General features: G+C 44.3%; 6 protein-coding genes and 1 long non-coding RNA gene across 9 annotated transcripts; 4 read left to right on the top strand and 3 right to left on the bottom strand.

The window, feature by feature from the left end:
- Positions 1-15,673: 15,673 nt before the first annotated feature.
- LOC115200279 (single-stranded DNA-binding protein 2) lies at positions 15,674-132,024 on the top strand. Its single transcript, XM_029763217.1, has 17 exons — positions 15,674-16,132; positions 54,856-54,928; positions 68,290-68,351; positions 68,725-68,809; positions 102,613-102,702; positions 122,451-122,510; positions 122,847-122,910; positions 123,000-123,070; positions 123,300-123,367; positions 125,874-125,922; positions 126,075-126,110; positions 126,269-126,323; positions 126,964-127,034; positions 127,143-127,221; positions 127,373-127,401; positions 127,782-127,880; positions 129,461-132,024. The coding sequence occupies exons 1-17, from the start codon at positions 16,077-16,079 to the stop codon at positions 129,488-129,490; spliced, it is 1,077 nt and encodes a 358-aa protein (XP_029619077.1). The 5' UTR covers positions 15,674-16,076; the 3' UTR covers positions 129,491-132,024.
- A 7,731-nt stretch (positions 132,025-139,755) lies between these two features.
- Positions 139,756-144,334, top strand: LOC115200278 (uncharacterized). Its single transcript, XM_029763216.1, has 6 exons — positions 139,756-139,980; positions 140,806-140,948; positions 141,129-141,193; positions 141,767-141,877; positions 143,052-143,153; positions 143,726-144,334. Exons 1-6 carry the CDS (start codon positions 139,870-139,872, stop codon positions 143,998-144,000), a joined length of 807 nt encoding a protein of 268 aa, XP_029619076.1. The 5' UTR covers positions 139,756-139,869; the 3' UTR covers positions 144,001-144,334.
- A 3,122-nt stretch (positions 144,335-147,456) lies between these two features.
- On the bottom strand, positions 147,457-150,157 carry f2r (coagulation factor II (thrombin) receptor). The gene is made up of 2 exons (XM_029763214.1): positions 149,749-150,157; positions 147,457-149,006 (listed from the first exon to the last, which is right to left on the bottom strand). The coding sequence occupies exons 1-2, from the start codon at positions 149,816-149,818 to the stop codon at positions 147,820-147,822; spliced, it is 1,257 nt and encodes a 418-aa protein (XP_029619074.1). The 5' UTR covers positions 149,819-150,157; the 3' UTR covers positions 147,457-147,819.
- A 71-nt stretch (positions 150,158-150,228) lies between these two features.
- On the bottom strand, positions 150,229-223,642 carry LOC115200273 (ras GTPase-activating-like protein IQGAP1). Of its 2 annotated transcripts, none has more exons than XM_029763209.1 (38): positions 223,148-223,642; positions 212,707-212,806; positions 202,828-202,984; positions 197,644-197,721; positions 195,174-195,250; positions 191,844-191,911; positions 189,019-189,132; positions 188,583-188,761; positions 187,825-187,912; positions 187,402-187,604; positions 185,239-185,326; positions 184,926-185,089; positions 184,554-184,714; positions 182,477-182,601; positions 181,738-181,901; positions 174,173-174,263; positions 173,842-174,009; positions 173,445-173,590; positions 173,070-173,240; positions 172,818-172,901; positions 172,598-172,669; positions 172,406-172,475; positions 172,025-172,233; positions 171,581-171,724; positions 171,292-171,455; positions 170,798-171,022; positions 169,410-169,550; positions 168,895-168,979; positions 168,446-168,678; positions 166,633-166,765; positions 165,242-165,344; positions 161,539-161,680; positions 153,858-153,945; positions 153,462-153,674; positions 153,185-153,345; positions 152,774-152,917; positions 151,599-151,707; positions 150,229-151,063 (listed from the first exon to the last, which is right to left on the bottom strand). In XM_029763209.1, the coding sequence occupies exons 1-38, from the start codon at positions 223,191-223,193 to the stop codon at positions 150,950-150,952; spliced, it is 5,022 nt and encodes a 1,673-aa protein (XP_029619069.1). In that variant the 5' UTR covers positions 223,194-223,642; the 3' UTR covers positions 150,229-150,949. The 2 variants fall into 2 exon arrangements, with proteins under 2 accessions (XP_029619069.1, XP_029619070.1); XM_029763210.1 differs by having other exon boundaries at positions 187,441-187,604.
- LOC115200276 (proteinase-activated receptor 3) lies at positions 176,837-179,338 on the top strand. The gene is made up of 2 exons (XM_029763215.1): positions 176,837-177,115; positions 177,566-179,338. Exons 1-2 carry the CDS (start codon positions 177,052-177,054, stop codon positions 178,633-178,635), a joined length of 1,134 nt encoding a protein of 377 aa, XP_029619075.1. The 5' UTR covers positions 176,837-177,051; the 3' UTR covers positions 178,636-179,338.
- A 4,062-nt stretch (positions 223,643-227,704) lies between the features above and the next one.
- On the bottom strand, positions 227,705-287,529 carry LOC115200274 (synaptic vesicle glycoprotein 2C). 2 transcript variants are annotated; one of them, XM_029763211.1, is made up of 13 exons: positions 287,316-287,529; positions 274,248-275,058; positions 244,964-245,144; positions 241,411-241,562; positions 235,306-235,439; positions 234,383-234,472; positions 233,582-233,692; positions 233,385-233,473; positions 232,740-232,904; positions 232,302-232,435; positions 231,872-232,078; positions 231,537-231,696; positions 227,705-231,392 (listed from the first exon to the last, which is right to left on the bottom strand). In XM_029763211.1, exons 2-13 carry the CDS (start codon positions 274,852-274,854, stop codon positions 231,209-231,211), a joined length of 2,214 nt encoding a protein of 737 aa, XP_029619071.1. In that variant the 5' UTR covers positions 274,855-275,058; positions 287,316-287,529; the 3' UTR covers positions 227,705-231,208. The 2 variants fall into 2 exon arrangements, with proteins under 2 accessions (XP_029619071.1, XP_029619073.1); XM_029763213.1 differs by lacking the exons at positions 241,411-241,562; positions 244,964-245,144 and having other exon boundaries at positions 287,316-287,528.
- Positions 232,383-236,274, top strand: LOC115200277 (uncharacterized). The gene is made up of 6 exons (XR_003879499.1): positions 232,383-232,474; positions 232,755-232,947; positions 233,778-233,912; positions 234,304-234,619; positions 235,312-235,410; positions 235,691-236,274. It is a non-coding gene; the product is annotated as an uncharacterized LOC115200277 (long non-coding RNA).
- Positions 287,530-288,358: the final 829 nt, after the last annotated feature.

Genomic DNA, 288,358 nt, shown 5'->3' with positions numbered 1-288,358 from the left:
AGTAGAAGTTTGCAAAACCAAGAAACCCATGCAACTGCACCCTGGACGTTGGTTGAGGCCAATCCACCAATGCTTTCACCTTTCCAGGATCCATCTGAACATTGCCCTCAGCAATGACATATCCCAGAAAGGTGATTGTAGAGCGGTGGAACTCACACTTCTCGGCTTTCACGAACAGTTGGTTCTCCAGGATGTGCTGAAGGACCTGTCTGACAGGAAGTTCATGTTCTTGTGCAGATTGGGGGAAAAAAACTGGATGTCGTCAAGGTACACAAACACAAACCGGTTTAGCATGTCCCAAAGCACATCATTGACCAAAGCCTGGAAAACAGTTGGTGAGTCCAAATGGCATGACCTGGCTCTCATAATGTCCACTGGCTATGTTGAAGGCTGTCTTCCACTCATCCCCCTCGCGTATCTGAACCAGGTGGTAGGCATTTTGAAGGTCCAACCTGGAAAATATGGTGGCCCCCTGGAGAGGTTCAAACGCAGAGGAGAGGTAGGCGGTTAATGATTCTTGACAGTAATGTCGTTAAGTTCCCGGTAGTCAATGCACGGACGCAGGGTCTTGTCCTTCTTCTACACAAAGAAAACCCTGCGCTGGCAGGAGATGCAGATGGACGGAGGGCCCCAGTGGCCAGAGACTCCTCTATGTACTCCTCCATAGCTTTGGTCTCTGGTCCGGACAGAGAATAGAACCGACCCCGAGGTGGTGTAGTGCCTGGAAGAAGATCAATGGCACAGTCATAAGGATGGTGCGGGGGAAGGGAAGTAGCACGTGCCTTACTGAAGACCTCCAGGAGGTCATGGTACTCAGTGGGAACGGCAGAGACATCCACAGTCTTGCTAACGTCCTGAGGAAGATGACTTGGGAGGCTGTGCTGCTTGAAGGCAGTGGGAATGGCAAAATGGGCTCCAACCCAGGATAGAGCTTGTGGTCCAGTCAATCACAGGATTGTGTTTTTGTAGCCAGGAAAATCCCAAAACGACTGGAACATGGGGAGATGCAATGAGGAGGAACTGTATGTCTCACTGTGGTTACCAGAAACCCGTAATTGAATGGGCACAGTACTATGGGTGACTTCCCCCATAGAGTGCTGTCCAGTGCCCTAGCATCCATGGGAACAGAGAGAGGCTGAGTGAGAATACCAAGCTCTGAAGCCATAAGACATTCATCAGCCCCAGAGTCAATGAGCACTTGGAGAGACTTGGATTGGTCTCCCCACAGCACAAGCACAAAAAAGGGTGTGCGGGTGATGGGAATTATGGAACTCCCAGTCTGACTCACCATAGTGCTGGTACCCACTAGAGACAAGGGTTTCCTAATAAGACAGGTAGCTATAAAATGTCCTGCCCCTCCACAGTACAGACAACAGTTACTGTTCATCCTCCGTGAGCATTCCCCAACTGACAACCTAGCTCTTCCCAACTGCATAGGCTCAGGAGTATCCAACTCACCCATTGTAGATTCACGAGAGGCATCGGGTGGCTTCGAATCCTCTCGGAAAAGCTGCCTTCAGAAAGTTCTGGATTCCCTCGAAGGTGAATGAGCCATAGCGGGTGCATGAGTGTGCCCGAGACCAGACCTCCTCTCACTCCTACGTTCCCTTAGGCGTCCATTGATTTTGATGGTTAGGACGATAAGGGAGTCGAGGTCCACCGATAATTCCCGAGCAGCTAGCTCATCCTTTACATCCTCAGATAATCCGTGCAGAAAAGTATCGAAAAGAGACTCCGGATTCCAGGCACTCTCGGCGGCCAACGTGCGAAAATCAACCGCGTAGTCTGCCACACTATGGGAGTTTTGACGTAGGTCAAGCAGTTTACTGGCCACCTTTCTCCCAGATACCGGAGACTCAAATTCCTTTCTCACCTCTGCCATAAATTCCTCCATATGACCACAAATGGCAGATTGTTGCTCCCAAACTCAGGAGAGCGCCCTTCCCGACATTAGTGTAATGATATACTCTATCTTCGATCGGTCTGAAGGAAACAAAGATGGCTGTAGCTCAAAAATAAGCGAGCACTGAGAAAGAAAACCCTGGCAGGCACCAGGATTCCCCGAATATTACTCCAGAAGAGGTAAGAGTGGTTCTCAGGGAGCCGGGATAGGCTGTACCAACTAACCACAGAGGGGGAAAAATTGCTGGATGATTGGGGTTATCCAGAGGTGGCAGGCAGCCTCTGAGCTAACTCCCTGATTTGCTCCATAATAGCCTTTAACACATGGTCGTGGCGTTCCGTCAAGGAACAGAGCCCTTCCAAAAGGCCCTGTAACAACTCATGTCTCCCAATGGTGGCTCCCTGCAGGGAGACAGCGTGGTGGAGCTGGTCCAAGTCTGCTGGGTCTGTCATGGCCAGTTCATACTATCATGACACAAGGCGAGACCCAGATGCAGACACAGGAGGCAGATGTTTGGAGTCTTACAATATTTCATAATCCAAAAGGAGTAGGCAAGCGAATGGTCGTGGACAGGCAAAAGGTCAAATCCAGAGTCCAGGAGGTACAGAGTGGCAGAAAGGCTTGTGGTCAAGGCAGGCAGAATGGTCAGGCAGGCAGGTACAGAGTCCAGAACAGGCAAGAGTCAAAACCGGGAGGACTAGAAAAAGAGAATAGGAAAGGCAGGCGTACGGGAAAAACCACTGGTTGACTTGGAACATACAAGACGAACTGGCACAGAGAGACAGGAAACACAGGGATAAATAAACTGGGGAAAATAAGCGACACGTGGAGGGGCTGGAGACAATAACGAGGACAGGTGAAACTGATCAGGGTGTGACAATATCTCTCCCTCCTTATTTACAGTATATCTCTCTATCTCTCCCTCCTTATTTACAGTATCTCTCTATCTCTCCCTCCTTATTTACAGTATCTCTCTATCTCTCCCTGTCAGACGGTTGCTAGGAGTGGTGGTAGGAGTCAGGCGCAGAGAGCAGAGGTACAGAACTTCGTGTTTATTTTGAACAAAAGCCAACACGATAAACGCCAACACAAACGGCGTGGGTAAATTGCCAAGTGCCCAAAACAGGCGGACAGCCTGCAATTAATAATAAGTAAATAAACGCCAGCACATCCAACGATAAATTACAACCTGACGCTAAAATAATCCCGCACAACACTGGGCGGGCTAACCAGGCTTAAATAACCAAAATCAATAACCCAAATGAGGGACAGGTGCAAACAATAAGACATACCAAACGAAAAGGAAAAAAGGATCAGCGGCGGCTAGTAGGTCGGTGACGACGACCGCCGAGCGCCGCCCGAGCAGGCAGGGGAGCCACCTTCGATGGGATTCGTGACACTCCCTCCTTATTTTATACTATATCTCTCTATCTCTCCTTCTTTATTTACGGTATATCTCTCTATATCTCCTTCCCACTTTCTGTCTCTCCTTTCTGTTTGCCCTCAATCTGTTGTGATAGCAGTAATGTGTCACTGACACACACACACACCAGGGATGAGCATTTTTTATTATTTCACTCTGTATTTTTTCAGGATATCCAGACAGTTGAAATACAAAAGTTGTTGGAGACTTGTTTGCATGACAGTCTATGTGTGTGGCACAGAGGGAGAGAGATAGAAAGTATCTCTTACTGACTCGCGCTAGTAAGACAAACTTGTCGCTTGCTACCATAGGTTATCTATCATACCATCTGGTAGCGCCTGTCTTGACTGCACCAAATCCACTGGTGTAGCGGAAACCCCCGCAGACCTCGCAGGGGGCAATGAGCTCTAGGGGCCCATGCGTCTGGCATCTCACACCTATGTCTAAATTGTATAAAAAATATGTAATCAATCATTTTGACAGTAACAGTCCTTTGTAATTTCCACATTGGACAACACAAACACTTTGCTTGCTACATGTGAAAATTAAAAAGGAGGGTTATTGTCAAAATGATTTATACAAAAAATCATACAAACTTTAATTATTAGGTGACTCAGACAGACAATATAGTTGTCATGCCTCGGCCTCCTCACCTAACTGGCAATCAAGTTCAGAAAAGTTAGGTGAATCAGGTCAGACTCGGATAGTGAGTGCGTTGTTAAAGATGGATAAACAAAAGGCAAGAAAGACCAAGTGGTGTACAAAAACGCTGCAATAAATCTTTATCTGATCAAACTCGTGCCAAATTACCAAACAAAGCCACCACCTCATCGACTGATGAAACGTTGCAGGTGGAAGCTAGTAGACCTACTTATGCAGCAGCTAGCACTAGCTGCCTCCCAGTCCCGACAGTCAGAGACCTCACTGCCCGGGCAAGGCAATGACAGTGGCATTGCTCCTCTTCTTCTGTCTACCCTTGAGAATAGTGACAGTTCCTCCACTGAGAGTGCCAGTTCCTCCACTGAGAGTGCCAGTTCCTCTAGTGAGAGTGCCGGCCCCCCTACTCCTCCCTTCTGTGAACACTGGTAAGACTATGAGTGATGAGACGGATAGCCCTGACAGCGAGAAGTCCAAATTCCAATGTAATCAAATAGGCTACCAGCTAAATACTGTATATACATTACCTGTCAAAAGTTTTAGAACACCTACTCAAGGGTTTTTCTTTATTATTTACTATTTTCTACATTGTAGAATAATAGTGAAGACATCAAAACTATGAAATAACACATGTGGAATCATGTAGTAACCAAAAAAGTGTTTAACAACTCCAAATATATTTCATATTTGAGATTCTTCAAATAGCCACCCTTTGCCTTGATGACAGCTTTGCACACTCTTGGCATTCTCTCAACCAGCTTCACCTGGAATGCTTTTCCAACAGTCTTGAAGGAGTTTCCACATATGCTGAGCACTTGATGGCTGCTTTTCCTCCACTCTGTGGACCGACTCATCCCAAACAATCTCAATTTGGTTGAGGTCGGGGGATTGTGGAGGCCAGGTCATCTGATGCAGCACTCCATCACTCTCCTTCTTGGTAAAATAGCCCTTACACAGCCTGGAGGTGTGTTGGGTCATTGTCCTGTTGAAAAACAAATTATAGTCCCATTAAGCCCAAACCAGATGGGATGGCGTATCGCTGCAGAATGCTGTGGTAGCCATGCTGGTTAAATAAATATAAATAAATCACAGACAGCGTCACCAGCAAAGCACCCCCACACGATAACACCTCCTCCATGATTTACGGTGGGAAATACAGATGCGGAGATCATCCGTTCACCCACACCGCATCTCACAGAGACACGGCGCTTGGAACCAAAAATCTTCAATTTGGACTCCAGACCAAAGGACAAATTTCCAGGTAGGAAGCCACTCAGGGATTTCACCATGAGGTCAATGGTGACTTTAAAACAGTTACAGAGTTTAATGGCTGTGATAGGAGAAAACTGAGGATGGATCAACAACATCTCTTTGAAAATTACTTATATTGGTGTGAAAATGTGTTGCATTTAAACTTTAGATCACCGGTTACTTTGTGTGCTAAACGTGAAACGTTTTTTGCATTGGGAAGTAATAGTTGTACATTTCGATTGGGAAATGCTTAGCCTAATGCTTGTGTTTTTGTATTCTTATGATTGGGACCTACTGACTTATTATGTCAGAGTGAATGGACTGCTGTATTTCCATCAGTCCTATGCAGTGCTGTAGTGGTGCCTGGAGAAGTGGGTCTCATGTGAAGGAAAGGCAACGTGTGAAAATCCTGTTTTCCTAAATTTTCAGATTTTTTAAATCAGTCTTTTTTAAATAAACAAAATGACAAAAATGTGATGTTCCAAGTCCACAGCAATGCGTAAACCACATTAGGATACCTTTTTTGAGGTCTGGGAAAATTCGAAAAAATATATTTTTGACAGTGTAGTTGCCTTTTAATTCAGTTGAGCAAAACAAATGCCCTCACAGCATGAAATCATTTGTCAGGTAGGCCCATATTGCAGGTAACATTTATAGTGAACAAAAATATAAACGCAACATGCAACAATTTCAAGGATTTTACTGAGTTACAGTTCACATGAGGAATCAGTCAATTTAAATAAAAATGAGGCCCTAATCTATTGATTTCACATGACTGGGAATACAGATCTGTAATATTTTGGTCACATACAGTACCGGTCAAAAGGGCGGAGACACCTACTCATTCAAGGGTTTTTCTTTATTTTTACTATTTTCTACATTGTAGAATAATAGTGAAGACATCAAAACTATGAAATAACACATATGGAATCATGTATAACCAAAAACGTGTTAAACAAATTATATTTTAGATTATTCAAAGTAGCCACCCCTTTTTTTTGTTTACAGATAGCCAGGGTCCCACTCCAACACTCAGACATAATTTACAAACAAAGCATTTGTGTTTAGTGAGTCTGCCAGAACAGAGGCAGTAGGGATGACCAGGGATGTTCTCTTGATAAGTGTGCGAATTGGACCATTTTCTGTCCTGCTAAGCATTCAAAATCTAATGAGTACTTTTGGGTGTCAGGGAAATTGTATGGAGTAAAAAGTACATCATTTTCTTTGGGAATTTAGTGAAGTAAAAGTAAAAGTTGGCAAAAATATAAATAGTAAAGTAAAGTACAGATACCCCCCAAAAAACTGCTTAAGTAGTACCTTAAAGGAGTTTTACTTAAGTACTTTACACCACTGGGAACCACGCATGCGGAGATCATACGTTCACCTACTCCGCGTCTCACAAAGACACGGTGGTTGGAACCAAATCTAAAATGTGGACTCATCAGACCAAAGGACAGATTTCCAATGGTCTAATGTCCATTGCTCATGTGTCTTGGCCCAAGCAAGTCTCTTCTTCTTATTGGTGTCCTTTAGTAGTGATTTATTTGCATCAATTCGACCATGAAGGCCTGATTCATGCAGTTTCCTCTGAACAGTTGATGTTGAGATGTGTCTGTTACTTGAACTCTGTGAAGCATTTATTTGGCGCTGCAATTTCTGAAGCTGGTAACTCTAATAAAATTATCCTTTGCATCCATGGTAACTCTGGGTCTTCCTTTCCTGTGGCGGTCCTCATGAGAGCCAGTTTCATCATAGCGCTTGATGTTTTTTTGCGACTGCACTTGAAGAAACTTTCAAAGTTCTTAATATGTTCCGCATTGACTGACCTTCATGTCTTAAAGTAATGATGGACTGTTGTTTCTCTTTATTTATTTGAGCTGTTCTTGCCATAATATGGAGTAGGTCTTTTACCAAATAGGGCTATCTTCTGTATACCACCCCTACCTTGTCACAACACAACTGATTGGCTCAAACGCACTAAGAAGGAAAGAAATTCCACAAATTAACTTTTATTAAGGCATACCTGTTAATTGACATGAATTCCAGGTGACTACCTCATGAAGCTGTTTGAGCGAATGCCAAGAGTGTGCAAAGCTGTCATCAAGGCAAAGGGTGGGTACTGTGAAGAATCTCAAATATGAAATATATTTACTTCATGATTCCATGATTCCATATGTGTTATTTCATAGTTTTGATGCCTTAACTATTATTCTACAATGCAGAGAATAGTAAAAACAAAGAAAAACACTTGAATGAGTAGGTGTGTCCAAACTTTTGACTGGTACTGTATACCTTAAAAAAATGGGCTCACAATGGGCCTCAGGATCTCGTCATGGTATTTCTGTACATTCAAATTGCCATTGAAAAAATGCAATTGTGTTTGTTGTCGGTAGCTTATGCCTGTCCATACCGTAACCCCACCACCACCATGGGGCACTCAGTTCACAATGTTGACATCAGCAAACCGCTCGCCCACACCACGCCATACACGTGTTCTGCGGTTGTGAGGCCGGTTGGACGTACTGCCAAATTCTCTAAAATGACGTTGGAGGTGGCTTATGGTAGAGAAATTAACATTCAATTCTCTGGCAACAGCTCTGGTGGACATTCCTGCAGTCAGAATGCCAATTGCATGCTCCCTCAAAACTTGAGACATCTGTGGCAGTGTGTTGTGCAACAAAACTGCACATTTTAGTGGCCTTTTATTGTCCCAGCACAAGGGCACCTGTGTAATGTTTATTCAGCTTCTTTCACAGGAGGTTGGTGTCACCTTAATTGGGGAGAATGGGCTCGCGGTAATGGCTGGAGCGGAATAGGTGGAATAGTATCAAATACATCAAACACATGATTTCCATGTGTTTGATGCCATTCCTTAATTCCGTTCCGGCCATTATTATGAGCCGTTCCCCTCAGCGTTCTCCTGTGGCTTCTTGATATGCCACACCTGTCAGGTGCGTGGATTATCTTGGCAAAGGAGAAAAACTCACTAACAGGGATGTAAACAAATTTGTGCACAAAATTTGAAAGAAATACGTTTTTTGTGCTTATGGAAAACTTCTGGGATCTTTTATTTCAGCTCATGAAACATGGGAGCAACACTTTACATGTTTCATTTATATCTTTGTTCAGTGTAATTGGGATGTTTTTTTAGGAAAGCCTTTAAAAATGTTCATGCAAACAGCTCATGGTGACTGAACTGCGCATCACAAATAGCTTACTAACCAAGACTAAGTACCAAACGTTTTCAATACCTGGTTTGAATACCCTTTGTTGCCTTAGTTAGCATTTACTGGTAGATATCATAAATTGAAAAGTCTTTCCTACCTACCGGCTACCGATGTCATTCTTCTGTGAGCTGCTCCATGTGACAACCAGTTGAGAACTGTGTGCTCTTGCTGTTTGCAGATGATATTCTGCTGAAACTAGGATATTGTGCTGCACCCATGTGAATATATTTCACGTGCTTTGCAGTTGTGTTGGCTACTTTGTGCATGATTTCTCTATTGTACTACATAATTCATAAGTTGTGTACCTCCACTACACTACTTTGATACGCATCAGTATGGATTAAGAAGTGAGTATGAAAAGAAAAGTGGTATAGGGCGTATACCTGCGTATACCCTCCACTACACCACTGGCCCTTTTATAAAAATGGCACTCTTCTACTGTACATGAGTGCGCTGGTATTACGGTTGCTGTCCTTTCAGCATCAAGAGCCTGTCACACACTGAAGACCTAGGTCCAATAGGTTCACCACTGTAGTAACCTGTCACACACTGAAGACCTAGGTCCAATAGGTTCACCACTGTAGTAACCTGTCACACACTGAAGACCTAGGTCCAATAGGTTCACCACTGTAGTAACCTGTCACACACTGAAGACCTAGGTCCAATAGGTTCACCACTGTAGTAACCTGTCACACACTGAAGACCTATGTCCAATAGGTTCACCACTGTAGTAACCTGTCACACACTGAAGACCTAGGTCCAATAGGTTCACCACTGTAGTAGCCTGTCACACACTGAAGACCTAGGTCCAATAGGTTCACCACTGTAGTAACCTGTCACACACTGAAGACCTATGTCCAATAGGTTCACCACTGTAGTAACCTGTCACACACTGAAGACCTAGGTCCAATAGGTTCACCACTGTAGTAGCCTGTCACACACTGAAGACCTAGGTCCAATAGGTTCACCACTGTAGTAGCCTGTCACACACTGAAGACCTAGGTCCAATAGGTTCACCACTGTAGTAACCTGTCACACACTGAAGACCTAGGTCCAATAGGTTCACCACTGTAGTAACCTGTCACACACTGAAGACCTAGGTCCAATAGGTTCACCACTGTAGTAACCTGTCACACACTGAAGACCTAGGTCCAATAGGTTCGCCACTGTAGTAACCTGTCACACACTGAAGACCTATGTCCAATAGGTTCGCCACTGTAGTAACCTGTCACACACTGAAGACTTATGTCCAATAGGTTCGCCACTGTAGTAACCTGTCACACACTGAAGACCTATGTCCAATAGGTTCACCACTGTAGTAGCCTGTCACACACTGAAGACCTAGGTCCAATAGGTTCACCACTGTAGTAACCTGTCACACACTGAAGACCTAGGTCCAATAGGTTCACACCACTGTAGTAGCCTGTCACACACTGAAGACCTAGGTCCAATAGGTTCACCACTGTAGTAGCCTGTCACACACTGAAGACCTAGGTCCAATCAAATCAAATCAAATTTATTTATATAGCCCTTCGTATATCAGCTGAAATCTCAAAGTGTTGTACAGAAACCCAGCCTAAAACCCCAAACAGCAAGCAATGCATGTGAAAGAGGCACGGTGGCTAGGAAAAACTCCCTAGGAAAAACTCCCTAGAAAGGCCAAAAACCTAGGAAGAAACCTAGAGAGGAACCAGGCTATGAGGGGTGGCCAGTCCTCTTCTGGCTGTGCCGGGTGGATATTATAACAGAACATGGTCAAGATGTTAAAATGTTCATTAATTACCAGCATGGTCAAATAATAATAATCATTGTAGTTGTCGAGGGTGCAACAAGCACGTCCGGTGAACAGGTCAGGGTTCCGTAGCCGCAGGCAGAACAGTTGAAACTGGAGCAGCAGCATGGCCAGGTGGACTGGGGACAGCAAGGAGTCATCATGCCAGGTAGTCCCGAGGCATGGTCCTAGGGCTCAGGTCCTCCGAGAGAAAGAAAGAAAGAGAGAAAGAGAGAATTAGAGAGAGCATATTTAAATTCACACAGGACACCGGATAAGACAAGAGAATACTCCAGATGAAACAGACTGACCCTAGCCCCCCGGCACATAAACTACTGCAGCATAAATACTGGAGGCTGAGACAGGAGGGATCAGAAGACACTGTGGCCCCATCCGATGATACCCCCGGACAGGGCCAAACAGGCAGGATATAACCCCACCCACTTTGCCAAAGCACAGCCCCCACACCACTAGAGGGATGTCTACAACCACCAACTTACCGTCCGAAGACAAGGCCGAGTATAGCCCACAAAGATCTCCGCCATGGCACAACCCAAGGGGGGGGCGTCAACCCAGACAGGAAGACCACGTCAGTGACTCAACCCACTCAAGTGACGCACCCCTCCCATGGACAGCATGGAAGGTTCACCACTGTAGTAACCTGTCACACACTGAAGACCTATGTCCAATAGGTTCACCACTGTAGTAACCTGTCACACACTGAAGACCTAGGTCCAATAGGTTCACCACTGTAGTAACCTGTCACACACTGAAGACCTAGGTCCAATAGGTTCACCACTGTAGTAGCCTGTCACACACTGAAGACCTAGGTCCAATAGGTTCACCACTGTAGTAGCCTGTCACACACTGAAGACCTAGGTCCAATAGGTTCACCACTGTAGTAACCTGTCACACACTGAAGACCTATGTCCAATACGTTCACCACTGTAGTAACCTGTCACACACTGAAGACCTATGTCCAATAGGTTCGCCACTGTAGTAACCTGTCACACACTGAAGACCTATGTCCAATAGGTTCGCCACTGTAGTAACCTGTCACACACTGAAGACCTAGGTCCAATAGGTTCGCCACTGTAGTAACCTGTCACACACTGAAGACCTATGTCCAATAGGTTCGCCACTGTAGTAACCTGTCACACACTGAAGACCTATGTCCAATAGGTTCGCCACTGTAGTAACCTGTCACACACTGAAGACCTAGGTCCAATAGGTTCGCCACTGTAGTAACCTGTCACACACTGAAGACCTATGTCCAATAGGTTCGCCACTGTAGTAACCTGTCACACACTGAAGACCTATGTCCAATAGGTTCGCCACTGTAGTAACCTGTCACACACTGAAGACCTATGTCCAATAGGTTCGCCACTGTAGTAACCTGTCACACACTGAAGACCTAGGTCCAATAGGTTCGCCACTGTAGTAGCCTGTCACACACTGAAGACCTAGGTCCAATAGGTTCGCCACTGCGCAAACATGTCTATAATAGATAGAAAGACTGTTACAATTTCCCACTGTCTCCCGTTACTAATAGTGAGCGAACAACTTTCCAACAATTTCCCCCACTCTTACATACCACCAAGTAAAGGAAATTTGGACAAAGTTTGAGAATATTTTGCGAGTGAAAGTAAAGGACAGTAATGTTATGAGTAAAATAGGAATCCCAGGTTTCAATAGGCGATAAGATATGAATGTTTCAAGAAAGGAGTGTATATATTTGGCCTGGCGAAGCTCTTTTATGTGCTGACTGAATGGAAGCTTATAATTGAGTTTTTTCCTCCGCTGGTCTCTGCTGGTCTCGGGAGGATATTACGAGTCCTCACTGTCGAGTCCTCACATTTTTCTTTATGTATCAGACACTGAGACAAGACTGAGGCACTCAATGTGTGGTCTCGACTAGCCTACTACAACACTGCTTCATGGTAATGTATCCTGAATAGGTACACAAAGGTAGAAATATGCAATGTCCTTCTTTTGCATATTTGGGTATTATTCTACACACTGGCTATTATTGTATTAAGCTCCGCTTCCAAACAAGACAACATTCGGTTGGTCCATACCAGACCAAATATGAACCAATCATAGACATCTATGTTTTACAAGTTTGGAAATCCCAGTACAGCACAGTACAGCACAGTACAGCACAGTATAGTACAGTACAGTAGAGTACAGTAAAGTAGATATGTTCCATATAGTACAGTACAATACAATACATTATTCTGTACTGTACTCTAGTGTGCTCAACTGTACTGCAATCTACTGTACAGTACTGTACTCTAATTTTCTTTATTTTACTGTACTGTTTTGTACTGTACTGTTGTCTACTGTGGTCTACTGTACCGTGCTGTCTAAACTTGTGAAACAGACGTCTATGCTTGGTTCAGATTTGGTCCGGCCAGGGCGGACTGACCGAATTTCAACTACTTTTCAACGGCCATGGACGTCCGGTGTTGGTCAGTGCTCAGTGGGTGATGATACTCGTTACAGTAAAAGGAAAGAGGGTTGGTGGTAGGTGTCATGGTAGGTGTCAGTAAGAGCTGGGAGAGGTGGCATCAACTGGAGAGAGAGAGGCAGAGAGCGAGAGAGAGGCAGAGAGAGAGAGAGGCAGAGAGGGAGAGGGAGAGTGAGGGGTTGTCCAGACTGTTTTCACAGTCTTGCTTTGACCACCAGATGACAGAAAGATTTAAAAAAAGGTTATGAGCTGAACATAACAATATGCTAATGGTGGGGAGGACACTAGCAGGTGACCTAACTGTGGTTTGTGACTACTATCATTTCCCATTGTAGCCAATTCAAATAAAAAATTAAATAAAAATGTATTTGTCACATGCGCCTAAACAACAGGTTACCGTGTTTAACCTTACCGTGAAATGCTGACTTACAAGCCTTTAACCAACAATGCAGTTTTAAGAAAACAGGGTTAAGAAAATATTTACTAAATAACTAAAGTAAAAAAAGAAAAGAAAAAGTAACACAATAAAATAACAATAATGAGGCTATATACAAAGGGTACCAGTACCGAGTCAATGTGCGGAGGTACAGGTTAGTGGAGTTAGTCGAGGTAATTTGTACATGTAGGTAGGGGTAAAGTGTATTGCAGTAATTTCGTTACCGATTTGGTAAGAGAATTACGAGTTTTAATCACTTAATAATTCATAAACAAACACTATAACTAATTGTTAGGTCTACGCTTATTGTTACTTCTGTGTAGTTTCATTATCCTCCCTCCTCATGAGGGAGAGAAATTAGAAAATATCTTCAAGATATGTGGGTTTTTGGCACAAGGAAATGTTTCTTAAACTTACAGAAGGCAAATAATGTATTCAAAACAAAATACTGTTAGTGTTGATATTAGTTGGCAGGGGGCTTTACTTCAACATTATTGTATATATACATTATTCTTGAAAAATGTATATATTCCTTAATTTCTCAAAAATATAGACTCAGCTTTCATTTGAGACCCAAGTTTACATGCTCCTATGAACTTCACATGTTGGTGCTCATGGCCCCTTTTACATGAAAATGCCCATAAGTGCTCTTCCATTGGCACAAGCATACCTTTTACTCATGCCTTAAATATTGTGAACTGTTGCTGTCTTTTCTCCAAACATGTCTTTATATAATATGAACTCCACACCCCCCTTCTCCTTTTCCCTAACCCCTCTTCTCCTCCTCTCTATCTTCTCAAACACACTGTTGTCGCCTGTGATTCGTTGTCATGGCGATGGGCCCCCAAGGGACTCATCCCAAAACTGAAAGTTCTGCTAGTCTGAAATAGAACCAATGTCTCTCTCCTGGGGGATGAGGTTCACTAGATACAGGGAGGGAGGGAGGGAGGGAGGGTGCAGAGAGAGAGAGAGACAGAGGGTGCAGAGAGGAGGGGCACAAAGAGAGAGAGAGAGGAGGGGCATAAAGAGAGAGAGAGACAGTGTACAGAGAGAGAGAGAAAGAGAGAGAGAGGGAGAGAGAGGAGAGGAGAGCGAGAGAGAGGGGAGAGAGGAGAGAGAGAGGGATACAGAGAGAGAGAGAGGGTGCAGAGAGAGGACAGATAGAGTCAGACAGTGTGCATCCATTCCAACTGGGTCACATCGCTGGAGCATTACATAAGGGTAAACACTGCTGCCCTGTGCTGTGCCCTTGATAACACACATTCATACACACAAACACAAAGGCACACACACCCAAAGGCACAGATACAGGTGCACACACACACACACATTCATACACACAAACACAAAGGCACACACACCCAAAGGCACAGATACAGGTGCACACACACACACATACATACACACAAACACAAGAGGAGCAGTCCTTCTCCAGAGTCTACCCATTGGGATGCAGCACTTCATATTTTTCAGTTATGTACAGTACAGTACTAGGTCCAAATTTGCAGAGGCATTGAATCGAAAGCCATTTCTGTCTCTCAGTGGATTTGCAATAATTTTATCATGACAGTGTAGTGAACCCTGGATGTTAGCTTGCGGTCAGCATGACTTAGCGTTTCATCTCTTCCAAGATATATAGGCTACATTCTACAATACATAGGTTTCAGACCGGATAGCTCATTTTACTTTAGTGCCTCTACAGTAGGATCAGTGCTGTTTAAATCCCAGATAGAGATAGTAAGAAGGGTATTACGCAACTCCATTTATAGCCAACTGATGAGAAGGGACATATGAACAAATACGTCTGGGATCGTTTCTTTTCACAGCACTTTTGCTCCCAGTTACAGTAATTCACAAGGTGTCGACTTGAAGCATCTGAGAATGTGCAGTGATCTGTGCTATTGCCTTTCATGGATTGAACTGAAAACAACACAGACATGAGATGAGTAGCCTACCAATGTGGATTACTCAAAATGTAGCTATTGTGAGAATAATGCATTTCATTGTTAGTCTGACATTGTTTGGCTCACACATGCTTTTCTCCATGAGGAGTGGATACAACAGCAGGACAGAATGTTGTCTATCTCTAGCCACTGACCCTCTGTTTGCCCCTCTCTTCCCATTCTACACCCATTCTCAAGTTCAACATTGGCTATGTAATAGACCCATAATTCCAGTTCATATTTGTGAGGGTTGTTTGCGCAATGCGCTGTCTGTGCGTCGGTAGAGGGTGTGATTGTCTATAAAAGGAACAGCCAGTTGTTTAAAATCCTATTCGGACGGTTTCAAATCCCCCCTTGCACTGAGGGAGGAGAATGGAGGGAGGGAGTGCGGATGTGTGTGTGTGTGTGTGTGTCTGTCTGTGTGTGTGTAGAGTGTGTATGAGAAAGAGAGAGAGACTGTGCATGCTTGAGTTCTTCACTCTCTCTCTCTCTGTGTGTGTGTGTGTGTGTGTGTGTGTGTCTGTCTGTCTGTCTGTCTGTCTGTCTGTCTGTCTGTCTGTCTGTCTGTCTGTCTGTCTGTCTGTCTGTCTGTCTGTCTGTCTGTCTGTCTGTCTGTCTGTCTGTCTGTCTGTCTGTCTGTCTGTCTATCTGGGTGCGTGAGTTTGTGCTTCTCTGTGTGTAAATGTTCATGTGTGTGCGCCAGGGAGAGCCAGGCAGCACCTTTCCAACACACACACAGCCAAGGCAGGCGGAAGGACAGAGAAGCAAAGAGAGAGAGAGAGTGAGAGAGGCAGAGAGAGAGATGGGGGGGGTATTTGGAAGGGCGTGGCTAGCCAACTGTCAGTCACTAGCAGTTACCACAGAAAATGGGCGTGCTCAAATACCGGGACAACCAATGGTAAGCGACGCTGCTTGTGTCACCATGGTGACGGGGCTGTACCCAGGGAGGTTGTGATGGGTTGACAGGTGCGTGACAATCGGAGCTCTCTGCAAGCATGTACGCCAAAGGCAAGAGTAACAACGTGCCGTCCGACAGCCAAGCCAGAGAAAAGTAAGTTTTATTCTTGTGGGAGGGGGAGAAGGGGGGACCGCGGCAATGGGGAAAGTTCATGAGCGTCCGGGGCAGTCACACAAGGAGCTGCTATCGGAGAAGAGAGACATTGCAAGACTCAGAAGAGTCATGGATGGTGCTTTGCTAGGCGTATTGGCATGCTTTAAAAGTTGACCATGTACATTTCTTGATAAATTGATTACAATAGAACATGGTGAAATATATTGTATGCATGATGCTTGCCGACGTACATGGTCGTGGTTCTTAGATGAACATCTTTTGACACCAATGCTTCTTATCGTTCTACAGTTTGTCAGTTTAGCCTTGGCTATGCAAAACATTATAGGCTACTGGCTGTAGAGGTAGGAGTTGTAAAGAATAGCCTACGTTTTTCATGTTCAGTGGAGCTTTACGCATGCTTTCATGCCCACGTCGTGCATATTGTTGTCAGTGGAAGTTTTCTTTGCATTAGGTTGACAAGCAGGCAATACAATCGTTGTTAGTTCCATCAACCCATTGCATGCTACCTCGCAACACGCAGTAGCGTACCCTTTGTATATAGCCTCATTATTGGACAGACTTCTGTGACACAATGGACACAGAAGTCTGTCCAATAGCCAGCATAATGTGCAGCCGGTATCTGTAATCATTATTGTTAGGCTATCATTACCATTACCAAACCTTTTACTTGCATAGTGTACCCTACTGGTCAAGTTGCTTAAACAATAAGCTTTTGTACATTTTAGGAAAACGTATCACTAATAGGCTACTGGTTATAATGCATGCACGTTGAAACCGATGTGTTCTTTAGTTGAGCAAATAGTTCTCTCGTTGTCGCCGGTGCCCGGTGGCTTGTCTACTGTCACATAGGCAAAAAAATATGTAATTTCTGTTATGCAAAGACCTACAGTAGCCTCCGAATAAATTCTGAGGAATGTCTCTGTTGAGTGATCACAAAGTCGTGTCTAAAGACAAACATTTCCTGCGAGACAGACAGGAGAACTTGGTTAGGTCTACATTGTTGTTGTCGCATAAGTTATGTAATATTCTGCTTCACGAAAACACCGGACACACTCTTATACCAACGCATTCATGTAGGCCTATTCTAGGCTTTCTTCTAAGTGTTCATAAACGTCATGTTGGAAATGTAGTTTAATTTGAGCCAGTTTGCTCTAGTAGGAAAATAATCCTGCATTAACAGGACATTTTAATAATTATGCTGATTATACTTAATGGGAATTTTTGTAGGGGTTGTTACATTTTTCGTAAGTGAAAATCAAGTCTGAAATTTCAAAGTGGAAATGGCAAACTCCAGAAGCATTTTTAAACCTCAAATACACTATAATTGCAGGAATGTTCTCATGCAAGAGGGTGATCAAATTAAGATTTTACACCTGTATATAAGGCTGCGTTTACACAGGCAGCCCAATTCTGAACTTTTTTTCACTAATCAGATCAGCTCTGAAAATTAGTGGAAAAAATTATTGAGCTGCCTTTTTTCTTCTTCTGAATTATCTTAGATATGTTGGAAGACTTTCATAGTTTTGACGGCTTAAGCCTGCAACGACAGTGACTGAAAGCTTGAAACCGCTAATCGCCTACATCTGGTCTTGTGTGTATGTGTAAGGGAGAGGTGTGTGAGAGAGATGCACATGTAGCCTATTCTACACATTATTTCATTAGATTATGTTAATGGTTTAATTTTGGGCTAATACATGATTGCCAAAAATGTGGGTAAATGAAATATATTTCAGAGGCTAGTCTATAGAACAGTAATAGTTAGCCTACAGTGCTCAGATTGTTCACACCTGCTTTGGAAGTCACCGACTTGTTACAGGTGTGGACAGGTTCTCAGGGAAAGTAACCATCGGTTATGTTGGTCCCGGATGATAAGAGTCTGTTTGGTCTGATAAGATTAACCCACCAAGGGTTCAGTTCATAGCAGTAGACTATTTCTCACTTCAATACCATTAATTCAATTCTGTCTGCAGTAGGATGTCCAGACACATCCGCAGAGTCCCAGGTTTCAATGAGGAATCCTGAGAGCGGTCAGCAACAACACAAAGGGATGGATGGCACTGTACCCCGTAGCTCTATCTTTGCCTTATATGTCACTGAGAGAGAGAGAGAGACAGGAGAGAGAGAGATTCCTCATAGGGCTTCCTCTAGATAGGCCTGGACAAGACAAAGTTGTTGATAAATTGTGTGTGTGTGTTGGTAAGCCAGTCAGAATAGTACTAGATGTATGATTGTCCATGGTTTACCTATGGTACAGTACAGCCTAGCTCCCCTGGGACCTCATTAAACTACTGTACACACACATACATGTGTTAAATATAAGTGTGAAATACGTGTTCTTGTGAAAAATGCATACAGATTTCTTACATCTTGGAAATTGTTTGTTTACCTGTTCGAACTAAGAACACTTTGGTAAATGCAGAACTTAACATGGAAAGAAAGTCTCATGTGAACGAGAGATATAGGACAAGGGAGAGGAAGAGATGAACTGTAAAAGAGGAGAATAAAGAGGATGAGAAGAAGAAAGGACAGAAGAGAGGGAATTGCATGTTTTGTAGCACACAGTCCTACTGATCAGTGGGGTGTCGCTGTATCTGACACACAGTTCAGTCAGTACTGTCTTCTCTTCAGTTGTTTCTCATTTTTGCTACACAGCAGGAATCAGAGGCAGAGAGAAAAAGAGAGCAACAGATGCAGGGAGATTGAGGGAGAGAGAGAGAGAGAGCGAGGGACTGGGGGAATTTACTGGCTCATTAGTTTACAGCAGGGGTGTTGAACTCATTTTCCCTCGGGGGCCGCATTCGGTCTTCAATGATGTCCGGAGGGCCGCACTGACAATGTGTTATGTTTCCTAGTCCTCTAGCCATTTTATTTAGAATTTTCGATGCTTCCTGTCTAGTAATTATTAGAGAGCTGGACAGTCAAGAAACTGTATGAATATAGGAAAATAAATGTATCCATTAATATATACAGTTGAAAAGTTGGAAGTTTACATACACCTTAGCCAAATACATTTAAACTCAGTTTTTCACAATTCCTGACATTTATTCCAAATAACAATTCCCTGTTTTAGGTCAGTTAGGATCACCACATTATTTTAAGAATGTAAAATGTCAGAATAACAGTAGAGAGAGTGATTTATTTCTGCTTTTATTTATTTTCTCACATTCCCAGTGGGTCAGAAGTTTACATACACTCAATTAGTATTTGGTAGCATTGCCTTTAAACTGTTTAACTTGGATCAAACGTTTCGGGAAGCCTTCCACAAGCTTCCCATAATAAGTTGGGTGAATTTTGGCCCATTTCTCCTGACAGAGCTGGTGTAACTGAATCAGGTTTGTAGGCCTCCTTGCTCGCACACGCTTTTTCCGTTCTGCCCACACATTTTCTATTGGATTGAGGTCAGGGCTTTGTGATGGCCACTCCAAATCCGTGACTTTGGTGTCCTTAAGCCATTTTGCCACAACTTTGGAAGTATGCTTGGGGTCAATGTGTATTTGGAAGACCCATTTGTGACCAAGCTTTAACTTCCTGACTGATGTCTTGAGATGTTGCTTCAATATATCCACATAATTTTCCTGCCTCATGATGCCATCTATTTTGTGAAGTGCACCAGTCCTTCCTGCAGCCATGCACCCCCACAACATGATGCTGCCACCCACGTGCTTCACGGTTGGGATGGTGTTCTTCGGCTTGCAAGCCTCCCCCCTTTTCCTCCAAACATAACAATGGTCATTATGGCCAAACAGTTCTATTTTTGTTTCATCAGACGAGGACATTTCTCCAAAAAGTACGATCTTTGTCCCCATGTGCAGTTGCAAACCGTAGTCTGGCTTTTTTATGGTGGGTTTGAAGCAGTGGCTTCTTCCTTGCTGAGCGGCCTTTCAGGTTATGTCGATATAGGACTCGTTTTACTGTGGATATAGATACTTTTGTACCTGTTTCCTCCAGCATCTTCACAAGGTCCTTTGATGTTGTTCTGGGATTGATTTGCACTTTTCACACCAAAGTACGTTCATCTCTAGGAGACAGAACGCGTCTCCTTCCTGAGCGGTATGACGCCTGCGTGGTTCCATGGTGTTTATACTTGCGTACTATTGTTTGAACAGATGAACGTGGTACCTTCAGGCGTTTGGAAATTGCTCCCAAGGATGTACCAGACTTGTTGAGGTCTCCCATTTTTTTCGGAGGTCTTGGATGATTTCTTTTGATTTTCCCATCATGTCAAGCAAAGAGGCACCGAGTTTGAAGGTAGGCCTTGAAATACATCCACAGGTACACCTCCAATTGACTCAAATGATGTAAATTAGCCTATCAGAAGCTTCTAAAGCCATGACATCACTTTCTGGATTTTTCCAAGCTGTTTACTTAGTGTATGTCAACTTAGTGTATGTACACTTCTGACCCACTGGAATTGTGATACAGTGAATTATAAGTGAAATAATCTGTCTGTAAACAATTGTTGGAAAAATTACTTGTGTCATGCACAAAGTTGATGTCCTAACCGATTTGCCAGAACTATAGTTTGTTAACAAGACATTTGTGGAGTGGTTGAAAAACGAGTTTCAATGACTCCAACCGAAGTGTATGTAAACTTCCAACTTCAACTGTATATATTTTTTACTCAAACCACCCATGGGCCAGATTGGACCCCCATCGGCCTGTGGGCCATATGTTTGACACGCCTGGTTTACAGTGTTGTAGTATTGACATTCAAATGACTCCCTACAGAGACAGGGCCCTGGTGTCTAGCAGATGTAGCATGTGTATCACTGTGAAGGTGTGTGTCTAATACACCTATGCGTCTCTGTGCTGGGAACTGTTGATGAATGTTGTGTTCTCAGTACTGGGATCATGCTAGATGAAGTGGGAGTAAGGTCTGGTTTTTTCCACCCCTCTCTCTCTTTCTCTCTCTCCCCCCCTCTCTTCCCCCTCTCTCTCTCTCTCTCTCTCTCTCTCTCTCTCTCTCTATGCCTGATGTAATGACAAGTGACAGCACAGCACCACTGAACTGTACAAAAACTGTTCTGAGAGGACAAACCAGGGTCAAGTGCACTTCTTAGTGCCTGTTACAGAAAGTTTCAACATGGCTTGAAATGTTCACATCAGTTCAGTTTGAAAAGGTTTGTATTTGTATTTATTATGGATCCCCAGTAGCTGCTGCCAAAGCTGGGGTCCAGCAAAATTAAGGCAGTTTATACAATTTTAAAACATTACTATACATTCACAGATTTCACAACACACTGTGTGCCCTCAGGCCCCTACTCCACCACTACCACATATCTACAGTACTAAATCCATGTGTATGTATAGTGCATATGTTATCGTGTGTGTGTGTATACATGTGTCTGTGCCAATGTTTGTGTTGCTTCACAGTCCCCGCTGTTCCATAAGGTGTTTTTTTTTATCTGTTTTTTAAATCTAATTGTACTGCTTGCATCAGTTACTTGATGTGGAATAGAGTTCCATGTAGTCATGGCTCTATGTAATACTGTGCGCCTCCCATAGTCTGTTCTGGACTCGGGGACTGTGAAGAGACCTCTGGTGGCATGTCTTGTGGGATATGCATGGGTGTCTGAGCTGTTTGCCAGTAGTTTAGACAGACAACTTGGTGCATTCAACATGTCAATACCTCTCATAAATACAAGTAGTGATAAAGTCAATCTCTCCTCCACTTTCAGCCAGGAGAGATTGACATGCATATTATTAATATTAGCTCTCTGTGTACATCCAAGGGCCAGCCGTGCTTCCCTGTTCTGAGCCAATTACAATTTGTAAAAAGTCTTTTTTTGTGACACCTGACCACACGACTGAACAGTAGTCAAGGTGTGACAAAACTAGAGCCTGTAGGACCTGCCTTGTTGATAATGTTGTTAAGAAGGCACAGCATCACTTTATTATAGGCAGACTTCTCCCCATCTTAGCTACTACCGCATCAATATGTTTTGACCATGACAGTTTACAATCTAGTGTTACTCCAAGCAGTTCATCATCTCAACTCGCTCAATTTCCACATTATTTATTACAAGATTTAGTTGAGGTTTAGGGTTTAGTGAGTGTTTTGTTCCAAATACAATGCTTTTAGGTTTAGAAATATTTAGGGCTAACTTATTCCTTGCCACCCACTCTGAAACTAACTGCAGCTCTTTGTTGAGCGTTGCAGTCATTTCAGTTGCTGTAGTAGCTGACGTGTATAGTGTTGAGTCATCCGCATACATAGAAACTCTGGCTTTACTCAAAGCCAGTGGCATGTCATTTGTAAAAATTGGAGAAAAAAAAACAAGGGGCCTAAGCAGCTACCCTGGGGAATTCCTGATTCTAACTGGATTATATTTGATAGGTTTCCATTAAAGAACACCCTCTGTGTTCTGTTAGACAAGTAACTCTTTATCCACATTATAGCAGGGGTGTAAAGCCATAACACATACGTTTTTTCAGCATCAGACTATGATCAATAATGTCAAAAGCTGCACTGAAGTCTAACAAGACAGCCCCCACAATAATTGTATCATCAATTTCTCTCAGACAATCATCAGTCATTTGTGTAAGTGCTGTGCTTGTTGAGTGTCCTTCCCTATAAGCATGCTGAAATTCTGTTGTCAATTTGTTTACTGTAAAATAGCATTGTATCTGGTCAAACACATTTTTTCCCAGAAGTTTACTAAGGGTTTGTAACAGGCTGATTTCCATTTAGATTATCAGACCCCAGTGGCTTGTCATTGTTGATAGACAACAATACTTTTTTCACCTCTTCCACACTGACTTTATGGAATTCAAATGTACAAATCTTGTCTTTCATAATTTGGTCCAATATACTTGGATGTGTAGTGTCAGCGTTTGTTGCTGGCATGTCATCCCTAAGTTTGCTTATCTTGCCAATGAAAAAGTAATTAAAGTAGTTTGCAATATCAGTGGGCTTTATGATGAATGAGCCATCTGATTCAATGAATGAAGGAGCCGAGTTGCTTTTTTACTATAATTCTTTATATAATTTGTCTTTGTTTCATAGTGTAGTTTCTTTATATTTAGTTTAGTCACATCATTTCTTAATTTGCAGTACGTTTGCCAATAAGTTGGGCTGCCAGACTTAATTGCCATACCTTTTACCTCATCCCTCTCAACCATACAATTTTTCAATTCCTCATCAATCCAAGGGGATTTAACAGTTTTTACAGTCATTTTCTTAATGGGTGCGTGCTTATCAGTAACTGGAATAAATAGTTTCATAAATGCGTCATGTGCAGCATCTGGTTGCTCCTCATTACATACCACAGACCAGCAAATATTCTTTACATCATCAACATATGAATCACTTCAAAACTTTTTGTATGACCTCTTATACACTATATTAGGCCCAGCCTTTGGAACTTTGGTTTTCCTAGATATGGCTATTATATTGTGATCACTACATCCTATAGATTTGGATACTGCTTTAAAGCAAATATCTGCAGCGTTAGTAAAGATGTGATCAATACATGTTGATGATTTAATTACTGTGCTGTTTGTAACTACCCTGGTAGGTTGACTGACAACCTGATCCAGGTTGCGGGCACTGGTTACAGTTAGAATTATTTTCCTGATTGGGCAGCTTGATGATAGCCAGTCAATATTTAAATCACCCAGAAAATATACTTCTCTGTTGATATCACATGCATTTCACACATATTATCCAGATACTGACTGTTAACACTTGGTGGTCTATAGCTGCTTCCCACAAGAATGGGCTTTAGGTGAGGTAGATGAACCTGTAACCGTATTACTTCAACAGTATTTAACATTAGATCGTCTCTAAGCTTTACAGGAATGTGGTTCTGAATATAGACCGCAACACCGCCTCTGTTGGCATTTCTGTCTTTTCGGTAGATGTTATAACCATGTATTGCTACCACTGTATCATCAAAGGTATTATCTATGTGAGTTTCAGAGATAGTCAGAATATGAATGTCATCTGTTACAAGCAAGTTATTGACTACATGGACCTTGTTTCTTAGGCTACAAATGTTAATATGGACTATTTTTAGCACTTTTCTGGGTTGCTTGATTGTTTTTAATGCTTTACTGGGAAGCTTATCAAAGTAGACTTACTCATGTTATTTACGTTGGAGCTGATAGTGCAGGGTGAGCTGCATAAAGTGGTCTTCCTACTATTGCACACCTCCTCAGTGCTAACAGTGTAACTCTGGTTTATAGGCTCATGATTACTGCTTACAATAACTGGAGGATAAACAGATGTATTCGGTGCAGTTAGGGGTACATAAATGAAATTACTTACATTGTGTTTGCCAATGCCCCTAAGATCATGTACATTTGATGCAGCATTATGACGACTCATTGTCACAATGGTACGGATTAACTGAGCTGGTCTTGGATCATTTACCAGTCATTGTTTCAACACAGCCTTGAAATGCGTGGACAGAGTCCAGGAGCCAAGATGACTTGGGTGGACTCCGTCATTCTTGTAAAGTATCTTCTGTTTCCAGAAGGTGTCAAAGTTATCAATAAAAGTGACTCCAGCAGAGCTACAGTAGTCTTTTAGCCAGATGTGTAATGCCAGTAGTCTGCTGAATCTTTCACACCCGCGGCCCAACGATGGTGCTGGACCTGAAATTATTGGCTGTTTTTTGGAGTCTTTTAATGCTAAAGTCAGTTCTTTCAAATCCATTTTCAAATGTTCCGAGCTAGCCCTCCTGATGTTGTTTTACCCCACATGGACTACGACAATGTCAGCTCCCGGCATCTGTGGTAGAACAGTGAGAAACAGCCTTGTTATGTCCTGTACTCATGCTCCTGGGTAGCACAGGGTTTTTGCCTTGGGGACCGAGATGTTTCTCACCATAGAGCTGCCTATGATGACAGCTGGTGATGTTGAATGGGCCGGTCTCTCAGACAGCCTCACGGTCTGGTGAGGCTGGGAGCTCCGAGGATCTGAACCTGAGGAAGAAGCCGAGGATGAAGATGCAGGTACCTCCGGGTCTGATCTTGATTGGGAAGCCACCACGGACGAACGCACCGGAACCTCTGGATCCAGGGAGGCAAAGCTGTTTCTGGTCTGTGTCAGTTCCGGGCTCAATATCTCCATGGAGACCCCTGTTGCCAGAGGACGCCTTCTTCACTTTCCATAGCGAGTGACGTACCTCCATGGCAGGTTGGTTGGGTCGAGATCAGCTCCGTTCTCCAGGGAAGGGGGAGGCCCTTTCGGGGATGGAACCCTGCCTAGCACCGGCCGGTCGGCTGTGGAGAGCTGACACGGCGGCGAAACTTCCACTAGACCAGAGCGGCATCTGGCTACTGGGGTGGAAGAAAATGAAAAGGTAGGTGGCCATGGGTTCCCCAGTAGCTTATGTAGGTTTGCTACTTGCTTTCTAAGAGTAGCTACTTCGCTCCTGTAGTCCTCCGCAAGCAAGCAGTTGCTACATTGAAAGTCAAATCAAATCAAATCAAATCAAATGTATTTATATAGCCCTTCGTACATCAGCTGAAATCTCAAAGTGCTGTACAGAAACCCAGCCTAAAACCCCAAACAGCAAGCAATGCATGTGAAAGAAGCACGGTGACTGGGAAAAACTCCCTAGGAAAAACTCCTGAGAAAGGCCAAAAACCTAGGAAGAAACCTAGAGAGGAACCAGGCTATGAGGGGTGGCCAGTCCTCTTCTGGCTGTGCCGGGTGGATATTATAACAGAACATGGTCAAGATGTTAAAATGTTCGTAAATGACCAGCATGGTCAAATAATAATAATCATAGTAGTTGTCGAGGGTGCAACAAGCACGTCCGGTGAACAGGTCAGGGTTCCATAGCCGCAGGCAGAACAGTTGAAACTGGAGCAGCAGCATGGCCAGGTGGACTGGGGACAGCAAGGAGTCATCATGCCAGGTAGTCCTGAGGCATGGTCCTAGGGCTCAGGTCCTCCGAGAGAAAGAAAGAAAGAGAGAATTAGAGAGAGCATATTTACATTCACACAGGACACCGGATAAGACAAGAGAATACTCCAGATGTAACAGACTGACCCTAGCCCCCCGACACATAAACTACTGCAGCATAAATACTGGAGGCTGAGACAGGAGGGATCAGAAGACACTGTGGCCCCATCCGATGATACCCCCGGACAGGGCCAAACAGGCAGGATATAACCCCACCCACTTTGCCAAAGCACAGCCCCCACACCACTAGAGGGATATCTACAACCACCAACTTACCGTCCAAAGACAAGGCCGAGTATAGCCCACAAAGATCTCCGCCACGGCACAACCCAAGGGGGGGCGCCAACCCAGACAGGAAGACCACGTCAGTGGCTCAACCTACTCAAGTGACGCACCCCTCCCATGGACGGCATGGAAGAACACCAGTAAGTCAGTGACTCAGCCCCTGTAAAAGGGTTAGAGGCAGAGAATCCCAGTGGGAAGAGGGGAACCGACAAGGCAGAGACAGCAAGGGCGGTTCGTTGCTCCAGCCTTTCCGTTCACCTTCACACTCCTGGGCCAGACTATACTTAATCATAGGACCTACTGAAGAGATAAGTCTTCAGTAAAGACTTAAAGGTTGAGACTGAGTCTGCGTCTCTCACATGGGTAGGCAGACCATTCCATAAAAATGGAGCTCTAAAGGAGAAAGCCCTACCTCCAGCCGTTTGCTTAGAAATTCTAGGGACAATTAGGAGGCCTGCGTCTTGTGACCGTAGTGTACGTGTAGGTATGTACGGCAGGACCAAATCGGAAAATAGGTAGGAGCAAGCCCATGTAATGCTTTGTAGGTTAGCAGTAAAACCTTGAAATCAGCCCTTGCCTTAACAGGAAGCCAGTGTAGGGAGGCTAGCACTGGAGTAATATGATCAAATTTTTTGGTTCTAGTCAGGATTCTAGCAGCCGTATTTAGCACTAACTGAAGTTTGTTTAGTGCTTTATCCGGGTAGCCGGAAAGTAGAGCATTGCAGTAGTCGAGCCTAGAAGTAACAAAAGCATGGATTAATTTTTCTGCGTCATTTTTGGACAGAAAGTTTCTGATTTTTGCAATGTTACGTAGATGGAAAAAAGCTGTCCTTGAAGCAGTCTTGATATGTTCTTCAAAAGAGAGATCAGGGTCCAGAGTAACGCCGAGGTCCTTCACAGTTTTATTTGAGACGACTGTACAACCATCCAGATTAATTGTCAGATTCAACAGAAGATCTCTTTGTTTCTTGGGACCTAGGACAAGCATCTCTGTTTTGTCCGAGTTTAAAAGTAGAAAATTTGCAGCCATCCACTTCCTTATGTCTGAAACACAGGCTTCTAGCGAGGGCAATTTTGGGGCTTCACCATGTTTCATTGAAATGTACAGCTGTGTGTCGTCCGCATAGCAGTGAAATTTAACATTATGTTTTCGAATGACATCCCCAAGAGGTAAAATATATAGTGAAAACAATAGTGGTCCTAGAAGTCCACGTGGTCCACATTGTCCCGGAACAAAGCAAAGTAAACGCAGCTCCTGCAACGTTGGAAACGTTCAATAGCGGCCTCCATTTGAGACCGCTGAGCCAGCTAGGCTAGCTGGGCTTTCGCGTCTCTCCCGGCTTATACGTAATCTGGCAGGATCCCGGGACAGATAGCAGCGCTCACAGCAATTTAGCCCAACAGAGCCACAGGATTCAAAATAAAATAAAAGTATATAAAAACACTGTCAGCTTTTAAACCAAGGTCTTTAGTTCAGGTTTCAGTGTTCGACAGGTTTCAGTTTGAATATGTTTGCTCCTGTCCGGTGTCTATGACTGAGACCCAAGGTTATAAACCAAGTATTCTTCCTTTGAAACAAAAGAATGCAATTGAAACACCCTCCCTCGGTACACTGTTACATTCCTTTAGTATAATTTGCTTAGGGAAGAGTTTTCCTTGGTTGAATTCAGCTGCTGTTGATCAGAGCGTCATGGCACTTGTATGATGTAGAATTGTGATTGAAATGTAACTTGTTAAAGCTGTATCCATGCTTGCTGGCTATCTCAATGTTGCTTGGTTAGCTTATTTTGTGCTTGACTGAGTGACTGAAGTTTCGCTTGGTGAATCAGACCGGTGCTTGTTCCATTCATCTGAAAACCTCTGCAGACTAGCGTGCAAACAAATAAAAAAAAGAAGCATAGCTGCGGGAAAATTGTTCTTGCATGTGCTATAGATCTATAACAGTCTGCTAATTCAGGGCTACTTTTGTTTATTAAAACTTTATTTTAATTCCGATTTTTCAAGGGGTACTGCAGTACCCTCAGCACCCCTACTCACTGTCTCTGGATCCTCGCCTTGTCGCATTGTTTCACACACACACACAGTTTCTTTCCATCTCCTGGCTTAGACACAGGCACGTGAGACACCTCCTGCTCCTGGCAGGAAGCAGCCAACACAGCATCGCTCCTGACTGAGGCGGAGCAGTGCATGCTGGGAGTGTTTATCCTCTCTTACAGAGCCAGTTCTGGCTGCCACAGACAGCACTGAAACATCACAATATGCCTCAGGAGCTGCTCAGTGTACCTGGAGGATCCTTACTGTAGGCCATTCAGTGCACGACAGATACTGATTTAGCTACGTAGTCTCCTGCTGGCTGCCACTCTCCTGTCTCTGACAATAAGTCACAGGACAGAACTGCACTGAAACATTCCCAGATGCAGGTGCTTGAAATATCAGTCTACCTATCCATGTTTAACACTGAAATCAGTTGAAAGATGCTGGGTGCTTAGTCTAAGTTGGAGAGTATATGTAAGAATTGTTTTACATTTTAGTCATTCAGCAGACGCTCTTATCCAGAGCGACTTACAGGAGAAACTAGGGTGAGTGCCTTGCTCAATGGCACATTTTCACCTAGTCGACTCAGGGATTCAAACCAGCAAACTTTTGGTTCCTGGCCCAACACTCTTAACCACTAGGCTAGTGACAGGTGAGTTATTTTGCACGGAAGAAAAATAAGGAATGAGAGATGAGTGAGTGAATGATCATGAGAAAGAAAAGCGAGAAGAAAGAAAAGCATAGAGAGAAGAAAGCTTCTCTGTGTGCTTGAGGTCAGATGAGGGTCAGATGAGGGTAGCTGGTGTCCTGGAGGACCTCATGGTCTGATGCTTTCTAATGGCTGCTCATCTGACCCCAGCACTTAACACACATCTCCCACTCATAGATCGCTTACGCTGGGAAGTGACCACACCTGATTCTGCTGGCCAAGGTTCAGACAGAACTCATGTAAAAACATCGGTGAAAGACCCTACAGACCCTGAGGGCTTTAGCACCAGTTAATCTCTCCTCTGCTAGGTCAATTGAGAATATATTGTAGAGCTAATAGCTTATCTGCTCTCTTGACGACAACAGAGAGAATTGTCACCTAATCAATATTGAAGCAGATTGCGTTCTTCATTTCATCTGTTGCATTATTTTACATTATTTTACATTATGAAGCTTACCGTTCCCCAGAACAGTTGAGCCAGTCATGTGTTTGTTTGTAAATAGCACAACAGGAGACAGCAGGTGCTGGTGAGTCCATAGCGTTCTATATCTATTAGAGTCTCTGTTGTGCTGCACACATGAGGTCATGCAGTTACATTCATTACTAAATGTTTGCCGTCAGATAACTTATAATGGCTTTCTGACATAACTCAACCAGAGCTCTTTGAGTTATCTGTACAGCTGCCATTTTTCCCTGTGCTTCCTACTAGCATTTTTTTCTCCTCCGTTATTCTCCCTTCTGCTCTTCAGAAAAATATGCATCACAACTTTGTTCATTTGCACAATTTCTCATGTTCACTTTTGCTTGGAAATGTCCTCACTCACCCGAAATTGACATTCGGTAGCTACTAGCTATGCTTGTATAACTTTATGAGCTGGATTTGCCTGTCTTTGCAATTCGTTTATGTTCGTTTTTGCTCGTTAGCATTTAGTTAACAGCGTCTCCTGTGAATTCACTATTATTTTGTGCAAATTTTATTAGCATTCTCGTGATAGAGGCCCAATGGGTTTTTCTTACGTTTTTAGCACCCCTTGTGTGCCATGCCGGTAATACCGTAAATCCCGGGACGAGAGACGTATGACGATCCGAAAATTTGGATACAGCCCAAGCCTAATTTAGACACACAGATATGAGGGACTATAAAAGCCATGATTGTCTAAATGTTTTAATCCACCGGCCCCTCAGATTAGCGCCAATCTCGGATTACAAAATCAAAGTCAAAGAAAAACCCTGTATCTGACATGGCCCACAAAGCCTCTGCAAATATCAGTGATGACAACATGACAAGGCTTTGGCAGAAAACACTAGTAGTCTGCTGTATAGCCTCCTAAAGTCCTCTTTTATCTGTAGAGAGCCCTCCTTGTCTTTCCATCGTGTTACCTGCTAAAGATGTACAGCAACTATCAAAGCAGCTGCGTCTTACTGAGCTCTAACAGGGAGTCAGCCCTTGATCAACAGACAGAACAGGGAGGCAATGTTTCACTCAGCAAAGAAGACCCCACATCACATCAGGCATCCTCACGGGACGTCTCGTGGTCCTTCGGACGTGACACAAGCCCTTTGTCTCTATCAGATAGCATGAAAGTACGAGGGATAAGAAGGCATAGGATCCTGAAAGTCTTTATTCTCTCCCTTCAAAAGATGGAGAACGGATGACTGAGTTTATCACCCAGCACATCCCTCAGGACCCCGGGGGCATCCCAGAACACGCCTGTTTTAATTAGACACACTCTGACTCTCTCTCCTCCTTTCTGCCTCCCGTAAGTCCTCTCTTTGACTCTCTCCCCCTCTCTGCCTCCGGTAGCTCATCTCTCCTCCTCTCTGCCTCCGGTAGCTCATCTCTCCTCCTCTCTGCCTCCAGTAACCCTTCTCTCTGACTATCTCTCTCTCCTCCTCTCTGTCTCCGGTAACTCCTCTCTCTGACTCTCTCCTCCTCTCTGTCTCCGGTAACTCCTCTCTCTGACTCTCTCCCCCTCTCTGTCTCCGGTAACTCCTCTCTCTGACTCTCCTCCTCTCTGTCTCCGGTAACTCCTCTCTCTGACTCTCTCCCCCTCTCTGTCTCCGGTAACTCCTCTCTCTGACTCTCTCCTCCTCTCTGTCTCCGGTAACTCCTCTCTCTGACTCTCTCCCCCTCTCTGCCTCCGGTAACTGCTCTCTCTGACTCTTCCCTCCTCTCTGCCTCCGGTTACTCCTCTCTCTGACTCTCTCCCCCTCTCTGTCTCCGGTAACTCCTCTCTCTGACTCTCTCCCCCTCTCTGTCTCCGGTAACTCCTCTCTCTGACTCTCTCCTCCTCTCTGTCTCCGGTAACTCCTCTCTCTGACTCTCTCCCCCTCTCTGCCTCCGGTAACTCCTCTCTCTGACTCTCTCCTCCTCTCTGCCTCCGGTAACTCCTCTCTCTGACTCTCTCCCCCTCTCTGTCTCCGGTAACTCCTCTCTCTGAATCTCTCCCCCTCTCTGTCTCCGGTAACTCCTCTCTCTGAACTCTCTCCTCCTCTCTGTCTCCGGTAACTCCTCTCTCTGAACTCTCTCCTCCTCTCTGTCTCCGGTAACTCCTCTCTCTGACTCTCTCCTCCTCTCTGTCTCCGGTAACTCCTCTCTCTGACTCTCTCCTCCTCTCTGTCTCCGGTAACTCCTCTCTCTGACTCTTCCCTCCTCTCTGCCTCCGGTAACTCCTCTCTCTGACTCTTCCCTCCTCTCTGCCTCCGGTAACTCCTCTCTCTGACTCTCTCCTCCTCTCTGTCTCCGGTTACTCCTCTCTCCGACTTTCTCCTCCTCTCTGGTTTTGGCAGGAAGTTTTGTGTGCCCCACGGTGACACTAAATGCACAGTAACCATGGTATGGACGCTCCAGCACAGCGTTTCCTGTAACCCCAGAACAGACTACAAGTAAACGCAGCGGAAAGCACACACACAACAAGAGATCAGTCAGGGAAACCCACAGTTGTCTGTTGTATTTTATCTTGTTTGCTTATCTTGCTTTTATACTTCTTAATTAGATAGCTTGTATCTTCATGTCTCTTCTATTGTGTTTCTTATTCAGCATGTCAAATATTTGGGTGTTGTACGAGTGTCTGTCTAGTATGTTCAATGTTGCTGTGTGTGCATTATGTGCGTGTGCCCGCATAGCCCGAAAATATTGTTCTGGCGATTCTCACAAAGAAACTTCACTGGGAGGAAGGATGTTTGATATGCTTTTTACATTTGTAACGCTATTTCTTGGGGTGAAAATTGTGAAAGGGGCCATTTTAGGCTGTTTTTAGACCTATACATGCGAGATGTAAGACCCAATGATCCGTAAACCATACATGATACAGACAACACCTGTAATGGTTCCCTCTGGAACTTTCATTGCGCACACCTGGCCCTTATTCCCACTGATTGTATTTGTATATATGTGCCCTTTGTTCACCATGGTGCTGTTGATTATTGTTACAATGTCCGTTGGTGCGTGTGAGTACCTGTGCTGTGTGTTTTTGGCTTTCGTGCCCTTGTGGATTGTGCAGATGATTACGGGTCTCGTCATTGGGTGTTATTTATTCAAGGTACTCCTCACTCTTTTGCTTGGGGTCTTCGTCCCCATGCCTTTACACGGTACGCCGTAATTTGGGTAAGAAATAAAAAAAACTATTACGCATTCCTGCGCCTGTCTCCCAGATCTTGGTGCCATTATACTCCTAATTGTTTGCTCTAAAATATGGAGTACCGCTACATTCTGTAATACAATTTTCCACATCAATTTATTCGACATTAAAACTATTAATATCCCAAAAGTACCCTTTTTTTTTTTTTTACATATTGTTTTATACAATAGACTCTACAAGTTCATCACATTTCCAGAGTGTGCTTTCTGCTACTGTTAAAGTTATGATAAATGTTATGAGCACCACCAACACAGTGAATGGGAAAATGGATTCAAAGGGAACTCCCTCTGCTGGTGATTTGCTGAATATGCAGGAGGGCTGTGATTGGTTAATGACTTATAATGTCAATTTCAGGGCACTTTCAAAAGCAGCAGAGAGCCCACTCTGAAAATGTGATGTTTGAAGAGTATATTGTTCCAAACAATATGCCTAAAAATAAGCTACACATCAATCAATCAAATGTATTTATAAAGCCCTTCTTACATCAACTGATGTCACAAAGTGCTGTACAGAAACCCAGCCTAAAACCCCAAACAGCAAGCAATTCAGGTGTAGAAGCACAGTGGCTAGGAAAAACTCTCTAGAAAGGCCAGAACCTAGGAAGAAACCTAGAGAGGAACCAGGCTCTGAGGGTTGGCCAGGCCTCTTCTGGCTGTGCCGGGTGGATATTATAACAGAACATTGCCAAGATGTTCAAATGTTCATAGATGACCAGCAGGGTCAAATAATAATAATCACAGTGGTTGTCAAGGGTGCAACAATAAAAGGCCAATTTAAAATGTGGAGTTTTGTCACACAACACAATGCCACAGATATCTCAAGTTTTGAGGGAGAGTGTAATTGGCATGCTGACTGCAGGAATGTCCACCATTTGAACGTTCATTTCTCTACCATAAGCTACCGCCAACGTCGTTTTTGAGAATTTGGCAGTACATCCAGACCATGTGTAACCACGCCAAACCAGGACCGGGGTTGGGGGGACGGGGTGCTGAAAAGTATTTCTGTCTCTAATAAAGCTCTTTTGTGGGCCTATGCTCTCCCAGGTACCCCTGCCCAGTCATGTGAAATCCATAGATTAGGGCCTAATTAATTAATTTCAATTGACTGATTTCCTTATAAACTCAGCAAAAAAAGAAACGTCCCTTTTTCAGGACCCTGTCTTTCAAAGATAATTTGTAAAAATCCAAATAACTTCACAGATCTTCATTGTAAACACTGTTTCCCATGCTTGTTCAATGAACCATAAACAATTAATGAACCTGTGGAACGGTCGTTAAGACACTAACAGCTTACAGACGGTAGGCAATTAAGGTCACAGTTATGAAAATTTAGGACACTAAAGAGGCTTTTCTACAGACTCTGAAAAACACCAAAAGAAAGATGCCCAGAGTCCCTGCTCATCTGCGTGAACGTGCCTTAGGCATGCTGCAAGGAGGCATGAGGGCTGCAGATGTGGCCAGGGCAATAAATTGCAATGTCCGTACTGTGAGATGCCTAAGACAGCGCTACAAGGAGACAGGACGGACAGCTGACCGTCCTCGCAGTGGCAGACCACGTGTAACAACACCTGCACAGGATCGGTACATCCAAACATCACACCTGCAGGACAGGTACAGGATGGCAACAACAACTGCCCGAGTTACACCAGGAATGCACAATCCCTCCATCAGTGCTCAGACTGTCCGCAATAGGCTGAGGGAGGCTAGACTGAGGGCTTGTAGGCCTGTTGTAAGGCAGGTCCTCACCAGACATCACCGGCAACAACGTTGCCTATGGGCACAAACCCACCGTCTCTGGACCAGACAGGACTGGCAAAAACTGCTCTTCACTGATGAGTCGTGGTTTTGTCTCACCAGGGGTGATGGTCGGATTTGCGTTTATCGTTGAAGGAATGAGCATTACACCGAGGCCTGTACTCTGGAGCAGGATCGATTTGGAGGTGGAGGGTCCGTCATGGTCTGAGGTGCTGTGTCACAGCATCATCGGACTGAGCTTGTTGTCATTGCAGGCAATCTCAACGCTGTGCGTTACAGGGAAGACATCCTCCTCCCTGATGTGGTACCCTTCCTGCAGGCTCATCCTGACATGACCCTCCAGCATGACAATGCCACCAGCCATACTGCTCGTTCTGTGCGTGATTTCCTGCAAGACAGGAATGTCAGTGTTCTGCCATGGCCAGCGACGAGCCCGGATCTCAATCCCATTGAGCACGTCTGGGACCTGTTGGATCGGAGGGTGAAGGCTAGGGCCATTCCCCCAAGAAATGTCCGGGAACTTGCAGGTGCCTTGGTGGAAGAGTGGGGTAACATCTCACATCAAGAACTGGCTAATCTGGTGCAGTCCATGAGGAGGAGATGCACTGCAATACTTAATGCAGCTGGTGGCCACACCAGATACTGACGGTTACTTTTGACCCCCTCTTTGTTCAGGGACACATTATTCCATTTCTGTTAGTCACATGTCTGTGGAACTTGTTCAGTTTATGTCTGTTGTTGAATCTTGTTATGCTCATACAAATATTTACACATGTTAAGTTTGATGAAAATAAACACAGTTGACAGTGAGAGGATGTTTCTTTTTTTGCTGAGGTTTTTGAACTGTAACTCAGTAAAATCTTTGAAATTGTTGCATGTTGCATTTATATTTTTGTTCAGTATAAATCAAAAAGGGTACTTTAGAGATATTAATATTTTTTATGTTGAATTAATTAATGTTAAACATTGTATTTCAGAATGTAGACATACTCCATATGTTAGAGAACACTATAAGGAGAATAATGACACCCAGATGTTGTCTGTATCATGTACGGTTCACAGATCATAGGATCTTACAGGAGGCATGTATAGTTCTAAAAAGGGCCTAAAATGGCCACCTTTATTATGAATTTCTCAAAAATGGTTTGTGATACTTGAAACAAATGTAAATAGCAATTAAAAATCCTTCCTCCCAATACATTTTTTTATATGAGAATTGCGAGAACAATCTGAGATACAAAATGTATTTTCGGCCATGCTGGCGTGGAATCACCCTATACTCTATGCTGCTGTTGTTACTGAGCTCCTGTTCTCTCTCTCTCTCTCTCTCTCTCTCTCTCTCTCTCTCTCTCTCTCTCTCTCTGTCTCTCTCTCTCTGTCTCTCTCTCTCTCTCTCTTTCTCTCGCTCTCTCTCTCTCTGTCTCTCTCTCTCTCTCTCTCTCTCTCTCTCTCTGTCTCTCTCTCTCTCTCTCTCTCTCTCTCTCTCTCTGTCTCTCTCTCTGTCTCTCTCTCTCTCTCTCTCTCTCTCTCTCCTACAGCAGTGGAGTTTGTAGGCCTGTATCCTCTGATATTTCCTCCATCATTGATATGCAAGCAGCATCGCCCAGGCACTAGCGCAAGGTTAAGCATGTGTGACGGCCAGGCTTAGGAATTGCCTCAGTCTCGCTTGCTCTCTCTCTCGCTCTTTCTCCCTCCCTCTATCTCCCCTCTCCATCTCTCCCTCTTCTCACTCGGTCTCTCTTATTCTCTCTCTCTCTCTTCCCCCCTCTCTATCTCTCCATCTCTCTCTCTCTCTCTCGCTTTCCTTCCTCCCTCTCTCTTGCTATTTCATTTTCATCATCTGTGTTAGAGTGTGAGGCCACAGAGTTCTTCCTTTTAATCATCCATAAATGTACCTTCCTACCCTCTCATCTTACATTACAACATACATATTACTGCCACTGAACCTTTTAAAGTCCTATATGACATTTTCTCCCCTCTGAACACAGGGCTGTATATTTCTCTGTCTAGGACTTAAATGGCTGGCAGAGCGCTTGGCATTTATAGGATCCCCTTAATGTTATTTCCCAATCAGAGAGAGAAGCAGGAGAGGTTGGGATGACATCATAGACAGATCTCAGTTTAAGTTGGGCAACACTGGGTTTGTTTGTGACGACTGTCTGCCTCAACTTTCAATATCACTGGTAGTACAGGAATAAGGTCATAGATGGGCATTATATTTCCTACAGGCTGAAATAAAAGCGTCTATAGAGCTAATATTGTTATTGCTATCATCATTCCCAGGATGTAATTATTCAGTAGAACGTAACTAACCGGCATTAGAACAACAACATATAGCCCTTAACAGCTTTTAGTATCTGTTGTTCTTGGTGGTAGTGTTACGTTGTGTGAGTTCAACAATATCTCTAAAACTATCGGAGCTTGGGAGCTAGCAGGAAAATGTTCCAGCCGCCACATTCCAGGTCTGACATTCTAAGACAAGGAGGCGTCGGCTGGGGTCAGGCAGGGGATGGTAGAGAACAGGGAACACACCGGGCTCACTCACTGCTCGTGTGTGTGTGTGTGTGCGTGTGTGCGTGCTGTGTATGCATGTGTTTTAGACATTCATTGCCAGACTGTGATGTATTCCATTCTTTATGTCTCAAGTTATCATTGACTTTTCATTTACTATGACTCATAGAGCCTACAGTGCTGTCAACACACTGTCCATTTAGATCATTCTGATCAAGGACTATACTGTGCTTTAGATAGTACACAGTTACACAGCCAGTGACTGAACCATCCCATATGTCTAGGCAAATAAATTAACATGAATGACAACAAAGTTCTATCTGCAAACAGAAGAAGAATTGCACTGAAATGTACTGTTATCACTTAAAGAAAAGTTAAACAAGGAAAACTCTGCTGGAAATCAGGCGGTGTCCTTTGAACTGTGAAATTAAAGGAACTCTGTAAACTGTGACTCAATCTAAACTAAACAAACCAATTAAAATGGAACTAAAAATTAGAGTACATTGAATTTTTCTGTTAATGGATTTCTCCTCTCCCTGTCTGATAAGATGGTTTTTCCTGTTGTCCCAGCTGAGAACGTTGTTGCCTCTTATGTTAGGCCAGAGCAAGTCTGAACCAATGACAACGAACTAAAACTACTTTTCATTTTCAAACTCATGGTCTGAGTTTGAAACATTCTGTTTTGTCTGTCTTTCACGATCAGAAGAAAGGACAGGGGATTTGCTGCACCCTCCCCCACCCCCTCCCTCCCTCTTCCGTTCTTAATTGCAGCTCCACTCATTTGTTCTTTTCCGGAGAAGCTAGACGAGGGTGGTTTCCTGCTCATGTTCCTGCTACTGAGAGAGAGAGAGCGAGGTTTGGTAGTCAATCACATTGACACACCCCACTGAGCCGACATGTTGCCCTGACCTTGATCACAGACTCCTGTTTAAAGGGTCAGCCTCTGACGGTGGAGGGAGGGCTTCTCCTTTCAGGACCAGCTAATTCTGAACAGATGATGATGATGATGATGCTTGGAGTTGGACTCTAGGGCAGAGCTGCATTATAGTGAGCCTCACAAGCTGTACTATATGCTGCTTTTCATTCTTGTCTTTTAATGCGAGACTAAACCATGTCTCCTTATGATGCTGTTCACCACTGTTGAATCTTAAGAGTTGGAGGAGTGTCCGTTTTTGATCATAAACATTTTCAATTCTTTGTAAGAGAGGACCTTGCACTTACATCTGATAACACTGACATTTCATCTCTTTTTATCCAAATTCCCTTCTGTTCATTTTTTGGTGGTAGAAAAGTGGTAATTGGATGTATCTATCGGCCACAGATTCTGACATTGGTAGTTTCATTGATATTCTTGCATCACCTTGGATTTGATTAATAATGTAGATAAAATATGTTTTTTTTATTGGGTGATGACAACATAAACGTATTTAAAAGTGGCGAACCACTCACTGACATCTGACTTTTTGAATACTTTATACTCCAGCTATCTGTATCCCCTTTATTATTGATAATATTTTTTACAAAATCTTTGAATAATGTGGCTAATACAGGTATAATTTATACTGTATACAGTGCATTCTGAATGTATTCAGACCCCTTGACTTTTTGTTACGTTACAGCCTTATTCTTAAATGGATTAAATAAAACATTTTCCTCATCAATCTACACAAAACACCTCATAATGACAAAGCGAAACAGATTTTTATTCATTTTTGCTAAATTATTACAAATATAAAACAGAAATACGTTATTTACATAAGTATTCAGACCCTTTGCTATTCAGACCCTTTGCTATGAGAAATTGAGCTCAGGTGCATCCTGTTTCCATTGATCATCCTTGAGATATTTCTACAACTTGATTGGAGTCCACCTGTGGTAAATTCAATAATTGGACATGATTTGGAAAGGCACACACCTGTCTATATAAGGTCCCACAGTTGACAGTGCATGTCAGAGCAAAAACCAAGCCAGGAGGTCGAAGGAATTGTCTGTAGAGCTCCGAGACAGGATTGTGTCAAGGCATAGATCTGGGGAAGGCTACCAAAACATTTCTGCAGCATTGAAGGCCCCCAAGAACACAGTGGCCTCCATCATTCTTAAATGGAAGAATATTGGCACCACCAAGACTCTTCCTAGAGCTGGCCGCGCGGCCAAACTGAGCAATCGGTGAGAAGGGCCTTGGTCAGGGAGGTGACCAAGAACCCGATGGTCACACTGACAGCGCTCCAGAGTTCCTCTGTGGAGATGGGAGAACATTCCAGAAGGACAACAATCTCTGCAGCATTCCACCAATCAGGCCTATATGGTAGAGTGGCCAGACGGAAGCACTCCTCAGTAAAAAGCACATGGTAGCCCGCTTGGAGTTTGCCAAAAGGCACCTAAAGGACTCTCAGACCATGAGAAACAATGACCATGAGAAACGCTTGGCCTGAATGCCAAGCGTCACGTCTGGAGGAAACCTGGCACCATCCCTATGGTGAAGCATGGTGGTGGCAGCATCATGCTGTGGGGATGTTTTTCAGCGGCAGGGACTGGGAGACTAGTCAGGATTGAGGAAAATATGAACAGAGAAAGGTACTGAGAGATCCTTGATGAAAACCTGCTCCAGAGTGCTCAGGACCTCAGACTGGGGTGAAGGTTCATCTTCCAACAGGAAAACGACCCTAAGCACACACCCAAGACAACGCAGGAGGTGCTTCAGGGACAAGTGTCTGAATGTCCTTGAGGTCCCAGCCAGAGCCTGGACTTGAACCCAATCGAACATCTCTGGAGAGACCTGAAAATAGCTGTGCAGCGACGCTCCCCGTCCAACCTGACAGAGCTCGAGAGGATCTGCAGAGAAGAATGGGAGAAACTCCCCAAATACAGGTATGCCAATCTTGTAGCGTCATACCCAAGAAGACTTGAGGCTGTAATCACTGCCAAAGGTGCTTCAACAAAGTACTAAGTAAAGGGTCTGAATTCTTATCTAAATGTGATATACCCTGTATTTTTATTTGTAGAAATTTGCCAACATTTCTAGAAACCTATTTTTGCTTTGTCGTTATGGGGTATTGTGTGTAGATTGATGAGGGAAAAAACTATTGAATCTATTTTAGAATATGGCTGTAATGTAACAATGTGGAAAAGTCAAGGGGTCTGAATACTTCCCGAATGCACTGTACTTTATTTCTGACTACTTTCCAATTTTCCACTTCTCTTTGGCAGCTAGAAATGAACAGATGGGAATGATTAGTAGCATTAAGGGTGTTTATAATTATTAGATTTTGTTATCTGTTTTAACAAACATTTTTTGTTGTTGTTGTAATTATGTATTGTATATAATTTTTTTTGTGGTGTGGTTTTCATATAAGCCCTTGGGCTTCCAACCACACTTGTACACCGTTTTACATTTTTTATATATATATTTTTTATCTGTGTTGTTGTCTATCACGGAGTTAGCAAGGTGTGGATAGTCTATCACGGAGTTAGCAAGGTGTGGATAGTCTATCACGGAGTTAGCAAGGTGTGGATAGTGGTAGTTTGTTATAGGGGTTAGCTAGTTGTAAGGATAGGTTGTTACAGGGGTTAGCTAGTTGTAAGGGTAGGTTGTTACAGGGTTTAGCTAGTTGTGAATAGTGGTAGGTTGTTACAGGGGTTAGCTAATTGTGAATAGTGGTGGGTTGTTACAGGGGTTAGCTAGTTGTAAGGATAGGTTGTTACAGGGGTTAGCTAGTTGTGAATAGTGGTAGGTTGTTACAGGGGTTAGCTAGTTGTGAATAGTGGTGGGTTGTTACAGGGGTTAGCTAGTTGTGAATAGTGGTAGGTTGTTACAGGGGTTAGCTAGTTGTGAATAGTGGTAGGTTGTTACGGGGTTAGCTAGTTGTGAGTAAGGGATAGGCTGTTTCACGGGGTTAGCTAGTTGTGAGTAAGGGTAGGTTGTTACAGGGGTTAGCTAGTTGTGAATAGTTTTAGGTTGTTACAGGGGTTAGCTAGTTGTGAATAGTGGTAGGCTGTTACGGGGTTTGCTAGTTGTAAGTAGGGGTAGGTTGTTACAGGGTTAGCTAATTGTGAGTAAGGGTAGGTTGTTACAGGGGTTAGCTAATTGTGAGTAGGGGTAGGTTGTTACGGGGTTAGCTAGTTGTGAGTAAGGGTAGGTTGTTACAGGGGTTAGCTAGTTGTGAGTAGGGGTAGGTTGTTACGGGGGTTAGCTAGTTGTGAGTAGGGGTAGGTTGTTACGGGGTTAGTTAGTTGTGAATAGTGGTAGGTTTTTACAGGGGTTAGCTAGTTGTGAATAGTGCTGGGTTGTTACAGGGGTTAGCTAGTTGTGAATAGTGGTAGGTTGTTACAGGGGTTAGCTAGTTGTGAGTAGGACTAGGTTGTTACAGGGGTTAGCTAGTTGTGAATAGTGGTAGGTTGTTACAGGGGTTAGCTAGTTGTGAATAGTGGTAGGTTGTTACAGGGGTTAGCTAGTTGTGAATAGTGGTAGGTTTTTACAGGGGTTAGCTAGTTGTGAATAGTGCTGGGTTGTTACAGGGGTTAGCTAGTTGTGAATAGTGGTAGGTTGTTACAGGGGTTAGCTAGTTGTGAATAGTGGTAGGTTGTTAGAGGGGTTAGCTAGTTGTGAATAGTGGTAGGTTGTTACAGGGGTTAGCTAGTTGTGAGTAAGGGATAGGTTGTTACAGGGGTTAGTTAGTTGGTTCAGGTGTTAGCTAATTGTGAGTAAGGGATAGGTTGTTACAGGGGTTAGTTAGTTGGTTCAGGTGTTAGCTAGTTGTGAGTAAGGGATAGGTTGTTACAGTGGTTAGTTAGTTGGTTCAGGTGTTAGCTAGTTGTGAGTAAGGATAGGTTGTTACGGGGTTAGCTAGTTGTAAATAGTGGTAGGTTGTTACAGGGGTTAGTTAGTTGTGAATAGTGGTGGGTTGTTACAGGGGTTAGCTAGTTGTGAGTAGTGGTGGGTTGTTACAGGGGTTAGCAAGGTGTGAGTAGGGGTAGGTTGTTACGGGGTTAGCTAGTTGGTTCAGGTGTTAGCTAGTTGTGAGTAAGGATAGGTTGTTACGGGGTTAGCTAGTTGTAAATAGTGGTAGGTTGTTACAGGGGTTAGTTAGTTGTGAATAGTGGTAGGTTGTTACAGGGGTTAGCTAGTTGTGAGTAGGGATAGGTTGTTACGGGGTTAGCTAGTTGTGAGTAAGGAAAGGTTGTTACGGGGTTAGCTAGTTGTAAATAGTGGTAGGTTGTTACAGGGGTTAGCTAGTTGTGAATAGTGGTGGTTTGTTACAGGGGTTAGTTAGTTGTGAATAGTGGTAGGTTGTTACAGGGTTAGCTAGTTGTGAGTAGGGATAGGTTGTTACGGGGTTAGCTAGTTGTGAGTAGGGATAGGTTGTTACGGGGTTAGCTAGTTGTGAGTAAGGATAGGTTGTTACGGGGTTAGCTAGTTGTGAGTAGGGATAGGTTGTTACAGGGGTTAGCTAGTTGTGAATAGTGGTGGGTTGTTACAGGGGTTAGCTAGTTGTGAATAGTGGTGGGTTGTTACAGGGGTTAGCTAGTTGTGAATAGTGGTAGGCTGTTACAGGGGTTAGCTAGTTGTGAATAGTGATAGGTTGTTACAGGGGTTAGCTAGTTGTGAGTAGGGGTAGGTTGTTACAGGGGTTAGCTAGTTGTGAATAAGGTTTGGTTGTTACAGGGGTTAGTTAGTTGGTTCAGGTATTAGCTAGTTGTGAGTAAGGATAGGTTGTTACGGGGTTAGCTAGTTGTAAATAGTTTTAGGTTGTTACAGGGGTTAGCTAGTTGTGAGTAGGGGTAGGTTGTTACAGGGGTTAGCTAGTTGTGAGTAAGGATAGGTTGTTACAGGGGTTAGCTAGTTGTAAATAGTTTTAGGTTGTTACAGGGGTTAGCTAGTTGTTACAGGGGTAAATTGTTACAGGGGTTAGCTAGTTTTGATTAAGGGTGCTGTAGGTTGTTACAGTACTTATAATAAGTTGGGGGGTTGGCCCTGTGCTCCATGGGCAATGGATCAATGTAGCCTCTGACATTTATTCCTAAGAGCCTAGTTCCTATCATGGTTTCTTCCTAGGTTGCTGCCTTTCTAATGAGTTGTTCCTAGCCACCGTGCTTCTCCATTGCTTGCTCTTTGGGGTTGATTGTGTATCAGTCGTCTTTAGCTGTGTCCGTTTTGTAGCAGGAGGCAGTGCAACAACTTCAGGCTAACTTGGAAGAGGATGAGTGTAAATCTGTCACTTTATCATCCCCATCATTTACATTACATTTGAGTCATTAAACAGACGCTCTTATCCAGTGCAACTTACTATTAGTGCATTCATCTTCAGACAGCTAGGTGAGACAACCACATCAGTCTTCTTCAATAAAGAAGTTATCAGCAATGCCAGTTCTAGTAAGAAAGACAAGGTTGTTGTTGTTTTTGTGTGGGTGGGGAGAATTAAGACTGAGATGTCTTATTTAAGATCACTGCAACACCTTAGCATTGTCGTCTCTCCTGAGTGACTTCGTTTTTGTGAATGATGTCTGCGTGATCTTTGGCCTGGGATGGCACTAGGAGGGGGGGATTGTGGGAGCTGGAGTTAATGAAAGGTAAACAAGAGGGCTGCGCTGAGGTGCGCCAAAGAACACAGAGCTATTCTACAGGATATGAGCTTCATTCTCCTGACTTACCTTGATATGCATGACGATGGACCAGAGGAACAGATTTTGAAACCCATAAATTCCTATACTGAAGGGTTAGGTTTGACTGGGAATTCTAGTTTGTTACTATATTGCATGCCTGCCAGTGCCCTCTGTGTACTGTAGTCCACGTTTGTATGAAATTATACATTGTTGAGATGAGTATGATGCATGTTGACACAATATACAGAAACTCATGTTGATTATGTACACTCTTCGAAAAAAGGGTTCCGAAGGGTTTCTTCCTGGAACCAAAAGGGAGCCTGGAGCCACATTTTTTTTTAAATTCAAATGGTTCTCCTATGGGGACAGCCGAAGAACCCATTTAGTTTCCAGATATCACATTTTTTTCTAAGAGTGTATACATTGTGTTAACGCTGCCACTGTATGATAACCTTTTGTCAGTTACTGTAAGTTGTCAACTGTATTTATTTGAAATCTTTTCAGGATGAAATCTCTTGAGCTGCACCATCTTGAGTTTCCAAATGAAAAAAACGAATGGAAAAAAACAAACAAACAATACTTAGAAACAAGAATAATATGGCAACTACTGTCTAATAATAATAATTTAAATCAAATACTTAGATTAAACAAAAAGTTGTCTAACTACTAATAGGCTTACAACTAATAAAAACTACTGCTACAACTGCTGCTACAACTAATACAACTAAGTACCTATAATATATACATACAGTATATATTTAAAAATATCTCCACATGGTGATGTTTCTAATTGTTAAACACAGAGTTTGTTCTTAACATTTGAAACAGCTATTTCTTAAATTCACTGTGTGACTTTAATGCCCTGATTTCTATAGGTAAATGATTCCAGTCAGTTGGGTCTTTGTATTTGAAAGATCTTACTCTAACCTCATGATGTACCCATGGAATTTGGAATTGCTGCTGTTGTCGAAAGGAGTAGTGCGAGTCTTGTATATTTAGGTTTTCCTTAATACACTATATATACAAAAGTATGTGGACACCCCTTCAAATTAGTGGATTCGGCTATTTTATACTGTTGTTGACAAGTATATATAATCAAGCACACAGCCATGCAATCGCCATAGTAAAACATTGGCAGTAGAATTGCCTTATTGAAGAGCTCAGTGACTTTCAATGTGGCACAGTCATAGGGTGCCACCTTTCCAACAAGTCAGTTCGTCAAATTTCTGCCCTGCTAGAGCTGCCCCGGTCAACTGTAAGTGCTGTTATTGTGAAGTGGAAACATCTAGGAGCAACAATGGCTCAGCCACAAAGTGGTAGGCCACACAAGCTTACAGAACGGGACCGTATCGTGTAAAAATCGTCTGTCCTCGGATGCAACCGAGTTCCAAACTGCCTATGGAAACAACGTCAGCACAAGAACAGTTTGTCGGGAGCTTCATGAAATGGATTTCCATGGCCGAGTAGCCGCACACAAGCTTAAGATCACCATGCGCAATGCCAAGCTTCGGCCGGAGTGGTGTAAAGCTCACCGCCATTGGACTCTGGAGCAGTGGAAATGTGTTCTCTGGAGTGATGAATCACGCTTTACCATCTGGAAGTCAGACAGACAAATCTGGGTTTGGTGGATGCCAGGAGAACGCTACCTGCCCCAATGCATAGTGCCAACTGTAAAGTTTGGTGGAGGAGGAAATAATGGTCTGGGGCTGTTTTTCATGGTTTGGGCTAGGCCCCTTAGTTCCAGTGAAGGGATATCTTGTATTTATTATAATAATTATTTTCCCCCCCTTTTTCGTGGTATCCTTATGGCAGTTACAGTCTTGTCTCATCGCTGCAACTCCCGTACGGACTCGGGAGAGGCGAAGGTCAAGAGCCGTGCATCCTCCAAAACATGACCCAACAAAGCCGCACTGCTTCTTGACACAATGCCCACTTAACCCAGCCACACAAATGTGTCAGAGGAAACACCGTATACCTGGCAACCATGTCAGCGTGCATGCGCCCAGCCTGCCACAGGAGTCACTAGAGCGCGATGGGACAAGGACATCCTTGCTGGCCAAACCCTCCCTAACCCGGATGACGCTGGGCCAGTTGTTCGCCACCCCAAGGGTCTCTCGGTCGGAGCCAGAGCCTGGACTCGAACCAGGAACTCTGGTGTCACAGCTAGCGCTGCACCAGTGCCTTAGACCACTACACCACTCAGGAGGCCCATGAAGGGAAATCTTAATGCTACAGCATGCGATGACATTCTAGATGATTCTGTGCTTCCAACTTTGTGGCAACAGTTTGGGGAAGGCCCTTTCCTGTTTCAGCATGACAATGCCCCTGTGCATAAAGCGAGGTCCATATAGAAATGGTTTGTTGAGATCGGTGTGGAAGAACTTGACTGGCCTGCACAGAGCCCTGACCTCAACTCCATCGAATACATTTGGGATGAATTGTCCTAATAGCTCAACATCAGTGCCCGACCTCATTAATGTACTTGTGGCTGAATGAAAGCAAGTCCCCGCAGCAATGTTTCAACATCTACTGGAAAGCCTTCCCAGAAGAATGGAGGCTTTTATAGCGGCAAAGGGGGGACCAACTCCATATTAATGCCGATGAGTTTGGAATGAGATGTTCGACGAGCAGGTGTCCACATACTTTTGGTCATGTAGTGTATTTATAGGGACATTAGTTGATACATTTAAAAAGACGTTGGTACCAATGCAGTTGTCTTCTGTTTGGGAGTGTCACACGGCCAATCCTTCACTGCTGGGGGGTTTAACATGTTTGCTGGAAGTGAGAAGGATAAAGAGCAGTACAAACACTGACACACTAAAGCAGTGCGAGATCTCTCTCTGTGGAGGAAAAACAGAGAACACAGTCAGATAAACTATTTTTTTGAGTATGAATGTTTCTCCTCGCTCAGGCCCTTCGAAAGCGGGATTATGACATGTGCTTTGTTAATCTTCAAAATGAAAGTTTTACTTCTCAAACCTTCCTCTCCTCAGATTATACAAGGACTCAATGAGAGTCAAGTTTATATTACAATATTTCTGCTGTTCATAACTTTGCCTTGAGCAGAAGCCATTAGCGAATTCTCCGGGGAGGTGGGTATAGGATAATGGAGAATATAGATCTGACATGTGACTATCAGCAGAAATGCCAATTAGAAATGCATCAACGGACAGCTACAGTCAGTTGGGAATTCACTGGAAGGCCTTCCAGCCATGTTGTTACGAGAAGATCAGAACAGGTTGTCAAACTGATGGAGAGTGGTCTATGAACCTCCGTGTGTGTGTGTGTGTGTGTGTGTGTGTGTGTGTGTGTGTGTGTGTGTGTGTGTGTGTGTGTGTGTGTGTGTGTGTGTGTGTGTGTGTGTGTGTGTGTGTGTGTGTGTGTGTGTGTGTGTGTGTGTGTGTGTGTGTGTGTGTGTGTGTGTGTGTGTTAGTGATGCGCAGATTGACTCATAAATGAAGGGCGGGCGGGTTGAATAAAGAGAAAACAATACTTTAAAAAAATAATAAATTTATCATTCTTGTGCAATTTATATCTATAGGCTACATTTAGGTTTTTCATTGGTGTAGGCTATCTGGCATTAGTGTGTAAGTCTTAGCTTTAGGGCCTAACCAAATAGCCTACAGGCCAATCGCCAAATGCTTTTGGGAACGGGCAGAAAAAGTTAACGTCGGTCCACAGAGGTAAAACGAGCCATGTAGGAGTTTAATTCTAGAACAGAAGAGCTGTGAAATGGAGAGTTGCAAAGAAAAAGAAAAGTAATGTTTGGGAAAGATTTGATGAAGTGGTGGAAGAGCATGATAGCAGTGCTGGCTGTGTTATGTGTGATGATTGTGAGACGCTATATAAATTCAACAGTCACAAGATGGGACTTCAAGTAGGCCTATGGTACAGCAAGGACTCTGTAGCCTACTGTTCAGATGGGTTAAATGGAAACTGAAATCAAGACACTGACTGCAGGTCTCTAACCTCTCACATTGCCTTTAATAGTAACTCCTGCAGAATTAAGGATTTCTTGCACTAAATTGATACACCAAATGTAGGCGTAAGTTTGACTCTGGAACAGGAGCGGAGAAATATCTAAAAAAATGTGTGCACAAATTTGTTTACATCCCTGTTAGTGAGCATTTCTCCCTTACCAAGATAATCCATCCACTGGACAGCTGTGGCATATCAAGAAGCTGATTAAACAGCGTGATCATTACATTCAGTGCTTTCGGAAAGTATTCAGACCTCTTGACTTTTTCCACATGTTGTTATGTTACAGCCTTATTCTAAAATGGATTAAAAAAAGGAAGAAATCCTCAACCTAATCTCTCCTATCTCTGGTAATCTTTGTTTTCCTTTTATTCTCTATTTCTTCCTCGTTGACTTTCTTTCTTTTTTCTCTTCTGTCTCTGTGTTCCGTTTTTGTAAAGTGGTGAGGAGAGACAGAGATACGCTCACCTGATAAATACGCTCACCTGATAAACAGAGAAAAGGGATTTGTTGCATTTAGCCAGATTTAACACAATAAAGTTATTTGGGCTTGAGCCTGCTGTAGGACATACCTTCTCAGAGAGTGTACCCACTCAAACACCTTTATGTTTCTATGTCACTGTTTAGCAGTCTAATGGGTCTATATACAGTACATTCCATGGTTGTTGTTGTGCAGCCCTCCCTGTATTAGATGAATTATTCACCGTTGTAATGGCTCTATATTTGTGGTTGTTTATTGTGCCTCAGTGCACATGTCCTCTCCCTCTGCCACTTAGCTGTCTATCTGGCAGAGCCTCTCCCCTGCAGAGGATGCTCCTCTCTAATGAATGAAGTCAAGCCATTTAGAGAGCCTTTTAATGGCACATAAAGCCCTGCTGCTGGGCTCTGATTAATCAGAGAAAGTGTTGGGCTGAGCACAGAGGCCAGGCCATACTCCATCCTCAGTCCTGTTCTCCATTCATCACTGCTTTGCACTCAGTTATAGCCTGATCCCTTTCTCTAACAGTGTGTTCCAAATGGCACTCTATTCCCTATATGGTACACCACTATTGGCCAGGGCTCATAGGGATATGAGAACAAAATTGAGCAAATTTAGGATAACATTTTGCAAAGACATTTTGACTTGATTCCTTATGCACTTAAAAACAGTGAGCCCTGGTCTTAACTCATGTTCACTCTCTCATTCTTACTACTCTCGGCGAGAAATTACTACTAACGTGGAAATATGAATTCCAATGTTTCCTTCTGAAGGTCTCCGGAATTTCTGGCTCTGTATTTGTATTTCTAGTGTGTATTCGGGAGAAAGGTAGCCTACTTTTTCCTGCTGCTTGTTCCAGTTTGGGTTTGTGTTAATTTGCTAAAGGAGGGCACAGCAGGGGTGCTTGGCTAGTCTGGGTGCTTGGCTAGTCTGGGTGCTTGGTTAGTCTGGGTGCTTGGCTAGTCTGGGTGTTTGGCTAGTCTGGGTGCTTGGCTAGTCTGGGTGCTTGGTTAGTCTGGGTGCTTGGCTAGTCTGGGTGCTTGGTTAGTCTGGGTGCTTGGCTAGTCTGGGTGCTTGGTTAGTCTGGGTGCTTGGCTAGTCTGGGTGCTTGGCTAGTCTGGGTGCTTGGTTAGTCTGGGTGCTTGGTTAGTCTGGGTGCTTGGCTAGTCTGGGTGCTTGGCTAGTCTGGGTGCTTGGCTAGTCTGGGTGCTTGGCTAGTCTGGGTGCTTGGTTAGTCTGGGTGCTTGGTTAGTCTGGGTGCTTGGTTAGTCTGGGTGCTTGGCTAGTCTGGGTGCTTGGCTAGTCTGGGTGCTTGGCTAGTCTGGGTGCTTGGTTAGTCTGGGTGCTTGGCTAGTCTGGGTGCTTGGTTAGTCTGAGTGCTTGGCTAGTCTGGGCGCTTGGCTAGTCTGGGCGCTTGGTTAGTCTGGGTGCTTGGCTAGTCTGGGTGCTTGGTTAGTCTGGGTGCTTGTTCAGTCAGATCATCACTATTTGAATGTGAATGTTTCCAGACCTCAGGAGGATTAATTGTGGGGCTCACCCACTAACCCCCTCCTTCAGACCCCTGTCTACCTTCTCTTCTATCTTCTCTTTCTTCTATTCCTCTACCTTCTCTTCCTCTACCCCCCCACCACCTCCCCCCTCTCCTTATCAGAACATTTAATCTCTTGTTGCTAATCTGTAGGATATCATCTGTCACTGTTCCATTTCCCACACCGCTGTACTCCAGCTGTGGTACTGGGATCTCTCTGTCTCTCTTTTCTTTGTATTTCTCTCCCTGTGTTTCTATCTCTCCATCCCTTTCTTTCTTTGTTTCTTACTCTCTCTCCATCTCTAGATCTAATTCCTCTTACAGCATTGCTGTTTGAGATGGTTTAGGTTACCATACGATGCATCCCTGACCCTGTGGCCACTTGTTCTCTCTGTTTCTCTGTCCACCACCAGTCAGCACTGTCTGCTATACTACTTCCAATCAGCTAATTTCCTGGTCAGGGTCAAAGGTTATCTGCAAATTTGCAAGGCTGTTTGACACTTAGACCCAGTACTGATATTGAGCATGTCTTATGGATAATGATGTGTTTTTATTACAGGTCCTGATGCACTATCAGGAACATAATGACTTTTGGTCCATTTACATTTAATCTTTAATGGCAGAATCAAGTGCCAAAGTCATTGTCTGTTTTGATTTGTAACTCCGGTTGTGTTCATGGTGGCAGTAAATTGATTAGTAGCGATCTGCTGGCCTCATATGCTGATGCTGTAAAGTAGGTTAACTTCAGACAGGCTCCTCCTCTCCTCTCCGTGACAAAGGGAAAATGGAGAATCAGCAGCATTTCAGCTCCCTGACTTAATGAAGCTACAGCTAGCCTGGCCCTGGCTGCTGAGCCTCCTGGCTGCTGAGCCTCCTGGCTGCTGAGCCTCCTGGCTGCTGAGCCTCCTGGCTGCTGAGCCTCCTGGCTGCTGAGCCTCCTGGGCTGCTGAGCTGCTGAGCCTCCTGGCTGCTGAGCCTCCTGCTGTACTAATGCTTTAGACTTAGAGGAACCTATGTTACCAAAATATGAATAGAATTAGATGTGACTGAAGACAAAACTACTTGAATTTGAAGTGGAAGGAGGTCAAGAACACACAAACTCTCTCACACACACACATAAAGATGAGAAAAACACTTGATCCTGTTTCAATCATGAATCATCGCAATTAATGAAAGTGGTGATTGTTGACTTCACAGGTTCGTCAAGGTAGATTGACAGTGAAACTGCGGTGTGAGAGAGAGAGAGAGAGAGAGACTCTCTCTTTCCTTTCCTCCACTCCCAGAGGAATGAAGAGTCACAGCATATTATTGATTACCCAGCACATTTCACAGGTTGACAATGTGTGTTCAAAGGGGACATGACAAGAGAGAGTGAGTGATACTGTACAGACAGACTGACTGAGTGAGTGATACTGTACAGACAGACTGAGTGAGTGATACTGTACAGACTGACTGACTGAGTGATACTGTACAGACTGACTGACTGAGTGAGTGATACTGTACAGACAGACTGACTGAGTGAGTGATATTGTACAGACTGACTGACTGAGTGATACTGTACAGACAGACTGACTGAGTGAGTGATACTGTACAGACAGACTGACCGAGTGATACAGTACTGACTGACTGAGTGAGTGATACTGTACAGACAGACTGACTGAGTGATACTGTACAGACTGACTGAGTGATACTGTACAGACTGACTGAGTGAGTGATACTGTACAGACTGACTGACTGAGTGAGTGATACTGTACAGACAGACTGACTGAGTGAGTGATACTGTACAGACAGACTGACTGAGTGATACTGTACAGACTGACTGAGTGAGTGATACTGTACAGACAGACTGACTGAGTGATACTGTACAGACTGACTGAGTGAGTGATACTGTACAGACTGACTGACTGAGTGATACTGTACAGACTGACTGAGTGATACTGTACAGACTGACTGAGTGAGTGATACTGTACAGACTGACTGAGTGATACTGTACAGACTGACTGAGTGAGTGATACTGTACAGACTGACTGACTGAGTGAGTGATACTGTACAGACAGACTGACTGAGTGAGTGATACTGTACAGACAGACTGACTGAGTGATACTGTACAGACAGACTGACTTAGTGAGTGATATTATACAGACAGACTGACTGAGTGAGTGATACTGTACAGACAGACTGACTGACTGAGTGAGTGATGCTGTACAGACAGACAGACTGACTGACTGAGTGAGTGATACTGTACAGACAGACTGACTGAGTGATACTGTACAGACTGACTGAGTGATACTGTACAGACTGACTGAGTGAGTGATACTGTACAGACTGACTGACTGAGTGAGTGATACTGTACAGACAGACTGACTGAGTGAGTGATACTGTACAGACAGACTGACTGAGTGATACTGTACAGACTGACTGAGTGAGTGATACTGTACAGACTGACTGACTGAGTGAGTGATACTGTACAGACAGACTGACTGACTGAGTGATACTGTACAGACAGACTGACTGAGTGAGTGATATTGTACAGTCAGACTGACTGAGTGATACTGTACAGACAGACTGACTTAGTGAGTGATATTATACAGACAGACTGACTGAGTGAGTGATACTGTACAGACAGACTGACTGACTGAGTGATATTGTACAGACAGACTGACTGAGTGATACTGTGCAGACAGACTGACTTAGTGAGTGATATTATACAGACAGACTGACTGAGTGAGTGATACTGTACAGACAGACTGACTGACTGAGTGAGTGATGCTGTACAGACAGACAGACTGACTGACTGAGTGAGTGATACTGTACAGACAGACTGACTGACTGACTGAGTGATGCTGTACAGACAGACTGACTGACTGAGTGAGTGATGCTGTACAGACTGATTGACTGACTGAGTGAGTGATGCTGTACAGACAAACAGAGAGCGAATGAGGGATGCTGTACAGACAGACAGACTGACTGACTGAGTGAGTGATGCTGTACAGACAGACTGACTGACTGAGTGAGTGATGCTGTACAGACAGACTGACTGACTGAGTGAGTGATATTGTACAGACAAACAGAGAGAGAGAGTCAGTCCCAAGATGAAGAGGGAGGGAACACAGCTCTAAGAACCTGGACCGGCGTGGAAGGTGTCACGCTGCTCATTGTTCCGTTAACCTTGTCCTTGTGAAATGCTCCGTCTTCTCTGTGGTTAAACACCACACCCCCACCCGCAGCCACCGTGTTACATCCCTTCATTACACACAAGAAAAACCACAGAGATGGAGAGTCGGAGAGAGACCGAGGTAAAGAGAGAGAGAGAGAGTCAGGTGTGTGGAGCCTGGAGAGGTGTGCAGTCCATCATCTTCAGACAGGTAGACGAGTGGCGTCTGGAGGTTTATTTTTTATCTCAGTCTGAGACTTAAGTCTGGACTGAGGAGCGGCTATGCAGCATGGCTGGGTCCGCTGAGGGGCCTCTGGGAACAGACAAAGCATGCGTCCCCAAATGGCATCATATGCCCATTATAGTGCACTACTTTTAACCAGGGCCTACAGGGCTCTGGTCAAAAGTAGTGCATTATTAAGGGAATGGGGTGCCGTTTGGGACGTAGACAGACAGTGAGCTGCTGCTCTTTCAAACTATCCTACCCTCACCACCTGTCTTTAGTTTAAATAAAGTACATATTTTGCCTATTGGTGCTCATTGTGTAGTTTTGGCCACATCAAAGAAAAATGCAACCATTTGCACAATCATCCTAAAATCTCATAAGAAATTGTGTTTTTTCTTACAGTAACATTATAATATGCTATTATATTCGGTTATATCACGTCGCGAGGCGGCAGGGTAGCCTAGTGGTTAGAGCGTTGGGCTAGTAACTGAAAGGTTGCAAGTTCGAATCCCCGAACTGACAAGGTACAAATCTGTCGTTCTGCCCCTGAACAAGGCAGTTAACCCACTGTTCCTAGGCTGTCATTGAAAATAAGAATTTGTTCTTAACTGACTTGCCTAGTTAAATAAAGGTAAAAATAAAAAATGTAGAATACTGTCATTGTGTTCTTGCAGACTTTGATCTAACTTTATTAAAGGAGCACCATTCACCACAGTAGCCTGTTCTCTGAGCAGCTGAAACAGGGGAGCAGAGACTGCACATGCGCAGAAACTTTGGACCTTTAGTTGTCGGGAAGAGGAAGTCAGATCCACAGCCACTCTGATTAGTTCATACTCTGGAGTGTTTTGGTGATTTAAAGTTCTGTTTGACTGCAGTACACTTCCAACACACAGCCACACACATCACCTCTATCATCTTATGTCTCTTTCCCCTATACCAGGGGTATTCAACTGTTACCCTACGAGGTCCGGAGCCTGCTGGTTTTCTGTTCTACCTGATCATTAATTGCACCAACCTGGTGTCTCAGGTCTAAATCAGTTCCTGATTAGAGGGGAACAATGAAAAAATCCAGTGGAACTGGCTTCCAGGTCCAGAGTTGAGTTTGAGGGCCCTATGTAGTAGTTATAATGTTCCAGAGCAAAGCATTCACATATTGCAGACCCATCCATGTAACCTTTTGTTTGGGTGATGTTTTCATTATTGATGCTTGACAGTGATGCTACCCTCTTATCTACCTGGCCTACACCAGGGCCGTTCCATGTACTAATGTAATGTCCATTACATTTTGTAACGTGACATGTAATTGAGAGGACAGTAGACAATGTCCTGGACATCGTTGTTTACTGTTGTCTTGTAATGATCCATTAGCCTCTAGACTACACTGTGTCCATGTTTCTATGGTTCTAGAACTCCCAGACCCAGCCAGGCCTGGACTGTTCTGTTAAGAGACTGACTGATACTGCATTGATCCCTGACCTGATCATCGGACGTCTTGTGTCTGTGTATCGGGTAGACCGCCCGCCCGCCCATCGGCCGCCCTCCAAGTTAGTTTGATCAACAAAGCAGCTCTAATTCATTCATCGATGAATGAATCGATTGTGAAAGGATTTTCCAGCGTAAGAAAGTCTGTTTTAGAGTGCCTGGGGTAAAACAGAGGCATTTACAGTGTGTTCCCTCGATGCCAACCCATCCCAGTATGCTGTTTGCTCTTCTACTGGCAGGCTACTGGTTGGCTGTGTCTCATATGGCCCAAAGCTGTCATGGTTGAAATTGGACAGGAGAGGTCAAGTTGTGGCATCAGGCAGTGACGTAGCCTAGTGAGGCTACACTTCTCTAGTCCAGTGATCATCCTACTAACATGATGTCGTCCCTGTGTTTCTCTGTGCAGGTTAGCTCTCTATGTGTATGAGTACCTGCTGCACGTAGGGGCACAGAAGTCAGCACAGACCTTCCTCTCAGAGGTAAGTGTGTAGTGTGTGTGTGTGTGTCCACTCTCCCAGAACAGAGCTGATTCTCCCTCCTATGCAGCTTCCTGTAAGGCAGGGCAGTGTGTGTGTGGTTAATTTAATTAGTGTGGAGCACAGTGCTGAGCTGGCAGAGCATGCAGGGCGGCAGGTGGTTCAGCATTTAGCCTCCATTTACTGGGATCAGCACAGAGAGTTACGATACACCAGCTAGCTGACAGCTTACACTGGCATCTGTCTCTCTCTCTCTGTGTCTCTCTCTCTGTGTCTCTCTCTCTGTGTCTCTCTCTCTGTGTCTCTCTCTGTGTCTCTCTCTCTGTCTCTCTCTCTCTCTCTCTCTCTCTCTCTCTCTTCTCTCTCTCTCTCTCTCTCTCTCTCTCTTTCTCCTCTCTCTCTCTCTCTCTCTCTCTCTCTCTCTCTCTGCTAAGGTAAAGAGGTTTGGAAGTTGAAGCCAGTATACTTCTCTAAATCACTGTAAATTCAAATGCAAAAGAAAGAAAGAAAAGGGATAGAGGATGCAGATGCATCAGCTGGCTCCACTCTCCCACTTCCTCCCCCCTCACATGCACGCACACACACCCTTTCCTCTCTGGCATCCATGTCATATCACTCTGTCTTCTGGAGATGGGGGAGATGAAAGGAGAGGGTTTGAGTGTGGGAACTGAGAGCATTAGTTGAGACAGGGATGTATATAAACACAGCCGTCCCTCCTTCCCCCACTACCATAGTTCCTACTGAAGTAGAGGGGAGGAGAGGAACATGGCTTTAAAGACAGGTTATCCACACAGAGCTGTGTTTACCACACACATCTGTTGATGCCTCCAGGCTGAGATGTTAACTAGTTCCCTAGTGTAACCCTATTCCCTATTTAGTGCACTACTTTTGACCAGTGAATAGGGTGCTATTTGGCATGCAATCCCTGAGACCCAACCCAACCTCAGGGCCAAATCCAAACTGCTTCTCCTGCTGCTGTTGCTGCAGAAAGATGGGTTAACATCCCTGATGGTGTTCACTGTTGATAAAACATTGACTTTGATGAACTCTGATCAGGCTGCAGTCATGTAAACCTTCTAATGCCGAGTGATATCACTCTCAGAGCCAGCCTAAACAATACCCTGACAGTTGCCCCATTGTGTACAGTTTCCTAAGACAGCCACTCTCCACCGTCGCTCAGTCACATGCTTTTACTGTGTGTGTGCATGCTTGTGTGTGTGTGTGTGTGTGTGTGTTTGCGTGTGTGTATCAGAGGAGGCTGGTGGGAGGAGCTATTGGAGGACGGGCTCATTGTAATGGCTGGAATGGAGTAAATGGAATGAAGTCAAAAATGTGGCTTCCATATGCTTGATGTGTTTGATACCGTTCCATTTATTTCATTCCATCCATTACAATGAGCCAGTCCTCCTATAGCTCCTCCCACAAGCCTCCTCTGGTGTGTGTGTTGTGCATGTGTGAGTGACCATAAATCAGGTTTAGCCCAGAGGATGATGTCACTGCTTGCGTTGACCTTGTGTTATGCTAAGTTCTGAAAAAAGCGAGAGAGACCGAGTGAAAGGAAACAGAGTGATGGGGCAAACACAGGGGTGTAAGAGGGTTTACCTCTCAGGCTGATGCATGTCCATATGGAACAGTCCCACGGACACACAACTAATAATGGGTGCTTTGTAAGGTTTATAGTACACACACACACACACACACACACACACACACACACACACACACACACACACACACACACACACACACACACACACACACACCTCAATTATGCAATTACAGTGATCTCCAAAAGTATTGTCTCTGTGCTCCAGCACTTTGGATTTAAAATGATACACTGACTATGAAGTTTAATTGCAGACTGTCATCTTTCATTAGAAGGTGTTTTTTAAATCTATATCAGCACTTTTTGTACATATTCCCCCCATTTCAGGGTACCAAAAGTATTGTGACAAATTCACGTATATGTGTATCAAAGTAGCGAAAAGTTTAGTATTTGGTCCCATATTCCTAGAACACAATGATTACATCAACCTTGTGACTCTACATTTGCTACTTGTTTTGGTTGTGTTTCAGATTATTTACGTCCCAATAGAAATGAATGGTAAATAATGTATTGTGTCATTTTGGAGTCACTTTTATTGTAAATAAGAATATAATATGTTTCTGAACACTTCTACATTAATTTGGATGCTACCATGGTTACAAATAATCCTGAATGAATGGTGGATAATGGTGAGTGAGAAAGTTACAGAGGCACAAATATCATATGGCACCGAAGGGGATGGCTGATGTTTTAAGGGCTCCTAACCAATTGGGCTATTTTGTGTGTTTTTTCGCATTGTTTGTAACTTATTTTATACATAATGTTGACGCTATCGTCTCTTATGACCAAAACGAGCTTCAGGATATCAGAACAGCGATTACTCACCTCGAACTGGACAAAGATTTTTTCTTTAAGGAGTCAGTCGTGAAGGATATAATGCTGCTCCCAGACAAGGCCCAAATCCCCGTCATTCACATGAAGAAAATAAGGAAATACAGGACGATCAGGGTGCCTTGTGAGAATTCGTTGGCAAGTGGGTAACCCGCCTCTAACATCCGTTCTATTACCTAACATGTAATCACTGGAGAATAAACTGGATGAACTCCGTTCGAGACTCTCATACCAATGGAACATTAAAAACTGTAATATCTTATGTCTCACCGAGTTGTGGCTGAAGGACGACACGGATAGTATACAATTGGCTGGGTTTTCCGTGCATCGGCAGGACAGAACAGCTACGTCCGATAAGACGAGGGGTGGGGGTGTGTGTCTATTTGTCAATAACAGCTAGTGCGCAATGTCTAATATTAAAGAAGTCTCGAGGTATTGCTTGCCTGAGGTAGAGTACCTCATGATAAGCTGTAGACCACACTCTCTACCAAGAGAGTTTTCATCTTGTTTTTCGTAGCCATCTATTTACCACCACAAACCGACACTGGCACTAAGACAGAATTCATAAGGCCATAAGCAAACAAAAAAATGCTCATCCAGAAGCGCCGTTCCTAGTGGCTGGGGACTTTAATGCAGGCAATCTTAAATCCGTTTTACCTTATTTCTACCAGCATGTTACATGTGCAACCAGAGGAAAAAAAACTCTAAACCACCATTACTCCAAACACAGAGATGCGTACAAAGCTCTCCCTCGCCCTCCATTTGGCACATTTGACCATAATTCTATCCTCCTGATTTCTGCTTACAAGCAAAAACTAAAGCAGGAAGTACCAGTGACTCGTTCAATACGGAAGTGGTCAGATGACGCAGATGCAACACTACAGGACTGTTTTGCTAGCACAGACTGGAATATTCATCCAAAGGCGAGTATACCCCCTCAGTCACCGGCTTCATCAATAAGTGCATCGGCGATGTCGTCCTCACAGTGACCGTATGTACATATCCCAACAAGAGGCAACATCCGAACCGAGCTGAAGGCTAGAGCTTCCGCTTTCAAGGAGCGGGACAGTAATCTGGACCCTTATAAGAAATCCCACTATGCCCTCAGACGAACCATCAAACATGCAAAGCGTCAATACAGGACTAAGATTGAATCCTACTACACCGGCTCTGACACTCGTCGGGTGACTATTACGGACTACAAAGGGATTCCCAACCGTGAGCTGCCCACTGACTTGAGCCTACCAGACTGGCTAAATGCCTTTTATGCTCGCTTTGAGGCAAGCAACACTGAAGCATGCATGAGAGCACCAGCTGTTCTGGACAACTGTGTGATCATGCTCTCCGTAGCTGATATGAGCAAGACCTTTAAACAGGTCAACATTCACACGGCCGGGGGCCAGACGGATTACCAGGACATGTACTCAGGACGTGTACGCATGGACCAACTGGCAAGTGTCTTCACTGATATTTTCAACCTCTCCCTGACCAAGTCTGTAATACCTACACGTTTCAAGCAGACCACCATAGTCCCTGTGCCCAAGAAAGCTAAGGTAACCTGCTTAAATTACTACCGCCCTGTAGCACTCACATCAGTAGCCATGAAGTGCTTTGAAAGGCTGGTCATGGCTCAAATCAACACCATCATCCTGGAAACCCTAGACCCACAATAGACCCATACCGCCCCAACAGATCCACAGATTACGCAATCTCAATGACACTCCACACTGCCCTTTCCCACCTGGACAAAAGGAACACCTACAGTGGGGGAAAAATGTATTTGATCCCCTGCTGATTTTGTACGTTTGCCCACTTACAAAGAAATGATCAGTCTATAATTTTAATAGTAGGTTTATTTGAACAGTGAGAGACAGAATAACAAACAAAAAAATACTGAAAAACGCATGTCAAAAATGTTATAAAATTATTTGCATTTTAATGAGGGAAATAAGTATTTGACCCCTCTGCAAAACATGACTTAGTACTTGGTGGCAAAATCCGTGCTGGCAATCACAGAGGTCAGACGTTTCTTGTAGTTGGCCACCAGGTTTGCACACATCTCAGGAGGGATTTTGTCCCACTCCTCTTTGCAGATCTTCTCCAAGTCATTAAGGTTTCAAGGCTGACGTTTTGGGTCATTGTCATGCTGGAATACCCATCCACGACCCATTTTCAATGCCCTGGCTGAAGGAAGGAGGTTCTCACCCAAGATTTGACGGTACATGGCCCCGCCCATCGTCCCTTTGATACGGTGAAGTTGTCCTGTCCCCTTAGCAGAAAAACATCCCCAAAGCATAATGTTTCCACCTCCATGTTTGATGGTGGAGATGGTCTTCTTGGGGTCATAGGCAGCATTCCTCCTCCTCCAAACACGGCGAGTTGAGTTTATGTCAAAGAGCTCCATTTTGGTCTCATCTGACCACAACACTTTCACCAGTTGTCCTCTGAGTCATTCAGATGTTCATTGGCAAACTTCAGACGGGCCTGTATATGTATTCTTGAGCAGGGGGACCTTGCGGGCACTGCAGGATTTCAGTCCTTCACGGCGTAGTGTGTTACCAATTGTTTTCTTCGTGACTATGGTCCCAGCTGCCTTGAGATCATTGACAAGATCCTCCCGTGTAGTTCTGGGCTGATTCCTCACCGTTCTCATGATCATTGCAACTCTACGAGGTGAGATCTTGCATGGAGCCCCAGGCCGAGGGATATTGACAGTTCTTTTGTGTTTCTTCCATTTGCAAATGTTCAACACCATAGTGCCACAAAGCTCATCACTAAGCTAAGGACCCTGGGAGTAAACACCTCCATCTCCAACTGGATCCTGGACTTCCTGACTGGCTGCCCCCAGGTGGTAAGAGTAGGCAACAATACACCTGCCACACTGATCCTCAACACAGTGGCCCCTCAGGGGTGCGTGCTTAGCCCACTCCTGTACTCCCTGTTCACCCACGACTGCGTGGCCAAGCACAACTCCAACACCATCATTAAGTTTGCTGATGACAAACCAGGCAAAATGAAACAGGCTTATTTTTATAATGAATATGAATTCGGAGGGTAGAAATGATTACATATTAAAGCATTAGACCTCTCACTAAAGGCTTCCGTTTTACAAAAGTTATACTTAAATCCAAACTGGTTCTCTTACAAATTAAAAATAATGTCTCACCCCATGCTCAATAATGGTCTTTTTCCTTTTATTCAGATTACAACCTCGTACTTTCAGTTATTTGAAAAGGAAATAATCTCCCAAATATTGCTAGTTAAAAAAAAGCTACAATTTCAATTTGGTTACAATTTCAATTTAATCCACCTGAAAAAAAACAGAACAAATAAAACAACACATATTGTGGTTAAACTCAAATATACTAATAGATTAAAAAAAACATTTTTTTTTATATAAAAAAAAAAACATAATCTTTGTAAATTATATCAGAAATTGGACTGGTGGAGTAATGTCACACATGCAGCTAAGAAAAATATATGGACATGTCTGCTCTACCCAAAATTACAACCAACTAATTGTGGATTTACCACAAAAATTGAAGAGGAAAGTAGAAGAGGGAAAAAGTAGGGAATTTGTCTGTCGGCCCTGCATTAAATACCATAATTGGTTAAAGAAAATTGTGATAAATAAATATCAGTTTCATTTAAGGACCAAAAAATGTACAGCTGTGCCATAGAGATTGCAAAATTGTTGGGAAGAAATTTTCGACGTACTGATTCCATGGCTTGAGTTGCAAAGAAAAAGCCATATCTCAGACTGGCCAATAAAAATAAAAATATTAAGATGGGCAAAAGGACACAGACACTGGACAGAGGAACGCTGCCTAGAAGGCCAGCATCCCGGAGTCGCCTCTTCACTGTTGACATTGAGACTGGTGTTTTGCGAGTACTATTTAATGGAGCTGCCAGGTGAGGACTTGTGAGGTGTCTGTTTCTCAAACTAGACACTCTAATGTAATTATCCTCTTGCTCAGTTGTGCACTGGGGCCTCCTACTCCTCTTTCTATTCTGGTTAGAGACAGTTGTACAAGATCTTCAGTTTCTTGGCAATTTCTCGCATGGAATAGCCTTAATTTCTCAGAACAAGAATAGACTGACAAGTTCCAGAAGAAAGTTATTTGTTTCTGGCCAATTTGAGCCTGTAATTGAACCCACAAATGCTGATGCTCCAGATACTCAACTTCTCTAAAGAAGGCCTATTGCTTCTTTAATCAGCACTAGAGTTTTCAGCTGTGCTAACATAATTGCAAAAGGGTTTTCTAATGATTAATTAGCCTTTTAAAATGCTAAACTTGGATTAGCTAACACAACGTGCCTTTGGAACACAGAAGTGATGGTTGCTGATAATGGGCCTCTATACGCCTATGTAGGTATTCCATAAAAGAATCTGCCGTTTCCAGCTACACTAGTCATTTACAACATTAACAATGTCTACATTCTATCTGATCAATTTAATGTTATTTTAATAGACCAAAAATTTGCTCTTCTTTTAAAAACATGGACATTTGTAAGTGACCCCAAACTTTTGAACGGTAGTGTATGTATATTGTTAGATTCTAATTATTAGAGTAAGAACTCAACGGACACTGTGAAAACTTAAACCAGGTTTATTCTTCCCAAAGGATCGAACAGCTGAACTGACAAAAACATGTTTACTATAGTGGTGTACAGTGGGGCAAAAAAGTATTTAGTCAGCTACCAATTGTGCAAGTTCTCCCACTTAAAAAACTATGACAGACTAAATGAGAAAAAAAATCCTGAAAATCACATTGTAGGATTTTTAATGAATTTATTTGCAAATTATGGTGGAAAATAAGTATTTGGTCACCTACAATCAAGCAAGATTTCTGTCTCTCACAGACCTGTAACTTCTTCTTTAAGAGGCTCCTCTGTCCTCCACTCGTTACCTGTATTAATGGCACCTGTTTGAACTTGTTATCAGTATAAAAGACACCTGTCCACAACCTCAAACAGTTACACGCCAAACTCCACTATGGCCAAGACCAAAGAGCTGTCAAAGGACACCAGAAAGAAAATTGTAGACCTGCACCAGGCTGGGAAGACTGAATCTGCAATAGGTAAGCAGCTTGGTTTGAAGAAATCAACTGTGGGAGCAATTATTAGGAATTGAAGACATACAAGACCACTGATAATCTCCCTCGATCTGGGGCTCCACACAAGATCTCACCCCGTGGGGTCAAAATAATCACAAGAACGGTGAGCAAAAATCCCAGAACCACACGGGGGGACCTAGTGAATGACCTGCAGAGAGCTGGGACCAAAGTAACAAAGCCTACCATCAGTAACACACTACGCCGCCAGGGACTCAAATCCTGCAGTGCCAGACGTGTCCCCCTGCTTAAGCCAGTACATGTCCAGGCCCGTCTGAAGTTTGCTAGAGAGCATTTGGATGATCCAGAAGAGGATTGGGAGAATGTCATATGGTCAGATGAAACCAAAATATAACTTTTTGGTAAAAACTCAACTCGTCGTGTTTGGAGGACAAAGAATGCTGAGTTGCATCCAAAGAACACCATACCTACTGTGAAGCATGGGGGTGGAAACATCATGCTTTGTGGCTGTTTTTCTGCAAAGGGACCAGGACGACTGATCCGTGTAAAGGAAAGAATGAATGGGGCCATGTATCGTGAGATTTTGAGTGAAAACCTCCTTCCATCAGCAAGGGCATTGAAGATGAAACGTGGCTGGGTCTTTCACCATGACAATGATCCCAAACACACCACCCGGGCAACGAAGGAGTGGCTTCGTAAGAAGCATTTCAAGGTCCTGGAGTGGCCTAGCCAGTCTCCAGATCTCAACCCCATAGAAAATCTTTGGAGGGAGTTGAAAGTCCGTGTTGCCCAGCGACAGCCCCAAAACATCACTGCTCTAGAGGAGATCTGCATCGAGGAATGGGCCAAAATACCAGCAACAGTGTGTGAAAACCTTGTGAAGACTTACAGAAAACGTTTGACCTGTGTCATTGCCAACAAAGGGTATGTAACAAAGTATTGAGATAAACTTTTGTTATTGACCAAATACTTATTTTCCACCATAATTTGCAAATAAATTCATTAAAAATCCTACAATGTGATTTTCTGGATTTTCTTTTCTCATTTTGTCTGTCATAGTTGAAGTGTACCTATGATGAAAATCTCATCTTTTTAAGTGGGAGAACTTGCACAATTGGTGGCTGACTAAATACTTTTTTGCCCCACTGTATATGTACCCCACTTTGGGTGGAGTCTCCTGCTTCTCGCTAAACATTGTATCTTCATTGCTAGGCAGGAAACTAAGTGATACGGGCAATACTTTTTTTCCTTCTCCCTTAACATGACCTGACCTGACCTCGACCCTCTTCATCACTAATCCATGACTCTCTCCCCTTATCAATGCCTGCCACAAATGATAGTTTTCCCTACACACATTCCAAGCTTAATTGCACACACCATATACCTTCTTCCTACAGATAACCATTAACTTCTGGTGTAGACCCTCCAAACCATAGTACTCAATATTTCAGTAGAATACCTGATAATTAACCCTATTTCAAGTTTAGGAGTTAGAACCCAGAATCCATCAATATGTACAGTTGAAGTCGGAAGTTTACATACACTTAGGTTGGACTCATTAAAACTCGTTTTTCAACCACTCCACAAATTTCTTGTTAACAAACTATAGTTCTGGCAAGTCGGTTAGGACATCTACTTTGTGCATGACACAAGTAATTTTTCCAACAATTGTTTACAGACAGATTATTTCACTTATAATTCACTGTATCACAATTCCAGTGGGTCAGAAGTTTACATACACTAAGTTGACTGTGCCTTTAAACAGCTTGGCAAATTCCAGAAAATGATTTCATGGCTTTATAAGCTTCTGATAGGCTAATTGACATCATTTGAGTCAATTGGAGGATTACATGTGGATGTATTTTAAGGCCTACCTTCAAACTCAGTGTGTCTTTGCTTGACATCATGGGAAAATCAAAAGAAATCAGCCAAGACCTCAGAATTTTTTTTGTAGAACTCCACAAGTCTGGTTCATCCTTGGGAGCAATTTCCAAACGCCTGAAGGTACCACGTTCATCTGTACAAACAATAGTACGCAAGTATAAACACCATGGAACCACGCAGGTGTCAGACCGCTCAGGAAGGAAACATGTTCTGTCTCCTAGAGATGAACGTACTTTGGTGCGAAAAGTGCAAATCAATCCCAGAAAAACAGCAAAGGACATTGTGAAGATGCTGGAGGAAACAGGCACAAAAGTATCTATATCCACAGTTAAACGAGTCCTATATCAACATAACCTGAAAGGCTGCTCAGCAAGGAAGAAGCCACTGCTCCAAAACCTCCATAAGAAAGCCAGACTACAGTTTGCAACTGCACATGGGGACAAAGATCGTACTTTTTGGAGAAACGTCCTCTGGTCTGATGAAAGAAAAATAGAACTGTTTGGCCATAATGACCATCATTATGTTTGGAGGAAAAAGGGGGAGGCTTGCAAGCTGAAGAACACCATCCCAACCGTGAAGCATGGAGGTGGCAGCATCATGTTGTGGGGGTGCTTTGCTGCAGGAGGGACTAGTGCACTTCACAAAATAGATGACATCATGAGGACAGAAAATTATGTAGATATATTGAAGCAACATGTCAAAACATCAGTCAGGAAGTTAAAGCTTGGTCGCAAATGGGTCTTCCAAATGGACAATGACCCCAAGCATACTTCCAAAGTTGTGGCAAAATGGCTAAAGGACAACAAAGTCAAGGTATAGAGTGGCCATCACAAAGCCCTGACTTCAAACCTATAGAACATTTGTGGGCGGAACTGAAAAAACGTGTGCGAGCAAGGAGGCCTACAAACCTGACTCAGTTACACCAGCTCTGTTAGGAGGAATGGGCCAAAAGTCCAACTTATTGTGAGAAGCTTGTGGAGGCTACCCGAAACGTTTGACCCAAGTTAAACAATTTAAAGGCAATGCTACCAAATACTAATTGAGTGTATGTAAACTTCTGACCCACTGGGAATGTGATGAAAGAAATAAAAGCTGAAATTAATCATTCTCTCTACTATTATTCTGGCATTTCACATTCTTAAAATAAAGTGGTGATCCTAACTGGCCTAAGACAGGGAATTTTTACTAGGATTAAATGTCAGGAATTGTGAAAAACTGAGTTTAAATGTATTTGGCTAAGGTGTATGTAAACTTCCGACTTCAACTGTATATATATTTGAAAAAAATATATATGGGGGATTGGAAGTGATGCAGACAATTACATTGATGGACGCTACAATCTATCTGCAATATTAAAGCTGATCTACCCCCTAAACGTTTTTTTTTTATGTTTGGTGACGACACAACGGTGGTAGGCCTGATCACCAACAACTTTGAGAGATGATCATGGACTACAGGAAAAGGAGGGCTGTACACGCCCCCATTCACATCAATGTGTTTGTAGTGAAGCAGGTCGAGAGTTTCAAGTTCCTTGGTGTCCACATCACCAACAAACTATCATGTTCCAAACACATCAAGAAAGTCATGAAGAGGGCACGACAACGCCTTCTCCCCCTCAGGAGACTGAAAATATTTGGCATGGGTCCCCAGATCCTCAAAGTTATACAGCTGCACCATTGAGAGCATCCTGACCAGTTGCCTGGTATGGCAACTGCTCGGCATCCGACCGAAAGATGCTACAGAGGGTAGTGAGTACGGCTCAGGACATCACTGGGGCCAAGCTTCCTGCCATCCAGGACCTATATACTAGGTGGTGTCAGAGGAAGGCCCAACAAATTGTTGAAGACTCCAGTCACCCAAGTCATAGACTGTTTTCTCTGCTACCACACGGCAAGCGGTACCAGAGCTCCAAGTCTAGGTTCAAAAGGCTCCTCAACAGCTTCTACCCACAAGCCATAAGACTGCTGAACAATGAATCAAATGGCCACCCGGACTGTTTGCATTGACACCACTCCCCCCCTTTGTTTTTACACTGCTGCTACTCTGTGTTTATTATCCATGCAGTCACTTACCCTTTCCTACATGTACAAATGACCTCCACTAACCTGTACCCCCACACATTGACCCGGTACCGGTACCCCCTGTATATAGCCTCATTATCGTTATTTATTTAAAAATCACTGAAGCTGGAGACTTATTTCTCCCTCTCTAACTTTAAGCATCAGCTGTCAGAGCAGCTTACCGATCACTGTACCTGTACAGAACCCATCTGTAAATAGCACACCCAACTACCTCATCCCCATATTGTTTTTTGTTTTTTTTGCTCTTTTGCACCCCAGTATCGCTACTTGCACATCATCATCTGCACATCGATCACTCGTGTTAATGCTAAATTGTATTTATTTCGCCTCTATGGCCTATTTATTGCCTTACCTCCCTAATCTTACTACATTTGCACACACTGTACATTGACTTTTTCTATTGTGTTATTGACTGTATGTTTGTTTATCCCATGTGTAACTCTGTGTTGTTTTTGTCGCACTGCTTTGCTTTATCTTTATCACGCCATGATCTGTTTCACCTGTCCTTGTGATTGTCTCCACCCCCCTCCAGGTGTCACTTATTTTCCCCAGTGTATTTATCCCCGTGTTTCCTGTCTCTCTGTGCCAGTTCGTCTTCTATGTTCAAGTCAACCAGCGTGTTTTTTTCCCGTGCTCCTACTTTTCTATTCTCTTTTACTAGTCCTCCCGGTTTTGACCTTTCTCTGTTTTTCTGGACTCCATTCCCGCCTGCCTGACCATTCTGCCTGCCCTGACCTCGAGCCTGCCTGCCATTCTGTACCTCTGGAACTCTGAACTGGTTTTGACATTTTGCCTGTCCATGACCATTCTCTTGCCTACCCTTTTTGGATTGTTAATAAACATCTTGGACTCTAACCATCTGCCTCCTGTGTCTGCATCTGGGTCTCGCCTTGTGCCCTTATAATCTTGGACAGGTCACAGTTGTAAATGGCCTACCTAAACTGGCCTACCTGGTTAAATAAAGGTGAAATAAAAAATCTAATGTTTTTATTGTGTTACTTTAAAAAAAAAATGTTTTACTTTAGTTTATTTAGTAAATATTTTCTTAACAAAATATTTGTTAAACTGTGTTGTTGGTTAAGGGTTTGTCAGTAAGCATTTCACGGTAAGGTCTACACCTGTTCTATTCGGTGCATGGACAAATAGAATTTGATTTGATAAATCCCCTCAAATGCTAACCTCCCCTGTTATTGTAATGGTGAGAGGTTAGTATGTCTTGGAGGTATGATATTTGTGTGTCATCATTATTAACAATTAATTCAGGATTATCCATAATAATGGTAGCATCCACATTAATGTAGAAGTTTTTAGAAACATTCTATTCTTATTTACAATTAAAGTGACTCCAAAATGACACAATACATTATTTTCCAAAATAATCTGAAACACATTAAAATAATCTGAAACACAACCAAAACAAATAGCAAATTTAGAGTCACAAGCTTGATATAATCATTGCGTTCTAGGAATATGGGACCAAATACTAAACTTTTGACTACTTTGATACACATATGTGAATTTGTCCCAATACTTTTGGTACCCTGAAATGAAGGGACAATGTACAAAAGTGCTGTAATTTAAAATGGTTCGCCCGATGTGGATGAAAATACCCTCTAATGAAAGATGACAGTCTGCACTTTAACCTCATAATCATTGTGTCATTTGAAATCCAAAGTGCTGGAATACAGAGCCAAAACAACAGAAAATGTGTCACTCTCCCAATACTTTTGGAGCTCACTGTATATAATGATGTGTATGTGAATTCCCACATACCCTCAAAATACTTGTAGAGTTTAGTTTCATGTCATCAATATTACAGTACAATGGAGTCTACACCTACACTTTATACACCTTATCTGAAACCTCTCTGTCTTTCTGTGTCTCTAGATCCGATGGGAGAAGAACATCACATTAGGAGAGCCCCCAGGATTCCTCCACTCTTGGTGGTGGTGAGCACAGTACTCTCCTTTATCTTCATCCGCCTCTCTATTACAACTTGTTGTCAATGACTTGTTGTAAATGACAATGACCTATCAATGGACTTATTAAAACCACTTCAGTTTTCCCTGTTAGATGTTAATGAAAGGGAAGGGAAGGGGGATGCCTAGTCAGTCTGATTCAGAGAGGTTTCGGGGGGCTGCCTTGCCGGACAGGGGGACCTTGTCCCTCCTACTCCTACTCTGAGATCCTCTGTGAATATGGGTCCTGGTAACATTCTGAAAAAATCAGGATGATAACATTAATAATGATAAAGATAATGTTATTTTAGTGTGTTTTTTGCACTTCTGTGTATATAACCTCCCCGCCGTCCCTGTGCTACAGTGTGTTCTGGGACCTGTACTGCGCGGCCCCGGAGAGGAGAGAGACATGTGAACATTCTAGTGAGGCCAAGGCCTTCCATGACTACGTGAGTCACCATCAACATTACCTCACCCTGTCCACAACCACAAGTACTGCTGCCCCACACTGGTGCCTACTGCTGCCCCACACTGGTGCATACTGCTGCCCCACACTAGTGCCTACTCATGCTCCACACTGGTGCCTACTGCTGCCCCACACTGGTGCATACTGCTGCCCCACACTGGTGCATACTGCTGCCCCACACTAGTGCCTACTGCTGCCCCACACTAGTGCCTACTCATGCTCCACACTAGTGCCTACTCATGCTCCACACTAGTGCCTACTGCTGCCCCACACTAGTGCCTACTGCTGCCCCACACTGGTGCCTACTGCTGCCCCACACTGGTGCCTACTGCTGCCCCACACTAGTGCTTACACATGCCCAACACTGGTGCCTACTGCTGCCCCACACTGGCGCCTACTGCTGCCCCACATTGGTGCCTACTGCTGCCCCAAACTGGTGCCCACTACTGCCCCACACAGGTGCCAACCAGTTCTGCCAGTGTTTTTAAATAGATATACAATGGATAGGAGTTGAGCGGCTGGATGTAGGCTAACTAGTGAAGATGAACATGATGGAAATATTGTTCTGTGTTTACTCTTTTGATGTGGTGTGTTCAGTAAGTATCTGTTTACTCTGTGATGTGATGTGTTCAGGTAAGTGCTGTCCAGTAACAGTAATAGGGAAAGTCATGTAAGCATATCCAGAGCCTGAGCTCTGTCTGAACACCTCCTTTGTCTCTCTCTCTCTCTCTCTCTCTCTCTCTCTCTGTCTCTCTCACTCCAGAGGGAATGGAGTCGGAGGGGTCTCCTGCTTTTTGATGTTGTTGTTCTCTCTCTGTAGCCAGCCTGACTCGTCAGATTTTGTGCGGCGTGGCTTATTGAGACGCATTGTTGGGAGTGCACAGGTTGTAGCTTTCTGCTTACCCTAGCAGGGTCCTCTTCTCTGTCTGTCTCTGTCTCTCCTCTCTCTCTCACTCCCCCCACATACCCTCTCTCACTTTGGGTTTAGCAACCGCAGAGGGAGGAGAGAAAGGAGAGAGAATGGTAGTTGGAGGGAGGGAGGTGGGGGAACGGTGCAAAAGGTGTGAGGTGGAGTGTGTAGAAGAGAGATGTGTGTGCATGTGTGTGTGAGGTGCAGTGCGGGTGAAGTCAGATGATGCTGCTGATGCTGGTGATGATGATGTGTGTGATGAATAGGCTCCTGGGGAATGAGGCAGCAGCACTATGATGATGTCATCCTGGCTCTGGGGAAAGGAGCTGGAGGGCGGCCCAACCTCTGAGCCCTGAGACAGAGAGGGGCCGGGGGTGGGTGGGTGGATGGGGGGGCGTTTGGAGAGTGAGGAATGGAAAGGGAGGGGGAGAGAGAACGAGGTGGGAGTCGGAGAGTGGGGGATGGAACTGGAAAGAGAGGGGGAGAAGGAGTAGGAGAGAGGAGGAAAGAAAGAAAGAAAGAAAGAAAGATGGAGAGGTGGAGGTGGACAGAGGGAATCAGAGGCACAGAGAGAGGAAGGAATGGAAGGAGTCTCACCTTGCTTAGTCCCTGTTCATCCTGCCTCTTCTAAATCGTACTGGTAACAACACCACTCACAGTCTAACTACAATTCATGTTTAGAAAACTCCATATTTTCAGCTTCTTCTATTACTCTCTGTAAAATGCATCTTAATATGGTGGGCGAAATAAATGGCACAGAATGAACAGAATTCTTCCATGTTCTTCTCCTGGATGTAATCTGTGAGCTTTAATTAGCCAAGGTCACTTTCAATTAACTGTAGTAATGCAGTGGTGGTTGTGAGATCCAATCAGAACCAATCCACCACAAAGATACTGTAACTGCTTTACATAGCTCAATTAACAGAGATGAAGAGAACATTATGATTGGCCGTATTGAAAAAGTAAAATACCTTGATTTGATGGAGATCGTCTTTTGTTTCAATCGTGTGACTTGAGGCTAATGAAGATGTAATCAGACATATTGGTGATAATTATTTTCAGATGGCTAATTACTGTTCAGGAGTTTGCTCTGCTCATTCCATGGTTGCCTGACGACTCATACCGAATGTAATTCCACTGCTCCATCTATCAACACATACAGTCAGTCTGAGACTGCCATCATATAAGGCCTTTCTGCTGACGTCAAAGTGAGGGGTGTTGTAGGAGGAGGAGGAGATCGAATCCAGACACATCGTGGGGAAGAAGCGTTAGTGGGCGTGGCGTTTGGCCTGAGCGATGTGGATGGGTGTCTGTGTGTGTGTATTTGCATGTGAGCTCGCGTGCGTGTGTGTTTGGTTGCGTGCGTGTGTGTGTGGTTGTGCGTGTGTGATTGTGTGTTCACGTGTATGTATAAACAGTATGTGTCTGACTTGAGCCAGTATTCCAGGAACACCAGGGGAAAGTGAGGGATGAAAAGAGTGATGAATGAAGTGAAGAGGCCTGCTGTATTGATTTCCATCTTCAGCCTGGGCTTTTCAGCCAGGGAAACAACATTTACAGTTCTGCTAAGTGCTTTTTCAATTGCTTTCTCCATGCTAAATGAGCTAATTCCATTTCAGGAGGGAAGTGGAATCATCAAAACAAGCTATGTTTACATAATTTTCTCTTGCAAATTGACCAATTAGAAACTAAGTCACAGAATATAATTTTCTGTCTAAGACTTCGATCCATGCAGGTCAATGAGATTGTTCCTGACGCTGTTATGAGAGGTTGGAAGGTAGCAAAGGAGAGGGATGGCTCTCACTATCATGTGGTAATGTCTTCACAAGGCACCACTCATCTAGCTGATTTATATCAATTTCTTATCATGTTAATCCCCCTACCTTTTTGAGACAACGGTCTGTTCTTGTTCTGCCTTCTTGATATCACACTCTCTCATTTATTTGTGATCACATGGAGTTGAACACAAACACAAGCAAATTAATCAGGATGGAAAGAGTCATGCCAGCATGAAATTACTTGTAAGACCTATGAAAGCAACTCAAGCATGTTAACAAATCTAATATAAAAAAATGGACATTTAAACACTCTGGTTTCTTATTAAAGAATTCCACATTTTACAAAGGCTGTGTGTGTGTGTGTGTGTGTGTGTGTGTGTGTGTGTGTGTGTGTGTGTGTGTGTGTGTGTGGTAGTCTACGGTAGTGAGGATGTACACTGAGTGTACAAAACATTAGGAACACCTGCTCTTTCCATAACATAGACTGACCAGGTGAATCCAGGTGAAAGCTATGATCCCTTATTGATGTCACTTGTTAAATCCACTTCAATCAGTGTAGATGAAGGAGAGGAGACAAGTTAAATAAGGATTTTTAAGCCTTGAGACAATTGAGACATGGATTGTGTGTGTGTGCCATTCAGAGGGTGAATGGGGAAAGATATAAGTGTCTTTAAACAGGGTATGGTAGTAGGTGCCAGGCACCGGTTTGTGTCAAGAACTGCAACAGTGCTGGGTTTTTCACTCTCAACAGTTTCCCACAACTGTAGGAAGCATTGGAGTCAACATGGGCCAGCATCCCTGTGGAACGCTTTCGACACCTTGTAGAGTCCATGCCCAGGGGAATTGAAGCTGTTCTGAGGGCAACAAGGGAAGTGCAACTCAATATTAGGAAGGTGGTCCTAATGTTTTGTATACTCAGTGTCTGTGTACAGTATACAGCATTCCTTAGCTGTTTGTTGCTAACATGTTGTGCAATTGTGACCCTGTGTGTGTGTGTGTGTGTGTGTGTGTGTGTGTGTGTGTGTGTGTGTGTGTGTGTGTGTGTGTGTGTGTGTGTGTGTGTGTGTGTGTGTCTGAACAGAGTGCTCATCCACCATAAAAGGCTGTTTCTCAGCCAGACAAGAACAAGTGCCAATCAGGCTGCAAGGCTAGGCGATGCGGTGTGGTGGGGAGCCTGCCTGTGGTATCACTGAGAGAGGGGAGGATGTCAGCTCTGACACTATGCTCTTAGGGGGAGAGCAGATCAAGCACAAGGCAAGCTCCTCAGACGAAGCGATCTCTCTGGAAGTAGAAGATCTCACACATACAGTTGAAGTCGGAAGTTTACATACACCTTAGCCAAATACATTTAAACTCAGTTTTTCACAATTCCTGACATTTAATCCTAGTAAAAATGCCCTGTCTTAGGCTAGTTAGGATCACCACTTTATTTTAAGAATGTGAAATGTCAGAATATTAGTATAGAGAATGATTTATTTCAGCTTGTATTTCTTTCATCACATTCCCAGTGGGTCAGAAGTTTACATACACTCAATTAGTATTTGGTAGCATTGCCTTTAAATTGTTTAACTTGGGTCAAACGTTTCGGGTAGCCTCCACAAGCTTCCCACAATAAGTTTGGTGAATTTTGTCCCATTCCTCCTGACAGAGCTGGTGTAACTGAGTCAGGTTTGGAGGCCTCCTTGCGCGCACACGTTTTTTCCGTTCTGCCCACACATTTTCTCTTGGATTGAGGGCTTTGTGATGGCCACTCCAATACCTTGACTTTGTTGTCCTTAAGCCATTTTTCCACAACTTTGGAAGTATGCTTGGGGTCATTGTCCATTTGGAAGACCCATTTGCGACCAAGCTTTAACTTTCGGACTGATGTCTTGAGATATTGCTTCAATATATCCACATCATTTTCTGTCCTCATGATGCCATCTATTTTGTGAAGTGCACCAGTCCCTCCTGCAGCAAAGCACCCCCACAACATGATGCTGCCACCCCCGTGCTTCATGGTTGGCATGGTGTTCTTCGGCTTGCAAGCCTCCCCCTTTTTCCTCCAAACATAACGATGGTCTTTATGGTGAAACAGTTCTATTTTTCTTTCATCAGACCAGAGGACATTTCTCCAAAAAATATGATCTTTGTCCCCATGCGCAGTTGCAAACCATAGTCTGGCTTTTTATGGCAGTTTTGGAGCAGTGGCTTCTACCTTGCTGAGCGGCCTTTCAGGTTATGTCGATATAGGACTCGTTTTACTGTGGATATAGATACTTCTGTACCTGTTTCCTCCAGCATCATCACAATGTCCTTCACTGTTGTTCTGGGATTGATTTGCACTTTTCGCACCAAAGTACGTTCATCTCTAGGAGACAGAACGCGTCTCCTTCCTGAGCGGTATGACGGCTGCCTGGTCCCATGGTGTTTATACTTGCATACTATTGTTTGTACATATGAACGTGGTACCTTCAGGCGTTTGTAAATTGCTCCCAAGGATGAACCAGACTTGTGGAGGTCTACAATATTTTTTCTGAGGTCTTGGCTGATTTCTTTTGATTTTCCCATGATGTCAAGCAAAGAGGCACTGACTTTGAAGGTGGGCCTTGAAATACATCCACAGGTACACCTCCAATTGACTCAAATGATGTCAATTAGCCTATCAGAAGCTTCTAAAGCCATGACATAATTTTATGGAATTTTCCAAGCTGTTTAAAGGCACAATCAATTTAGTGTATGTGAAGTTTTGACCCACTGTAATTGTGAAATAATCTGTCTGTAAACATTTGTTGGAGAAATTACTTGTGTCATGCACAAAGTAGATGTCCTAACTGACTTGCCAAAACTATAGTTTGTTAACAAGAAATTTGTGGAGTGGTTGAAAAACGAGTTTTAATGACTCCAACCTAAGTGATGTAAACTTACGACTTCAACTGTATATACACACTCATTTACTCATGCTCAGACACGTACATACACACATGCTGTAACGATTGTCGTCGGGAGACGAGGAAGCGGACCAAAACGCAGCTGGGAGCGAATACATGTTTATTTAACACACTAGAATTAAACATGTACACAAAATCAAGGAAAAACTGCCAATACGTTACGTGCTCAAATAACGAGACAACAACCCACAAACATCGTGGGGGAAAAGGAACTTAAATGTGATTCCCAATCAGACTTCACAAGCGACAGCTGTCTGATTGGGAAATCACCCGAGCCCAACATAGAAATAAAACACAAAGAAAGGCTATAACCAAAACATAGAAAATAAAGCATAGAAATGCCACACCCTGACCAAAATAGCAGAGTTCACCTGGTCAGGGCGTGACACATGCATATTCAACCATACTTCTATCCCCCTTTCTCTAGACTCACTCCCCCCCCCCCCCCCACACACACACACAAACACAGACACACACACAGAGGCAGGTATGTTTGGCCTCTGGCAGGGATCCAGGGACAGTAGGGTGTGGTAGCTAAACACAAGGGTTTGGTCTGCTCTGTTTAACTGAAAACACCCTAGTCCTGATATGACCCTGTCCTCCACACACACACACACACACACACACACACGCACACACACACACACACACACACACACACACACACACACACACACACACACACACACACACACACACACACACACACACACACACACACACACACACACACACACACACAATGACTGTGTGGGCGTGCGTGAGCATGCGCGTATGTATGTGTGTGTGTGTGTGTGTGTGGTCCCCATTGGCCCTAAAGCTGGCTGTTTACCTGCCTGTTAGTACAAGCCTACCAGAGTGCATTTCTGTGGCTTTGATGACCTCATCACCTCATTACATTCTCCCATCATGACATCACAGGGTACTTACCAGGACACAATGTACTTTGAAAGAGCAAACATACGTATATATACTCTACCTTTCACATGCACACGTACACACTGCATACACACACACCACATACTGTGTATACATACATGTTCTGTTTGTAAACATTTAATTGTCTTCCATGATTGCCTGTCAGCATTGAAGAGAGTGATTTTTCATCTATTTTTCTGGGCAGGATAAATGTGTGCTTGTGTGTTAACGTTTTGTATATGTATATCACATAAACACATTATAGGGACAGACTTTCTTGGATCTTCTGGCTCAGAGTACGTTGGACCAGTGGGGGTGGAGGGGGTGGTGGAGTGGGGGGTCGGAGGGACCCCCAGTCTGTTTCCAGGGCAACAGAGCCCTTCTCCACTCCCATATTCTCCTGTTTTTAAACCAAACTGAGGAGCAGTGTGGGGGTGACTCATAGCAGCATCATCGCCATGGAGATGTGAAGAGAGAGGGAAAAGGGAGAGAAAGAGAGATAGAAGAGGGAGTGATGGAGAGAGAAGTAGACAGAGGGAGTTTGCATGCGAGCTGAAATGGAGCTGTTTTTACTAGTTTAGTAAAAATGCAAATGAGAATGTGATTGTCATGCTAACGTTGAGAGTAGTTCACAGACCATAGCAAAGAGATGTTACCTGAAGACCTGATTTGTTTACCACTGTCTACTACTTTATGAATTTCATATAATGTTAAACACTAACTTCTCCCTACAGTAACTAATCAACTCTGCTCATGTATTGTTTTCTCTCGGTCTGCCTTTCACCCTCTCAACAGACAGACACTTTTAAGCTGCGTCTTCAGATAAACCACAACCTCTATTTCCCCTCCCCCCTCGCTCTCTCTCTCTCGCGCTCTCTCTCGCGCTCTCTCTCGCTCTCTCTCTCACGCTCTCTCTCGCGCTCTCTCTCTCACGCTCTCTCTTCCTTATAGTTTGCCTAATTTCTCCCTCTCTCTCTTTGTCTCTTTCCCTAACACTTTATCTCCTCTCGCTCTCTCACTCTCTCTTCTCCCTTTCTCCCTCATCTCTCCCTCTCCCTCTGTGGTCTGTTTCACTATCATGCCTGAAGTCTAGTAGTTTCCAGGAGTGTATTTTCCGCTGCCATGTCATGCTGGGTCATGTCACATGTGTGTTTGGACATGTCGGGGAGGCGTGTGTGCTCAGAAGCTCAAGAGCGGGCTGGGGTGAGAGGGAGGGCAGGGTGGAAGACAGGGCAGAGGTGGGCTGGGGTGAGAGGGAGGGCAGGGTGGAAGACAGGGCAGAGGTGGGCTGGGGTGAGAGGGAGGGCAGGGTGAAAGACAGGGCAGAGGTGGGCTGGGGTGAGAGGGAGGGCAGGGTGAAAGACAGGGCAGAGGTGGGCTGGGGTGAGAGGGAGGGCAGGGTGGAAGACAGGGCAGAGGTGGGCTGGGGTGAGAGGGAGGGCAGGGTGGAAGACAGGGCAGAGGTGGGCTGGGGTGAGAGGGAGGGCAGGGTGAAAGACAGGGCAGAGGTGGGCTGGGGTGAGAGGGAGGGCAGGGTGGAAGACAGGGCAGAGGTGGGCTGGGGTGAGAGGGAGGGCAGGGTGAAAGACAGGGCAGAGGTGGGCTGGGGTGAGAGGGAGGGCAGGGTGAAAGACAGGACAGAGGTGGGCTGGGGCGAGAGGGAGGGCAGGGTGGAAGACAGGGCAGAGGTGGGCTGGGGTGAGAGGGAGGGCAGGGTGGAAGACAGGGCAGAGGTGGGCTGGGGTGAGAGGGAGGACAGGGTGAAAGACAGGGCAGAGGTGGGCTGGGGTGAGAGGGAGGGCAGGGTGGAAGACAGGGCAGAGGTGGGCTGGGGTGAGAGGGAGGGCAGGGTGGAAGACAGGGCAGAGGTGGGCTGGGGTGAGAGGGAGGGCAGGGTGGAAGACAGGGCAGAGGTGGGCTGGGGTGAGAGGGAGGACAGGGTGAAAGACAGGGCAGAGGTGGGCTGGGGTGAGAGGGAGGGCAGGGTGGAAGACAGGGCAGAGGTGGGCTGGGGTGAGAGGGAGGGCAGGGTGGAAGACAGGGCAGAGGTGGGCTGGGGTGAGAGGGAGGACAGGGTGAAAGACAGGGCAGAGGTGGGCTGGGGTTAGAGGGAGGACAGGGTGAAAGACAGGACAGAGGTGGGCTGGGGTGAGAGGGAGGGCAGGGTGGAAGACAGGGCAGAGGTGGGCTGGGGTGAGAGGGAGGGCAGGGTGAAAGACAGGGCAGAGGTGGGCTGGGGTGAGAGGGAGGGCAGGGTGGAAGACAGGGCAGAGGTGGGCTGGGGTGAGAGGGAGGGCAGGGTGAAAGACAGGGCAGAGGTGGGCTGGGGTGAGAGGGAGGGCAGGGTGAAAGACAGGGCAGAGGTGGGCTGGGGTGAGAGGGAGGGCAGGGTGGAAGACAGGGCAGAGGTGGGCTGGGGTGAGAGGGAGGACAGGGTGAAAGACAGGGCAGAGGTGGGCTGGGGTTAGAGGGAGGACAGGGTGAAAGACAGGGCAGAGGTGGGCTGGGGTGAGAGGGAGGGCAGGGTGGAAGACAGGGCAGAGGTGGGCTGGGGTGAGAGGGAGGACAGGGTGGAAGACAGGACAGAGGTGGGCTGGGGTGAGAGGGTGGACAGGGTGGAAGACAGGGCAGAGGTGGGGTGAGTGCAGGGACAGAGGTATCCGGAAGGGCGTCCCTGTTGGCATGGGGGGTGTGTCAGTGGCACGTTGTCTCTGTGACCCAAAGTAAGCCCAGAGGTTGTGGTGGTGTCACACAGCCATATCTCACCCGTGTCCCAGTCCTAGTCCCTATAGTGGGGCCATCTGACAGATATTGGGCACGTTCCTCTGCCCATGACCAGGCGTTGCTGACACATGCCAGAACTAACGCCTGGATAGGTATTTTGCGTATCAGTTAACCACATCATATGTTATAGAATCTGGTGCCCGACGGCACAGTCGCTGATGTTGCACGCAACCATTGGTTGATGCATGCAACGTCTGAGCAGGGGAACACGACCAGTATCTGTGTCCCAAATGGCAAACTATACCTTATAATATACTGTAAGAAATATATTATAGTATACAGGGAATATATTATAGTGCACTACCTTTGATGCAGAGTATATCACTGTGGAGGTGGAGAGCGGTAGGACAGGCTGGAATGACCCCATCCATTAATTGCGTCCCACCCTCCTCTCTCACTTCCCCCTGATAGAAAAATCAATCCATCTTTCATACTTCCACAGAATCCAGCCAGGACAGAATCTCTCCTCACTAGGAGTTTAGTCCCTATCTTTTCCCCTCTGTGCTCAGTCTAAATCTCTTATCTCCTCTCAACGTTGGATAGCCAGGTCAGATAGTGGAAGAGTAGTGCAGGACCGTGCAGCTCCTAGCCCTCTGTGGCTATCATTTACACTCATATAAATCTCTGGGTGGGTGTATCTGCTGCAGCATCTGCCCACAGACCCACCTGCCATATTATACTGCTCTTGGTGTGTGGGTGTGTGTGGCTGTATGGCTGAGAGGTGTTTACGATGGCTGATAATGACATCAGTGATAAAAGTAATGCAGTCAGTCAGGTGCTGCTGCTGCTGCTGTAGGCCTATATTTCAATTACCTGAGTGAGCACGTGCTGTACATATATCAACATTGTCCTGTGATTATGGCCATGGTGATTCAGTCTAATACATTATAATGATGGAACGGTACAGGGGGCTGTTGGGATTCATATCCTAAAAAGCAGTGTGGTACTAGTGAAGAGAGGAGAGATAGGGGAGGAGATGGGGAATGGAAAGAAAGAGGGAGGGATGAAAAGAAAGAGGACAAGGGGAGAGACAGAGGGATGGATGGATTGAATGGGGGTGGCAGCATCATGTTGTGGGGGTGCTCTCTCTCTGTCTCTCTCTCTGTCTCTCTCTCTGTCTCTCTCTCTGTCTCTCTCTCTGTCTCTCTCTGTCTCTCTCTCTGTCTCTCTCTATGTCTCTCTCTCTGTCTCTCTCTCTGTCTCTCTCTCTGTCTCTCTCTCTGTCTGTCTTCGGGCTACCCAAGAGGAAACGCCAGCAAAAACGAGGCAGGAGAGGGGGAGTCCTGATAAGGTTAAGGTGAAAGGAAACCCGGCCACCTCTTACCTCCATTCCATTGGCCAATGTACAGTAACTAGATAATAAGATTGATGATCTCCGATCGCAGAGTTGCTATCAGTGGGACTCTTGTAACTGAAATATTCTCTGCTTTTCTTAAACATGGCTTTTCGGATAGGATACCCCCATGGCTATCCAACTCGATGGATTCTCTATTCATTGAGCAGACAGGACATTGGAGTCAGGGATATCGAGAGAGGGGGGAGTATGTCTCTTCATCCACAGCAAATCGTTTTCTGACTCTTAACGCAGTGAAAGTCTCGACCCATTGTTCACCTGTCTTGTCGACCCATTGTTCACCTGAATACTTGATGATCAAATGCCGACCCTTCTACCTCCCAAGAGAGTTTTCAGTTGTTATTGTGACTGCTGTATATATTCCACCTCAGGACAAGAAAAACAACAAGTTGGCACTTAAAAAACTGTACGTGGCTGTAAACGAGCAGGAAACCATGCACCCGAAGTCTGCTTTCCTTGTTGCCGGTGATTTTAATTCCGCGTCCATTAAGACGTGATGCCCACCTACCATCAACAGGTCTCCTTCGCCACTAGGTCGATAAAGTCCTAGACCACTGTTACTCTACCCACAAGCATGCATTCAAGGCCCTCCTTCGTCATCCCTTCGGCAAATCATATCATGACTTTATACTCCTGCGTCCTGTCTACAAGCAGAAGCTCAAACAGGAGGAACCCCTCCGTAGGGAAATGGTCCTCCGAATCTGAGGCTATCCTAATGCGGCTTCATTAGGAAATGCATCGTTGATGTTGTCCCCACAGTGAAGGTTCGCTCTTCCCCAATCAAAAGCCCTGGATTTAAATCGAGGTTGGCGCTGAGCTAAAGGACAGGTCTACCGCACACAGGGCTATCGTAGCTAACCCTAAGACTATGGCTGAAGACAGAAGCAAGTACAAGAAGTCCTACTTCGACCTCTGCAGAGCCATCAAACAAGCAAAAGGACAATATAGGAACAAGGTGGAATGCTATTACACAGGCTCTGACAACCACTGAATGTAGCAGGTGCTACAGTCCATTACGGATTACAAAGGAAGACCCAGCTGTGATCTGCCCAACGATGCCTCTCTACCAGACAAACTCAATGCATTTTATGCACACTTTTATAAAAACAACACAGAGCTGTGCGTGAGGGCCCCTCGCCTACCCAGTGGACTGGGTTATCTTGCTCTGAGGCCGACGTGAGTAAGGTTTTTAATCAGGTCACCACTCACAAGGCCGCGGGGCCAGACGGTATTCCAGGGTGCGTTCTCAGAGCATGCGCAGATCAGCTGACAGGCATATTCACGGCCATTTTGAACCACTCCTTGTCCCAGTCTGTAACCCCCACATGTCTCAAGCTGACCACCATTATTCCTGTTCCATTACTCTTAGGATAACTGCCACAATGACTACTGCCCTGTAGCACTCGCATCTGTAATTATACAGTGCTTTGAAAGGCTGGTTATGACACCCTAGACCCATTTCAATTTGCGGACCGCCTCAACAGATCCATAGACGACGCAATCTCAATTGCACTCCACACTGCCCGCACCTACCTAGATACCTATGTGAGAATGTGTTCAACACCATTGTCCCCTCCAACCTCGTCACCAGACTTGGGACCCTGGGACTGAACACCTCCCTCTGCAACTGGATCCTGGACTTCCTGACTGGTAGAGCAACTGTACCGCCCTCGATCGCATGTCCCTACAGAGGGTGGTGCGGACAGTCCAGTCCAGCATTGTATTTGGTACATTAAGTTCTAGACCTCAGCTGAATCTGGTAATGAATGGTGTGGCTGTTGGACAAGTTGAGGAGACTAAATTACTTGGTGTGACCTTAGATTGTAAATTGTCATGGTCAAAACATATAAATTCAATGGTTGTAAAGATGGGGAGAGGTCTAGCTGTAATAAAGAGATGCTCTGCTTTTTTGACACCACACTCCCCAAAGCAAGTTCTGCAGGCTCTAGTTTTGTCTAATCTTGATTATAGGCCAGTCGTGTGGTCCAGTGCTGCAAGGAAAGACCTAGTAAAGCTGCAACTGGCCCAGAACAGAGCGGCACGTCAGGCTCTTAATTGGAATCAGAGGGCTAATATTAATACTATGCATGCAAGTCTCTCTTGGCTAAGAGTTGAGGAGAGACTGACTGCATCACTTCTTCGTTTTATAAGAAACATTAATGTGTTGAAAATCCCAAATTGTTTGCATAGTCAATTTACACAGAGCTCTGACACACACACTTATCCCACCAGACATGCCACAAGGGGTCTTTTCACAGTCCCCAAATCCAGATCAAATTCAAGAAAACATACAGTATTATATAGAGCCCTTATTGCATGGAACTTCCTTCCATCTCATATTGCTCAAAGCATCAGCAAACCTGGTTTAAAAAACAGATAAAGCAAAATCAAAATCAAATCAAATCAAATTTATTTATATAGCCCTTCGTACATCAGCTGAAATCTCAAAGTGCTGTACAGAAACCCAGCCTAAAACCCCAAACAGCAAGCAATGCATGTGAAAGAAGCACGGTGGCTGGGAAAAACTCCCTAGGAAAAACTCCTGAGAAAGGCCAAAAACCTAGGAAGAAACCTAGAGAGGAACCAGGCTATGAGGGGTGGCCAGTCCTCTTCTGGCTGTGCCGGGTGGATATTATAACAGAACATGGTCAAGATATTAAAATGTTCGTAAATGACCAGCATGGTCAAATAATAATAATCATAGTAATTGCCGAGGGTGCAACAAGCACGTCCGGTGAACAGGTCAGGGTTCCGTAGCCGCAGGCAGAACAGTTGAAACTGGAGCAGCAGCATGGCCAGGTGGACTGGGGACAGCAAGGAGTCATCATGCCAGGTAGTCCTGAGGCATGGTCCTAGGGCTCAGGTCCTCCGAGAGAAAGAAAGAAAGAGAGAATTAGAGAGAGCAACACCTTGCGCCACAACGCATCTCCCCTATTTGACCTAGATAGTTTGTGTGTATGCATTGATATGTAGGCTACGTGTGCCTTTTTAAAAATGTATGTAGTTTTGTCCTTGAGCTGTTCTTGTCTAATGATGTTCTGTATTATGTCATTCTGTATTATGTTTCATGTTTTGTGTGGACCCCAGGAAGAGTAGCTACTGCTTTTGCAACAGCTAATGGGGATCCTAATGAAATACCAAAATACCTGCAGCGTATGCTCAAACCGGTGTGATTAGAACACTTTTTTAGCATAACACAATTCTCATCCAAACCGGAAAATGTAGGCTACATTAGTCATAGTGTTAACTGAGGAAAGAGTAACTTAGCACAAGCGGTCATATTTAGCTAACTCTCGGGTGACAGAAACCATAATATGAATTAGCGATTAGAAATAACTATTTACAATTCATCACATCACGGGTGAGCTCATCAGTGATCTAAATAATTGAGTAAAACACTTTCTAAAAATCTAAAGTAATCCAATGATGTGTAGTTTGTGTGCGCCGCCATGTTTGTTTTTTCGCATCAACCAGAGATTACAAGATGAGTTGGGTCTGTTTGCAGTATGCATGTTGAAGGGGGTGTGTCATCTACCATCATTCGCTTCCATCATTCATATCCAGAAGTTAACTTGAAACACAAGTGAACCATCCCTTCACCTCATTTCGTTATAACATCTTTTGTCTGATACAGTGAGGGAAAAAAGTATTTGATCCCCTGCTGATTTTGTACGTTTGCCCACTGACAAAGAAATGATCAGTCTATAATTTTAATGGTAGGTTTATTTGAACAGTGAGAGACAGAATAACAACAAAAAAATCCAGAAAAACGCATGTCAAAAATGTTATAAATTGATTTGCATTTTAATGAGGGAAATAAGTATTTGACCCCTCTGCAAAACATGACTTAGTACTTGGTGGCAAAACCCTTGTTGGCAATCACAGAGGTCAGACGTTTCTTGTAGTTGGCCATCAGGTTTGCACACATCTCAGGAGGGATTTTGTCCCACTCCTCTTTGCAAATCTTCTTCAAGTCATTAAGGTTATCGAGGCTGACGTTTGGCAACTCAAACCTTCAGCTCCCTCCACAGATTTTCTATGGGATTAAGGTCTGGAGACTGGCTAGGCCACTCCAGGACCTTAATGTGCTTCTTCTTGAGCCACTCCTTTGTTGCCTTGGCCGTGTGTTTTGGGTCATTGTCATGCTGGAATACCCATCCACGACCCATTTTCAATGCCCTGGCTGAGGGAAGGAGGTTCTCACCCAAGATTTGACGGTACATGGCCCCGTCCATCGTCCCTTTGATGCGGTGAAGTTGTCCTGTCCCCTTAGCAGAAAAGCACCCCCAAAGTATAATGTTTCCAACTCTATGTTTGACGGTGGGGATGGTGTTCTTGGGGTCATAGGCAGCATTCCTCCTCCTCCAAACACGGCGAGTTGAGTTGATGCCAAAGAGCTCCATTTTGGTCTCATCTGACCACAACACTTTCACCCAGTTGTCCTCTGAATCATTCAGATGTTCATTGGCAAACTTCAGACGGGCATGTATATGTGCTTTCTTGAGCAGGGGGATCTTGCGGGCGCTGCAGGATTTCAGTCCTTCACGGCGTAGTGTGTTACCAATTGTTTTCTTGGTGACTATGGTCCCAGCTGCCTTGAGATCATTGACAAGATCCTCCCGTGTAGTTCTGGGCTGATTGCTCACCGTCATCTTGATCATTGCAACTGCACGAGGTGAGATCTTGCATGGAGCCCCAGGCCGAGGGAGATTGACAGTTCTTTTGTGTTTCTTCCATTTGCGAATAATCGCACCAACTTGTCACCTTCTCACCAAGCTGCTTGGCGATGGTCTTGCCTTCCCTGTAGCTCAGTTGGTAGAGCATGGTGTTTGCAACACATGGTGTTTGCAATGCCAGGGTTGTGGGTTCGATTCCCACGGGGGGCCAGCACAGAAAAAAAAGAAAAAAATGTATGAAATGAAATGTATGCATTCACTACTGTAAGTCGCTCTGGATAAGAGCGTCTGCTAAATGACTAAAATGTAAAAATGTAAATGTTGTAGCCCATTCCAGCCTTGTGTAGGTCTACAATCTTGTCCCTGACATCCTTGGAGAGCTCTTTGGTCTTGGCCATGGTGGAGAGTTTGGAGTCTGATTGATTGATTGATTGCTTCTGTGGACAGGTGTCTTTTATACAGGTAACAAGCTGAGATTAGGAGCACTCCCTTTAAGAGTGTGCTCCTAATCTCAGCTCGTTACCTGTATAAAAGACACCTGGGAGCCAGAAATCTTTCTGATTGAGAGGGGGTCAAATACTTATTTCCCTCATTAAAATGCAAATCAATTTATGACATTTTTGACATGCGTTTTTCTGGATTTTTTTGTTGTTATTCTGTCTCTCACTGTTCAAATAAACCTACCATTAAAATTATAGACTGATAATTTCTTTGCCAGTGGGCAAACGTACAAAATCAGCAGGGGATCAAATACTTTTTTCCCTCACTGTAGATGTTTATGTGACAACCAGAATGCATTGAATGATGTCAACAAACATGGCGCCACATATATTGTAGCTGTCAATTAGCTTAGCATTAGCTCATCATAATCAGTACAACCTTCAAATAAGTATTTTACACACATATACAGTTGAAGTCGGAAGTTTACATACACCTTAGCCAAATACATTTAAATTCAGTTTTTCACAATTCCTGACATTTAATCCAAGTAAAAATTCCCTGTTTTAGGCCAGTTAGGATCACCACATTATTTTTAGAATGTGAAATCTCAGAATAATAGTAGAGAGAATGATTTATTTCAGCTTGTATTTCTTTCATCACATTCCCAGTGGGTCAGAAGTTTACATACACTCAATTAGTATTTGGTAGCATTGCCTTTAAATTGTTTAACTTGGGTCAAATGTTTCGGGTAGCCTTCCACAAGCTTCCCACAATAAGTTGGGGGAATTTTGGCCCATTCATCCTGACAGAGCTGGTGTAACTGAATCAGGTTTGTAGGCCTCTGTCGTGTCTTTGGCTATGCCGGATTAAGTGATATGACATGCTATTCTATAAAATCCTTTTTCTGTAATTAATATTACCTCATTGAGCTAATCATGTAATTGTAATTAACTGGAAAGTCGGGGCACCACGAAAGAGTGTTTATGGAGCTGTTATCTTCCAAATAAACTCTGAATAGCAGTCAATATTAATCGTCACCTTATTTCAGTCTCATCTGAAAGTTGTAAATAATTGGTTCACGAACCCTGGCTAACAAGTTGAATCAGCAGTACAAAATTGGGTTTAATTATTTATTTCCTAAATACCTAACTAATCACACAGAATTACATATACACAGAATGCAAATTATGTCATACAGAAAACGTCCCTGGTGGACCGAACCTGTATGATGGCTTGTTACACAAAGAGAGGGGGTTGGGCTTGAAAGAAAGAGCGGGAAGACTGAGGAACAAAGGGAGAAGCTAATCTTTCGTAAATACAGTATCTTATGCCTTCTAAATTACCACCCATTTGGAAAAGGAAAATGCAATAAATATTTACTCTGAGCTGTGCTTCGGTAGGTTGGTCGTAGATGCTGGCCGTGTTGGCCAACAGAGATCTTCCTGTCCTCGGAAGAATGTCTCTGGTGGTAAATTGTATACGTTGTAGTATCTTCGTTGTGTGTTAGACTGTCCTTTCCTAGCCCACGTTTACAGCTGCTGTTGCTAACTCAGTGGCTAGTAGGTCTCACTTCTTTAGTGAATAAGAGTTCAAAGTTCATACCATTCACAACCAAAGCTCATGCTGAGGTTGGCTTAGTTTTGTAGTTGACATGTTATTCCTTTTTAACGTATGGACCGTCGTCCTATCGTCCTCGGAACAGGAGGTTACATTTTCGTCAAGGGCTTATATAGTGGAGGGAGAGAAGGGTGTGTTTCATAGTTTATAACCCATGTCTCTTCACAGGGGCGGGCCACTGATTGAGCAGGGCTCTAACCTTATGAAAACCCAATTCTCTCATTTGGAAGCTAAAATTACATTTAATCTTATCACAAATAGTTTCATTTTCAAACATTTTAATTTGCACAACAATTCCATGTGAATCTGATAACTAGAATGTGTAGACTTTCCCAGATACAGTTTATGTTGTCCTGTCATCAGTCATAATGTCTCAGATGACAACCGAACAGATATCATATACATTAAGTACCAACGTATATTTTCAACTGGTTCTATTACCGAAATATGGTTCCTTTCCCCCCATTTGTTTGATGTTCCCAGACTCTCTATGTTTAACAAAGGCTATTCAAGAGTCCTTCAGTAGAGTCAGGGAGAGAGGGAAGGGAGAAAGGTATTTATGGGGGGGTCATAAACTTTACCCACCGGCCAACGTCATGACACCTCTTTGCTCGCACATGCTTTTTAAGTTCTGCCCACAAATGTTCTATGGGATTGAGGTCAGGGCTTTGTGATGTCCACTCCAATACCTTGACTATGTTGTCCTTAAGCCATTTTGCCACAACTTTGGAAGTATGCTTGGGGTCATTGTCCATTTGGAAGACCTATTTGCGAACAAGCTTTAACTTCCTGACTGATGTTTTGACATGTTGCTTCAATATATCAACATCATTTTCTGTCCTCATGATGTCATCTATTTTGTGAAGTGCACTAGTCCCTCCTGCAGCAAAGCACCCCCACAACATGATGCTGCCACCCCCATGCTTCACGGTTGGGATGGTGTTCTTTGGCTTGCAAGCCCCCCCCTTTTCCTCCAATAATAACGATGGTCATTATGGCCAAACAGTTCTATTTTTGTTTCATCAGACCAGAGGACATTTCTCCAACAAGTACGATTTTTGTCCCCATGTGCAGTTGCAAACCATAGTCTGGCTTTTTTATGTCAGTTTTGGAGCAGTGGCTTCTTCTTTGCTGAGCGGCCTTTCAGGTTATGTCGATATAGGCCTGGTTTTACTGTGGATATTGATACTTTCGTACCTGTTTCCTCCAGCATCTTCACAAGGTCCTTTGCTGTTGTTCTAACCCTAACCCCTGTTGTTCTGGAAATAATATGTCTGTAAACAATTGTTGGAAAAATTACCTGTGTCATGCACAAAGTAGATGTCCTAACCAACTTGCCAAAATTATAGTTTGTTAACAAGAAATTTGTGGAGTGGTTGTAAAAATGAGTTTTAATGACTCCAACCTAAGTGTATGTAAACTTCTGACTTCAACTGTATGTGTCCATTACAATCCATGCAAGATTTGGAATGCATGATTTGTCAGCAGTACTTGAAAACGTGAATAAAACGGTAAATACATTATTCTCCATACATACAGTGTGCTACAGTAGAAATGACAACACGAGATTCAGAAACTATAATGATAATTTAATAAGGCACTTAATTTGATAGTAACACGCATATGTTCAAATGTATTATCAGTAAGGAAAACAGCTATGAAGGCAATGCCAGCCAGATAAGGTGCCAGGAGGGAAAAAGTTTGTGCAACTTCTGTTCTGACTGGAGATGCGCAAATGTCTGCATACTTGAGCTGTGAGAACACTGGGGAAGTGCTTCGGCTCTTGTCGAAGAGAGAAGTGTGTCCGGCTCAGTAATGCCTTTAACGTAAATTTTCCGCAACATTGAAATGGGCTACTTCTATGTGAATTAATGAGGAGGCGGAACACACCTTAATTCAAACTGTTGTTCAAAAATTAAACAAGTTAGAAAATAATTCTAAAAATAACAAGTTGAAACAGCCTGTAAATAATTAGCAGGCAGCGTGCCTTGGTTTGAGGGCAGCGGGGGTTAACTGTCCTGTTGAGTAACAATCACATTTCACCGGAACAGTGAGTGCATTCTGACATCACACGCATACAAAAGCTCACGCTGGGGTGTCCGTTAAAGATATTTGGGTTCGATCCCAGGCTGTGTCACAGCCGGCTGTGACCGGGAGCCCCGTAGGGCGGCGCACAATTGGCCCAGTATTGTCTGGGTTAGGGGAGGGTTTGGCCGCTGGGATTTCCTTGGCTCATCGCGCTCTAGCAACTCCGGGTGCCTGCAAGCTGACTTCGGTTGTCAGTTGAACGTTGTTTCCGCTGACAAATTGGTGTGGCTGGCTTCCTGGTTAAGTGAGCAGTGTGTTAAGAAGCAGGGTGGCTTGTCGGGGCATTTTTCGGAGGACGCATGACTTGACCTTCGCCTTTCCTGAGCCCGTTGGGGAGTTGCAGCGATGAGACAAGATCGTAACTACCAATTGGTTAATCGCTCAGCACTACTAAATATACCGTTCTATTTATTTATATTTTTGCACTGACTCTATATGCACAGTCTACACACACACACACACACACACACACACACAATTTTCTCACACACCCATAACACGCACACACATTCATACGGACTCTACACACACGCTCACATACTGTAACGATGTACGCTGAGAGTTGGGAAGCAAGTTCAGGGAGTGAATACATTTAATAAATAAACAAATACAACAAGAAACACAAACAGCGCACCAACATGAGACAGAAACAATGACGACTGGGGAAGAAACCAAAGGGAGTGACATATAAAGGGCAGTAATCAAGGAGGTGATGGAGTCCAGGTGAGTGTCGTTATGCACGTAACGCTGGTGACAGGTTTGCGCCATGACGAGCACCCTGGTGACCTAGAGGTCAGAAAGGGAGCACACATGACTCATACAATCATCATATATACTGCTGCTACTCTGTTTATCATATATCATAATGCCTTACCTCTATACATATCTAACCCTACCACGCCAGTATCCCTGCACATTATAAATATGGTGTTGACACTGACTCTGGAACTGAACCTGTATATAGCTTACTTACTTTCTCCTGTTTTTCTTATTTCTATTTCTCGTGCTTTTCTTATTTCTATTTCTCGTGTTTTTGTTCCATTTTACTTTTTTATATTGGTGGAGGGGTAGATAAAAGAGAGGTTTTGACTGGAGGATTCTCAGTCTGCTTGTGTGGGCGTGCACTCTGAATGTGATAAATATTTACTCCTGTGTGACTCCTGGGCTTTGAGATGGACATTTACATGATATTATGGCTAAACAGCAGAGATCTGAGAGGACATCACGCTGTGTAAAGGACGTCACACTGCTTGCTTAGCAAGTACCACTTCTTCATGATTTGGCACACATGACCGTCCTCCTTTAAGCATCTCTATCGGTCGCGCCACTCAAAAGCTAGCAATTGAGCGGTGCAAACATGGACACTTAAAACTACAATATGTAGCTTTTTGGGCGACCTGACCAAATTCACATAGAAATGTGGGTCATAGATCTGTCATTCTCATTGAAAGCAAGTCTAAGAAGCAGTAGATGTGCACTATTTCTATGCTTCCCGTTCTTAAATTTTGTTTTTGCATCTTTTACTTTCGGTTTTGTACACCAGCTTCAAACAGCTGAAAATACAGTTTTTATGGTTATGTAAAATATACACTGCTCAAAAAAATAAAGGGAACACTTAAACAACACAATGTAACTCCAAGTCAATCACACTTCTGTGAAATCAAACTGTCCACTTAGGAAGCAACACTGATTGACAATAAATGTCACATGCTGTTGTGCAAATGGAATAGACAACAGGTGGAAATTATAGGCAATTAGCAAGACACCCCCAATAAAGGAGTGGTTCTGCAGGTGGGGACCACAGACCACTTCTCAGTTCCTATGCTTCCTGGCTGATGTTTTGGTCACTTTTGAATGCTGGCGGTGCTTTCACTCTAGTGGTAGCATGAGACGGAGTCTACAACCCACACAAGTGGCTCAGGTAGTGCAGCTCATCCAGGATGGCACATCAATGCGAGCTGTAGCAAGAAGGTTTGCTGTGTCTGTCAGCGTAGTGTCCAGAGCATGGAGGCGCTACCAGGAGACAGGCCAGTACATCAGGAGACGTGGAGGAGGCTGTAGAAGGGCAACAACCCAGCAGCAGGACCGCTACCTCCGCCTTTGTGCAAGGAGGAGCAGGAGAAGCACTGCCAGAGCCCTGCAAAATGACCTCCAGCAGGCCACAAATGTGCATGTGTCTGCTCAAACGGTCAGAAACAGACTCCATGAGGGTGGTATGAGGGCCCGACGTCCACAGGTGGGGGTTGTGCTTACAGCCCAACACCGTGCAGGACGTTTGGCATTTGCCAGAGAACACCAAGATTGGCAAATTCGCCACTGGCGCCCTGTGCTCTTCACAGATGAAAGCAGGTTCACACTGAGCACGTGACAGACGTGACAGTCTGGAGACGCCGTGGAGAACGTTCTGCTGCCTGCAACATCCTCCAGCATGACCGGTTTGGCGGTGGGTCAGTCATGGTGTGGGGTGGCATTTCTTTGGGGGGCCGCACAGCCCTCCATGTGCTCGCCAGAGGTAGCCTGACTGCCATTAGGTACCGAGATGAGATCCTCAGACCCCTTGTGAGACCATATGCTGGTGCGGTTGGCTCTGGGTTCCTCCTAATGCAAGACAATGCTAGACCTCATGTGGCTGGAGTGTGTCAGCAGTTCCTGCAAGAGGAAGGCATTGATGCTATGGACTGTCCCGCCCGTCCCCAGACTTGAATCCAATTGAGCACATCTGGGACATCATGTCTCGCTCCATCCACCAACGCCACATTGCACCACAGACTGTCCAGGAGTTGGCGGATGCTCTAGTCCAGGTCTGGGAGGAGATCCCTCAGGAGACCATCCGCCACCTCATCAGGAGCATGCCCAGGCGTTGTAGGGAGGTCATACAGGCACGTGGAGGCCACACACACTACTGAGCCTCATTTTTACTTGTTTTAAGGACATTACATCAAAGTTGGATCAGCCTGTAGTGTGGTTTTCCACTTTCATTTTGAGTGTGACTCCAAATCCAGGTCCTCCATGGGTTGATAAATTGGATTTCCATTGATTCTTTTTGTGTGATTTTGTTGTCAGCACATTGAACTATGTAAAGAAAAAAGTATTTAATAAGATTATTTCTTTCATTCAGATCTAGGATGTGTTGTTTAAGTGTTCCCTTTATTTTTTTGAGCAGTGTATTTCACAGCGATTTAGATGGTACAATGATTCTCTACACTGTACTTGCTTGTTTTGACACACAAACTGAGATTAGGCAAACTATTAGAATTTTAGCAGCCAGGAAATGGCTACACGATTTCTGCATAGTGCATCTTTAAGGCTGAGGAGTAAGTTTCACGCATCTCTATTTGCTATACATGCACGCACACACACCTCGGGAAGTGGTTAGAGAAGGCTCCTCTCGTTGGGAATAGATACACTATCTCACTCTCCCTAAGTAAAAGAAGTGTACAGTATTTTGGGTAGGGAACTGTGAATGTCAGGGTGCGATTATAAACCTTTCCGACCTGAAATTGATAAGTGAGTTGGGCAGTGAGCGTACGCAGGCTCAGGAGTGAATAGCGGAGAGTGTTGAAATGTCTCCGGTCGCCATGGGAGACGGTGAATAATGCATGGTAAAAGCAGAGAAACTATTCTCATCTTTCAGACAAGTACAACCTTTTCTCTCCTGGCTTAGTCTTCAAGTTTGTTTTTCACCACTACTGGTTTCCATTCTCAGTACAGTTCTAAGGAACTGCTCCAACCGTGCACATGCACATTTACACACACACCATTAGTGTACAGAGTAATTACCAAATAGTAACTTGATACTCTTATTTTCACCAGGTTGTTTTCCTCTAAAAAATCTATTCAGGCCCACCAAACCCAGATGTGCATTAGTGTGTGTGTTTTTCATGCAGAGTAGCATCTTTTTCTCCATTTCCTCCTCCCTCATTCAGGAAGGGGACTAATGGCATTTGAGAGGATGGAGGGAGTGAGAAAGAGAAGTGGGGGTCGAGGGCAGGGCGGGAGGGAGGGAAGGAGCTGTTAGTGAGTTCCTTCCTGTGCTGTGTCATTTGTATTTCCTGTGTTAATGCTGGCCTTGAGACCAGTAAGACTACACACAACACACACACACACACACATACCCTGTCCCACTCTTTCTCTCCCTGACTCCCTCTTTCTATCTCTCACTCTCTTCTCTCACCTCTCTCCAACCCCCTTTCCTCCCTCCCTGTCTATCCGTCTCCACCCACCACCACCCCCTTTCCCTCCCTGTCTATCCGTCTCCACCCACTCCCCACCCCCTTTCCCTCCCTGTCTATCCGTCTCCACCCACTCCCCACCCCCTTTCCCTCCCTGTCTATCCGTCTCCACCCACTCCCCACCCCCTTTCCCTCCCTGTCTATCCGTCTCCACCCACTCCCCACCCCCTTTCTCTCCCTGTCTATCCGTCTCCACCCACTCCCCACCCCCTTTCTCTCCCTGTCTATCCGTCTCCACCCACTCCCCACCCCCTTTCTCTCCCTGTCTATCCGTCTCCACCCACTCCCCACCCCCTTTCTCTCCCTGTCTATCCGTCTCCACCCACTCCCCACCCCCTTTCTCTCCCTGTCTATCCATCTCCACCCACCGCCTTTCCCAACATGTCTATCCGTCTCCACCCCCACCCTTTCCCTCCCTATCTATCCGTCTCCACCTCCCTCTTCCCTCCCTGTCTATCCGTCTCCACCTCCCTCTTCCCTCCCTGTCTATCCGTCTCCACCCCCCACCTTTCCCTCCCTGTCTATCCGTCTCCACCCCCCACCTTTCCCTCCCTGTCTATCCGTCTCCACCCCCCACCTTTCCCTCCCTGTCTATCCGTCTCCACCCCCCACCTTTCCCTCCCTGTCTATCCGTCTCCACCCCCCACCTTTCCCTCCCTGTCTATCCGTCTCCACCCCCCACCTTTCCCTCCCTGTCTATCCGTCTCCACCCCCCACCTTTCCCTCCCTGTCTATCCGTCTCCACCTCCCTCTTCCCTTCCTGTCTATCCGTCTCCACCCCCCACCTTTCCCTCCCTGTCTATCCGTCTCCACCCCCCACCTTTCCCTCCCTGTCTATCCGTCTCCACCCCCCACCTTTCCCTCCCTGTCTATCCGTCTCCACCCCCCACCTTTCCCTCCCTGTCTATCCGTCTCCACCCCCCACCTTTCCCTCCCAGGCACGTTTACCAGAACTTCTGTCTGGCTGCAGTCTTCCTAACTAGCCTTCCTCTCTGGTGAAAATCTCCCACAACTGTAGAATGAAGATCACACAAGACTTGTTTGTCAGCATGTGTGTAGATACACAGTGTTGCATTCCATTTACACACTGTTGTTTGTCGTAGCTTCCAATCATTCTATAGCCAGACAAACAGATGGCGGTAGAGTGAGTGAAAGTGATAGTGGGCGAGTGAGAGTAAAAGAGAGAGGCAGGATGACAGAGATTGAGACGGAGGGAGATAGCGTGAGACATCGTGAAGTGAGAGAGATGACAGGAGAAGAGACAAAGGGAGAGAATAAGAGATACAGGATGAGGCAAGTTAGAGTGAGACAGAGTGAGGTTGTATGGAAAGAAGAGTGAAACAGAGTGAGACGGTTGGGTTGTGTGAGCTGGTGTTGAGACCGACAGAGTGATCCAGACACTGAGGCTGAGAGACAGAGATCCAGACACTGAGGCTGACAGACAGAGATCCAGACACTGAGGCTGACAGACAGAGATCCAGACACTGAGGCTGACAGACAGAGATCCAGACACTGAGGCTGAGAGACAGAGATCCAGACACTGAGGCTGAGAGACAGAGATCCAGACACTGAGGCTGACAGACAGAGATCCAGACACTGAGGCTGACAGACAGAGATCCAGACACTGAGGCTGAGAGACAGAGATCCAGACACTGAGGCTGAGAGACAGAGATCCAGACACTGAGGCTGAGAGATAGAGATCCAGACACTGAGGCTGAGAGACAGAGATCCAGACACTGAGGCTGAGAGACAGAGATCCAGACACTGAGGGTGACAGACAGAGATCCAGACACTGAGGCTGAGAGACAGAGATCCAGACACTGAGGCTGAGAGACACAGATCCAGACACTGAGGCTGACAGACAGAGATCCAGACACTGAGGCTGACAGACAGAGATCCAGACACTGAGGCTGAGAGACAGAGATCCAGACACTGAGGCTGAGAGACAGAGATCCAGACACTGAGGCTGAGAGACAGAGATCCAGACACTGAGGCTGAGAGACAGAGATCCAGACACTGAGGCTGACAGACAGAGATCCAGACACTGAGGCTGACAGACAGAGATCCAGACACTGAGGCTGAGAGACAGAGATCCAGACACTGAGGCTGACAGACAGAGATCCAGACACTGAGGCTGAGAGACGGAGATCCAGACACTGAGACTGACAGACAGAGCTCCAGACACTGAGGCTGAGAGACAGATATCCAGACACTGAGGCTGAGAGACAGAGATCCAGACACTGAGGCTGACAGACAGAGATCCAGACACTGAGGCTGACAGACAGAGCTCCAGACACTGAGGCTGAGAGACAGAGATCCAGACACTGAGGCTGACAGACAGAGATCCAGACACTGAGGCTGACAGACAGAGCTCCAGACACTGAGGCTGAGAGACAGAGATCCAGACACTGAGGCTGACAGACAGAGATCCAGACACTGAGGCTGACAGACAGAGATCCAGACACTGAGGCTGACAGACAGAGATCCAGACACTGAGGCTGACAGACAGAGATCCAGACACTGAGGCTGACAGACAGAGATCCAGACACTGAGGCTGAGAGACAGAGATCCAGACACTGAGGCTGAGAGACAGAGATCCAGACACTGAGGCTGACAGACAGAGATCCAGACACTGAGGCTGAGAGACAGAGATCCAGACACTGAGGCTGAGAGACAGAGATCCAGACACTGAGGCTGACAGACAGAGATCCAGACACTGAGGCTGAGAGATAGAGATCCAGACACTGAGGCTGAGAGACAGAGCTCCAGACACTGAGGCTGACAGACAGAGATCCAGACACTGAGGCTGACAGACAGAGATCCAGACACTGAGGCTGACAGACAGAGATCCAGACACTGAGGCTGACAGACAGAGATCCAGACACTGAGGCTGACAGACAGAGATCCAGACACTGAGGCTGACAGACAGAGATCCAGACACTGAGGCTGACAGACAGAGATCCAGACACTGAGGCTGACAGACAGAGATCCAGACACTGAGGCTGAGAGACAGAGATCCAGACACTGAGGCTGAGAGACAGAGATCCAGACACTGAGGCTGACAGACAGAGATCCAGACACTGAGGCTGACAGACAGAGATCCAGACACTGAGGCTGACAGACAGAGATCCAGACACTGAGGCTGACAGACAGAGATCCAGACACTGAGGCTGACAGACAGAGATCCAGACACTGAGGCTGACAGACAGAGATCCAGACACTGAGGCTGACAGACAGAGATCCAGACACTGAGGCTGACAGACAGAGATCCAGACACTGAGGCTGACAGACAGAGATGACACAGTGTGTTGGGATTCCACTCACGTCTCTTCAGTCTCTTCTATAATCAGCAGACATGAGTTCCTCCCTCCCAGTGGTGGAACACTCCTGAGAACACCACTCTCCCCTGACACACACACACACACACACACACACACACACACACACACACACACACACACACACACACACACACACACACACACACACACACACACACGGAGACGCACACAAACATGGAGACGCACAAGCAAAGATTGCAGGTACACAGAACAGTGCTACTAACTAGAGTAATGAATAAAAAAATATTGAAAGTAATATATTTAGATTAATAAGGAATGAGAAGGATAGACAGAAAGTAAGATGCAGTGCATTCGGAAAGTATTCAGACACCTTGATTCTTTCCACATTTTGTTACGTTATACTGTAGCTTATTTTAAATTCATTTAATTCATTTTTTCCCTCATCAATCTACACACAATGCCCCATGATGACAAAGCAAAACAGATGTTAGATTTATTTTGCAAATGTATTAAAAATAAAAAACTGAAATACCTTATAGACTCGAAATGAAGCTCAGGTGCAGCTTGTTTACATTGATCATCCTTGAGATGTTTCTACAACTTCATTGGAGTTCACCTGTGGTAAATTCAATTGATTGGACATGATTTGGAAAGGCACACACCTGTCTATATTAGGTGCCATTGTTGAAAGTTCATGTCAGAGCAAAACCAAGCCATGAGGTCAAAGGAATTGTCTTGAGGCACAGATCTGGGGAAGGGTACCAAAACATTTCTGCAGCATTGAAGGTCCCCAAAAACACAGTGGACTCCATCATTCTTAAATGGAAGAAGTTTGGAACCACCAAGACTCTTCCTAGAGCTGGCTTCCTGGCCAAACTGAGCAATCGGGGGAGAAGGGTCTTGGTCAGGGAGGTGACCAAGAACCCGATGGCCACTCTGACAGAGTTCCAGAGTTCTTCTGTGGAGATGGGAGAACCTTCCAGAAGGACAACCATCTCTGCAGCACTCCATCAATCAGGTTTTTATGGTAGAGTGGCCAGATGGAAGCCACTCCTCAGTAAAAGGCACATAACAGCCCGCTTGGAGTTTGCCAAAAGGCACCTAAAGGACTCTCAGACCATGAGAAACAAGATTCTCTGTTCTGATGAAACCACGATTTAACTTTTTGGCCTGAATGCCAAGCTTCACGTCTGGAGGAAACCTGGCACCATCCCTACGGTGAAGCATGGTGGTGGCAGCATTATGCTGTGGGGATGTCTTTCAGCGGCAGGGACTGAGAGACTAGTCAGGATCAAGGGAAAGATGAACGGAGCAAAGTGCAGAGCGATCCTTGATGATAACCTTCTCCAGAGCACTCGGGACCTTAGACTGGGGCTAAGGTTCACCTTAAAACAGGACAACACCCCTAAGTACACAACCAAGACAACACAGGAGTGGCTTAAGGACAAGTCTCTGAATGTCCTTGAGTGGTCCAGCCAGAGCCCGGACTTAAACCTGATTGAGCATCTCTGGAGAGACCTGAAAATAGCTGTGCAGCGATGCTCCCCATCCAACATGACAGAGCTTGAGAGGATCTGCAGAGAAGAATGGGAGAACAACCCAACTACAGGTGTGCCAAGCTGTAACAGTGGATGGCGTAGTGTAACTCTATAACAATGTTGTTAGCATAGTGTAACCCTGTAACAGTGTGGTTAGCATAGTGTAACAGTGGATGGCGTAGTGTAACTCTATAACAATGTGGTTAGCATAGTGTAACCCTGTAACAGTGTGGTTAGCATAGTGTAACAGTGGATGGCGTAGTGTAACTCTATAACAATGTGGTTAGCATAGTGTAACCCTGTAACAGTGTGGTTAGCGTAGTGTAACAGTGTGGATGGCGTAGTGTAACTCTATAACAATGTTGTTAGCATAGTGTAACCCTGTAACAGTGTGGTTAGCATAGTGTAACAGTATGGATGGCGTAGTGTAACACTATAACAATGTGGTTAGTATAGTATAACCCCGTGACCAGTGTGGATGGCGTAGTGTAACCCTGTAACAGTGTGGATGGCGTAGTGTAACCCTGTAACAGTGTGGTTAGCATAGTGTAACAGTATGGATGGCGTAGTGTAACACTATAACAATGTGGTTAGTATAGTATAACCCCGTGACCAGTGTGGATGGCGTAGTGTAACCCCGTGACAGTGTGGATGGCGTAGTGTAACCCTGTAACAGTGTGGATGGCGTAGTGTAACCCTGTAACAGTGTGGTGAGAGTAGTCAGGATTGGGTATGTTACTTTCTAAATGTAATCTGTTACAGTAACTAGTTACCTGTCAAATTGTAATCAGTAACGGAACTTTTGTATTAGCCAAACTCCGTTACTTTTGGATTACTTTTCCCTTAAGAGGCATTAGAAGAAGACAAAAATGATCCATCAAACACATTTGGTGTTCATCATAGTGGTCTGACTTGCTCATGTGGAACAAACTTAAATTTGCACCTTTTTTCAATGCTGAATTGAATGTCATTGAGAAAACAAATGTGTCGATGTTTTTTCCTCTCGCAAACATCCTTTATGAATTTAAAATGAATCCAATAAGTAATCATCTAGTTTTTCAAAAGTATCCATAATCTGATTATAATATATTTGCTCTTAACGTAACAATTACAGTTAATTTTTTTCTAATCAGATTACATGTATTGATTACATGTACTCACTTACTTTCCAACCCTGAGCGTAGTGTAACAGTGTGGTTAGCATAGTGTAATCCTGTAACAGTGTGGTTAGTGTAGTGTAACAGTGTGGTTAGCATAGTGTAATCCTGTAACAGTGTGGTTAGTGTAGTGTAACAGTGTGGTTAGCATAGTGTAATCCTGTAACAGTGTGGTTAGTGTAGTGTAACAGTGTGGTTAGCATAGTGTAATCCTGTAACAGTGTGTTTAGTGTAGTGTAACAGTGTGGTTAGCATAGTGTAATCCTGTAACAGTGTGGTTAGCGTACTGTAACAGTGTGGTTAGCGTAGTGTAACCCTGTAACAGTGTGGTTGGTGTAGTGTAACCCTGTAACAGGCTGGTTGGCGTAGTGTAACCCTGTAACAGGGTGGTTAGCGTAGTGTAACCCTGTAACAGGGTGGTTGGCGTAGTGTAACCCTGTAACAGTGTGGTTAGCGTAGTGTAACTCTGTAACAGGGTGGTTGGCGTAGTGTAACTCTGTAACAGGGTGGTTGGCATAGTGTAACCCTGTAACAGGGTGGTTGGCGTAGTGTAACCCTGTAACAGGGTGGTTGGCGTAGTGTAACCCTGTAACAGGGTGGTTGGCGTAGTGTAACCCTGTAACAGGGTGGTTGGCGTAGTGTAACCCTGTAACAGGGTGGTTAGCGTAGTGTGTCCCTGTAACAGGGTGGTTGGCGTAGTGTGTCCCTGTAACAGGGTGGTTGGCGTAGTGTGTCCCTGTAACAGGGTGGTTGGCGTAGTGTGTCCCTGTAACAGGGTGGTTGGCGTAGTGTAACCCTGTAACAGGGTGGTTGGCGTAGTGTGACCCTGTAACAGGGTGGTTGGCGTAGTGTGACCCTGTAACAGGGTGGTTGGCGTAGTGTGACCCTGTAACAGGGTGGTTGGCGTAGTGTAACCCTGTAACAGGGTGGTTGGCGTAGTGTAACCCTGTAACAGGGTGGTTGGCGTAGTGTAACCCTGTAACAGGGTGGTTGGCGTAGTGTGTCCCTGTAACAGGGTGGTTGGCGTAGTGTGTCTCTGTAACAGGGTGGTTGGCGTAGTGTGTCCCTGTAACAGGGTGGTTGGCGTAGTGTAACCCTGTAACAGGGTGGTTGGCGTAGTGTGTCCCTGTAACAGGGTGGTTGGCGTTGTGTTGAGTCTGTCTGTGTTGTGTGTTGTAGTGCTGGGAGGCTGTTGTGTTGAGGCTGTCTGTGTTGTGTGTTGTAGGGCTGGGAGGCTGTTGTGTTGAGGCTGTCTGTGTTGTGTGTTGTAGGGCTGGGAGGCTGTTGTGTTGAGGCTGTCTGTGTTGTGTGTTGTAGGGCTGGAAGGCTGTTGTGTTGAGGCTGTCTGTGTTGTGTGTTGTAGGGCTGGAAGGCTGTTGTGTTGAGTCTGTCTGTGTTGTGTGTTGCAGGGGCTGTAGGGCTAGGAGGCTGTTGTGTTGAGGCTGTCTGTGTTGTGTGTTGCAGGGGCTGTAGGGCTGGGAGGCTGTTGTGTTGAGGCTGTCTGTGTTGTGTGTTGCAGGGGCTGTAGGGCTGGAAGGCTGTTGTGTTGAGTCTGTCTGTGTTGTGTGTTGCAGGGGCTGTAGGGCTGGAAGGCTGTTGTGTTGAGGCTGTCTGTGTTGTGTGTTGTAGGGGCTGTAGGGCTGGGAGGCTGTTGTGTTGAGGCTGTCTGTGTTGTGTGTTGTAGGGGCTGTAGGGCTGGAAGGCTGTTGTGTTGAGGCTGTCTGTGTTGTGTGTTGTAGGGGCTGTAGGGCTGGGAGGCTGTTGTGTTGAGGCTGTCTGTGTTGTGTGTTGTAGGGGCTGTAGGGCTGGAAGGCTGTTGTGTTGAGGCTGTCTGTGTTGTGTGTTGTAGGGGCTGTAGGGCTGGAAGGCTGTTGTGTTGAGTCTGTCTGTGTTGTGTGTTGCAGGGGCTGTAGGGCTGGAAGGCTGTTGTTGTCGTTGTTGTTTTCTCCCAGTAAAGGAGGCTGCTGTGCAGTGGGGGCAGGGAATATCTTGATGTTTTTCTTGTTGGTTTATTTGGAAAAGGCTGCTTAGTCAGCAGGTCAGGTAGATATTTCTCCCCCCCCCCCCCCTCTATCTCTGAGAAGGCAGACTCAGCAGACCTCCAGGCTGCCAGTGAGTGGAAAGCATGCTGGGTAATCCGGAGTGAGAGGAGAAATGAAGGCAGGGGAAAGAACACTACCATTCCCAGAGAGAGTGCAGTACTGTGAACACACAAACACGTATGTCCCACACCTGTCCTGAACCATGTTCTCCGCCACTGAGCCTTACATCCATACTTTCATTCGTTTAAGCCAAATACACACACTCTGTTTACGTAGAGCAGTGCAATTTCAACACAAGAACTGTATGTATCCTGTCCCCACACAGTGGGGTGGGAGTAGTTTGCCATTATCTTGGCTCTGATTAGTAACTGTGTTGCAGTCTGACCTAAAAAATCAGCCAGCGGAAACTTCAGAGTTTGAGTCTGTCTCACAGTCTATGCCTAAGGAGGGAGAGGTAGAGGATGAAGAGAGAGGATGAAGGAAGAGGGGGAGAGAGGACGACAGAGAGATGACAGGAAAGAGTGGAGGGGTGGAGAGAGAGGCAGAGAAGGGGGAGAAAGGGAGTGAGAAGATATGCAAACAAACAGCAAGAAACTGCATTTACTGAAATGTTTATTATTTTGCGGACCACGTTTGATACAACGCTGCTGATACTGATACTGTTCATTTCTGACTATTAACAGTTGATAGTATACATTAGAAGAATCCTATATGTTGTCTGTGCAGAGAAACCATAACTAAGAGGTGGAGGTTGTGGTATTGTAATGTTTGGGAGACTGTGTGTGTGTGTGGGAAGGGCGTAGACTGTCTTCCCTATCACTCACCAATGTGTCGGACCACTCACCACCTCTTTGCGGGCCACCAGCATCTCACCTCCATCCCCTACCTCTGAACCTTGACCCTTAATTACGCTCCTGTCCGTGCCCATCTCCCTGCCTCCCTGCCCATAGCCGTTGCCTGGTGGTGTGTTTGGAGCTTGGTAATATTGGGGAGTTTGTACTATAGCACAGGAAGCAGTCCGAGGCAGTGGTGAAACGTGCCCGCGCCACCCGTCTGAGAGAAAACAATATAAAGAGTAAAAATAACCTGGGCGGCTGGCCTGCCACGATGCCACAGTGCCAGGTCAGGAACACACACAGGAAAGAGCCCACTGAGACAGAGACAGAGGACGGAGGGGAGACTCGTTTGATCACGACATGATAACAAACTGGGCTACTGTTATGATCTGCTCCTGTATAATAGGTAGTCATGGGCTGGATTATAGGTAGTCATGGGCTGGATTATAGGTAGTCATGGGCTGGATTATAGGTAGTCATGGGCTGGATTATAGGTAGTCATGTCCTGGATTATAGATAGTCATGTCCTGGATTATAGGTAGCCATGTCCTGGATTATAGGTAGCCATGTCCTGGAATATAGGTAGTCATGGGCTGGATTATAGGTAGTCATGGGCTGGATTATAGGTAGTCATGTCCTGGATTATAGGTAGTCATGTCCTGGATTATAGGTAGCCATGTCCTGGATTATAGGTAGCCATGTCCTGGAATATAGGTAGTCATGTCCTGGAATATAGGTAGTCATGGGCTAGATTATAGGTAGTCATGTCCTGGAATATAGGTAGTCATAGGCTGGATTAGTTGTAGTCAAGGGCTGGTTTAGTTGTAGTCATGGGCTGGATTAGTTGTAGTCAAGGGCTGGATTAGTTGTAGTCATGGGCTGGATTAGTTGTAGTCATGGGCTGGATTATAGGTAGTCATGGGCCGGATTATAGATTGTCATGGGCTGGATTATAGGTAGTCATGGGCTGGATTATGGATTTAACTAGGGTTCTGTGAATTTGAGTTGGTTAAAATATTGTGGGATATTGGCAGCTCTTCTTTGGGTCACCTGGTGTTGGAAAGTTGGATGTCTTTTGACCTTTTCTGCATGAGTGTGTTAACAGGTACCGCCTCACTGATACACCATCCTCATGATCTAACCTGACTTTATGTGTGTGCGCGTGTGTGTGTTTGTCTTCCAGAGTGCAGCAGCAGCTCCCAGTCCCATCCTTGGGAACCTTCCCCCAGGAGAGGGAATGCCAGTGGGACCCGTACCTCCAGGATTCTTCCAGGTACACACACACACACATACACACACACACACATACATACAGTATATACAGTTGAAGTCAGAAGTTTACATACACTTAGGTTGGAGTCATTAAAACTTGTTTTTCAACCACTCCACAAATTTCTTGTTAACAAACTATAGTTTTGGCAAGTCGATTAGGACATCTACTTTGTGCATGACACAAGTAATATTTCAACAATTGTTTACAGACATATTATTTCACTTATAATTCACTGTATCACAATTCCAGTGGGTCAGAAGTTTACATACACTAAGTTGAATGTGCCTTTAAACAGCTTGGAAAATTCCAGAAAATGATGTCATGGCTTTATAAGCTTCTGATAGGCTAATTGACATAATTTGAGTCAATTGGAGGTGCATCTGTGGATGTATTTCAAGGCCTACCTTCAAACTCAGTGCCTCTTTGCTTGATATCATGGGAAAATCAGCCAAAAGAAATCAGAAAAGAAATCAGCCAAAAGAAATCAGCCAAGACCTCAGAAAAACATTGTTGACCTCCACAAGTCTGGTTCATCCTTGGGAGCAATTTCCAAACGCCTGAAGGTACCACATTCATCTGTACAAACAATAGTACGCCAACTTGTTCTCAACTAGCCTACCTGGTTAAATAAAGGTGAAATAAAATCTAATAAAAAAGTATAAACACCATGGGACCACGCAGCCGTCATACCGCTCAGGAAGGAGACGCGTTCTGTCTCCTAGAGGTGAACGTACTTTGGTGCGAAAAGTGCAAATCAAGGACCTTGTGAAGATGCTGGAGGAAACAGGTACAAAAGTATCTATATCCACAGTAAAACGAGTCCTATATCGACATAACCTGAAAGGCCACTCAGCAAGGAAGAAGCCACTGCTCCAAAACCGCCATAATAAAGCCCGACTACGGTTTGCAACTGCACATAGGGACAAAGATCGTACTTTTTGGAGAAATGTCCTCTGTTCTGATGAAACAAAAATAGAACTGTTTGGCCATAATGACCATCGTTATGTTTGGAGTGAAAAGGGGGAGGCTTGCAAGCCGAAGAACACCATCCCAACCTTGAAGCACGGGGGTTGGCAGCATCATGTTGTGGGGGTGCTTTGCTGCAGGAGAGACTGGTGCACTTCACAAAATAGATGGCATCATGAGGGAGGAAAATTATGTGGATATATTGAAGCAACGTCTCAAGACATCAGTCAGGAAGTTAAAGCTTGGTCGCAAATGGGTCTTCCAAATGGACAATGACCCCAAGCATACTTCCAAAGTTGTGGCAAAATGGGTTTAAGGACAACAAAGTCAAGGTATTGGAGTGGCCATCACAAAGCCCTTACCTCAATCCTATAGAAAATTTGTGGGCAGAACTGAAAAAGCGTGTGCGAGCAAGGAGGCCAACAAACCTGGAGGTTTACACCATCTCTGTCAGGAGAAATGGGCCAAAATTCACCCAACTTATTGTGGGAAGCTTGTGGAAGGCTACCCGAAACGTTTGACCCAAGTTAAACAAGTTAATGGCAATGCTACCAATTACTAATTGAGTGTATATAAACTTCTGACCAACTGGGAATGTGATGAAAGAAATAAAATCTGAAATAAATCATTCTCTCTACTATTATTCTGACATTTCACATTCTTAAAATCAAGTGGTGATCCTAACTGACCTAAGACAGACCTAAAGCAGAAAAGGGATGTTCCCTGTGCTGTGACTGAATGGGCTACAGGGAAGTATTTAGTGTGCACACTCAGATTGGTGTGCATCATTGCGGTGGCCATAAAGTTCCTGCCGTAGGAGTAGATTTGATTGTGTGTTTGCATGCCAGTGTGTGTGTTAATGCATGCATGTGCAGAGTTGTGTGTGTGTCCGTGTGTTTGTGTGTGTCTGTGCTGGTTGGGATGGAGATGGCTACCTGTATTTCCAAAGTTTACAGTAATATATCCTTCCTTTGCAACCCCAGGGTACTGTGAACCTCCTATCTCAGGCAGTCAGTCAGTCTTTTTACACTACAGGAGTCAGATGGCTGGCAGCAGATTGATTAAATGCCATTAACATTCTAACTCTGACACTAAGATCAATAGCCTTCATTTTTAAGATCAGCTTTTTCAGAAAACTCCAACTTGAGTCAAAACACACCTTTTTCCACCTCACCCTTGTCCCCCCATCCTTCCTGAAAATCAATAATTGTTTTTTTGGATCCATCTTTTAAGATTATTTCTTGTCAAGGCCAATCACGATCCAAGACAGAGGCGGAGGCCTTACTGAATGATCAACAGACAAACAAACTGACCACATCAAAAGCGCTTACTGGCAGACACAAGCGCACACACACACACACACACACATATCGACTGCCAGTCCATATTGATTCATTAGAAACCAAAAAATATGTTTTAAGTGAAGTAGGCATTGGTCTGAAATTCACATGAGCACCAGAATGCTTACTTCACCCATGCTCTACCAAGGTGTTCCTGCTTTGACCTACTACAGTACATTTACATTACATTTACGTCATTTAGCAGACGCTCTTATCCAGAGCGACTTACAAATTGGTGCAACACAGTAGCTATGTTGGTCTATTGTACTTCAAACAATGTGTAGGCAGGTTGCTTAGGATTCAAACCTTCTCAAACAGTGTGATTCATATTCTACGATAAGGTGCTTCCACAATAATGCAATTTGTATTGCATACAAGGTAAAGTAATGGATTCTTCACACACCGCATTAAGATATTATCCCAGTCCATTACTTTTTCAAGCCTTTTTTATTATACGAAAGCAAGCTTTACTTTTATACTTAGACCATAAGGCTTGATTGAGTGAGCTGTTTTGTCTTGTAGAACTTTATGTGGTACCTGCCTGTTGTTCTTTGCTGTTTATTTTTATTTATTTTGCAATATATGTCATTGAGAAAAATATACATTTCATAGTCACATGCTTTTTTTGGTCAGTAGATGTGCAACATAACATGTGGTGGTGTGTTGGACACAGTTACTCATATAGTTAGAGAGGTCTATAGAATCTGTCTGCATTCCTGATTTTGACATAAACTCTAACCCACTTGTTTTGAAAACATGGTCCTCTTTTATCAATTGCTGTGCATATCAATGGACAATTCATGACCTCTTTCAAATGAATATGTAGCTTAAAGTTCTGTTTGTATTTGTATTTATTTTTTCAGTAAAGATGGTGATGCTACATTTAGGCATACAATAGAGTACCACAGTATGAGTCAGAATACCCATAAAACCTACCGGTCAAACAAGGAAATGGTTACAATTGCTTTTCCACCATTCATTTTTTAGGGGATTTTAGAAACACTTCAGATAAGGGCTGGGTTTTGTGTAGGCTTACCCTGGCGTGATGTTTTGAGAACCATGTAAATCTCTCTAGGACTAGGTGACTTTTATCAATATATTTGCCTGTATTTACCCCACAAAAATGGAACACTAATTAGCTGCTAATGTGGCTATCACATCCTACCAAATGCCATGATCTGGACGAGACTGCTGCATCGAGGCAAAGTTAAGAATATCTGGATTAACTGTTTAATGTTAGTTACATTTTGTAATGAATAAATTGGCAACATTTCTTTAAATTGACAATTCTGTGAATTGTCTTGTGCAAGTTTTAAATTGACACAATGCCTGTTAGCAAAGGTGTCAGCTAGCTAGAGATGATGTGTAGGAGCTTGCAGGGATTTGTAGTCTTGCATTATATCTACTTTGATGCTGATTAGTTTTTTCGAATCTGAGAGCAAATAGAGCCAAATATATTAGTCACCTAGTCCAAGAGAGGTTTATATGGTTATCAGAACGTCACGCCAGGGTAAGCCTACATGAAACACATCCCATATTTTAAGTGTTTCTAAAATTCCCTATGGGAAAAATGAATGGTGGAGAAACGATTCGAACCATTTCCCTTTTGACAACTAGGTTTTATGACACCTCCACTGTGGGGCTCTATAGGCCTATATCTAAAAATACACACAGCCTATTGATATATATACATTATTTTAATAGCAAGAGACTGTAAAGTCCAATTTATCCCTCTGAAGAGTATTTATTAGGCTGTTTGAGAAGGTGTGGTGTGTGAAATGTAAAAATCCAATACTTTACCTTGTGTGCCGTACAAGTCACATTATTGGCCCCTCCGTCGCGAAGTCCCCTGAATGCCCATCTGCTAGCCTGCTAGCCGCGGCACGCTAGCTGTCTAGAGCATATTGGACTGTTAGCTGAAGAGATTCATCGACCAATTTCTTGGGCCACTATACCTATTTTGCCAATGGGACTGGACCCCTTTACTAATCCATCACGACTGGTCTGCCGACGTAACCGCACGAGGAGGCTCCGCACGAGGAGGCTACAACAGACTTCTTCCGTCGCGACGTCCCTCTAAGGCCGTTCTGCTAGCTTGCTATCCCCGGCCCACTAGCTGTCTGAATCGCCGTGTCTCCAGCCAGCCAGCCTAACTAGACACTGGACCCCTATGATCACTCGGCTACGCTTGTCTCTCCATAATGTCAATATGCCTTGTCCATTGCTGTTCTGGTTAGTGATTATTGTCTTATTTCACTGTAGAGCCTCTAGCTCTGCTCAATATGCCTTAGCTAACCCGTTAGTTCCACCTCCCACACATGCGGTGACATCACCTGGTTTAAATGATGTTTCTAGAGACAATATCTCTCTCATCATCACTCAATGTCTAGGTTTACCTCCACTGTATTCACATCCTACCATACCTTTGTCTGTATATTATGCCTCGAATCTATTCTATTGCGCCCAGAAACCTGCTCCTTTTACTCTCTGTTCCGAACGTACTAGACGACCAGTTCTTATAGCCTTTAGCCTTATCCTACTTCTCCTCTGTTCCTCTAATGATGTAGAGGTTAATCCAGGCCCTGCAGTGCCTAGCTCCACTCCTATTCCCCAGGTGCTCTCATCTGTTGACTTCTGTAACTGTAAAGCCTTGGTTTCATGCATGTTAACATTAGAAGCCTTCTCCCTAAGTTTGTTTTATTCACTGCTTTAGCACACTCTACCAACCTGGATGTCCTAACCGTGTCTGAATCCTGGCTTAGGAAGACCACCAAAAACCCTGAAACTTCCATCCCTAACTATAACATTTTCCGACAAGATATAACTGCCAAAGGGGGCGGAGTTGCAATCTACTGCAGAGATAGCCTGCAGAGTTATATCTTACATTCCAGATCTGTACCCAAACAATTCGAGCTTCTACTTTTAAAAATCCACCTTTCCAGAAACAAGTCTCTCACCATTGCCGCTTGCTATAGACCACCCTCTGCCCTCAGCTGTGCTCTGGACACCATATGTGAATTGATTGCCCCCCATCTATCTTCAGAGCTCGTGCTGCTAGGTGACCTAAACTGGGACATTCTTAACACCCCGACCATCCTACAATCTAAGCTTGATGCCCTCAATCTCACACAAATTGTCAATTAACCTACCAGGTACAACCCCAAATCCGTAAACACGGGCACCCTCATAGATATCATCCTAACCAATTTGCCCTCCAAATACACCTCTGCTGTCTTCAACTAAGATCTCAGCGATCACTGCCTCATTGCCTGCATCCGTAATGGGTCTGCGGTCAAACAACCACCCCTCATCACTGTCAAATGCTCCCTAAAACACTTCAGCGAGCAGGCCTTTCTAATCGACCTGGCCCGGGTATCCTGGAAGGATATTGACCTCATCCCGTCAGTAGAGGATGCCTGGTTATTCTTTAAAAGTGATTTCCTCACCATCTTAAATAAGCATGCCCCATTCAAATAATGACGAACCAGGAACAGATATAGCCCTTGGTTCACTCCAGACCTGACTGCCCTTGACCAGCACAAAAACATCTTGTGGCGTACTGCATTAGCATCGAATAGCCCCCGTAATATGCCATTTTTCAGGGAAGATAGGAACCAGCAGGCATTTAGGAAAGCTAAGGCTAGCTTTTTCAAACATAAATTTGCATCCTGTAGCACAAACTCAAAAACGTTTTGGGACACTGTAAAGTCCATGGAGAATAAGAGCACTTCCTCCGAGCTGCCCACTGCACTGAGGCTAGGAAAGACTGTCACCACCGATAAATCCACGATAATTGAGAATTTCAATAAGCATTTTTCTACGGCTGGCCATGCTTTCCACCTGGCTACCCCTACCCCGGTCAACAGCCCGGCACCCCCCACAGCAACTCGCCCAAGCCTCCCCATTTCTCTTTCACCCAAATCCAGATAGCTGATGTTCTGAAAGGGCTGCAAAATCTGGCCCCTACAAATCAGCCGGGCTAGACAATCTGGACCCTATCTTTCTAAAATTATCTGCCCAAAATTGTTGCAACCCCTATTACTAGCCTGTTCAACCTCTCTTTCGTATAGTCTGAGATTCCCAAAGATTGGAAAGCTGACGCGGTCATCCCCCTCTTCAAATGGGGAGACAATCTAGACCCAAACTGCTACAGACCTATATTTATCCTACCCTGCCTTTCTAAGGTCTTTGAAAGCCAAGTTAACAAACAGATTACCGACCATTTAGAATCCCACCGCACCTTCTCCGCTATGCAATCTGGTTTCCAAGCTGGTCATGGGTGGACCTCAGCCACACTCAACGTCCTAAACAATATCATAACCGCCATCGATAAGAGACAATACTGTGCAGTCGTATTCATCGACCTGGCCAAGGCTTTCGACTCTGTCAATCACCACATTCTTATCGGCAGACTCAACAGCCTTGGTTTCTCAAATGACTGCCTCGCTTGGTTCACCAACTACTTTTCTGATAGAGTTCAGTGTGTCAAATTGGAGGGCCTGTTGTCCGGACCTCTGGCAGTCTCTATGGGGGTGCCACAGGGTTCAATTCTCGAGCCGACTCTTTTCTCTGTATACATCAATGATGTCGCTCTTGCTGCTGGTGATTCTCTGACCCACCTCTACGCAGACGTCACCATTCTGTATACTTCTGGCCTTTCTTTAGACACTGTGTTAACTAACCTCCAGACGAGTTTCAATGCCATACAACTCTCCTTCCGTGGCCTCCAACTGCTCTTAAATGCAAGTAAAACGAAATGCATGCTCTTCAACCGATCGCTGCCCACACCTGCCCACCTGGACGGTTATGACTTAGAATATGTGGGCAACTACAAATACCTAGGTGTCTGGTTAGACTGTAAACTCTCCTTCCAGACTCACATTAAGCATCTCCAATCCAAAATTAAATCTAGAATCGGCTTCCTATTTCACAACAAAGCATCCTTCACTCATGCTGCCAAACATACCCTCGTAAAACTGACTATCCTCGACTTCGGCGATGTCATTTACAAAATAGCCTCCAACACTCTACTCAACAAATTGGATGCAGTCTATCACAGTGCCATCCGTTTTGTCACCAAAGCCCCATATACTACCCACCACTGTGACCTGTACGCTCTCGTTGGCTGGCCCTCGCTTCATACTCGTCGCCAAACCCACTGGCTCCAGGTCATTTATAAATCTTTGCTAGGTAAAGCCCCGCCTTATCTCAGCTCACTGGTTACCATAGCAGCACCCACCCGTAGCACGCGCTCCAGCAGGTATATTTCACTGGTCACCCCCAAAGCCAATTCCTCCTTTGGTCGCCTTTCCTTCCTGTTCTCCGCTGCCAATGACTGGAACGAATTGCAAAAATCACTGAAGTTGGAGACTCATATCTCCCTCACTAACTTTAAGCACCAGCTGTCAGAGCAGCTCACAGATCACTGCACCTGTACATAGCCCGTCTGTAAATAGCACATCCAACTACCTCATCCCCATACTGTATTTTTTCTTTCATTTTGCTCCTTTGAACCCCAGTATCTCTACTTGCACATTCATCTTCTGCACATCTATCACTCCAGTGTTGAATTGCTATATTGTAATTACTTTGACACCATGGCCTTTTATTGCCTTACCTCCCTTCTCTTACCGCATTTGCACACACTGTATATAGACTTTTTCTACTGTATTAATGACTGTATGTTTGTTTATTCCATGTGTAACTCTGTGTTGTTGTATGTGTCGAACTGCTTTGCTTTATCTTGGCCAGGTCACAGTTGTAAATGAGAACTTGTTCTGGTTTACACCTGGTTAAATAAAGGTGAAATAAAACATTTAAAAATAAAAAAATTGTGGGAGAACCTTATCTAAGAGTATGAATTACATTGTTTGAGAAGGTTTGTATTTATTAAGGATTTTTATTGATTAAGGATCCCCATTAGCTGCTGACTGGGGCCCAGCAACATTAAGGCAGTTATATACAATTTAAAATAATACATGAGATTCAATTTCACAACACTTTTCACAACACATTGTGTTCCCCTGGGCCACTACTCTACTACCACATATCTACAATACAAAATCCATGTGTACGTGTGTGTAGAGCTCGTGTCTTATCATGTGTGTGTGTGTGTGTGTGTGTGTGTGTGTGTGTGTGTGTGTGTGTGTGTGTGTGTGTGTGTGTGTGTGTGTGTGTCGTCACAATCCTAAGAAACCTGCATACACCTTGTTTGAAGTACAATAGACAGACCAACATAGCTACTATAGTAGCTGTGTGCTGGAGAACATGAAGTAGGCATTGTGGTGCTCAGACCAATGCCAATACTTCTCACTTAAAACAGTTTTGTCTATCTAATTTCCAGGGTTTTTACACCGGAAGGTGATTTTACTAAATTATAGTACAACATAACACAGCATTAAAAGTAAATTAGCCTATCACAGAGATAAAAAGGGAGAGAGAAAGTCTGACAGGAGATCCTCTGAGTAGAGATAACGCCTTACGTTGATGCTCATAGAAATACAACAGGTAGAACAGATTGGACTTGGTGCTTCAATAGGAATGTTGTCTAGAAAAATGAGAAACATACAGAAAATTGTTTCTTGTCCTTGAAACGGGAGCAAGAAAGGAATCTGCATATGATAATTTTCAATTAGAATGCAGTACTATTCATTCCACATCTATACTACTACCACATTTCGCACCCTTTTTTCCTGGGCTTCCAGGCATTTACTCATTCATCAACATGGATGTCGGCATGAAGACTGTGTGGCTTGTTGGGCATTCGTGAATCCACTGGTTTGAGAAGCATGCCAATCCTGTCTGGATTACTGCAACTCGCTGTTGGCGGGGCTCCCTGCCTGTGCCATTAAACCCCTACAATTCATCCAGAACGCCGCAGCCCGTCTGGTGTTCAACCTTCCCAAGTTCTCGCACGTCTCCCCGCTCCTCCGCACACTCCACTGGCTTCCAGTTGAAACTTGCATCTGCTACAAGACCATGGTGCTTGCCTATGGAGCTGTGAGGGGAACGGCACCTCCGTACCTTCAGGCTCTGATCAGTCCCTACACCCAAAGAAGGGCACTGCGTTCATCCACCCCTGGCCTGCTGGGCCCCCTACCTCTGCGGAAGCACAGTTTCCGCTCAGCCCAGTCAAAACTGTTCGCTGCTCTGGCACCCCAATGGTGGAACAAGCTCCCTCACGACGCCAGGACAGCTGAGTCAATCACCACCTTCCGGAGACACCTGAAACCCCACCTCTTTAAGGAATACCTGGGATAGGATTAAGTAATCCTTCTAACCCTCCCCCCCCCAAAAAAAAATATAGATGTACTATTGTAAAGTGGTTGTTCCACTGAATATCATAAGGTGAATGCACCAATTTGTAAGTCGCTCTGGATAAGAGCGTCTGCTAAATGATGTAAACGTGCCAGGGCGGTTGGAAAACATCACAACCTTTCAATTGATTAGGTGGCTCGGAGAGCGAGGAATGAAGCGGGGCAAACTGCTCCATGTTCTGCGCCAGCAGAGGTGCTGCTGCTCCCCCTGACATCATAGTCATCCACCTCGGTGGAAATGACTTGGGACACACAAAGGTGACAGCCCTGGTGCGTCAGATGCGAGCGGATTTGGAGGTAGTCACCTGAATGTTCCCTGGGTCAACAGTGGTCTACTCTGACATTGCGCAGCGGAGGAGTTGGATGTTCCAATGGGAGGAGGACATCAACAAGCGCATAGAGATGGCCCGATGCTCTGTCAACCAGCTGGTGTTTGCATTTCTTGCTTATAGGCTCATGCCCACAATCCGCCACTCTGCCATTAAGCACTGTGTCCCTGGGCACTACCGTAGGGATGGCGTGCATCTCCGGATGAGGGCAACAACCTCTTCCTTTAGAGTCTGAGAGCTGGTCTCTCCTCTGTCCTAGCAAGATTCACGCAGTTGTACACACCACCACACTCACTGCCACTTGCCTGCCACTCCACAAACCCAAAGGCTCTTTTAAGAGCAACCTAATAAATGAAAATAAGTGTGTGTGTGTCGGGAAGGGGCTGTCAAAACTATAAACTAAATAATGGTCAAAATGTATCCTCCGGGAGGCGAGCCCACAATCTTCAGATCCACAGGCGGTACATCTCTAACCATTACACTAGGAACCCTGTTCTTAAAACACTGATTTTGACAGACCATTTAAATGGATAGTCTGGAAGCGTTTGTTCCAAAATTATTTTTTTAATTCACTCAGTACTGATTGAAGGTTTATTACTCTTGCTTGGTTAAAATACAATAGTCTAAAATGGTTTTGTTGAAAACAGACTCATTTAATCACGTAGCTAGCCAAGTTACCAAGTTAGGGTCGCACAACTTAAATCCAATAACATTTTATTTGTCACATGCGCCGAATATAAGCATTACAGTGAAATGCTTACTTACAAGCCCTTAACCAACAATGCAGTTTTAAGAAAATACCTAAAAAAGTAAGAAATAAAAGTAACAAATAATTAAAGAGCAGCAGTAAGATAACAATAGCGGGCTATATACAGGGGGTACCAGTACAGAGTCAATGTGCGGGGGCACCGGTTAGTCAAGGTAATTGAGGTAATATGTACATGTAGGTAGAGTTATTAAAGTGACTATGCATAGATAATAACAGAGAGTAGCTGCAGTATAGGGGGGGGGGGGCAATGCAAATAGTCTGGGTAGCCATTTCATTAGGTGTTCAGGAGTCTTTTGGCTTGGGGGTAGAAGATGTTTAGAAGCCTCATGGACCTAGACTTGGCGCTCCGGTACCGCTTAACGTGTGGTAGCAGAGAGAACAGTCTATGACTAGGGTGGCTGGAGTCTTTGACAATTTTAGGGCCTTCGTCTGACTCCGCCTGATATAGAGGTCCTGGATGTCAGGAAGCTTGGCCCTGGTGATGTACTGGGCCGTACGCACAACCCTCTGTAGTGCCTTGCAGTCAGAGGTCGAGCAGTTGCCATACCAGGCGGTGATGCAACCCGTCAGGATGCTCTCGATGGTGCAGCTGTAGAACCTTTTGAGGATCTGAGGACCCATGCCAAATCTTTTCAGTCTCCTGAGGGGGAATAGGTTTTGTCGTGCTCTCTTCACGACTGTCTTGGTGTGCTTGGACCGTGTTAGTTTGTTGGTGGACGCCAAGGATCTTGAAGCTCTCAAGCTGCTCCACTACAGCCCCGTCGATGAGAATGGGGGCGTGCTCAGTCCTCCTTTTCCTGTAGTCCACACTCATCTCCTTTGTCTTGATCACGTTGAGGGAGAGTTTGTTGTCCTTGCACCACACAGTCAGGTCTCTGACCTCCTCCCTATAGGCTGTCTCGTTGTTGGTGATCAGGCCTACCAAACATAATGATGGTGTTGTAGTCATGCCTGTCCGTGCAGTCATGAGTGAACAGGGAGTACAGGAGGGGACTGAGCACGCACCCCTTAGGGGCCCCCGTGTTGAGGATCAGTGTGGCGGATGTGTTGTTACCTACCCTTACCACCTGGGGGTGGCCCGCCAGGAAGTCCGGGATCCAGTTGCAGAGGGAGGTGTTTAGTCCCAGGGTCCTTAACTTAGTGATGAGCTTTGAGGGCACTATGGTGTTGAACGCTGAGCTGTAGTCAATGAATAGCATTCTCACATATATGTTCCATTTGTCCAGGTGTGAAAGGGCAGTGTGGAGTCCAATAGAGATTGCATCATCTGTGGATCGGTTGGGGCGGTATGCAAATTGGTGTGGGTCTAGGGTTTCTGGGATAATGGTGTTGTGAGCCACGACCAGCCTTTCAAAGCACTTCATGGCTACAGATGTGAGTGCTACAGGTTGGTAGTCATTTAAGCAGGTTACCTTAGTGTTCTTGGGCACAGGGACTATAGTGGACTACTTGAAACATGTTGTTATTACAGACTCAGGTATGGAGAGGTTGAAAATGTCAGTGAAGACACTTGCTAGTTGGTCAACGAATGCACGTCTTGGTAATCCGCCTGGCCCAGCGGCCTTGTGAATGCTGACCTATTGAAAGGTCTTACTCACATCGGCTGCGGAGAGCATGATCACACAGTCGTCCGGAACAGCTGATGCTCTCATGCATGTTTCAGTGTTGCCTCGAAGCGAGCATAGAAGTTATTTAGCCCGTCTGGTAGGCTCGTGTCACTGGGCAGCTCTCGGCTGTGCTTCCCTTTGTAGTCTGTAATAGTTTGCAAGCTCTGCCACATCCGATGAGTGTCGGAGCCGGTGTACTACGATTCGATCTTAGTCCTGTATTGATGCTTTGCCTGTTTGATGTTTCGTTGGAGGGCATAGCTGGATTTCTTATAAGCTTCCGGGTTAGAGTCTCGCTCCTTGAAAGTTGCAGCTCTAGCCTTTAGCTCAGTGCAGATGTTGCCTGTAATCCATGGCTTCTGGTTGGGGTATTTACATACAGACATTGGGTGGACAGCAGAGAGGGGTTTTGATTAATCCGGCCTTTTGTACACCGGGCTATGGTCCATCATGTCATCGGGCAAAAGCGAGGAGGGAAGGCAGATAAAGCGTTTTTATCAAAATCAATCACTTTTGCATGTGAAAACACAGAATCCTACTCATTACTACAAATGCTTAATTACATCAGTTTTGTTTTGAGCCGACGAAGTCGTCGGACAGAGCGGGGCACCTGGCTCACGCCCGGGAGGCAGTCCGGTTCCAATGCAATCAACTTTCAGCAGGTGCAAAACACACCTACACAGGCGCCCGGGCCAGATTAATTGAACCGCCTCAATGATTCTGATGATGTTTTACCTGGGTGCACCTGACTACTTTTTACTTGTGAATGGCGACTTCGTTAACTGGCTATCATAGCAGCCAAGGAAGTTCGCTATCTTATTTGTGCATATTTGTTTGTGCTCTGATGACGCGCAAGTGTCGAGGTCATTTTATATTTTTAAGGGCTGAAATAAAAGTGTTAAACATGAGACCATTTGCTTTTGAAGCATAATAGTGCATGATCATCTCTGTATTGTAATTAGTCAATGATCATTTCATTTGGATCCAAACTTAGTCAATGATCATTTCATTTGGATCCAAACTTAGTCAATGACCATTTCATTTCGATCCAAACTTTGTCAATGACCATTTCATTTGGATCCAAACTTAGTCAGTGACCATTTCACTTGGATCCAAACGGAGAGGAAAGCATGTGGCAGAGGAGCTAGATGACAACTAATAGATAGTCCAACATTACTCCCTAGAGGTGTGTTATGGTACTGCTCTCTAGAGGTGTGTTATGGTACTGCTCCCTAGAGGTGTGTTACGGTACTGCTCTCTAGAGGTGTGTTATGGTACTGCTCCCTAGAGGTGTGTTATGGTACTGCTCTCTAGGGGTGTGTTATGGTACTGCTCTCTAGGGGTGTGTTATGGTACTGCTCTCTAGAGGTGTGTTATGGTACTGCTCCCTAGAGGTGTGTTATGGTACTGCTCTCTAGGGGTGTGTTATGGTACTGCTCTCTAGAGGTGTGTTATGGTACTGCTCTCTAGAGGTGTGTTATGGTACTGCTCTCTAGGGGTGTGTTATGGTACTGCTCCCTAGAGGTATGTTATGGTACTGCTCTCTAGAGGTGTGTTATGGTACTGCTCCCTAGAGGTGTGTTATGGTACTGCTCTCTAGGGGTGTGTTATGGTACTGCTCCCTAGGGGTGTGTTATGGTACTGCTCCCTAGAGGTATGTTATGGTACTGCTCCCTAGAGGTGTGTTTTGGTACTGCTCTCTACGGGTGTGTTATGGTACTGCTCTCTAGGGGTGTGTTATGGTACTGCTCTCTAGGGGTGTGTTATGGTACTGCTCCCTAGAGGTATGTTATGGTACTGCTCCCTAGAGGAATGTTATGGTACTGCTCCCTAGAGGTGTGTTATGGTACTGCTCCCTAGAGGTGTGTTATGGTACTGCTCCCTAGAGGTATGTTATGGTACTGCTCCCTAGAGGTGTGTTATGGTACTGCTCTTTACGGGTGTGTTATGGTACTGCCCTCTAGGGGTGTGTTATGGTACTGCTCTCTAGGGGTGTGTTATGGTACTGCTCCCTAGGGGTGTGTAATGGTACTGCTCCCTAGAGGTATGTTATGGTACTGCTCCCTAGAGGTATGTTATGGTACTGCTCTCTAGGGGTGTGTTATGGTACTGCTCTCTAGGGGTGTGTTATGGTACTGCTCTCTAGAGGTGTGTTATGGTACTGCTCCCTAGAGGTGTGTTATGGTACTGCTCCCTAGAGGTATGTTATGGTACTGCTCTCTAGGGGTGTGTTATGGTACTGCTCTCTAGGGGTGTGTTATGGTACTGCTCCCTAGAGGTGTGTTATGGTACTGCTCCCTAGAGGTGTGTTATGGTACTGCTCCCTAGAGGTATGTTATGGTACTGCTCCCTACAGGTGTGTTATGGTACTGCTCTCTACGGGTGTGTTATGATACTGCTCGCGAGGGGTGTGTTATGGTACTGCTCTCTAGAGGTGTGTTATGGTACTGCTCTCTACGGGTGTGTTATGGTACTGCTCTCTAGAGGTGTGTTATGGTACTGCTCCCTAGAGGTGTGTTATGGTACTGCTCCCTAGAGGTGTGTTATGGTACTGCTCTCTAGGGGTGTGTTATGGTACTGCTCTCTAGAGGTGTGTTATGGTACTGCTCCCTAGAGGTGTGTTATGGTACTGCTCCCTAGAGGTATGTTATGGTACTGCTCTCTAGGGGTGTGTTATGGTACTGCTCTCTAGAGGTGTGTTATGGTACTGCTCCCTAGAGGTGTGTTATGGTACTGCTCTCTAGAGGTGTGTTATCGTACTGCTCTCTAGGGATGTGTTATGGTACTGCTCTCTAGAGATGTGTTATGGTACTGCTCTCTAGGGGTGTGTTATGGTACTGCTCTCTAGAGGTGTGTTATGGTACTGCTCCCTAGAGGTGTGTTATGGTACTGCTCTCTAGGGGTGTGTTATGGTACTGCTCTCTACGGGTGTGTTATGGTACTGCTCTCTAGAGATGTGTTATGGTACTGCTCTCTAGGGGTGTGTTATGGTACTGCTCTCTAGGGGTGTGTTATGGTACTGCTCTCGACGGATGTGTTATGGTACTGCTCTCTAGAGATGTGTTATGGTACTGCTCTCTAGGGGTGTGTTATGGTACTGCTCCCTAGAGGTGTGTTATGGTACTGCTCCCTAGGGGTGTGTTATGGTACTGCTCCCTAGAGGTGTGTTATGGTACTGCTCCCTAAAGGTGTGTTATGGTACTGCTCTCTAGAGGTGTGTTATGGTACTGCTCTCTAGGGGTGTGTTATGGTACTGCTCTCTAGGGGTGTGTTATGGTACTGCTCCCCTAGAGGTGTGTTATGGTACTGCTCTCTAGAGGTGTGTTATGGTACTGCTCTCTAGAGGTGTGTTATGGTACTGCTCCCTAGAGGTGTGTTATGGTACTGCTCTCTAGGGGTGTGTTATGGTACTGCTCCCTAGGGGTGTGTTATGGTACTGCTCCCTAGAGGTGTGTTATGGTACTGCTCCCTAGAGGTGTGTTATGGTACTGCTCCCTAGAGGTGTGTTATGGTACTGCTCCCTAGGGGTGTGTTATGGTACTGCTCTCTAGAGGTGTGTTATGGTACTGCTCTCTAGGGGTGTGTTATGGTACTGCTCCCTAGGGGTGTGTTATGGTACTGCTCCCCTAGAGGTGTTTTATGGTACTGCTCCCTAGAGGTGTGTTATGGTACTGCTCCCTAGGGGTTTGTTATGGTACTGCTCCCTAGAGGTGTGTTATGGTACTGCTCCCTAGAGGTGTGTTATGGTACTGCTCTCTAGAGGTGTGTTATGGTACTGCTCTCTAGGGGTGTGTTATGGTACTGCTCTCTAGGGGTGTGTTATGGTACTGCTCTCTAGGGGTGTGTTATGGTACTGCTCCCCTAGAGGTGTGTTATGGTACTGCTCTCTAGAGGTGTGTTATGGTACTGCTCTCTAGAGGTGTGTTATGGTACTGCTCTCTAGGGGTGTGTTATGGTACTGCTCCCTAGAGGTGTGTTATGGTACTGCTCTCTAGGGGTGTGTTATGGTACTGCTCTCTAGAGATGTGTTATGGTACTGCTCCCTAGAGGTGTGTTATGGTACTGCTCTCTAGGGGTGTGTTATGGTACTGCTCCCTAGAGGTGTGTTATGGTACTGCTCCCTAGAGGTGTGTTATGGTACTGCTCTCTAGAGGTGTGTTATGGTACTGCTCCCTAGAGGTGTGTTTTGGTACTGCTCCCTAGAGGTGTGTTATGGTACTGCTCCCTAGAGGTGTGTTATGGTACTGCTCCCTAGAGGTATGTTATGGTACTGCTCCCTACAGGTGTGTTATGGTACTGCTCTCTACGGGTGTGTTATGATACTGCTCGCGAGGGGTGTGTTATGGTACTGCTCTCTAGAGGTGTGTTATGGTACTGCTCTCTACGGGTGTGTTATGGTACTGCTCTCTAGAGGTGTGTTATGGTACTGCTCCCTAGAGGTGTGTTATGGTACTGCTCCCTAGAGGTGTGTTATGGTACTGCTCTCTAGGGGTGTGTTATGGTACTGCTCTCTAGAGGTGTGTTATGGTACTGCTCCCTAGAGGTGTGTTATGGTACTGCTCCCTAGAGGTATGTTATGGTACTGCTCTCTAGGGGTGTGTTATGGTACTGCTCTCTAGAGGTGTGTTATGGTACTGCTCCCTAGAGGTGTGTTATGGTACTGCTCTCTAGAGGTGTGTTATGGTACTGCTCTCTAGGGATGTGTTATGGTACTGCTCTCTAGAGATGTGTTATGGTACTGCTCTCTAGAGGTGTGTTATGGTACTGCTCCCTAGAGGTGTGTTATGGTACTGCTCCCTAGAGGTGTGTTATGGTACTGCTCCCTAGGGGTGTGTTATGGTACTGCTCCCTAGAGGTATGTTATGGTACTGCTCCCTAGAGGTGTGTTATGGTACTGCTCTCTAGGGGTGTGTTATGGTACTGCTCTCTACGGGTGTGTTATGGTACTGCTCTCTAGAGATGTGTTATGGTACTGCTCTCTAGGGGTGTGTTATGGTACTGCTCTCTAGGGGTGTGTTATGGTACTGCTCTCGACGGATGTGTTATGGTACTGCTCTCTAGAGATGTGTTATGGTACTGCTCTCTAGGGGTGTGTTATGGTACTGCTCCCTAGAGGTGTGTTATGGTACTGCTCCCTAGGGGTGTGTTATGGTACTGCTCCCTAGAGGTGTGTTATGGTACTGCTCCCTAAAGGTGTGTTATGGTACTGCTCTCTAGAGGTGTGTTATGGTACTGCTCTCTAGGGGTGTGTTATGGTACTGCTCTCTAGGGGTGTGTTATGGTACTGCTCCCCTAGAGGTGTGTTATGGTACTGCTCTCTAGAGGTGTGTTATGGTACTGCTCTCTAGAGGTGTGTTATGGTACTGCTCCCTAGAGGTGTGTTATGGTACTGCTCTCTAGGGGTGTGTTATGGTACTGCTCCCTAGGGGTGTGTTATGGTACTGCTCCCTAGAGGTGTGTTATGGTACTGCTCCCTAGAGGTGTGTTATGGTACTGCTCCCTAGAGGTGTGTTATGGTACTGCTCCCTAGGGGTGTGTTATGGTACTGCTCTCTAGAGGTGTGTTATGGTACTGCTCTCTAGGGGTGTGTTATGGTACTGCTCCCTAGGGGTGTGTTATGGTACTGCTCCCCTAGAGGTGTTTTATGGTACTGCTCCCTAGAGGTGTGTTATGGTACTGCTCCCTAGGGGTGTGTTATGGTACTGCTCCCTAGAGGTGTGTTATGGTACTGCTCCCTAGAGGTGTGTTATGGTACTGCTCTCTAGAGGTGTGTTATGGTACTGCTCTCTAGGGGTGTGTTATGGTACTGCTCTCTAGGGTTGTGTTATGGTACTGCTCTCTAGGGGTGTGTTATGGTACTGCTCCCCTAGAGGTGTGTTATGGTACTGCTCTCTAGAGGTGTGTTATGGTACTGCTCTCTAGAGGTGTGTTATGGTACTGCTCTCTAGGGGTGTGTTATGGTACTGCTCCCTAGAGGTGTGTTATGGTACTGCTCTCTACGGGTGTGTTATGGTACTGCTCTCTAGGGGTGTGTTATGGTACTGCTCTCTAGAGATGTGTTATGGTACTGCTCCCTAGAGGTGTGTTATGGTACTGCTCTCTAGGGGTGTGTTATGGTACTGCTCCCTAGAGGTGTGTTATGGTACTGCTCCCTAGAGGTGTGTTATGGTACTGCTCTCTAGAGGTGTGTTATGGTACTGCTCCCTAGAGGTGTGTTTTGGTACTGCTCCCTAGAGGTGTGTTATGGTACTGCTCCCTAGAGGTGTGTTATGGCACTGCTCCCTAGGGGTGTGTTATGGTACTGCTCCCTAGAGGTGTGTTATGGTACTGCTCCCTAGAGGTGTGTTATGTTACTGCTCCCTAGAGGTGTGTTATGGTACTGCTCCCTAGAGGTAGGTTATGGTACTGCTACCTGTAGCTCACATCATTGGCTGGATTTGGGTTAGTTTGAATTGAACCCAACATTTATGCGACTGTTTATTGTGTGTGGTGTGGACATTGGATAGCAGACACACACAATAGGAAAATTATATTTCACACACAGTTCACACATTTTAGTCCTACAGGAAACACACTGATAGTTTGAAACATATAAATGTAGTTAGTCATGGAAGTTGTGGAAGTGACCAGGGCCGTGCACAGAGCTTTGGACAGAGATGAAAGGGAGTTAGTTAAAAGTTGCCTGTCTTTGCTAGAAGCACTACTGGGGTGGGCTATATCAGCTGATCATCTAGATTGTAGGTTATGAATCAGCTAGTTAGCAAGGCTAATCTGTTAAAACAAGCAAACTAGTGTTTACCTGATTTGAATTTGTTCTGCTGCTGACAAACAGTCAAACTGCAGGTGTCCTCTTCCCTGTCCCTGACCGTGAAACAACACATGCTAGCAACTCCAAAGTAACCGCCAGTAGGTAGCTTGTGCATGCAGGATGAGCGCAGCAGTTTATGGGCACCTCTGCACTTGCAGGGGCAGATCGGGCGGAGGAGGGTCTTTTTTAAAGATTCATTAGAACATTATGAGAAATGTTCTAGTTTGATGGGCAAGTTGTTACATCTAAAGTTACAATAGAGAAAGAGACTAAAAATAAAAAGTAATCCGTACAAAAGGGCACTTTTTTCATAGACGGGCAAAAGGACAGATGCTCCAGTACGCCTAGGGTCCTGTCTGTGCAGGTGCCTGGTCATGATGACTGACTGTCATACTAACATCGCTAGTATTCATCATCATATACTTTATATTTTTCCAACAGTCTATCTCTCTCCCTAACTCTACCTTCCTCTATCCCAACTCTCTCCTTCTGTGTGTGTGTGTGTGTGTGTGTGTGTGTGTGTGTGTGTGTGTGTGTGTGTGTGTGTGTGTGTGTGTGTGTGTGTGTGTGTGTGTGTGTGTGTGTGTGTGTGTGTGTGTGTGTACCTTCACAGTCGTTCATGTCGCCTCGTTACCCTGGTGGGCCCAGACCTCCTCTCAGAATACCCAATCAGGTAAGATCACTGATGCCCTCCTCAGGTTGCAATTGGAAATGTATTCTAATGTTCCATTGTACATCTGTCTATAAGACTTCTTTATATCCTGTCCTTTTTATTTCACTTATATCTGCTTCTCTTTATACCTTACTTGACCACGTTATGTTGTCTTGTCTTACAGTCAAGAGGGTGTTTTTCTTTATACCTTACTTGACCACATTATCTTGTCTTTTCTTACCCTCTTTGACTGTGTTTTGGCATGATTGTGTGTATAGCTCCTCATATTTAGTATATGTTAGTGATGATGTGTGATATTCTGTGATGATCATGATGATGATGATCATTTTGGCACAGGCAATGGGGGTCCCTGGTAACCAGCCTATGCTACCCAGCGGAATGGACCCCACGAGACAACAAGGTGGGTCTCACACATACACACCACAGACTCTTACACACACACAAACACACACACACAGGCTGAAGGCTGATGGCTCTCTATTCTTTCAGGGCATCCAAATATGGGGGGGCCCATGCAGCGAATGACTCCCCCCAGAGGGATGGTCTCTCTTGGGCCACAGGTATGTGATTGAATGAAATCTCCAGGTACAGTATGCATAACATTAAACTCCTTCTGTCACATTTGAGTTTGTTTGTAGGTGGGTGAATATATTTGTATATATGTGTTTATATACAGTATGTACATGTGTGGTAGTATACTATGGTATACCACCTGTGGAAACCTGTTTGATGTATGTGTACATTACATTACGGTAATTTGACATTTGGCCGTGGGATTCTCTCTTCCAGAACTACGGTGGAGGGATGAGACCACCTCTCAATGCACTGGTTGGCCCTGGGATGCCTGGCATGAACATGTGAGCACTCTGTCATCAACACACACACGCATGCACCACACCTGGGTTCAAATACAGTACAAACATACAATACATACACACACTTCAAACATAAACACACACGTGGACGTGCAGACACACACACATAGCAGTGGCATACCGCAGTTTTGCGAGTATTATAGCTAATCTCATGCTATTCAACACCTTTTTCCATGAGGCTGAGAGAAAATGTTCCTGCAATACTACACATACAGTGCTTTCAGAAAGTGTTCATACCCCTTGACTTATTCCACATTTTGTTGTTACAGCCCGAATTCAAAATATCTCTCAACCCATCTATACACAATACCCCATAATGACAAAGTGAAAACATTTTTAGAAATGTTTGCAAATGTATTGAAAATGAAATACAGAAATATCTAATTTACCTAAGTATTTACACCCCTGAGTCAATTCATGTTAGAATCACCTTTGGCAGCGATTACAGCTGTGAGTCTTTCTGGGTAAGTCTCTAAGAGCTTTGCACACCTGGATTGTACAATATTTTAAAATTATTATTTCAAGGTCTGTCAAGTTGGTTGTTGATCATTGCTACACAGCCATTTTCAAGTCTTGCCTCAGCTTTTCAAGCAGATTTAAGTCAAAACTGTAACTAGGCCACTCATGAACATTCAATGTCATTTTGGTAAGCAACTCATGTATACACTGAGAGTACAAAACATTAAGAACACCTTTCTAATATTGAGTCCATGTTGAGCCCATGATCACTCCAATGCTTCCCACAGTTGAGTCAAGTTGACTGAATGTCCTTTGGGTGGTGGACCATTGTTGATACACACAGGAAACTGTTGAGCGTGAAAAACCCAGCAACGTTGCAGTTCTTGACACAAACCGGTGCGCCTGGCACTTTTTACCATACCCCATTCAGAGGTGTTGGGTTAAATGCAGAAGACACATTTCAGTTGAATGCATTCAGTTGTACAACTGACTACGTATCCCCCTTTCCCTTTCCTTTCCATTCAAAGGCACTTCAATATTTTGTCTTGCCCATTTACCCTCTGAATGGCACGCATGCACAATCCATGTCTCAATTGCCTCAACGCTTAAAATTCCTTCTTTAACCTGTTTCTTCATCTACACTGATTAAAGTGGATTTAACAAGTGACATCGATAAGGGATCATAGCTTTCATCTGGATTCACCTGGTCAGTCTATGTCATGGAAAGAGCAGGTGTTCTTAATGTTTTGTACACTCACTTTATTTGGCCTTGTGTTTTAGTTTATTGTCCTGCTGAAAGGTTAATTTGCCTCCTAGTGTCTGTTAGAAAGCAGACTGAACCAGGTTTTCATTTAGGATTTTCCCTGTGCTTAGCTCTATTTAATGTATTTTTATCCTGAAAAGCTCCCTAGTCGATGACGAGCATACCCATAACATGATGCATCCACCACCATGTTTGAAAATATGAAATGGTACTCAGTGATGTGTTGGATTTGCCCCAAACATAAGGCTTTGTATTCAGGACATAAAGCTAATTTCTTCTGCAATTTTCTGGCGAGTTTTACTTTAGTGCGTTATTGAAAACAGGATGCATGTTTTGGAATATTTGTATTCTGTACAGGCTTCCTTCTTTTCACTCTGTCATTTAGGTTAGTATTGTGGAGTAACTATAATGTTGTTGATTCATCCTCAGTTTTCTCCGATCACGGCCATTAAACACTGTACCTGTTTTAAAGTCACCAATTTCGTCATGGTGAAATCCCTGAGCAGTTTCCTTCCTCTCCGGCAACTGAGTTAGGAAAGACGACTGTATTTTTGTAGTGACTGGGTGTATTGATACACCATCCAAAGTGTAATTATTAACTTCACCATGCTCAAGGGGATATTCAATGTCTGCTGCTTTTTTTTTTTACACATCTACCAATAGGTGCCCTTCTTTGCGAGGCATTGGAAAACCTCCCTGGTCTTTGTGGTTGAAATTCACTGCTCGACTAAGGGACCTTACAGATAATTGTATGTGCGGGGTACAGATATGAGGTAGTCATTAAAAAAATTGTTAAACACTATTATTTCACACAGAGTGAGTCCATGCATCTTATTATGTGACTTGTTAAGCACGTTTACTCCTGAACTTATTTAGACTTGCCATAACAAAGGTGTTGACTACTTAGTGGCTCAAGACATTTCAGCTTTTCATAACATAATTCCACTTTGACATTATGGGGTATTGTGTGTAGGCCAGTGACACAAAATCTCAATTTAAGACATTTTAAATTCAGGCAGTAACTCAACAAAATGTGGCAATAGTCTAAGTGTGGGAATACATTCTGAAGGCACTGTATTGCCATGGGGAGGAGAGAGAAATATGCAGTTTTATAGCTGATATCCTGCTATTCTACACATTTTGCCATGAGGATGAGAGAAAATGTTGCAGTTTAACAGCTATTTTCTTGTCATTCTAAACATTTTTGCCATGGCTTATGACGTGTTCAAAAACTAAAGTATTTGTGTGTGTGGGTGTGTATTCTAGGGGCCCTGGTGCGGGTAGACCTTGGCCAAATCCTCCAAACGCCAACTCGGTGAGTACAGAAAAACACTACAACACAACCACCAAGACAGATACTTAAATAAACCACAATTACAATAAATGGTCATACATTTATCGCAGAGAGGGTTTAAATAAAGATACATTTTCTTCTCTCTCTCCCTCCAACCTCCTCTCTGTCTATAGATCCCATACTCCTCTGCGTCTCCAGGGAGTTATGTGGTATGTGACTAGAAGTTGGTTGTGTGTATTTGCCTGTTAGTTACAGGGCAGTATAGGGAGTATTGTGTTTATAGCTATTAAGAGCATTGTATTGTTGGTGTGCTGTAGCTTTGATGTATCAGAGGCATTCTTCTCCCCATTATCAACTCTCATTTTAGGGTCCGCCAGGAGGAGGAGGGCCACCTGGTACTCCAATAATGCCCAGCCCAGCAGGTAGTGTGTGTGGGTGTGGGTGTTTGAGTCTTGTGAGTTGCTGACCGGGAGGACAGTGTAAGGGGAACGAAATTGATGTCCTGTTGATATCTACGATTTAGACAGAACTAAGTCATATTTACTAACCTAAGGCATCATTGGATCTTCTTGTAATTGAATCTTTGCCATGCGTAGGCTTATGGTACCTGACGTCCCGAGGCTTAGACCTGAGTGGGGCACAATGGATGTGTGTGTGGGGTTACAAGGACAGGGATACATTCACAATGTTACAAACGGACTTAAGCCATTTGGTCTGAAACTATTTAGCTATTTATATCTGGCCTAAGGTGTGGTGTAATGCTTTACCCGAAGTCAGTTGCCAATTTGGCCAGTAGTATGTTTAAGTTTCTACATTTGAGTCATTTAGCAGATGCTCTTATCCAGAGCGACTTAAAGTTAGTGCATTAATCTTAAGGTGGGACAATCACATATCACAGTCATAGTAAGTACATTTTTCCTCAATAAAGTAGCTTTTCTAGTGATTACTTAACCTGAAGTTGACTAATGTGTGTTTGTGTAGTAAACTGTATGTATTAGTTCTTATGTTTTTTGAGCGGTTATTATTGCACCAATGGGTCTGTTTCCCATTGTTTCCTGTCAGACTCAACTAACTCTGGTGACAACATGTACACCCTGATCAACACAGTCCCTCCTGGTGGAAACAGACCAAATGTAAGACAACTCATTCATTATTATCTGTGTGTGTGTGTGTGGCATGCATGCATGTTTCTGTGTGTGTATTGAACTGTGTATAACTGTGTGCTTATGTTTGTTCCTCAGTTCCCAATGGGTCCAGGTGCAGACGGTCCAATGGGAGGGATGGCAGGAATGGAGCCACATCACATGAACGGGTCGCTAGGTAACACTTACAAACATACACACGCACGTACGCTTTGAGCTTGTTCTTAACTCACTACACTAGTCTTGTGAAGAGCAAATTTATGTTTCCTGGACTGTATAGTAGTAATGTCCTTCAAACAAATGTCACCTGCTCTCTATCAAACACCCAGGGTCTGGAGACATGGACAGCCTCCCCAAGGTAAGAGAAGACTCCAACCCAAACCAGTCACCAGCGTCGCTCATATCTGTCAATCAATTCTCAGACAGAATTAAGTGTTTCACAACACATTGTAGTGATTAGCTTGTATTTGTATGTGGTTGAAATATTGGTACTACTGTTAATGGTTCATCTGCTCTGTATAGTATAGTATAGTATAGTATAGTATAGTATAGTATAGTATGGTATAGTATGGTATAGTATAGTATAGTATAGTATAGTATGGTATAGTATGGTATAGTATAGTATAGTATAGTATAGTATGGTATAGTATAGTATAGTATAGTATAGTATGGTATAGTATAGTATGTATAGATATTTGATAGATGATATTTCTGTGTTTTATGGTTGGTCCTGATTAGAACTCACCTGGTAACCTGAGTCTGAGTAACCAGCCGGGGACCCCCAGAGAGGATGGAGAGATGGGTGGCAACTTCCTCAACCCATTTCAGAACGAGAGCGTGAGTTCATACCCACAACCTCACTGACACGTGTTATTGGTAGAATATCTGTACGTAGAAGACTGTTTTGTACAGTATAACTCTGACTGATTAACTGTTAGGTTATTCAAAGTGCCATAGACACATTAAATTAGGACTATTGGTACATTTTCTAGCAGTAGGCCTAAAGATTCAAATCTTTTACCAACTTTCACTAAAGCCTACTGTTAGGTTCTAAATAACAGGGTAAAAACTGACGGACAACTATAAAAGCTCCAACCAAGTTTATTCACCCAAAGGGTCGGACAGCTGAACGGACAAAGACATGTTTCCACTAGCACAAGTATATAGACCCCAATTTGGGTGAATCAAATCAAATGTATTTATAAAGCCCTTCTTACATCAGCTGATATCTCAAAGTGCTGTACAGAAACCCAGCCTAAAACCCCAAATAGCAAGCAATGCAGGTGTAGAAGCACGGTGGCTAGGAAAAACTCCCTAGGAAGTATCCTCCTTCCCTCTAAACATGACATCTTTATTGCTAGGCAGAACTTTAGTGATATCTGTTCTTCCTCACTTCATCTCTTCACTCCTCCTCATAGGATCCCCGATGTCTAACAATAACATTCTGACAGAATGTAAACGTTCTACATTCCTCTCTCTCTCCCTCAGTGACATGAATAAGGATATTTCATATTTTCAGTCACAACCCATCACTACTAATTATATATTGTTAGTGTATAGTGTTGATAATAGATAATAATAACAGCATAAACACTGAAATTCTCCAATACATACCAACCACCTCAGGTATGTGTAGGGGCATTTCAGTGTGTGTGATCTATTTGTTCTCACTGGTGGCGGGCACCAATATCGATCATTCGGTATGATATCGTTATCCTTTGATATCGATATGAGCAAGGCATCTTGTGATATCGGTTTATCCTTGCTGTTAACCTACACTAATATGTAAAAGATCATACATACTAGTCATGCAGGCACAACCCTCTCACCGACTCTCAGCTGAGCATATTTAACTACCTGCTGATGGGCCATCAACAGGATCTCCCATTTTATTTAAAATGGTTGGGTAGGTTAGGCCCCGAGAGCATTCACACCTGGTCCAATGGGCAATCATCAAGCAGTTGTCTGAACTTTACAAACCGTGGAAGTGAAGTCGATACATTTGGCTTCATAGGGGTATTGATGTGCTTTTGTCGGAAGTTAGCCTAGCGCTTAGACCATTAACCGAAAGGTTGTTTGTTCAAATCCCAGCGCCAATAAAGTGAGAAATGTGCCCTTGAGCAAGGCACTTAACCCTACATTTTTTTAAATGTTTTTTATTTAACCTTTATTTAACTAGGCAAGTCAGTTAAGAACAAATTCTTATTTACAATGACGACCTAGGAACAGTGGCTTAACTGCCTTGTTCAGGGGCACTCAGGGAGAGTTGGGATATGCAAAAAAAAACATTTCCAATTCAAAAATGCATATTACATTTCACATGTGTGAAATATGACAAACATAAGAACCCACAAAATGATGTATTGATAATATTTCCATAAACCCCTCTGTGTCTCTCTCTCTGTTTCTCTCTGCAGTATTCTCCAAACATGACTATGAGTGTGTGAAGGCTCCGCCAGCTGGTCAGTTAGTGGTGTGGATTGGTGGAACACACAGAGACAGGACGTGATGTCATCTAAGCTCAGTGGCTCTTCCTCTCTGTGATATCTCTACCAGGACAGTGGACCCAGGCCTCGTTCTCCCCTTGGCCTCTCTCTATCTGTGTTTGGCCTCTTCTTCTTTTCTGTTTCCTCCCCATTTTACATTTGTGACCTGCTTTGTTCATCAACACCTACCATCAGAGACTGTATAAAGGAACTGAAATAAAACATCTCTGAATATTTATAAATGTATGTCACTGCACACTCTCAGTTGTGCTAAGTCTGTTAACACAGAAATATGTACCATGCTCCACCATCTTGTGGAAAAGAAACTGAAAACCCTCAAGTGTAAAGAAATTCGAGAGGATAGCTTTCTGGCCTGTCTCCCCACCTGCAGTTGTTATGTCTTGAGATTTGATGGACATGATGGAAACCACAGTCTATGATTTGGATGAATTATATTGAGATGTCAGCTTCATTCTCATTGGATACACAACAACCTGGGATAAAGCCTGTGGGACTGGAACTGGGCGACAGCTTCAGTGATTTCAGATCTTGGTCCCACAGTGAACATTCACCAAGAGCTCTTATTTTATTTTCAGCTCCATACACTTGGATTTGATGTGCTATGTTGACTGCACAGAGAGAGAGACAATTGTGAATTAGATATGAGACATAAATGCAGATATCATTCTTGTATGTCTTGACCAGGAACATCAACACCTACAAAACAGAGATTCACCAATCTAACGATTACACATCTGACATGGAGAGAACAGAGAGAATTCAAGTGGTTGGTTTTCTGCCTTTTCAAAATGATGCAATCTGTTATGATTATTCAATTAATGCAAAACTGTAGATTTTGTTTTTAAACGCCTGCCTTGAGGAGATAAGGGCATGGATAAAGCAAAACTTCCTTCAAGTGAACAGCAGCAAAACCGAGGCTCTACTTGTTGGCACCCCCCACCAGGTCCAACACTCACCAAAAACACACCTGACCTTGCAGGACAGAACATCCCTCTCTCCCCCTTAATTTGTAATCTGGGTGTAAAGCTTGATTCCTCCCAGACCTTTGACAGCCAGATCAAACAACTTTGTAAAGCCAAGCGTCATTCTATCACCTTAAGAACATTGCCAAACTCCGCCCCACCCTCACTCAGACTAACGCAGAGAAGCTAATCCATGCCTTTATCTCCTCAAGGCTTGACTACTGCAACACACTTCGTAGGGATCCCTGGCAGGAGTCTCCCGAAGCTCCAATATACCCAGAACAACGCTGCCATGATCCTGATGAGAGTGCGGAAACACCATCCCATCACCCCCATCCTGGCATCTCTGCACTGGCTCCCCATCTCATTCCGGTTTGAATTCAAAACCCTCCTGCTTATCTCAAATAACTGCTCTCCCTCCATAACCCCACCCGCAGGTCAAGCGATAGCCTGCTCCTCCACGCCCCCAGGACCAAGCTCCGCTCCATGGGGATCAGGCTTTCAGCTCGACCGTCCCGAGCCTCTGGAATGCTCTCCATGACCACCTGAAGGCACCACAGACTCTGGGCTCCTTTAAAAGGGGCCTAAAGATCTTTCTCTGTAGGAAGGCTTTCTGTTGATAGCTGTGTTCCTTGGTGTCCTTGTAGCGTTATCTGGGTTAATTATGTCAGTTGCCCTGTCTAGTTGTCAATTTTTATTTTTTTATTTTGTGCACTTTGAGATTATTCTGTATAATGAAAAGCGCTTTACAAATATCAACAAATATTTTGATTGAATGAAAAAAGGAAGACAAAAACTGCAGCAATGGTTGTAGAGGGTTTGTGTGAAGGTATTCTTAAAGGTCCAATGCAGTCGTTTTTATCTCAATATGAAATCATTTCTGGGAAACAATTAAGTACCTTACTTTAATATTTAACAATTTAAATGGTCAAAAATAAAAATCTAGTTTGACTGCACTGGGCCTTTAAAAAACACGGAGTTAAATCATTCTGCTAATTTATTATTGTCATCCGGACAAACTGTGATCTTAATGTATTTTGGAGAGTTTGTGTGGAGGTGAAATACAGTAGGTGTATTTCGTATTGTTTTAAACCTAATCCTTAGTCCATGTTAGATTATTACGATATTATTTAGAGGTGGATTTTACTACTCCCTCCCATATGTATACCTGTAAAGCTCACAAATCTATCTCCTCTATGTTTTATGTATATTATCTTACAAATGGACAGAAAGAGAGAAAGAGAGAGGGATGATGAACTAGAGGACACCAGTACAGAGCCTTTTGTTTTCATGTCAGTTCAAAGTCACAAATGTAAATACTGAAAGATGCATTTGTAAATTTGAACGTTACACATTTTTTATTCCAAATTTTGGTTATGTTTGTTTCCATTTGTGATGTGTTCATTTTCTTTCTTCTTTTTTAAAATCTTATGTTTTGTAAATACATAGAAATAGAAGTACTACATGGGTTTTGAATATGCTGGTATAAAGCTGATCTTCTCTCATTCAAAATGTTGATTCCTTGTCTGTATGTGTACTGTATGTGTTTGTGTAGGCTATGCCCACTGGGCACACCACATAATTTCAATGTGGAAATTTGGGTAATATTTGGTTGACATTGATGAATGAGATTTCAACCTTTAATCACCCACTCAAAAATACAGTTTTTTGAATTCCCAATGTGCTATCACTATGATCTTAATCCTCTAAAACACAACCAAATTTCAATGGAAAAACAATGTCCGATTTGTGGTTTAGTTGTCATCTAAATGTGTTATTACTGCGCTTTCAAGCATTTAAAAGCACAACAAAGTTGAAATGGGAATACTACACTGAACAAAAATATAAATGCAACATGTAAAGTTTTGGTCCCATTTTTCATGAGCTGAAATAAAAGATCAAAATGATTATTTCTTTCAAATTTTGTGCACAAATGTATTTACATCGCTGTTAACATTTCTCCTTTGCCAAGATAATCCGTCCACCTGACGGGTGTGGCATATCAAGAAGCTGATTAAACAGCATGATCATTACACAGGTGCACCTTGTCCTGGGGACAATAATAGGCCACTAAAATGTGCAGTTTTGTCACACAACAATGCCACAGATGTTTCAAGTGCTGACTGCAGGAGTGTCCACCAGAGCTGTTGCCAGAGAATTGAATGCTAATATCTCTACCACAAGCCTCCTCCAACGTTGTTTTAGAGAATTTAGCAGTACATCCAACGAGCCTCACAACCGCAGACCACGTGTATGGCTTTGTGTGGGTGAGCGATTTGAGTTGTGAACAGAGTGCCCCATGGTGGCGGGGTTATGGTATGGGCAGGCATAAGCTACGGACAACAAACACAATTGCATTTTATCGATGGCAATTTGAATGCACAGAGATACCGTGACAAGATCCTGAGGCCCATTGTCATGCCATTCATCCGCCGCTATCACTTCATGTTTCTGCATGATAATGCACGGCCGCAATGATCTATACACAATTCCTGGAAGCTGAAAATGTCCCAGTTCTTCCATGACTTGCATGCTCACCAAACGTCACAGATTGAGCATGTTTGGGATGCTCTGGATCGACGTGTACGACAGCGTGTTCCAGTTCCCGCCAATATCCAACTTTGCATAGCCATTGAAGAGGAGTGGAACAACATTCCACAGGCCACAATCAACAGCCTGATCAACTCTATGCGATGGAGATGTCGTTCTGCAAATGGTGGTCACACGAGATACTGACTGTTTTTTTCTGATCCACGTCCTTTTCCCGCTCCCCCTCTCGGGCGCCAGGCGGCCCATCATTACGCACACCTGTCACTATCATTACGCACATCAGCACTTCATTGGACTCACCTGGACTCCTTCACTTTGTTGATTGCCCCCTCTATATCTGTCTGTTCGTCAGTTTGATCCCAATGTCAGCATTGTCGTTTTGTTTCCACTGTCCAGACGCTGTCCATGTTCTGTTTCATGTCCGTTGTTTATTAAATGTTCACGCCCTGTACTTGCATCTCATCTCCCAGCGTTTGTCCTTACACATCTGTATTTCCAGTCATGTGAAATCCATAGATTAGGGCCTAATGAATGTATTTCGATTTCCTTATATGAACTGTAACTCAGTAAAATCTTTGAAATTGTTGCATGTTGCGTTTATATTTTTGTTCTGTATATGTCAGATATTTTGTATTTATACAACAACTTAATGTGTTTCCCTATGCTTCATCTAATCGAACAACCAAATGACATGGATTGCAGTTGAGATTACATTAAAAGTACATAGTGCAAGTGATCAATGCTGTTCAAGATTCTGTGCAGATTATTATAGCAATTATGAAGACCTGCACAGACCGGTAAAATGTGGCCATGGATGTGTTACTCATTTTAAGATTGAATAAATACTGTTACATTAGTTTGTAAAATAGCCTTAACTTTAGGCTATTAACTGTATTACAAAGGTATTATTGAATTGTGTTTGGTTGACAATGCAGACAAATATTACAATTTAAAGGATATCTGCTGCTTGGATAGTTTCATCTGAGCCACTGGCTTAATCCTATTCTTTAACTTTTATTTTTGGTTTAGTTGGAGATGTGAATCCAACATGTACAGTGCCTTTAGAAAGTATTCATAGCCCTTGACTTATTCCACATTTTGCGTTACAGCCTGAATTAAAAATTTATTAAATATCTACACACAATACCCCATAATAACAAAGTGAAAACATGTTTTAGAAATGTTTGCAAATCTATTTTAAATGAAATGACAGGTATTCACACCCCTGAGTCAATACATGTTAGAATCACCTTTGGTAAGTCTCTAAGAGCTATGCACATCTAGATTGTACCATACTTGCACATTATTATTTTAAAAATTCTTCAAGCTTTGTCAAGTTGGTTGTTGAAGATTGCTAGACAGACATTTTTTCAAGTCTTGCCATAGATTTTCAAGACAATTTAAGTCAAAACTGTAACTAGGCCACTCAGGAACATTCAATGTCGTCTTGGAAAACAACTCCATTGTATATTTGGCCTTGTGTTTCAGGTTATTGTCCTGCTGAAAGGTGAATTTGTCTCCCAGTGTTTTCAGCTGTGCTAACATAATTTCAAAAGGGTTTTCTAATGATCAATAAGCCTTTGAAAATGATAAACTTGGATTAGCTAACACAACGTGCCATCGGAACACAGAAGTGATGGTTGTTGATAATGGGCCTCTGTACGCCTATGTACAGTTGAAGACAGAAGTTTACATAAACAAGTTTTAATGACTCCAACCTAAGTGTATCAACCACTCCACAAATTTCTTGTTAACAAACTTTAGTTTTGGCAAGTCGGTTAGGACATTACTTTGTGCATGACACAAGTAATTTTTCCAACAATTGTTTACAGATTATTTCACTGTATCACAATTCCAGTGGATCAGAAGTTTACATACACTAAGTTGACTGTGCCTTTAAACAGCTTGGAAAATTCCATAAAATGATGTCATGGCATTAGAAGCTTCTGATAGGCTAATTGACATCATTTGAGTCAATTGGAGGTGTACCTGTGGATGTATTTCAAGGCCTACCTTCAAATTCAGTGCCTCTTTGCTTGACATCATGGGAAAATCAAAAGAAATCAGCCAAGACCTCAGAAAAATAATTGTAGATCTCCACAAGTCTGGTTTGTCCTTGGGAGCAATTTCCAAACGCCTGAAGGTACCACGTTCATCTGTACAAACAATAGTACGCAAGTATAAACACCATGGGACCATGCAGCCGTCATACCGCTCAGGAAGGAGATGCGTTCTGTCTCCTAGAAATGAACCTACTTTGGTGCGAAAAGTGCAAATCAATCCCAGAACAACAGTGAAGGACCTTGTGAAGATGCTGGAGGAAACAGGTACAAAAGTATCTATATCCTCATTAAAACGAGTCCTATATCGACATAACCTAAAAGGCCGCTCAGCAAGGATGAAGCCACTGCTCCAAAACTGCCATAAGAAGGCCAGACTATGGTTTGCAGCGCACGTGGAGACAAAGATCGTACTTTTTGGAGAAAAGTCCTCTGGTCTGATGAAACAAAAATAGAACTGTTTAGCCATAACGACCATTGTTATGTTTGGAGGAAAAAGGAGAATGCTTGCAAGCCGAAGAACACCATCCCAACCGTGAAGCACGGGGGTGGCAGCATCATGTTGTGGAGGTCCTTTGCTGCAGGAGGGACTGGTGCACTTCACAAAATAGATGGCATCATGAGGAAAGAAAATTAGGTGGATATATTGAAGGAACATCTGAAAGGATTAGTCAGGAAGTTAAAGCTTGGTCGCAAATGGGTCTTCCAAATGGACAATGACCCCAAGCATACTTCCAAAGTTGTGGCAAAATGGCTTAAGGACAACAAAGTCAAAGTATTGGAGTGGCCATCACAAAGCCCTGACCTCAATCCTATAGAAAATTTGTGGGCAGAACTTAAAAAGCGTGTGCGAGCAAGGAGGCCTACAAACCTGACACAGTTACACCAGCTCTGTCAGAAGAAATGGGCCAAAATTCACCCAACTTATTGTGGGAAGCTTGTGGAAGGCTACCCTAAACGTTTGACCCAAGTTAAACAATTTAAAGGCAATGCTACCAAATACTAATTGAGTGTATGTAAACTTCTGACCCACTGGGAATGTGATGAAAGAAATAAAAGCTGAAATAAATCATTCTCTCTACTATTATGCTGACATTTCACATTCTTAAATAAAGGGGTGATCCTAACATACCTAAGACAGGGAATTTGTACTAGGATTAAATGTCAGGAATTGTGAAAAACTGAGTTTAAATATATTTGGCTAAGGTGTATGTAAAACTTCCTACTTCAACTGTAGATATTCCATTAAAATTCCAGCTAAATAGTCATTTACAACCTTAACAATGTCTTCACTGTATTTCTGATCAATTTGATGTTATTTTAATGGACCAAAAAATTTGCTTTTCTTTGTAGTGTATTTAGCAGATGTTATTGCAGATGTCGCAAAGTGCTTGTGTTCCTAGCTCCAACAGTGCAGTAATATCTAACAATACACAACACACAGACAATACACCCTCGCCCTCCATTTGTCAAATCTGACCATAATTCTACCCTCCTGATTCCTGCTTACAAGCAAAAATTTAAGCAGGAAGCACCAGTGACTCAGTCAATAAAAAAAGTGGTCAGATGAAGCAGATGCTAAGCTACAGGACTGCTTTGCTAGCACAGACTGGAATATGTTCCGGGATTCTTCCTATGGCATTGAGGAGTACACCACATCAGTCATTGGCTTCCTCAATTTACATTTACCTCATTAAGCAGACGCTCTTATCCAGAGCGACTTACAAATTGGTGCATTCACCTTATGGTATCCATAAGTTCATCCCCACAGTGACCGTACGTACATACCCCAACCAGAAGCTATGGATTACAGGCAACATCTATACTGAGCTAAAGGCTAGAGCTGCCGCTTTCAAGGAGCGGGATTCTAACCTGGAAGCTTATAAGAAATCCTGCTATGCCCTCTGACGAAACATCAAACAGGCACTGTCAATACCGGACTAAGATTGAATCGTACTACACCGGCTCCGATGCTCATCGGATGTGGCAGGGCTTGCAAACCATTACAGACTACATAGGGAAGCACAGACGAGAGCTGCCTAGTGACACGAGCCTACCAGGCGAGCTAAAGTACTTCTATGCTCGCTTCGAGGCAAGTAACACTGAAACATGCATGAGAGCACCAGCTGTTCTGGACGACTGTGTGACCACGCTCTCCACAGCCAATTTGAATAAGACCTTTAAAAAGGTCAACATTCACAAGGTCGCAGGGCCAAACGGATTACCAGGACGTGTACTGCGAGCATGCACTGACCAACTTGCAAGTGTCTTCACTGACATTTTCAACCTCTCCCTGTCCGAGTCTGTAATACCAACATGTTTTAAGCAGATCACCATAGTCCCTGTGCCCAAGAACACTAAGGTAACATGCCTAAATGACTACTGACCTGTAGTACTCACGTCTGTAGCCATGAAGTGCTTTGAAAGGCTGGTCATAGCTCACATCAACACCATTATCCCAGAAACCCTAGACCCAGTCCAATTTGCATACCGCCCTAACAGATCGACAGATGATGTGACCTCTACTGCACTCCACACTGCCCTTTCCCACCTGGACAAAAGGAACACCTATTTGACAATGCTATTCATTGACTACAGCTCAGCGTTCAACACCATAGTGCCCTCAAAGCTCATGAAAAAGCTAAGGACCCTGGGACTAAACACCTCCCTCTGCAACTGGATCCCGGACTTCCTGACGGGCCACCCCCAGGTGGTATTGGTAGGTAACAACACATCTGCCACGCTGATCCTCAACACAGGGGCCCCTCAGAGGTGCATGCTCAGTCCCCTCCTGTACTCCCTGTTCACTCATGACTGCATGACCAGGCACGACTCCAACACCATCTTTACGTTTGCTGATGACACAACAGTGATAGGCATGATCACCAACAACGAGACAGCCTATAGGGAGGAGGTCAGAGACCTGGCCGTGTGGTGCCAGGACAACAATCTCTCCCTCAACGTGATCAAGACCAAGGAGATGATTGTGGGCTACAGGAAAAGGAGGACTGAGCACGCCCCCATTCTCATCGATGGGGCTGTAATGGAGCAGGTTTAGAGCTTCAAGTTCCTTGGCGTTCACATCACCAACAAACTAACATGGTCCAAGCACACCAAGACAGTCGTGAAGAGGGCACGACAAAACCTATTCCCCCTCAGGAGACTGAACAGATTTGGCGTGGGTCCTCAGATCCTCAAAAGGTTTTACAGCTGCACCATCGAGAGCATCCTGACGGGTTACATCACTGCCTGGTATGGCAACTGCTTGGCTGACCGCAAGGCACTACAGAGGGTAGTGCGTACAGCCAAGAACATCACCGGTGCCAAGCTTCCTGCCATCCAGGACCTCTATATCAGGCGGTGTCAGAGGAAGGCACTAAAAATTGTCAAAGACTCCAGCCACCCTAGTCAAAGACTGTTCTCTCTGCTACCGTACGGCAAGCGGTACCTGAGCGCCAAGTCTAGGTCCAAGAGGCTTCTAAACAGCTTCTACCCCGAAGCCAAAAGACTCCTGAACACCTAATCAAATGGCTACCCAGGCTATTTGCATTGCCCCCCTCTCTTTTACGCCACTGCTACTCTGTTATTATCTATGGATAGTCACTTAATAACTCTACCTACATGTACATATTACCTCGACTAACCTGTACCCCCGCACATTGACTCTGTACCAGTACCCCCTGTATATAGTCTCGCTATTTGTTTTTTACTGCTGCTCTTTAACTACTTGTTACTTTTATTTCTTATTCTTATATTTTTTAAACTGCATTGTTGGTTAGGGGCTTGTAAGTAAGCATTTCAATGTAAGGTGTATTTGGGCACATGTTACAAATACAATTTGATTTGAAAAAAATCTAAATGTAAAAGAATGGAATTAAGAAATATTGAAATATTAGGACGAGCAAAGTCCGGATTATAAATATATACACTATATATACAAAAGTATGTTGATGCCCCTTCAAATGAGTGGATTAGGTTATTTCAGACACATCATCTGGGGCATCTTTCATTACAATCTATTTCAATTGCTACCCGTTTCAGCTTCCATGTTGCCCTCACCCTGAATTAATTTATTGGTTCCTAAGGGTCAGCACATTGTTACATCTTTATGCCAAATGAGACAGAAGGGCACAACAAAACGCTTCAAAGAAAAGCTATTTTGTTTTGGGACCAAGGCAGTTGGTTGCCAGGTGACCCATGAGAAAGTGTAGGCCTCATGTGCAAATAAATCCATGTCCACATACACCAAACCAAGGGCTTCCTCCCTCTTCATCCTGCAACATTGTTTTACAGTAGTTCTATACCAATCCAGACACTCTCCACCCTATTGATCATTTGATTAATTATTTAGCTTGTTGTAAAAAGTTACCTCACCAGACTGTGGTCATCATTTAGCTGGTATCCAGGCTGTCTGTTTGAATTAATTCAAGGGCAGTATTCCCATACAGAAGTTTCTATTTAGTGTTCTGGTCCCTAGCTAATAGATGGTGTCCACTCAGTCAGGGAGGGGACAACCATTCAGAGTTATATAAGAAAAGTCTGGATATGAATGCTGATTTAGGCCTTCACTTATCCATTCAAGCATTGAAGCCTGTTGAAAACCTCCCCTCCTCCACATGGCCCCTTATGCAACAGTGTTTTTTCTAAGCCTCTGTGAAGCACATGCTCCAGAAGTAGAGGTGTTCTGCTCTGGTTGTACTGTACTATCGTCTCACGTGTCTCTGCTCCATCTGTCTAATCTTTCACTATGTCTGTCCAGCTGGTCGTAGCTCTCCTAGCTCTAGCTTCTCTGAATGCTGCATCTGCACCGCTCTGTAAAGAACTGGTCAAACCCCTGGTACTGGAGGACCATACTGAGGTAAGTTGTGATCATAGTACTAAACATGATCTTTAGACTTAATGACTACGTCGCAGATGACACTCTACTCCCTATCCAGAAAACCTACTTTGGCCAGAGCCAAAGACTCTGGGCAATAAGGTGTCATTTTGAGACATAGCCATTTATTTTACAAATAAGACCTATTTGTGGCAAATGAAAGTGTGATTATTTATTTTGGGACAGTGACAGATGATGTGCAGTTTACATACAGATTTAGGATCTTAATTTTGCCAGTATTGTCGTAGCAAAAAAATCCTGCAGCAAAAGGATTCGAACATTTAGTCCATAATGTTGCTTGATCAGTGGTTCGGCTATTAGCTGGCCAAAAGTAGCCTACATGAAAAGTGCAATACTGTTAATATAACTGTGTGTTAGTGCGGGTTTTCAGTTAATTTATGTAAATCACAAAGCTCATTTGCATTTCCTGCAGCGTAGGAATATTCTCAGCAACAAAAGAGTGATCAAATTAAGATCATACATCTGTACTACACTACACTCTTAGAAAAAAAAGGTGCTATCTAGAACCTTAAAGGATTCTTCGGCTGTCCCCATAGGATAACCCATTGAAGCACCCTTTTTGGTTCCAAGTAGAACCCTTTTGAGTTACATGTTGAACCCTTTCCATAGAGGGTTCTACATGTAACCAAAAAGGTCCTCCTATGGGGAAACCCGAAGAACCCTTTATTCTAAGAGTGTACCTATTGTTTGTTTTTTCCCCAACTTCAAATGGTCCAAGTTGGGTTAAGGATACTGCATTGAAGATGGTTTGAAACTCATGGGTTTTTCCTTGTCTGTGACTGGTAGATTTATGGCAAATGGGTGTATGTGATGGGGTCTGCGGATCATTCAGTCTTCCAAAAAGCTTTGGGGACTCTGAAAAGCTCCTGGATAGACCTGTCGGCTACATCTGACCATCAAGTAGTCACACTACGTTGGGGAGACCGCATGTAAGTCTGGTTAGGTTGTGGATATGAATGTGGACTGTAACAAATGTCATTGAGCGTTAAAAAATATTAGGAAAGTATCTGCAATGGTAGACATTTAATTTCACCTTCCTCAGAAAGGAAAGAGAATGTCTCAGGTTGGCACCTACTTTATGCTAACAAGTTTTCCTAAATATCTATCAGTGATGGCAAATGCGTCGTGGGTGCAACAAATGCTACCATCTCCGGCACCACCTCCACAGTTCACAGTAAGTGACCTGTGCTCTATTAGCCTGCTCGCCAGATCTGTTTGTCCATTAGCCAACACCCTCCTCTGGCGTTATGCCAAATAGGACATCAACAAAGGAGCGAGTTGGTTGAAGCAGAAACAGACACAGATTTGGCAACCAGGCTAGTGCTCTACATCTTAATGAGGAAATCATTAAGATTTCTGCTGCTCAATAATAGGGACTTTATCCACTTGCCTATTTATTACGTACATTGTACCCTGTGCCTTATCATTATACCATGCTGTCTTCACTTTATGTCATGATGATAAGCCTGTAAAGATTCAAAGAATAAAATACTGTTACACTTTATTTTAGTTAGATATTTTTCAGGTACTTGGAAATGATATGGTAAAAATTTTGCAACATTATAATTACCTAATAATTATATTGTCGTTTATTTGGTAATCACTAAAACAAGCACCAAAAAGTAACCTGACATTTGGTATAAGATTTTACCAAATGTGTTGAATTCTTGGAAGTATTAGCTGAAACAGGCCTAAAAAAGTGTTACCAAATGTCCTAATCATAATGGATCATTTTGTGGATCCACAGTTCATTTGTCTGAACACAAAGGTCAGTACCTGGAGACCTGCCCTGACTGCCTGCTATGGTCAGACACCTCTCGTAATGGAGACATCACTGGCAGATACCTACTCCTGTTTAGTAAGTCCACCCAGTAAATCAATTTGAGTCCACTCCCAAACTAGCCTGGACCCATCTGGATGTGCTTTAACCGACTCCTAACTGCTGTGTTGGTTCAGAGTCATGACCAAAATGTATGGCATGACAATGATAATCTGAGTTTGTTTAAGCACATACAGATCTGGGACAAAGCTAGCCCCAAGCTAAATAGTAGCAGTGTACAGTCGTGGCCAAAAGTTTTGAGAATGACACAAATATTAATTTTCACAATGTCTGCTGCCTCAGGTAATTTGCATATACTCCAGAATGTTATGAAGAGTGATCAGAGGAATTGCAATTAATTGCAAAGTCCCTCTTTGCCATGCAAATGAACTGAATCCCCCAAAAAATGTCCACTGCATTTCAGCCCTGCCACAAAAGGATCAGCTGACATCATGTCAGTGATTCTCTCATTAACACAGGTGTGAGTGTTGACGAGAACAAGGCTGGAGATCACTCTGTCATGCTGATTGAGTTCAAATAACAGACTGGAAGCTTCAAAAGGAGGGTGGTGCTTGGAATCATTGTTATTCCTCTGTCAACCATGGTTACCTGCAAGGAAACACGTGCTGTCATCATTGCTTTACAAACAAACAAAACCCCACAAATTCTGACAAACTCCAATCATTGATTATGCAAGAATTGGCTGCCATCAGTCAGGATGTGGCCCAGAAGTTAATTGACAGCATGCCAGGGCGGATTGCAGAGGTCTTGAAAAAGACGGGTCAACACTGCAAATATTGACTCTTTGCATCAACTTCATGTAATTGTCAATAAAAGCCTTTGACACTTATGAAATGCTTGTAATTATACTTCAGTACTCTATAGTAACATCTGACAAAAATATCTAAAGACACTGAAGCAGCAGACTTTGTGAAAATTTATATTTGTGTCATTCTCAAAACTTTTGGCCACGACTGTAGGCAGGCTGTACTCCAGACAGGGCATTGTGAAAGTTGACCCTACATCGATAAGGTGTTGAAACAGTATCTTTATGTCAAAGGGGTCACTATTTCAGTAACCAGCGAGTTCAATGCATTGTTTTGAAAGACAATGGAAGATGATCCTTTTGTTGTCTGTTACTAGCCCTAAAAGATTTCACAAGCAAGTTACTGTTTGGACAGCTTACCAGCCTCCCTCCCCCCCTCTCTTTCAGCAAGGTCAGGGAAAATGGATCCCACATACCTGGACACCTATAAGAACCAGGCAGAGTGCCTGAACTTCCCAGAGACACACCACACCTATGATGGAGAAACAGGTCAGCGATTCTCTTCGCTCCTCATCTGTTACAGATGCTGAAAAATCAATAAAAGGTTAAGCTTGTCTAAATTGTCACTGTGTTTGAGGGGAATGAGGGGAGTTGAATCATATGAGCAGTCACAAGTACCTCTCTAACTTTATCTTGAGCAGACAGAGGAAAAAACAATGGCCATTCCATGGTCAGCGTCTAGTTCCATAGCAATATACAGGCTCAACTTGTTTTCGGCACCTTTAAGATTAAGTTGAAATTACTGCAAAGACCAATGGCCATTATCACAGACCCACCACGTGCGAACTATGGTCTGTGTCAGAACCATGCAAAACCACAAGGGGGAGTCATTACAAGCATAATAAAAATGCTATGTCCTTTTTGTTATCTACATATAAAGCATCCTCGTTTTCCTGTGGTAAAGACACATAGCTGAGAGCAAGTATGGCCTGAATTCTAGAGGATATGCAATTTAGTCAGGAAATGGCAATAAAACAAACTTCTTCTGTAACATTGAGGGGTAGTAGTCATGAAACACAAATCTCTGTTTGTATCTAATCTTTACATCCTCTGTATTTCAGAGCTGTGCACTGATGACAACGAGAAGGAGAAGATGGTGCATGAGGATACTATGGTGGAGGAGCCGACTACAGAGGAAGAGAAGACTACGGTGGAGGAGCCGACTACAGAGGAAGAGAAGACTACGGAGGAGAATCTGACTACAGAGGAAGAGAAGACTACGGAGGAGAATCTGACTACAGAGGAAGAGAAGACTACGGAGGAGAATCTGACTACAGAGGAAGAGAAGACTACGGAGGAGAATCCGACTACAGAGGAAGAGAAGACTATGGATTGAGCAAAACAACCAGATCCTCACTATTGTGCCCAACATCTCTTTAGTGGAACTTTCATCCCAGAACTATCTAACCAAATATGCCATGTACTTTCATTCACTTTAAACCATGTCTTACATACATACACAAGGAGAGTGATATGACCATGTAATGATAAAAAATGCTAACGTTTTTACCGTGAATGTTTTCATGTCTTTTTACTGTTTCTTTGATAGTCACAGTAATAACAGTTCAATATAACTGTTCAGAACAGACATTTAAATAAAGACATCCAAACTCATTTTGTAACTAATTCCATTGAAGTAATAAGATCTGAATAAAATGTAACATTGGTTATACAATGTAAAACTTCCTGTACATGTCTAGGTTAGTGAGGAGTTAAGAAATCAGACAACCGCCAACTACTTTCATACTTAACTTGAAATGTGTAGACACAGCCACTGTAAACCATTCATGTTAATACTGTGGTTTTGAGACACTGCATGACAATATGGACTATTTCTTAAACATTTATATAGAGCACATAGTAATATACAGGTAACTGCCAAAACAAAGGAAACAGCAATATTAAGTGTGTTAATAGGGCATCGGGCCACCACGAGCTAGAACAGCTTCAATCCACCTTGGCATAGATTCTACAACTGCCTGGAACTCTATTGGAGGAATGTGACACCATTCTTCCATGAGAAATTCCATCAGTTGGTGTTTTGTTGATGGTGGTGGAAAACTCTGTCTCAGGCACCGCTCCAAAATCTCCCAGAAGTGTTCAACTGGGTTGAGATCTGGTGACTGAGACCGAAAAGGCATATGGTTTACATCCTTTTCATGCACATCAAACCATTCAGTGACCACTCATGCCATGTGGATTGGGGCATTGTCATCCTATGGGGGCATAGCCATGGTAGCCAAAATAATGGTATGCCCAGTATTTTTATATGACGCTAAGCATGACGGGATATTAATTGCTTACTTAACTCAGGTAGCACCTGCTTCAATATACTTTATATCCCTCATTTACTCATGTGTTTCCATTATTTTGGCAGTTACCTGTACATTGTCATGAACTACACTTGGAAAATAGTCAGACCCATTGACTTTTTACACATTTTGTTAAGTTACAGCCTTACTCTAAACTGGATTTTAAAAAATGTCAAAAATCTTCAATCTACACAAAATACCCCATAATGACAAAGTAAAAACTGTTTTAGACATTTTTGCAAAATGTATATATATATTTTTTTTTACTTAAATATCACATTTACATAAGTATTCTGACCCTTTACTCAATACTTTGTTGAAGCACCTTTGGCAGTGATTACAGCCTTGAGTCTTCTTGGGTAGGACGCTACAAGCTTGGCAGACCTGTATTTGGGGAGTTTCTCCCATTCTTCTCTGCAGATCCTCTCAAGCTATGTCAGGTTGGATGGGGAGCTATTTTCAGGTCTGGGGAGCTATTTTCAGGTCTCTCCAGAGACGTTCGATCGGGTTCAAGGACATTCAGAGACTTGTCCCGAAGCCAATCCTAGGTTGTCTTGGCTGTGTGTTCAGGGTCGTTGTCCTGTTGTAAGATGAAGCTTCTCCCCAGTCTGAGGTCCTGAGCAGGTTTTCATCAAGGATCTCTCTGTACTTTGCTCCGTTGATCTTTCCCTCGATCCTCACAAGTCTCCCAGTCCCTGACGCTGAAAAACATCCCCATAGTATGATGCTCCCACCCCATGCTTCACCGTAGAGATGATGCCAGGTTTCCTCCAGACATGACGCTTGGCATTCAGGCCAAAGAGTTCAATCTTGGTTTCATCAGACCAGAGAATCTTGTTCATCATGGTCCTTTAGGTGCCTTTTGGCAAACTCCAAGCGGACTGTCATGTGCCTTTTACTGCGGAGTGCTTCCGTCTGGCCACTCTACCAAAAAGGCCTGATTGGTGGAGTGCTGCATAGATGGTCCTTCTCCCCCGATTGCTCAGTTTGGCCGGGCGGCCAGCTCCAGGAAGAGTTTTGGTGGTTCCAAACTTCTTCCATTTAAGAATGATGGAGGCCACTGTGTTCTTGGGGAACTTCAATACCTCAAAAATGTTTTGGTACCCTTCCCCAGATCTGTGCCTCGTGACAATCCTGTCCAATCAATTAAATTTACCACAGGTGGACTCCAATCAAGTTGTAGAAACATCTCAAGGATGATCAATGGAAACAGGATGCAACAGGATGCACCTGAGCTCAATTTCAAGTCAAATAGCAAAGGGCCTAAATATGTAAATAAGGTATCTGTTTTTCATTTTTAATAAATATACTTTTTTTTGTTGAAAAACCTGTTTTTGCTTTGTCATTATGGGGTATTGGGTGTAGATTGATGAGGAAAATCAATTTTAGAATAAGTTTGTAACATAACAAAATGTGGAAAAAGTCAAAGGGTCTGATTACTTTCCAAATGCACTGTGTGTGTGTGTGTGTGTGTGTGTGTGTGTGTGTGTGTGTGTGTGTGTGTATATATATATATTATATGAGTGCACACTAAACAGTATTATTTACTAAGGTTAGAAAATTACGTGAACTTTCAATAAATTCTATGGTTTTCCCAAAATCCTAGTTGGAGGATTCCCAGATCCCTCCAACCAGGATTTCTGGAAAACCTGGGAATTTCTTGAATGTTTCCAGAATTTTGCCTTAAGCATTACTCAATATACAGTATCTGCAGTAACAAAGCATTTATAGACGCGTAAATATCAGTAGACTGGCATTAAAATATGGCCCTTGACTTAATTGTTTTTTCATAGTTTGTGTTAAGACAATCAAAAGAAAAGTGCAATAAATTCAAGCTCTGCCACTTGACAAGGTGGACAGGGTAAACAGTGGCTGCATCTCAATACTCTTATGTGGCATCCTCTCCTTGTCTCCTTACTTTCATCTGCATTGTTCTAAAGGCACTGGACAGGTGAGCGCAAATGCCTGGTAGGCATCCATATGTTGCCTTCATCTATATAATGCTTTAAATCAGTGCAGATGAAGGGAAATAGATGAGGGAGGAGACGAAGACATCCTAGACCAGGGGTTCTCAAACCTTTTCAGCTCGAGACCCAAATGAGAAATTGACCCTCCTCTAGTGACCCAAATCATCCTCCAAAGACCCACATGAAGAAGAAATAGTGTGTGATTACTAGGGCTGTCAGAGTTAATCTGTTACGTTGGGCCAGAGCAAGAACACGTGGGTATTAGCGGCATGTAGAAAATTCGTCACTGGCTTTGATACCCTGATTGGTTAGAGACAAACCAATTTCTGATTACTTTATTTTGTACAACACCCCTCATTTTGACGTCACCACAAACGACTTCAACGATGGCAGTCTGACTGATGTATGTAGCGAACATAGAGCAGCAGAATAATTCAGTTTGAGTCGTCAGACAACCAAAATACATCATCTATACTGCTAAAAACAACAATGTGATGTCAAAACAAGTTGACATTGAGGTTAAAGAGTGTGCTTTATCAATTTAATGGATTTTGCTTAACATTACTTTGGACAAAATCAAGTTGTCAATATTCTTGTAATGCTTTTTGTATTAAAAGCAATGGTAAATTACAGCTAAATTTGAGATCATTCAGAATTTGCGATTTATTGCAATTAATCACACCAAATTCTGCGATGAACTCGATGAAATGTTTTAGTTTGACAGCCCGAGTGATTATAGATGCAGATCATAACTAGCGACCTACCTCTCACATGCCCAGACCCACTTTGGGTTACGACACACAGTTTAAGAAACCCTGCTCTAGACTATCGAGATGCAGCCCTAGAGTCCCGTTTCGAATTCGCAGTCCCAAGGCATCAGGCCATGAGCTTCCTGTAATGACTGCCCACAGTGCTCTGAATGCTCTCCAGCCTGCTGGTCCTGGTACTGCCTGTCTGAGAGCTTAGCTCTTCTCCTGGCCCAGCCTGTCTGCAGCCCAGCAGAGCTGCCACCTGTCTCTGGCACTGGGACGAACCAAAGTAGTAGATGAGGGGGTCCAGGCAGCAGCTAATGCTGCCCACACACATGGAGAGCAGGTAGGCCTGGTAGGAGCTGTCGCTGCGTCCGTGGGCCAGCTTGAGGTAGTGCACCAGGAGAATGACGTTGGTGGGGGTGAAGCACGCCACAAACACCACCAGCACTGTCACCGCCATCACCACCGCACGAGACTTCCTGGAGCGGTTCTCCACATTGGCTGCGGCCAGGGCCTGCACAATACGGACGTAGCACACAGCGGTGAACACCAGAGGGATGAAGAAGAAGATGGAGGAGTAAATGGGGAAGAAGTAGAGGTAGTAGGCACGGAGCTTGCCTACATCCTGCACGTCGTGGCAGGTGGTGATGCCCACATCTGGGAGGTGGATGGTCTGTCTGGAGAGCAGGAGGGGGGTCACTCCTCCCAAGGCCAACAGCCACATGGCACCACAGACCACGGCGGCCGTCTGAGGACTACGCCACGTCAGAGAGTCCATGGGGTAGACCACCGCCAGGAAGCGGTCGATGCTGATGCACATCATGAGCAGGACAGAGCAGTACATGTTGCAGTAGAAGGCTGCCGTCACCAGGCGACACATGAAGGGGCCATAAACCCAGTTGTTGCCGTGGAAATGGTATGAGATCCTGAAGGGGAGCAGCAGGGCGAAGAGGAGGTCGGCACTGGCCAGGTTCAGCATGTAGATCACCGCCGGCTTCCTCGGACGGATACGACGCACAAACATCACCACGGCAATCAGGTTGAGGGGGACGCTGATAATGAAGACCAGGGTGTAGACTGTGGGGACGAAGGCCGTTGCTAGGCGACCCTGGAGGAAGCTGCGGGCCTCCTCAGAGATGACGATCTTGGTGGAGCGATGAGGGCCGTGATGGCCATGCTCCTGCTTCTTCACTGGCTCCTGGGCCATCCCTGAGCCACTGCCCTCCTGTACATCCAGCCCTATGTAGTCGATGGGCTCATCAGTCACTGACAGGAAGATCCCTGCAAACGTCCTCAGGTTGAGTCTGGAGTCTGAGAGAGACAGACAACAGGAGCTGAGTAACAAATAACAGTATGTGCTCTTCATTCTAAAGTGCCTAACGAACGGTGAGATGAGATATAGCATAACCGCTAGGTGTGTGCACACCTCACTGTAAACATGTAAATTAGCGGTGCTATAGCGAACATGCCACAGCAAAGACAACCGAGTGTAAGTATAGTCTACTCTGCATGCTGTCCTACTAGGGTCGAGGATAATTAACATACTGTACACAAAAGGTTTGTCATAATTCATTTTCACATCTTTCCATGCGCCCTTTCTGCATGAAAAAAACGGCATTGGAAAACCCCTGGATATAGCCTACAAGTGGCAGTTTGAGTCAGGGGGTAAATATGTTGAATATACTAACACATTTTTCTAAATTGTGCACTAAGTTTGAAAGAGCTTTTCATGTTGAGCTATACATACGTGTTCATCGCAATTGTCTTCAAATCCCGTAAAGTTTCCATCTTCATTGTCATGAACATTTTTATGGAGGTTAATAAAAATGTTCGACATTGAAACTACTGTTTTTGTTCATCTTTAAAAAATATATATGTTTTACCTAGACAGAGCAATGCAATTGGGCACATTTCAAACCCCAAAGTGCTTCGTAAAACTGCTAAAGAGCAGAAGGGTCAATATCTCCTCATAATGTAAAACAAATAATAATTTCAATGTTTAACTGATCTATGAAAATAAAGAAAAAGAAAAAACAGAAGGAATTTTACTTACCATTGTGTGGCACATATGCTGAAGTTTGGAGAGCAAAAAGGGCCAACGTCGCAACAATCCAATAAACCATGGCTATAAATTCACTCTTATCCTAAATTGATTTAGCAGGCAAAAGTTTCATTAAATTTAAGACAAAAATATCTCAAAACAATTTTTTTTTTGTGAGGGAAACTGCCGTAAGCCTTCGAACAGTCCGAGCGTAGCACCAAAAGACACATTGGTTTTGAAAAGGCTGACTCCATCAAAAAAAGCCTCGCCTACTCTCGAGTGATTCATTAATACAGACAGGAATTAAAACGTGTCTATTCAGTCACGTATACAACCATCTTGGACCAGGGCATATTTTTTAATCTTGGGGTGATACTTATAAAACGAATTATGCTCCATTCTTTCTTTGATCAATATCCCTTTAAACATCAACATTTCATATAGGTCTGAGTCTATTCGTCTTTAAAACAAAGACCAAGAAAATAATATATATATTTTTATTTTTATTAAACTTATTAAAACATTTAAAATTCTTTAAATGTATACTGGACGGTACATTGTGTAAAAGCAGTGAAACTCTAGAAATACATGTTAATTAATAGACTTTAAAAGATGCACAGCTTCCCAATGTACTGTATGTGGATTAAAATGACACTGATTATTAACCACTTCCAGACAACCCATGCTGGCTACTGTATATAGCTGGACAGGAATTGTACTGTCTAAACTCCCATTCTGACTATTAGGCAGTAGTGCATTGTACACATCTTGTTGCAAACATATTTTATTTTTCAGTGACAATAACAATGTTGTCTTTATAGAACTTCTACATATAAAATGTAGATTTCATTACAATATACTTAAAAAAAATATATTCCATGTACAATCTCCCAGTGGAAAACTGAACATAAACAAAATAATGAAACAACAGATATAACATGACAATACAAGATCAATCAAATCGGCATCACATAAAACCAACAACCCTTTGTTTGTTGCTCACCAGCCCGAGGATGTGTGTATGTGAGCCTGAGGATAGACATACAATAAATCGATACCAAATCATATTCAGTCAGACATACATAACACGTTACGGACCATTCAAACTTCCTATCGCAATGGCTCCTTTAACAAACATTGCTTTGTCAGAAGGCATACAATCCTTTCACACCCATGTCCTCCTCCCCATCTTTACCCCTCCTCTATATTTGGTTTATTTTCCATAGAACTTCTTGTTGAGGAGGAAGATGAGCAGGTTGACGTTGACTTTGGCCTTGTCAAACATCTTCATCACTGCCACACCGTCGTACTGAAGTTGGAGCAGGTCCTAGACAGGGACAGGGACCGAGATAGACAGTCAGACAGGGACCGAGATAGACAGTCAGACAGGGACCGAGATAGACAGTCAGACAGGGACCGAGATAGACAGTCAGACAGGGACCGAGATAGACAGTCAGACAGGGACCGAGATAGACAGTCAGACAGGGACCGAGATAGACAGTCAGACAGGGACCGAGATAGACAGTCAGACAGGGACCGAGATAGACAGTCAGACAGGGACCGAGATAGACAGTCAGACAGGGACCGAGATAGACAGTCAGACAGGGACCGAGATAGACAGTCAGACAGGGACCGAGATAGACAGTCAGACAGGGACCGAGATAGACAGTCAGACAGGGACCGAGATAGACAGTCAGACAGGGACCGAGATAGACAGTCAGACAGGGACCGAGATAGACAGTCAGACAGGGACAACAGACAGACAGGGACAACAGACAGTCAACTATCATACTGCAGACAGGGACCGAGACAGACGGTCAGTGACAAATATAAGTCATCGTAATTCCAGGGAAAAGCATTACCTGAAAATGGAGTTGGACCTTTTCCATCTCAACTCCCATAAACTTGGCCTTCACCTCAAAGTCCCCAACTTCCTCACTGGGCGAGATGTCAAACATGACATTTTTGAACCTGTGAGAAAATACAAAAACATGGGATTGAAATAATGAGTCAAAATGAAAATACAGGATACAGAGACTGGATAATAACCAACTCTAGTCCTGCTATTTTCTGCAGGTCACAACGTCAGACAGGCCTGTTTTGGAATAACATTTAAATGTTGAGTGTGAGAAATAGTATGACCAGAAATAGAATGCTTTGAAATCCTTTTTTTTGTGTACTTATTTTCTGAAATGCATTGATGATATTGGGCCAAAGTGTAGTGTGTTTAAATGGCTCTAAAGAGGACGTAGCTCTGTCTTCTAGATACTAGCTCTCCGTTTCCTCTCTGACCTAGCCTGGAACTCCCACAGAGTGCAGTGAGGAGCCACAGGAGCTGACTTTGACTCTCAGCGCCACTCTAGCTGGAACAGCCTGGCCAAAACAGGAAAGACGGGAGCGAGTATTCAGAGAGATGGAGGGAGAGGGGAAAGAGAGAGGGACAGAGAGTGAAGGAGAGAGTGGGGATAGCACAAAAAAGACAGAGCAAGAGAGAGCGAGAGATAGACAGAACACGGTGGGCGTCTGTATGGACAATGCCCCTTAATGAGGTTTTTCCTTCCTCCCCGTCTCACACAGAGCTTACACAGCTCACTCATCACATCAAAGACCTGGCCTTGGCCCCGTCCCAATACTTTACCAATGCATCCTTTCGTCCTCCCTTCCTTTGGAATGATCACTGATCTGATTTGTAAAAGCTATGACAGACTCATTCATTTCTAAAAGTATTGGAGCAGAGCCCCTTGTCAAATATGGATAACCTACTTCTACCACAATACCGAGACCTGGTATGGTACAAACTCACTCAGAATTCAATACCATGTTCACATTAGTTCAACCACACTACCTCTTAAATCACAAAACCCTGGCTGTTAGTTGTAAAACCTTTTATGTTGCAAAACGTTTTCAATTCTAAAACATTTTGCAATGGCTTGAAACGGTTTGTACAAATGAACACGACTACAGTGTCGGGAAGCTGATGTCCATGCACAATGCTAAGCTAACTAGGACCAGCTGTCCTCCACTCTGCTTCACTCACTGGTTGGTTTGCAGTCCCTCTATCTCCAGGATCACTCCCTTCTCATGCAGCCGGGCCGCCGTGTACTTCAGAGACTGATGCTTCCACTTCTTACTGCCCTTCTCCTCCACCTTCCTGTCCAACTTGATGGACCGCCGCGCGTTCCTGTGGGGACACACACCAGATAGGTCACACACACACATGGAAGTCACTCACACACACATCAAGTTTTGAATGGGACCATGGGCTCTGATCATGACAAGAGCAATGACAATGTAATTCAAAACTAGCCCATATGGCCCCATTCCAAACCAATTCCTCCTCTGTGACCCTAGATCCTTGTTGACTTGCTAGGGCCTGTACAGTGTATGTTTTTAGGTTAACTAAGACTTATGGTTAGTGCCGAGGGGTCCGTTTGTAGGGGACACTCACTTCCTGTTGAGGTTGTCAAGGCAGGTCCTGATGTAAGTGTCATAGTAGTTGGTCTGGTCCTGATAGAAGGCTGTCTTTGAGTTGAGCGCACTCAGTGTCTGCTGGAGCTTCACTAGCTCCGCCTTCCTCCTCTGTCTGTAACGCCTCTGGTAACGAATGTCCTGTCAATCACACACAAAAGGGACGTGATTGGTGAGATGGGTTTTCTGCAACAAACTCTGAAGGCCATCAGTGTGTGTGTGCGTGTCTGTGTTTGCGCTTGTTTATGTTCGTGTACCTTGGAGATGTCGTTGATGAGATCCTGGTACTTGTTGCCAGTGGTGACGAGGCCAGCCTGCTCCAGGGTTCGGAGATTGCGGAGGATCTTCCTCTTCTTCTGCTCTAGAGGCAGCTGTCTGTCCTCCAGCACTGCCTGGCTGCTCTTCAGCCCCTCTGGGGCTTGGGCGTCCTGCACTGCACGCAGCTCCACCACCTTAGCATGCTCACGCTCCTGGACCACAGCACAAGTAGGAAGAGAGACAGACACAAAGACAGACAGGAAAGTTAGCATGACTGCTCTTTTCCACTCCTGCATGGCACAAAGGGCATAGCATGGAAATCAAACCACTTTAATAGAGAAGTATCTGAGGTGTGGGGTGCTGGGCTGGTTTAGGGGTCATGATTATGCCGTCACCTGGAGGCCAGAGGCTGGGGTCTCCAGGGTCTCTGGGAGAGTGTCTCCTGGCTGGATCCTGATCACATCCATTATCAGCTTCTTAGTTCTGACAGAGACAGACAGAAAGAGAAAACATCACCTAGGTTGCATCGCAAATGTGCATCACATCCACTATTCTCTATGTAGTGCAATACTTTTGACAACAGCCCCAGGCCATGATCAAAAGTAGTGCACACTATATAAGGAATAGGATGCGTTTTGGGACTCACTATGTATGAAACCTTATCATACACAGATAATATACTGTACAGGCCAGGGCACTGAGTAGGTTTCAATATTTTACCGGTATTTTACAAATGCTCCATCCCGAGAATAAGCCACTTTTCTCCCGGGTAACCTGGTATTTCCCACCAAAACCGGAAGTGTCATTCAAAAGCATTATAAATAGGTCTATAGAGGCCCATAGATGTACATTACATGACCAAAAGTATGCTTGTCGAATATCTCATTCCAAAATCACTGCCATTAATATGGAGTTGGTCCCCCCGTTGCTGCTATAACAGCCTCCACTTTTCAGGGAAGGCTTTCCACTAGACGTTGGAACATTGGAAGCAAGTCCCCGCGGCATTCAGCCACAAGAGCATTAGTGAGGTCGGGCACTAATGTGGAGGCTTTAGGCCTGGCTCGCAGTCAGCGTTCTAATTCATCCCAAAGGTGTTCGATGGGGTTGAAGTCAAGGCTCTGTACAGGCCAGTCAAAAGTTCTTCCACACTGATCTCGACAAACCATTTCTGTATGGACCTCGCTTTGTGCATGGGGGAATTGCCATGCTGAAACAAGAAAGGGCCTTGCCTAAAGTGTTGCCACAAAGTTGGAAGCACAGAATCCTCTAGAATGTCATTGTATGCTGTAGCGTTAAGATTTCCCTTCACTGGAACTAAGGGGCCTAGCCCAAACCATGAAAAACAGCCCCAGACTATTATTCCTCCTCTACCAAGCTTTACAGTTGGCACTATGCAGTCGGGCAGGTAGCGTTCTCCTGGCATCTGCCAAACCGAGAGTTGTCTGTCGGTCTGCCAGATGAAGCGTGATTCATCCCTCCAGAGAACGTGTTTCCACTGCTCCAGACTCTAATGGCAGCGAGCTTTACACCGCGCCAGCCGACACTTGGCATTGCGCATGGTGATCTTAGGCTTGTGTGCAGCTGCTCAGCCATGGAAACCCATTTCATGAAGCTCCCAACAAACAGTTATTTTGCTGACGTTGCTTCCAGAGGTCATGTGGAACTCAGAGAGTATTGCAACCGAGGACAGACAATTTTTACGCGCTTCGAGCTTCAGCACTTGGCGGTCCCGTTCTGTGAGCTTGTCTGTCTTACCACTTCGTGGCTGAGCTGTTGTGCTCCTAGACGTTTCCACTTCACAATAACAGCACTTACAGTTGACCGGGGCAGCTCTAGCAGGGCAGAAATTTGGCAAACTTATTTGTTGGAAAGGTGGCATCCTATGACGGTGCCACGTTGAAAGTCACGGAGCTCTTCAGTAAGGCCATTCTACTGCCAATGGTTGTCGATGGAGATTGCATGGCTGTGTGCTCGATTTTATACACCTGTCTGCAACGTGTGTGGCTGAAATAGCCAAATCCACTAATTTGAAAGGGTGTCCATATAAACTCAGCAAAAACAGAAATGTCCCTTTTTCAGGACCCTGTCTTTCAAAAATAATTAGTAGAAATCCAAATAACTCCACAGATCTTCATTGTAAAGGGTTTAAACACTGTTTCCCATGCTTGTTCAATGAACAATAAACAATTAATGAACATGCACCTGTGGAACGGAAGTTAAAACCTGATATGGATAGGGGGCAGTATTTTCACGGCCGGATGAAAAAACGTACCCGATTTAAACTGGTTACTACTCTTGCCCAGAAATGTGAATATGCATATTATTAGTGGATTTGGATAGAAACACTCTGAAGTTTCTAAAACTGTTTGAATGGTGTCTGAGTATAACAGAACTCATATGGCAGGCAAAAACCTGAGAAAAAATAAACCAGGAAGTGTAGTATCTGAAAATTGTAGTTCTTTCTAGTCCCTTTCGAAACTACAGTATCTGTGCTGTTACGTTGCACTTTCTAGGGCTTCCATTGGCTGTCTAAAGCCTTCAGAAAGTGGATTGAGCCTTCTCCTGTCTCTGGGCAGAGTATAGGAGCTCAGTTTCTGAGTGGTCTGCCTGAGGACAAAGGGATTGGATATGCGCGTTCCGGCGAGCACGCCGTTTTTTCTCTTTCTCCTTGAATGAATACACTATTGTCGGGTTGGAATATTATCACAATTTTACGTAAAAAATACCATAAAAATTGATTTTAAACAGCGTTTGACATGCTTCTAAGTACAGTAATGGAACATTTTGACTTTTTGTGTCTCGAATTGCGCTCGCGCGTTACCCTTTGGATAGTGACCTGAGCGCACGAACAAAACGGAGGTATTTGGACATAACTATGGATTATTTTGAACAAAAACAACATTTCTTGTGGAAGTAGCAGTCCTGGGAGTGCATTCTGACGAAGATCAGCAAAGGTAATACAATATTTCTAATACTAATTCTGAGTTTAGGTTGCCCCGAACTTGATGTACTCAGAATATTGAAAAATGTGCTTTCGCCGAAAAGCTATTTTAAAATCTGACACAGCGGTTGCATAAAGGAGTTCTGTATCTATAATTCTTAAAATAATTGTTATGTATTTTGTCAACGTTTCTGAAAAGTATTTTTGTAAATTCACCGGAGGTTTTTGGTGGGAATACATTTTCTGAACATCACGCGCCAATGTAAAAAGCTGTTTTTGGATATAAATATGAACTTGATTGAACAAAAAATACATGTATTGTATAACATATGGTTGCTTGGAAAATGGCTGTGGTTATTTTGGTCTATGCACTCTCCTAACATAATCTAATGTTTTGCTTTCGCTGTAAAGTCTTTTTGAAATCGGACAATGTGGTTGGATTAAGGAGAAGTGGATCTTTAAAATGGTGTAAAATAGTCGTATGTTTGAAAAATTGAAATTATTGGATTTTTTAGGTTTTTGTATTTCGCGCCACGCTGTTCCATTGGATATTGGCTAGCGGAATGTCTGTCCTCAACAGGTTTTAAGACACTAACAGCTTACAGACGGTAGGCAATTAAGGTCACAGTTATGAAAACTTAGGAGACTAAAGAGGCCTTTCTACTGACTCTGAAAAACACCAAAAGAAAGATGCCCAGGGTCCCTGCTCATCTGCGTGAATGTGCCTTAGGCATGCTGCAAGGAGGCATGAGGACTGCAGATGTGACCAGGGCAATAAATTGCAGTGTCCGTACTGTGAGACGCCTAAGACAGCGCTACAGGGAGACAGGACAGACAGCTGATCGTCCTCGCAGTGGCAGACCACGTGTAACAACACCTGCACAAGATCGATACATCCGAACATCACACCTGCGGGAGAGGTACAGGATGGCAACAACTGCCCGAGTTACACCAGGAATGCACAAGGTCCTCACCAGACATCACCGGCAACGTCTCCTTTGGGCACAAACCCACCGTCGCTGGACTAGATTTGGATAGAAAACAGTCTGAAGTTTCTAAAACTGTTTGAATGATGTCTGAGTATAACAGAACTCATATGGCAGGCAGAAATCTGAGAAAAATCCAACCAGGAAGTGGGAAATCTGAGGGTTGTAGTTTTTTCAAGTGATTGCCTATTGCCTATACAGTGACTTAGGGTTCATTTTGCAATTCCTAAGGCTTCCACTAGATGCCAACAGTCTTTAGAACGTTGTTTCATGCTTCTACTGTGAATATTGAGCGAACGAGAGGGCCTGGAGTCAGATGACTGAGAGAATGACATGAGCTCAGAGGCGCGCACTCACGTGAGTGTGAGCTGTGTTCCTTTTCTTTTCTGAAGACATTGGAATTGTCCGGTTCCTTTTCTTTTCTGAAGACATTGGAATTGTCCGGTTGGAATATTACTGAAGATTTATGTTTAAAACATGCTAAAGATTGATGCTATACATCATTTGACATATTTCTACGAATGTAAATAGGACTTTTATTGACTTTTCGTCGTGACATTTTTGCGCGCTTCCTGCACTTGGAGTAGTGGACTGAACGCGCGAACAAAAAGGAGGTATTTGGACATAAATGATGGACTTTATCGAACAAAACAGAACATTTATTGTGGACCTGGGATTCCTGGGAGTGCATTCTGATGAAGATCATCAAAGGTAAGTGAATATTTATAATATTATTTCTGAGTTTTATTGACTCCACAAAATGGCGGGTTTGGTTTCGTGTCTGAACGCTGTACTCAGATTATTGCCAAGTATTCTTTCGCTGTAAAGTTTTTTTGAAATCTGATACAGCGGTTGCATTAAGGAGAGGTGTATCTATAATTATTTGAATTACAGTTTAATATTTTATCAACGTTTATGATGAGTATTTCTGTAAATTGATGTGCTCATTCACCAGAAGTTTTGGGAGGCAAAACATTTCTGAACATTACACGCCAATGTAAAATGGGGTTTTTGGATATAAATATGAACTTTATCGAGCAAAACATACATGTATTGTGTAACATGAAGTCCTATGAGTGCCATCTGATGAAGATCGTGAAAGGTTAGTGATTAATTTTAGCTGTATTTCTGTTTTTTGTGACGCCTGTCCTTGCTTGGAAAATGGCAGTGTGGTTTTTCTTGTCAAGGTGATGTGCTAACATAATCTAATGCTATGCTTTCGCCATAAAGCCTTTTTGAAATCGGACAATGTGGTTGGATTAAGGAGTAGTCCAGCTTTAAAATGGGATATAATAGTTGTATGTTTGAGAAATTTGAATTATGAGATTTGTGCTGTTTTGAATTTGGCGCCCTGCTATTTCACTGGCTGTTGAATAGTGTGTCCCGCAGGTGGGACGGTCACGTCCCACATACCCAAGAAAGGTTAATGCAGCTGATGGCCACACCAGATACTGACTGTTACACATACACATACATACATACATACATACATACATACATACATACATACATACATACATACATACATACATACATACATACATACATACATATATATATAAATAAAAGTGTAGCTAGCTAAATACTCTCCTAGGTAAATAAATGAAACTAGCTCCAGCAGGCTAATCTTTGAGTGTGAACAGTATTACCGTATTGTATTATATGACTGGAATTACACACATCGTTCAAACCATGATAAAGCAGGGGGAGAACATGCGATTCTGGTGCAGCACAAGTTACAAGTATAGGCTAGCGAATCTGAATATAATATGGCCTATTTGTATAATTAGTAGGCTGACTCATATTACACCTTTCATAATATTTCCCTTATTGTTATTAGCCTACCTCCTCTTTCTCTATTTTTGCTTCATTCCTTCCTCACTTTCAACAGCCCGGTTGGAGTTTGCCAAAAGGCACCTAAAGACTCTCAGACAATGAGAAACAAGATTCTCTGGTCTGATGAAACCAAGATTGAACTCTTTGGCCTGAATGCCAAGCATCACGTCTGGAGGAAACCTGGCACCATCCCTACGGTGAAGCATGGTGGTGGCAGCATCATGCTGTGAGAATCTTTTCTAAGTGGCAGTTACTGGCAGACTAGTCAGGATCGAGGGAAAGATGAACGGAGCAAAGTATAGAGAAATCCTTGATGAAAACCTGCTCCAGAACGCTCAGGACCTTAGACTGGGGCAAGGTTCACCTTCCAACAGGACAACGACCCTAAGCACACAGCCAAGATAACACAGGAGTGGCTTCGGGACAAGTCTCTGAATGTTCTTTTGTGGCCCTGCCAGAGCCCGGACTTGAACATCTCTGGAGAGACCTGAAAATAGCTGTGCAGCGACTCTCCCCATCCAACCTGACAGAGCTTGAGAGGGTCTGCAGAGAAGAATAGGAGAAACTCCAAATACAGGTGTGCCAAGCTTGTAGCGTCATACCCAAGAAGACTCAAGGCTGTAATCGCTGCCAAAGGTGCTTCAACAAAGTACTGATTAAAGGGTCTGAATATTTATGTAAATGTGATATTTCACAATTTTATTTTTAATACATTTGCAAAAATTTCTAAAAACCTGTTTTTGCTTTGTCATTATGGGGTATTGTGTGTAGATTGATGAGGGAAAAAACTATTGAATCCATTGTAGAATAAGGCTATAATAGAATGTGGAAAAAGTCTACGGTTCTGAATACTTTCAGAATGCAATGCACTGTATAGGGCTATAGTCGATCTAGAACAGGATAATCTATTTTGGATAGATAAGCGTTGATGATTCATCATGTAGAGGCCGTAGAGAAGCCACATTTATACATTGCATATCATTTAACAGTTCCATATCACATCATGCTGTTCATATAAATAACTTATCGGTTTCTCACAGTTATTCATCCGGGGAAAATGGAGTGGTTTTGGGCGATAAATCCCCGAAAATCTTGGTAACCAGGTTCCCGCCCAACCCTAGCACTGACTGGGTGATTGTGTACAATATGTGGGATTAATGTAATTTTAACAAAACAGTGTAGCTGAAACATTGACCTCTTACTGGCTAGCTGTTACAGTGCGTGACTGCTGTTTTCCAAAGTCTTGTTGATTTGGTTTGAAAATAATTGGCAGTGTGTTGAGCTCTGGCTTCTCTAGGTTCTGAGGGAGAGGAAACATTTAGCTGTGTTAACACACAAACGCTTCACTGTCCCATTGCCCCATTCACTGACCCTGCAGTAGGACATGACGCCACTCAGTCACACTTCCCATTTCCTGCCCCGGTGCATGCTGGCTCGACAATGGCGAGGACCACAGTGACACACACAGAGACAGACACAACAGAGCCCTAACATGGCTTCTCACCTCAACTACTGTAGGTCAGATGAACAGAGCTGCCATGTATAGTATCATAGGTAGAGCCAGGAGTTTTTCTTGACCACATGATCAGTTGTGACTGGCTGGATTGATGTTCATGTCACAGGAAACATGATGAGTACAGTCACATCAGCAGAACAGAAACCATCTTTTAAACACACAGCCTTTTCCTCAAAGAAGCATAATACATTATCTAAAATGAGCAGGTCCATGAGCAAGATAACCCTGGCCACTAAACCTCTTCCTGGCAGGATAGGAAGTGATAGTGGAGCAGGAAAGAGCACATAGAGCTGTCACTGAGCGATAGCCACTGTGGTTATTTATGTATGTACCTACTAGAACATCTATAGAACAGTTTGTGGTCATACCACACCCTAGGTGCTGGGCTAATGAAACTTGAAAAGCACAGAAAGGCCGGCACACTGAATATGCTCATACTTACCACCTTTATTGACAACGTTTCGATCCACAAGGATCTTTGTCAGGTCACGACGCTGTCAATAAAAGTGGTAATTGGGAGCATATTCAGTGTGCCAGCTTTTCTGTTATTTTCAAACCTACTGGAACGTCAAACACATTTTAACTGTTTCTTCTGGCTTCTTTGGCTCGCTCAGTACAAAACCTCTCACTGTGCAGTCCTCCCATGTGTGTGTTTAACTTTATGGGGATTTTAATGGGCTTCCATAATGGAGAATAAATAATGAGTAGATTGTTCATAGCAATATGTCTCAAATGGAACCCTATTTCCTATGTTTTAGTGCAATAGGGTGCCATTTGGGACTAATCCAGTGTCTTACTTCATCATCAGGCCTTTCGTGTCCTTGTCATCGCCCTCCAGCAGCTCAAACTTGTTAGTGAGGCTGAGGGAGATCTGAGTCTTTGCCAGCTGACTCAGGGTGCTCTCCTTGTTGGGGTTGTTAGGATCCACCACCCCTTCACCTGAAAAACAGAGAAATATATGTTTAGCTATCCCTGCAGGCTGGTTCCTGGTATGAGAGCTAATGTGTACTTTTGTCAGTCCTAGTGGAGAACCAAAAACCCCCAAAATAGTTAAACAAATCAAAATATATTTTAGATTTTTCAAAGTAGACACCTTTTGCCTTGACAGCTTTGCACACTTTTGCATTCTCTCAACCAGCTTCACCTGGAATGCTTTTCCAACAGTCTTGAAGGAGTTCCAACATATACCGAGCGCTTGTTGGCTGCTTTTCCTTCTCTCTATGAACCAACTCATCCCAAACCATCTCAATTGGGTTGAGGTCGGGTCATCTGATGGAGCACTCCATCACTCTCCTTCTTGGTCGAATAGCCCTTACATAGCTTGAAAGTGTGTTAGGTCATTGTTCTGTTGAAAAACTAATGATAGTCCCACTAAGCGCAAACCAGATGGGATGGCGTATCGCTGCAGAATGCTGTGGTAGCCATGCTGGTTAAGTGCGCAGAGAATTCTAAATAAAATCACTGACAGTGTCACCAGCAAAGCACTCCCACACCAGCACACCTCCTCTTCCATGTTTCACGGTGGGAACTACACATGCGGAGATAATCCGTTCTTCTACTCTGCATCTCACAAAGACATGACGGTTGGAACGAAAAATCTCAAATTTGGACTCATCAGACCAAAGGACAGATTTCCACCAGTCTAATGTCCATTGCTTGTGTTTCTTGGCCCAAGCAAGTCTTTTCTTCTTATTGGTGTCCTTTAGTAGTGGTTTGTTTGCAGCAATTCGACCATGAAGGCCTGATTCACGCAGTCTTCTCTGAACAGTTGATGTTGTGATGTGTCTGTTAGTTGGACTTTGAAGCATTTATTTGGGCAGCATTTTCTGAGGCTGGTAACTCTAATGAACTTATCCTCTGCACCAGAGGTAACTCTGGGTTTTCCTTTCCTGTGGCGGTCCTCATGAGAGCCAGTTTCATCATAGCGCTTGATGGTTTTTGCGACTGCACTTGAAGAAACTTTAAAAGTTCTTGACATTTTCCGAATTGAGTGACCTTCATGTCTTAAAGTAATGGTAGTCCCATAGGGCGGCGCACAATTGGCTCAGCGTTGTCCAGGTTAGCAGGTCATTGTAAAATAATAATTTGTTCTTAACTGACTTGCCTAGTTAAATAAAAGTTAAATAAATAAAAATAGACTGTCGTTTGTCTTTGCTTATTTAAGCTGTTCTTGACATAATATAGACTTAGACTTTTACCAAATTGGGCTATCTTCTGTATACCACCCCTACCTTGTCACAACACAACTGATTAGTTCAAGAGCATTAAGAAGGAAAGAAATTCCACAAATTCACTTTTAACAAGGACACCAACCTCTTGAGGATACAATCCCGATCACGGGATTGGTTGGACAACAACCAGTGAGATAGCACGGCGCGATATTCAAAACAAAATAATCTCAAAATTAAAATTCAAGTATTATACGGCATTTTAAAGATACTCTACTCGTTAATCCAATCACATTGTCCGATTTCAAAAAGGCTTTACGGTGAAAGCAAAACATTCGATTATTTTAGCATAGCACCTCAGCAAAAAAAAAAAAAAAAAGCCATTTTCCAAGCACGATAGCCATCACAAAACCAGATATACAGCTAAAATTAAGCACTAACCTTTGACAATCTTCATCAGATGACACTCCTAGGACATCATGTTAGACAATACATGCATTTTTTGTTCGATCAAGTTTATATTTATATCCAAAAACCCAATTTTTACATTGGCGCGTGACGTTCAGAAAATGTTTTCTCCCCATAACTGCTGGTGAATAGGCACATTTAATTTACGGAAGAACTCATAAAGATTGAAAAAATGTATAACAATTATTTAAAGAATTGGAGATAATCTACTCCTTTATGCAACCACTGTCAGATTTCAAAATAACATTACGGAAAAAGCACATTGTTCAATATTCTGAGTACAGAACTTAGCCTTCAATGCTAAGCTATACAGTTAGCCTACAACCACGGCGTCGACAAATCTCTAACAATATGTTTGAAATATTTACTTACCTTTACTGATCTTCGGCGGAATGCACTCTGATGGGCACCCACTTCCACAAGAAATGTTCATTTGTTCTGCAAAGTCCATCATTTATGTCCAAATATGTCCGTTTTGTTGACCCATCCAGAACACTTTACAATGCCATGTGGCGTGGACGCAAATCCATAGACGAAATGTTCAAAGTTCCATTACCGTTTGTAGAAACACGTCAAACGATGTTTACAATCAATCCTTTAGGGTATTTTTTAACGTAAAATTCCGATAATTTTACAACCGGGCAATAGCTATTCATCCCAGAAGAAAAATATAAAAACGATGACGTCACACATCATAAGACACCTCTCCTCAGACTGGCCAATGATTGACTGAGCCAAAATGATCTGCCCGGTAACAGCTGACGGTTGAAACCAGTTCCTAAAGATTGTTGACAGCCAACGTATGACGTTAATCCTATGTCACTGTAGTTTTTCAAGGGATTCAAAACAAAAACTACATTTCTAAATTCTCCCACTTCCTAATCCAAATTTTCTCAGGTTTTTTGCCTGCCATATGAGTTCTGTTATACTCACAGACACCATTCAAACAGTTTTAGAAACGTCAGAGTGTTTTCTATTCAAATCTACTAATAATATGCATATTCTATTTTCTGGGCCAGAGTAGTAACCTGTTTAAATTGGGTACGTTTTTCATCCGGCCGTGAAAATACTGCCCCCTAGCCCCTAGAGGTTAATTAAAATGCATTCCAGGTGACTATCTCATGAAGCTGGTTGGGAGAATGAGTGTGAGTGTGCAAAGCTGTCATCAAGGCAAAGGGTGGCTACTTTTAAGAATCTCAAATATAAAATATATTATTTGTTTAACACTTTTTGGGGTACCACATGATTCCATATGCATTATTTCATAGCTTTGATGTCCTCACTAATATTCTACAATGTAGAAATGAAGAAAAACCCTGGAATGAGTAGATGTGTCCAAACTTTTGACTGGTACTGTATAACGTTGGGTGTCTGGGAGGCAGGGATGAAGGTGAACTGAGGGGTGTAGGAGGTATAGTGTGGGGGTGTAGGAAGCAGTGTGGGTGGTGAAAGAAGCAGGGCGAGGGGTGTAGGAAGCAGGGCGAGGGGTGTAGGAAGCAGGGCGAGGGGTGTAGGAAGCAGGGCGAGGGGTGTAGGAAGCAGGGCGAGGGGTGTGAGAAGCAGGGCGAGGGGTGTGAGAAGCAGGGCGAGGGGTGTGAGAAGCAGGGCGAGGGGTGTGAGAAGCAGGGCGAGGGGTGTGAGAAGCAGGGCGAGGGGTGTGAGAAGCAGGGCGAGGGGTGTGAGAAGCAGGGCGAGGGGTGTAGGAAGCAGGGCGAGGGGTGTAGGAAGCAGGGCGAGGGGTGTAGGAAGCAGGGCGAGGGGTGTAGGAAGCAGGGCGAGGGGTGTAGGAAGCAGGGTGAGGGGTGTAGGAAGCAGGGTGAGGGGTGTAGGAAGCAGGGTGAGGGTGTAGGGGTGTCTGTGGTACCCAGCAGTGCCTCCACATCAGGCATGGCCCCGAGGTCCTGCAACAGCTCATGCAGCAGGTCGTTGTGGTCGGGGGAGATTGCTTCCAAGTGCTCCAACACTAGCTAGGACACACACACAGAACACCACAAAGGTGGATTATGTCAGACACACACTCCTCCAAGACTAGGCCTCTCCAGCCCACACTGTATGTATGCTGTGTGTGATAACAGTTTGATGTTCGCCCTGTCTTTATAGACAGGGCGACACACACACAGACACGCAGTAATAAACAAAGAATACTATTTACAGTAAAGTCTCAATACATGAACGAAATACATCCAAGGAGGATGAGATGAATGGAGGAAAGGACAGATAGATGATCCCCTCTTAGACCCCCTCCTAGCACAGCTCTGCAGTAATACCAAGCTCAGCCCTCTCTTCCTCCTTACGTGGAGATTGATAATGACAGGACGTTCATTGCCTTCCTATGGCAATGGACACAGCTGTGCTAGGAGGGGGTCATCCATCCGTCCCTTCCTCCATTCACCTCATCCTCCTTGGGGATGCATTTCGTTCATGTATTGAGACTTTACTGTAAAATATAGTATTCTCTGTTTATTACTGTATGTGTGTGTGTGTGTGTGTGTGTGTGTGTGTGTGTGTGTGTGTGTGTGTGTGTGCGCATGTCAAAGTTGCAGTAAGGAAATCCTAAACTCTGTAACTGCAAGATAAAAGCTGAGCATGTCTGTCAGTTGGGTATAATGCACGTCATGTCCATTGTTGTGCTTGTAAGCCATGTGGGTGAGGTGAGCAGAGAGTGAAACTAACAACGGCAAAAAGGATGTCAACATCTGACACATTTGGCTATGAGAACCTCTGATGTCCTCCTTTATGTCCTCCCTGTCACCATCACCCCTCTCATACCCAGGAGATGGAGAGGGACTAGAAGAGAGGGGGAAGGAAAAGGAGAGAGAGAGATGGGAAGAGGGAGACTAGAAGAGAGGGGGAAGGAAAAGGACAGAGAGAGATGGGAAGAGGGAGACTAGAAGAGAGGGGCAAGGAATAGGAGAGAGCGATGGGAAGAGGGAGACTAGAAGAGAGGGGGAAGGAAAAGGAGAGAGAAAGATGGGAAGAGGGAGACTAGAAGAGAGGGGGAAGGAAAAGGAGAGAGCGATGGGAAGAGGGAGACTAGAAGAGAGGGGCAAGGAAAAGGAGAGAAAGAGATGGGAAGAGGGAGACTAGAAGAGAGGGGCAAGGAATAGGAGAGAGTACAAGGTCTTGTCCCAAATGGCACTTTATTCCCTATATAGGGCACTACTTTTAACCAGGGCCCATAGCGCTCTGGCCAAATGTAGTGCACTATAAAGGGAATAGGGTGCCATTTGGGATGCACAGACAGTCTGGGCTTACCGAATGTGTGTTGATGATCTCATCTATAGAGATGTAGATGACAGGCTTGCACAGAGTCACCATGTCAGAGTACTCATCCACGTTAAACTTCTCCTCCGGCTCAGGGACGTCACACGCTGCCTGGAAAAACACCCTGAAAGACAGGATCAAAGCATTCTGTTGGTTTTTTACCTCACCAGGAAGATTACTGGACAAAAAGGGTAGTAGTAAAATCATTCACCATCTCTGATGAAACACTATTTATACAAAAGTATGTGGAATCGACTATTTTAGCCACACCCGTTGCTGACAGGTGTATAAAATCGAGCACACCGCCATGCAATCTCCATAGACAAACATTGGCAGTGGAAGAGCTCAGTGACTTTCAATGTGACACCATCATAGGATGCCACCTGGACGACTCCACATCACTAAGGGAACCATGAATTCTGAGTCAAACCAGGAGATTCTTGAACAGAACGTCAGGCCATCAGTCAAAATGGGTCTTCTATCAAGACAACAACCCAAAGCATTCAAGCAAATCTACCAAAGAATGGCTCCGGAGAAAGAAAATTTGTGTTTTGGATTGGCCAAGTCAAAGTCCTGACCTAAATCCAATCGAGATGCTGTGGCTGGACCTGAAGCGGGCAGTTCATGCCAGACACCCCTCAAACCTCACTCAATTAGCTGAGTTCTGTAAGGAGGAGTGGACAAAAATCCCTCGAAACAGATGTCAGAGACTGATTACTGGCTATAGGAGACATTTACTCCAAGTTATCGCTGCTAATCGAGGTGCCAAAAGCTATTGATTGAAGGGGTTCACATTTCTGCACACATCAAAGTTTCTGTTAAATAAAGGAAATATCATTTATTTTGTGTCTGTCATTTACTTGGAATGTATTTATTACGAATTGGAGTTTAGATAAGGATTTTATGTTTATTTTAATATTTTATAGCAAAAGAATGACCAGCCCTGTAGGATTCACATACTTTCAAGCAGCACTGTATGTAGAGACTAGCATGGTGTTGAAGATACTGAGTGAGGTTGAGAAGTGGCAGAACTTCCCTTTAAAGACAAAACATATCCTGTGTAATTACGGTTTTGTCTTTGCTTTTTTAGTAGCGGCTGGAGTTCAAACTGATTTCCAGTAAAGATAAGTCAATAATGTAAGAGGTCAGGGCAGAGAATTCAGGGAACACAACCCTTTGTCCCTTTCTCGCTCTGTCTGTGTGGTATTGCGTTTTAGTGAAGACACATTGCTGACACTGCACTTTCACACAAAGACACTTCCTCTTTCTCCTGGCTCACCTCTGCTCCCATGTCAACTTAACCCTGCCCTGACCTCCCTAGCGTTTATCGGTAAAGCCCGCTCTTTTTCTTATCTCATCCCCTTCTGCTTTATTAGATGGCACATTCCTCTATACATGGCAGTCTCAGGAGCAGTTCTACTCAGAGTGAATTTAACATTTAAAAACATGGTGACAGTTTTAGTCCTACAGAGGTCTGCTAGCCAACAGCTCTTTTGGGGCAGCGGTTCTGTTTGTTCACGAGCGTCGGCCTGAGCCAGACACTACAGAGGTTCACACATCTTTCCATAATAAGGATCGGATGCACAGCTTCGAGATTTGAGGGAATTTATAGATCAAATAAATATCGATAAAGTGCCGCAGTCAACAGTCTGCGCAGCACATAGCGCAGACAAAGGCCAACCCTTGTGAATAAGCACTTTTTTTTATCTCGGAACGGGCCTGCAGATAGAAAACTATAACTCCCAGACCCATCTTAACAGAACCTCAGCCAAAAGGCTTGGGAGTTGTAGATATTTACTCTCACCTGAACTTCTGGTAGGTCTGGGAGATGTAGTTGTTCATGGGGGTCATGTGGGCATTCTCTCCCTCGAACAGCTTGTTGGCGGCGGCGTGCTGCAGCATCTTTGCCACGGAGCCCAGGTTACGACGCTGGTCAGAGTGGAGCTGACCTCCGGCTGACATGTCTATGATGTCGAAGCCGTCCGGAGCCACTATGGCTGGGTTCATATAGCGGTAGTACAGCAGGTTCCCTACAATCTGACAGCCGACACACACACACACTCAGTTAAACATAGCTTCATGGCATCACAAAGCGCTGTCATAAAGACCTGTATTAATCAGTACAAACTGGAGTTTCTGAATATCTGCATGGGGACTACAGTGTCAGGGAACACTAAAGGAACTTGATATTACCAAACCAATATCAGCAACATAAACGAAAGGTGTATGAATGGCAAAGGAGAGAACATTCACCTTCAACAACTCATCCTCTGTAGCATCTGGGAACTTTTCATGAAGTGAATTTTTCAGGACCTTTGCAACGTACCTCATGCCATAGCTACATGCACAACAACACAAAACATGGACAAGATGTGAAACCAGCATGCATTCAAAATATACACAACATAGTGAATTGATGCACGAATGATGGGGCGCATCAACATAAAATGCAGGGGACCATGACCATTTCAGAAAATGAGGGGTGTATTTTGGTCTGTTGAATAAAATAACTGTGGTGCCCCCCTGTGGAGTATACTGAGCACTGCAGAGTGGGGATTCAACAGTTGTCTAAACCAGTAGCTTTGTAACATGGATGGGTTGTAACCCTCTGGCCTCTAAGCACTGTTTTGTCTACCCTTCCACTAACACACCACTGGGGTTGCCTCCCAAATGGAACACTATGCCCTTTGTAGCGCACTACTTTTGACCAGGGCAGGGAAGGAAAAAGGACGCATTTTTTAAGAATTCCAACCAGGCCTTAGACTTACGGGATGTTGTCCAGTGACGACACGATGGAGTTGAGCACTTTGTCTGTGGCTGTCCGCAGCGCCCGACTGGAGGACTCCAGCTTGGCACGTACTTCCTCGTGTGACATGGCCTGGTCCGGGGTCACCTCGTAAGGCAGTTTACTGAGAGAGGTAGGACAACATTGAGGTCAGTGTATGTTTGTGTGAGTGTACGCATGTGTGATTGTATGTGTCTGTGTGCAGTGGTAGAAAAAGTATGAGTAAAAAATGTAGATACCTTAATAGAAAGTTACTCAAGTAAAAGTGAAAGTCACCCAGTAAAATACTACTGGAGTAAAAGTCTAAAAGTATTTGGTTATAAATATACTTAAGTATCAAAAGTAAATTGAATTATTAAAATATACTTAAGTATCAAAAGTAAAAGTATAAATCATTTCAAATTCCTTATATTAAGCAAAGCGGACGGCACCATGTTCTTGTTTTTAAAATGTACAGATAGCCAGGGGCACACTCCCACACTCAGATATTATTTACAGATAGCCAGGGGCACACTCCCACACTCAGATATTATTTACAGATAGCCAGGGGCACACTCCCACACTCAGATATTATTTACAGATAGCCAGGGGCACACTCCCACACTCAGATATTATTTACAGATAGCCAGGGGCACACTCCCACACTCAGATATTATTTACAGATAGCCAGGGGCACACTCCCACACTCAGATATTATTTACAGATAGCCAGGGGCACACTCCCACACTCAGATATTATTTACAGATAGCCAGGGGCACACTCCCACACTCAGATATTATTTACAGATAGCCAGGGGCACATTCCCACACTCAGATATTATTTACAGATAGCCAGGGGCACACTCCCACACTCAGATATTATTTACAGATAGCCAGGGGCACACTCCCACACTCAGATATTATTTACAGATAGCCAGGGGCACATTCCCACACTCAGATATTATTTACAGATAGCCAGGGGCACATTCCCACACTCAGATATTATTTACAGATAGCCAGGGGCACACTCCCACACTCAGACATTATTTACAGATAGCCAGGGGCACACTCCCACACTCAGATATTATTTACAAAAGATGCATTTGTGTTTAGTGAGTCCGCCAGACCATAGGCAGTAGGGATGACCACGTGTTCTCTTGATAAGTGCGTGAATTTCACAATTTTCTTGTTCTGCTAAGCATTCAAAAGGTAAGTACTTTGGGTTGTCAGGGAAAATGTATGGAGTAAAAAGTTGTCAAAAATTACAATTTTCTTTAGGAATGTAGTGAAGTAAAAGTTGCCAAAAATATAAATAGTAAAGTACAGACCCCAAAAAACTACTTAAGTAGTACTTTAAAGTATTTTTACACAACTGTCTGTGTGTGTGCCCCACCTGGCCTCTCCAGTGTTGGTCTCCAGCTGGTTGACCCAAGCCTTGTACACTTCCACAGGGTTGGTGTTGATGCCCAGGCCCTTGTCCTCGATGATCTCCTTGACCACAGGTGCCAGCAGCTGCCTCAGCGTGTTGTGACCACGGGCTCCACGGTTGAAGCTCACCACCATCTTGATGACCGTGGGGTTCCCAGTCACGATGTCCTGGATCTGATCCACCTTGGACCTGAGGGAGAGCAAGAGAGACACATTTTATCATGCAACCATATTATTCCTTTATATTCAGGAAACATCAGACAACTTATATATAATACTGTATATGATTGAGAGGATCCTTGAGTTATGAAGTAGGAGGTCATGTGGATTACTGTCTGTTGCACTCAACAGTGCTACTGTACATCGTTGCCTTATCATGAGTGCAAATAAATAATAGACCATCTGTAGTAACTGTATAAGGGAGGTGTACGATTTGGGACAGGTGAAAGTTCCACTCACTTGATCTCCTCCTCCAGAGCGGTCTTAAAGAGTTTGAGCAGCAGGTACTCCTCTCTCTGGTTGGAGGCGTAGTTATACAGGGTGAAGATCACTGTGTCCATGAACTTAGTAGACTTGTTCTGGGGCATCTGGAAGATCAACTTGGCCAGGTATGAAGGGTTGGTCTGTGGAGAGGAGATTGAGGTAAAAGTGTGTGTGTGTGTGTGTGTGTGTGTGTGTGTGTGTGTGTGTGTGTGTGTGTGAATGCGTGTGTGCGTGTGTCTTAGTGTGTTCTGTGTTTCGAACTCACCTGCAGCAGGTAGAAGAGGTGCTGGTAAGCCTCTAGTTTCTTCCTCTTGTCTTTGCTCAGTGCCTTGATGCCTTGCCTGTCCCCTGCAGCCAGCTCTTCTTTACTCTTCTTCACCGTCAGCTTCTTACTATGGGAAACCACATCCTGGGAAGATGGACAGTAGGCAGCATGAAAAAAGCCCTGCTCTCCTATACAGTTGTGTTAGATCAGTGATAACTTTAAGAAAGACAGGGAAGAGGAATGCATTAACCAAGTATCTGAGCAGGCCTATGACTATTGTAGACTAAGCGCTATCTCCAGAAACAGTTGTTATCAGCAGCATAAGGGGAATGGCTCTGGAAACTGTAGCAGGACTGCTGTGAATAAGCATCGTTTCTCAGCTGTGTTGAAAAGCACTGTTTTGTCAGTCGTGTTCCCTCGGTGTGTAAAACTATAAAATGTCACCTGTAGGGTGATCCTGTTCTTGACTAGCAGGCCAATCTTAATGTCCATCAGGTTGAGGTCTTTCTCCATCTGCTGATTGGACCGGATCTTAGTGACCACTTCCTCCCTAAGCCGTGTCACTTCCTGTTCTTCCAGCAGGTCCAGGCTGCTCTGCTCCAGCAGGTGTACAAACTTACGCACCACCGACAGAGGAGGGTCCTGAGCCCCGGCTACAGGGCAGACACACAGACAGACAAAGAGAAAGATGGACACAGACAGACATAAAAGCATTAAAAAGATGAACATTGCAATTGTATCGGAGAGGTTCAGGTAGTTCCTTCTCTGTCTGAAACTGTGACTTCTTTAAAAATGTGTGACGTATTAAATGCTGTCCGAACTCACTGAGTGTTCTGTAGTCTTCTCTGGCTTTGTTAGCCTTGAGGAAAGCCTGGATCTTCACTATGTCTTTCTCCTGAACATACAAACAAGACAGAAGGTAATCAAGCTTCAGCAAATATCACTGATGAATAATATGATATAATATGAATACATGACATAACTCCTTATTTGTAATGTAGGTGCTTTGTTACTCACATGGTCTTTGAAATACTGCAGTCTTTGAGAGTATTTACTTTTGGCTCTCCACATTTTAACAAACGACTGAAGCTGGACCAGGAAGAATACAACAATGTCAGCAACGGGTAACTGTGTTTTAATTTGAGATGAGTCTCCTGAAAATTGATACTTGCTTTTTCACCATTTCAAATTAATGTTCTCTCTTACCAATAATGCTCACAGCCCCAAAACTCATTACCTTGACGACAGTCCCCACGTTGCTTTGTAGTACATTCATTCGGTCTTTGTATATCTTCCTCTGTTTATAGCCCTTCCAGGAGGCCTATATATAAACATGAGGAAATCAAAACCAGAACCAGCTCTGTCCATGTGTGTTTACAGCATTTGTGAGTAAACTACAAAAGCAGTACGTGAATGTTAACTGTAGATATTACATTTGTGTTTGACTTAATAAACCGGTCGGTGTAGAACATATGACACAGTATAGTACCTGTAGTCGGACCACGTGTGGTTCTTGTTGCCGTAGGAAGTCCAGTCTCTGGGCGTGAGCTCTCCTCACCAGGTAACCTCTAACCCGAGCCTGTAGCTGAGTTACCAGGGCCTCGTTGGCCAACCATAACTGCTCCCTGTTATACTCCGCTGTCACACTTCCAACCACACTCTGACCAGGGGACACACACATGAATACACTTCTAGTGTTGTAATGCATTATACATGACTTATAACATGTTACGTGGTCTATGGTGAAGTGTAATTTAGTATGAGAATGTTATTTGTACATTGTCCCAACGTTTTAAGTAACATATTTTCATCAATAATAATGTAGAAAGGTATTTCTCCAACATACAAGCAGGTGTGTATGTACCTGTATTTCCTCTCTGCTGAGCTGTGTGCTGTTGTGTGTGAAGTCCTCTGGCTCCTCCCAGGTTCCCTCTCTGTTCTCCAGATTGTAGTAGTAGTCATAACCTCTCTTGATCTGGTGTTTCACCCACACACTCTCACTGCTGCCTGCTGCAGAGGAAACAACACGTCATACATTTAGGGAGGAATCCTGAACAGGGATGAATCCTAACCTGAGACCCTCCTAATTTCCAGCATTTGAAGTTACACGTTAAGGCAAGTTGGGAGGGTAATGTCTTGAATTGTGTGAGAGTGTCTTGACGAGAGAACAAACATCCATAAATGTTTCTTTAGTCTGTTACAGTGTAGGTGTACAAATGAGTAATAAACTGATTTATAAAGCAGATTGTATGCCAAGTTACCAGTAGTAACTTTGAGGTCCTGGCGCTGGCTCAGCTGTGTCTGGTAGGTGTCTGCACACTCAGACAGAACCCCTCTCAGCCCTGGCAGGGGTGATTGGAGGGCCTGCAGGGTGATTTGGGAGTCTCCCGCCGCCACCTCCCTGTTGATGTCTGCCACTGCTCCAGCCACTGCCACAGATGAAACACACAAAGGAACAGTTTACATTTTGGTAATTTAGCAGACATTCTTATCCAGTGGCTAGAGTTAAGACATTTGAATGGTGAAGAACTTCTAAGAACTTATTGTTAATGGTTTAGAGCATGTGGCTGTGAGTGAGCATGGTGTGCCTACATGTGAGAGCTTCCTCTTCATCTTGGTTGGCTGTGTGTATGCCTTCTTGGATCTGGTTGAGCCACAGCACAGCAGACTCATCCCCCGAGCTCTGGAGTCACAGACACACACTGAGTCAATCTCTGCTTTTCAGAGTGGTAGACCACACGAACAAAAACAAACAAAGCAATGCCAAATTCTAGCTTGAGATGTTCACACATAATTAGAACTTTGCTGTAATTTTAGCGCTTGAGTTAGGACCACAAATCTCAAGTTAGGATTGAGCCCTAACTGAATGTTCTTTTTCCAAATACTATCCAAGACAGCACATGTACAGTTGGCATTCCAAAGGAACAGCTAAATATATCATACCTGGGTTCAAATACAAAATCATTTAAAATATACTGCTCAAAAAAATAAAGGGTTACACTAAAATAACACATCCTAGATCTGAATGAATTAAATAATCTTAAATACTTTTTTCTTTACATAGTTGAATGTGCTGACAACAAAATCACACAAAAATAATCAATTGAAATCCAATTTATCAACCCATGGAGGTCTGGATTTGGAGTCACACTCAAAATTAAAGTGGAAAACCACACTACAGGCTGATCCAACTTTGATGTAATGTCCTTAAAACAAGTCAAAATGAGGCTCAGTAGTGTGTGTGGCCTCCACGTGCCTGTATGACCTCCCTACAACGCCTGGGCATGCTCCTGATGAGGTGGCGGATGGTCTCCTGAGGGATCTCCTCCCAGACCTGGACTAAAGCATCCGCCAACTCCTGGACAGTCTGTGGTGCAACGTGGCGTTGGTTGATGGAGCGAGACATGATGTCCCAGATGTGCTCAATTGGATTCAGGTCTGGGGAACGGGCGGGCCAGTCCATAGCATCAATGCCTTCCTCTTGCAGGAACTGCTGACACACTCCAGCCACATGAGTTCTAGCACTGTCATGCATTAGGAGGAACCCAGGGCCAAACGCACCAGCATATGGTCTCACAAGGGGTCTGAGGATCTCATCTCGGTACCTAATGGCAGTCAGGCTACCTCTGGCGAGCACATGGAGGGCTGTGCGGCCCCCCAAAGAAATGCCACCCCACACCATGACTGACCCACCGCCAAACCGGTCATGCTGGAGGATGTTGCAGGCAGCAGAACGTTCTCCACGGTGTCTCCAGACTCTGTCACGTCTGTCACATGTGCTCAGTGTGAACCTGCTTCATCTGTGAAGAGCACAGGGCGCCAGTGGCGAATTTGCCAATCTTGGTGTTCTCTGGCAAATGCCAAACGTCCTGCACGGTGTTGGGCTGTAAGCACAACCCCTACCTGTGGATGTCGGACCCTCATACCACCCTCATGGAGTCTGTTTCTGACCGTTTGAGCAGACACATGCACATTTGTGGCCTGCTGGAGGTCATTTTGCAGGGCTCTGGCAGTGCTCCTCTTGCTCCTCCTTGCACAAAGGCGGAGGTAGCGGTCCTGCTGCTGGGTTGTTGCCTTCCTATGGCCTCCTCCACGTCTCCTGATGTACTGGCCTGTCTCCTGGTAGCGCCTCCATGCTCTGGACACTACGCTGACAGACACAGCAAACCTCCTTGCCACAGCTCGCATTGATGTGCCATCCTGGATGAGCTGCACTACCTGAGCCACTTGTGTGGGTTGTAGACTCCGTCTCATGCTACCACTAGAGTGAAAGCACCGCCAGCATTGAAAAGTGACCAAAACATCAGCCAGGAAGCATAAGAACTGAGAAGTGGTCCGTGGTCACCACCTGCCGAACCACTCCTTTATTGGGGGTGTCTTGCTAATTGCCTATAATTTCCACCTGTTGTCTATTCCATTTGCACAACAGCATGTGAAATGTATTGTCAATCAGTGTTGCTTCCTAAGTGGACAGTTTGATTTCACAGAAGTGTGATTGACTTGGAGTTACGTTGTTTAAGTGTTCCCTTTATTTTTTTGAGCAGTGTAGTTTGAGCACTTCAGGCCAAATGGACAGGGTCTTCCTATTGGTTTATTAGGCCAGGCAAGCTCAAACAGGCACAGATAAAGTATTTGTAAAGTATTTGAAGCCCAGGTATGAAGCATATTAACAGCTACGAAAACAGCGCCAGCATGAACAAGAAGCTCTACCATTTCCTCTGTGTCCAGAGGTAAGACCTGAAGGAAAATGTTAAAACACGGATTGTTAGTTAGTGGCCAAAACATCTTCAGCTCAGTCCACAACATTGGTCATGGGGCTCAAACACAAACACCACCTAAAATAGCAGAAAAACCTCACTGAACATTTATTCTCCCTAACCACACAAAAGGCAGGAAGGAAGTCAAGGGAAAACATGAACCCACTGACCGTACAGTATATGGATAGCTTTAGGACATGCAGTCAATCTTGTTACTGTAACATTAGGCTAGTCATTTTTTTAGTCAAGAACATCTTCAGTCACAGAAACTTGCACAATAAACCCATAACATTGAAACAGCCAAAGGTCTTCCTGGGAATGGCATAATAGAACACTAAGGGAAAAAACCAAAGTGAGAAATGAACAAACTGTAAACTATTAGGGTGTCTCCTCCCGCTGCAACAAATGTCTCCTCCCACTACAACGAATCAGCAAATAGCTGCTGACACAGAGATCAGGAATTCAGTTTCAGGCCTGGACATGAAAAAAATACACACACAAAATGCATACAGCCTGATGGTTCAGTGTTAACACTATCGGAGTGTGGACTTACTGTACAGTAGCCTGTCTGACCATGTGAACCAGCAGTCTGGATGGCCAGTTGATCCTGCTAGTTGTTGATCCTGCTAGTAGACAACTAGCCTATAGCAGGTCTACTGAAGAACTAGAGGACTTTGAGTTGGAATAATAACGTGGAGGAGATAGGAGAAAGACATGGCAAACCTACTATCTGGGATTCTCTTCTGTCTGTTGGTAGGACTATCTTTCCAGGACAATGGTAAGTCACTTTCTTTTTACATTTCTCATTAGGATTTTATAGAACCTCTAAGAACCTTAACCTTGGAATTCCATATTACATGTGGGACTTTTTATCCACTTGGTAAAGCTGTTTATTGTCAGATCTTTAGGCTGGGTTGAACAGTTCCGTTTCCCCTAAAACAGGAAAACAAGACATGTTTTCTCTAACCAAATGTTATGCCAGAAAGTCTTCAGCTTGACAATATACACATGGAGATTCACTCTTCCCCCAGTGTACTGTCACATTTGGTCACATGTATGATGAAGTCTAAATCATCATACATGTTTTAAACAGAATCTTGAGATAACTAACTTTAAAACGTCATTTCCATTTTATACTGTGTTTCATGACTATGTATGCAAAGTATAAAACCTCTCATGTGAATTAAAATCTATGGAAATATTCTTCCCCCTATTTTACCACAAACAGAGGAGAAACTCAAGACAAAAAGAATGGTCCCAGATGTGTTGAAACCAAAGACGTTCAACGGCAGGGGATACCAGCCCAACTGTACAGCTGAGACGGGGCCCCCCAGCCTGGTCCCACTGTCCCCTGGGGCCCCTGGGCTGGACGTGAGGCTGGAGGACCCTGCAGCAGCCTACACCACGGGGCTCCTCAGCACCAGGCTCATCCCCTCAGCCTATCTCCTGGCCATGGCAGTGGGCATCCCCTCTAACGTTTTCATCCTGGCCTTCCTGAGGCTCCGGGCCAGGTCCTACTCCATGGCTGTCCTCTACCTGAGCCTGGCCCTCTCCGACCTGCTCCTCCTGCTCTCCCTGGCCCTCCGCATCCACTACCACCTCAACGGAAACAACTGGGTGTTCGGCGAGGCGGCCTGTCGCGCCGTCACCGCCTGTTTCTACTGCAACGTCTACTGCTCTGCCCACACCATCGCGTGCATCAGCCTGAAGCGCTACCTGGCCGTGGTGAGGCCCTTCCTCTACAGTCAGCTGCCCAAGAAGGCCTGGACGCTGGGGGCAAGCCTGGGCATGTGGGGCCTGTTTGGAGCAGCTGTGGTACCAGAGCTCCTGGTGAGGCAGAGCTTCTTTCTGCCCCGTATGGGCCTCATCACCTGCCATGACATACTGCCCCTGGAGGAGGATTCCCATGCCCTGCTGGTGCCCTACAGGCTGACACTGGTCTGTTTAGGGTTCCTCGTGCCATTTGTGACCTGTGCCTGGACCCATGTGGCAGTGGTGTGGCACCTGGGTCACTCAGGCCTCGACTGGACACCCTTCATCAGAGTCAGTACACTGGTCTTCCTCATCTTCACCATGTGTTTTGCTCCCAGCGGCGTCCTCCATATTGCCCACTATGTGAGGCTGTCCACCAGTGGAGAGGACGGGATGTATGTGTACTCCAGTGCTGCAGTGTGTCTGTGCTGCTTCCACAGCTGTCTGGACCCATTCCTGTGTGTGCTCATGTCCAGGACAACCACCTCCAGAATACGCTTTGTTTCGCTCAGAAGGACACCTCAGAGACTTGCTGTTCCGGTGTAGAGACTCTCTCTCTCTGTGTGTGTGTGTGTGTGTGTGTGTGTGTGTGTGTGCGCGCGCGCGTTGGAAAGAAGGCTAATGCGTGCACCGATTTAAAGCAACAATATTCGAGTAACAGACCGTTTTAAAAAACTCTGCAGCTGCAATAAAAAAAATATTTTTACAATTAAAAAACAAGGTGACCCTCGAAAGCCAGATGGAGTTGGGTAAATTAGACACGCATTCGGTCTTTATATTACTGTGGTATAGGTTATGCTGCAGCAAATGTAGGCCTACCTGTCACAAGAAAGAAAAGAATTGTGACCATGAGATGATAGGTTAACATGAATTGTGAACTGCACTCCATACTGAGATGGGTCTGTCCCCACCCTAAGTGTTGATTCATCATGCAGAGGTTGTAGTGAAGCCAGATGTAGACATTGCATATAATAATAACATATAATCCATTTCAGGCTATGCTATTAATATAAATATTTTATTATAATTTACCGGTTTCTCGCAGTTATTTATCCCGGGAAAAGAGAGTGGTTTTGGGTGGGAAATCCCGGTAAATGGGTTCCCGCCATTCTTATGACTGACTGCATTTCACACTACTTCTAGATTATAATTGGACTGTAAAGCTCGTATGAATGTCCTGCTTAATATAATGTTTGTGTCATCATCGCAAATCCACTGCATTATACATAAAACACTTCAACCAGAAAAATTGCACTTTGGCTAGCTTTGGTACAGTCTATGTCAATCAGTGATAATATTCTAGTTAATAACCTCTACAGGATCGGTATCCCTATACTGGGATGGTTGTTGCTAACGTGCACTAATGTGATTAGAATGACTACCAGACAACTTTTCAGGACATACAGTGCCTTACAAAAGTATTCACCCTCCTTGGCGTTTTTCCTATTTTGTTGCATTACAACCTGCAATTTAAATCTATTTTTATTTGGATTTCATGTAATGGACATATACAAAATAGTCCAAATTGGTGAAGAAGTGAAATGAAAAAAAGAAAGGAACACTGGTGCGTGCATATGTATTCACCTCCGTTGCTATGAAGCCCCTAAATAAGATCTGGTGCAAACAATTACCTTCAGAAGTCACATAATTAGTTAAATAAAGTCCACCTGCGTGCAATGTAAGTGTCATATGATCTCAGTATATATACACACACACCTGTTCTGAAAGGCCCCAGAGTCTGCAACACCACTAAGCAAGGGGCACCACCAAGCAAGGGGCACCATGAAGACCAATGAGCTCTCCAAACAGGTCAGGGATAAAGTTGTGGAGAAGTACAGATCAGGGTTAGGTTATAAAAAAATATCAGAAACTTTGAACATCCCACGGAGCACCATTAAATCCATTATAAAAAAAAAGAAATAATATGGCACCACAACAAACCTGCCAAGAGAGGGCCACCAAAACTCACAGACCAGGCAAGGAGGGCATTAATCAGAGAGGCAACAAAGAGACCAAAGATAACCCTGAAGGAGCTGCAAAACTCCACAGCGGACATACAGTGGAGTTTTGGCGTATTGGCTACTTGTCTGTAGGACCGTTTTGGCTACTGGACAACTTATTTGTATTGCTTTTAAATCTTTTTCATGACTTTTAATCTTATTAACACTTTGTTCTAGTTAGCTATTTGTGTAGGTAGCTATCAAGTAAACACAATGATAGGCGTATTTGTCTGTAGGACTTTAAGCCATACACTCCACAGAGCTGGGCTTTACGGAAGAGTGGCCAGAAAAAAATAAGCGAACATGTTTGGTGTTCGCCAAAAGGCATGTGGGAGACTATCATCTAAGTCCTATCATCAACTGATTTGAGCCAGTGTACGGCTGTGGATTGACTGCATTGTTTGTATGGAATGTTGGCATATTGGCAGATCATTTGAAAAATGTGTGGAATCACTACACTTAAACTGGCTGGCTAGCTAACAAACATACTGTGCAGATCTTAAAAATCATTGTTTTACACATTATCTGATGGCTTACCAACTCCCTTACCAAAATGGCTGACCATTTATACCGTCATAAAAGGTTCATGTCCATTCTAGTATTGATGGTTTTATTTGTGTACTTTATCAGCAAGGATGTCCTGAAAAGCCAGCTGGCGGCAACAGTGATGACAAAAACAATTCTCCCAGAGGATGTTAAGAAACCAGACAGTGTTGGAGCCAAAAAGGACACGACTACTTCAAAGTTACCTTCATGTACTGTTATGTCTTGTTCACAATGACAACTTCTAAATAATACCCTTTCAGTACAAATGAAGTGTATTCATGTAGGCCTATTCCCATACATTCATTTGTTAATTACTTCCCATTTTACTGAATATTTAAAATGGTCCATATTGATAGAAGGAGCAGGATTTAGATAAAAGGTGAGGGCAGGTTCATACCTGTGCTCCAGACAGACCTGTTACAGCATGCTTCCATTAATCACTGACCATCTCATTCATGTCTCAGGCCCTCCCTCTTATTAAGTCTAGGTTACAGATCTAGAGTGCGTCCCAAATGGCACCATATTCCCTATATAGTGCGCTACTTTTGACCAGAGCACTGGGCGCTGATTAAAAGTAACGCACTATATAGCGAATAGGGCAACCTAGATCTGTAAGATCTGATCAACAGCTGTGATCCCGAGCCTCTGAGTAGCACTCTGTCCTCGAAATGTATGAAGATTTCTCTGCTCGAGGGAATATACAGTGTCTAAACATTAGGAACACCTTCCTAATATTGATTTGCACCTCCCCTGTTGTTCTCAGAAAAGCCTCAATTCATCGGGCATGGACTCTATAAGGTGTTGAAAGCTTTCCACAGAGATGCTGGCCCATGACTCCAATGCTTCCCACAGTTGTGTCAAGTTGGCTGGATGTCCTTTGGGTGGTGGACCATTCTTGATACACACAGGAAACTGAGTGAAAAACCCAGCAGCACTGCAGTTCTTGACGTACAAACCGGTGAGCCTGGCACCTACTACCATACCCCATTCAAAAGGTACTTAAATCTTTTGTCTTGCCCATTCACCCTCTGAGTGGCACACATACACAATCCATGTTTTGTACACTCAGTGTAGGATCTCATAATGGCTGGCAGTACAATACCTTGCAGATGATTAGCTTGGTGTTCTGCAGGACGTCGTGGTAGTGTTTGGCTATGGCTGGGTTGACTCCCTGCAGTTTGGCCGTGGGCAGGAGCAGGGCAGAGAGGGTCTGGTTAGGGTCACCAGAGCTCAGTGCCTCATTGATCTCAGATATAGCAATAATACCTAGAGGGGGAATGAGACAGACAGCACATGTAGTGAGTTTGACAGTCAGGGGAGAGTTTGACAGTCAGGGGAGAGTTTGACAGTCAGGGGAGAGTTTGACAGTCAGGGGAGAGTTTGACAGTCAGGGGAGAGTTTGACAGTCAGGGGAGAGTTTGACAGTCAGGGGAGAGTTTGACAGTCAGGGGAGAGTTTGACAGTCAGGGGAGAGTTTGACAGTCAGGGGAGAGTTTGACAGTCAGGGGAGAGTTTGACAGTCAGGGGAGAGTTTGACCGTCAGGGGAGAGTTTGACCGTCAGGGGAGAGTTTGACCGTCAGGGGAGAGTTTGACCGTCAGGGGAGAGTTTGACCGTCAGGGGAGAGTTTAACTGCACCAAGTACAGATGAACAACCATAATGACACTGAACTCAGTACTACTTCATCATGTACATTTCAGATTTATAGTGTGTGGATTTATTTATTTGAGACTGCAGACTATTCTACCAGCCGTAGTGAAATGGTTGGACTTTGCACCCTATCCCCTATGGGGGAATAGGGTTGCATTTGGGATGCAACCAGTTAAGAGGATGTGACCTACGCTCGTGTTCCTCGTGCACCTGCAGATTGACTGTGTCGATGGTCTTCTGAACATCATTCCAGGTGAGGAACTCCAGGCCGCGGGACAGACTGTCGGCTCTGAGGCTGATCAGAGTGTCTGCGTACCTGAGAGACAGGGGGAGAGGGGGGATGGTGGTGGTGGCGTTAGCTACCTGTGCAGGTTGTGGTGGCGTTAGCTACCTGTGCAGGTTGTGGTGGCGTTAGCTACCTGTGCAGGTTGTGGTGGCGTTAGCTACCTGTGCAGGTTGTGGTGGCGTTAGCTACCTGTGCAGGTTGTGGTGGTGGTGGCGTTAGCTACCTGTGCAGGTTGTGGTGGTGGTGGCGTTAGCTACCTGTGCAGGTTGTGGTGGTGGTGGCGTTAGCTACCTGTGCAGGTTGTGGTGGTGGTGGCGTTAGCTACCTGTGCAGGTTGTGGTGGTGGTGGCGTTAGCTACCTGTGCAGGTTGTGGTGGTGGTGGCGTTAGCTACCTGTGCAGGTTGTGGTGGTGGTGGCGTTAGCTACCTGTGCAGGTTGTGGTGGTGGTGGTGGCGTTAGCTACCTGCGCAGGTTGTGGTGGTGGTGGTGGCGTTAGCTACCTGCGCAGGTTGTGGTGGTGGTGGCGTTAGCTACCTGCGCAGGTTGTGGTGGTGGTGGCGTTAGCTACCTGCGCAGGTTGTGATGGTGGTGGCGTTAGCTACCTGTGCAGGTTGTGATGGTGGTGGCGTTAGCTACCTGTGCAGGTTGTGATGGTGGTGGCGTTAGCTACCTGTGCAGGTTGTGATGGTGGTGGCGTTAGCTACCTGTGCAGGTTGTGATGGTGGTGGCGTTAGCTACCTGTGCAGGTTGTGATGGTGGTGGCGTTAGCTACCTGTGCAGGTTGTGATGGTGGTGGCGTTAGCTACCTGTGCAGGTTGTGATGGTGGTGGTGGTGGCGTTAGCTACCTGTGCAGGTTGTGATGGTGGTGGTGGTGGTGTTAGCTACCTGTGCAGGTTGTGATGGTGGTGGTGGTGGTGTTAGCTACCTGTGCAGGTTGTGATGGTGGTGGTGGTGTTAGCTACCTGTGCAGGTTGTGATGGTGGTGGCGTTAGCTACCTGTGCAGGTTGTGATGGTGGTGGCGTTAGCTACCTGTGCAGGTTGTGATGGTGGTGGCGTTAGCTACCTGTGCAGGTTGTGATGGTGGTGGTGGTGGTGTTAGCTACCTGTGCAGGTTGTGATGGTGGTGGTGGTGGTGTTAGCTACCTGTGCAGGTTGTGATGGTGGTGGTGGTGGTGTTAGCTACCTGTGCAGGTTGTGATGGTGGTGGTGGTGGTGTTAGCTACCTGTGCAGGTTGTGATGGTGGTGGTGGTGTTAGCTACCTGTGCAGGTTGTGATGGTGGTGGCGTTAGCTACCTGTGCAGGTTGTGATGGTGGTGGCGTTAGCTACCTGTGCAGGTTGTGATGGTGGTGGCGTTAGCTACCTGTGCAGGTTGTGATGGTGGTGGCGTTAGCTACCTGTGCAGGTTGTGATGGTGGTGGCGTTAGCTACCTGTGCAGGTTGTGATGGTGGTGGCGTTAGCTACCTGTGCAGGTTGTGATGGTGGTGGCGTTAGCTACCTGTGCAGGTTGTGATGGTGGTGGCGTTAGCTACCTGTGCAGGTTGTGATGGTGGTGGCGTTAGCTACCTGTGCAGGTTGTGATGGTGGTGGCGTTAGCTACCTGTGCAGGTTGTGATGGTGGTGGCGTTAGCTACCTGTGCAGGTTGTGATGGTGGTGGCGTTAGCTACCTGTGCAGGTTGTGATGGTGGTGGCGTTAGCTACCTGTGCAGGTTGTGATGGTGGTGGTGGTGGTGTTAGCTACCTGTGCAGGTTGTGATGGTGGTGGTGGTGGTGTTAGCTACCTGTGCAGGTTGTGATGGTGGTGGTGGTGGTGTTAGCTACCTGTGCAGGTTGTGATGGTGGTGGTGGTGGTGGTGTTAGCTACCTGTGCAGGTTGTGATGGTGGTGGTGGTGGTGTTAGCTACCTGTGCAGGTTGTGATGGTGGTGGTGGTGTTAGCTACCTGTGCAGGTTGTGATGGTGGTGGTGGTGTTAGCTACCTGTGCAGGTTGTCGTGGTCCATGTTGCTGAAGCCCAGAGGAGAGTCAGAAAGCTGTTCAGTGACAGCCTGGGGGTCTTTGGTGTCCAGGACCTCGTTGAGCACGGCCACCGCAGACAGCATCTCCACTGCAACAGACAGCTCCTCATGCCCCAGGCCTGCCTGTTAGATACAACCAGAGATTAGTGATCATATACTGGACATACAACCAGACACACACGCACAACTGTCTGCCCACCGGCCAACCTAGCTAGGGTGTGACAACCAGCAACCACAACTGTACAACATTATACTGTAGCTTAAAATAAGAGAAGAGTAACGTCACAATGTGTGTGTGTGTGTGTGTGTGTGTGTGTGTGTGTGTGTGTGTCACCTTTGCTCCCTGTATCTGCAGGCTGAACAGTTCGGTCTGGTAGAGGTTGGCAGCAGTCTGGTAGACTATGGGGAGCTGGGCCTCTGGGTTTATCAGCTCCTCTATAGTCTCTGCTGCTACTCCATGACGAATGGCAGAGTTGATCGCTGTAATGGCCTCCAGTTCTGCGTAGCGAAAATATCATACTCAACATTTTCATATTAACTGTACTATAGGGTAAAGACATACATATATACTTATAGTACCAACACTGAACTTTGAAACACTGGGGAATATTACAAAATGAGAGTGATGGAGGGTGAGGGGTGCTTACTTCGTTTCTCTGCCTCAGCAAAGTCGTTACAGGATATTACCACCCTCTGAATCGCCTCCCTCTCTAGCATCACTGCACCTCCAGCGTCCTGAGGTCCACGGAGGAAGTGTTTGGGTGACAAGTTCAATTCAATAGAAAATTCTGGGTTCTGTAACACTAACGCAACTTGCATCAATGAATTAAGACTGCCATCTTATTCTCTTAAAGGCAAACACACAGTGTGTAGGCATTCTCAATTATTTTTATGGGATACCTTATATCCCCTACTAGGGCTGTTATGGTGACCATACTACCGCCACACCGGCGGTCTCGAGTCATGACGCAGTCAAATTCCACGTGTCCGTTTAGTCACGATAACTAGGCTTCTCCAAGCTCTGATGCTGCTGATGGTCATTAGTAGCCTACCAAACTTGCTAACTGCCTGGTACTCAACACTCTATTGTCCCTCTAATCACTCTGACATTAATGCAAATGTATTAGAAAATCTAATCAAACACTTCATCAGAGCCCATGAGCTCTTGTTGCGCAACATTTCCGAGTTTTGATGGACTCTATTAAAAAGAGGATCCCATCAGCTTTCTATTTGCTAGGCCTACTATATTTATTTCTCAACTTTCCTAATATTAAACACATTACTTTGCAACAAGAGTATAGCCTACCTGGCTGGCGTGAATAATGAACAACGGGAAAAGTGTCCTCAATTTGCTATTTAAGTGTATAGATGACAAGTATTTTTATACTCTGCCCCTGTTCTGAGACAGGTGCATGATAATGGTCCATTCTAAATCAAAACTTATTTCACACATATACTAAATAATATATGTAAAGACAAGATTAAATCAAGAATAGTGTGATGCGTGACAATATTAATATATATCATTCACAAGTGATATCTTGGCTATATCTTGTGAATGATGCCCAGCTTGTGTGCAGTAATGCAAGAAACAGAGCATGTCTTTTTTTTGCGAGTTTTTCAAATGATAGTTGCACACCTCATGTAGCCTAGCCCATAGGCCTATATATTTTGATAAGGTTTGTATTACAATTAGAGGGGCCAAATAACTTCTTAATATGAAGCACATTAATCTGCTTTACAACCGGTGTAGAGCCTAACTGGCATACATAAGCGGCGCGTGAGCTTCAAGTTTGGGGAACATGATTTTCACTATAAAAATGCACCTTTATTATAAAGCATTACATGCATAATCGCATTTACAGTCACTTTTGAGAATGGTGTTTTCCCGCTAATTGATTGCATTTTAGAACATTTGCGCTTATAGCCTACTACCATGTGTACATTGCTGCGCTTATAAAGTGAAGAAACAGCCTAATAGCTGATCAACATTTTAAGCTAAACTTTCTGATCTGTTGCATCAGTCTCATTGCTTTTAAACGTTTTTTTGATGCGAGTGGTTGTATTAATTTGGGATCTATCGCATCCCACACAACTGTCCCCGATGTGTCGGTCTTCCCTTGTAGTCTACTTCGGAGCTGAGATGCCTGTGAGAAGGACCCGATCACATGACGGGCATTGGCTAATAAGAATTGAGATATCTGAGAGAGCCATCTGAGTGCGAGGTGCTTCGGAGCATGCAGCCGGGAGAAGGGAATTATAATGATTATATTCAGCCCAAGGGCACAACGGCCATTGGCCGCAAAAGGCATGGATTTTTTTAGGGGGCATTACAGCCACACAAGGGGGATGTCGCCAGGAAAATCAAGGCATGTCAAGTGCTTGTCAAATTGTGAATGAGAGACTGATGTATTGTGTACAGCCTGCGCAAGAAACTAAGCAGAGCTCATGCCTTTCGTGCAACTTTTTTCAAATCATCATTAGGTCAGATCATGCAGCCTTAGAATGTATTAAAAATGAAAACATATAGCCCAACGTTTGAATCACAACTAAAGTTGCATAAATAACTATAAATTAAGCATATAGGAGGATTCAGTTTCTTTGTTAACCGCTCAACACAGAATAGCCGCATGTACGCACTCCCTCAGAAATCCCTCAGAAATCATTTGGAGAAAATATCCTTTTGTATTTCATTGAGCTATGTTCAATTGTATTCTTCATACTATAAAATAATGTAATGGAATTCTAAGCAAATCTTGTCTGCTAAATGAACTAGTGTAGCCCCTAGCCATATGGTATAGCCAACCTACTAGACGTGCATCCACCATTTGACCACTGTCCTTACTGACCCGAGCCTGGACTTGGCAGTAGGAGGTGAAGTGCTCCAGGTACCAGTGAGAGTTGGCCTCCTGGACCCCCAGCAGCCCCAGGGCCAGCACCTTGAGGCCAACTAGCAGAGAAGCCTCATTCTGGGCAGAGATGGCCTGGTTCACCTGCCGCACCGCCATCTGGGCTGGAGAGACAGACACGAGGGAGCAGGGGTTGGACGGAGACAAACTGGACACATCCCAAATAAATCAACCCTCAGCCACAAACCTGTAGACCAACGCCTTGTTTTGACATGAGATCTCAAACCGGCTGTGGAAAAGGTAGAAGATCTACCAGACACATCCTGAAGGCCTATCCTAGATGTTCAGAATACACATTTGAGGTCTAAGAGTGGCGGTAGTTACTGTTAACAAGGTCGACGCAGCTCTGGATCTCCTGCTGGGTCAGCAGCTCCTCATAAACATCTCTCTCCTCTGTGGCTATGGACGAGCGCTGAGCAGGGAGACAGGAGAAAAAGCATTGTGTTAGACGGACTATAAACATACATTCTCAAGGTTTTTACATTTTGTGCATATTGAAAACACAGGAGGCTGCTGAGGGGAGGACGGCTCATAATAATGTCTGGAATGGAGTAAATGGAATAGTATCAAACACATGGAAAGCATGTCTGATGTGTTCGATACCATTCCATAGATTCCGATCCAGTCATTACTACTGTGATTGAAACTAAAACACACCATCATGCTAAAACTATTGACAATCTGGCCATCATATTAACTTTAGATGTAAGATCATGACTTTGCTGAAATAATGTGTAATTTAACACAGCAGGTCATGTTTACACAGAGTTAGTGAGGAGTATGAGAGGAAAGATACCAGTTGATGTGGGAAGACAAGTGTTGTAGTGGGAGTTCAGCTGATGCTGCAGCCACTGGAATGTCATGGCAAGGGCTGCTGGGTGTTTCAGGTGGTATTCATTGCAGACAAGACTCTAATACTATACTATTTCTGTTCAGAACAGGATCAAGATGCTGTTCCAAGGTCAGTTTTGAAACTTCTACCAGGACTCAGGACCCATAGGTAACTGGTCAAAAGACAGCCTTCTTCTGGGTGCCTCTTGGGTGGAAAGGGCAACATCAGGGAGCGTTTGGGAGTTCCTCACCCTGCCTGAGGCCTGGAGCTCCTTGCTGGCCTTGGCCCGGCTAAGAGTGTCCTGGTAGTCCTGGGCCAGCTCTTCTCCAGTGTTCCTCAGCATAGCGTTGGGGTTCTTCAATGTCCCTATGGTCACAGCCGCCTCACCCTTATCCACCGCCTCATTGATGGCAAACACAGCAGCGTGCACTGGGGAGGGACACCAGCAAGAATGAGTACCACTTGGCAGTAAACATGTCTGTATGTCTGTCTATGAGAGGTCAGACATTTGTTATAGCCCAGCACTAACACACCTGATTCAACTAATCATCAAAGGCTGGATTACTTGAATTGGGTGTTTTAGTGCTGGGCTGGAACCAAACCCTGGACACCCTATGGGTCTCTCCAGGACCAGGATAGAAGACATGTGGTCTCCAGTGGATGGAACAGCGTACTGTTCTACTCACAGGTTGCCTCGTCCACCGAGAGCTCGTTGGCCAGGATGCCTCCTATCTTGCTGAAGGTTGGCATCTGAATGCCGTACTTCTCCAGCTCGCTCCGCATGTTACTGATCTCCTCCTCTGTGGGACAGACAACACAATACAACCAGACTGGTACAGCAAGAAACCTCGACACCCCTGGGAGAGGGGCCTGCTAATTCACTGGCAAAATGTAGAACATCAAGACACTTTGGAGAAAAGTAACACAGTGAAATTAAGCTGTTTTAGTAAGCTAGTATTTACAGTAAGGAATGTCGTCAACACGTGACTTCTGCTTTGCATGACTGGCATACAGTGCACTCGGAAAGTATTCAGACCCCTTGACTTTTTCCACATTGTTACGTTACAGCCTTATTCAAAAATGTATGAAATAGTTTTTTCCCATCAATCTACACACAATACCCAATAATGATGAAGCACAAACTTTTTGCACATTACAAATAAACTGAAATATCACATTTACATAAGTATTCAGACCCTTTACTCAGTACTTTGTTGAAGCACCTTTGGGCAGCAATTATAGACTTGAGTCTTATTGGGTATGACACTACAAGCTTGGCAGACCTGTATTTGGGGAGTTTCTCCCATTCTTCTCTGCAAATCCTCTCAGGCTCTGTCAGGTTGGATGAGGAGAGTCACTGCACAGCTATTTTCAGGTCTCTCCAGAGATGTTCAATCGGGTTCAAGTCCCGGCTCTGGCTGGGCCACTCAAGGACATTCAGAAACATGTCCCGAAGCCACTCCTGCATTGTCTTGGCTGTGTGCTTATGGTCGTTGTCCTGTTTGAAGGTGAACCTTCGCCCCAATCTGAGGTCCTGAGCGCTCTAGAGCAGGTTTTCATCAAGGATCTCTCTGTACTTTGCTCCGTTCATCTTTCCCTCGACACTGACTCGTCTCCCAGTACCTGCTGCTGAAAAACATCCCCACAGCATGATGCTACCACCACCATGCTTCACTGTAGGGATGGTGCCAGGTTTCCTCCAGACGTGACGTTTGGCATTCAGGCCAAAGAGTTCAATCTTGGTTTCATCAGACCAGAGAATCTTGCTTCTCATGGTGTGAGAGTCCTTTAGGTGCTTTTTGGAAAACTCCAAGCTGGCTGCAATGTGCCTTTTACTGAGGAGTGGCTTCCGTCTGGCCAGTCCACCTAATTGGTGGAGTGCTGCAGAGATGGTTGTCCTTCTGGAAGGTTCTCCCATCTCCACAGATGAACTCTGTCAGAGTGACCATGTGTTGATTACTTTAAAATCAACACGTAGTGTTCTTCTCTGTCTGGCACCAGCCAGGTTTTGATTGAATGCTGGGTGCTTGAACCCGTAGGAACAGTTGCTGTAGGAACCTGCAAGTAAGCATTTAGTTGGACAGTATACATACGACGGGATACACGTAAGGCTGTAACGTCACAAAAAAAAAGTCAAGGGGTCTGAATACTTCCCGAATGCACTGTATCTATTTCAGTCATATTAGCCTACAGTACTTTGATATTGTCCACCTTTTCATATAACATACACCGAGTATACTAAACCTTAGGAACATTGACAGACTGACCAGGTGAAAGCTATGATGTCACCTGTTAAATCCACTTCTAATCAGGGTAGATGAAGGGGAGGAGACCGGTAAAGAAGGATTTTTAAGTGTCAAGATATTTGAGACATGAATTGTGTATGTGTGCCATTCAGAGGGTGAACAGGCAAGACAAAAGATGTAAGTGCCTTTGAACAGGGTATGGTAGTAGGTGCCAGGCACACCATTTTGAGTGTGTCAAGAACTGCAACACTGCTGGGTCAACAGTTTCCTGTGTGTATCAAGAACGGTCCACCACCCAAAGGACATCCAGCCAACTTGACAACTGTGGGTAGCATTGGAGTCAACATTGGCCAGCATCCCTGTGGAATGCATTCAACACCTTGTAGAGTCCATTCCCCAACAACTTGAGACTGTTCTGAGGTCAAAATGGGGGTGCAACTCAATATTAGGAAGGTGTTCCTAATGTTTTTTACAGTCGGTGTATATCTCTTGTCGGTGAAATGTGCACTTTATTTTTTAAGGCGTTGGAGTACAAGTGAATAACTTCAGTCAGTGATAGCAATCGATCAAGGTTAAAGTGTTTTTTTTATGAGTAAGTGTTATGTTGCAGTTATTCATCCAGATAAGTGGTGGGTCCTTCCCACTTCACTCACAACCACAGTATATCATACTGATCTCCACAGTGCTTATCGAATTGAACATGCAGCTAGGGTGTTCAATCAAAACCAAACAAGAGCACCAATTATCTGTCATTACCACCCCCCTTTAGGCTCTAATTCCACACACAAACATTTTTGCAAGCAAGACTAAATGAGTATTCATGTTTTCCTTTAGTTTCACAGAGAGGTAGTAATTACTACAGCAGTTCCTCCTTCACTACAACTCTGTATGTGATGTTAGTGTTCATTCTGGAGCAGTCAGCTCAATGCAACAAGTTCATTAGACTGTAGTACCTCTATACAGTTTTACTAGTCACTGTCCAACTAAATGCTTACTTGCAGGTTCCTACAGCAACTGTTCCTATGGGTTCAAGCACCCAGCATTCAATCATAACCAGGCTGGTGCCAGACAGAGGAAAACACTACGTGTTGATTTTAAAGTACAGGGTGAACTCAAGCTATGGCTCTTATGAGATCTCTAATTATCATGCTGGAATAGAAGAGCTGGTGGATTAAATGCTACTGTAGCCTTGTAAAACAGTAGTGTAGCCTGGTAAAATACCACTGTAGCCTGGTAAAATGCTACTGTAGGTTGGTCTTTCTTACCTGTGAAGGCCACTTTCCCCAGCAGGTCCTGGATCTGTGGTGCAATGCCCCGTTTGTACAGGTATAAGCTGGAATAAAACACGGTTATGTTACATTTCCATTTCATTTTGGTCATTTAGTAGAGCTACTTCTAATCAGGTTTTGCTTCAAGTATCCTGGAGAATAACTGCCTGGGATGGAACGGTATGAAGCGCTCAGAACTTAAATTTAGATTTAATGGTTAGGAAGAAAGGGTACTAAAGTGGTGGATAAGATGTGGCTATGTTTATTCAATAACTCAGAGGCAGGGGAAACATAATTTACTAACATCTGCATCTATCCACACTTTTCCCTTGCTTGAATACTTTAGAAATGCATCCTTCCTTCCTCTTGCCCTTGGGTCAGCAAGGGACCCACCGTATTGCTTTCACCTATGAAAGCATGTCAGTCCGATAAGTGACAACTTGAAGGAAGTGAGGAAGGAAGGAGGCATCCCAAGGGGACCTTGAAACATCCATCTTCTCCAGACTGAGCTAGGAGAATGTCGGCCCAATAAACTGCAATTCCCCCTTTTCCCCACAGGGGAGCAATATGTGCTCAGAGAAAGCAGCAGTCAGAATACTGACAAGCCAACTGCACATACTGTACTGAGCCCAGTTAGCCTGAAACAAACAGGTGGCTGGAAACTGCATTAAACTTTCATCTGCCAGCAGGTTCCTGATAAGTGGGCATGAATTATAGATTGGGCTACAGGGGTACGGGTGTCTTCCTGAGGGTTTAAAGTCTGCTAAGACAGAGGGAAGGCCAAAGGTTTATTATGTCGTTTCCATTCTATTGTGTTGTCTTTCTATTTTTCCACTGAAATCTCAACAAAGGCTCACTAGCCCAGTGTGTCTACTTCTCCTCAGAGCTAGAGTTTATTCCCTACCCTGGCTCCCAATGGGGGTTAGACCGCACTGCCAGGAAGGAAGAGCACGTGTGCGCGCACAGGCAGGGAAGGAAGCCTGCCCTCATGGGCCATGACCAAACAGCTCAAAGAGAAAAAAAACAAGTCAACTAGCTAATGCATTCACTCCAATTCTCTGTGACATTCAGATGGATATACTGTACGAGTAGTGCTCGACTTGGGCAGGAGCTTAGCGGTACTGAATAGCAGCACCGTAAATGTTCTGCTGCTTGGGTTCCTGCACTTCATAAAATACTGGCTAAAAGTATTGTGGAGTTCCTGCACCTAAACAGGAACGGCACCCAAAATGATACCAGCACCTATTTCAGTCCAAGTCAAGCACTGTATACATTACAAACCACTCTTCTCTGTATACATGACAGTCAATGTGGTCACAGAACACAGGGTCTGGAATAAAACCAGTCAGTACAAAACCAGACACTAACAGTGACACCATTGACTTCACACAATGACAAAATGTCACTACAAATCTGTTACTTCTACTAGCACCACCACACTATGATAGCAGCTCTGAGGTGAGACTGGAGACTGACTGGCTGACTGACTAGTCAAAAGTAGCGCACTAAATAGGTAAAGGGTGCCATTTGGGATGTGGTCAAAAGTAGTGCACTAAATAGGGAAAGGGTGCAATTTGGGATGCAAGCTCAGTATAGGCCGGCCTGTCTTATAGGCCAGTGTTTACCAACAAGGGGTACTAGGAGCCCTGGGGGTACATGGCCTATCCACAGGGGGTACTTGAGATGACTCATGAGACCATAGGCTTACTGGTCAAATGCACATGAGGGGGTACTTCAAGGAAACTCTGGGCAGAGCAAAATGTACTTGGTAGTACAGTAACCGAAAAAGGTTGGGAAGCACTGTTATAGGCTGTTTATTTTCTAGAGATGTTAACAGGGGTGTGTCTACTAGAGGTCGACCGATAAAAAATTTTCAACGCCGATGCCGATACCAATTATTGGAGGACCAAAAAAGGCCGATGCCGATTAAATCGGCCGATTTTTCCCCGCCATTTATTTGTAATAATGACAATTACAACAATACTGAATGAACACTTATTTTAACTTAATATAATACATCAATAAAATCAATTTAGCCTCAAATTAATAATGAAACACGTTCAATTTGGTTTAAATAATGTAAAAACAAAGTGTTGGAGAAGAAAGTAAAAGTGCAATATGTGCCATGTAAGAAAGCTAACGTTTAAGTTCCTTGCTCAGAACATGAGAACATATGAAAGCTGGTGGTTCCTTTTAACATGAGTATTCAATATTCCCAGGTAAGATGTTTTAGGTTGTAGTTATTATAGGAATTATAGGACTATTTCTCTCTATACGATTTGTATTTCATATACCTTTGACTATTGGATGTTCTTATAGGCACTTTAGTATTGCCAGTGTAACAGTATAGCTTCCGTCCCTGTGTGAACCTGCCATAACAACGTTATATAGGCTATAATGGGTGTGTGATGCATATAGAGCAGAAAGCCTAACGCTTGAGGTTGTGTAGAAAAATCCCTCTGAACATGATCTCAGATAAACCTATTCCAGTTCCTCTTTCATATAACACAGGTATTTCAATGCTCACTGAAAGTTAGGAGTCAGAGTCAACACTGACTGCACATAAGAAAATAGGCTTCACATTAAAATATGGTGAGAGGGCTATTAATTTAAAAACTAAAAAGTTGAGTGATAGACAGGCCCTTCTACCACCCTCAGCTCCCAATATAAGATCTGGCTTTCCTTACAGAGCCTGATGATACTATGTGAGAATGACATCATTGTGGTCTCTTGTAGACTCAAGAGAACATTGTCAAAGGAGACACTAAATGGCACGAGGAAGCCTACAAATTGAAGCAGTCTGTTGGCAGGAAATGACTCAATGTATACAGGAAATCACCTATCAGTTCTGAGGCTGTACACCTAGCATTGCATGCGCAAACGATATCCATACAAACACACAAAAACAACGGCAAGCTTGGGAAATGACTGCATATTGCCACACCTTCGTTCCATGAATCGTGTAAATAGCATGTTTTAACCATAAACTGAAACAACCGATACTAGTTTCATGTCATCTTTTACCATTTTCCTCCATTCATCTTCACTTCTCTTGTTTCACACATTGTTAGCTTTTTCAAAATGATCCTCAAGTCCCATTTAGACATTAATATTATGTGATATGCTTTTAGGGCTCTTCAAACATCAGAAGAAGAGCTAAAAACGTAGGTCTCCTACACAAAATAAAGTGCAGTCAAGAAACAAGAAATATTCTAGTGTGTTTTGGACAAAGAGTAAGAGGCATGATGTAAGCACTGAGCAGTAAGCCTAATGGGGGGGTGAGTCAGATAGAAAGCCCACCTTGTGTTGGAATGCTCCCCGTCTTACCTTAATGCGTGTATGCAGTACACCACCTTGGGCATGTTTTTACGATTGTACACATCTGTCGTTTCAGGATAGAATATCTGAAAGTAGCAACCAGAGGAGGCATTAGTCATGGGTCTTTCATTAACGTCTCCTGATACCTTGCACAGTGCAGCAGCCAAGAGGCACAGCGAGCACAATACATCTTTCAGACTGTCAGCTCATTTTCAACCTGAAGCAGTCTGACACTATTCCTCTGTATCCTCCTGGCCACTGCCACACACCTTTGGGTGATGTAATTCATGCCTGTCAGTGTGTCTCACTGTACATACACCTACCTGGCTGACTGCTGTGGATGTCCATGTGTTTCCCAAAAGGGAACAGTAGTGGTAAACAACAGTGAAGAAACCTATTTGTATTTATTATGGATCCCCATTAACTACTCTTCGTGGGGTCCAGCAAAATTAAGGCAGTTTATACAATTTTAAAAACATTACAAACACACTGTATGCCCTCATGCCCCTACTCCACCACTATCACATATCTACAGTACTAAATCCATGTGTATGTGTGTGTATAGCGCGTGTTATCGTGTGTGTGTGTGTGTGTATGCATGTGTCTGTGCCTGTCTGTGTTGCTTCACAGTCCCCGCTGTTCCATAAGGTGTTTTTTTTATCTGTTTTTTAAATCTAATTTTACTGCTTGCATCAGTTACTTGATGTGGAATAGAGTTCCATGTAGTCATGGCTCTATGTAGTACTGTGTGCCTCCCATAGTCTGTTCTGGACTCGGGGACTGTGAAGAGACCTCTGGTGGCATGTCTTGTGGGGTATGCATGGGTGTCTGAGCTGTGTACCAGTAGTTTAGACAGACACCTCGGCGCATTCAACATGTCAATACCTCTCATAAATACAAGTAGTGATGAAGTCAATCTCTCCTACACTTTGAGCCAGGAGAGATTGACATGCATATTATTAATATTAGCTCTCTGTGTACATCCAAGGCCCTGCCGTGCTGTCCTGTTCTGAGCCAATTGCAATTTTCCTAAGTCCTTTTTTGTGGCACCTGACCACACGACTGAACAGTTGTCAAGGTGTGACAAAACTACAGCCTGTAGGACCTACCTTGTTGATAGTGTTAAGAAGGGCTAACTTATTCCTTGTCACCCACTCTGAAACTAACTGCAGCTCTTTGTTGAGTGTTGCAGTCATTTCAGTCGCTGTAGTAGCTGACGTGTACAGTGTTGAGTCATCCGCATACATAGAAACTCTGGCTTTACTCAAAGCCAGTGGCATGTGGACAGTAAAAATTTCAAAAAAAGCAAGAGGCCTAAATAGCTACCCTGGGGAATTCCTGATTCTACCTGGATTATGTTTGAGAGGATTCCATTAAAGAACACCCTCTGTGTTCTGTTAGACAAGTTACTATTTATCCACATTATAGCAGGGGGGTGTAAAGCCATAACACAAGTTTTTCCAGCAGCAGACTATGATCGATAATATCAAAAGCTGCACTGAAGTCTAACAAGACAGCCCCCCCAATCATACATTTCTCTCAGCTAATCATCAGTCATTTGTGTAAGTGCTGTGCTTGTTGAGTGTCCTTCCCTATAAGCATGCTGAAAGTCTTGTCAATATGTTTACTGTGAAATAACATTGTATCTGGTCAACAACAAAAATCCAGAAGTTTACTAAGGGTTTGTAACAGTCTGATTGGTCGGCTATTTGAGCCTGTAAAGGGGGCTTTACTATTCTTGGGTAGCGGAATGACTTTAGTTTCCCTCCAGGCCTGAGGGCACACGCTCTCTAATAGGCTTAAATTGAAGATGTGGCAAATAGGAGTGGCAATATCGTCTGCTATTATCCTCAGTAATTTTCCATCTAGATTGTCAGACCCCGGTGGCTTGTCATTGTTGATAGACAACAATACTTTTTTCACCTCTTCCACAATGACTTTACAGAATTCAAAGGACAATTCTTGTCTTTCATAATTTGGTCCAATATACTTGGATGTGTAGTGTCAGCGTTTGTTGCTGGCATGTCGTACCTATTCCCCTACCCTGATCATTATTTTGAATTAAAATAAATAGTGAAACATTTTAATCAATCAATAATAAGAAGATGAGGCTATAATAACCATATGAATAAACAATGTATCATATCATTGGTTGTCTGTCTACTCCTAAAGATTCTCCTTTGGTAAGTGTACTGCTTCCCACAAAACAGAATAATTCATTGATTGATCATCATCAAACATGTATCTGAGTGATTCCAGTGTTACCATCACATGGCATGACAATAAGGTGTTCCATAAGGACGCAGTAGAACAAACAGCATGCTTTCATTTACCTGGTCCACTGTCATTTGACTTAGTAAAATCCATAAAACAGACATCTCAGCCTTGTGATATCACCAGTTACTACAAGGTTCTGATACTGTATGCCTCTGGTAGGAGGGACTTGGGCAGTGTGTGTGTGCGCGTGTGTTAGTCATACCTTAGGCAGCCCTACAGACTCCATGGCCCGTAGCCATTGCACTGTGTTGTCTGTGTGTCTGAAGTGAAGTCCTGTGCGCTGGAGACAAACACAGACAAAACAGAAATATTAGATCCCTGCAACTGAGTCTGTTGTGTATCAGAAATAGCATGTTTTTGGTAGGAATCGCACGCATGCAAGGACGTGCACGTCCATGCACACGGAAAGATGGAGAGTGTGTTCGTGTGTTGTGTCCGCACAGTTGCTGTTTTTAACATGGGGGGATCTCTGTCCCTTGGGAGATGGTTGACAGGAAGTGAGGCTGTCTGCATTGGATATGGGATTAGACATTTCCTTTATGATGCCATGGAGGTGCGGGGGAGAGGCGAGGAACTAGATAGAGGTAGGGTGTGGGGGGGAGAGGAGAGAAACTAGATAGAGGTGGGGTGTGGGGGGGAGGAGAGAAACTAGATAGAGGTGGGGTGTGGGGGGGAGGAGAGAAACTAGATAGAGGTGGGGTGTGGGGGGGAGAGGAGAGAAACTAGATAGAGGTAGGGTGTGGGGGGGAGAGGAGAGAAACTAGATAGAGGTGGGGTGTGGGGGGGGAGAGGAGAGAAACTAGATAGAGGTAGGGTGTGGGGGGGAGAGGAGAGAAACTAGATAGAGGTGGGGTGTGGGGGGGAGAGGAGAGAAACTAGATAGAGGTGGGGTGTGGGGGGGAGAGGAGAGAAACTAGATAGAGGTGGGGTGTGGGGGGAGAGGAGAGAAACTAGATAGAGGTGGGGTGTGGGGGGGAGAGGAGAGAAACTAGATAGAGGTGGGGTGTGGGGGGGGAGGAGAGAAACTAGATAGAGGTGGGGTGTGGGGGGGGAGGAGAGAAACTAGATAGAGGTGGGGTGTGGGGGGGAGAGGAGAGAAACTAGATAGAGGTAGGGTGTGGGGGGGAGAGGAGAGAAACTAGATAGAGGTGGGGTGTGGGGGGGGAGAGGAGAGAAACTAGATAGAGGTGGGGTGTGGGGGGGGAGAGGAGAGAAACTAGATAGAGGTGGGGTGTGGGGGGAGAGGAGAGAAACTAGATAGAGGTGGGGTGTGGGGGGGAGAGGAGAGAAACTAGATAGAGGTGGGGTGTGGGGGGGAGAGGAGAGAAACTAGATAGAGGTAGGGTGTGGGGGGGAGAGGAGAGAAACTAGATAGAGGTGGGGAGTGTGGGGGGGGGAGAGGAGAGAAACTAGATAGAGGTGGGTGTGGGGGGAGAGGAGAGAAAACTAGATAGAGGTGGGGTGTGGGGGGGAGAGGAGAGAAACTAGATAGAGGTGGGGTGTGGGGGGGAGAGGAGAGAAACTAGATAGAGGTGGGGTGTGGGGGGGAGAGGAGAGAAACTAGATAGAGGTGGGGGGGAGAGGAGAGAAACTAGATAGAGGTGTGGTGTGGGGGGGAGGAGAGAAACTAGATAGAGGTGGGGTGTGGGGGGGAGGAGAGAAACTAGATAGAGGTAGGGTGTGGGGGGGAGAGGAGAGAAACTAGATAGAGGTAGGGTGTGGGGGGAGGAGAGAAACTAGATAGAGGTTGGGGTGTGGGGGGGAGAGGAGAGAAACTAGATAGAGGTGGGGTGTGGGGGGAGAGGAGAGAAACTAGATAGAGGTGGGGTGTGGGGGGAGAGGAGAGAAACTAGATAGAGGTGGGGTGTGGGGGGAGAGGAGAGAAACTAGATAGAGGTGGGGTGTGGGGGGAGAGGAGAGAAACTAGATAGAGGTGGGGTGTGGGGGGAGAGGAGAGAAACTCGATAGAGGTGGGGGGGAGAGGAGAGAAACTCGATAGAGGTGGGGGGGGAGAGGAGAGAAACTCGATAGATGTGGGGTGTGGGGGGGAGAGGAGAGAAACTCGATAGAGGTGGGGGGAGAGAAACTCGATAGAGGTGGGGGGGAGAGAAACTCGATAGAGGTGGGGGGAGAGAAACTCGATAGAGGTGGGGTGTGGTGTGGGGGGAGGAACTCGATAGAGGTGGGGTGTGGTGTGGGGGGAGGAATTAGATAGAGGTGGGGTGTGGGGGGAGAGAAACTAGATAGAGGTGGGGTGTGGGGGGGAGAGAAACTAGATAGAGGTGGGGTGTGGGGGGGAGAGAAACTAGATAGAGGTGGGGTGTGGGGGGGAGAGAAACTAGATAGAGGTGGGGTGTGGGGGGGAGAGAAACTAGATGGAGGTGGGGTGTGGGGGGGAGGAGAGAAACTAGATAGAGGTGGGGTGTGGGGGGGAGGAGAGAAACTAGATAGAGGTGGGGTGTGGGGGGGAGGAGAGAAACTAGATAGAGGTGGGGTGTGGGGGGGAGGAGAGAAACTAGATAGAGGTGGGGTGTGGGGGGGAGGAGAGAAACTAGATAGAGGTGGGGTGTGGGGGGGAGAGAAACTAGATAGAGGTGGGGTGTGGGGGGGAGAGAAACTAGATAGAGGTGGGGTGTGGGGGGGAGAGAAACTAGATAGAGGTGGGGTGTGGGGGGGAGAGAAACTAGATAGAGGTGGGGTGTGGGGGGGAGAGAAACTAGATAGAGGTGGGGTGTGGGGGGGAGGAGAGAAACTAGATAGAGGTGGGGTGTGGTGTGGGGGAGGAACTAGATAGAGGTGGGGTGTGGTGTGGGGGAGGAACTAGATAGAGGTGGGGTGTGGGGGGGAGGAACTAGATAGAGGTGGGGTGTGGGGGGGAGAGAAACTAGATAGAGGTGGGGTGTGGGGGGGGAGAGAAACTAGATAGAGGTGGGGTGTGGGGGGGAGGAGAGAGAAACTAGATAGAGGTGGGGTGTGGGGGGGAGGAGAGAAACTAGATAGAGGTGGGGTGTGGGGGGGAGAGAAACTAGATAGAGGTGGGGTGTGGGGGGGGAGGAGAGAAACTAGATAGAGGTGGGGTGTGGGGGGGAGGAGAGAAACTAGATAGAGGTGGGGTGTGGTGTGGGGGAGGAACTAGATAGAGGTGGGGTGTGGTGTGGGGGAGGAACTAGATAGAGGTGGGGTGTGGTGTGGGGGGAGGAACTAGATAGAGGTGGGGTGTGGGGGGAGAGGAACTAGATAGAGGTGGGGTGTGGGGGGAGAAAACTAAATAGAGGTGGGGTGTGGGGGGAGAGAAACTAGATAGAGGTGGGGTGTGGGGGGAGAGAAACTAGATAGAGGTGGGGTGTGGGGGGGAGAGAAACTAGATTGAGGTGGGGTGTGGGGTGGGAGAGGAACTAGATTGAGGTGGGGTGTGGGGGGGAGGAGAGAAACTAGATAGAGGTGGGGTGTGGGGGGGAGAGAAACTAGATAGAGGTGGGGTGTGGGGGGAGAGAAACTAGATAGAGGTAGGGTGTGGGGGGGAGAGAAACTAGATAGAGGTGGGGTGTGGGGGGGAGGTGAGAAACTAGATAGAGGTGGGGTGTGGGGGGAGAGAAACTAGATAGAGGTGGGGTGTGGGGGGAGAGAAACTAGATAGAGGTGGGGTGTGGGGGGAGAGAAACTAGATAGAGGTGGGGTGTGGGGGAAGAGGAACTAGATAGAGGTGGGGTGTGGGGGGGAGAGAAACTAGATAGAGGTGGGGTGTGGGGGGGAGAGAAACTAGATAGAGGTGGGGTGTGGGGGGGAGGAGAGAAACTAGATAGAGGTGGGGGGGGGGGGGGGGAGAGAAACTAGATAGAGGTGGGGTGTGGGGGGGGAGAGGGACTAGATAGAGGTGGGGTGTGGGGGGGAGAGGACCTAGATAAAGGGGAGGCGTGGGGGAGGGATTAGATAGAGGGGAGGCGTGGGGGAGGAGGAACTAGATAAAGGGGAGGCGTGGGGGAGGGACTAGATAAAGGGGAGGCGTGGGGGAGGAGGAACTAGATAAAGGGGAGGCGTGGGGGAGGGACTGGATAAAGGGGAGGCGTGGGGGAGGAGGAACTAGATAAAGGGGAGGCGTGGGGGAGGAGGAACTAGATAAAGGGGAGGCGTGGGGGGAGGAGGAACTAGATAGAGGTGGGGTGTGGGGGGGAGAGGAGAGAAACTAGATAGAGGTGGGGTGTGGGGGAGGAGAGAAACTAGATAGAGGTGGGGTGTGGGGAGAAGAACTAGATAGAGGTGGGGTGTGGGGGGGAGGAGAGAAACTAGATAGAGGTGGGGTGTGGGGGGGGAGGAGAGAAACTAGATAGAGGTAGGGTGTGGGGGGGAGGAGAGAAACTAGATAGAGGTGGGGTGTGGGGGGGAGGAGAGAAACTAGATAGAGGTGGGGTGTGGGGGGGAGGAGAGAAACTAGATAGAGGTGGGGTGTGGGGGGGGAGGAGAGAAACTAGATAGAGGTGGGGTGTGGGGGGGAGGAGAGAAACTAGATAGAGGTGGGGTGTGGGGGGGAGAGGGACTAGATAGAGGTGGGGTGTGGGGGAGGAGGAACTAGATAAAGGGGAGGCGTGGGGGAGGGACTAGATAAAGGGGAGGCGTGGGGGAGGGACTAGATAAAGGGGAGGCGTGGGGGAGGAGGACCTAGATAAAGGGGAGGCGTGGGGGAGGGACTGGATAAAGGGGAGGCATGGGGGAGGAGGAACTAGATAAAGGGGAGGCGTAGGGAAGGAGGAACTAGATAAAGGGGAGGCGTGGCGGAGGAGGAACTAGATAAAGGGGAGGCGTGGGGGAGGAGGAACTAGATAAAGGGGAGGCGTGGCGGAGGAGGGACTAGATAAAGGGGAGGCGTGGGGGAGGAGGAACTAGATAAAGGTGGGGTATGGGGGAGGGACTAGATAAAGGGGAGGCGTGGGGGAGGAGGAACTAGATAAAGGTGGGGTATGGGGGAGGGACTAGATAGAGGTGGGGTATGGGGGAGGGACTAGATAAAGGGGTGGTGTGGGGGAGGAACTAGATAAAGGTGGGGTATGGGGGAGGGACTAGATAAAGAGGAGGCGTGGGGGAGGAGGAACTAGATAAAGGTGGGGTATGGGGGAGGGACTAGATAAAGGGGAGGCGTGAGGGAGGAGGAACTAGATAAAGGTGGGGTATGGGGGAGGGACTAGATAGAGGTGGGGCATGGGGGAGGGACTAGATAAAGGGGAGGCGTGGGGGAGGAGGCACTAGATAGCACCCACTGCCACCCAGTTGTGATCCTGTGTCTGTGACAGTTTTTCTCTGTAGCCTAGTTAAATTCATAGTCTGAAAAAGTGTCAATTAACTTGGAGTATCCTGCGGTACCAGATCTTTCCAATATGAGGACAAAGGTCACCTTGTAGCGGGCCTGGTCCCCGTCATAGATCTTCTTCTCAGACACCATCTTGGGAGCAAAGAACTTGGCCAGTTTTCCAAGGTAGACTCCGTTCCTCAGACCCTCCTCCAGATCTGTGGTGGAGGGCAGCTCCTCCTCTACACACGCCTCCATCCACCTGGGTATACACACAAACACTGATCTCAGAAAAGGAACAAAATATATACTTCCTGCTTTGCTCCTATGGGGACACTAATAATGGCCACCAGTCCACCCATTATGGCATAATTGAACTGAATGGGGATGCCCGTTCTGCTAATTCTAATGATGACAACATCTGTTCAGTCATTTATATGGAGACGACTGGAACAGAAACTGATCTCACAACAAAATGGCAACAGCTCTCCAGTCATTCATATGGAGCAATAGGGAAGACACACTGATATCACAACAGAATAACACAGGGTTATTTTTATAAAAACAGACCAGCGTTTCCTTTGGATGATTTGTCAGGAAGGTTGTCGGGTCCCGTCCTGCCTATGCAAACTGTGAGGCCAGGTAAACACTAGCAGAGACACCAATCCCAGAACATCATAGGTTCATTTAGCATCATATGTTCATCATCTTTGAGGAGCTTATGGATAACAAAACGCAAAATGTTTAGACCAAAGTCTGACTCTTTGAACCTGTTGCCCGCTCATTCCTTGGCTTCAAGTTAACGGTTCTCTCAATATGAAAGCTGTCGTCATGGATACAAGCAGATATAAACAAACAGAACCTTGGTCTGTCCATCACCTCCCGTGTTGATCTGCGATCTAAGAGCATGTGAGCTATTACCGGGCTGACTGACAAGCCGCCTACGCTAGCACCACATAAGTCAATATTGGCTTTCCCTGTACCTACCGAAGGAGCAGCACGGTCAAGGGAAAACCAGCAGTAGACCTAGGCTAACTCCTAAAGTTCCTCTGGCGGTTGTTGGGAGTCACTTCAGGTCTTATGGTCCACAGGACAAAACCCAATCCTCAGTCGTCACCAAGAAAGAAATAAAAAAAAGTTTTTTTTAAACTGGCCACCTTTCTGTATATTGGCTACATGCTTTAGTTAAGTCCATGTCTGCATCCGCAGGAATTCTCCTTGCTTCCTGACATTTCATGGTATTGAAGGATTAGGTATTGTAGGACTGTGGCAGTGGTTTAAATTTCACAATATACTAAGTGTGCACACAAACACACCTGGAGAGGCACGTGCAAGTCACAAAAATTATATCAAGCCTTCAGTGAAAGGCACAGGTCGAAGGGTCATTATGGAGTCCCACAACTGCTACAAAATCTCTAAATCCAAGATCAAAACAGCGCCATCAGCTGGTTTGGGTTTATATTGACTGTACAGTATTTCACATGACTGGCTGGTTTGTGCATCCAGTCACTAATCTTAATCTAAGGAATTAGACTACACAATCAACCTGTACATTCAGTTAGTCAGTGTATACTGACATAACACATGTCAGTGTGTCTATAAATTGACTGACATGCTTGAGGATGATAAACCCTCTCGGTCTGTGGTGTTAATAGACTGGTACTGACCCAGAGAGAAGAGCCTATTGTTCCAGCTCCCACATTCACTGTCCAACATACCAGTGTAGGGGGGTTGGAGAGGCATGCCTTTTGGCAATACATTAGGTTTTTGTAAACTGTTTAATAGAAGACTATTTGGGGCATAAGAATAAACTGTTCAGGAGTATATGGGGCAGGGAACAAGGGTTTGGTCCTCAACAAACTCAACAGTAGGCCTATAGGTGATTCTGGGTCTTGAGTCAAGATGAGTGAAACCCTGTAAGACAAATTGTCATGCATGTGCTCAGAGGGAGAGCGAGAGAAAAGAGATCACACTTAAATTTACAATATGAATGCATCTGTTGCATTCGTTACCCCAGTAATCATACAAACCCTTGAAAGCTGAACTGAAACCACCAATTTGGATGTTGAACCTTGCAGCAAGTGAAGTGTCAGTTGAGAATAATGTTAAGTTCCCTATAAAATGTTACAGTAAGATTTGTTTCACAAGTGAGTTCCTTGTAAAATGTGTGGGGGGGGATGTTCAACACACACAGGGTGTTAGAGGTTATTATTAAAGTCACAGTAAAGTCCAACTTCATTCATGATAATACATCATTTTTTCAGGCCTCCTCTGTCCTGCTCATTCCATCAGGCCTCCTCTGTCCTGCTCATTCCATCAGGCCTCCTCTGTCCTGCTCATTCCATCAGGCCTCCTCTGTCCTGCTCATTCCATCAGGCCTACCCTCCTCCATGCAACCACTAATGACAAGTCATCTGTAAAACAGTCTGTCTGTAGGCTGAACCACCACAGCAGAGACAACACTCTGCCCCAACACATTGAACCCAACAAACACACCATTCCCTCTCCTCTGTCAGCACTTACTGTCTCTGTGTGGACAACCACAACAAACATGAGGTTACTATGGCAAGTCAGTCCATGGTACCCCATCATGTTGATTGATTCATTTAAATGGATATTTCACCCAAATTACAAAATTATGCATTGGTTTCCTTACCCTTTAAGCAGTCTATGGGCAAGGTATGACTTTGGTTTAGTTTCCTTGACATCATTTCCACGTGCTAACATTTTAGCATTTGTGGCACAAATCCCATTCACGTCATGGGACCGATATTATAATTTTTCACACATGTCCAAATCATCAGAAAGTATGTCAAATTGATTGTGAAGCTCAAGAAAGTCAGAGGATTTAAACATGATGCATGGAAAAATGCTAATACCGGTCCCATGACTTGAATGGGATTTGTGCCACAAATGCTAAAATGGTAGCATGTGGAAACAGTGTGAGGGAAACTAAACTAAAGCATGGATTGTTGTCATATATTGTCCATAGACTGCTTACAGGGTAAGAAAACCAATACGTAACTTTGTAATTTGGGTGAACTCTAACTTCATTGTAGAGTTTCATTGCAGAATGATCAGTTCCTTGCATCTGCCATTCATTGTAAGGTCGTTTGTTTGTTCTACAATCTTGCTAAGGAGGGTTGCTAAAATTATAAAGTGATGTGATTCTTCACCAAAACCCTGCTCGTGAATGCCAAGATTCTACAGTACATAAGGACATTTTATTACAGCAAACAGTATTATGGCAAATTAATGGCTTTCTGATATCAAAGGAAACATGAGAGGATGTTGACAGACACAGAAAAAGCAACTCTACATGTACAGTACCAGTCAAGTTTGGACACACCTACTCATTCAAGGGTTTTTCTTTATTTTTACTATTTTCTACATTGTAGTAGGGAAAATTACCCAACGCACCTCCAGAATGTATAAGGGCAATTTGACCAAGGAGAGTGATGAGTGCTGCATCAGATGACCTGGACTCCACAATCACCTGACCTCAACCCAATTGAGATGGTTTGGGATTAGTTGGACCACAGAGTGAAGGAAAAGCAGCCAACACGTGCTCAGCATATGTGGGAACTCCTTCAAGACTGTTGGAAAAGCATTCCAGGTGAAGCTGGTTGAGAGAATGCCAAAAGTGTGCAAAGCTGTCATCAAGGCAAAGGGTAGCTACTTTTAAGAATCTTGAATATATTTTAATGTGTTTAACACGTTTTTGGTTACTACATGATTCCATATGTGTTATTTCATAGTTTTGATGTCTTCACTATTATTCTAGATCAGCAGTCCTATTCTGGAGACACTGTGAATACAGGCCTAGATATCAGTTGGTCCAATGCTGCCATGCTGAGCCATAATGGCCTGGGAAAGTGGGAAATTAGTGCAACAGGCCTGAAGAATCTGAGTGGTGTGTCAGATCGGCACACCAGTCAGATCCGCTGTGTCAGATCGGCATACTTCTGCACTAACGCTACCTGACATTAATCTACCATCTTGGAACAGTGCCACGGCCACATTCTACACACTGCAGCGCTGTGGCTACTGAACTGGCCCAGGGGACTACAGGACAAACACAACCAAAGGCCTGCCCTTGCCAAAAAAAACGCAATAACAAATCCCAATCTGGAATAGAGGCGGTGTGACTGGAGGCACAGAGGGCTTTGTGTGGGTGGCCGATAGAGATAACAGCACACCATGCCATGTCCACCTGATCACAGTGAGCACTTGATGAGAGTTGGTTGCATGGGTTGGAGAGAGGGCCGGCCTACTGTACTGGCTAGCGCTCAAGTAGTGGAGGAGGGGAAACGCAAGAGTGACCAGACAAGGCTGGGAAGGCTTTAGTGACACACCATTGTGGGCGTTTTAAATCATAGATGGAAATAAGAGGGAAAGTGTATTATTACATAAGCAAATGAGGAGAGAGGTGGAAGGAAAGAGAGAAACCAAGAAAGAAAAAGAGGACCAGGGTGAGGTAAAGTGAACGAGAGGAGAAGAACATCCTGGCTCAGTCAGTAACAAAGCTCTCCAGCCTCTGAAGTTGCACTTCCGGGAGTGAAACAATGTGGTTGGTTGTATACAGCCGCATGGCGAAGCACAGCTCCAACAACAGTATTTAAAACTCCTCAGCCACTCTTTCCTGTTATTGTCTGAGATTTTTCTGCCATTGTAATCCTTGGGCGAGCCACCTAAACGTTTTTGCAGGTCGCCTTAGTCCAAACATTGTAAAAAAAAAAAAAATGGTACTGTTAGACCTGTGGCCAGGCTAAACTATATTAGCTAGTGATGCGGGGGTGGGGTGGATAGTTGCATATCACGATATTAATACTTTGACTCCAAGTATCGCAATTTTTTTTTCTAGGTAGTTGCTCTTCATCTTCTTTTTAAATAGTGAGCCAACATGTTTTGAGCACTTATTTCCATGACTGATTTTCTCATGCTCTCTCATCTTTGCAGCAGACATATAGTGAGCAATACGTATGGAAAATCTAAATTGCAGTATCGAGCCGCAATACATATAGAATCACAATACATATCGTATCTGCTCCTAAATATCGTGATAATATCGTTTCGTGAGGTCCCTGGCAATTCCCAGCCCTAATAGTAGCCTACTGCTCTCTAGGACAAATGGAGAAATCCCACACCAGTGACCAGTCCACAATAGCCTAAACTAAACTGCTAGCCAGGCCAAGTGTTACTAGCCTATATGGGTCTTTCTATAAATTAGGGTACCAGTGAGGATTTCCTATGCAGGACAACTTGTTACAGCTTTTGATAAGTCATTGATAATAATCTGCAAAAAAAAGCTAGTGCCTTCGGAAAGTATTCAGACCCCTTGACCTTTCCACATCGTTATCAGCCTTACAGCCTTATTCTAAAATTGATTTAATTTTTTTAAATCCCAGCAATCTACACACAATACCCCATAATGAAAATGTTTGCTAATTTAATAAAAACAGAAATACCTTATTTACATAAGTATTCAGACACTTCACTATGAGACTCGAAATTGAGCTCAGGTGCATCCTGTTTCCATTGATAATCCTAGAGATGTTTCTACAACTTGATTGGAGTCCACCTGTGGTAAATTCAATTGATTGGACATGATTTGGAAAGGCACACACCAGTCTATATAACATCCCACAGTTGACAGTGCATGTCAGAGCAAAAACCAAGCCAGGAGGTTGAAGGAATTGTCCGTAGAGCTCCGAGACAGGATTGTGTCGAAGCACAGATCTGGGGAAGGGTACCAAAAAAACTTCTGCAGCATTGAAGGTCCCCAAGAACACAGTGGCCTCCATCATTCTTAAATGGAAAAAGTTGGAACCACCAAGACTCTTCCTAGAGCTGTCCGCCCTGCCAAACTGAGCAATCGGGGGAGAAGGGCCTTGGTCAGGGAGGTGACCAAGAACCCGATGGCCACTCTGACAGAGCTGCAGAGTTCCTCTGAGGAAATGGGAGAACCTTCCAGAAGGACAACCATTGATGCAGCACTCCTCCAATCAGGCCTTTATGGTAGAGTGGCCAGATGGAAGCCACTCCTCATTAAAAGTGGTAATGGCCTACTTGTTTGACACTTTTTGCATGCTTTTTGGGGGGAGGGGGGAGGTTCTATATTAGGCCCTATGTACAATTATATCAATTACACAATTGTACTACACATTGAGGTCCTTGAAAATTACAATTAAGTGCTTGAAAAAGTCCCTGAAAGTCCTTGAATTTGACAGGCCAATGTCTGTATAAATCCCGCTTAAAGGATGTATAGTCCTAGACCTGTTGTAATATAGGTGGAGTTATGGGTACATTTTCATATGAAACTGCATGAAAATCCTTTTTATTTTTGTTTCAAACCACATTTACTCCATTATTTATAGACAGACCCATATACAGTAACGCCATTTGTACCCTTTGTGTTACTCTACTATGTGCACAGTAAGCCTGCCTTTGAGAGCTCACATGTTATGAGATTGTGTGATACTAGTGACACTAAGGGTATTTTTGCATGTTTGATCAGATAACTTAACTTACAGGAGCTAAGTTGTTTCGACTAACTAAATGACCAAAGATCTGACAAATGTTAAATAACATTTTGCCCCACTTGTAAAAATGGAACTAAAACTTTATTAGTTCCCACTGTTCCTAGGCCGTCATTGAAAATAAGAATTTGTTCTTAACTGACTTGCCTAGTTAAATAAAAGTAAAATTAAAATGAAGTGAAGGGTAGTAAGGGTAAAAATGTAACTTCCAAAAATGACACCCTATCAAAAAACATGAGAAAGCTAACAAACTGTTTACTCAGTACTACAGGTACAAAGTCCGCCAATGAGCCTGTCAAAGAGTGTCAAGGCCTGTCACTGCACTACAGTTTGGTTAAAACGGAGGTAGGCCTACATTTTGTTTTTTGTTAAGGCTGTGACTTGTGAGCTACCAGTGTGTTATCATATTATACCTGTAAACCACAGGTGTATTATCAATGCAAATTAAGAAATAAAGTCCAGACAGACACTCAGAGGGCATTAACCCCATTTACCAGAGAAGACAAAAGCAGCATGGTTTAGCTGTTCCAATCAAGCCATTCTCCCGGGAGCTGTTGAAGGGCCGACAAGACTGGGGCTGCATGCCTGCCCTGTGCCTGTGACTCATGACCCCAGAGTGGAAGCAGAGTTAGACGGGTCCTAATCGCACTGCCTGACTCAGTCACTAATATTCACTAATAGCCTAATTAGCAGCCAGCACCATAATCCTAATCCCAGATGACAAGCTTCCCAGAATAGAGGCTTCACCAGCGACATAGGTGAGGGACAGGCTGTCAGTGGTGCTGCTGAGTGCTAGTTTGTCACCAGAATCCCTTTTACACTTTAACAGACAGAGATGGATGACACCAATAAGGTCATAAATCAGGGATCCTCAAAATGGTTTTATTTGTCCAATAAGACTGTAAAAAAACACCAAAAAAATCAGCTCCAAGTGATTTTAATTTAAGAAATCTATTCTCAAGTATTCCCACGCATAACAGAGACGAGACTTGATCATGTACAAATGTAACCAAGGTTTGAAATGATTATGTTTTAGTCAAACATTATATCTGTTTGGGATTCTTGCGTTGAATTTGCAGTCTACAAATTATTTGTAATTATGTTCCAGCCCCCATCCATCGCTCAAGAAAAAGAAAAAAAAGTCCCACGGCTGAATCTAGTTGATGATCCCTGTCATAAATGATCCCACTACCAAGTCTCTGTTCTCTACTAAATCAAAGTCCACGTCCTACAGTCAAACTTTAATACATGTCATCAGGGGAGTCAATGCAGAGTCATACCAGTGCACAGCAAACTCTGACCTCAACACAGAGGCTAGAAGTGTTTAAACCACCTGCTGACTGGTGATGTCACCATGGTACAGCTATAGCAGATTAAGTTTTGGTGTGATTATTCTGGGTTGCTTGCAGAGGTGTGGTGTGGTGGGCAGTCCCAAAAACAGCACGTGAGAACACGAGAGGAGAGGCTTCCTGTTCCGTTGGGTGCCTTCATACAGACGACAGGAAGTGGTTCAGTATCAGGTACAGCACGCTCAGAGCTCTCAGGAAAAGACTACATTGGTTTATAGAAAAATAAGTTGTGATTGGTTTTGATAAAACAGTATTAAAAATTCTTTACACTAAACTTTAAAACGACATTGTAACTAATAATGGCATCTTTATGCTTTCATTAATAAAATAATGATAAAATGCCACTTCATGGCTACAGACGTGAGTGCCATGGGTCGGTAGTGGTTATCTAGGCAGGTTACCTTAGTGTTCTTGGGCACAGGCACTATGGTGGTATGCTTACAACATGTTGGTATTCAGTGAAGACACTTGCCAGTTGGTCAGCGCATGCTCGCAGTACACGTCCTGGTAACCTGGCCCTGCGACCTTGTGAATGTTGACCTGTTTTAAAGGTCTTACTCACATCAGCTACGGAAAGCGTGATCACACAGTCTTCCGGAACAGCTGGTGCTCTCATGCATGTTTCAGTGTTATTTGCCTCGAAGCGAGCATAGAAGTAGTTTAGCTCGTCTGGTAGGCTCGTGTCATCGGACAGCTCTCGGCTGTGCTTCCCTTTGTAGTCTATAATGGTTTGCAAGCCCTGCCATATCTGATGAGCGTCAGAGCTGGTGTAGTACGATTCGATGCTTTGCCTGTTTGATGGTTCGTCGGAGGGCATTGCGGAATTTCTTATAAACTTCCGAGTTAGAGTCCCGCTCCTTAAAAGTGGCAGGTCTAGCCTTTAGCTCAGTGCGGATGTTGCCTGTAATTCATGGCTTCTGATTGGAGTATGTACGTACGGTCACTGTGGGGACGACGTCGTCGATGCACTTATTGATAAAGCCAATGACTGATGTAGTGTACTCAACGCCATTGGAGGAATCCTGGAACATATTCCAGTCTGTGCTATAAAAACAGTCCTGTAGTTTAGCATCTGCTTCATCGGACCACTTTTTTATTGATCTAGTCACTGGTGCTTCCTGCTTTAATTTTAGCTTGTAAGCAGGAATCAGGAGGATAGAATCATGGTCAGATTATCCAATTGGATGGTGAGCGAGAGCATTCTGTGCGTCTTTGTGTGTGGACTAAAGGTGGTCCAGAGTTTTTTTCCTCTGGTTGCACATTTAACATGCTGATAGAAATGTGGTAAAACGGATTTCAGTTACCCTGCATTAAAGTCTCCAGCTACTAGGAGCGCCGCCTCTGGGTGAGCGTTTTCTTGTTTGCTTATGGCGGAATACAGCTCATTCAACGCTGTCTTAGTGCCAGCCTCTAACTGTGGTGGTATGTAAACAGCTACGAAAAATACAGAAACTCTCTAGGTAGATAGTGTGGTCTACAGATTATCATGAGATACTCTATCTCAGGCGAGCGATAGCGCGAGACTTCCTTAGATATCGTGCACCAGCTGATAATTACAAAAATACATAGTCTGCCGCTCCTTGTCTTACCAGACACGACTGTTCTATCCTGCCGGTGCAGCATATAACCAGCCAGCTGCATGTTGAGTGTCGTTGTTCAGCCACGACTCCGTGAAGCATAAGATATAACAGTTTTGAATGTCCCGTCGGTAGTTTAATCTTCCGCGTAAGTCATCTATTTTATTGTCCAAAGATTGCACGTTTTCTAGCAGAATGGAAGGAAGTTGGGGTTTATTCGATCGCCTACGAATTCTCAGAAGGCAGCCCGCCTTCTGGACCCTTTTTCTCTGCCTCCTCTTCCCGCAAATCACGGGGATCTGTGCCTGTTCCCAAGAAAGCAGTACATTGACGAGCCCGACGCGAACAGACTCATTAAAGGATTCTGTCAGTCCGTGGTGAGTAATCACAGTCCTAATGTCCAGAAAACAAAGAAAATAAACTAACAAAAAACAATCGGTTGGGCGCACGTAAAACGTCTGCCTTCTTCTCCGCCACCATTTTGTTGCTCCCTACGCTCCATGACTCCTCCTCTCTTACCGTTTGGCCTCCTCCAGGTGACAGAGGTACTCGTAGGCGATGTTCTGTCGTCTCCTCACGTCCATCTCCTCCGCCGAGAGCCTCTCATCGTCCTGAATGGCTGCAGATGGAAACAAAAACACAGTTACAGCCTGATGCACAAATGCTAGTAATAAGAGGGTGGGAATCATCGGCTGTAATCATCTTGGACTGGATATAGTTCTCTCTCTGTGTTCTTGTGAATTAAGAGATTCATAAGAACACAGAAAACCATAATCAACATGATAGGATCTTTTTGGCATTCATTCTTAAAGATCGCAACGTATCAGAAACCTGCCTAGTAGGAGACTTGGGACATTATTACCTTACTTTAGAGAGAGCGTGGGGACATTGCTTACATTTGCTATGACAAGTTCATTGTCCACCCTCCCTTACAAAAGCCTGGAAGGAGTGAGAGCCAAGCTTTCTGGTCAGTAGCTTCAGACCAACATCACATCACGCGTGCACACACACGACTGACTAGATCAGTCAAACAATATTTTTATTTTATATATTTTTTCTCCATATTATGTCCATCTCCGATAAGCTACCCAGGAAAGGGTAGCCCATGTTAATATTTGTAGCCTTAGCAAGTTATTGATTTCATGAACCATTTCTAACATCGGATAACATTCATATACTGGCCATCTCTGAAACTCACTTAGATAATTCCTTTGATGACACAGCAGTAGCAATACATGGATATAACATCTACAGAAAAGACAGGAATGCCCATGAGGGAGGTGTTGCTGTACAGTATATGTTCAGAGCCATATTCCTGTAAAGCTTAAAGGAGGATGTTGTTGTGTCAAATGTTGTGTTTGCAAGTTCACCTGCATCATCTAAAGTCACTTATTTCAGGGTGCTGCTATAGGCCACCAAGTGCTAACAGTCAGTATTTGGATAAGGTCTGCAATGCTTAATAGTGTGTGTGATGTTAACAGAGATCTCAAGAGGAATCTTCTTACTGTGACTTATGCCTGCAATATGACCCAGGTTATCACTCAACCAACTAGAGCGTATACCAATAGTGTTGGATCTGTGACATCCACTTGTATTGATTGTATCTTATTTTCTCCAAAGTGATATCAGTTCCCATTGGCTGTAGTGACCATAACATTGTGGCAATAACAAGGAAAGCCAAAGTGCCAAAAGGTTGTGTTATCTTTTGTTGAAGATGTAAAAAATGTATGTTGGTCTGATGTGTATGAGGAAGTGAATCCAGATGCAGCACTGGAAGTATTTGTAAAATTCTTCATTTCATGCATTGACAAGCATGCACCTGTTAAGAGATTAACTGTGAGAACAGTTAGAGCCCCCTGGATTGATTATGAATTAAAACATTATGGTTCAAAGTAATGATGAAAAAAAGTGGCAAACAAGTCAGGCTGCTCAGCTGATTGGTTGACATATTGTAAATTGTGAAATTTTGTGACTAAACTTAACATAAATAAGAAATTATATTACCAAACCAAGAACTGATATAAAACACAATGGAACAAGACTTGAGTACTTTAAATGATATCATGGACAGAAAACCCATTCATCTCCATCGCTCATTGTAGTTGCTGGGTCATTTATAACAAAACCTTTCAATAATGCCAATAATTTCAATGATTATTTCACTAGTAAAGTGGAAAAACTTAGAAGTTAAATTACATTATTGAACAGTGAATCATCATATTTTTGCATAAAATATCTAATAATGAAAAAGAAGGATTGCGGTTTGGAATTGTCAAGTTCGTGTGGGAGAATGTGAAAACACTATTGTTATCCAGCAATAATGATAAGCCACCCGATATAGACAACCTTGATGTGAAACCATTTAGAAAGATAGCAGACTGTATTGCCATCCCTATTTGCTAAAGCTTAAACCAAAGCCTAAAGGAGTGTGTCCACAGGTGTGGAAGGAAGCTAAAGTAATTCCACTGCCTAGAAATAGTACAGCACCCTTTACTGGCTCTAACAGCCACCCAATCAGATGGCTGCCTGTTCTTAGTAAACTGATGGCTAAAATTGTGTTTGACCAAATACAACGCTAATTTCCAGAAAACAAGTACGAACTTTTAGCATGCATATAGATAAGGGCACTCAACTTGTACTGCACTGACACAGATGCCTGATGATTGGTTAAAAGAAATGTATAATAAGATGATAGTTGGAGCAGTATTGTTAGATTTCAGTGCAGACTTTGATGTTATTAATCATAAATTGTTATTGAAAGAATCTCACTTGCTTTGGCTTTACATCACCTACATCTCATGGTTGAAGGGTTACTTATCCAATAGAACCCAGAAAGAGTTCATCAATGGAAGCTTCTCTAACATCAGATATGTACAGTGCGGTGTCCCTTAGGGCAGTTGCCTTGGGCCATTAATCTTCTCTATTTTTACAAATGATTTGCCACTGGTCTTATACGAAGCTAGAATGACTATGTATGAGGATGATTCCACACACTACATGTCAGCACCAAAAGCCTGTGGGCTTACTGAATTTCTAAATAAGAAGTTACAGTCAGCATTAGAACGGGTGATGAATAATAGACTGTTCTTAAATACATCTAAGACTAAAAGCATTGTATTTGGCTCAAAACATTCTAAGCCTGAAATCTCAACTGGAGTTGTGTATAAAGGGAGTGACCATTGAGCAAGGTGAGGAAGCTAAACTCCTAGGTATAACATTGGATGGTCAATTATCATGGGCAAGTCATATTGACAAAGTTGTTGTGAAGATGAGGAGTATTATTTTTGTTATAAATTATATTATGCTTTTGACACAAAAATAAAGTGTACTAGAGGTTCAGGCTCTGGTCTTGTCCCATCTTGATTACTGTCTGGTAATATGGTCAAGTGCAGCAAAGAAAGACCTAGCAAAGCTGCAGCTGGCTCAAAACAGAGCAGCACGCCTTGCCCTTTACTGCACATACAGAACTAACATTAACATGCCAGTGCTTCTCTTCTAGTTATGAGAAATATTGCTGTAATGAAAATTCCAGATTGTCTACATAATCAAATAACATACAGTTCAGACACCCATACTGTACATACCCCACAAGTCATGCCCCCAAAACGAATTCACGCCAGCGGACAGTATTATACAGAACCATGATCGCATGGAACTCCCTTCCATATCCAATTACTCAAGCAACCAGCAAAATTACTTTACATTTTCAAAAACATCTCATGGCACAATAGGGACTGTGAAATGACAAACACACGCACACACACTAATCACACAATTTTTTGTTGTTGTATTGTTTGTATATTGTTGTATTTTAAATTTGTGTAACTGTTCTTGTTTATGAGTGTTTTGTTACTTGTCGTGTTTTGTGTTTTTGTGTGGACCCCAGGAAGAATAACTGCTGCTTCAGCAAAAGCGGATCCAAATAAACCAAAAGAATACAGATATTCCAAAGAGAGGTCTGCACTATGCAGCACTTGACTCTCTCCTCCTACTACCTCAGTATTCAGACAGCGGTTACAGTAAATCACATGGTCGAATCTCTCAGAGGCTGTGTTTAGACAAATAGCCCAATTCTGATTTTTCTTCCACTAATTGGTCTTTTCACCAATAACGTCAGATCTTTTCACATCAGATATTTTTCAGAGCTGATCTGATTGGTCAATAGACCAATTCGTGAAAAAAACATCAGAATTGGGCTGTCTAAACGCAGCCTCTGAGAACTGCATGTGAACAGATGACTTAGCAGGCAGCCTATGGCAATTATTTTATATCAACTTTCTTTTATTGTCCAGTAGCCAAAGGCACAATCCTAGTCATAATATATTATTAGCAACCCATGCTAGTTGTTGCATATTAGATCTCCCCTCTTTCTAAATTTCTAACAGATATTTTCATCTCTCACATGAAACCGTTCACATGTGTGGTGCCCTTTTGACAACAGTGTTTTCTAAATATAAATTGCATTATGGAACGAACATTTACGTGTAGCCTACTGCCTTGTGTGCATTGCTGCACTTATAAATGTGAAGAAATAATAGCTGAGCAACATTTTAGGCAAAACGTTCTGATCGGTTGTATCAGACTCATTGCTTTTTAAAGTTTTTTTATGTAGCCTAGGCCTACTGGTTGTATGAATTTGGGATCTATCGTCCCGCAACTGTCCCAGTCTGTTTGGAATAGGCAAATTCTTTCTCGACAAGCTGACCAATAGAATAGGTAAACGTTTGTACTATGGGGTATAGTAGATTGACATAGGCTAGTGATTTTTCTGTTTGTTACTCGTCTTGTTGGCTGAGGAAAAGTAAATGTGGACAGTTATTCAAACATCTTCAAAGTGCACATCAGAATTCATTAAGAAGAAGTGCATATCGTTGCATCCTGGACTTACATATTCTGTTAATGTGAATTATCATAATGTAAATGTGATTTCTGTCATTCTGAGCAGAGTGAGTGGACATCCTAATTAGGTTACGTACCCAATGCAGATGGGTCCGGTAAATGTATCAAATGTCCAGTAAATCAAAATGCTGCCAGTCAAATGTCCGGTGCCACATTTTCGGAAACCCTGCTACAGTATGCATGTAGTGGGCGAGTATGTAATTGATGGACCATTATTACTGGGACGGGCTGAACTAGTTTAGACCGCTATGTTACTGGCGTGACTTTCGAAAAATACCCTTGTTGCCCTCAAGACCCAGAGTGGGGAAGTCTAGCAGGCACATGCAGGCTTGGAGGCAAGCCCAATCTGACTGATAGGCTGCATCTCACCAAACACCATTTATTCAGAATAACTGAGCATGCTGCTGACACTGTCATACTTGCTCCTGTGCTCTTGAAAGAGCAGCACAATCCAACCCACTATGCAGTATTTACACCCTGATGAACAAGTTAGTTAGGCCTAGAAGTCTCGCTAACGAATCCCAGCAGATAAGGCCCAACAATGGTGCAGGAATTATCAGCCCGCTACTGTAGAACTAATCTCACTGACAATCTATCCCTGTAGCTCCTGTGACCCACTCTCACTGACAATCTATCCCTGTAGCTCCTGTGACCCACTCTCACTGACATCTATCCCTGTAGCTCCTGTGACCCACTCTCACTGACATCTATCCCTGTAGCTCCTGTGACCCACTCTCACTGACATCTATCCCTGTAGCTCCTGTGACCCACTCTCACTGACATCTATCCCTGTAGCTCCTGTGACCCACTCTCACTGACATCTATCCCTGTAGCTCCTGTGACCCACTCTCACTGACATCTATCCCTGTAGCTCCTGTGACCCACTCTCACTGACATCTATCCCTGTAGCTCCTGTGACCCACTCTCACTGACATCTATCCCTGTAGCTCCTGTGACCCACTCTCACTGACATCTATCCCTGTAGCTCCTGTGACCCACTCTCACTGACATCTATCCCTGTAGCTCCTGTGACCCACTCTCACTGACATCTATCCCTGTAGCTCCTGTGACCCACTCTCACTGACATCTATCCCTGTAGCTCCTGTGACCCACTCTCACTGACATCTATCCCTGTAGCTCCTGTGACCCACTCTCACTGACATCTATCCCTGTAGCTCCTGTGACCCACTCTCACTGACATCTATCCCTGTAGCTCCTGTGACCCACTCTCACTGACATCTATCCCTGTAGCTCCTGTGACCCACTCTCACTGACATCTATCCCTGTAGCTCCTGTGACCCACTCTCACTGACATCTATCCCTGTAGCTCCTGTGACCCACTCTCAATGAGGCAGCAGACAAAGCCAGTTTACCCGACCAACAAGACTCGCCTCACCAGTCTTAATTAAGCCTTTATTTAACCAGGTGAACATTCTCTTTTACAATAACGATTAATGACCTTAAGTCTCACTTAGGGGCAGATTGTGATGCAAGGGTCTGCTAAAAACAAAAGTTAATTGGACAAGCCATGGAACTTCTAGTTGAAGGGTCAATTTATAAGGGTCTGTTGGCCCTGAAATTGTTATGCCAAATACGAAAATATGAGAGGGGGAAGGGGGCACAGGAGAGGGTTTAGGCACAGGAAAGGACACACACAGCAGGGGTCCATCTCTGAGCTGTGTGGGCCCAGGGGGAGATCTATGGTCAGAGCATCCGTTAGCCTGAATCTGCTGAGCCAGCTGTGTTATTGGAGAGGACCAGAGTGTGAGTAAACACTCACCCCAGAGGCGTGGGATCCCCAGCACAGCCATTACACACACCACACTCAAACTTCCTGGAAGACCTGCCTGAGCTCAGTATGCTGGGCTATGTTTAATCTGTCACTGCCTTCATCTGTCAGAACATCACTGGACATGATTTATAGACTTGATGACTCATTGCTTTGTTAAGGTAATGTTTTTCTATCCTGTGGGAGCAACAAGTTAAGTTACACGAGGGGTTCTTAAATGCATGTGGCTATCAAATCCTTGAGTTGGGGGAAAGGGATATTGCCTTAGTCCCCCCCATACTATGCTGAGGGCCCATGTGCAGTAGTACAAATATGTCAGAAGGGGTTCCAGATGTAGCATAGAGAGACAGTACCACTTTGCTCTGGAGTGTATAAGTCCAGTCAGAGGGCCACAGCCCTGCGATGAATCCCAATCCAGCCCCTCGCCCCTACCAACTCGTGCCGAGGGCCCTCCATTGTCACGTGTTGCTGATGAAACTCAGAGGGTGACTGAGGGGAATAACGAGAGAATCAATGAACCCATCAACTTCGGGCTTGAATGATGCAATTCATGTTCCACATTTAAATAAAACGAGAAATTAAATTGAACAAATTCCCCATGTCATTTTACAAGACATAAACATCGGTAACATTAAACATTTAATTTGGGAGGTATTTCGTTTGTTTTATGTGTCAAGCCTCAAAATCAGACAAACAAGCTTTCTTTTGTATGAAATTGAACAAACTCTAAACATATCGCGGTGCGTGTCGGGAGAGGCTATCGGAGGTTATTAGCCACTACATCTTCAATCATTTTCTCTCCCTTAGCTTTGGAACACTCATTCATATGGTGGAGGCACGCGTGAACAAAGGAACAAGGGGAAGGGATTCCTCACTGCTAGTGTTAGTTACTCTCTGCCCCTTAATTGATCAATTACAGTTATTGATTGGCTAAAGAGTCCATACACCTGCTTACCAAGGTCTTAAATCAGTCTCTGATTAAAAGACCACAACTTAAACCAGCTTACAGCGTGACCTTCCAAGCCCAGAGTTGTGCATCACTAATCAGATTGGTTTTGGCTAGTCAACATATTGACTCATATAGGTTTGCCTAAGCCAATACATTGTATAAGTAACCTACATAAGTCAATGAAAATTGATCAATTTAACATTAGGCCTATAATCTCATATATATATATATAAATGAGAGTCGATATATAAAAACATGTCAAACTTCTAGGTAGGGGGGAAGCCTTGAGGCAAATCGACTAAACAGAAAAGGCAGAGACCGTGCTTTTTATAGATGGGTTACCTGACAACGTCATGAAAACGTTGTTTTGCCTCGCTTCAATGGGGCAGAAGTTCTGGTGTTGTTGTGATTGGGGTAGCAAGTAGCCTAGTGGTTAGAGCATTGGGCCAGTAACTGAAAGGTTGCTGGATCGAATCCCTGAGCTGACAAGGTAAAAATCTGTCATTCTTCCCCTGAATAAGGCAGCTGGTTTAAGTTGTGTTCGCCAGTAGGCCGTCATTGTAAATAAGAATTTGTTCTTAACTGACTTGCCTCGTTAAATAAAGGTTAAGTAAAACATTTTTTTAAAGCTAGATAGCAAGAAACTGCCTCATTTCATTTAGTTCTTAAAACCATGTCTTGATTTGACTGATTTCCTGTCCATGCTAATATGGCAAAAATTCACTAGGTAGCTAACCAACAACTGTAACGACGTTTTTGCGACAACAAGTGCTAATTGTGCAAATGTATTTGTTTTCAATAAACATTGGAGACTAAATATAGTTTACATGTTGTCAACAATCTAAGCCAAGCCAGTCTGTTTTTCCCCTTAGTTGCCCACGCATCAGTTTTGTTGCTAAACAACCAACCCATCTACTGGGCTCAAAACCCCAATTGCGTCTGATTAAAATGAGCTAAACCTGTTTTGTGGACGTTTCCCCCAAGAGCTCACTTGGGTGCTAAATCCAAAATAAGACTCCTAGATAAAGATCACCCCTACAGATAATTAGTGCCAGAATTATGGTAATGCATTAGTCAGCTTCTATGGAACACCTCTGCCCTTACAATAATAAACTCCTCATTTTCTGTTAATGGGTGACAGAGACAGACAGAGACAGACAGAGACAGACAGAGACAGACAGAGACAGACAGACGGAGACAGACGGAGACAGACGGAGACAGACGGAGACAGACGGAGACAGACAGAGACAGACAGACAGAGACAGACAGAGACAGACAGACAGACAGAGACAGACAGACAGACAGAGACAGACAGACAGACAGACAATACCTTCAACCTTTCCTGTTTGGACCTATGCAGTTAGTCAGTTAATTTTAAACCGGTAAACAACAATGTCAGGCCAACAAACCGGTTGAGACATTTCCACTATGGTTGATAATGCAGCTAGGCTATCCTTTTACTGGTTGAAATTGTAGAGAGAAAAAAAGACTATTGACCTGATTACCTAATTGAATATATCTCTCACCATTGCACTTTGCCATTTGTTCTCAGGTCTGACTAAGCATAGCCTAAATCCTGTCAACAACACACAGGCCTAAAGTGATACAGGTAAGCATGTTATTGGCGTTTCAAACCTTTTTTCCAAGATATTTATTGACTTTGTTAAATTCCTGGAATACCCATGCAGAAGTCATGCGTGGATTTCTTAACAGTAATCACAAAAAGTTAATATTCAACCACTGGGAAAATGCCTTCTGTCTGTAGAGACCCTTAACTGTCGACTCTTGTGCACTAGGATGAGTATTTTTACTGTAAAGATATCTACAGTACCAGTCAAAAGTTTGGACAATTACTCATTCAAGGGTTTTTCTTTATTTTTATTTTTTTCTACATTGTAGAATAATCGTGAAGACATCAACACCATGAAATGACACATATGGAATCATGTAGTAACCAAAAAAGGGTTAAACAAATCAAAATATATTTTAGATTCTTCAATGTAGCTACCCGTTGCCTTGATGACAGCTTTGCACACTCTTGGCATTCTCTCAACCAGCTTTACCTGGAATGCTTTTCCAACAGTCTGGAAGGAGTTCCCACATATGCTGAGCACTTGTTGACAAATTTTACTTCACTCTGCAGTCCAACTCAGTGGGAACCACACATCCTGAGATCATCCGTTCACCTACTCTGCGTCTCACAAAGACACGGAGGTTAGAAACAAAAAATCTCAAATTTTGACTCATTTCCACTGGTCTAATGTCCATTGCTTGTGTTTCTTGGCCCAAGCAAGTCTCCTCTTCTTATTGGTGTCCTTTAATAGGGGTTTCTTTGCAGCAATTCGACCACAAAGGCCTGATTCATGCAGTCTCCTCTGAACAGTTGATGTTGAGATTTGTCTGTTACTTGAAATCTGTGAAGCATTTATTTGGGCTGTAATTTCTGAGGCTGGTAACACTAATGAACGTATCCTCTGCAGCAGAGGTTACTCTGGGTCTTCCTTTCCTGTGGCGGTCCTCATGAGAGCCAGTTTCATCACAGCGCTTGATGTTTTTTGCGACTGCACCTGAAGAAACTTTCAAAGTTCTTGAAATTTTCCAGATTGACTGACCTTCATGACTTAAAGTAATGATGGACTGTTGTTTCTCTTTGCTTATTTGAGCTATTCTTGCCATAATATGGACTTGGTCTTTTACCAAATAGGGCTACCTTCTGGATTGAGAAAACAGAGTTGTTGAAGATGGACCATGTCTGTCTGAGGTGATATGGGGCACACACAGGCCACTTCAAATTGGTGTCATTTGTTCCCTCGCTTTATGGGTGCAAATGGTTAGTAGAACTTTATCTGATGAAGGGTCAGGGTCACTGACAATAGCCTGAGTGAGTACAGACTAGTCAGGGATGGGCAACTCCAGTCCTCTGGGGCCAGAGTGGTGTCATACTTTTCCCCATCCCTAGCAAACATTGTGCCTACAATTCCATGTTTGACAACATTACATCAGAGTTTGATACCTTTTTCAAAGTTAACACTTGTTTATGCAGAATATAATTCAAGGTGAAAATCTAACTGTTCTGCGGTGCACATGTACAGTAGTCCTATGGTGTTTCTTGCCTAGTTAAATAAAGATTAAATAGATAAAATGGTAGCTCCAATAAACACCTGTGGCTCATCATCGAACATTCCGCTATAAGGCCACATACGCGCGAGGTGCGCCCTGCCAAAACAGCGCTTACAAAACCACTTAAAATTTGAAAGCTACAATAAAAAAAGATGTCGATTGAATTAACTTAAAAAATGGTGGGTTAGGTCACTTTTACTTACTTCCATAACGTGGCTTGTGTGAATTAGCTTTTTCTTCATAGTACATCCTGCCTCTGTTCCCCCGGTTATGAACTTGATGAATGTTGCCCAACCAATGCTAGCTATAAGCAAACCATAAACCGCGCTTTTGGTTTTAAGATGAGTCAAAAAAATATTCTTAGTTGTGACACTATCGAGAGAAGATTAACTTCTAGTTTTCTAAACTTCCTTTTCGTCGAAATGCCTCCTGTCACTTTCTCAGCAGAACTCCCATCGTTGTTCACCTTTGCTGGGTCATGTCAAAAAGTGCTTGAGGTTTCCTCTGTCTCAGTGTAAGTGTTCACAGTCAGTGCGCTCTGAACTGGTGTAAATTCTTTACTCGGATTCCGTTGCTAAACGTTTGGTCGGTTGCGCAACGTTTTGCAACGGAAACCGTTTACTTCAAACGGAAAACGTTTCCCAACGAAAACGCGTTTATATTGGACTAATGATGGTAGCTCCCTTTTCCTTCGTCCCGTTTGCTTCCATATGGTTCCTAAAGTAGATGGTTTCCGTTGCAAAACGTTGTGCAACCGACCAAACATTTTGCAACGGAATCCGAGTAAAGAATTTAAGTAATGATGGACTGTTGTTTCTCTTTGAGCTATTCTTGCCATAGCTCATAGCTTCAACAGACCAAACGTTGTGCAACATAATCCGTGTAATGAATACACCCCTGGGGTGTACTCATTAGCCAAACAGTTGCAAAAGGGAACGTTTTGCAACTAAAACGAGAGTTACAATTGGACAAATTCAGGAAAATCCCTCCCGAATTTTGTTCCGTTTGCTTCCGTTTAAGAAACGTTTTGCAACAGAATTGGCGTAATGAATACGCCCCTGATCTGACGCTCTAATTATCTAGCTGTCCCCAGCACCACCTGGCGACCAATTTATCATGACAGCTGTCCCTCTCTTGCTGTCAGAATGAGGGTAACAATATACCCTCAAGACAGCAAATGAAATGGGTGTCAGTGGAATCATTACAATAAAAGGGTATAAAAAGTGCATCTGATTGGTTTATGGAAAAATGCATGGTGAAGTTGGTTAGGCTTTTAGACATCAGAGGGTTTCACTTCACACATCAAGGTTAGGTTCTGCCGAAAACCGGATTACCGAACAGACACGCTTGGCACGTTTGGGGTTTGAAGCTCCCTGGAGGTCGGAGCCCCCCAGATAGCATATTATGATAGCAACATTTTTAGAATTACAGGAAATTAGCTTTAAAACTGCAACATTTTCTCTCAGCCTCATGGCAAAATGTGTAAAATAACTGGAAATTAGCTTTAAAACGGCAACATTTTCTCTCAGCGTCATCGCACATTCTAAATAAAAGCATGAGAGGAGTTATGAAACAGCAAAAAAAAAAAAACCTGTCTTATGGCAAAAAGTGTAGAATTGCAGGAAATTAGCTTTAAAACATTTTCTCTTTATCTCATGACAAAATGTGTAGAATTCCATTATAACACTGCAAATGTTTCTCTCTGTACCATGGCAAAATGTGTTGAAATGCAGGAAGTCAGCTGCATTTCAACACCTCCTGGGGGTGGGGGGCTCCAGTAGGTTGATGCTCCAGGGCCCCAAATGCTGTAGTTAGGCCCTGGGTCAGCAGGTTGAGGGGGTTCTGAGTGATGCACTACTTTTGACCAGGCCCCATATAGCTCTGGTCAAAAGTAGTACACTGTAAGGGCCCATAGGGCTCTGGTTAGAGTAGTGCACAATAAGTGCCCATAGGGCTATGGTCAAAGTAGTGCACAATAAGTGCCCATAGGGCTATGGTCAAAGTAGTGCACTATAAAGGGGGAAGAGGAAGAATTTTGGACACACCCATAGTGACCACTAAACACAATTCCTTTGGATTACTCAGCCATGCTTTTTAGTCCCTGATAGTTTAGCTAATGGGTTTCTGAACAGGCCTGAGAAATGCATGTACAGTGAATTTGGAAAGTATTCGGAAAGTATACCCTCAACCTTTTTCACATTTTGTTACGTTACAGCCTTATTTTAAAATGTATTAAATTGTTTTCTTCCCCTCATCAATCTACACACAATATCCCATAATGACAAAGCAAAAACAGGTTTTTACATTTTTTGGCAAATGTATTAAATTGAAGCACCTTTGGCAGCAGTTACAGCCTCAAGTCTTCTTGAGTATGACGCTACAAGCTTGGCACACCTGTATTTAGGGAGTTTCTCCCATTATTCGCAGCAGATCCTCTCAAGCTCTGTCAGGTTAGATGGGGAGCATCGCTGCACAGCTATTTTCAGGTCTCTCCAGAGATGTTCGATCAGGTTCAAGTTCGGGCTCTGACTGGGCCACTCAAGGACATTCAGAAACTTCTCCCGAAACAACTCCTGCGTTTTCTTGGCTGTGTGCTTAGGGTTATTGTCCTGTTGGAAGGTGAACCTTCACCCCAGTCTGAGGTCCTGAGCGTTCTGGAGCAGGTTTTCATCAAGGAGCTCTCTGTACTTTGCTCCATTCAACTTTGCCTCGATCCTGACTAGTCTCCCAGTCCCTGCCGTTGAAAAACATCCCTTCAGCATGATGCTGCCACCACCATGCTTCACTGTAGGGATGGTGCCAGGTTTCCTCCAGACGTGACGCTTGGCATTCAGGCCAAAAACTTCAATCTTGATTTTATCAGACAAAATAATCTTGTTTCTCATGGTCTGAAATTCTTTAGGTGCCTTTTGGCAAACTCCAATCGGGCTGTTATGTGCCTTTTACTGAGGAGTGGCTTCCGTCTGATTGGTGGAGTGCTGCAGAGATGGTTGTCCTTCTGGAAGGTTCTCCCAGCTCCACAGAGGAACTTTAGAGCTCTGTCAGAGTGACCATCGGGTTCTCGGTCACCTCCCTGACCAAGGTCCTTCTCCCCCACTTACTCAGTTAGACCAGGCAGTCAGCTCTAGGAACAGTGGTTCCAAACTTCTTCCATTTAAGATTGATGGAGGCCATTGTGTTCTTGGGGACCTTCAATACTTCTGAATTTTTTTAGCACCCTTCCCCAGATCTGTGCCTCGACACAATCCTGTCTTGGAGCTCTACGGACAATTCCTTCAACCTCATGGCTTGGTTTTTGCTCTGACATGCACTGTCAACTGTGGGACCTGATATAGACAGGTGTGTTCCTTTCCAAATCATGTCCAATCAATTAAATTTACCACAGGTGGACCCCAATCGAGTTGTAGAAAAATCTCAAGGATGATCAATGGAAACAGGATGCACCTGAGCTCAAGTTTGAGTCTCATAGCAAAGGGTCTGAATACTTATGTAAATAAGGTATTTCTGTTTTAGTTTTTTATACATTTGCAAAAAATAAGCTGCAAAGTAACAAAATCTGGGAAAAGATCTGAACATTTTCCAAATGCACTGTAGGCTGACAGACCGTGCTAATGTTGCCATTGCAGGGCAATAAGCAGGCATTCCATTGTAGACATTTTCAAATACTGTGTGTGAGAAGGCATTAACTCCAAATTCCAAGTTAAATTTATATGTACATTTTATCTGTTTGTTTTGTTGGAAGGTTTGTTTTTCTAATTAAAAGGGAAAAGCCAGGGGTAAATGTAATTACTTTATATGCTTAATGCCTACTAGCTATGAAAACAAGGCAGTAAATATGGAAATGTCTTTATTGTTGCTGTTGTTTGTGTTGTTGTTTAAAACTAATACCATAAGCCCTCACTTTGGTTCAACTGTATCTTTTCCTACTTTATAGACTGGAATTATAGTAGACTATACTGTTAGGTTCTAATTCTCAGAGTAAAAAACTCAATGGACACTATGAAAGCTTAACCAAGTTTATTCTCCCAGAGGGTCAATACAGCTGCATCAGACAAAACATGTTTCCACCAACCCAAGTGTATATATAGTCCAATTTAGATGCACTCCTCCTTCTCTCCAACCCTTACATATTTTATGGTTCGATAGGAAGACAAAGTGATGGGGTAATACACCCTTCCTTCTCCCTTAAGGTGACCTGACATGACCTCAACCCCCTTGAAGTCTAATCCAAAGATCTCTCCCCTTATCAATGCCTGCCACATGTGATCGCTTCTCTGCTCAACTAACGTCTGTCATGGTGCCTGGTACCAGACTGTGTCTCTTCTCCTCCCAGAGGATCCCTCCCATAGGATCCCTGATGGCTAACAATAACATATCCTGACATAATGTAAATGTTATACATTACCCTCTCTCCCTCAGTGACATGAATAAGTATATTTCATATTCTCAGAACCCAACAATACTAATTGAAAATGCACCTTCTTTATTCCCAACAACAATTGATATCTGATTTGCAAACATTGAAGGCACAGTAACTCATACGATTACATTTTTTTGAGTTGTGATTGTGAGAGCGCAGAACTAAACAATGCTATTATTATTATTGAGGTGTAGTGTTTTTGGGCCAATGCGCTCCAGTGTGCATGCACTCTGACATAATATTGTCTCCAAAATTACCTGCAGTAGACCTATCTATGTAAGCTGCAATGTACTCAATGTTGTGTAGCTTTATATGCAGAGGAACACATGATTTAATTTGCTAGAGAACATCATTCTTTATTTCATATACGTGACGCTCATAAACAGCACTGTCTGCTATTCCTGTCGTTCCCCTTTAATTAAAACAATATTCGCAGGGCATCGTTTGGCAAATATTTCGCTACACAGCTTCATGTTTATAGACCTCTGTACGTACAGTCATCCCACGATAGGCATTCTTTTCTCAATAATATACACATCTATATTATTCTGAGCGCACACCTTGTTCACTTCAACAAAATGGCTAAACAAAAACTAACTAGAGTGATACATTCACTTTTTTCAAAAAAAAAACGTTTTATTTTCTTCTGGTAGAAGATTATAGTAAGAACACAAAAGAAGAAGTTTCATACACGCATGCAAGTTTATATACATAGTAGTTGAGGAGACACAGATGTACAACATGGAGTTATCGCTTGAACAAAGCTGGAGATGCATCACTCAATCAAAAAGCATACAGAATGAACTCAGAAGTCCACAAATTACAGCATTGATTATGTACAATATTTACACACACATACACACACGCAAGCAAACACACACTCACACAATAACCTCCCCCCAGAAAACAAAAGAAAGAGATACTTATTTATCTTTTGTAAGATACCATAGTCAATGCTGTCACAATTAGGTTAAGAGACAAGGTTTAAACACATCCAGTACCATCATATAGCTGCAATCCTTGTTCATAAACAACTGGTACCTTATTGAATGCATATCACTGCTGAGGTGGTAACAGTAGTCAGTAGCTTTGGTTTGACATCAGCCTAATCAGAATGGCTTTGCCATGTCACTGCTACTACTATAAATACTCAAGTTTTGTTGATTATGTAATCACTTTAAAATCATCAAGTCATCAAAAAGTCAGTTGTTGCTAATTTGTAATGCATACCAAGACACAAACAATCAGAAAACAGACTTTCCTGTATCCAAGACGATGTAAAGCAAACAACACAAGCGCACACACCTACATGTACCCATTATTGGAAGCCTGCCCTTTTCTTTAGATATGAGGAGGGGGCAAGCAGACAGCAGTTTTGATACAGTGGACTACTAAAACTACGATATACTCACAGAAACGACACACACAGAAACAGGCGTGCTACACCGGCAGTAAACCACAGAAAACACTATAGAGCCATGTAGAGATGTAGACCTGTGAATTGGATATGAAAACACTATAGAGCTACAGTGTGTAGACCTGGAGATCATACTGTTTACAGTAATAACAACAGATTTCTACAGGATTGCTTGTAAACATCAGATGCATTTGCCAAATTTGGGTGACATTTTAGACAGGGGAACATTAGCACTAATGAAATTCCATTATAAAGTGTAAGATTTGTAACTTAACTTTGTATTGAATCATGTTCATTGTGTACACAGTTTTTATATATGGCTAAAAGCCTTCCAAAAAATATAAGATTTTGTTACTGATTCTAAAATGTCTTCCAAATTATCAGTATGGTGTTTCGTTTTTTAAATTTATAACAAGCATTGAAATTGTTTACTCAAAAAGTTGTAAAACTTTAAAAAATTGCTTAAAATATGCAAGCAGTTACACTCACTCTTATGCAAGTAGTTAATAAATAGCTTATTGCTCTCAGTTTTTCTAAAATGGTAGTTGATCTCCCCAATTCAGTTTAAATGAGATCATCTTCCAACTTCATCTCAAAAGGGGAGGGCATCTTTTTTTAAACATATGAAACGGATAGGATGGATGTTGTACCTTCACACATGTCTGTCACGGTCACACCAATGTAATGATGTACTTCAAAATGCTGACTGTAGTGAGAAGGGACATCACACACCACACACACAGTTCACTTCCTGTTTACCTCCTGTACCCTTCTATGCGGAGAACGATCCAGCGAAGGAGAGGCACATTTAAAAAAAGGCCCTTCAGTATCTTGAATAGGAAGCAGCATGACATGTCTATATAAATTCAATGCCACAAGCGACGTTAAACAGAAACGCCAAATCAAAAGGCTGAACATTAACAAAGCCCTTTCTGCGAGCCTGCATACAATACAACATATAGGAGGAGAGAACAATATTTTTTGCAGAAAAAAAGGGATTCTTACATTTTCCCCAACAAAAAGTTTAGAACAGCTGCAGATACATACCTGCAAATAATGTAAATATCTTAAGACATATTGATAGATTTAGTATGTACACTTAAAATAACAATAATTAAAGTTATTAAATATGGCCTTTTTATTCTTGGGTAGAGAACTTGTGCAAAGGGCTTGGAGATCTGAGTGTCTATATGTGAATGTGATAGTGTGGGGCAGAACACTGATAAAAACCTCGTTATGCATCTGTCAGCGTAAACTAATAAACGAACATGCTATAATAGTTTCTGATGTTATCTGTGAGAAGCTAGGCTTCAAACCAGCTCCTGCGGGTTAAATCCTGTCCATCACCATGACTCTTGATGGTTGACGGTTCAGGGTATGTGCACATATCCAGCAGACATAACAAGTGCAGGGTACATACAGTACAAACATCAGGTGAAAAGACAGGAGAACACGTCAAGCCTGACAAAGATCCATCTATACTCTTCACGGTAGCCCAGAAATACACTTGTTCTCTCTCTGGTTCTGCCTCCCTGCCAGTCTGTCTGTCTCTCTGTCCAGGCCACCTGTGTTGCAGCTGTGTGATCTCTCCAGTCTTTCTGATCATCTATTCCCCCTTCTCTCCCACAGCAGGCTGGCTGTGCTCATTACAGCTTGTTTTTCCCTCTCTCCTCCATCTGTTTTGGCCTAATAAAAACACATTGATATTTACAGCACTCACTAACCCTGTCCCTGCAATGGCTCCAGACAAACTGTGTTCATACAGTACAACGCAACAGGCACTACTGATATCTACACAACTCTCATAGCACTAACCCAGTGCTGATTCCACCAGCCAACTCATAGCCGACAGCCATTGACACTGATATTTCCTCACACATACACCACTGATCTGGACTTCACATCAACCAACTATAGAACAGACTACAGGACCCCCAGGGTTTCCTTCACAGCTAATACTATGATGGTATGGATGGACATAATCCACAGGCAATAAGTCATATAGATAGCCAATGAGCCACAAGCTTAACTAAAATATCCACTAACTGGTATGATTATATCATAATAAATTAACATTAAAATATTGATTTAATCTTAGAGGGGTGTTGTGACATTCCCAAACAATACATTCACTAAGAAATAGGAGTTCTCGCTCGACCCCAGGGATGTATCCAGAAGGTCTGGTACTTGGGTCCTGTACATAAATACATTGATAAAGTAAAAGTATACTGTTTCAAAGAGATATGCGATGGGGGGGTTATGCAATTGAACTCCCTGTGAGACCAGAAGGGGCAATAAAGAAATCAAATATCAAAATCCATAAGGAAACATTTGAACTAAACCCTTTGCACCATTCTGCTCCTTGTTTCCCATGCCGTCCCCAGGTTTGGCCCAGGTCTTCCCCAGATGAGGTGGTCCTTCCTGGGGCTACATGAGGACGTTGACCCGAGTATCAGGCAGCCGGAGCCCCACCAGACCTCCACACACCAGCACAGATGAGGCCAGGAGGATGGGGATGGCCTTGGTGATGCCAACCAGCGAACCAAAGATCACGTTCCCCAACACGGCAGCTAACTTACACAGAGCATTACAGAACCCAAAACCTGTCCCTCTGAGAGAGAAAGAAAGAGAGACAGAAACAAATTACAAATGCAATTTAGTGATTTAAAAGGTTTTGTAAGTATATTTGTGTGTTTGTGCATGCGTGTTGTGTACACATAGAAATTGAGTATTCCTATTATTCTGCTAACCATACCTCCTGTCTGTAGGGAAGGACTCTGTGGTGACCACGTCCAGGGAGTTCCAGGCTGATATGCTCAGGCCGTTGTAAAGGCACAGCATGAAGATCATCATCGACTCACTGGTGCCGAACCACAGGAAGAAACAACTGATCCCTGACAGAACCATGGAGCCACCTGTCCCATACACAAACACACACACACACACAAACACACACACACACACACACACACACACACACACACACACACACACACACACACACACAATTTATTATTTGAACACCCTACAGTAATGGTCATAACAAAGGTAGCCCTAAGAACAGACTATGCAGACTGTCCCTGTATGTACCTAACATCGAAAGGCGTCCAATCTTATCCATGAGCAGTGCAGAAACAATGTTGCCGGGTAGAACAGCTAGAGTTCCCAGGAAGTTGATAAAGTAGACCCAGTAGGCGCTGTAGTCGTCGTCAAACGTCATCTGACAGCCCGTCTTGTTGTGGTGGAACGAGCTGTTGATCACCTCTGTGCCGTCTATCAGTTTTGAGTCATCGATGTCTGCCATCAAAAATAGGGAAAGAAGCCTGGCTGACACAGGACAATAGCTGAGAAAGCACAATACCCATTCAGCAAACATTATAACGGTCTCTGTGTAACCATATACTGTGTATGAAACCATATACTGTGTCTGTGTTGACTATGCAAAATGGAACATAACTTTTGATTCAGGAGTGATGGCTTAGAAGAAAAGTGTTTCTGTCCGTCTGTCCGTCTTTCTTACCAGTGTTATAGAAGAATGCCTCGATGAAGGTACAGTTCCGGAAGTAGGATCCCACCGACGTCACGTCGTCAAAGTAGCAGTTACGGAAGGTGGAGTCAATGAAGGTGACGGACTTCAACTTCATATTAACAAATCTGGACCGATCAACAGAGGAAAGTGTATGTGTGGACATGGTTAGTTACTAACGCCTACATTTTACAGAGAAATCCTTGGTGGCTATTCTGTATTCAACTTAATAAAGTTGATCCATCTTATCTAGTTGACAGGGACAGTGCAGATAAATCAACATGCCATATGATTATAAAAGTGCCATAATAATGATTCACATTTTTCATCCATACTCCATTTTAGTCTATAAAGTCCCCTTTTCATTGAGGATGAAGTTATAACTACTTGACCATGATTCATTAGTGTGGAAGTTTTCTCCTTCCTTCCTACCTGTCGCTGATGAAGACCCCGCTGGTGTGGATCTGGTTCTCCAGGGTGAAGTTGAAGGTGAAGTCCTCGATGCGTTCGTTGCTGTGGGTCTTCACCTTGGAGGCATAGTCGTCTGCCTGAAGATGCTTGATGACGTCAGGGAACCACACAGACAGGCCGTAGTACCTGCATCCACACACACAGATACAGTGGCGTCGCAAACACACAGGTTAGGTTATGTACGTACCACAAGGGATTGGGTGTAGGGAGTCAAATCAGTGGATATCAGTTAACAAATGAGTAGAAAGACAGATCTTTACAGTATATTAAACCAGACTGTCTAAATGTATTGGCACTATAGGGGAAGAATACAACATTTGTGTTGGATTTTTTATTTCCTCAGGCTGCTTGCATTCCCATCCTGTCACACTGAGAGGAGAGCCCAATGAAAGTGTATTGATTCAGTAGTTCTCCTGAGAGCAGGGAGCTGCTGCATTGGACAGCTGACAGAAATGCAATGTAGCTGCAAGCTCAAGTCTCTGCTATTTCCTGACGAAGGAAATTAGCCTATTCTGACTTCTATGTACATCTCTAAATGGAGAAACAAAACGTTCTATCAAGAGAGGGTGGGAGCGGCAGTCTATTACATTACAACACAAAGCTTACCCAAATGACAGTGTAAACCACACAATAGCCAGCTTGATAGTGTTTTCTTTCAGAGGGTAGTCAAAACACTTAATAAAGTTAACCAAGATCTGCATGGAGAAAGAAGAGAGACACATCAATGATGATTTGTGAGAGTGCAGTGCAGGATATCATGACCATCTAGCGAGCCAACAGGTGGAGAGGCAGAGAAAACCCACCCCACGTAGCTCTGTCTTTGACCTGAAGAGGACCTTGGAGACTGCGTTCCCAGACTCTGACTTCATCTCCACCAGCTCATCCAGATGCTTGGGGATCTTGATTCTGTTCACCTGGGATGGGAATGATGGGAAATTGAGTTTTCAATAACAACATAATTCAGTCAAAAGTCATGTTAATGCTGTTTCTTTCATGTAGGCTACTGCTGGTGGAGAAATGTAACTGGAAGGTCATCTGTGTATCATCCCTTCATTGGATATCCCTCTCTGGGTGGTACAAGGAAACACGGACCCTGGAGCCACCTCTGAGAGGAATTGACCTGGTTCGCTTACAGTATCCACAACTATTTTACATTGCAATTTGATTTGCTCATGGAAACATGTAGGCTATGCACATTCCTTAAAGAGATGATACCCAGGTTTTGCAATGCCAGAATAATTGAGCCCTTATGCTATTGCATTAGCAGCAAAAACCTCCATCTGAAAAATATAGGCTACAGTTGTATCATGGTTTGCTAGAGCTTTATTTTACTTTAAAGAGGTTTGTATCAGAGGTTTGAAAGGCTTTATTTTGCTTTAAAAAGACAGGAAATCTGACTCCAAATTCAAAGCTCTAAATGCGGATCGATTGGGAGGCTCCTTTCCATCGTGTGTTCGAATGACACAAATCACCTTTCAAAACCTTCTCATATCACAGATATGATCCTCAGCACAGATTTTAACAGGTCACCGTGGTGGCGGTTATAAGCCAATATCCTTTCTACTGTGAGGAGCAAACGGGAGCACAGGCTGGAAAAAACTCACGGTGAAGACTTTTTCCGGCTGCCCACGCGCTTGCATGTTGGTGTCATGGATCTGCTTGAGGATCATCCAAGCCTCATCATGCTTCCCCACCTGACAGGAGGGAGAAACCGGAGGGAATTAACGGGATTAACGGAGAAAGAACCGGGAGCGCTCCTCCGTGACAGTCATGCTCACACAGGAGGAGAAGGGCTGAGATGACAGGAGTCACGACAATGATGACTCATTTTACTTCAAAGGGTAATTCTCCTACAGTAACAGGCCTACTGTCACGGACCTTTTGCTTTCTTATTTGCCATCGCAGACAAACCATGCGAAATGGCATGGAATGTGTAGCCAAGGCCTCTGCTGTTGAAACATTAGGCTGACTCACTGTTTGCCTCATAGGCCTTTCTGTTAAAGAACAAATTATCTCAAACTTTTACAAACACTCTTAAACATGATAGTAACCTAGGATAATGCACTCTGTTCAATGGTTTTCTGAGGAAATAGATTCTATTGGGCCTTAGGCTAAGGGCCCTGGGCTAATGATAACCAACTATCAGACTTAAATGATGGATTAACTGGGCTATATGCCTATCTGGGAATGGATTGGTCTACTGTTGCCTATTAGTTGCCTAATAGAGTTCAGAATGAAACTCTTGAATTGAAAAGCTGAGACCATTCATGCCCACCAGAGGAGGCTGGTGGGAGGAGCTAAAGGATAATGGACTCATTGTAATGGCTGGAATGGAATGAATGTAACGGAGTCAAACATGTGGATTCCATATGTTTGATACAGTTCCATGGATTCCATTCCAGCCATTACGACGAGCACGTCCTCCTATAGCTCCTCCCCCCAACCTCCTATGATTCCCCCACTGATGTAGCCTGTGAGGGGCAAACATTCTCCCTAAAACCCCATTTCCCATAATGCTTTACCTTACCTCCAGGTAAAACCTGGGGCTCTCGGGCATAAAGGTGAGAGCCACCACAGCACAGACGCAGGGCAGGGCGCAGACCACCACAAACACCCTCCAACTATGGAACTGGTAGGCCGAACCCATACTGAAACTCCAGCCTGTAACCAATCACACGCAAGAGAACCCATCAGCAACCAATCACACACAAGAGAACACATCAGCATATTTTACATTAGGGTCACATTCTCAAGAGAGGGAGCCTCGTTTTTTTATTCATACAATATTTATCTTGTCGTTGGTCTCATAGTTCATAGTAACTCAACATTATCAGAAGTGTTTTTTTTTAAGTTACTTTGAGCAACTGATTGTTGCTTCCCTTGGTGACATGATGTCTGTTCTATTTGCACAGTTCCTATGGTGTTTATTCTGGAAGACCACACACCCAACACGGAAAGGAAAGAAAAGGACATTTTAAACCAGCTGGCAATTATCCTTGCCGGGCTACTCATCCACATCGCTCCGGCCAAACGGCACGCCCACTAACGTTTCTTCACCACAATGAGTCTGGATTTGCTTCTTCTCTGACGACTTCTCGAATGCGAACCAATCAAATCGTTCTGATTGGTCCCAGAAACCGATGGGTTGGATGAGAGCTGGCCTACATGAACCATGAATCACGCAATTTTGACGTCAGCACAAACGACTTCTAGGATGGTGCTGAGATTCAGATGGATCGATCGATAGAGCAGCTGAATTAAATTCAGTATGAGTCAGGCAACAATTATCCAGCAATTCAGAATAGCAAGATCACCAGCAATGCAATTGAACTGCATATGGGTCCCTTGGGAAGACTGGTTGAATGATATCAGATGTATTCTTATCAGGTGGAGGGCTCTAGATCTTTCACTCAAACAATGTTTTGAATGGTGTTATGGGAGTCTTGTAATGTGAACCTGATTTAACGCTGTTAATAAAAAATGCCATTTAATGAAAGCTGGCCCCACCACTGCAGTGGGACATGTGAGAGGAGAGATGAATGAATATGTGGAGGCCTGGGAGAGCTTTAGAGAGACAGGTTCATTGAATGTGCTGGAAAATATTTGATTGTTAAAAGTTAAAATGGTGCAATTATGAATTAATTAAGTTAAAAAGGTGCAATATGCAAACATCGCTCCACCATTTCCTGGTTGCTAAAGTTCTAATAGTTTGCCTAATTTCAGTTTATGTGACAAAACAAGTGTAGACAATCATTGTACCATCTAAACCACTGTGAAATATATTTTCAATAGCCCAAAATATTGTATTTTCAGCTGTTTGAAGCTGGTGTACAAAAACGAAAGTAAAAGACTCAAAAACTAAACTTAAGAACAGGAAGTATAGAAATAGAACAGATCTACCGTTTCTTTTATACTTGCGTTAAATGAGAATTATCTATAACTCACATTTCTATGTGCATTTGGTCAGGTCACCCAAAGAGTTATATATTACAGCTTTAAAATCATGTTGCACCTGATCTCATCCGACAGGCAGACTGTGTCCCATTAATCATCATAGCAGCAACACACACACACAATCAATTTCCATTTCTCCCTCTCTAAATGACACTTATCTCAGCACATTGTAAAGTCATTTTCTGGAGCATTCAATTGGAGAGGAACGTGCTGGATTAGTGATGTCTTTGAGTTGAAAACGGCTGCTAAAACCTTCAATTATATCTTTCCTCAATCATTGTAATTAGTACACAGCCCTGTAAACAATCTTAGCCTCAACACTGAACTAGCCATGTACAGCACTACAATCTATGATGTTCTCCCTCAGGCACAGTATAACCCTTCAAACCTTTAAATGTATGTTTTTTTACATTCTGTGAAATGGATTATAAATATCTTAATTGTTGCCCACGTCAATGGGTGTTGGTGAAAATTCGAGGGAACATCTAAAAAGTCAAACATCTTTCACAGTAAAAGGGTGAATAGAAAACAACGGTACAGGCTATTTTTTGCTGTCCTCATCTCCTTTGTACTGAAAATGACTGTTATTCTGTGTGTGGGAGTGTAGCTACATTAGTGTAAGAGGGTAAATGTGGTGTGTGTGTGCTTATGTTACCTATTCGTATTTGGGGAAAAATGGAGGGGGGGGGGGTTGTCGTGTTAGTCATGACCTCCCACGTCTCTCCCTCTGGATTGTGTCTTTCTGCACACGCGTTGAGGGAATAATACCATGATCCATCAACAGGAGTGGGAGGTGAGGGGGTGGGGGATGTTAATGTGAGGAAATTACTGCTGGGAAATCATCTTAACGGCAGATTGAAACTGGATTTGATACCATCATTTCTCAACCACTGTGGAAGTCAAGCCAGCTATGTTCAAAGCAGAAAGAAAGGTTGTCATAGATGTTGAAAATGCATTCCTTTAAAGAGCAATGGCTCTAATTCTACAGTGTTATGAGAATTCTGATATATTTTCAACCACCCAGCACAGTACAGTGGTGGCACATGAAAACTCTACATCCTTTTGTGCATCCAAGTCATCCACACACTGTGTTAGTGTTAATGTATAGGACAGGGGTGTTACTGTGGTTTTGTGCTGAGTAATGATGACGCAGTCCTGTAGGTGTGTGTGGAACGATGCCAAGGATTCCCAATAACGCATTACCATGAAGACCATCTTAAGTCCTTACATTCAGGGTATTGTGTGTGTGTTCATGCGGGTGTTGGTGTAAATGCATGTGTTTTTGCATGGATGGAGGCATGTGTGTGTGTGTGTACACATGCCACTGGTGGTGGTAATGTGTGTGTGTGTGTGTGTGTGTGTGTGTATGAACATGTATGTGTGTGTGTAAGATTTGGTGTGCTGCAGTGATTGCCTTTTTTTATGGTGGTGTAGCTGTGCTGTGAGACCCAGAGGGTTACTATTTTGCCTATGCCATTGGAAATCTCATTACTGGGATTATGTACATAATTGACAAAGTTTATGGATGACTGAGTCGGGTAGCTCTCTGCATCTCTGAGGCCTGAGAGAGAAGGAGAAAGAGAGACCTGAGGGAGAGAGAGAGGAGAGAGAGACCTGAGGGAGAGAGAGAGAGAGAGAGAGAGTAGTAGAGAAAAAGACCTGGGAGAGAAACCTGAAAGGAGAGAGAGACATAGAAGAGAGTGAGACCTTAGAGAGAGGGGAAGCGTGTGTAGGAGCGGTAGCTGTGGGGTGACCTTGTAGGAGAGAGCTGAGAGAGAGAAGGAGAGAGGCTCATAATGTTGTGGCCTACAATAGTCCTTTGTCTGACTTTGTTTTCTCTTTGGTCACAACTTAGTGACTCAGGTAAGCTGGAGAATAGTGAAACTGCTGAAGGACAACCATTTTTTTAAAGAACCATTTTAGAGACAATTAAACACTTTTCAGTTCTCAGAGACAGCCTTTCAACATTCTGCTACTTGTCAATGGAAGCCAGACCATTCCACTCAAGGCTTGTTCATATAAAAAAGAACAGCACGAAAACAAATCAATTGACCGCAATCATGTTACAGCACTTGAATGCACTAGGAACCAGCAAAAGTGTAACAGCTGAAAACAACAGCAGTGTGTAGCCCCCACCCTCTCCAACTTAGGGCACTAGTGAAAAGTAGTGCACTACAGCGAATAGGGTGTCATTTGGGACACACAACATAACTTCCCACCAGAGCACTAGTAGTGTAAGAAAAGGTAGCAGTATCCTGTAGTATGATGAGAGCTCTGCAGGCTGATTCAGGCTTCTGTAGTATCCAGCTGTGTGTTTGTCATGGGGCTTTAGGACACATTAGGAGCTGTCAAGTGTTGAAGGCATATGAGAAGTTACCTAAAGAGATTTAATGGAGTATTAAACACCAATGAGGTGGTAGATGTGTGGTAATCCATCATTATGTTTTTCTGTATTAGACAATAGACTACTCCTCAGGATCACTGTTGGCGGGCACTGCGGCAGTTTAGGAAAACATAAAAACCATTGAAAAGTGCTGGAGTATGCAAGGCACGCTCAGAGAGAAAGAGAGGGGGGAGAGAGAGGCATTGGAAAGAGAGGATAGAGAGAGAGGACAGAGAGGGAGAGCATTGAGAGAGAGGATAGAGAGGGAGAGCATTGAGAGAGAGGATAGAGAGGGAGAGCATTGAGAGAGAGGATAGAGAGGGAGAGCATTGAGAGAGAGGTGAGAGAGAGATAGGATAGAGAAAGAGCATAGAGAGGGAGAGCATTGAGAGAGAGGAGAGAGAGAGATAGGATAGACAAAGAGCATAGAGAGAGAGGACAGAGTGTGTCAGGAAGAATGAGAGCAGAGTGGGTCTACTGACATGCCTTCACAGGGATATCTGCAGATCTGATAGCAGAGCTTTCACAGTGAGACTCGCTAAGTTTCCCAGATTGTGTGTGTAGCCATCATCTATAGCCACTGCAAAATAGAGAGAAACAGTGGCTTTTGAAACTGATCCTCCCTGTGTGTGTGTGTGTGTGTTCTCCACTTCAGAAGCCCCTCACTGACGTCACCCACGGCTCAGCTAAAGCACACCCGACATAAATCATGGCTAGCTGTAGCTTTGTCCCATTACGTTAGTGCAAGGAGGAAAAGCTAATTATGTTTGATCAAGAAGAACATCCCCAGACAGAGAGAAGGAGAGGGGGGAGAGTAAAAGGTGGGTGGGAGAGATAGAGAGACAAACAAAAAAAAGCAGTGAAAGGGAAAGAAAGGATGAGCAGAGAGAGACAGGCGTAGAGAGAGAGAGAGAGAGAGATAGACAGGCATAGAGAGAGAGAGAGAGAGACAGACAGGCATAGAGAGAGAGAGAGACAGGCGTAGAGAGAGACAGGTGTAGAGAGAGAGAGAGAGAGAGAGAGCGAGAGAGAGAGAGAGACAGGCGTAGAGTGAGAGATAGACAGGTGTAGAGAGAGAGTGAGAGACAGGCGTAGAGAGAGAGAGCGAGACAGGCGTAGAGAGAGAGAGCGAGACAGGCGTAGAGAGAGAGAGCGAGACAGGCGTAGAGAGAGAGAGCGAGACAGGCGTAGAGAGAGAGCGAGACAGGCGTAGAGAGAGAGCGAGACAGGCGTAGAGAGAGAGAGAGAGAGAGACAGTTTGAGGAATGAACAGAGGAAAGGCCATTTTCCTTCGTCTTTATTGATATGTGCAGCTTATTTCCAGCGTAGCAGTGTCGTAAATCACAGCCTTCTATCTCCCACCGGCACACCTTCATTCCTTAAATATCCCTATGTGTTTGTCCATGTGCCTGTGAGTGTGTGTGTGTGTGTGTGTTTGTCTCTGAGCGTGCATGTGTGTATCCCCATGGTTTACAGGCCTACATTAATCACTTAAACTGTCCCTCTCTCAGTCTGCAGCCGCTTAGAGAGATTACATTCCTTCATGTGCCAGCAGGGCAAACTGGCACCTTCACCCACGGTCACAGCCAAACCTTCACCTCCACTGGTTGTACTCTGCCAACCTGGATTTCTGCAGATGAGTTTTATTTAATTAAAGATTTTCTTTAACACAAACTAAACAATGTCAAAATAATATACCACATTCAGACGCATTATAACCATTTACTAGGTTTAATTACAAGCATTTCACTACACTCGCAATAATATCTGCTTACCATGTGTATGTGACCAACAACATTTGATTTGATTTATTGGTATAATGGCCCAGGCCATGGCTGAAGCATAAAGACTCACCGTAGTGTGGTATAATGGCCCAGGCCATGGCTGAAACATAAAGACTCACCATAGTGTGGTATAATGGCACAGGCCATGGCTGAAGCATAAAGACTCACCGTAGTGTGGTATAATGGCCCAGGCCATGGCTGAAGCATAAAGACTCACCGTAGTGTGGTATAATGGCCCAGGCCATGGCTGAAGCATAAAGACTCACCGTAGTGTGGTATAATGGCCCAGGCCATGGATGAAGCATAAAGACTCACCATAGTGTGGTATAATGGCCCAGGCCATGGCTGAAGCATAAAGACTCACCGTAGTGTGGTATAATGGCCCAGGCCATGGCTGAAGCATAAAGACTCACCGTAGTGTGGTATAATGGCCCAGGCCATGGCTGAAGCATAAAGACTCACCGTAGTGTGGTATAATGGCCCAGGCCATGGCTGAAGCATAAAGACTCACCGTAGTGTGGTATAATGGCCCAGGCCATGGCTGAAGCATAGATCTCTCCAATCATCCAGAACATGCACAGCCAGCTCAGGTGCTCCCCTCTCTTCTCTCTGGACAGCACCTCCGCAAAAAAGGAGAAGACTATAGGCACAACCCCCCCTGTTCTGAAGGAGACACAAGGACAGAACACTGAGTAGGGACACAGATTATGCAGAGGGCAACATTTTATCAACTCTTAGAAATTATTTAAGATAAAATAGACCCATGTAAATTATTCTAACTTAACTTTAGTACATATTGCTGGATGCTAAAGATTTTGTGGCGCCTCTATTTTTTGGAGGAACCTTTGTATTTTTCAGATGTGACACAGCTTTCAAACTGTGGTTCAGTTTTTACTACTGTAAAAGTAGACAATAGGAACAAACACTGGAACAATGTTCCTAAAAAAAAGCCAACTTTGCCAAAAGGGCATTTCCTTGGCTTTCCAGTTAACCATTAGGCTCAGAGCCAGTCCTCCGAGACTCCAACACCTGCTAGCTCCCAGAAGGCAGTTTGGCTGGCAAACCTTTTCGATTACTCTGAGTCTCTGGGGAGAGGGGCGGGGAGGCAATTAGTAAATGAGCTCTTGACAGGGACCGTTACACCCCTCCCATGTTTTCTCTGGATAAATCAATGCTCTGTTCCTACATTCCCAGACATGTGAGGCTAGAGACCATGCAGCCAGTGAACAACAGTATGGACATTCAGAAATGGTGCTGTACAGTAAGTAGTAGCCTGATTGGTCATCCTGAACTCTTGCTTGCGACATCAGAATGGTCGTACCAGGCTAGTACAGTAGTTTCCAAATAATATTTAACTTGTCCATCATAAAGCTGCCTTTAACTGCCAAGTAGTACTTTTTAGACAATCATTTATCACAGAGCCTTTCACTTAAGGCCAACAAGACTGAAACAAAAAGGACAGAATGTTGTCATTTCATGATAAAATAGACAATATTCAGTCCTCCTCCTATGATATAAGGCATGGGTTGGATTTCATAAAAATATATATAATACAAATAAAAACAGGTTTGTTAAGATATTGCTTGTATCATTCTTGTGCATTCTTTGAACTTTTTTGTCAGTGAATGTGATGAATGAGGGCAATTATTTCCTGCAAATTGTTTTAAAAGAACATTGTAAAGTATTTTACCAGCAATGTTAAAAGCACTAATCCACTCCAAGTATAAGATGCACAAACATCTCTGCAAAGACACACCTCAATGAAACAAGGTTTTAATCCCCTGTATTGAATCCATGTTGTAAACTAAAGGCTTTCATTATGGATGTTAGGAGCACACTGACATTCTTACAGACAGGGGATGTTTGACACATTCATTAGTCACACAATCCTATTCCTAGACAGGAGAGATGAAAACCTCTAGCGATTACATGGATGAAATATCAGAAGGGGAATGAGAACATGTTGACAGAGGGATTTACAACTATACTGAACAAAAATATAAATGCAACATGCAACAATTTCAAAGATTTTACTGAGTTACAGTTCATATAAGAAAATCAGTCAATTGAAATAAGTTACTTAGCCCCTAATCTATGGATTTCACATGATTTGGAATACGGATATGCATCTGCTGGTCACAAACAACTTTTTTTAAAAGGTAGGGGTGTGGATCAGAATTTGACCACCATTTGCTTCATGCAGCGAGACACATCTGTTATATCTGCTCCTGCCACACACTCTGCTGCTCATCCTGTGTCTCCTTGACCTGCCGCCACTCCCCCAGTGCTCTCTCCCTCTCTCTCTCTGTGTGTGATTGTGTGGGCGGAGACAGGTGTGCTGGAGTCAGAGCAGATCCCCACCAGCTGCAAACTGTTCCATAATCAAGACCTCTACAAATACTCAGTCCTGCCACTTCCACACTGCCAGATTGTAATCTCTGTTCAGTCAGTCTACTGTTCTAGCCGTTTGTTACTATTTAGATTCTGTTGTGCCTGGTTTCCTTGCCTGACACGGTTTTCCTCACCACTACAGTTCTGCCCGCTCTGACTTTGGTTCCGGTCTCCAGTCCCACGTCTCCTCATCCTGCTACTCTGCCCTGGATTCCCCACTCTACTGCTCCCTTGGATTCCCCTCCGGACCTGCTTACCCTGTCCCAACCCCTCTCGCTCCAGCCTCAGTCCCCTGCACTCCATCTTCCACCTGTTTGAATAAATACCTTAAATACCTACTTCATCCCAGTCTCCTCGTCTGAGTCTGCTCTTGGATTTCCTTGTTCCACTCCGCGTAACAACATCAGGTTGATCAGGCTGTTGATTGTGGCCTGTGGAATGCTGTCCCACTCCTCTTCAAAGGCTGTGCGAAGTTGCTGGATATTGTTGGAAACTGGAACATGCTGTCATACATGTTGATCCAGAGCATCCCAAACGTGCTCAACAGGTGACATGTCTGGTGAGTAAGCAGGCTATGGAAGAAGTGGGACATTTTCAGCTTCCAGGAAATGTATACAGATCCTTACGACATGGGGCTGTGCATTATCATGCTGAAACATGAGGTGATGAAGGGCACGACAATGGGCCTCAGGATCTTGTCACGTAGCTCTGTGCATTCAAATTGCCATCGATAAAATGCAATTGTTTTCGTTGTCCGTAGCGTATGCCTGGTCATACCATAACCCCACCGCCACCAATGGGGAACTCTGTTCACAACGTTGACATCAGCAAACCCCTCGCCCACATGACACCATACATGTGTTCTGCAGTTGAGGCCGGTTGGACATACTGCAAAATTCTGTAAAAGGGACATTAGTCGAGAAATGAACATTTAATTATCTGGCAACAGCTCTGGTGGACATTGTTGCAGTCAGCATGCCAATTGCACGCTCCCTCAACTTGAGACGTCGGTGGCATTGTGTTGTGTGACAACTGCACAGTGGACTTTTGTCGCCGGCACAAGATGCACCTGTGTAATGATCATCCTGTTTAATCAGCTTCTTGATATGCCACACATGTCAGGTGGATGGATTATCTTGGCATAAGAGAAATGCTCACTAACAGGGATGTAAACAATTTTGTGCAAAACATTTGTGAGAAATAAGCTCTTTGTGCGTATGGAACATTTCTGGGATCTTCTATTTCAGCTCATGAAACATGGGACCAACACTTTACATGTTGCGTATATTTTTGTTCAGTGTACATCTTCATTAAAGAAACCAAAACAGATGAATTACAACATAAGATAATGAATTAATGATGATCTACTGTGAAAGGCAGTCTATGGGAATTAAGGAGTTAGAAAGTAGAACTGCAGGACTATTTGATGAAGGAGTTGAAAGGATTCATTAAGGTTGCAGATAGTTTTGTCCCAATTAGGCTACATAAGTCAGTTGTCTTGTTCATGTCACAACTCACAATACATGTTTGAATCTCCAGTGTCATTTGGAGTTTGCATTGTCCTATTGTTTGTTTATTGTGCATTATTATGGGGATTCATTACTCCATTCTTTAAGACATAAGTAGCACATTGCACATTGCTTTCCATTCTTAGCCTGGTCAGTCAGACTCACCCAAAGCCTGCGATCACGCGGCAGAGCAGGAACATGCCGTAGCCCTGAACGAAGGAGGACAGGAAGGCGAAGAAGCCGTTCACACACATGCAGATGAGCAGACACTGTCTGCGGCCCACCTTGTCTGACATGCCCCCCCAGAAAAACGCCCCCACCATCATCCCCAGGTACACAATACTGCCTGCAGAGAGAGAGAGGGGGGGGGACTTTAGATTTTAACCATGTCTATTTGCACAGCACAAAGCAATTATCAAAGCAATTGTCTTTGGACCTTCAAACAAATCAACAAATAATACTCTGTGAATTTTGACTGTGTAGTTAAGAGCGGCTGCGGTAGCTCTTCAAAGCTAATCCTAATGAACTCATATCGTCTAATGGACCCTTCAGCAGAACACAAGTTAAAAAAGATATATCCCCTGCTATTTTAATATGCAACGTCATAATCACTTCTAGTCCCTCTCTACCTGACATCAGATAACTGCCAGGAGACAATGGGTACATCTCAAATGGCACCCTATTTTATAGTGCACTACTTTTGACCAGGGTCCATAAGGCTCTAGTCAAAAGTAGTGCAATATATAGGGAATAGGGTGCCATTTGGAACGGATCCATTAAGATTCATAGCTCGTCAGAGTGGGCTAGCTGCTAAAGTGAAGGGTGTAAAAGTGTCACAGTAAAGTATAGAGCACCTTTAAGGTCCATTAGTGTTGATGATCGTTCATCAATAAGGACGTTTAATCACCAAATCTGTTGAATGACTCAATCTGTCGTGAATAATACATTTCACTTCTCCTGAGGGGAGATGTATAAGTGTTGTTTGGTAGAATAACAGCTTGGTAAATCCGTCTCTTTCATGTTAACGTTTGACTGTTAAAGCTATATCTCATGCAGGAACAAGTTGATCCGAACAACAAAGTATCTCTCTCGCCTTGATTCCACTTTTCTTCCAGTTTTGTGTTTAATTACTCCACATCCCAAGAGTACACTTCATAAATATTTACACTAAGAACTTTACAATTCCTGTTACATGTAAGAATGCTAAGGAATTACATTAAGATTTACAGGGGGAGGGGGGGGGGGTCCCTACCGTAAAACGCAACCCATTACTATTCCCACTGTGATGTGATGAGTAAATACAGAATGGAATAGACCTGAACCCACTCGTGTAACATAAATCAATGGGATAAAGAGTGTGGTCAGTAATACAGGGTGACTTTTAAAAAAAAGCCTCTGCTCCCTTTTAATGTCTGTAATGTGGAGAGGAATCAATGCCCCAGACAAAACAGCATGGGTTTCCCACACTAATGATCTTGGTGTCTGACAGGAACACTATGATCCATTCTTCTCTATTATTAACACCAAAGTATTGTTACTGAACTCTGCTCTTCTCTAATCTTCACAAGAGTACTCTTCTCAAGCCTTCAAAGTACCCACCTTTAATTATATTGTCCTGGTATGGCCACATAGTCCATTTTGTATGGATTTCTAGGATTACATTATTTAAAGGCTCAGTGCAGTCAAAAAACTGGATTTTTCTGATTAATATTTCCACACTAAAATGTTGGAATAATACTGACAAATTGTAAAAATGGCCAGAAATGTCATCCTGTTTTGGTGGGATGGAGTTTTGGCCTGCCTGGTAAATTAGTTAATACACCAATAAGAGAGTTCCAAACCTCTCTTCCTGAAAACAATCACAGTAAGGTACTTAATGGTTACAGAGAAATTATTTGATATTGAGGTTTAAAAAAACAGCATCATGGGACATTTAAAGTGGAACTGACAGCATTTTAACACAATTAAATCTTATTAAAATCTGTTTATATACACCCCCAGGAAGAATTACATATTTTTTATTTTTTTACATTTTCTGACAAGCCAGCACTTAGATATGGCAATTTTAACATTTTCATAAAAATGTTTGGGAATTACAGTGAATTCGGAAAGGATTCAGACCCCTTTACTTTTTTCACATTTTGTTACCTTGCAGCCTTATTCAAAAAAAATTTCATCCTTATCAATCTACACACATAAACCCCATAATGACAAAGCAAAAACTGTTTTTTAGAAATTTTTCAAAGACATTCAGAGACTTGTCCCGAAGACACGCCTACGTTGTCTTGGCTGTGTGCTTAGGGTCGTTATCCTGTTGAAAGGTGAACTGTCACCCCAGTCTGAGGTCCTGAGCGCTCTGGAGCAGGTTTTCATCAAGGATCTCGCTGTACTTTGCTCCGCTCATCTTTCCCTCGATCTTGACTATAGTCTCCAGTCCCTGCCGCTGAAAAACATCCCCACAGCATGATGCTGCCACCAGCATGCGTCACCGTAGGTATGGTGCCAGGTTTCTTTCAGATGTGACGCTTGGCATTAAGGCAGAAGAGTTCAATCTTGGTTTCATCAGAGTCTTGGTGGTTCCAAACTTCTTCCATTTAAGAATGATGGAGGCCACTGTGTTCTTGGGGACCTTCAATGCTACAGAAATGTTTTGGTACCCTTCCCCAGATCTGTGCCTTGACACAATCCTGTCTCGGCACTCTACGGACAATTGCTTCGACCATTTGCTCTGAAATGCACTCTCAACTGTCTGACCTTTTATATAGACAGATGTGTGCCTTTCCAAATCATGTCCAATCAATTGAATCTACCACAGGTGGACTCCAATCAACTTGTAAAAACAGCTCAAGTATGATCAATGGAAACAGGATGCACCTGAGCTCAATTTCGAGTCTCATAGCAAAGGGTCTGAATACTTATGTAAATAAGGTATCTGTTTTTTTATTTTATATACATTTCAAAAAACCTGTTTTCGCTTTGTCATTACGGGGTATTGTGTGTAGAGTGATGAGGACATTTTTATTTTATTTAGTCAATTTTAGAATAAGGCTGTAACGTAACAACATGTGGAAAAGTGAAGGGGTCTGAAAACTTTCCGAATCCACTGTACATATAGTAAGGTATTTCTGAAAACTCTATAGCAACATAGATTGGGAAAGTGGCCATGTGTTTGGACAATTAATAGACACTGCAGTAAATAAAACCTAATTAAAACGTCTACGCAGACCGGTGCGCCATAGCCAATCAGAGCTACAGTAGGCCTATAAGTAAATAAGCCATTTACCACATGGGCCTGCCATCATTCACTTTGAACTGGACTGTGTGAACTGGACTGTGTGTTTACAGGCAGTAGCAACAGACTTTGGGTAATTAGGACGCATTGGTCAAAAGCCACAAAATACACCTGAATGGATTTCTGAAAATATGAAAATATAACAGGAGTCCTCTTACATTTGGGAACTTCACAGTCCTATTGATCAAACAACCTTGAAAGGTAGGCTTTCTCTCCCTCGGTTATGCACATCAACAACATCAACAACTAATGCTAGCCAGAAAGAGATGAGCTAAAATCTAATGAGGGAACATTAGATAAACCCACTCAAGCGTTTTCAGCTAGTTGGAGTTTAAAATTGCACTGATAAACAATGGGGAATAGTAAGTAGCCTGCTCATCCTTCTGCAGCTTGCCTGCCAATGCATGCTTGTCCCAACCCACAATTTGACAACTGATTGGGAATTTCCCTGCTTGCCCGCCCATTTGATATATGCCAAAACAAATTTGATTGACAACTAAGATTGCGGTTGTGAATTGCCTCCAGAGTGCGCTCTGTCGTTCCTAAATTCAGAGCGTTGTCAGATTGTCCGTTAGTAAATTCAGAGCTACTTCCAGACATAAAATGAGAGAACACCTCCTTCTGGCCATTTTACTCCCCCTAGCACAGCTGGTTAGGCTGTTTACATGGTATCTAGAGCGTTAGTGACTAGCTGTGCTGCTGATAACAATTTAATTACTTTTTTTTGCCAACATTTACTGACACCGGTCATATTCGTCGAGTGTTGCACATTCGTAAATTCCTCAGGTATTTTGGGGCCTCTGGCACGCTAAGACAAGAAATCGGAGTAGATAGCCAGAGTGAATTTATAAACACAACATGGATAAGTCTTTCAAGTTCAGCATAACTAGCTAGCTAGCAAAGCGATTCACATTTCTTGCTAGCTAACCAAATGACACCTGCATCTCTAGCTGTAGCAGCCAGCTAGCTAATGTTAGGCTCTGTGTTTTTAGCTTGCTAAATCAATAGTTACATAAATAGATACGCTATCTATCCTATTAGCCACATTATGACTAACTTGGGATCATTGCCCTTGCTAGTTTGATTCAATTGACATTCCCAGCCTTAGTTACATTTGTCAGTTTTTGTCCAAAATATTGTGTCATTGAAACTATACTGAACAAAAATATAAACACAACATGTAAAGTGTCAGTCCCATGTTTCATGAGCTAAAATAAAAGATCTCAAATGTTCTACAAGCACAAAAAGCTTTTTTCTCTCAAATTTGGTGCACACGTTTGTTTACATCCCAGTTAATGTGCATTTTAGCCTCGTCAAGATAATCCATCCATCTGACAGGTGTGGCATATCAAGAAGCTGTTTAAACAGCATGATCATTACACAGGAGAAACTTGTGCTGGGGACAATAAAAGCCCACTCTAAAATGTGCAGTTTTGTCACACAACACAATGCCACAGATGTCTCAAGTTTTGAGGGAGTGTGCAATTGTCATGATGCCTGCAGGAATGTCCACCAGAGCTGTTGCCAGAGAATTCAATATTTATTTCTCTACCGTAAGCCACCTCCAATGTCATTTTATAGAATTTGGCAGTACGTCCAACCGGCCTCACAACCGCAGACCACATGAAACCACCGGCCTCACAACCGCAGACCAAGTGTAACAACGCAGGCCAGGACCTCCATATCTGGCTTTCTCTGAGGGGATGGGGGCGGGGTGCAGAGAAGTATTTCTGTCTGTTATAAAGCCCTTTTATGGGGGAAAACTCGTTCTGATTGGCTGCGCCTGACACCCCAGTGGGTGGGCCTATGCCCTCCCAGGCCGAACCATGGCTGCACCACTGCCGAGCCATGTGAAATCCATGGATTAGGGCCTAATGAATTTATTTCAATTGACTGATTTTCTTATGAACTGTAACTCAACAAAATCTTTGAAATTGGTGCATGTTGCGTTTATATTTTTGTTAAGTATAAAAGAGTGCATCCCGAATGGGTGGAGGCAGCAAACAATGTACCAGGCAAGCTGTGATTTACAACCTGATAGCAATATTTTTATACTACCAAGACATTGGTGAGTTATATTAATCGTGCATTGAACTGCATCCATCTATTCTGCCAACAATACTTTCTGTATGTAATGGAATTTTGAGTCAAACTGAACCTATTTTTAAAACCTCTTATGAAGTTGGTTTTGTCGCACATACTGGGAATTAAATATTTTGTTGACTGATATTATGATTAGATTGTTTCATATCTGCAAAGTAGTTAAAATGCTGTCAGTTCCACTTTAATGCACTTGACGTCCTGTTCAAGAGACTAGTGTAAATATACTTTTCCCGAGACCCGGGTTTGTTCCCGGGCTGTGTCACAGCCGGCCGTGACCGGGAGACCTGAAAACAGGCCCTCCGATTTGACACACTGAACTCTATCAGAGAAGTAGTATGTGAACCAGGCGAGGCAGTCATTTGAGAAACCAAGGCTATTGAGTCTGCCGATAAGAATGTGGTGATTGACAGAGTCAAAAGCCTTGGCCAGGTTGATGAAGACGGCTGCACAGTACTGTCTTTTATCGATGGCGGTTATGATATCGTTTAGGACCTTGAGCGTGGCTGAGTTGCACCCATGACCAGCTCGGAAACCAGATTGCATAGCGGAGAAGGTACGGGGGGGATTCGAAATGGTCGGTGATCTGTTTGTTAACTTGGCTTTCAAAGATTTTAGAAAGGCAGGACAGGATGGATATAGGTCTATAACAGTTTGGGTCTAGAGTGACCGTGGCAGCTTTCTAATCTTTAGGGATCTCGGATGATACGAAAGAGAGGTTGAACAGACTGGTACTAGGGGTTGCAACAATGGCGGCGGATAATTTTAGAAAGAGAGGGTCCAGATTGTCTAGCCCAGCTGATTTGTAGGGATCCAGATTTTGCAGCTCTTTCAGAACATCAGCTGTCTGGATTTGGGTGAAGGAGAAGCGGGGGAGGGCTTGGGCAAGTTGCTGCAGGGGGTGCAGAGCTGTTGCCCGGGGTAGGGGTAGCCAGGTGGAAAGCATGGCCAGCCGTAGAAAAATGCTTATTGAAATGATCGATTATCGTAGATTTATCGGTGGTGACAGTATTTCCTAGCCTCAGTGCAGTGGGCAGCTGGGAGGAGGTGCTCTTTTTCTCCATGGACTTTACAGTGTCCCAAAACTTTTGGAATTAGTGCGACAGGATGCAAATTTGTGTTTGGAAAAGCTAGCCTTAGCTTTCCTAACTAACTGTGTATATTAGTTCCTGACTTCCCTGAAAAGTTGCATTTCGCAGGGGCTATTCAATGCTAATGCAGAACGCCACATGATGTTTTTGTGCTTTTCAAGGGCAGTCAAGTCTGGGGTGAACCAAGGGCTAAATCTGTTCATAGTTCTACTTTTCTGAATGGGGCATGCTCATTTAAGATGGTGTGGAAAGCACTTTTAAAGAGCAACCAGGCATCCTCTACTGACGGGATGAGGTCAATATCTTTCCAGGATGCCCGGGCCAGGTCGATTAGAAAGGCCTGCTCGCTGAAGTGTTTTAGGGAGCGTTTGACAGTGATGAGGGGTGGTCGTTTTGACCGCGGACCCATTACGGACGCAGGCAATGAGGCAGGGATCGCTGAGATCCTGGTTGAAGTCAGCAGAGGTGTATTTGGAGGGCAGGTTGGTTAGGATGATATCTATGAGGGTGCCCGTGTTTACAGATTTGGGGTTGTACCTGGTAGGTTCATTGATCATTTGTGTGAGATTGAGGGCATCAAGCTTAGATTGTAGGATGGCCGGGGTGTTAAGCATTTCCCAGTTTAGGTCACCTAACAGCACGAGCTCTGAAGATAGATGGGGGGCAATCAATTCACATATGGTGTCCAGGGCACAGCTGAGGGCAGAAGGTGGTGTATAGCAAGCGGCAACGGTGAGAGACTTGTTTCTGGAAAGGTGGATTTTTAAAAGTAGAAGCTCAAATTGTTTGGGCACAGACCTAGATAGTAAGACAGAACTCTGCAGGCTATCTCTGCAGTAGATTGCAACTCCGCCCCCTTTGGCAGTTCTATCTTGTCGGTAAATGTTATGCTTAGGGATGGAAATGTCAGGGTTTTTGGTGGCCTTCCTAAGCCAGGATTCAGACACGGCTTGGACATCCGGGTTGGCAGAGTGTGCTAAAGCAGTGAATAAACAAACTTAGGGAGTCAACAAATGAGAGCGCCTGGGGAATGGGAGTGGTGCTGGGGGCTACAGGGCCTAGGTTGACCTCTACATCACCAAAGGAACAGTGGAGGAGTAAGATAAGGGTACGGCTAAAGGCTATAAGAGCTGGTCATCTAGTGCGTTCGGAACAGAGAGTAAAAGGAGCAGATTTCTGTGGAAGAATAGATTCAAGGCATAATGTACAGACAAGGGTATGGTAGGATGTGAGTACAGTGGAGGTAAACCTAGGCATTGCGTGACGATAAGAGAGGTTTTGTCTCTAGAGGCACCAGTTAAGCCAGGTGAGGTCACCGCATGTGTGGGGGTGGGACAAAAGGGGCATATTGGGCAGGGCTGGGGGCTCTACAGTAAAATAAGACAATCACTAACCAAAACAGAAATAGACAAGGCATATTGACATTAGGGAGAGGCATGTGTAGCCAAGTGATCATAGGGTCCAATAAGTAGCAATAGGTGAGTGAGAGAGCCGATTCAGTAGTCGCTACTACGCTAGGCGAGCTAGTGACACGGCGATTCAGACAGCTAGCGGGCCGGGGCTAGCAGATGGGCCTTCGGCGATGTCGCAACGGAAGAGCCTGTTGAAACCACCTCGGACTATTATGTTGGCAGACCAGTCGTGATGGATTGGCGGGGCTCCGTGTCGCAAGTAAAGGGTCCAGGCCAATTGGCAAAAGAGGTATTGTAGCCCAAGAATTAGCTGGTGGACCTCTTCGGCTGGCCAGGAGATGGGCCTAGCACGAGGCTAGCTCAAGGCTAACTGGTGCTTGCTTCGGGACAGAGACGTTAGCCATGAGTATTGCAACTAGCTAGGATTGCAACTAGCTAGCTGCGATGATCTGGTGTAAAGGTTCAGAGCTTGTGGTAGGAATCCGGAGATGTGGTAGAGAAAAAGCAGTCCGATATGCTCTGGGTTGATATCGCACTGTGTAGACTGGCAGGTATTGACCGAGGCTGGCTGGTGTCCGAGTTAACGGTGAAGACCGCTAGCAGTGACTAACTGACTACTAGCTAGTAGCTAGTTAGCTGGCTACCTTCTGTTGGGGGTTCTGGTTCTAAAGTATAAAAATAGCAGATCCATACCACATTGGGTGAGGCTGGTTGCAGGAGAGTATATTCAGTCCGTAGATGGAAAGTGAGATTAAAATATATACACGAAAAGAAAACTATATTTACACGGGACAGGACGGGACAAGACAAAAACACTGCTATGCCATCTTGCAACAAAGATGGGGACATCATCTGAGGTAATTTCTAATCATCTAATGGTTTAGAATTAGGATTTGGGGAGAGAAAACAAGCCATTTGGCCATCTTGAAGCCAACCATCACAGAATCAATGTATAAGGCATTAGGAACATACTCCTTGACCTCATCTTGACAAACGGGATGACAAAGTAATAGTGATATAGCAAATACAACCCATACAAGTGTTACATTTCTATTGAACATGGACTAACAAACAGACATCTGTGTTAGACATAACACATGTATGCACTAGGCTCCAAATGAGGGAAAGCAGGCTAGAATGCAGAGATCAAACCCATTGGGTTTGTACCATGGGGGAGATCTTCGTGGGCTATACTCAGCCTTGTCTCAGGATGGTAAGTTGGTGGTTGAAGGTATGCCTTTAGTGGTGTGGGGGCTGTGCTTTGGCAAAGTGGGTGGTGTTATATCCTGCCAGTTTGGTCCTGTCCGGGAGTATCGTCAGACAGGGTCACAGTGTCTCCCGACCCCTCCTGTCTCAGCCGCCAGTATTTATGCTGCAATAGCTTATGTGTCGGGGGGCTAGAGTCAGTCTGTTATATCTGGAGTATTTCTCCTGTCTTATCCGGTGTTCTGTGTGAATTTAAGCATGCTCTCTCTAATTCTCTCTCTTTTTCTTTCTTTCTTTCTTTCTTTCTTTCTTTCTTTCTTTCTTTCTTTCTTTCTTTCTTTCGGAGGACCTGAGCCATAGGACCATGCTTCAGGACTGCCTGGCCTGATGACTCCTTGCTATCCCCAGTCCATCTGGTTGTGCTTCTGCTCCAGTTTCAACTGTTCTGCCTGCGGCTATGGAACCCTTACCTGTTCACTGGACGTGTTACCTGTCCCAGACCTGCTGTTATCAACTCTCTAGAGACAGCAGGAGCGTTAGAGATACTCTGAATGATCGGCTATGAAAAGCCAATTGACATTTAGTCCTGAGGTGCTGACCTGTTGCACAATCTACAACCACTGCGATTATTATTATTTGACCCTGCTGGTCATCTATGAACATTTGAACATCTTGGCCATGTTCTGTTATAATCTCCACCTGGCACAACCAGAAGAGGACTGGCCACCCCTCAGTCTGGTTCCTCTCTAGGTTTCTTCCTAGGTTCTGGCCTTTCTAGGGAATACTCTGGCCTTTCTAAAGTCAATACTTTGTAGAACCACCTTTTGCAGCAATTACAGCTGCAAGTCTCTTGGGGTATGTCTCTATAAGCTTGGCACATCTAGCCACTAGGATTTTTGCCCATTCTTCAAGGCAAAACTGCTCCAGCTCCTTCAAGTTGGATGGGTTCCGCTGGTGTACAGATTCTCAATTGAATTGAGGTCTGGGCTTTGACTAGGCCATTCCAAGACATTTAAATGTTTCCCCTTAAACCATTCGAGTGTTGCTTTAGAAGTATGCTTAGCGTTATTGCGCTGCTGGAAGGTGAACCTCTGTCCCAGTCTCAAATCTCTGGAAGACTGAAACAGGTTTCCCTCAAGAATTTCCCTGTATTTAGCGCAATCTATCATTCCTTCAATTCTGACCAGTTCCCTAGTCTCTGACGATGAAAAACATCCCCACCGCATGATGCTGCCACCACCATGCTTCACTGTGGGGATGGTGTTCTTGGGGTGATGGCAGGTGTTGGGTTTGCGCCAGACATAGCCTTTTCCTTGATGGCCAAACATCTCAATTTTAATCTCATCTCACCAGACTACCTTCTCCCAAATGTTTAGGGAGTCTCCCACATGCCTTTTGGCGAACACCAAACATGTTTGCTTATTTTTTTCTTTAAGCAATGGTTTTTTTCTGGCCACACTTCTGTAAAGCCCAGCTCTGTGGAGTGTACGGCTTAAAGTGATCCTATGGACGGACCGATACTCCAATCTTCGCTGTGGGGCTTTGCAGCTCCTTCAGGGTTATCCTTGGTCTCTTTTTTGACTCTCTGATTAATGCCCTTCTTGCCTGGTCCGTGAGCTTTGGTGGGCGGCCCTCTCTTGGCAGGTTTATTGTGGTGCCATATTCTTTCAATTTTTTTATAATGGATTTAATGGTGCTCTGTGGGATGTTCAAAGTTTCTGATATTTTTTTAGAACCCAACCCTGGTCTGTACTTCTCCACAACTTTGTCCCTGACCTGTTTGGAGAGCTCCTTGGTCTTCATGATGCCGCTTGCTTGGTGGTGCCCCTTGCTAAGTGGTGTTGCAGACTCTGGGTCTTTTCAGAACAGGTGTATATATACCAAGATCATGTGACAGATCATGTGACACTTAAATTGCACACAGGTGCACTTTATTTAATTAATTATGTGACTTCTGAAGGTAATTGGTTGCACCAGATCTTATTTAGGGGCTTCATAGCAAAGGGGGTGAATACATATGCACGCACCACTTTCAGTTTTTTATTTCTTGGAATTTTTTGAAACAAGTAATTTGTTTCATTTTACTTCACCAATTTGGACTATTTTGTGTATGTCCATTACATGAAATCCAAATAAAATCAATTTAAATTGCAGGTTGTAATGCAACATAATAGGAAAAACGCAAAGGGGGATGAATACTTATGCAAGAAACTGTATATGCTATACAGCCACACATAAAAGCTGTATGACTTCAGACAATATCTTTAACTTTAACTGTGCAGAATCTAGTCTACACACTATAGGTTCAATCCCCTGACTGTCCTGAAGCTCTGTTTATGACCAGGCACTTTGCTAGACGCCAGTTTGCTCCTGGACCAACCCAAGCAATTATTACGCTGTAGCAAACTGGGAGTACTACTTGACAGAGCATCGAAACAGGACTAGTCACACTTTTGAAAAAGTTTTTAAAAACTAGTGCATTTAAAATCATGACATAAGATAAGAATCTTCATTGCATACATATAGGTGAAGTCGGAAGTTTACATACACCTTAGTCAAATACATTTAAACTCAGTTTTTCACAATTCCTGACATTTAATCCGAGTAAAAATTCCCTGTCTTAGGTCAGTTAGGATCACCACTTTATTTTAAGAATGTGAAATGTCAGAATAATAGTAGAGAGAATGTTTTATTTCAGCTTTAATTTCTTTCATCACATTCCCAGTGGGTCAGAAGTTTACATACACTCAATTAGTATTTGGTAGCAGTGCCTTTAAATTGTTTAACTTGGGTCTGTCACGTCCTGACCAGTAGAGGGGGTAGTTGGGTCAGGACGTGGCAGAAGGGAGTGTGTGTTTTTTATTGTTTCATTGATTTTGGCCGTGTGACTTCCAATCAAGCACAGCTGTAGAGGGTTGTGGTTGATTGGGAGTCACACATAAGGTGCCTACTTTGCCTTGTGGGTGGTTGTTTTTTTACACTGCTTGTATAGCCTGTAGAACTGTCACTGTTGTCACCCTTTTTTGTTGTTAAGTGAATGCTCTACTCCTTTTTTGGCAATAAATGACCATGAGTATTCACATACCTGCTGCGCCTTGGTTCATTTCAGAAGACAGCCGTTACAGAACCACCCACCAAACCAGGACCAAGCAGCAGAAGAGGAGGAAGCCACAGGAGAGAAAAAAGGAGGAATGGACCTGGCAAGACGAGAGACAATTCTGGGAGGACAAGTTAAGGGAGCTAAGGGAACCCGAGAGGCAGCCCCAAGATTTTTTTGGGGGGGGGCACACGGGTAGTTTGGCCAGGCCAGGGAAGAGCCGTAAGCCAGCTACCCGTGACTACAGGGAGGTGCGTATGAGGTGGAGGGCGCCATGTTACGCTGTGGTACGCACCATCTCGCCTATACGGACGCACAGCCCAGTTCGCCCAGTACCAGCGCCCCGCAGGTGCCAGGGCAAGGGGAGCATCGAGCCGGAAGGGGTGATGCCAACCCTGCACTCAAGACCGCCAGTGCGCCCTTTCGGTCCGGTGTTTCCCGCTAGACGCACTAGCATGGAGGTGCGTGTCTCCAGGCGGGAAAGTCCAATACCAGCCCCACGCATCAGGAGTCTAGTGCGTCAGCCCAGCCTCGCCAGTCAACAGTCACCAGAGCTGCCCGCCAGTCAACAGTCACCAGAGTTGCCCGCCAGTCAACCATCACCAGAGCTGCCCGCCAGTCAACCATCACCAGAGCTGTCCGCCAGTCAACAGTCGTCAGAGCTGTCCGCCAGTCAACAGTCGTCAGAGCTGTCCGCCAGTCAACAGTCGTCAGAGCTGTCCGCCAGTCAACAGTCGTCCGAGCTGCCCGCCAGTCAACAGTCGTCAGAGCTGCCCGCCAGTCAACAGTCGCCAGAGAGGTCAGACTGCACTGAACTGCCGGAGTGGCCAGACTGCGCTGAACTGCCGGAGTGGCCAGACTGCCCTGTACTGCCAGAGTGGCCAGACTGCCCTGTTCTGCCGGAGTGGCCAGACTGCCCTGTTCTGCCGGAGTGGCCAGACTGCCCTGTTCTGCCGGAGTGGCCAGACTGCCCTGTTCTGCCGGAGTGGCCAGACTGCCCTGTTCTGCCGGAGTGGCCAGACTGCCCTGTTCTGCCGGAGTGGCCAGACTGCCCTGTTCTGCCGGAGTGGCCAGACTGCCCTGTTCTGCCAGAGGTGCCCGCCTGCCCTGATCTGCCAGGGTGGCCAGACTGCCCTGTTCTGCCAGAGTGGCCAGACTGCCCTGTTCTGCCAGAGTGGCCAGACTGCCCTGTTCTGCCAGAGTGGCCAGACTGCCCTGTTCTGCCAGAGTGGCCAGACTGCCCTGTTCTGCCAGAGTGGCCAGACTGCCCTGTTCTGCCAGAGTGGCCAGACTGCCCTGTTCTGCCAGAGTGGCCAGACTGCCCTGTTCTGCCAGAGTGGCCAGACTGCCCTGTTCTGCCAGAGTGGCCCTCCTGCCCTCCGGTCCAGCCCGAGTGGCCCTCCTGCCCTCCGGTCCAGCCCGAGTGGCCCTCCTGCCCTCCGGTCCAGCCCGAGTGGCCCTCCTGCCCTCCGGCCCAGCCCGAGTGGCCCTCCTGCCCTCCGGCCCAGCCCGAGTGGCCCTCCTGCCCTCCGGCCCAGCCCGAGTGGCCCTCCTGCCCTCCGGCCCAGCCCGAGTGGCCCTCCTGCCCTCCGGCCCAGCCCGAGTGGCCCTCCTGCCCTCCGGCCCAGCCCGAGTGGCCCTCCTGCCCTCCGGCCCAGCCCGAGTGGCCCTCCTGCCCTCCGGCCCAGCCCGAGTGGCCCTCCTGCCTTCCGGCCCAGCCCGAGTGGCCCTCCTGCCTTCCGGCCCAGCCCGGGTGGCCCTCCTGCCTTCCGGCCCAGCCCGGGTGGCCCTCCTGCCTTCCGGCCCAGCCCGGGTGGCCCTCCTGCCTTCCGGCCCAGCCCGGGTGGCCCTCCTGCCTTCCGGCCCAGCCAGGGTGGCCCGCATGCCTTCCGACCCAGCCAGGGTGGCCCGCATGCCTTCCGACCCAGCCAGAGTGGTCCGTCTGCCAGGGTCAGCCCGAGTGGCCCGTCTGCCCGGCGCAGCTATCGGCGCCAACAAAGTGGGCGACGCCGAAGGTGGAGCGAGGTCCACGTCCTGCACCTGAGCCACCTCCAGGATAGGTGGGTTGGGGAGGGAGGGTGTAGCACAGTGCTGTCGGTGACGGCAGCCACCCTCCCTTCCCTCCCTTATTGTTTAGGTGTTAAATTTTGTTGGGGATTTTCTTGTTTTCCTTTTTTTTAGGTGCATCCTGGCGTCTGCACCTTGAGGGGGGGTACTGTCACGTCCTGACCAGTAGAGGGGGTAGTTGGGTCAGGACGTGGCAGACAGGGGGTGTGTGTTTTTTATTGTTTCATTGATTTTGGCCGTGTGACTTCCAATCAAGCACAGCTGTAGAGGGTTGTGGTTGATTGGGAGTCACACATAAGGTGCCTACTTTGCCTTGTGGGGTTGTGGGTGGTTGTTTTTTACACTGCTTGTATAGCCTGTAGAACTGTCACTGTTGTCACCCTTTTTTGTTGTTAAGTGGATGCTCTACTCCTTTTTTGGCAATAAATGACCATGAGTATTCACATACCTGCTGCGCCTTGGTTCATTTCAGAAGACAGCCGTTACAGGGTCAAACGTTTTGGGTAGCCTTCCACAAGCTTCCTACAATAAGTTGGGTGAATTTTGGCCCATTCCTCCTGACACAGCTGGTATAACTGTGTCAGGTTTGTAGGCCTTCTTGCTCGCACAGGCTTTTCAGTTCTGCCCACAAATTTTCTATAGGTTTGAGGTCAGGGCTTTGTGATGGCCACTCCAATACCTTGACTTTGTTGTCCTTAAACCATTTTGCCACAACTTTGGAAGTATGCTTGGGGTCAATGTGTATTTGGAAGACCCATTTGCGGCCAAGCTTTAACTTTCTGACTGATGTCTTGAGATGTTGCTTCAAAATATCCACAATTGTCCTCCCTCATGATGCCATCTATTTTGTGAAGTGCACCAGTCCCTCCTGCAGCAAAGCACCCCCACAACATGATGCTGCCACCCCCCGTGCTTCACGGTTGGGATGGTGTTCTTTGGCTTGCAAGCCTCCCCCTGTTTCCTCCAAATATAACAATAGTCATTATGGCCAAACAGTTCTATTTTGGTTTCATCAGACCAAAAAGTACGATCTTTGTCCCCATGTGCAGTTGCAAACCATAGTCTGGCTTTTTTATGACGGTTTTGGAGCAGTGGCTTCTTCCTTGCTGAGCGGACATTCAGGTTATGTCGATATAGGACTTGTTTTACTGTGGATATAGATACTTTGTACCTGTTTCCTCTAGCATCTTCACAAGGTCCTTTGCTGTTGTTCTGGGATTGATTTGCACTTTTCGCACCAAAGGACGTTCATCTCTAGGAAACAGAATGCGTCTCCTTCCTGAGCGGTATGACGGCTGCGTGGTCCCATGGTGTTTATACTTGCGTACTATTGTTTGTACAGATGAACGTGGTACCATCAGGCATTTGGAAATTGCTCCCAAAGATGAACCAGACTTCTGGAGGTCTACAATTTCTTTGAGGTCCTGTCTTATACTTATACAAGCAAAGAAGCAGTGAGTTTGAAGGCAGGCCTCCAATTGACTCAAATGATGTCAATTAGCCTATCAGAAGCTTCTAAAGTCATGACATCATTTTCTGGAATTCTCCAAGCTGTTTAAAGGCACAGTCAACTTAGTGTATGTAAACTTCTGACCCACTGGAATTGTGATACAGTGAATTATAAGTTAAATAATCTGTCTGTAAACAATTGTTGGAAAGATTACTTGTGTCATGCACAAAGTAGATGTCCTAACCAACTTGCCAAAACTATAGTTTGTTAAGAAGAAATTTGTGGAGTGGTTGAAAAACAAGTTTTAATGACTCCAACCTAAGTGCATGTAAACTTCCGACTGCAACTATATTACACATTATTACTAAATATTATACAGTGCTGCTATACTAATGACATACAGGAATAGATATGACAAAATAGACATTCACCCCTCAATTAAGACCAGCCTAGAGAAAGACAGCCCTGTTTGTCAGAGTGGCTCAGTGCTCCCCATTATCTCAGCCACTCCCTGTCCTATCATGGCTGATTCACTGGTTGGGACAAGAGAGAGAGAGAGAGAGAGAGGACATGAGAGAGAGGACATGAGAGAGAGGACATGAGAGAGAGGACATGAGAGAGAGAGAGAGAGAGGACGAGAGAGAGAGAGGACGAGAGAGAGAGAGAGAGAGAGGACGAGAGAGAGAGAGAGAGAGAGAGAGAGAGAGAGAGAGAGAGAGGTGAGGCAGCTCAAAGACTTAACTAAAATTAACTGGAATTCCCTCACTATCAAACTCAGCTGATGTATTGATTTAGCTTGGCTTCATTCAAACCTGCAGGCCAACAGACAAGCAGGTCTATTCACATGTTAGCCTCTGTCACAGGCTTTCCCCTCACCATCCATATAGAAGCAAAGTGAGGAAATCCAAGGCTATTCACATGTGAACACAATTTACATGTATAGGCTGTGGCCCAGAGGCCTGCTGGAGGGAGAGATAGATGACAGCATGTCTACACAGGTCACATCTAGAATGTCTAGGGGAAGAGAGTCTGTGAGAGAGGAGAGTAGCAATGATGAGGTGATCTGTGGCCAAGCAGGAGGTGATAGAAGAGAACAGGGTCTCTGAAACTACTGACTGTCTGGGTGATTGGGTTTCTTCAACAGGGTGCAACAAGGCTGAGTCTTTGACAGCAAAACACACTCACTAAAGCAGCACAATTACACTGATATTACTGCAATTATTTGGGACCAGTGTGGAAGTTTGATCTAAAATGGAGCATGCAGATATTAGGAGCAAACTAAGAGAATACACAGTATTTGAATTGGGACTGGTGAACGGCATGGCAACGAAACTCTGTGGTACAGCGTCATCAAATAAACACCCTGAGTCAGAACTGCACCAAAGCACTAGCATAGATCCCAGATATGTCCAAACACATTTCCAAAACAGGGAACGTTCAGCAAACACTCAGACACACACCGACACACTCTCTAAAGGGAGAGGCGCTGGAGCTGAGCAGTGCGGCAGAACACAAACACACAGTTAAGTATCATCATTCAGCAGCTCTTGAAAACTAGACAATGAAAGATGAGAGATGATGAAAGAAAAAGAGTAAAGGGCAAATAGAGAATGAGAGGGGAATACTGTAAGTAAATAGAAAAGGGTGGAGAAAATTAGGATGGAGTGAGAGAACGAGGCAGAAGATCTGAAAAAGAGGAAAGGAGTGAAGAATAAGAGAGTGAGAGATAGAGAAAGAGAGGAGGGGAGTTGAAGAAAGGGAGAGGAGAGAGGGCGGGGGAGAGGGAAGGAGAAAGAGAGGAAGACCCTAGTGACTGGTGTTGTTTGTGCTGTCAGATCCTGAGGAGCCCCATGAGAGTGGTGAGAGCGCTCAGCTGCATCATGGCCTCTTTTCCGATTTCACGCTTTGATGCTCTTCGCTCTTAGAGAGGCAAACTGTTTCAGCGCCACACAAAATGCTTGCTCTGTTTTATTCATACAGCATATAGAGGACTACAGCATGCCTGTCTGGAGCTAACTCTGTCGCTGTGAACAACGGTGGGGTGATTCCCTGTATCTTTCACTGTTTCATTCTCTCACTTTACCTCTTCTCTCATCTCTTTTCTCCTCTATTCTGATCTTTCATTTCCGCTCTGCTTTCTTTCCGTCTGTGCTTCTCTCTCCCCGCTCTTGTTTTTCTGCTTGTGTCCTCCTCTCCTCTTTCTTATATCTTTCCTTTCCTCCCCTCTCATCTCCTCCCATCTCCTCTCCTCTTTCCTCACCTCTGCTCTCCTTTTCTTCTCCTCCTCTCCTCCCCTTTTCCTCTCCTTTTCCTTCCCTCTCCTCTCCTCTCTTTAGCTCATTTACACTGAGCAGCATGTAATCACATTTGTACTACATCATGTCAGGCTTGATGGGTTTCATTCCCCCTCTTTGCCGGAAGGAAACCACCACCCCCGCAGAAAGAAAGATTGGGGCTCTTTGATTTTGGTTGGTAGCAAAGATTTCAATAAAATATTTATGAAAGTATACTTATCTTGGTCTAGGAGTGCAAGTAAAATGGGATATCTCATTCAGCTCAGTAATGCGTCTAAGCTTCCTTGCATTAAGGGTAATGAACAGATAGGCATGAAGTATTTTGATTCAGTGAGCGCTCGATAAGACAGCACAATTACACTGATATTGCAGGTGGCTGCAGGTTCTCTGTGAGCCACACACACTCACACACACACGCCCCCCCCCCCCCGCCCCGCCCCCCCCCACACACACACACGCTCTCCCTCTCACACACACACACACACACACACACACACACACACACACACACACACTCTCCCTCACACACTCTCTCTGCACTAGTAGTGTGTAGTGTAATCGCTGCAGTGGCACTGCGATCTCTCTGCAGTTTAGCCATGCTCAGCTGCCCCTGGCCTGGACCATGCAGATACTCACAGCCTGCCAGCTAGCTACCATAGACAGAGAGACAGAGAGAGATGAAAAAATATGTTTGATTGTCACATACACCAGATAGGTGCAAAAGTAAATGTGTTGTTTTACTGAGTCAGCCATACTACTATGGTGCCCCTGGAGCAAATTAGGGTTAAGTGCCTTGCTCAAGGACCATCGACAGATTTTAGGGAGGGGAGGAAGATAGAAAGGGGGAAGGAGGGAGAGAGATACAAAGAGAATGAGAGAGACAAAAAAAGGGGAGAATGAAGAAAAAAGTGAGTGAGAAAGTAGAGTTACAGAAAGAGAAAAGGAGGACAGCTAAGGAGGTGGAAAGCGATACGATTAGGCGTTAAGTCTCTCCTTCCTCTTGCTCTCCCTCTCTGCTCCCTTTCCTCCCACATCCCCCTTCCCTCTCTGCTCCCTCTCCTCCCACATCCCTCTCCCTTCCCCTTGCTCCCTTTCCTCCCTCTGCTCCCTCTCCTCCCACATCTCCCTCCTCTCCTCCCACATCCCCCTCCCTATCTGCTCCCTCATTTCTCCCTGTCCTCCCTCATCTCCCTCCCTCCCTCCCTGCTCCCTCATTGCTCCCTCTCCTCCCTCTCTCCCTCATTGCTCCCTCTCCTCCCTCCCTCCCTCCCTCATTGCTCCCTCTCTGCTCCCTCTCCTCTGTTACTTACTTTTTCCTCCCTCCATCCCTCTTTCTTTCTCCTCCCCTATATCATTCTTTCTTCATTCTCTCTTCACTCGATGCTATTCTCCTTTATCCTTCTCTTTTTGCTCACTGTTCTCCCTCTCCTTTTCACCTCCCACTCTAGAACCTCTCATTCCTCACTCATTCACATGCAGCAGTTAAGATTCCTGTGGGATCTTGTTAGGTCCAAATTGAATTCTGTAATATTTGTCGTGCATCCCGTACAGGCCTTTGTGTTTTTCATATTGCATTATTCAGTTACACTGGGCTCAGTTTGACCACCCTGCGATGCAAAGCCTCAGTCTCTGGGATGTGATTAATGTTTCCCTGAGATCCATCTGCATGGAGACCAAATCACACCCATGTTGTACTGATACAGAATGTACAGATGTGTAATTAAATATGCTTACACCGCCAACAACTAGTTGGTGCTTTTGAAATAGAATGATTTGTGGCCTTTGCAAATGATTTAGTGTATTTGAATCTTAGGCACAATTTATGCTTTGCAGAAAAGAGACAAACACCTAGATAATGTGAGCCAGTAAAAGTGTTGGCCTACCAGTAAGTTGGCAGTTTGAGACTATACTCATAGCATCATTAACAGAGACATATCACCTATGCTTGGACAACTGAGCTCTACTCAACAGCAATTAAGTTACATGTAGTCTACTTTTTAATGTAGAATTTATACAGTATTGCCATGGCACCTGTATAGCACATAACCTCTTTACCATTTGTTTACTGTAATTAAGTATAATTATCCTGTAAAAGCCCAATTGGATTCCAACAAGGTCAAAGTAATCATGGAGTGTGTCCACACACACACACACACACACACAATCACGTTCAGCCTGTCACCTCATCAGGGGAGGAGCCTCGAGGCAATCAGAGAGGAGTGAAAGGAGAGAGAGAGAGAGAGAGAGAGAGAGAGAGTGAAAGGAGAGTGAAAGGAGAGAGAGAGTGAAAGGAGAGAGAGTGAAAGGAGAGTGAAAGGAGAGAGAGAGTGAAAGGAGAGTGAAAGGAGAGAGAGTGAAAGGAGAGTGAAAGGAGAGAGAGTGAAAGGAGAGTGAAAGGAGAGAGAGAGTGAAAGGAGAGAGAGTGAAAGGAGAGTGAAAGGAGAGAGAGAGAGTGAAAGGAGAGAGAGAGAGTGAAAGGAGAGAGAAAGGAGAGAGAGAGAGTGAAAGGAGAGAGAAAGGAGAGAGAAAGAGAAAGGAGAGAGAGAGACAGAGAAGGAAAAAGAGGGGACATGATTAAGAAAATCAAATTGTATTTGTCACATGCTTCGTAAACAACAAGTGTAGAATTACAGTGAAATGCTTCCTTACGTGCCCTTCCCAACAATGCGTGATGAATAAGGGGAAGCAGCGCATGGAGCAACATAAGTAGCAGTGCTTTGGTTCACTGTGCAGGGGGAGTTGAGGGCTGACTGATTCCATGTTTTTACAGTATGACACAGAAAGCCCTGGACACACGTCATGTCAGACTTGCTCGTGATGGACTACAGACCTGCAACCATTTGCACTATTGTGGCTCCAAGTTAACACATTGGTATAACTAGTCCCTCAACACGGGCAAAGAAATCAACATACCATTAAGCTTACCGTATGCTACCAGCAGTGGTGTAAAGTACTTAAGTAAAAATACTTTAAAGTACTACTTAAGTAGTTTTAGGTAGTATCTGTACTTTACTATTTATATTTTTGCCAACTTTTACTTCACTACATTCCTAAAGAAAATGATGTAATTTTTACTCCATACATTTTCCCTGACACCCAAAAGTACTCGTTACATTTTGACAGGAAAATTGTCAAATTCACACACTTATCAAGAGAACATCCCTGGCCATCCCTACTGCCTCTGAACTGGCGGACTCACTAAACACAAATGCTTAATTTGGAAATGATGTCTGATGGAGTGTGCCCCTGGCTATCCGTCAATAAACAAAATAAATTATGCCATCTGGTTTGCTTAATATATGGAATTTTAAATGGTTTATACTTTTACTTTTGATATTTAAGAACAGTTTAGCAGTTCCAAGTACATTTAAAACCAAATGCTTTGACTTTAACTCAAGTAGTATTTTACTGCGTGACCTTCACTTTTACGCAAGTCATTTTCTCAAGGTATCTTTACTTTTACTCAAGTTTGACAATTGAGGACTTTTTACACCCAGTCAAAACAGTTTGCGCATATATTATGACGATAATTTGTGACGTTTTTGTTGGTTTTGGTCTTTTTTTTAGGCAAGTCGAAGTTTGGTAGCCGAAGTCTACGCCCTTTCGTAGATTTTAGCTATCGTTCTTTTTTTACATCCGTTATTAGACAGTGGCAACGATGATGATTATGAACATGGTCTTTTGCCTGCTAATGCCTGCAATGCAGTGAAGAAAACGATATGACAACAATAACGTCTAATGTAACTGGCCCCTCTAACAGTACAACTGGCCCCAGCTGAAATGGTCTAGAACCGCCACTGCAGTCCCCCACAACATACCCAAGAGTTTCCTAATTGGAAAGGGGTAGTCTGTTTAATCAAGAGGGACAAGCAACAGTAATATTGCCCTTTTTTTCCTCTCGTTTCCAAGCAAAGGTCTTTAGGGAGTATGAGAGCACAGACAGTCGCTTTGCCTAGGTGAGATCTGCTAGGAGCAAACCGAACCTATGCATGCCTTTACACTGTACTCTAGTCAAATCAAATGTTATTTTTCACATGCACCGAATACAACAGGTGTAGACCTTATCGTGAAATGCTTTCTTACAAGCCCTTAACCAACAATGCAGTTCAAGAAAAAGTTAAAAATATTAACTAAATAGACTAAAGTATGTATATAAGTATGTATATATTTTTAACACAATAAAATAACAATAATGAGGCTATATACAGGGGGTACCGGTACCGAGTCAATGTGAGGGGGTACAGGTTAGTCAATGTAATTTGTACATTTAGGTAGGGGTAAAGTGACTATGCATAGACAATAAACAGTGAGTAGCAGCAGTGTAAAAACAAAGGGGGAGCTTGGCCAGTATGCACTACCCTCTGTAGCGCCTTGCGTTCATATGCCGAGCAGTTGCCATACCAGGCAGTGATGCAACCGGTCAGGATGCTCTCAATGGTGCAGCTGTAGAACTTTTTGAGGATCTGGGGACCCATGCCAAGTCTTTTCAGTCTCCTGAGGGGGAAAAGGTGTTGTCGTGCTCTCTTCATGACTGGCTTGGTGTGTTTGGACAATGATAGTTTGTTGGTGATGTGGACACCAAGGATCTTGAAACTCTCGACGCGCTCCCCTACAGCCCCATCGATGTGAATGGGGGAGTGTTCGGCCCTCCTTTTCCTGTAGTCCACGATCAGCTCCTTTGTCTTGCTCACGTTGAGGGAGGGGTTGTTGTCCACCTCCACCCTATAGGCTGTCTCATCGTTGTCGGTGATCAGGCCTACCACTGTTGTGCTGTCAGCAAACTATTATTTTTTATTAATCCAAAACATACAATATACTTGCAGTGAAGCCACTCAACAACTACACCACACCAGTAATCCAACAGACTCCCATTCAGAGCGACACACAGAAGTATCCAGGGTCAATGCCCTGCTCAAGGTGGAGGACCCGAACCCTCCAAGATCCCACCACAGTTCCCCAATAGCTGCCCCTCAACCATCCAAGACCGCTCCCCCATTCCCCCCTCCAAGAAATAAATAAAATAAAAAATGTAATTAAATGAATTTCATTCCCCACCCCAAAGAACCCCCCACCCCAATGCACCAACAACCAAGAAAATGTAACTAAAGAGAAAAAAGAAAAAGACAAAGGAAAACAGAAAACAACAATGCAAAAAAAAACTAAAGACATCAAGGACAACTACAATCATAGCAGCAAGGCCAACTGCATATGTTTGAGTGCATGTCTGGCACTATTTACATGTGTGTGTGTCCGTGTATGTGTGTATTTGAATGAGTGTGTATATGCATGTGTACAAACACCTGCACGGCATCAGCCAAACCGGCATTAGCTGTAAAAACACTGCCCCTCAGTGTCATTCAAACTTACTTTTTATTATGTTTTATTTTTACATTATTTTTTATACTTTTATCTTTGACCATCATTCTATCTCCCGCCCAGCAACTCCACTCCCACTTCTCTCCAATTCCACATCCCAACCCTCAGCTTCCTTCAGCCCATCCCACCTATCTCTGCTGGCCAACCTCCTCGGATTTCTACGCAACATATATCTTTCAACTAGGCTGTGATGTTTAACGTACAATTTCAATCCATCTTGTTGAATAGAATCCACAGATTGCGAGTTGATGATAAATACTTTTACTAAGAGTATTAGTATATTAGTAATTGAGTGACCCGGTCTCTCCAGATCTCCTAACAGTACTATTTCTAGGGGCAGTTTTAGATCAATGCTATGCATTTTCTGCCATTCCTGAACCTGTTTCTGGTCTCAGGTTCAGGAATGGCTGAAAATGACAAAATAATACCTAAATAAATTGTCTATTGATTCTGTATCCTCACAACAAAATCTGCAGAGCTTCGATGATTTTATGCCCTGTATATTCAACATTTTGTTGGTGGCAATAACTCTATATAATAATTTTAGCTGAAAAGCACAAAGTCTTGAATCTTGCATTGTTTTATATATCAACTCATACACCTTGTACCATGGAATAGGTACATCAAAAATCTCTTCCCAACTATTTTGCAATCTGTATGGTACAGCAGCACCATAAGTAAGTGAGTAAACTGACATATGACTAAGGAGTTAATCAGGGCAATTTTTCCATAAATAGACAGGTATTTACCCCTCCATGGTTGCAGGACCTTGTCTATTTTTACAAGTTTTCTATTGAAATTCATTGTGGAGAGCTTATTTCTATCTTTTGTGATATGAATACCAACTATATGTCTACTTCACCTTCAGACAATGTTATAGGTAAACTGCAGGGTAATGTAAAAGTTGTATTTTTTAAAGATCCAATACGTAATATTGTACACTTATCATAATTAGGTTTTAGTCCAGAGAGTACAGAAAAGTTATCTAGATCTTCAATGAGACATTTCAGGGATCTAGCTTGCGGACTTCATATAAAACTTGAGTCATCGGCATACATGGACACCTTTGTTTTTAAGCCTTGGATTTCTAATCCTCTAATGTTGTTATTGGATCTGATTTTAATAGCTAGCATTTCGATGGCCATGACGAATAGATATGGTGACAGCAGACACCCTTATTTAACTCCTCTTGATAATTCAAAACTCTGAGAAGTAGCCGTTATTTACTATTTTACACCTGGGGTTGCTATACATTACTTTTACCCAATTTATAAGAGAATCACCGAAATTGAAAAAAATCCAGGCATTTATAAATAAAATCCAGTCTTACTTTATCAAATGTCTTTTCAAAATCTGCTATAAATACCAGGCATGGCTTCTTAGAATATCATGAAATATGTATTATTTCTAGTAGTTGTCGTATATTATCTCCAATGTATCGTCCATGTAAAAAACCTGTCTGATCAGGATGAACAATACCTGGTAAAACCTTTTTCATTCTGAGTGCTATGCATTCCGCTAGTATTTTTGCATCACAACATTGAAGTGTAAGGGGCCTCCAGTTTTTTTTAGATAGACTGGATCTTTATATTTGTCATCTGGGTCTTGTTTCCATAATAGTGAAATCAGACCTTCCTGTTGAGTACCTGACAGACTACCATTTCAATAGGAGTAGTTAAAACAATCAAAAAAGGCTCGACATACCTCTACCGGTATGCCATCAAGCCCCGGGGTTTTTCCACACTGAAAGGATTTAATAGCCTCAAAAAGTTATTCCTCTGTAATTTGGCCTTCGCACTGATCTTTCTGTACATTTTTGTATTATTTGGAAATAATTCCTTACCGTAATCTTCATTCAGTGGGAGAGGATGAGACGGAAAAGAGAACATCTGCTTAAAATATTTAGCTTCCTCTTTTAAAATATAATTCGGCGAATCAGTAACGAGTTTCTGCTAATTATTTTTGTTAGCGTTCCTGTGTTGGAGATTCAGGAATACGTTTGTGCATTTTCCATCTAGTTTGCTTTATTTTGTAATAGATTACATTAGATCGTTCTTGAATAAGTCCCTCTAGTTATTTTTGTTTTTCCTCTAACTTATGTTGTATCTCTAGTATTTTTTATTTTTTTTTTGCTGTCCAGCTGTACTATCAGTTCATGTATTTCCCTTGTTAGTCCTGTCTCTTTAGCCAGAAACGGCCTTTTTATTATTGATGAGTTGTCACGTATACTCCCTCTCCGGCCTCTAGGTCACCAGGCTGCTGATTATCCTGCACACCTGTCACCATCGTCTCGCGCACATGACTCACCTGGACTCCATCACCTCCTTGATTATCTTCCCTATATCTGTCACTCCTCTTGGTTCATTCCTCAGGTGTTATTGACTCTGTTTCATGTCGGTGTGTTTGTGTTTTGTTTATTTATTAAAACACTTACTACCTGTACTTGCTTCCCGACTCGTTACATGAATATCGAATGACCTCTGAATGTACTGTAACGACCCGGTATTGTGTTCTGTGTTTGTGGGTGTGTTATGGTTCTCATGGCTACTAGCAGGGGTTAAATATGTCAGGACAGAGGGAAAGGTTGGGGGGGTATGATGGGTAATCCCGCGGGATTTGGAAATGCATAAATAGGGATTACTGTCTCATCTTTCTTTCTTTCTGTTCGGGGCCTTGATCTGTTCCTATGGGAGTGACCCTTAACTCGACATGGTATAATTGTGTACGTTCGGCATTTAGCGGCGTGGGCTGTGGCCTGAACAGTAGCCCAGTTTAGGAATAAACCTGTGTTCTGACCTGCACACCTAGAGTCCGTCTCTTATCCTTTTATGACCCAGCCGGGTCATTACAGTACATTTAAAGGTGTCCCAAACAATAAGGGGAATTGCTGAACCTATATTATACTGGAACAATTCAGTTATAAATTATTTTGTCTTAGTTAAATAAGTTTTTCTCCAGTAAACTTTGTTTACATTTCCAATGTCCACGTGGAAATTCTATAAGAGTAATATGAAGGCCAATTAAATGATCTGATCGAATTCTGTCGCCTACTAAAAAAAATTAAACCTTTGATTTTAACATTTTATTCCACCTTACCATAACTAGATACTATTCTCAGGCTAAATTGACCATAATTAGTGCTTGTAAAGTTACTGCCATCAGAGGTATTATGACAGTCAAAACTAGAGCTTTCAAATGTCTGATATTTAGAATTCAAGAAATAGGTTCTAGCAATATTTGTTTTATTCCCTTGTCTGTTTTGCCTGTGAACCAATGCCACAGATATTATAAAATTGAGATAAAATATTGTGTGTAGTAAATCTGAGTAGGTTGATGTGTATGATATTAGATGTGATTTAGTGAGAGTGTGTACGATGTCTGAATAAGAGTAAGACTATAATGTGTGATGTCCAAATAAATAATAACCCCGCCAATTTGCATGGTTAAGTGTCTATGTGTGTAACATGTAGTGCGTATAGCCTTAATATTCATGATACTTGTAATCCATATCGTATCACCATCATAGTTGTTTCAAATTTCAAGACGGATTACATGAATTCTCTGATCACACCCTCTGGATTATTGGATGCGTCCTCAGGAATCCCAGAAAATATTAGACTTTAACGCATGCTATGACGTTGAATGTCTAGTAGCGACTCCCTCATCACCCTGTTTTCCCTGAGTAGACAATCCGTGTTGGAATCGTGGATTTTTACCTTGGCTGGGAGTGCCTTGTTCTCTCCTTGGAACATGACAATTTCACTCTGGCTAAACTCCAAACTCCCCCTCAGCCCTGCTACCTCCTCACACAATTTGTCCAGTGTTGCATGGATTCCAGCCAGAGCACTAGCCCCTACTTCAACCGTAAGTAAATAGATTAATCTGTCTTTCGTTTTTTGTCTGGTTCTTTTGTGAGGTAGCCAGATCTTTCCATGATGGAGTATGTTGTTCCTCCATAGCGTAAAGCTGTTGATAGTCGTTGTTTTCCCTCAGGATCTCCTTAGTATCCAGGTTGGCTCTTTACTGCAGCCAGCTGTTTTTAACAATGCGCCTTTCCCACGACGACGACCAGTGTTTTTGTACTACAGCCACCTAGCACTATTGTATGGTTAGCCGTGTTTCCTAGCTGTTAAAAGCTAACCGCGTCGCAGAATCGACACAAAAACAAGTTTGGTATTTAATGAATAGCGGTTTGTTTTAACTAAAAATAGCCAACCGAGTGTTTTCCAGCATACAGTGTTCAGCTGTGCACTCTGATGACGTGTGACGACGGACCTTTACTGCGCAGTCTGATCCAACACTCCTAGCTCCGTCATCAAACTTAATGATGGTGTTGGATTCCTGCTTGGCCACGCAGTCGTGGGTGAACAGGGAGTACAGGAGGGGCCTATGCATGCACCCTGAGAGGCCCCCGTGTTGAGGATCAGCATGGCAGATGTGTTGTTGCCTACTCTTACCACCTGGGGTCGGCCCGTCATGAAGTCCAGGATCCAGTTGCAGAGGGAGGTGTTTAGTCCCAGGGTCCTTACCTTAGTAATGAGCTTTGAGGGCACTATGGTGTTGAACGCTGAGCTATAGTCAATGGATAGCATTCTCACATAGGTGTTCCTTTTGTCCAGGTGGGAAAGGGCAGTGGGAGTGCGATTGAGATTATGCTTTGAAAGGCTGGTCATGGCTCACATCAACAACATCAGAAGCCAGCCAAGACCCATTCCAATTCGCATACCGCCCCAACAGATCCCCAGACTTCATGTGCTTTGAGTTTAGGATTTAGGTAGGTTCTCTTTGCTTTCTTGGGCGCAGGGACTATGGTGGTCTGCTTGAAACATGTAGCTATTACAGACTCAGTCAAGGAGAGGTTGAAAATGTCAGTGAAGACACTTGCTAGTTGGTCCGTGCATGCTCTGAGTACACGTCCTGGTAATCCATCTGGCCTTGTGAATGTTGACATGTTTTACGGAGAGCGTGATCACACAGTGATCTGGTGACTGAGGGGATATACTCCTCAATGCCATTGGATGATTCCCGGAACATATTCCAGTCTATGCTAGCAAAACAGTACTGTAGCGTAGCATCCGTGTCATCTGACCACTTCCGTATTGAGCGAGTCACTGGTACTTCCTGCTTTAGTTTTTGCTAGTAAGCAGGAATCAGGAGGTTTTAATTATGGTCAGATTTGTCAAATGGAGGGCGAGGGAAAGCTTTGTATGCATCTCTGTGTGTGGAGTAAATGTGGTCTAGAGTTTTTTTTTCCTCTGGTTGAAAATTGGATTGGTGGTAGAAATTAGGTTAAACAGATTTAAGTTTGCCTGCATTTAAAGTCCCCAGCCACTAGGGGCGCCGCTTCTGGATGAGCATTTTCTTGTTTTCTTATGACCTTGTACAGCTCGTTGAGTGCGGTATTAGTGCCAGCATCAGTTTGTGGTGGTACATAGACGGCTACAAAAAATATAGATGAAAACTCTCTTGGTAGATAGTGTGGTCTACAGCTTATCATTAGGTACTCTACCTCAGGCAAGCAATACCTCGAGACTTCCTTAATATTAGACATTGCGCACCAGCTGTTATTGACAAATAGACACACACCCCCACCCCTCGTCTTCCCAGACGTAGCTGTTCTGTCCTGCTGATGCACAAAAACCCAGCCAGCTGTATATTATCCGTGTTGTCGGTGAAACATAAGATATTAGTTTTTTTATGTCCCGTTGGTAGGATAGTCTCGAACGGAGATCATCCAGTTTATTCTCCAGTGATGGCCAGTAGAACGGATGGTAGAGGTGGGTTACCCACTTGCCGACAAATTCTCTAAAGGTACCCCAATCTCCACCCCCTGTATTTCCATCTGTTCTTCATGCGAATGACAGGGATTTGAGCCTAGTCTAGGTGGACAACAGTAATTTAATCCTGTCTTCTTCTTACACAAACCTGCTATAGCACTCATGCATTTCGCTACACCTGCAATAACATCTGCTAAATATGTGTATGTGGCCAGTAAATTTTCTTTTCTTTGATGTTTTACACACAAATGAACGCACACACGCACTCCAAACCCCAAACCCCTTACCCAGCCATCCAGATCTGGAGTTGGAGCCACCCAGAGCACACATGTCCGTCTCGGCGCTGGGTAGAACAAACCCCACCACGAACACCTCCACCCCATCCGACATGAGGGCCAGGCCCAGCACCAGGAACAGCTGCCACTGGAACCTGCCATGGCCACACTCCTGGATGATCAGCTCATACTGCTGGGCCAGTTCTTCCTCATCCGCCTGCCTCTCCTTCTCCAGCTCCTTACGTTCTCTCAGGCTGTCTGTGACGGGCTGCCCCAGAGCCACCTGCCCCTCCCTGGACCGCCTGTCTCCAGCCGCTGGGATCCCCTGGTACTCCCCCTCGTAAATCTCATCTTCGTCATCATGGCCCTCTGTGGCATCGCTGGCATCACTGGCCTGGTCGTTGTCATTGTAGCCTCCGTCCTGCCTCAGGGGATTATGGTAAAAGTCGTCGCCCTCGTCTACCTCGTCCTCAAAACGGCTGTATTTGCGCTGGGAGTACTCGTCTGTGGCGCTGTCCACGACCTTGTTGACCTTTTTCACGGCGTGCCGCTTGGCCTCCTTGGCGATGTCCTTGGCCCCCTTCACTAAAGAAGTCCTGTTATCGTAGCTGTCATCCATTTTATCTCTGATGGAGGTTCAGGGGTGGAAGTACAGGGGGGTAGGAAGGGGGCAGAGGGGGATGGATGTAAGCTGGTGGAGTGGTTTGGGAGCAGAGCAGAGTGAAGCAGAGTGGTGGATCTGGAGATGCAGAAGGGGAAAACCCTGGACTCTGCAGTCACCACAGAAAGATACCCTCACTGGCTGTGGTTTTCATTGGTCCGGCTGTGGGAGAAATAGACAAAGAGAAGGGGAGAGAGAGAGACAGAGAGGGGGAGACGGAAAGACGAGGAGAAAGAGAGGGGGAGAGACAGAAAGACAGGGAGAGAGAGAGAAAGAGGGGGGGACAGAAAGACGGGAGGGAGAGAAAGAGACAGGGGGAGAGACAGAAAGGGGGGGGCAGAAAGACAGGGGGAGGGAGAAAAAGAGACAGGGGAGAGACAGAAAGACAGGGGGAGAGAGAGAAAGGTTCCAGTCAGATAAGGTGAATAACTCCGGTAGTTTCCACAGCTACATTCATAACCAGACAGTGATGCAGAAACGGCACAGACACCAAACTCTCTTAAACATTCACTCACCGTCCTGCCTGCCTGCTCCCTTTCCTTTTGATCATTTCTTTGAGTGATGTGAAGAAAATGGCTTTGGCATATTACTCTCAGTTTATATTCACAAAGTACATTGAATTTCCCGGAGAGCTCTCCTGTTCTATATTTCATGAGTCGACATCAGTCTCAGGCCTTAAACAGAGATAGGAAATGTGCCGAATCATATTCATTTGTGTTGGAGAAGGAACTAATAAACAAGGTTCTGGCCCAAATAAATGTGTCTTTGATAAAGCGCTGGTATATTACAGTGGATGTGGTGACCCAAGCAGAACCTTAGTGTCCTCCTTTAATCCATGCAAGGGGAGGATTCACGGGAAACCTGAAGGCAAATGACCACTTTGTCACCAACCCACACACACACAAACAGTGGGTGTTGGAAGGAAATTGGTTTGTCATGGTTACTGATTTCATACACATTAATTAGGGCACACACACAGTGGGCAGGGGGAAACCCTCCCAGTCGTCAGAGGCCTGGGTTGGCTGGTGGAGACCTCAACATAACCCTGCAATGTAACATGATTTATTGTGAGTGATCAAAGTGTAAACTAAGACCTACAGTATAACACAGATTTACTTCATCGCCCTGGCTGCACTCTTTCATATTATAGCTTGCATAAAATATACATTACGGATTGGTGGGAAGAGAAGGTATATTGGAAACTGTCAACCAAGGATTTACTACATCCTCCAATGGAAGAAGGCTGAATCTGTTGGAGACAGGTGTGTGTCCTTATTTTGTAAAATATAAATGATGAAATTATATAATTTGTAGTATTTTTGATTAACAGAACCCATGGACTCTGATGATTTTGTGTGTGTGTGTGTGTGTGTGTGTGTGAGAGAGAGAGAGACTGAGGGTGTCTTTCAGGTCATCCGTCCAGTGTGTCTCTGAGCTGCACTCTACAGGGCCTAATGAACAATGAAGCCCTGTCAGGAGGCCACAAATCCCCGCCCAGGATCCAACTCCCATAATGCAATTTTACTGGGCAAAATGACACCGCTGATTCAAGGTGACTCTGCTTATCCCATTTGGCTCATTGGCTGGCTTCTGACCAATGATCCTTTTAGATGTATTGTTCATTTTTCAGTACCCCGATTGCCTGTGTTATTTATCATTGTCTCTAGTAGCAGGGTCCTGTGTTATTTATCATTGTGTCTAGTAGCAGGGTCCTGTGTTATTTATCATTGTGTCTAGTAGCAGGGTCCTGTGTTATTTATCATTGTCTCTACTAGCAGGGTCCTGTGTTATTTATCATTGTCTCTAGTAGCAGGGTCCTGTGTTATTTATCATTGTCTCTAGTAGCAGGGTCCTGTGTTATTTATCATTGTCTCTAGTAGCAGGGTCCTGTGTTATTTATTATTGTGTCTAGTAGCAGGGTCCTGTGTTATTTATCATTGTGTCTAGTAGCAGGGTCCTGTGTTATTTATCATTGTCTCTAGTAGCAGGGTCCTGTGTTATTTATTATTGTCTCTAGTAGCAGGGTCCTGTGTTATTTATCATTGTCTCTAGTAGCAGGGTCTTGTGTTATTTATCATTGTCTCTAGTAGCAGGGTCCTGTGTTATTTATCATTGTCTCTAGTAGCAGGGTCCTGTGTTATTTATCATTGTCTCTAGTAGCAGGGTCCTGTGTTATTTATCATTGTGTCTAGTAGCAGGGTCCTGTGTTATTTATCATTGTCTCTAGTAGCAGGGTCCTGTGTTATTTATCATTGTCTTTAGTAGCAGGGTCCTGTGTTATTTATCATTGTGTCTAGTAGCAGGGACCTGTGTTATTTATCATTGTCTCTAGTAGCAGGGTCCTGTGTTATTTATCATTGTGTCTAGTAGCAGGGTCCTGTGTTATTTATCATTGTGTCTAGTAGCAGGGACCTGTGTTATTTATCATTGTGTCTAGTAGCAGGGTCCTGTGTTATTTATCATTGTCTCTAGTAGCAGGGTCCTGTGTTATTTATCAATGTCTCTAGTAGCAGGGGCCTGTGTTATTTATCATTGTCTCTAGTAGCAGGGTCCTGTGTTATTTATCATTGTGTCTAGTAGCAGGGTCCTGTGTTATTTATCATTGTGTCTAGTAGCAGGGTCCTGTGTTATTTATCATTGTCTCTACTAGCAGGGTCCTGTGTTATTTATCATTGTCTCTACTAGCAGGGTCCTGTGTTATTTATCATTGTCTCTAGTAGCAGGGTCCTGTGTTATTTATCATTGTGTCTAGTAGCAGGGTCCTGTGTTATTTATCATTGTGTCTAGTAGCAGGGTCCTGTGTTATTTATCATTGTCTCTAGTAGCAGGGTCCTGTGTTATTTATCATTGTCTCTAGTAGCAGGGTCCTGTGTTATTTATCATTGTCTCTAGTAGCAGGGTCCTGTGTTATTTATCATTGTCTCTAGTAGCAGGGTCCTGTGTTACTGCTTTGTCTTGTTATTGGACTGTTGTTTTTTTACAGAGAACCTTATTTAGATGAACATCGCAGAGCTGTATTACAGAGGACACTCAGGTTAGGTGTTGTTAAATAACCATCTTCTGGGATTTAATATGAAAACCTGTCTGTCTCAACCCATCTGTTGTACTGTACTACTCTCCTATTGGATCCCATTCTGCACTTTGTATTTTACAACTTTGCTTCTGTTATGTGAACTCAAAGTCAGGCCCTGCCAGTGGCTTGTCAAGACTCCTGACAGACTCTCAAGACATTGACGCTTCATAGTGTTTCCTGCAGGTCATGAGTTGGGTGATCACACACCTCTAAATACAAAGCATGCACGCATGTACACACACACACACACACACACACACACACACACACACACACACACACACAGTGGGTTGTGGGTGTGTGTCCAGTGTCTGTCTGTCAGAGAGTCTGTGGAGCGTAGCCCGAGCCACCCTGTCAGTGGTGATGAGGATCAGTGAAGACCTGTGTGCATACCAAGGCCCTCACACGCCACCTCACCTGACCACCACTGAGGAGACTGAGACAGCACCGACTGCCAGACCATCAGGGGCAGTCACACTGCTATTTACCATAACACTCCCAGAGATTGGCCCAGTGGGGTTCCTCTGTCACGGGAAAGATTTAGATATTTCTTAATTCCATTCTTTTACTTTTAGATTTGTGTGTATTGTTGTGAATTGTTAGATACCACTGCACTGTTGGAGCTATGAACACAAGCATGTCGCTGGTCCCACAATAACATCTGCTTAATATGTGTATGTGACCAATAAGATTTGATTTGATTTGAGTGGACTGGCATACAAAGGGTTAACACAAGACGTGCAGCTACCATTAGTGTGAACTGTCTGAGGATGGCTTGAAATAGGCCCTGGTCTGGCGGTAGCCTCTGTCTGGGTGATGGATGGTGCCTCTGCTTTCTTTCAGCCTCTTTAGACTGGGGAAAAAAACTCTAGGTCAACTATTACTTGGCTGCAACTTTCCAACTAATCCGCAGACAAATGACCAGATTCAAGACATTATTTCAGAGCATTTTGCCGGGCTACTGACACTAATAAAAAGTTTTCACAAACTGAGAAAGGTGTTTATGGTGTTAGCAGGTTAGCATTTTTCATCCTGAATCTTGTTCTGGAGGTAGGTCTGCAGAGTGGTAACTATCTGGCACAGCCACAAAGACATCAAATTTTAAACCTAACCTTAACCACATTGCTAACACTAATGCCTAACCCTCACCTTAAACTAAGACCAAAAAGCACATCTGTATTTTCATTAACTTTTTCAATATAGCCAATTCTAACTTTGTATCTGGCCTATCTAAGGGGAAATCACTCAGTTTTGCCTCAAAGACAAGACTCATGACAATAAACGTCAACCTGCATTTTGTGACCGGTTAAAGATGACACTATAATAGAGATTTAAATGAGAGTTTGAGAAGAAGGAAACAGATAACTTTTTTCTGTAAGAATGCTGTTAATTGACTACAGCTCCGTATTCAACACCATAGTACCCTCCAATCACATCATTAAGCTTGAGACCCTGGGTCTTGACCCCACCCTGTGCAACTGGGTCCTGGACATCCTGATGGGCCGCCCCCAGGTGGTGAAGGTAGGAAACAACATCTCCACTCCGCTGATCCTCAACACTGGGGTGCGTTCTCAGCCCCCTCCTGTACTCCCTGTTCACCCACGACTGCGTGGCCATGCACACCTCCAATTCAATCATCAAGTTTGCAGACGACACAAAAATGGTAGGCTTGATTACCAACAACGACGAGACAGCCTACAGGGAGGAGGTGAGGGCCCTCGGAGTGTGGTGTCAGGAAAATAACCTCTTACTCAACGTCAAAAAAACAAAGGAGATGATCGTGGACTTCAGGAAACAGCAGAGCCCCCCCCCCATCGACGGGACAGTAGTGGAGAAGGTGGAAAGTTTTAAGTTCCTCAGTGTAAATATCACCGACAAACAGAAATGGTCCAAGCACACAGACGGTGTAGTGAAGAAGGCGCAACTGCGCCTTTTCAACCTCAAGAGGCTGAAAAAATGTGGCTTGTCACCGAAAACCCTCACTAACTTTTACAGATGCACAATTGAGAGCATCCTGTCGGGCTGTATCACCGCCTGGTACGGCAACTGCATCGCCCACAACCGCAAGGCTCTCCAGAGGGTGGTGCGGTCTGCACAACGCGTCTCCGGGACACCTACTGCACCCGATGTCACAGGAAGGCAAAAAAGATCATCAAGGACAATAACCACCCGAGCCACTGCCTGTTCACCCTGCTTCCATCCAGAAGGCGAAGTCAGTACAGGTGCATCAAAGCTGGGACAGAGAGAAGTTATTTTTCAATCTCAAAGCCATCAGATTGTTAATCAGCCACCACTAGCACAGAGAGGTGGCTGCCTACCTACAGATTTGATATCATTGGCCACTTTAATAAATGGAACACTAGTCACTTTAATAATGCCACTTTTAGAATGTTTACACATCTCGCATTACTCATCTCATATGTATATACTCTATACTGTATCCTTCACTATCTATTCCTTACTATATATTGCATCTTAGTCACTCTGTCACTGCTCATCCATATATTTTATACTTATATATTCTCATCCCATTCCTTTACTAGATTATGTGTATTAGGTTTTGTTGTGGAATTTGTTTGATATTACCTGTTAGATAGCTTCACTGTCGGATCTAGAAGCATAAGCATTTCGCTACACTCGCAATAACATCTGCTAACCGTGTGTATGTGACCAATAAAATTTGATTTGATTTGAGGACAATTTGCTGGATCTGATCTCATGCATAATGAGTCTACCTTTTGGACTAAAGGTAAATACACTACCATTAAAAAGTTTGGGGTCACTTAGAAATGTCCTTGTTTTTGAAAGAAAAGCCAATTTTTTTGTCCATTAAAATAACATCAAGTTGATCAGAAATACATTGTTAATGTTAATTGTGTTAACTAATCCAAGTTTAGCATTTTAAAAGGCTAATTGATCATTAGAAAACCCTTTTGCAATTATGTTAACACAGCTGAAAACTGTTGTCCTGATTAAAGAAGCAATAAAACTGGCCTTCTTTAGACTAGTTGAGTATCTGGAGCATCAGCATTTGTGTGCTCGACTACAGGCTCAAAATGGCCAGAAACAAATAACTTTCTTCTGAAACTTGTCAGTCTATTCTTGTTCTAAGAAATGATGGGCTCTTCCATGTGAGAAATTGCCAAGAAACTAAAGATCTCGTACAACGCTGTGTACTACTCCCTTCACAGAACAGCGCAAACTGGCTCTAACCAGAATAGTCCGGGCTCTGGCTGGGCCACTCAAGGACATTCAGAGACTGGTCCCGAAGCCACTCCTCTGATGTCTTGGCTGTGTGCTTAGGGTTGTTGTCCTGTTGGAAGGTGAACCTTTGCCCCAGTCTGAGGTCATGAGTGCTCTGGAGAAGGTTTTCATCAAGGATCTCTCTGTACTTTTCTTCGTTCATCTTTGCCTCGATCCTGACTAGTCCCTGCCGCTGAAAAACATCCCCATAGCATGATGCTGCCACCACCATCCTTCACAGTAGAGATAGTGCCAGGTTTCCTCCAGTTGTGATGTTTGGCATTCAGGCCAAAGAGTTCAATCTTAGTTTCATCAGAATAGAGAATCTTGTTTATCATAGTCTGAGTTTTTAGGTGCCTTTTGGCAAACTCCAAGTGGGCTGTCATGTGGCCACTCTACCATAAAGGCCTGATTGGTGGAGTGCTGCAGAGATGGTTGTCCTTCTGGAAGGTTCTCCCATCTCCACAGAGGAACTCTAGAGCTCTGTCAGAGTGACAATTGGGTTCTTGGTCACCTCCCTGACTAAGGCCCTTCTCCCCAGATTGCTCCCCCGGCCAGCTGTAGGAAGAGTCTTGGTGGTTCCAAACTTCTGCCATTTAAGAATGATGGAGGCCACTGTGTTCTTGGGGACTTTCAATGCTGAAGAAATGTTTTGGTACCCTTCCCCAGATATGTGCCTCGACACAAACCTGTCTCGGAGCGCTACGGACAATTCCTTCAACCTCATGGCTTGGTATATATAGACAGGTGTGTGCCTTTCCAAATCATGTCCAATCAATTGAGTCTCATAGCAAAGGGTCTGAATAGTTATGTAAATAAGGTATTTCTGTTTTTTTTTCTTCGCTTTGTCATTATAGGGTATTGTGTGTAGATTGATGAGGAAAATCATGAATTTAATCAATTTTAGAATAAGGCTGTAACGTAACAAAATGTGGAAAAAGTCAAGGGTTCTGAATACTTTCCGAGTGCACCGTACATCTAATGGGTAGAATGAAAAACAAAAGCTACCTTGTAGCAAGAGGAGTTTACTTGTTTCCTGACCAACACCTACTGAGGGCAGTAAACACCTCATATGTTTTCTTAAGATCATAATAGATCATCAATACTGCCTGCTTTGTGCAGTCTGAATGACAGACTGGACCAAACATACTCACACAAAGCAAAGCAGTAATGAAAAACAAGCTAGCTGCCAGTGTCCTTGCCCTCCCTGTATGCACTCCACTTGCATTTGGACTATTTTTAATTCTGTGGTTCAATGTGAATGCAAGTGCAAACATCCTATGATGGAAATACTAGCAACTTATGCTCCTTATTAGACTCATCCACACTGCGTTTTTTATTCAATATCCTGTCACATACTTTCACATTCAACCAACGTCAGGGATGCAATCTATATTTTAATGTACTCAGTCTTAGTCATGTTTGACTTGTGAGTGTCCTCCCCTTTGAAAGACAAGCGTGGGTGGACGGTTTGGTAGTTGGTTTGTTGCATCAGACAGAGCAGGTCCAATCTCTAAATGGACCGACCTGCACGTAATCCCATCAAAATGGAGACCGCATGACCTCCTCTGCAAGAAAGGGCCTGGGAGGTATTCATTTAGGAGATCCTGATGCCATTACATGGAGAGAGAGAGATGGTGGAATATAGAAAAAAGAGAGGGATGTATAAAGAGGGATAGGAAAAGGGAGTGGAATGGAGACAGGAGGAGTGGAGAGAGATGGAGGGGAGAGAAGGAAGGAGAGATGAGATGGGTAACTGGAAAGAGGAGAGGGGTAGACAAGAAAGAAAGAGAGAGGGTTGAAGGGGGAGAAGAGAGTGATGAGTGAGAGAGATTGAAGGAGAATAGAGAAAGTGAGAGTGGAATGGAGGATAGCTAAGGCCCACTAGCCATGTAGGTACACAGATTACCCCTGAAAGAAACCTGCTTCAATAGTGCTCTGTAGTGCAGTCAACCTTCACAGGGATATTTTGATAATGGCGAACGGCTTAAAGTCAACTTTTATGGTTACTTCGTACTGCTGTTTCAGGTTGGCAATCCCTTTTTAACCTATAATAACTGGAATTATTCATATTAATGTTGACTTCAATCAATCTCCTGCTTAGTGTAGATAAGACATAGGAATTCCCGCCATGCCAATAATAATACAACAGTTCCCTCACCACTGCAGTGGCCCTGGGTCTGAGCCCTTCCCTGTTCAACTGGGTCCAAGACTTCCTCACGGGTCGCCCCCAGGTGGTGAGGCGGGCCAACATCACCATTGCTACGCTGATCCTCAACACAGGGGTCACCCCAGCAGTGTGTGCTCAGCCCCTTCCTGTCCTCTCTGTCCCTTATGACTTAGTGGATACACAACAGTGGTAGGCCTGATCAACAACAATGCTGAGACAGCCTACAGGGAGGAGGAGAGGTCCCTGGCGGAGTGGTGCCAGGAAAATAACCTCTCCCTCAACATCAACAAAACGAAGGAGCTGATCGTGGACTACAGGAGACAGCAGAGAGAGCACGCCCCCATTCACATCGACAGGGCCACAGTGGAGGATCACCGAGGACCTGAAATGGTCCCACCACACCCACACCATAGTGAAGAAGAGCAACAGCACCTCTTCAACCTCAGGAGGCTGAAGAAATTCGGCGTGACACCTAAGACCCTCCTGAACTTCTACAGATAAACCATCGAGAGCATTCTGTCGGGCTGCATCACCATCTGGTACAGCAACTGCACCGCCCACAACCACATGGCTCTCCATGGCTTGCCAGTTACTCTGCCTGGCACCTTAGACACTGTCACTTGCCGGCTACCACCCGGTGCTCTGCCCTGCAGCTTAAAGACTGCTGCCCCGTGTATATAGAGACACTTTAACAATGTTTACACACTGTTTTACCCACTTTTTATATACTGTATATACTGTATTCTAGTCATGGCTTATCCTGTATTAATACTGCTGTACACACCTTTTTTCTATTCATAGACTGTCCATGCTTTCTATACACACCATTTACATATAGATATATAGATATATATTCCGGACTTGGACATTGTTCATTCTGATATTGCTCCTTCTGATCTGTTTTATATTTTGGAATTATGTGTGTATTGATAAATATTACTGCACTGTTAGTACTAGAAATATAAGTATTTCGCTGCACCTGCTATAACATCTGCAAACCTGTTTATGCGACCAATAAACGTTGATTTAATTTGAATGGAACTAATAGTGTTGTGATATCACGTGTGTCAGACTGCTCGAGGAAGCAGGAGGGTGAAGTCAGGCGCAAGAGACACAAGTCCGTGAACACTCGTTCCTTTTAATAAATAATCCACATTTGCCAAAACAGGAAGGGCGGGGCAAGGTAAAAACAAATGCCCATAAACAGCCCGAAAACAGCGTAGGGACGCAGCCCAAAATACACTGCCACAAAACCCGCAGGCAGAAAGGAAAAAACACCTGTTCCCCCAGAACGTACAACCTGACGAAATGACAATCACGCACAAAACACAAACATACCTACCTAGACTAAATAACCCCCCCCCCCTACTAATAACTAAACCAAAACAGCTGCCTACCTAGACCTAACCAACAGAAAGTGAAACAAACAAGGATCGATGGCAGCTAGTAGGCCGGCGACGACGACCGCCGAGCGCCGCCCGGTCGAGGAGGGGCGCCACCTTCCGTCGGTGTCGTGACAACGTGACAGTGCTAGTCAAAATGAATGGCACTTGTATATGCACTCAACTCCCCACACTGCAGTGTGTCCTACAATAAAACTCAAGGCTGAAATATATTGCATTCACTGAACAGCAGATCCAGCTGATTTCACAGATGCAGGGTATAATGGCCAATGATATATCAGATAACTGCAACCGATCTCTGGGATTCGTATAGAATATCACCTAGTTCCCGTTTACTATAATAACTATGTCGCATAATACTTAGCAGAGTTACATTTGAGTCAGGAAGGGAGGGATGATCCTAACAGTGTATGTACCTTGGCTCCCAGAGAACACACACTGGTTCCTGTTTGGTCCATATGGTCACCCTGTCATGCCAGCCCCTTACCACTGAGCTAGGAAACACAGAGAGCCCTAACAGAGAAGCTGGAGAGCACACCACTTGCTGCTGGATGCAGCTTTTACACTATAGTCTATGGCTGTGCTTCACCAGGTTGACAGCCATTTGGAAAGAGGCAAACCCAAAATACAACATGAGAGAAAATTGTGAAAATGGAGGCATGCATGCATGTGTGAAGAGATGTGAGAATTTGTGCAGGAACAACCTTGCTCTGATAAAGAACAATACTGTGGGTATCTTGAGTAAGAAAAGTGTTCTAGAATATGAAAAACAAGGATTCAATTCTGTGGTTCTAATGTTAATTGAAGGTGGGCAAGCGAGATCAGAGGACGTGGCTGAATAACATTATTTTACAATGCCAAGTAATTACCGGGTTGACTCATTCCAGATATATGCAAATGATTTATCTGTACATTTCCATTTGCTTAGTGCTTAGACCGGGTGACTTACAAGGCTGACGCACTGGGTCTATTTGGAGCCTCCACTTTTACTGAATTGTCATTGGGCCAGTGTCAATGAACTATCTCTCAAGGATGTAGCGTTGAGTCAGGTGGCTTTGCCTTAGTGGTTGGTTCCTAACCTTTTTTAGTTACTGTACCACCAACTAAATTGTGCTCTACCCGGAGTACCCTTGAAGTACCCCCTCATGTGCATTTCATGGTCTCATGAGTCTTCTCAAGAACCCCTTGTAGATAGGCCAAGTACCCCTAGGGGTCCTAGTACCCCTGGAAGGGTGTACAGTATGTACCCCTATAGTGTATGGTCCACCTGGGAGAAAATGGCTTGGGTTTAGATTTGGCCCACCTTGCACACACTGGTTGAATGAATGTTGTTTCCACATCATTTCAATTAAATGAGGTTTAACCAATGTGGAATATGCTTTGAATTGAGTCTGTGCCCAGTGGGGTGTGTCAAGCATAAAAGGTACAGGATTGATTGGTGATCTGATGTGAAAAAAGAAGCCCTTTCCTCTTCCATTAGCTTGTTCCTTCATCTGAAAGCCATGGCCTACACATGACTTCATTTTTGCTGTCAACACCATTAAAGGTCAAGCGAGGATAAAGAAAAATAGTCTCATATTTCCCACCAACTGTCCAGCTAGACAACACCTCATATGAAAATATGTCAAGCCGTTTTGAAGACATCTTAAATGTTACCAAGCAAGCTTATAATTCTCCTACAGAGCACTTTGATGCAAATTTCCGCTTCACTGGACGTGCTCTTTGGTAGCCTATCAATCGTTGACTCAGTACCCAACTCGCTACTGTACCCGCAGCCTTGCGCTCTTTTTGGCGGTAATGCAGAGTGCTTTAAGCGCCCGGGGTGACTGGCCGCCTGATACTCATTCACCGCAGACGAGAGCTTGTTTCAGACTTGCAGAGATTTGAGACAGTAGCAACTATCGTCTTCAATTTTATTTGAATAACGAACAAATATCATGGACATCATGACTTTACTTGGTGGGTATGTCTAAAGGGTTAGCCTTGATGTAACAGGACTAAAACCAAACTGTTTTCTTTGATGTTAGCCTACATTATAGCTTAGTATCCCAAATACTCCAAGTAGTGTATCTGGATGGTTTGAAGCACATTTCTTACACGGACTAGAAAGAAGTCAAGCATAGACACTCCATCCCGACAAAAACACCAAGCGCATCATTTTTGTCAGTACAGTTTCAAAGGCAATTCCACTGAAAGATCTGGTAAACTTCAGACGTAAGCTATGAATGAGACTGAGCAGTAAGTAGCATTGTATTATTAATAAAGTGGGTATCCCTGCCAACATCCTCCTCACAGGTGCACTGCAGTCTGTCATACAAGAATTAGGCCTACGTAACCGAACTTTGCATATGACAATATCAAAAAGTGTATTTTGCTATTTTACTTTACACTTAGCCTATAATGAACATTCTTCTGTATTCCGCGAAAGGTTATATGAAACAATGTAAACGAAACACTGTAGGCTAGCCTACTTGAATAAGAACAACCTCTGCTTCCCCACAACGTTCCCTCGAGAAATCAAAGCGCTTACCTTTGTTTGAGAGAGGAAAAGTGGATGGCACTGATTGTTAGCCATTGCACCAGGCGAGTTGCTTGTGTCTTACGATTCTGAATTTGCTGCTATCACACTGTATAACTGAGGTAGTTAATGTCTTCCGGTGTATTTTTTCGATGCAGTTCTCTCTCTGCAGTAGGCTACTTCAGGAAAAGGAGTGAGAGAGAGGGGGGGGGGCAGAAGGGGCAGGGGATAGCTAGGAGAGAAAGTAAAATCAAAAATTGTATTTCATTGAGTGATGCAGGCAATTCCATCTAATGGAACAATCTCGTTAGAGGGAGAATGACGTGAAACACTGCGATGTGCAGTACTGTAGTGATGTGATGAGAGCTTTTGCTTTCCAGACCGAGGCTTTTTAACGAACATATTTTCTACAGATTTAAGAGCTCATGTTATTCTTCAAATACATTGTTAAAGTTTCATATTGAGCAATGGAAATTGATCGTTTTTGCATGTTTTTGAGGCAAAGCAACAACAAAGAAATTCAGATGACATGCTGAAGATGAATGGCATCCATTTGAAAGGCAAATTAATTATGCTGTAAACCGGATTGTATTTGCTGAAAAGTTTGTGCCGTATAGCCTTATGTTAATGTGGCAGTGTATCATTGTGGCTCGTTATTGTAATGGAGTCAGCTTTGTTCTCGCCGGCATCATTTCGAATTCCATTTGATGCGACAACAGCTCGACCTGTTGCAAACCACTGTGCCAAATTATAATTCCCGCCACAGACTCAAACAGCGTAGTGTGTAAGCTAAAGAAAACACATTTACAAATTCACCTTATAACAATGTTTTCAAGTTCACTTGATTAAAATGATTAATTCTGTATCTTAAATATTTGAAAACATACAAGGCTGGTATAATGTTGAAAGTAGTTTACCCTGCTAAAAGCGCAGTGCGTTAGGTGCAATATGCTGAACGGGGGGATAAGGAATTTATTGAAATTGACTGATTTCCTTCTATAAACTGTAACTCAGTAAAATCTTTGACATTTTTGCATGTTGCGTTTATATTTTTG

Source organism: Salmo trutta, chromosome 9 (genome assembly GCF_901001165.1).
Source record: "Salmo trutta chromosome 9, fSalTru1.1, whole genome shotgun sequence".
Taxonomy (NCBI): domain Eukaryota; kingdom Metazoa; phylum Chordata; class Actinopteri; order Salmoniformes; family Salmonidae; genus Salmo; species Salmo trutta.
Note: the sequence above shows the minus strand (reverse complement) of the source record. Positions and strands in the feature narration are given on the sequence as shown.

Coding starts and splice junctions, on each gene's coding strand:
- LOC115200279 (XM_029763217.1), top strand. CDS start 16,077: ATGTACGCCAAAGGCAAGAGTAACAACGTGCCGTCCGACAGCCAAGCC. Junction 68,810..102,612: donor CCAAGGCCTTCCATGACTAC/GTGAGTCACCAT, acceptor TTTGTCTTCCAG/AGTGCAGCAGCAGCTCCCAG. Junction 127,035..127,142: donor CTGGTGGAAACAGACCAAAT/GTAAGACAACTC, acceptor TTTGTTCCTCAG/TTCCCAATGGGTCCAGGTGC.
- LOC115200278 (XM_029763216.1), top strand. CDS start 139,870: ATGTCTGTCCAGCTGGTCGTAGCTCTCCTAGCTCTAGCTTCTCTGAAT. Junction 141,878..143,051: donor CAGATACCTACTCCTGTTTA/GTAAGTCCACCC, acceptor CCTCTCTTTCAG/CAAGGTCAGGGAAAATGGAT. Junction 143,154..143,725: donor CACCTATGATGGAGAAACAG/GTCAGCGATTCT, acceptor TCTGTATTTCAG/AGCTGTGCACTGATGACAAC.
- f2r (XM_029763214.1), bottom strand. CDS start 149,818: ATGGTTTATTGGATTGTTGCGACGTTGGCCCTTTTTGCTCTCCAAACT. Junction 149,007..149,748: donor AGCATATGTGCCACACAATG/GTAAGTAAAATT, acceptor TGTCTCTCTCAG/ACTCCAGACTCAACCTGAGG.
- LOC115200276 (XM_029763215.1), top strand. CDS start 177,052: ATGGCAAACCTACTATCTGGGATTCTCTTCTGTCTGTTGGTAGGACTA. Junction 177,116..177,565: donor ACTATCTTTCCAGGACAATG/GTAAGTCACTTT, acceptor TACCACAAACAG/AGGAGAAACTCAAGACAAAA.
- LOC115200273 (XM_029763209.1), bottom strand. CDS start 223,193: ATGTACTATGAAGAAAAAGCTAATTCACACAAGCCACGTTATGGAA. Junction 172,902..173,069: donor CACACGTGGTCCGACTACAG/GTACTATACTGT, acceptor GTTTATATATAG/GCCTCCTGGAAGGGCTATAA. Junction 153,346..153,461: donor TCATCAACGACATCTCCAAG/GTACACGAACAT, acceptor TGTGATTGACAG/GACATTCGTTACCAGAGGCG.
- LOC115200274 (XM_029763211.1), bottom strand. CDS start 274,854: ATGGATGACAGCTACGATAACAGGACTTCTTTAGTGAAGGGGGCCAAG. Junction 235,440..241,410: donor GGCCATTATACCACACTACG/GTGAGTCTTTAT, acceptor GATTGGTTACAG/GCTGGAGTTTCAGTATGGGT. Junction 233,474..233,581: donor CAAAGACAGAGCTACGTGGG/GTGGGTTTTCTC, acceptor TTCTCCATGCAG/ATCTTGGTTAACTTTATTAA.